Source organism: Dipodomys merriami, unplaced genomic scaffold, assembly GCF_024711535.1.
Source record: "Dipodomys merriami isolate MVZ:Mamm:240054 unplaced genomic scaffold, mDipMer1.0.p SCAF_3, whole genome shotgun sequence".
NCBI classification, from domain to species: Eukaryota; Metazoa; Chordata; class Mammalia; order Rodentia; family Heteromyidae; genus Dipodomys; species Dipodomys merriami.
The window spans coordinates 94,664,001-94,952,358 of record NW_027204492.1 but is presented as its reverse complement, the minus strand read 5'-3'; the positions used below and the strand labels follow the sequence as shown (position 1 = coordinate 94,952,358).

The following is a 288,358-nucleotide window of genomic DNA, read 5'->3' as shown; positions in this document are numbered from 1 at the left end:
ATCTGTATCTTTAATAAGCTTCTCACGTGGTTCTCATGCACACTACATGTGTGCCCTAGAGGTTGATTATTTCGGTATAAGCATAGTTCCTACAATGCCACAACTGGTTAGAAGCTCCCTGTGTTTTGGAAAGAAATGACAATATTCAGTGATTATCACCACTGCAATGTGTGATTGCTTATAATGATGGTGTTGATGCCCCACCCAGATTCTGGTTACCAATCTGGAGTACCCATCCCCCAGCTGCTTACTCAAGCTTACCAGTGCAAGGACTAGCTCTATTTACTTTTTATTCAGCAGTCCTGACAGGTGGCTGCTAACAGCTCACAGCTGCACTTTTCTCTAGAGAATTGGTCTCAATTGATGGGGGCTACCACACTCAAAGACGCCTAAGACATCATATGTATCCCACAACAAAACTAATGACTGACTGGAATGTATAGGCTGAGCATCCCTAATTGAAAATCTGAAATCCTAAATGCCCTGAAATACAAATTTGGAATATGGGTTTTGGAATATTTCAATTTTTGGATAAAGATGTTCAACACTTAATATCTATATTCTAAAATCTGAAACTCTTCCAGTATCAAGCATTTCAAATAAGGGATACTCAATCTGCACAAGCAAAAGGAAAGCCAATTCTTTTGTTTCAAGGGAGAAAATTCTAGTGCTCCCTGTGGGATCAGAATGATGCTACAGTTTGGTGCTTAGCTTCTTCCCCTCCTTTCCTTCCCCATAAGTTTCTGCTGAGGACATTCAAAGAAATAATGAAAAGTTTGGTTAGAATGTGAAGAGAAGCACTTGAATTAAAAAATGAACTATAATTTATGGAGTAAAGTACTCCATTAGAAGATTATTTGGACAGGGGGTTCATTGTTACAAAAAAGCCAAGAATATTGGGTTGGGCTGTGCTGAACATTATTTCTTTGCAAATGAATGATGTAGAAATAAGGAGTTTGGTTGACCCAACACTGACTTTCTTCATCACTGTAGCAATTCTCTAACTAGCAATATGATGATGTAATGTTAAACAAAAAAGAAAAGAAAAGAAAAAGAAGCTAGACACCAGTGGTTCACACCTATAATCCTACCTACTCAGGAGGCTGAGATGTGAGATTGTGGTTCAAAGTCAGCCTAGGCAGGAAAGTATTGAGACTCTTATCTATAACCACAAAAAGCTGAAAGTGGAGCTCAAGTGGTAGAGTATTAGCCTTGACAAAAATGCTCAAGTACAGAGCCCAGGCTCCCGGTTCAAGTCCCAGGACCAACACTAAAGACAAAAAATAGAAAAAGGAAAAGGAACCCTAGTCCATCTTTTACAGTATGCAAATTGGTGCAGTCATCATAGAAAACAGTTGTATACACAGAGAGAGAAAGACACAGACACAGACACAGACATACACAAACCATATAACCTAGCAACTCCTTTTATACCAAAGGAGATTAAATAAGCACTCTGTAGAGATATCTACACATCTATGTAGATGACAGCATTCTTTGAAATAGCCAAGATATGAAACCAACTTGAGTGTCCACCAATAGATGAATGAGAAAAGCAACAGTGGTGTATACATACTGTAGAATATTATTCAGCCTTTAAAAAAACTAGGAAATGATATAATTTGGTAAAACATGGATAAGTCTGCAGGACATTGTGTTAAGTGAAATAAGCCAGACACAAACAGACAAATATGATGTGATTCCTCTTGTATATGAAATCTCAAGGGGAAAAAAAGTTGAGTATATATAGAGAGCAAAACAGGAGTTACCAAGAGAATGGGTGAGAGAGAATGTAGAGATGGAGTCAAAGGGTACAAAAATGCAGTTAGATGAGTGAAGTCTAGTGTACAGCATAAGAGCTCTACTTAATAGAGTATATAAGAGATTCACTAAAATTTTAGATTTTTAATTACCTTGCCACAGAAGTGAGATGATGGGTACACATTAACTTGTTCTATCATAGTAACCATTTTGTGTCTGTATATATGAGGCACACCATAAATATTAAGATTCCCTGTCTCCATCTCTGTTTATAGATTACCTAAGTCAATATTGTTATTCAGCATTTCAGGAGCATTTTCCTAACGAAAACAATTATAAAAAAAAATGACAATGTAAAGGCAGGCACCGGTGGCTCACATGTGTAATCCTAGCTAATCAGGAGGTTGAGATCTGAGGATCATGGTTCCAAGCCAGCCTGGGCAGGAAAGTCCATGAGACTCTTATTTCCAATTAACCACCAGAAAACCAGGAGTGGCGCTGTGGTTCAAGTGGTAGAGTGCTAGCCTTGAGCTGAAGAGCTCAGAGACAGTGTCCAGGCTCAAAGTTCAAGCCCCATGACTGACAAAAAAAAAAATGACAATGGGAATCTATGACACAGAGAAGTATTTATAACAAAGTATGAAATAAGATCTTCCAGTTCCAAGTGAAATGAAATAATTCTATACTGTATCTTCTATTCAATGCAGCTATTAAACCTGGAAAGAGACCAGTGTATGTAGCTCATGCCTATAATCAAGCTACTAAAGAGGCTGAACCCCTCTCTATATCATCTTGACAATAAAAAAAAGAGGCTGAGACCTAGAGAATCATAGTTCAAAGCCAACTTGGAAAAGAAAAAGTCCACAGGACTCCATCAAGAACCTGGACTGAAAGTGTGGCTAAAGTGTTAGTATGCCAGCATTGAACAAGCAAGTGGAGCAATCATGAGTCCCTGAATTCAAACCCCAGTACCAGAAAAAACTTGCACAAAATGCACAGAGTAGTTCTTGAGGAGTCTGGAAAGTAAACAATATCAGGAAGATTGGAAAAGAAGACATGCCAGATAATTTTCTTATTATCCTTCACTAAAGCTAAAAGAAGCCACAAATCTAGAAGTAGGGGCAAAAGCACAGAGAATACTTTAGGCAAACCCTTTTATTTCTCTCTCCAAGAAAATGAAAGCTATTTCTTGATACTCAGAGAAAGTAAAAAGTAGAGGAATTTCTCTAACTTTTTCTTCTTTCATCTGTTTTCTGGAGTTCCAGGTAACCCTCTATTAGCAAGAACATCAGCAACCTCATTCCTGATCAGAACAATTGATTTTTTTTCTCTCTGCTCTCCAGATGTTTGGTCTTAGACATGGGCACAGCATTCTTAGCAATAGCCTCACCTTCTTGGTGAGGAGTCTAAAATGACTACCTCTTTAGCTGTATAGGCATGAATCAGATCCTAAGGGATATAATAAAAATTTAGAACTAAATTATGGGTTAGAATGCTGTTCATGTCCCAGGCAGTCCACCAGGAAGCACAGATTGGAGCCAAAGCTCCATAGGACTTTGGAGGCCTTGGAAACCGAACTGCCATTGGAACCACAACCCACAAAAATCTGGTTGGAATGTGCAGCCAGAACCCAATCACATTGATTGTCTGTTAAAACAAAACTGTCTACATCCTTCATAGAATGTAGAGACCCATCCTTGAATTTCCCAAAATGTTTAGAATAAAATTCAAATTGTGCAATGTATAGTGGGCCAGAAAATTTTCAATTCATATGGGAAAAACAATTTAAAAAGGTAATAATAAGATGGCATACATGTCAGAATTATCAAAGATTTTATAGCAACTATTATGAAGATATTCCAAGAAATATGAGAAAACATTCTTTAAAAATTTTTATCATTGCTTGCTCTTCTTTTCTAGCTCTCTCTGCTCTCTCTCTGCTCTAGCTCTTTCCTCTCTCTCTCCTCTCTTTCCCAGCCACGTGGAGTGCCACCCTTGCCTGGTGCATCGATACTATTGCTGCCTTCCTTTTCTTGCTCTCTCTCTTTCCCAGCCACGTGGAGTGCCAACCTACCTGAATACCATGTGAGGGCTGCTGTTCTTACCCCTCTTTCTGCTCTTTTCTAGCTCTTTCTTCTCTTTCCCAGCTCTCTCTCATTCCCAGGCCTTTCCCAGCCACGTGGAGTGCCACCCTTGCCTGGTCCCAGCAGGCCTACTGAATAAACCTACCCCTTACCTGAAAAAAAATTTTTTTTATCATTAAACCAACAATTTAATGAGACATCTGAGCCTCCTTGAAAAAGAGCAGCAAGATAAACCCCAATCCAGTAGATGGAAAGAAATAATTAAAATTAAATCAGAATTAAATGAATTAGAATCCAAAAAACCATAGAAAGAATCATAAAACAACGAGTTGGTTCTTTGAAAAAATAAACAAAATTGACAGACCCTTAACAAATCTTATCAGAAAAAGAAGAGAACACACCCAAATAAATAAACTCAGAGATGAGAATGGAAACATCACCACAGAAACAACCAAGATTCAGAACATTATAAGGGAATACTTCTCAAAACTTTATCCTAATAAGTTTGAGAACTTGGCAGAAATGGACCTTTGCCTAGCAAATATTGAAATGCCAAAACTAAACCAAGATGAGTTAAACCATCTTAACAGGCCCATATCAAGCACTGAAATAGAAACAGCAATAAGAGACTTCCCATCTAAGAAAAGCCCAGGACCAGATGGCTTTACAGCTAAATTCTACAAGGCCTTCAAAGCAGAGCTCACACCAATACTCCTCCAACTCGTTAATTAAATTGAAAGAGAAAGTTCACTACCGAACTCATTCTATGAAGCCATCATAACCCTCATCCAAAAACCAGGCAGGGACTCATCAAAGAAAGAGAACTATAGACCTATTTCTTTGATGAACATTGAGGCAAAACTTCTCAACAAAATTCTGGCAAATCGACTTCAACAATTTATCCAAAAAATCATACACCACGATCAAACAGGATTCATTTCAGGGATGCAAAGCTGGTTCAATATATGCAAATTAATATAATTCATCACATCAATAGGAGCAAGGATAAGAACCACATGGTTATCACAATAGATGCAGAAAAAGCATTTGACAAGATCCAACACCCCTTTATGATGAAGGTTCTGGAAAAATTAGGAAATCATGTAACATTCCTCAATACAATAAAGGCTGTATATGACAAACCTACAGCCAGCATCATACTTAATGGTGAAAAACTAAAGCCATTTCCTCTTAACTCAGGAACAAGACAAGGATGTCCACTCTCTCCACTTCTCTTCAATCTAATATTAGAATGCCTAGCTACAGCAATAAGACAAGATGCAGACATAAAGGGGATCCAAATAGGGAAAAAAGAAGTAAAACTCTCCCTCTTTGCAGATGACATGATCTTGTACTTAAAGAATCCCATAGACTCCACTCCCAAATTATTCAAGCTGATTCAAAACTTTGGCAAAGTAGCAGGGTATAAAATTAACCCCCCAAAATCAATGCCTTTTCTTTATGCCAACAATGAGAAAAGTGTGGCTGAAATTAGGAAAGCAACTCCATTCATAATAGCCCCACAAAAAATAAAATACCTAGGAATTAACTTAACCAAAGAAGTGAAAGACCTCTATGATGAAAACTTTAAAAACTTGAAAAAGGAAATCAAAACAGACCTTAGAAAGTGGCAAAAACTCCCATGCTCCTGGATTGGAAAGATCAACATCATGAAAATGGCAATACTTCCCAAGGCTATCTACAAATTCAATGCTATACTTATCAATATTCCAACCTCATTCTTCAAGGAAATAGAAGAGGCAATCCAAAAATTCACATGGAACAATGAAAGACCCCGAAAAGCAAAAATGCTCCTCAACGGAAAGAACACTGCTGGAGGAATATCAATACCAAATTTCAAACTGTACTACAAAGCCATAGCAATCAAAACAGCTTGGTACTGGCACAAGAACAGACCTCAGGACCAATGGAATAGAATTGAAAACCCAGAAATGAACCTACAGACCTATAGCCATCTATTATTTGATAAGGGAGCTAAAACAATAGAATGGAAGAAAGACAGCCTCTTCAGTAAATGGTGCAGGCAAAATTGGTTAACTACTTGTAGAAAACTAAAGCTAGATCCTTACATATCACCCTGCACCAGAATCAACTCCAAATGGATCAAAGACCTCGAAGTCAAAGCAGGCACTCTGAAAACATTACAGGATGGAATAGGAGAAATCCTAGGTCTCCTTGGCACAGGCAGAAATTTTCTTAATAGAGACCCAGAAACACAACAAATCAAAGAAAGGTTGGACAAATGGGATTGCATGAAATTGCAGAGCTTCTGCATGGCAAAGGACATAGCTAGCAAGATCAATAGAAAGCCCACGGATTGGGAGAAGATATTCACTAGCCATACAATGGACAAGGGTCTCAAATCTAAAATATACCTGGAACTCAAAAAAATTAAATCCCCCAACAACAAATCTTCAAAGAAACAACTGCCCAATAAATAAGTGGGCTAAGGACTTAAAAAGAAACTTCTCTGAAGAGGAAAGAAGGATGGCCAATAGACACATGAAGGAATGCTTAACCTCTCTAGCCATTAAAGAAATGCAAATCAAAACAACATTGAGATACCACCTCACCCCAGTTAGAATGGCTATAATCAAGAACTCTAATATCAACAGATGCTGGAGGGGATGTGGACAGAAGGGAACCTTACTGCATTGTTGGTGGGAGTGTAAACTTGTTCAACCACTTTGGAAAGTAGTATGGAGGTTCCTCAAAAGACTCCACATAGAGCTCCCCTATGACCCAGCAATCCCACTTTTGGGCATTTACCCAAATGTTCACAAACAAGACCACACTAAAGCTATCAGCATGACTATGTTTATTGCAGCCTTATTTACCATAACTAAGATATGGAACCAACCCAGATACCCCTCAGTAGATGAATGGATCAAGAAAATGTGGTATATATACACAATGGAATTCTATACCTCCATCAGAAAGAATGACATTGCCCCATTTGTTAGGAAATGGAAAGGCTTGGAAAAAATTATATTAAGTGAAGTAAGCCAGGCCCAAAGAAGCATAGGTCCCATGGTTTCCCTTATTTGCAATAACTAGTATATGTGGGCTGGTAAGGTGGCTCAGTGGTCGAGCGATTGCCTTGCATGCATGAAGCCCTCGGTTCGATTCCTCAGCACCACATAAGAAAAAGGAAAAAAGCCAGACGTGGCATTGTGGCTCAAGTGGTAGAGTGCTAGCCTTGAGCTGAAGAGCTGAGGGACAGCGCCTAGGCCCAGAGTTCAGGTCCCACGACCGGACCCCCCCACCAAAAAAAAAAATAACTAGTTTATGTCTGCGTCAAGTAGAAAAGGTCAGATAAGTTGATGTTAGGGAAATGAACCCTAAGATATGTATTCAAATGTTTTTTCTTTCATGCAATTGTTTCTAACACATTTATAAGATGATTTCTTTGTTGCTTTGTATGTCCCTCCCCCACAGTATAACCCCTGCTTTCACTGTATTTGATGTTGTTATAATTTGTGGAGGGGAAGGGAAAAAACAAATCGTTTAAATAGGGATAGAGGTGGACCCATTGCAACAATGAGACGTACAAGTCATATGTCGAAAACGAACTTTACAACTTTGGTGGTGGGGGGGAGGAGGGTTGGGTGGGGGCGCAGGGGGAGGATGAGATGGGTAAGGGGAAACAAAGGAGGAGGCTACAATGCTTGATAAGAAATGTACTCATTATCTTGCCCATGTAATTGTAACCCCTCTGTATAGTATTTTCACAATAAAAAATTTATCGTTATAAAGGTAATGTACAGAGGGGTTACAGTTACATAAGTCGGGTAAAGACTACAATTCTTTTGGGACAATGTCACCCCTTCTTTTGCTCAGGAAATCATTCTTGAAATACATGAAAAGACAGAAAGTTTTAGAAAAGAAATAAATGTTACATAAAGGAATGAAATGGGCATATGGAACTGAGAAATAGCCAAAATTAAGAACTCACAGCATAGACTGTGAGGAAAATGAAGATAATAAAGGAAATACTGAAACTTGGTAAATCAGTACAATTGTTCTAGTTAAACAACAGAGAGTAAAAGTATTTTAACTAATAAACAGAAATAATAGTAGTAATAATAACAATAATAAACAGTATCTCAGAGTGTTGTAGGCCAATTCTAAAACATCTAGCAGTTGTATCACTGTAATCACAAAAGGAGAAAAGAAAGACTACGGAAAGTATTTGAGGAAATAATGGCTAACTTCTGAAATTTGGAAAAGGATGTAAACTTACCAGTTTAAGGTCAGAAAGCCTCAATGGGATAAGTGTGCTCAGATACATCAGAAACAAATAGCTGAGAAATAAAGAAAAAGAAAAAAATGGGAGCAACCAGAGAAAATAATATTAGTTACAGAGGACCAATATTTTGGTTATCAACAAATATCTGAATGCATGGAAGCCAGAAGAAAATGGAACAATATTTCTTTAAAGTGCTGTGAAAAAGACCTGTCAACTTAAATAATCAATAATGAATATAAAACCAAGACATTTTCAGAAGAAAAACGGTGAGAATTTATTATCAGCAGAACTTTTTTTTCTGAAATAATTACTAAAGGAAATTCTTCAGACAGAAGAGAAATGTTACCAGAAGGAAATGTGAACTATGGGGCTGGGAAGGTGGCTCAGTGGTAGAGTGCTTGCCTTGCATGCATCAAGCCCTACGTTCAATTCCTCAGCATCACATAAGCAGAAAAAGCTGGAAGTGGCGCTGTGGCTCAAGTGGTAGAGTGCTAGCCTTGAACTGAAGAGCTGAGGGAGTGCCCAGACCGAGTCAGGCCCACAACCGACAATAAATAAATAAATAATAAAATTAAAAAATTAAAAAATGTGAACTATCAGGAATGAAAGAATAACAATTCACATGGTAAATATCTGGGTAAATAAAATGTTCTATCCTTTTCAGTTATTTAACATATCTTTGATGACTGAAAGCCAAACTAATAATACCTTCTGATGATGTTTTTAATATATGCACATAAGCTGAACAATAGGCAATCACTGACTAGCATGGGTATAGCACACAGCATATGACTGGAACATTGTAGAATACTTGAGGGAGTCCCTTTGCAGCCCTGTGAACTCAGCCAAAGGGTTGAATGCTGAAAATGAAAGCTACTGGAGAAAGAAGAGGAAGTGGAAGAGTCTCAACACACACACACACACACACACACACACACACACACACACACACACACAAACAAAACACTAGACTGACAGTGGTCACAGTAAGAACAGCTAAAGTGTCTGAAGGTAGGACAAAGCAGCTACCCAGGGGGAGAACTGAAGTAAGCAGAATGTGTTCGGGGGAGTAGCATTGGTAGCTATCCAGTGGACCAAGCAGAGAATGTGGACTTGTACTAATAGAGAAACTGAAGCTGGGAATATGGGAAGGACCCAGGAAACGGAGTCTCATCACATTTCTTAGATAGATTTAAAAACTACTGAGATTAAGCATCATATCTCTCAAGCTCATATACCCCACCAAAACCTTATTAGCTTTTTGTGTGTTTTGGGGTACTGTGGTTTGAACTCAGGTGCTCTACAATTTGAGCTTTACCTCGGCCCCTCATAAACTTATGATACTTAATTTTCTCTTTAATGGAACATTTTCTATATAGTTTAATTTCATTTAATTATTTTATTTTCTCACTGTAAATAACACATGAAAAAGAAAAACACTCTACTTTTGATCAAAAACAATTATAGTTCAAAAATAAGTAGTGTTTTTCTACTTGAATGTAAAATATTGATTTTCCATAAACTTAGAACAGTTTACTATGCATATTTGAATTCCTGGAACATGAAACATACCATACAAAGAGACAGTAAATGATAGGCAAATTTGAAATACATTGAAACGACCAAAAGGAAGAAGAAAAGGGAAACAACAAATGAAAAAAAATAGAGGGGAAAGAATGAAAAAGCCAAATACCAGTGTCTCTTGCCTGCAATCATAGCTACCCTGAAGGCTGAGACTTGGAGAATTAGGCTTCAAAGCCAGCCCAAGCAGAATAGTTCATGAGACCCCATTGCAATTAATCAGCAAAAAGCTAGAATTTAGGTATGCTTCAAATGGTAGAGCACCAGTGGTGAGCAAGAAGGCCAATCAAGAGCACAAAAGCCCCGAGTTTAAGCTTCAGTACTGGCATATGCACATATTAATTACAAAACAGTAAGTCAAGACACAAAATACTAATAATTCTATAAATGCGAGCCATAAAACTTGGAGATTGTCAGAATTCACTAAAAGAATCAATTATATTTGCATACAAAAGCCACATTAAATGTAACACTATAAATATATTAAAAATTCAAAGGATAAGAAGAGATCAATTATGAAAATCTGCTAAAAGAAAAGCAGGATCAATTATATTAAAAATAACATTTACAGTAGGGCAACAGTGGCTTATACCTTTAATCCTAGCTATTCAGGAGTCTGAGATCTGAGGATGACAGTTCAAAGCTAGCCCAGGAAGGAAAGTCTGTGTGACTCTTATCTCCAAATAACCACCCAAAAAGCCAGAGCTGGCACTGTGGCTCAGATGGTAAAATGCTAGCCTCAAGAACAGTGCCCAGACCCTCAGTTTAAGCCTCAGGACTGGCATATACACAAAAATAATAACATTGACAAAGTGGCAAATTGCTAAATCTAAGATACTTCTTTAATAATGTATTTTAAAATAATGTAATATAATAAGGTAAATTAAAACTAAATCTTTTTCACTGGTATTATTTTCTTACAGATGTTTTTGGCAGGTAGTGCTAGCTGGATAAGTTTTGTGAAAAGTTCACAAGCTTGAAAATAGAATATTCCAGACAGCTTTAATCTAATGATTAAGGGCACAAAGCATGGGTGAATATAGTCATAATAGTCAATATACACATGAGAAAATGAAACCAGGTAACTTGAGGGGATGAGTTAATTTGGGAAAGATGGGAGGGAATGATGGAAGGGGTTTTATCTATGAAGATGCATTGTATATATAAACTGACATGTTGAAAAAAAAAGTGAGAGGGGAAAAATAAATTTTTGAAAGGGATATAGGTATGATGGCATATCTTTCTCCTCATTTCTTTCTGTTCAGTGCAGGAAAGTTTTACAGGCAAATCTCTGTTTCCTGTAACAAGAATAAACCCTTTTATTGCATTTTGATTTTGTAAGGATAGTAATACCTACTTGAATTGTTGTGACTATTTAGATGATATGCCCCCTTCATTTGTATGCCTTCAAAGAATTTTTACTTGCGCGGGGGGGGGGGGAATTGGGTGGGGGGGGGGATGGGGGGAGGCTGGGAAGGGATGTGAAGGGTAAACAAAGGAGGAGGCTGCAATGCTTGATAAGAAATGTACTCATTATCTTGCCCATGTAATTGTAACCCCTCTGTACAGTATGTTCACAAAAAATAAAAATAAATAAATAAATTTTAAAAAAGAATTTTTACTGAAGAAATTGAGAGCAAGTATTGAGGTCTCAGATAAGGGTATATAATGATCGTAGCCTTGAAGAGGAAGCTATGATTTGTCAGATAGAGAAAAAGAATAAGGGCTAGCATGAAGACAATCTTTGAAGACTCACACAGCCAAAAGTTGGATTAATGAATATACCATGCTTGATAAGTAGAAGGAATAATGATTTGGAATCTAGCCTCAAAACACAGTGAGAAAGTCTTACTATGGTCAGAGTGAGAGCTGATTTTAGGGAAGCTCATGACCATGTGGGGAAGTCAGCAAAATTTTCTTTGGTACTTTTTATTTTGGGGGTCCAGTCGTGGGCCTGAACTCTGGGCCTGGGCGCTGCCCCTCAGCTCTTCAGCTCAAGGCTGGCGCTCTACCACTTGAGCCACAGCACCACTTCTGGTTTTTTTTCTGCTTATGTGGTGCTGAGGAATCGAACCCAGGGCCTCATGCATGCAAGGCAAGCACTCTACCACTGAGCCACCTTCCCAGCCCCTCTTTGGTACTTTTTTACCACTCACTTTGACTATTCTTTCTTCCTTCTCTTACCCAAGGATTCTACTGCACTACTTGTGCTCATTCATTTGGCAAAAAAGTAAGCTGGAAAATATCTAATTCATACTTAAGTGTTTTTGATCTAATGGGCCATTAGCATTTTAGATGAGAGCCTTGGCTTGCCTTGTGATTAATCAAGGGAGGAGACACTTCAGTGATTGAATTTCCAGCACTTCTACTGAGTAGGGAAGACAATTTTGATTAGTGAAGCTATTCAATCAAATTATAACATAAAGATAAGTTCCCATTCTCTCTATGGGTGAGAAGGACCAAAATTAATAGATGTGGGCATGCACATTCTAGATATAATCATGCATTTGTGTCAACATTCCGAGTGAAAATCTGTTTCTTGCTGAAGAATTCAGGGCTGAACAATAAGATGTAGTACTATAGAGATTCCTGAGTGAAGCAATCCCAGATACAAAGAAATGGAGGAGCAAACAACTGAGAAAAGCCATGACTCTAAGGAACATTCAGTTCAAAAGGCCACAGAACACTATTCTTCAAGCATCTGAAGTTAGGAAGTGGTTAAGAGCAGCTGTTAAGTCCAAGGAGTAATTGGGACCTGTCCATCCATGCTACGCATACCTCATGTTTCTGCTAATGTGACTATAGCTGTGATTACCTGCTGGACTAACTTAAAAGGTTAGAGGCAGGGTAAGTTTAAGGGCTCTATCAATGGACTTCTGATGCTATCAGAGAAATTTTAAATAAACATGAAAAAGAATCAATAACTTTTAGAATACTGAAGCTATGATGCTATTAACCTCTAGAAATTATGACATATGCTACCTCCGAAGGAGGTAGTAAAATTGCTATTTAAAGACTCATTAGACACTCATTCATTTTTAAGACAGAATTTAAGAAAAATAATGAGATCTATCTTGTGGTAGTGTGGAGATATGAGCTAAATGACCCACGAGAGGTCTCTTCAAACCCAAGTGATTCTGGTTAAATGCTAAAAATCCATCTGCTAGAATGGAAATTAAATATGATAAGCATTCTCATCGGAAAATCATTGCTTTATGGGAGCTATACTCTATTTGCTCTTCTCCCAAATTAAAAACGAGCTCTTTTCTTGATATTAAAACACAAGAATAGGATTCATAGCCCAATATACCAAGAATGCCAAGTAGACATCAATATACTTCATCTTGATAAAAGTTTCCTGAATTTCCAGTTGAGAAATAGCTTAAAACTGCATTCAGAAGACTGTAGTTGGGTAGCAATGCCTGTCCTGTGTAGAAAAGGTGTTAAAGCATTCTCATCAGGTGTTTGTTGCTCCTGCTGCATAACAACCCAGGGAATATTGTTAGTTAAGCACAATTACAAAAGAAAAGTAATATATTAACATTCTAAGGCACATATGCTCTGACAGGTAACAATGAATTTGGTGTATAGAACAAAGGACTCCTTCTAAGAATATAGAAATAAGAAGCTAGTAGTTGGTTGTTGAAGACAAAAAGAGCCAATAGAGGAGTGAAAGACATGATCTGTTCACTAAGAATAGTTAACACTTTTTTTTGCCAATACTAGTGTAAGGTTGAAACCTGAAGTAGAATACTTTGGTATGATTTAAAGATAGATGAAACAGAACTAGTGTTGCTATGCACACATACCACATTGCTTTGATTAATGGAGAACGTAGTGTTCCTCTAATATTGATTGCAAAACCAATTTTATAAGCATAGAGCAGAACTTCAGCCACCATCTAGTTCCAAAGCCAGCCTGTTAGCCATAAAACTACCTTGTCTACACCTTAGAGAGAACTCTGAACGCTCAATGGTTAATAACATTTTTTTGATAGCCTTGCCTATTCTAGCTATTTAATGGCTTCCAGGGTTAGGAGGGTTAAGTCTTGTTGGTCAAATCTTATTGGTTTTCCGATGCAGTCTTTTATTAGCTCTAACTCAGAATGCCTCAAGCCTGGAGCTAACACATACAATCCTCCATCCTGTGAAGTTGTGGGGATTATTGTGGAGTTCTGATGCTGTAGTTGTGTGAAAGACCCTAGTGGGTGTACTTACTCTCCAGTTTCTTATTTGCTAAACTTGAGGCAAGGTGAAGGCTGTCGTATAGGGACATCCTGCATGATGTATTTTTGAAACTCAAATATTTATCTAATGAATGAATGGAATTATTGGGACCACCTTAAATAATGGGCGGAAAAGTGCCTGTTGGCTTTGGAACAACATAACAAACCAGATAAACAGAAGCAGGCTGGCACAGATAAGTATTTTCCTATTCTACTGTCATCAAATATCTTCCTCCTAAAAGTAGGCAAGGGATAGTTTTGTACAGGAGACATGCGTGTTTGTGGTTGCAAAAGAAAAAGACAACAATGTTAACCTCTTAACAGGGAGCAGTTTATGCAAGAAGGATTAAATTTAGCAGCCTTTAATCTGGGAATTCTCTAGCCATGGGTAGAATAAGTGTGTTGTGCATGCTCTTGTGTATTTTGTACTGTGAATCTGGACTGAGACACATGGAAATTTTTCTTTTGAACAATATACTGATACTGGTAGGCTGGGTGACAACTTCTAAAACTCAGGAATCTAACAACTTTGTCAGCACAAGACAATTGTCCTGAAAGTTTAATGACTAGAGAACTTGAAATTGTTTCTGCACCAAAAATTGATGTTGATTTTAATATTTTCTGAATTGCTTACTTAGGATTTTAAAGTTCCACTTTCATTCTCTGAAGGGAAGTTAGGTGGTCTTTGACCATAGAAATAAATTAAGATGTAAGGCTGTAGGAAAAGGACTAAATTTAGGCTTTATTTGAAAAGTGCTGCAATTACGTAGGTAGTATTGAGAAAGAGTGGTGTTCATAAGTTTTGTCTTTGGTGAATACAAATTTAGTTTTTCAATTACTCAAACATTGCTTCTATCTTTATGCTTCATCAGTTTCAGCCACTTGCAAGCATGGCCTGGTTACATATAAAATCACATCTACAACTCAGTCTCCATTTGGGTCTTGACATCATTTTAACTGAAATATCTCAGTATCTACTTGGTGAAGTTTCATGAAAGAAAATCATTCTCAGCTCCATTTACACTTTATTGGGCATTATTGTCTATTAAGAAAAGCTACTTCATTCTACCAGCTCAGCTGCATAAGAGGCAAGATATTTTGAACCAAATATTTTTTTATTTAACTTGCTAGGTTGCTCATTGCAAGTCATAATTGGAAAATAGGCAGAAATATTTATTTCATTCTGTGCTCTCTGGCCCAGTGTACAATTAGTTCTCTCAGGAATTTACAAAACTAGAAATTTATAAAATATGTAATTTCATATTTAATTAGGGAAATATGAAATTATGTATCTGGGGCTTACAAATGAATTTTCATACATTTCAGAATAGCTGCATATTCTCCAGTTGTAGCAGGGCAGGCTCTAAGAGTTGAGAAATTAAAGCCGCATAGGAATAGCCCTCATCCAATGATGGATAGGAATTGATGGGTAAGTGCTCCCAAGCAGGTCAGGTAAGATCATTCTGAGGTACATGTTCTACATCATGGTTCACTAAACTACTTCTTTAATGTACTAAGTAGTAAATATTTTAGGTTTTACAGACCTCCTGGTATCTGCTGCAGTTATTTAACTCTGTTGCTCTACAGCGAAAGTAGCCATAAATAATTTGAAAAATGCACATGACCATGTTCCAATACAACTTTATTTAAGAACACTGAATTTTTAATTTGACTTAATTTTTATATACTACAAATAGCTTTCTCTTGATATTTCCAAACCATTTTGGGGGGTTTTTGTTTGTTTGTTGCCAGTCCTGAGGCTTGAACTCAGGGCCTGGGCACTGTCCCTGAGCTTCTTTTACTCAAGCCTAGCACTCTACCACTTGAGCCACAGATTCTCTTCCAGCTCTTTCTGTATATGTGGTACTGAGGAACAGAACCCAGGGCTTCATGCATGCTAGGCAAGCACTCTACCACTAACCACATTCCCAGCCTCCAAACCATTTTGAATGTTAAAGGTTCTCCCAATTGCTTTTATGTTAAATGTTTGGTCTCCCAGGTGGCACTATAGGAGGTGGAGGAACCTGTGAGACATAAGGCTTTAGGTCATGGCATGTGTGCCTCCAAAGGGGATCATGGGTCCCTGGCTTGGCCTCTTTCTCTGTTTGCTGGTTGGATTTGGCCTATAAGTTGGAGTTTTCACTCTCTCTCCAAGTTTCACTAGTACCTTGCTTGAAAATTTACCCCTTACCTCTTTCTTTCTCTTCTCTTCCCAGTCTCCCTTTTACTTGCACTTGGATATTTGTCTTAAGATCTGTTCCCTGGGGAAATAAAACTATCAGTTTGGTTGTGCATTTGTTGCTTGACGTAATAAAGGCTTCCAGAAACTGTCCTGAAGAGTAGCTTCAATAAAAGGTTCTTCCCAGTATATTCTCATACTCACAACATACTGAGTTAAAGAAATGACCTTTATTATTTCAGTCTTCTGACTAGTATCTGAGGTAAGATGGATAGTATTAATACCTGACAGGAGACAAGGGCAGCCATTTCATTTTCTTGGATGCTTCACTCTTAAACATTCATGCTGGGCTTATCAGCAGTGAGGACATCAAAGTTGTTCACAGCAGCAGGTGTCTGTGACTCAGCGTCAGCTGAGCCATGTTAACAGTGTATAGGACTCTAGGGGTTTGGGGCAGGTTGATAACCATTGCAGCAATTGCTGTAGCCATGGGGACTTGTGAACTGTGTTCCCTCCCCCAAAGCTCCCTGCAAATAACCAAAGGACAGAATTATTTCTAGATCAAGAACAGCAGGTGGGTAGATGGGGCATTCATTTTTGGGTCCCATCTTGCTCATTTTATGTAGTAATTGCATTCTCTGCCAATTGAAAAAGCTTTTCTCACCCTGTTCTCTGCTGTTCCAGATGGCTGTACCCTCTTCAACCTGCCAGGTGCTTGCCTATTGGCAGTGAGACTATGAACTTCCTAAGTGAGGCATTTGCCAAACTTCAGACACAGCTGAAACCACAAAGATTCTTCTATTGCTAACAGGCTTCTCTGCTGAAAAGAAGAGACATTACACAAGGATATACAAGAAATTATGAAACTATTTCAAGTTCTAACATGATAGGGACTTGTGTACTGTCAAAAAATTGATTAATCGTAGTACATCCCTCTAGTCCTACTTAGTATGCAACATACAGCAAAAATATTATTGTCTACTTTGGAGACTAATATTGGGAGGGCTGGTTTGAGACCAGTTCCAGCAAAAAGTCAGCAAGACCTGAGTAACAAACAAAGCTAGGCAAGATGGTTTATAGCTGTAATACCAATTACATGAAAAACACGAGTAGGAGGATTATTATTCAGACCAGCTCCAAGCAAAAAGTGAGAGAACTTGGCTGAAAAATAGCTAAAGCAAAAAAGGATTGGGAGCATAGGTCATGTGGTACAACACCTGCTTAGAAAGCCCCAGGCCCTGAGTTCAAACCTTAGTACAGTTCTCTCTCTCTCTCTCTCTCTCTCTCTCTCTCTCTCTCTCTCTCTCTCTCTCTCTCTCTCTCTCTCTCTCTCTCACACACACACACACACACACACACACACACATACACACATACACACACACACACACACACACAAAGAAAAACAAAAAAGATGACAATCTAAATAGCTCTGGGAATGTTTATAAGTTCTAAAAAAATCCTTCAAATTTGTGTTCTTAATTGGGTTTCTATTAGTGATCCTGATCTATTGGAATACCTTAATTATTAAGGTAAATCTTAACTCTCTTTTTATCATTATTCTTTTTCAATATAAAATAGAAAGAAAAAATCTTTTATTAGGATGCAAACTTTAAATTAATCTGGAGTCCAGCAAGGTAAGTGTCCCTTCGTTTTTTCTAAGTCTAACCCTCTTGAAGGCTTTTAAAATTCAAATGTAGGGAGTTTCTTTATCACTGTATTTTTGGTTGGTACATAATTACCCCTTGAAATAAACAAGTTAGCAACTTTGCCAAAGAAGAAATTCTTATTTATTTGTTTTGTATAGGAATTGGTTCTGCAAACAATTCTTCTGATTACTTAGAGTTTCAAAATGTTGCACGATGTTCAAATGCTAAGGTACTGTGAGCCAGTGAATATCCATGGTCACAGGGTGTGGGAAGCGTAGCCATGGTAATAAAAACCCAGAGTGCCAGGGAGCTGCAATTTCTAGCTTAGATCTCACATTCCTGATTGAAAAACACCTTCCTTTTGATTCGACCCACAAAGACTTGTGTTGCTGGGATGAAGCAAGATGGACATAGTGTAGAGCATGGGGAAGACTGGATTAGGCATTTGACACCCAGGTTATCATTCTACCTGTGATAATCTTGGTCTATATGCTGTAAACTGAAACAGAAGGAGGGAAGTTCTATTCCTTGCCATCAGTTAACTAGCAAGGTCTAGCATTCTTTTACCAGATTGTATAATCAGGGACAGTAAGATTTCAGCAATTCATGGATCAATTCCCTGCCTGCTCAACACACATGCATACACCTCATCTACATCTCCTTCCAGACCCACTCCATCAAATACACTCCTATCTGCTTTCTGGTGCTGAAATATTCCCAACTAGAGATTTACTCCACAAATGTGAGGCCCTACTTCTCAGTAACATATATTATTCTGGAATGTGGAATGCCTGTACCTCTCCGATTTTGAATTCAAATAACCTATATTGCTTGATATAATTAGCTGCTTGAAACTAGTCACAGAACTAAAAGGGACATGCTCTATTAATTTTTTTTTACTTTATACAAGCAGTGAGAGCATTAGGAAAAGAAATAACCATTTTGTGTTCTATATAATAATCAGGTTGACAGAAATGAAATTTATCAGTATTTTATTCAACTCAAACTCTGATTGTGATGATTATATATAGCTTTCATTCTGTCCCTGTGTACTCTTTTCTAATTAAATGTAGAATAAAAGAAAAATAAATAAATAAAAATCAGATCAAATATCTTGTTTCAAATATAGAAATGAAATTTAACACAAAACTCTCCATGATCTTCTCCAATTGGCCAACAGAGATATTTCTATAAGGCATTTCTCCAAGTTCCCAGGCTTGTTTATATCACTTTGCTATCCTCATAACATCTGCTCTTAGGAGAGTAGTAATATACTTGAATGAGTACTTTTCTGTTTAGCCAGGAAAAGATACATAAAAACATGGAAGCGTAAATTTTGTGTGATTGTGAAAAAGTGGAGAAAGTGAAGTATTCAGCCTACACTGAAAGACTAATTTTACCATTTTTATCAAAGTGTATCATGGGACATCATTTAAGGAACAGCACTTTTTTCCAGAAAGCTATCTTATAGGAGCACCTTAACAAATGCATGAATCAAAGTACAAAAACGTTCATTGTAACATCGAAAATGTGGCAAATGTTAAAACCATCCTAAACATTTTAAATAAATTAATTTAAAATAAATAGTAGTAAGTTAACTATTAAATAAATAAAATTAGTAAGTAAATTATGGTTTGTTATACAATGAAATATTTCACAGCCACTAAAAAGAAATAAAGTCATATATATATATATATATATATATATATATATATATATTCATGATTAAACAAACACTTGTCCCTTGGGAAAGAAATATTGGCAGGGGAATTTTTAAAATTTGAATTACATAATCTTTTGAACTTTGGGAATTTTCTTTTCTTGTCTCTCTCTCTTTATTTATTTATTATTTTTTTTGCCAGCCAGAGGGCTTGAATTCAGGGTCTGGATGCTGTCCTTGAGCTCTTTTTTAAAAAAAATCAAGATTAGTGCTCTAGCACTTTGCATTTTTTGGTGGTTAATTAGAAATAAGTGTTTCACAAACTTTCCTGCCTGGGTGACTTTTAACCGTGATTCTCAAATCTCAGCCTCCTGAGTAGGTAAGATTATGGGAGTGAGCCACCAGCACTTGGCTGAATTTTCTTTTTGAAAATGGCCATGTATTATCTTTATAAGATAATAACAAGAAAATAAAGAGAACCAAAACAGGGGTACAAAGCAAAGCAGTGTCATTTTTGCCTCATCTTTTTTTTCTGAACAGTGGCCCTGAATGTTTAGAAGAAGTTAGTATTATCGTCCTTGATGTACTCTTAACAATAGTGTCTGCATAGGTTCTATAGATTTATCATCATGAAATAATATCTACCTGTTTTAAATCGGTAAACAAAGTTCTTAGTACTTTGGGAATTACATAAGCACACAACCCCAACTTAACATGCAATGATTAAAAGACTTTAAGTTTACTTCTCTCAAGAGCTATTTTCCAGATGTTGGAAATGAGTCACTGTTCACCTTCCATTTCCTTAAAAAATGTCAACAAACTCTGATATTCTATCTTCTATTCACCCTTGCAATTTCAAACAGAAGTATTCTAACTAAATCTGTTCATCTACCTTCCAAGAGAGGTTCTCTATTGTCCAGTCATTTTAGCTGCCCTTGTGTGGGCATTATCCACCACATGAATTTTGAAGGTTTCAGAATCATAATTGCAAATAAATTTCTCAGTGTGATTGTGTAGGATTTTGTGCAGTGCTCTCTTTTATTTCTGCTGCCATTTTTTGACAAGTCCCAGGGCTTGCTCAGCCTTTTAGAATTAGCTATCCAACTCCATTTAACCACTCTTTTCTCAGGGTAAGACATCAAAAACCTCTAATTGCATATAGAAAATGTTTAGATGTTTCCAAGTCATAGAATCCCAGAGGGTCATTAGATAGAGTCTTATCCAAATCCTCATTTTATTAACTGGCCAGACTGAGGCCTGGGGATGGTAAACAAGGACTCAAAGTTAAATATTACAACTTCTATGCCAAACCATCTCTGTCTGTGTGTAGCAGATATATAGTACAAATGTCAGATAAAATTACCACCCACTGTTCGAGCAGGGTCCTGAAGGAAGCCTCATGTGCTAAGATCAAAGAGTGCTATCTGGGGTCCTGCGGGGAAGATGATAGGTGGTTTTGGTGGCTGCTGGCGGTAACAACTGTTTTAGAACCCAAAACAGCATCTTTTGACCAACCAGTATGAAAATTTGTCAGTATATTTGCAATGGTCATTCCAGTGTGTATCAGCAGTGTGAGCTCTGTATATATAGTGCTTTGGTTCAATTTAGACAAAAACTTACATGGACTTTTAAGAAATTTTTGTATGCTTTGATGTGTGAAGACTTAGTCTGGCAAAATTATGTGTTTTCAACATTTTAAAGATTCAGGTATAAAATGAATTCCAGGTACTCCAATAAACCTACGTCTAAGGGTCCTCCAGATCCTGTAGCACTAGGCTTTTAATATCAGTCATAAAAATGAAATATTTAAATTGCAAAATAGATGTATCTACCCAGCATCTGTGAGCTCTCTAAAAATGCATGAGTGGCTGTTTATCTGTCTTCAAGGAAAAATGAGTCATAGTAATATTTCCCTTTGTACAACCGATTTTTAAATTGTGATTTATACAGTCTAAAAGCAGCTAAGTAACTCTTGTCAGTAAGACTATCAAAAGATGGCTCGATGGAGATCATTTTGGAAAAATTACCTAATCAACCCCCCTCACCAGCAGACAAGTAAGGAATACTCAACCTCAGGAGTGTGAGCATGTGGGTATATGGGGGGGGGAGGTAGGGAGGGAGGGAGGGAGGGAGAAGAAGGTTCTTTGTTTTCTTATTTGGTTTTCCTCTCTTTTGCTCTTGAGGTGGTACTTCATGAGACACAGAATACATGAAAGCCAATTAATAGGATTACAGAATGTTTCTTCCTCTTTTCTGCATAAAACCAAAACATCTTTTCCATGGCTTGAAATTCCAACATTCCACGAAACCTTTAGGAGTCCCCGGATAAAGAGAAATTATTCCTACAAAACCTTGTATTTTACATCCCTTTGTTTACATGGGAAATAGAGTTTCTGGTCTTATAAAATTTTTATTTTCTTATTTATTTTAGCAGTTCTTTCAAAGATGCCAAAAGTTAGAAAGAAATGACCATCTCAATCTCAAAGAAAAATATTTATTGATGGCTCACTTCTATAATCCTACCCACTCACAATGCTGAGACTTGGAGATTTGAAAGCCAGTACAGGCAGAAAGTCCTCAACATTCCATCTCCAATTAGCAAAAAGCCAGGCTGGAGGCAAGGCTAAAGTGCCAGCTATGAGCAAGCTAGCCCAGAGATAGTATAAAACCCTGGTGTTGACACAAAAAGAGAGAAAAGAGAATAGAATAGAATGGAATAGAATAGAGTTACATGAAGATCAGGCTGGACAAAATATTTTTTGAATGCTAGATGAATGCAAAAAATTCATTAAAATGTATAGAAATTTAAATATATGAATTTGAGGTTTCTGATGCCGAATTCCATATTATATAAGGTTCAGTCAGAGAAGATAAACCATTGTGTACACACACACACACACACACACACACACACACACACACACACGGATTTGCCCTTTATCAATAGTAGAAGCTAAAAAATGTGATCTTTGTATGGTTGTTGTTTTTGCTTGTAATGCTTAAGGTTGAAGGCCTCAGGTCAGACAGTGATGGGAAGGGAAGATGGATATGATATGAAGCAAAGCAAGAATGAGATGGAACTCACAAGCAGACACTGAAGTTAAGAAAAATCGTCTGAAAGCCCATATTGAGTTTCAACCAGAGTAGAAGCTGCTGAAAGATGAGCTAGGGATGGTGTAATAGTTAAAATCAGCTGCTGTCTCACTCCAGCTAGGTGAGTTATCAGGTTAGTGACTGTGTTTGCCAGTTACAATATGATTATTTTTTTTCTTCCTCACCTTCCAAATCTCATGTAAGACTGTCTCTTATAATCCATCCTAACCATATATATGAAAGGGATATCTAAAAAATGTAGTTCATAAAGTTGACACTTTTATGGTTACCATGGTTAAATTACTTTATTCTAGAGAAAGAACACCAGCTGGGTACCAGTGGCTCACAGCTACATCCTTGCTACTCAGGAGGCTGAGATCTGAGGACCGTGGTTCAAACACAGCCAGGGCAAGAAGTCTGTGAGACTTTTATCTCCACTAACCTACCAAAAAAGCCAGAAGTGGATCTGTGGCTCAAATGGTAGAGCCATAGATTTGAGCAAAAGAAGCTCAGAGACAGAGCCCAGGCCCTGAGTTCAAGCCTCAGGACTGGTGCACGCTAAAACAAGAAATGTTAACCTATTTCTGAGAATCAAGCCCTCAAAAGATAGAACTGAAAGTCTTTACTCAGTAAGACAGTGAAAAGCATGTGGGTGCTACAAGAAGAAGTAAGAAAGCATGGCTATCTTTGGTTAGTTGTCTTCCTTTCATTTGTTAAACTATGTATTGAACATTTATTCTGGGTCAGGACTTGCTCTAAAATATATTCCAAAGATGGCCACAACAATATATCTCTTCCAGCATGTTCCAATAATTCCACTATAATATTGACACCTCTATACCAAGATATACAATCTATGTTCATGACCCTGAAATCTGGGGAGGACTGTGACTATGGCAGAAATGACACTGCATGATTTCTGAGGCTAGATAAGCTGGACTATTAATTTTCACTGGGCTCCTTTTGCTTGAATATGAGAGTCATCGTCTTGAAACAAAAAAGACTTCTGTGTAAATAATAGTATTTTCTTTACTTTTTTATTCTGAGTTAACTGTAGATTTATATGTCACTGTGAAGAGGTCCCATATACTCTTTACCTCATTTCCCTCAAAAATAACATTTTTGCTTAACTATAGTACAGTGTCACAACCAGAATATTGACAATGATAAACAGTCATCAAGCTTATTCAAGTTTTACCAGCTTTTTTACACGGGTGTATGTATGTGTGTGTGTGTGTATTTCCATGCAATTTTATGTGACACTACTATGGTCTACACACAGAATAGTTGTCCCACAAGGAATCCTTTATGCATCCTTCTCCCTCTTACTAGTTTCTGCCAAGTTTTTCAGCGCTTCTAGACTTAGAGCCTGAAGATACTTCTTACCTATACGTTAAATGGTGGGAGATTTTCTTTTGTTTAACACTACCTTTTGCTTCTTGATCATCCTTCATAAAATGGAGAAGAGAATGAGTTATTTGGGTTCAGTAGATTGTGGCTTGCTTCGTGTTCTTAGAAATCACTCCTAATAGATACAAAAAACCAGAATGTATGACTTTGTTCCCAAAAAAAGATTTTAGATATAATTTCTACAAAATATTTTAAGTAACTAAAGAGTTCAAGATAAAGATGGGGAAACTATTGAATCTGGCATAGCATTAAATATATAAAAGACATATGGTTCTTGCAATTGACTTGCAAATTTGTCTGTGTATTTGTGGAGTTAAGGAGGAGATGTGGTGTTATCTAATTCACAACACTCAGGAAAATAATGAAGTAATTGCTCAGAGAAGCACAGCAGGATACTGAAATCAGGGTAGAAATTCTCTCATGACTACAGAGGCCACAGAGGTACTGTTAAGTCAGAGGCATTGGAAATAAGATAATAGGCAGTGGGGGTGGGGCTTTGTTAAACTGGAAAGCACATGAACAGTTAAGAGGAGCAGCTACTACAAAGCTTCAGCTCTTGTTACTATGGTGAAATGATAAGTCCAGTAATGTCAGCTTTTCCAATATTGAAAGCATAGGTTTTTAAGGAGTTTAATTAAACTTTCTTGGAAATACTGTTATTGGGCTTCTGTTAAAAAAAAAAAAAGGAAAAGAAATGTCATCCAGCATAGTAACACTCACATTGTAAAATATTCAAACATGGTAGCATTTCACTCTATAGTCATACAGAAACCAAATATCTGAACATCTCTCCCCTGTAAGTCTTGTCTACCACCTTCTCTTTGAAAATCCCTCTAGGACTCTTGGGAAGAGTAAACTGAGTCCTTAGCATCTTAATGTAAATTACATTTAGTGAAGATTGACTTCCTGAGAGACAAGCAAGATGGCAGATGATAGAGTAATTAAGTTGAGAAGGATGGAAGGAAAAGCACTTCCAAAAGAGGACATGTCATTTAGGTCCCCTGTTAACAAGTAAAAGAAAATAAGCTTTGCTTAACTAAAAACAGAAAGCTGATATATCAGGTTTAGGAGTCTGCAGGAAGCAAAGTTGTTTTAATAGGCATAACCTACAGAATCCATAGTCACCAACTTAAGGTTGGAAGTAACTCTGAAGTGCTGCATCCTCTAATTGTTTCTTTGCATCAATTGCTTAATATCCAAACTCTTAGAAAAAATCACAGTAGTAGTCAAGCTCAGGTCAGTTTCTCTATCCTGGCTCTTAAAGTAAGCAAGGCAAGGAAAGACTATATGTATTTGGCTTCCAAATGATAATAACACAGGAACCTAAAATTAGTTTCAACCAAGTCCACCCTAATGAGGAAGAAACACTCCTATAGGAGTTTAGGATACTCTTGGGAAGAGGTAGTGGATCATTGGGCAGTGGAAAACCAGGTCTACCAGGAGGAACATGGCAGAGTGGTAAAGGACTAGAAAATGTCTTTTTCTACTTATCAGCTCTTAAATGACTTTGTATTTGGAGTCTGATGACCTTTGCAGTGAACGTGTTATTACAGTCATCTCAACAACGCCTCAGAACAGCAGAGAGGGATGATCTATTTCTTCATTAGTGACCCGTTCCATCTCTTATATTTCCTAATAGCCTTAGTGCTTTCTGTATAGGTTAGCAAGAAGCCTACAGCAAATACTTAAGAATATTGTTTTGTGGTCTATTTTTTCATATGTGAAGTTAAAAGATCAGAATGGCTTCTTACACAAATCACAGGAAAACAATTGTGCTATATACACAAGACATACACAGTAGTTATCAGAAAACCGAAATATGGGGAATGTAAATTTTAGTTCATTTAAATGATGCTTGAATATTTTATTTCCATAGAAATTTTACCTCAGATAATACCTATCTATGATTATTTTCTAGAGAAGGAGGTCCAAATACAAACTAGAGTACTGTAATGTACCTAAAATCTTTTTTTTTTATTCCCCAGTTTTCCCTCTATGAATTTTTCCTCTATTTTCAGGAAACCACATCATACTGTCATGCTTAAACTGTTTTTTGTATTCAACATCAATTTTGTCATGTATTTTACATACCAGCTAATCTCTGTGTGTATAATCTGTACATTTTGACAATTGCCTTTTTTTGTTTTGATTTTAAATAATATTATAGATCATTTGGGTGTGTATACATATGAACCAATTCCAAGTATATTTCTTCATAGACATCTTCCTTTATCCAAGAACAAAACCCTTAGTCTTTGTCATGATACTATGCTTTACAGTTTTGTTGTTGTTGTACCAGTACTGGGGCTTGAATTTAGGGCATCTTCTTCTTGCTAGGCATTTTTATTCAAAGCTGGAGATCTACCACTTGAGTCATATCTCCATTTCTAGCTTTTTGCCGGCTAATTGAAGTTAAAAGTCTCCATGATTCAAACCTCTATTCTCAGATATCAGTTTCCTGAGTAGTTAGTATTTCAGATATGAGCCATGGTGCCCACCTTAAAAAATTACTTTTATATTATAACACAAAATGTCCTCGACAGTGATGTTTCAATTAAATGTTTGATACAATTAGTAATGGTGAAATATTTCCCCCTTTAATGTATTTATTTATCATATTATTATGTGGAGGATTTTCCTACATAGAAATCTTAAAGTTGGGTATAAACTAAAAATTGCTCAGCTTTTTTAGCTATAAGAAAATAAAACCTCCTTAACATAAATAATTTATTTTTGTAGGTTGTGGGGCTTGAACTCTGGGCCTGTGCACTGTCCCTCAACTCTTCGGCTTAAGGCTAGGACTCTACCACTTGAGTCACAGTGTCGCTTCCGTTTTTCTGGTGGTTACTTGGAGATAAGTATCTCACTGACTTTCCTGCCCAGGCTAGCTTTGAACTGCGATCCTCAGATCTCCGTCTCCTTACTAGCTAGAATTACAGGTGTGAACCACCAGCCCTGTCAACATAAATAATTTTTTTTTTGTTTTTTGTTTTTTGGTCCAGTCATGGGGCCTGAACTCTGGGCCTGGGTGCTGTCCCTCAGCTCTTCAGCTCAAGGCTAGCGCTCTACCACTTGAGCCACAGCGCCACTTCCAGGTTTTTTCTTTTTGCTTATGTGGTGCTGAGGAATCGAACCCAGGGCCTCAGGCATGCAAGGCAAGCGCTCTACCACTGAGCCACCTTCCCAGCCCAACATAAATAATTTTTTAACTAAAGAACGTAAAATTTTTAAAACCCTAGGTACTAAGATAATTCCTTCATTGTCTTTTGTAAATTTAAATTTTATTGTAAAAGTAATGTACAGAGGGGTTATAGTTCTATAAGTAAGGTAATGAGTACATTTCTTTTTGAAAGGTGTTACCCCCTCCCTCATTTTCTCCCACTTTTCTCCACCCTGACTTCTCTACCCCCAAGTTGTAAAGTTCATTTCCAACATAGTGTCTAGTGAATATTACTGTTAAATTTATTTATTTATTTATTTATTTATTACTGTTAAACCCTTGTCCCACCATTTCTGTAATTTCCCTTCCCTTCCCCAAATTAGATGCATTTATATATTAGGCAAAGGGTACAGAAATAAAAAAACAGTAACAACAGGGAATAAACCATAAGGGAAAAAGTAAGAAAAAAGAAATAACTGCAAACAGTACAATAAAATGAATTCCTGTTTCTATTTCTTGGAGTTTATTTCAATAAGCATGGTTTTATATGGTCATATGCACATAGCTATAGAGCCATTTTTTTTCTGTGCTGTGGCTCAAGTGGTAGAGTGCTAACCTGGAACACAGAGGCTCAGAGACAGCACCCAGGCCCTGAGTTCAAACCCCAGGACTGGAAAAACAAAGGCTCTACATATTTTCCTTTTTTTTTTTTGGTGGTAGGCTACTGCTCTACTACTTGAGCCATAGCACCAATTCTGGCTTTGTTTTTGTCAGTTGTGGAGCTTGAACTCTGGGCTAGGGCATTGTCCCTGTGCTCTTCAGCTCAAGGCTTAGCGCTCTACCCCTTGAGCCACAGCATCACTTCAGGTTTTCTGATGGTTATTCTGACTTTCCTGTTGGGGCTTTGAACAGTGATCCTCAGATCTCAACCTCCTGAGTAGCTAGATTACAGGCGTGAACCACTGACACCCAATGTATTTTCCCCTTTGACAAGAGTTTCTAAAAAAAATTGGGTTAATTCCATGAATGGAATGAAAATAAAATTAAATCATTGCAATAGACATTTTTTTAATTTGAAGCATACAGTATCACTGATATCGAATTGAGCACACATTCTTTGTAAAGTTCTGCTCAAACATAATACCATCACTTCATTTTAACATTTTCACAAAAAAAACAAATGGCACTAATTTTGGACAATTATGATTTGCCTTAAATTAAAAGTTATATTATACTAGATGTGATGGTGCATGTCAATAATGTTTACAATTGGAATGCTAAAGCAGTTGGAACATAAGTTAGAGGTCAGCCTAAGCTTAATAGCAAGACCATTTCTGAGAAAACAAAGTTTAAAAAATTATTCTCTAGCAAGTGATGGAGTACCTTCTTAAGACATGTTAAATTGTCTTCAGCCTTAGGCTTGTTAAATTGTCTAATGAGTTGCAAATTAGATTGTTTACCTATCTCTCACATATTTGTGTCTCTGCTTATATAGTCAGTGAATGATATTAATTTGGCTCCTAGGGTAGATGATAAATGTCTCTTAAAATGTTGTGCACATTATATGTCCATAATCAACTTTCTTGAGAAATGGCAAGTCAGTAGTTTGTCATTCATGAAATTCATTTCTTTTTTTCTTTTTAGCTCAATGTAACTGAAGGGGTCACTGCAAAATAAAAATATTATCAGGGATAAAATTATTATGGATTAGTATTATATGATCAATGACAAAACAGTATAGCAAGAGCATTCAAGCTAATCTCCATATTGAGGGATGGCAAATGATTGTAGTAGGTTAAATCTGGCCCATACTTGTTTTGTGAATAAAGTTTTATTGGAAAACAATTTCTTTCTTTCTTCTTTCTTTCTTTCTTTCTCTCTGTCTTTCTTTCTTTCTTTCTTTCTTTCTTTCTTTCTTTCTTTCTGTCGGTCGTGGGGCTTGAACTCTGGGCCTGGGCGCTGTCCCTCAGCTCTTAGGCTCAAGGCTAGTGCTCTACCACTTGAGCCACAGCGCCACTTCCGGCTTTTTTTCCTGCTTATGTGGTGCTGAGGAATCAAACCCAGGGCCTCAAGCATGCAAGGCAAGCGCTCTACCACTGAGCCACAGTGCCACTTCCATCATTCTCTTACTTTCAACAATTAAAAGTGCCTATAGAGTTTGCTAAATATTTTATGGTTGGCAAAATTACCCCCAGCTGAGGTTCACTGACCCAAAATATAATTTTGGACTTAAGGTGCAATGTACTTACGTCTTTATGGCAATTTCATGCAACTTGAGGCTGGTGCTTAATACCTAGAGTAATTGCCAAACTCAAGTAATCATCAGTACAAAGCAGTATGGAATTCTTCCACTAGCTTTCAAAACTAGTAGGCATTAGCTGTCTCTAATCATTAATGAGTCACTCGTAATCAAACCATTAGGTGCCATTTACTCTGTTCTTGGAAAGGGTGTGTTAATTGTTCTGTGTCTGGAAAGGGCCAGGAAACTAGTAGTGGATTTTTTCTAATTGTTTTTGTGATTTACCTATTTGATAAACTGAGATCTTGGCTCACACAGTCTATGTATCTTACACACTCTTGGTAGAGATTGTGGCAGAAGCCCAAGAATAGTCAAGTCCAACAAACTGTGTGAGCTGAATGGGTAAATAGGTAATGCATAATAAATCCCCAACAAGGGGCTGGGAAGGTGGCTCAGTGGTAGAGCGCTTGCCTTGCATGCCTGAGGCTCTGGGTTCGATTCCTCAGCACCATATAAGCAAAAAGAAAAAAAAGCCGGAAGTGGTGCTGTGGCTCAAGTGGTAGAGCGCTCGCCTTGAGCTGAAGAGCTGAGGGACAGCGCCCAGGCCCAGAGTTCAGGCCCCACGACTGAACCTAAAATAAATAATTAATCCCCAACAAACTTTCTATCTTCCTAAATCTTCAGATACCTTCACTGTGTCATGCCAAGAAACTTTTTTTTTTTTTTTTTAGCATTTCAACATCATTTATTCTGATCTCTTACTGACTGCAACTAAACAAAAAATTGGGATCTCTCCCAGTATCTTAAGGTAGCACAATGAAATAAGAATCTTCTGGTATGTGGTTTACCTAAACAATGAACTCAGCCCCATCAAGTATTTTGTTCTGCTATGCAATATGGTATTTCTACTCAGCAGCTACTACCTTCCGTGTTACAAATGCAGGGACTCAGAGGAGCTGAGCTGAGTAAACTGACTTCAGTCATACAATTATCAAGAGACTGATTTGAATTATAAATAAATTTTAAAAAAGTAGTTCAGTATCTATAAGGAGTAGAGGAATTGTCTCCATATTTTCATGTTGGTACTGGGGGTTTAAACTCAGGACCTCCCTCTTGCCAGATATTCTATCATTTGAACCACACCTCCAATCCCTTTTGTATTTTACTCTTGAATTGATGCCCCAGGGCCAGCCTGGACTGAAATTCCTTTACCTGGAGTGAAAGGCCATCTACCATGTCTGCTTTATTAGTTTAGATGGAGGGGTTCAGTAGTTTTTTCCAGACTGGTCTGGTTCTGTGGTGCCTGCCTCCCATGATCAGTATCTCTGCATATAGTAGATTCTGTTCAGTACCTTATGCCTTTATATTTGATGTAGTTTGGTTCAAGATTTGAATCTTCTTATTACCATGGCTACATGAATATAAACCCCGAGGAAGGCATTACACAGTGATGATTTATATCTGGCACTGTCACACATAGATGTCTGTGTGACTTACATTTACACATTGACTTTCTCAACAACTAGCTCATATCTCAACAGATGACAGAACCCACTAATAGGGACTGGGAAAAATTTGTTTTCTATTATTAGCTCATTGCCTTATACAAAGGGGAGGAGAAATTTTATTCTTTTTGTGTCCAGTTTTGAGAGACTGAGCATTGTTTGCTTACTTTTGTTCCAGCAAGAAATTTTAAAAAAAGAAGCATTCACATTTTCTCATTTTTTTAACCTAGAAGTTAGCATATGCACTGTATAGGACCTGGTTTTTTAGAGTAGGTAGCATATCAGAACATAAAAAAATATCCTCAATCTTTTCATAGTTGTAAAGCATTTTCTTGTTCAAATTTCATAAATCAATCCCTAGCTGGTAGACACTGAGTGGCTCCTAAACTTATACTACTAAAAGATGAACAAATACACACATACATTCAAACACACATATACTCTCATATACATATGTGGCATATGCATGTACCACCTGTGCCTGTTCAGTATAAATTCCTGGGTTCACACAAAATATATAATTTTTGTGAGTATAGTTTTCCACTGGAAAAAAGTTCCTTGTTTCTTTAGTGTATAGGCCATAACTTTTAATATACTCAGGAGCAGGGACATGGCTTGAGTGATAAAGCACTTGTTTAGTAAGTAAAAGGCCCTGACTGCAAACCCCAATAATGGTCTAAACAAATGAAAACAAAGAATCATGAAAACCAAACAATCAGAAAAATGCTAATTTTACTCTCTCATCTTGAACCATTCATTATTTTTTCTTTATTTAAGCAAATTTATTCTTTTAATTTGCAAACAGGCTAATATATGTGCGAATAAGTTCTTACTTAAAAATAGGCCTTAAATTATTAATTTAGAAACATTTTCTTCTGGTGACTGTTATAGTCTCTATTTGCATGACATTATTTCTTTTTTTTTTTTTTTTTTTTGGGTCCAGTCGTGGGGCCTGAACTCTGGGCCTGGGCGCTGTCCCTCAGCTCTTCAGCTCAAGGCTAGCGCTCTACCACTTGAGCCACAGCGCCACTTCTGGCTTTTTTCTTTTTGCTTATGTGGTGCTGAGGAATCGAACCCAGGGCCTCGAGCATGCAAGACAAGCGCTCTACCACTGAGCCCTGACATTATTTCTTTTTAACTATTCTTTTTTTTTCTTTTGTCGGTCATGGGGCTTGAACTCTGGACCTGGGAGCTGTCCCTCAGCTCTTCAGCTCAAGGGGAGTGCTCTACCACTTGAGCTACAGCGCCACTTCCGGTTTTCTTGTGGTTTATTGGAGATAGGAGTCTCATGGTCTCTCCTGCCCAGGATGGCTTTGAACCACGATCCTCAGATCTCAGCCTCCTGAGTAGCTAGGATTACAGGCGTGAGCCACCAGCGCCCGGCTATTCTTTTTTTTTTTTTTCTTGTCTGTTATAGGGCTTGGACCCAGGGCCTGGCACTGGCCCTGAGCTCTTTTGCTCAAGGCTAGTGATCTACCACTTTGAGCCACAGCTCCACTTACTGTTCTTTCTGAAGGGTTAATTGGAGATAAGAGTCTCACAGGGACTTTGCTGCCCAGGCTGGCTTCAAACAGAGATCCTCAAATATCAGCTTCCTGAGTAGCTAGGATTCCAGGTGTGAGCCATCGGCTCGTAGTTTAACTATTACGTCTTAAAAATTTGAAATATTTGACTTATCAGGACAGAGAAGTGGCTGGTCTACAAGCATAGACAGACTTGTGTTTACATATACAATAAAATCAGTCAATGTCTTTACTCAAAGAAGAAAGGTCTTTCATAGTATCTGACCTTCCTATCAGAAATATTGCCAGTTTGTGGGATATAAAATAAAACCCCTCACACATTTATAATTTATCATTTTTAAATCTCTAGCACCACTGAAAATCATAGAGTATAATTTTTCTTTGTGTACTTTGCCTAATAACTAAATTTTACCTAAACTATAAAACCACTCAATTAGTGAAAAGATTTTTCAGATAATTTTCTTTCTTTTTTTGGGGGGGGTTTGGTTGTGGGGTCTGAACTCTGGGCCTGGGTGCTTTCCTTCAGCTCTTCAGCTCAAGGCTAGCGCTCTACCACTTGAGCCACAGTGCCACTTCCGGCTTTTTCTGCTTATGTGGTGCTGAGGAATCGAACCCAGGGCCTCATGCATGCAAGGCAAGCACTCTACCACTGAGCCACCTTTCCAGCCCCCAGATAATTTTCTTATAAAGAAAAATTGATTTGTTTTTCTTTTCAAAGAAAGGAAACAAGCTTAGTAATATTATTAACATATTTTGGTGTTAAATAATGGTATTATGTTGATAGAAAAATATATAATTTCTATTCTAGAACCTTACATGAGAAGCTGAAATTTGAGGTCCTCCTTAGAAGTAGTATTATAAAAATACAATAATTGTAACCAGTGGGCTGGGAAGGTGGCTCAGTGGTAGAGCGCTTGCCTTGTGTGCATGAGGCCCTGGGCTCGATTCCTTAAGCAAAAAGAAAAAAGCCGGAAGTGGTGCTGTGGCTCAAGTGGTAGAGCGCTAGCCTTGAGCTGAAGAGCTGAGGGACAGTGCCCAGGCCCAGAGTTCAGGCCCCACGACTGGACCCCCCAAAAAATAAATAAATAATTGTAACCAGTATAGCTCACATGTTTGTAGTACTTTGTAGTTTACAAAACCTTTCATGTATATAACTCCAGCTGCCATTAGTTGTATATTCCAGATATTTTGATAAACTGTAACTTAGAAAGTTTTCATCTCTTTTCATGTAAGATTAGGGAAATGAAATTGCCTTGTTTCAGGTTAAAAGGCCAGAAAATGGTAATGTGTGGAGAAAGAAAGCAAAAGGATGGTTCCCAGAGACTGTGGGGAAGTGAAAATAGGTAGTTATTGTTTATGGATGGAGAGTTTCAGCTTAAGAAGATCAAGAGCATTCAGGAGGTGAATGGTACAAATGATTGCACAATAATGTAAATGAATTTAATTCCCTTAAACTGCTCTCTTGAAAATGGTTACAATAATAAATTGTGTTAGGTGTATTTTACCACACAAAAAAGAAATGTCAGTGAATGGTAGAGCCACAATTTGCTTTTATTTCTCCCAACGTTTTCTTTCTTTCTATTATTTTTAAGTAGTTATACAAAGGACTTGTCATTCAACAAAGCAGTTTATGAAAACAATGTGTCTTGATCACTGTCACCCCTTCCAACATTCTCACCCATCTTTCCCAAATCAACATTTTCTTTCTACTCAGCAGTTATTTTCCTCCAAATTATAGATAATGAGAGAGGAGCCCAGAGGGACTGAATTGACAACTAACAAGAGGCATAGTTGGGGTTAATGTAATGGAAGTGTTTTTACAACCAGGGCTTAGCATTAGAAGTTAAAATAACACCAAGGAAACATCTAACCATGAAAGACTGAGTAACCTTGGGTTAATCACCTCACTTATCTGGGATCCACTTCATTCAGTTCTAGAATCAAAGGACTAGTAAAGATCAGGGTTTTTTTTTTGTTTTCTTTATCAGTTTGACCATGACTTATAAGAAATGTTCCATATTGACTTAGTAGACACACACACACACACACACACACACACACACACACACACACACACACACACACAGCGCACCATAATACTTCATGTCATTTATTCTTTTTTTTTGTCAGTCATGGGACCTGAACTCTGGGCCTGGGCACTGTACCTCAGCTCTTCAGCACCCTACCACTTAAGCCACAGCGCCACTTCTAGCTTTTTTTACTTATGTGGTGCTCCTCAGCACCACAGGGCCTCATGCATGCAAGGCAAGCACTCTACCACTGAGCCACCTTCCCAGCCCAAGTCATTTATTCTTATTACATATAATGCCTTCTGATATTTTGTAATCTGTTTTAGTCTTGATTTCTTAAAATGCTGGAAGTCTTAAATTTATTTCATAATTGACTAATAGATTGTTACTTGCAGTTAAAAACATTCAACTTGATCATCTTTGAGGTCTCTCATAGATCTATACTTCAAAAATTAGGAGGTGATGAACTGTTGTTATAATATTAAGCTTCTACTTTGTCAGAATTGTTTCAAACATTTCACCTACACGGTCTTATGTGAAGACAATAAGGCAGGTACTGTTGCTATCCCTATATTACAGATATGAGAACTTGTTAAGTGCCTGAGGCCAGGAAAGAACCAAGCAATCTGAATCCAAAACCTATTTGGGTACAAATCTTGATGAGAAGAGTTGCTAAGTAAACATTTCCAATCATAATATGATATATCCCAATTATTAGAAACTAATTGCTCACTGATAAGGCCCACTCTAACAAAAAGAATTGACTTCATTCCACATTTAACTCATTGATAATGAACTCAGTGTTCTGCTGTGCTTCAACCATACTGGCCTAGATTTCACCTGACCTATGTCATAAAATATCTATATGTGCTAATGTTTAAATGGTATTCCATTGTAACTAGATAGAAGGAATTTTAATATATTCATTCAATGTATTTGAGGCAGGGTAGATCATGGTAAATGAGGCATGAAGAAGAGCAGGAAGGAATTTAGAGACAAAAATTGTATTAATGAATAGCCTGAAGAAAAGCACATATGCAATATTTTTTAAGGCTCACACCCTCTGACAAGCTGCAACATTTTTTTTCAAGGATAAAAGAGTAGCATGCTCTCTCTCTCTCTCTCTCTCTCTCTCTCTCTCTCTCTCTCTCTCTCTCTCTCTCTCTCTCTCTCTCTCTCTCTCTCTCTCTCTCTCACCTTGCCCTCTTGTGTGCTCTAGACACTAAGTAAGGATATTGTTTTTTTTTTTTTAAAGACATTTATCCTGAGAGGAAAAACAAAGCAAACACTTGGGAAAATGACTCCTCTGGCCCCAGAAAGAATTTACAAAAGAAAACACTTATCTCAAGGATGGATACTGTCCAGAAGGGAGTTTGTGACAGAACCCATCCTTTGTTTGAAAGGATGTCTAGAAATCACTGAACAAAGTTTAATGAGTAAACCAACCTTGAAATCTCTGGGACCAGTGATAAAATAATGTAACAATAGAAATGATGGAATGTGCCAAGTGTTAGATCAAAGGGAGTACTCATCCTGAAGTAAATTTCAGCCAAAACCCAACCTATTTCTCCACCATAAATACCTGCGGTATTAGAGCACTTATGGTACGTGTTATCTATCACATGGGCCTGCACTCCTGTCTGGGTCGTGTCCTATCTTTCTTTTGCTTTATTAATAAACATTTTTCCATAGTCTCTACCTCAAATGTCCTCAGACTCTCTCTCTCTCTTTTTGATTTGGTGACAACATCACAAACTCCATACTCAAGGGCCAAACAGAGACCACCTCCCTTTTGGAAACTTCCTTTCTGGAACATCATCTATTCTGGCTTCAGTAACATATTGGCTTATTAGCTAACATACAGCGAAAGATAAATTCTCTAACAAATGAGTCTAACAAAAGTAAGTTAGTTCACATTATATAGAAAGTATTAGTATTGACATCAGTGAACTTTTTTTCAAATTTTTTTATTGTGATTAAGTGGTTACATAATTTCCCAAATTTCACAGTATTGTGGCATAGTGATGCTTAGTTAAAGTCACAAACACATTCTAACTTTCATGGAGCAAATTGTCTATCATGGTCTATAACATTTATGAGTTCTATGAGCTTTGCAATACAGTTATTTCTTCCACATTGGGTGATATGTACATTTCTTTTGTTTTGCATAGCGTCAGCTGTTCCCCCTTTCCCACTTGTTCCTCCCTTCCATCGCTGCCATTGAGTTGCTTAGTTCATTTTGGTCAATGTCCAGTGCAGCTGATGGGTCCCGCTGTTGTATGTTTTTCCCTGATTCCCTCTAGTTCTGTGCCATCCTCCTGCTTTCCCTCCGGTGTGCACATATATACCATATATGCGTTAAGCAGCGTGGGGTTATTTAGTAGTGATTTGACCAGATGAGTGGAAGACCTTTGGTTCTTAAGTCTTGTTAATTTTGTCGTATCTCTTTACATTTTGGATTTAACCTCCACTTATCAGGGAGACCATGTGCCATTTGTCTCTTTGGTCTTGGCTTACCTCACTCAACATGATTTCGTCTAGCTCCATCCATTTCCCTGCAAATGCCATTATTTTGTCCTTTCTAATGGCTGCATAATATTCCATTGTGTATAGATACCACAATTTTTGGATCCATTCATCTGTGGTGGGACATCTGTGTTGTTTCCATATCCTGGCTATTGTGAACAGTGCTGCAATAAACATGGAGGTGCATGTGTCCTCGTATACTGGTTCCTGTTGTTCAGGATAGATGCCTAGAAGTGGTATGACTGGGTCATAAGGGAGGTCAATATTTAGCTTTCTGAGGACCCTCCAGACTGCTTTCCAAAATGGTATAAGTGTACATAACTAACAGTGTAATAGGGTTCCTCTTTCTCTGCATCCCTTCCAGCATTTGTTGTTGGCTGACTAGGTTGCGGGCCTTTCTGACTGGGGTAAGGTGGTATCTCAAGGTTGTATTTATTTGCATTTCCTTCACAACCAGGGATGGTGAACATTTCCTCATGTGTTTCTTTGCCATTTTTATCTCTTCTTCTGAGAAGTCTCTCTTTAGTTCCCTTTCCAATTTAGTAATTGGTTTTTTAGGTTTGGGAGGGATTAGTTTCTTGAGTTCCCTGTATATACTGGATATTAACCCCTTGTCTGATATATTGCTGGTAAATATTTTTCCCCAGTTAGTTGGTTGTCTTTCTAGCTTGGTTGTGATAAATTTAGCTGTGCAGGAACTTTATTTTAAGGTAGTTCCATTTGTCAAGTCTCTCTCCAATTTGTTGTGACCCTGGGACTCTGTTCAGGAAGTTCCTGCATGTGCCTATAAATTCAAGTGGCTCTCCTACTCTGTCCTGCAGTAGTTTCAGAGATTCAGGTTTAATGTTAAGTCTTTAATCCATTTTGAGTTGATGTTGGTGCATGGTGACAGGCTGAGGTCCACTTTTAGTTTTCTGCATGTGGCCTCCCAGTTTTCCCAGCACCAGTGGTTGAAGAAGCTGTGTTTCTTCCACTGTATGTCTTTGGCTCCTTTTTCAAATATTAGCTGACTGTAGGCATGTGGTTTTATTTCTGGATCTTCTATATTATTCCATTGGTCTTTGTGTCTGTTTTTGTGCCAGTATCATGCTGTCTTTGTTATTATGGCTCTATAGTAGAGTTTGAAGTCTGGCATTGAGATCCCTCCCATGTTGTGTTTTTTGCCTAGAATTGTTTTGGCTATTCTAGGTCTTTTGTTTGAACATTTGATTTCAAAAATAAGGTCAATAAACATGATATAAGTGACTTCGAAAATGGCAAAAATGTGTCTGCAAAATGTAGGCACCAGGCAGGTGCTGATGGCTCATGTCTGTAGTCCTGGCTACTCAGGAGGCTGAGATATGAAGATCCACCTTCCAAGAAAGTTGAAGAAAGAAAAATCTGTGAGACTCTTATCTCCAATTAACCACCCAACAGCCAGAAATGTAGCACTGGCTCAAGTGGTAGAGTGCTAGCTTACAGTTAAAAACAAAAGCTTAGGGACAATGCCCAGACCTTGATTTCAAGCCCCAGGACCCATACTAACTAAATAAAATATAAATAATAAATAAAACTTTCTCTAATTATGAAAATACATATTAAAAAGTTAGTAAAACTGTATAGAATTCCAGTGTACGGAAATAGTATTTCTGAATGTCTACTCAGAGAAACAAAAATGACTGTATAGTTTTGGTGCAGATGACTCAATGCTAATAACTTATCACAAAGGTATAAAAATGGGCTGGAAAAAAAACAAAATTGATTAAGGAGGGCCTATCAGTTATTTCTCTGTAATAAATCGCCCTAAATTTATTGAGGTATAGCAAATTTACCTGCAATAACTAAGTTTATTTAAGAAACAATTTTGAGGTCAGCAGCTTAGATTGAGCTTCTTTGGATAGTTCCTTGCTCTCAGCTGAGCTCCCAAGTGCATCTGTGGCAGACTAAAGGTTGGCTTTCCTGATCTTGGCTGGGCTCCCTTACATATTGGAGTGTCATCTGGGACTGGGACAAGTGGGCTGGCTAGACTGTGATGCACATGGTGTCTCACAGACAAGTCTGGGAATCATTTCATAGTAGTTCCTGGGTTCCAAGACAGTGAGAAGAAGCCCAGGAGTTCTTTACAGCCAAGTTTGGCACTACCACAATGGCATTTTCATTGTATGCTTTTATTCAATGTAAAGATCAAAGCCAACCCAGATTCAAAGAGAGAAATAGATTTTTTTTTTAAATAGAAAGGTTGTAATGAAAGGGGATGGAAAGGAGAGAATAAATTTGGGCTAGAATTGCAAACAATTGACCACAGTGTGTTACCTAGAAAACACAAAGCTGTACCTCCTGAGCTGGAGCCCACAGACTACATTTGGTACAGACTTGCAAGCAGTGTTATTACTGCCCATGTTAGAGGTGCTGCTATCATTGATTAGTCCATAGCCTTATTAATAATGCTGCAAAAACTGCCACAGATGTAATTAAGAACCAAGAGTTGTCTGCAGTCTTGTTTCTTCTGCTGCTGGAGAGACCCCACAGTCAGAAAAAAAAGACTTTTCCCTCCCCACACCACATTGTGGTCTCTCCACCAGTGTTTCCTGTTGGCAAAACAAACAAGAAGTCAATTGGAAATAGAATCATAAAAATATATTCTATAGGTTTCTAGATTACTGTGATACAGAAAAGAACATAGACGGTAGTAGCTGAGAGCTAAGTGAAGTTTTACTACAAAACAATAGTCAAAAATACTCTCTAGGTCTGGGAAGGTGGCTCAGTGGAAGAGTGCTTGCCTAGCATGCATCAAGCCCTGGGTTCAATTCCCCAGTACCACATACACAGAAAAAGCCAGAAGTGGTGCTGTGGCTCAAGTGGTAGAGCGCTAGCCTTAAGCAAAAAGAAGCTCAGGGAGAGTGCCCAGACCCTGAGTTCAAGTCCCAGGACTGGCAAAACAACAACAACAACAACAACAACAAAAATACTCTCTAATGCTGAATATTTAGATTGTTTCTTTTAAGACACAAATGAAGAAAGCAAATCCATTCATAGGACAGTTTCCAAACCCAGTGAACATTAGCTCGTTTATAAGGACAACATAAGAATGGACATGTCCTTCTTGAAGTCAGCAAGAAAAAGATAATAGAAAAAAATGCTTGGCAGCTCTAAATATCTCTGCCCTCTCCCTCCATGAGTAGACTTGTGTCCAGCAAGAGTTCCATCCAGTGTGGAGCTATAATTGTATAACTTACCTTAAGAATTATGTTCTCTACATTAGGGCTGGGAATGTGGCGTAGTGGTAGAGTGCTGGCCTACCATGCACAAAGCCCTGGGTCCGATTCCTTAGCACCACACAAACAGAAAAAGCTGGAAGTGGCACTGTAGCTCAAGTGGCAGCGTACTAGCCTTGAGCAAAAAGAGGCTCAGGGATGGTGCTCAGGCCCTGAGTTCAAGCCCTAGGATTGGCAAAAAAAATTACGTTCTCCACATTACATTTCAATGTGGTTGAGATCTGTAGGAATTCTTCCTCTTTTTCTTCTTTCTTCTTTGTGCTGGTACTGGGACTTGAACTTATTTTTACAATGGGTCAACCTGTATCCTTATTTCAGCATTTTGTTATTTCCCTTCCCCTCCCCAAATTAGAAAAATCTATATACAAGATGTAGGGTACCAGAATCAAATACAGTGAAACCAGGGGTTATACAATGGGGAAGAACATACAAAAAAATCACATAGTACATTATAAGTACATTAAAAACAATAGGAACAAATATAAAACCTTTTGTGTCCCTATCTTGGGGTTCATTTCACTTAGCAACATCTTATACAGTCATATGTACATAGTTTTTGAACTTTTCTGCTTGTCCTAGACAAATACTAGTTATTGCAAATAAGGGAAACCATGGGACCTATGTTTCTTTGAGTCTGGCTTACTTCACTTAATATAATTTTTTCCAAGTCTTTCCATTTCAAAACAAATAGGGCTGTGTCAGTCTTTCTGATGGAGGCATAGAATTCCATTATATATGTGTTTGTGTGTGTGTGTGTGTGTGTGTGTGTGTGTGTGTATCACATTTTCTTGATCCATTCACCTACTGAGGGGCATCTGGGTTCGGTTCCATGTCTTATCTATGGCTGCAATAAACATAGTTGTGCTGGTAGCTTTAGTATGGTCTTGTTTGTGATGATTTGGGTAAATGCCCCAAAGTGGGATTGCTGGGTCATAGGGGAACTCTGTGGAGTTTTAGAGGAACCTCCATACTGCTTTCCAGAGTGGTTGAATAAGTTTACACTCCCACCAACAATGCAGTAAGGTTCTCTTTTGGCCACATCCCCACAGCATCTGTTGTTATCAGATTTCTTGATTATAGCCATTTTAACTGGGGTGAGGTGGAATCTCAGTGTTGTTTTGATTTGCATTTCTTTTATGGCTAGAGAAGTTGAGCATTTCTTCATGTGTCTATTGGCCATTCTTATTTCCTCTTCAGAGAAGATTCTCTAAGTTTTTAGCCCACTTATTCATCGGGCAGTTGTTTCTTTGGGATTTGTTGTTGGGGGATTTTATTTTTTGAGTTCCAGTATATTTTAGATATGAGACCCTTGTCTGTTGTATGGCTAGTGAAGATCTTCTCCCAATCCATAGGCTTTCTATTGATCTTGCTAGCTATGTCCTTTGCCATGCAGAAGCTCTGCAGCTTCATGCAATCCTATTTGTCCAGTCTTTCTTTGATTTGTTGTTTCTGGGTCTCTATTAAGAACCTTTCGGCCTGTGCCAAGGAGCTCTAGAGTTTCTCCTAATCCTTCCTGTAATGTTTTCAGGGTGTCTGCTTTGACTTTGAGGTCTTTGATCCATTTGGAGTTGATTCTGGTGCAGGGTGATTTATAAGAAATGAGCTTTAGTTTTTCCACAGGTGTTTAACCACTTTTGCCAGCACCACTTACAGAAGAGGCTGTCTTTCTTCCATTTTATTTTTAGCTTCCTGATTAAGTGGCTAAAGGTCTGTGGGTTCATTTTTGGGTCTTCGGTTCTATTCTATTGGTCCTCAGGTCTGTTCTGGTGCCAGTACCAAGCTATTTTGATTACTATGGCTTTGTAGTAGAGTTTGAAGTTTGGTATTGATATTTCTCCAGCATTGTTCTTTCTGCTAAGGATTGTTTTTGCTATTCGGGGTCTTTTATTGTTCCGTGTGAGTTTTGGGGTTGCTTCTTCTATTTCATTGAAGAATGAGGTTGGGATATTGATAGGTATCACATTGAATTTGTAGATAGCCTTCAGCAGTATTGCCATTTTCACAATGTTAATCCTCCCAATCCAGGAGCGTGAGAGGTTTTCCCACTTGCTTAGTTCTGCCTTAATTTCCTTTTTCAGGTTTTTAAAGTTTTCATCATAGAAGTCCTTCACTTCTTTAGTTAACTCCTAGATATTTTATTTTTCGTGGGGCTATTACAAAAGGAGTTGCTTATGCTTGGTAAGAAATGTATGCATTATCCTGCCAATGTAATTGTAACCCCTCTGTACAGTATGTTCTCAAATAAAATAAAATAAAATTTAAATTAAAAAAAATCTAAAAAAAAAAAAAAAAGGAGTTGCTTTCCTGATTTCAGCCATGCTCTTCTCATTGTTGGCATACAGAAAAGCCATTGATTTTTGAGGGTTAATTTTATACCCTGCTACTTTGCCAAACTTTCAGATCAGCTTGAGTAACTCAGGAGTGTAGTTCATGGGGTTCTTTAAATACAGGATCATGTCATCTGCAAAGAGGGAGAATTTTACTTTATCTTTCCCTATTTGGATCCCCTTTATGTTTGCATCTTGTCTTATTGCTCTAGCTCAGAATTCTAATACTAAATTGAAGAGAAGTGGAGCCTGTGGACATCCTTGTCTCATTCCTGAATTTAGAGGAAATGGCTTTAGTTTTTCACCATTAAGTATAATGCTGGCTTTAGGTTTGTCATACACAGCCTTTATTATAGTGAGGAATGTTCCATGGATTCCTAGTTTTTCCAGAGCTTTCATCATAAAAAGGTGTTGGATCTTGTCGAATGCTTTCTCTGCACCTATTGTGATAATCATGTGGTTCTTATCCTTGCTCTTATTGATATGATGAATTATATTGATTTGTATATATTGAACCAGCTTTGCATCCCTGAAATGAATCCTGTTTGATCATGGTGTATGATTTTTTTGATGAGTTGTTGAAGTCAATTGGCCAAAATTTTGTTGAGAATTTTTGCATAGATGTTCATCAAAGAAATGAGTCTCTAGTTCTCTTTCTTTGATGAGTCCCTGCTTGGTTTTGGGATGAGGGTTATGATGGCTTCATAGAAAGAGTTTGGTAGTGAACTTTCACTTTCAATTTAATTGACGAGTTGGAGGAGTATTGGTGTGAGTTCTGCATTGAAGGCCTTGTAGAATTTAGTTATAAATGCATCTGGTCCTGGGTTTTTCTTGGGTGGGATGTCTCTTATTGCTATTTCTATTTTGATGCTTGGTATGGGTCTGTTATGTTATTATGTTATTAGCATAAAAGTTTGAGAAGTATTCTTTTATAATGTTCTGAATCTTGGTTGTTTCTGTGGTGATGTTTCAATTCTTATCTCTCAGTTGCTTTATTTGTTCTCTTCTCTTTCTGGTAAGATTTGCTAAGTGTCTGTCAATTTTATTAATTTTTTTTTTCCAAGAACCAACTCTTTGTTTTGTTGATTCTTTCTATGGTTTTTTTTTGGACTCTAATTCATTTAATTTGGATTTTTTTTGTCAGTTGTGGGGTTTGAAACTCTGGGCTTAGGTGCTTTCCATGTACTCTTCAGCTCAAGGCTAGTGCTTTACCACTTGCACTACAGCACCACTTCCGGTTTTCTAGTGGTTTATTGGAGATAAGAGTCTCAGGGACTTTCCTGCTCAGGCTGGCTTTGAACTGTGATCCTCAGATCTCAGCCTCCTGAGTAGCTAGGATTACAGGCATGAGTCACCTGCATGGATTGGATTTAATTTTAATATTTGTTTCTGTTTACTGGATTGGGGTTTGACTTGTTGCTCTTTTTCAAGGAGCTTCAGGTGCTTCGTAAAATTGTGAGTTTCAGATCTCTCCAATTTGTTGATGTACGAACTCAGAGCTATAAATTTGCCTCTGAGTACTGCCTTTGCTGTGTCCCAGAGTTGCTGGTAATTTGTGTGTTCATTTTTGTTAAATATCATAAACATTCTAATCTTTTGCATGAACCACTTTGGTTCAACAGTGTGTTGTTCAGCCTCCAAGTGTTACAAGATTTTTCTTTGTTGGCTTTTGATGTTGAATTCTAATTTTATTCCCTTGTGGTCTGAGAGAATACAGGGCATACTTTCAATGTTTCTGAATTTGGACAAATTTTTTTGACCTAAAATATGATCTCCAAAATAGAATGTTCCATTTGCTGCTGAGAAGAACATGTATTCTGATGTTGCTGGCTGACATATTCGGTAGATGTCTGTTAATTCTAGTTGATCTATGCAGTTGTTTAGATATGCAGTTTCTCTGTTGAGTTTTTGCTGGGTTGATCTATTCAGTGGGGATAGTGGTGTTTTAAGGTCCCCAATAATTAATGTCTTTGGATCTATGTGAGACTTTGGGGAAAGTAGTGTTTCTTGGATAAATTTGGGTGCTCTGTTATTTGGTGAATAGATATTTAAAATTGTAATATCCTCCTGAAGGAGAGATCACTTAACTAGTATGTAATGACCTTCTTTATCCCTTCTTGCTAATTTTAATTTGAAGTATATTTTATCTGATATTAAGATTGCAACTCCCTCCTGTTTATGGGGGGCATTTGCTTGGTAGATTTTATTCTAGCCTTTCACTTTCAGAATATGTTTGTTTTTGTGGGCAAGCTGTGTCTCTTGAAGGCAGCAGATAGAAGGATCTTGCTTTTTGATCCAACTAGATAGTCTATGTAGCTTAATTGGAGAGTTAAGTCCATTAATATTGAGAGTTAGGACTGAGAGGTGTTTGGTAGTTCCTGCCATGTTATCCACCTTCTGGGGGGGGGGGGCTGTGTCAACTGGGTTCTTCCTATGATTCTTGGATTTTCTATTTGGGGTCTGTTCTTGGCTTTTATTGTGCTCTTGTTGGTTTTCTATGTTTAGGACATCTTTAAGTATCTTTTGTAAGGTTGGTTTTGTGGAGATATATTGTTTCAATTTTTCTTTGCTGTGGAAGGTTTTTATTTTTCCTTCCATTATGAAGGAGAGTTTAGCTGGGCAGTTTCTTGGTTGATAGTTGTTTGTCTTTAGGGTGTGGAATACATCATTCCAGGCTCTTCTTGCTTTCCTTATCTCTGCTGAGAAATCTGAAGTTATTCTGATTGGTTTTCCTTCATAGGTGATTGATCTTTTCTCTCTGACAGCTTTAAGGAACTTTTCCTTGCTCTCACTTGATCCTGTGCAGATTACAATGTGATGGTGGGATGTCCTGTGCTGGTCTGATCTATTTGGGCTTCTAAAAGCTTTTTGTATCCCAATGGGCCCCTGCTAATTTCTTAAGTATGTTATATTGAAGTTAGGAGGTCAGGTCTGGCTCGTGCCATATTGGCCACAGGGTTGGATGATAGGATCTGGCATCTTGTCTTCATGCTGGGGGAGGGAACCCCCCTGCCCATCACCTGCCTCCCAGGTGATGGGTGTGCCTGGATCCCTGGAGGCAGGGGTGGGCACTTGGCTGATAGGTTACTGAATCTGTCAGTCCAGTGCATGGGATTGGGAATTTCCTGTGGATCTGCCCCCTATTTAGGACTTGGCCAGCCTAGCCGCCATGATGCCATCCCAAGCGTGTCTCCATGATTGTCTCCTGTGTCTCATCTCCTGGCTAGTCTCCAGTCACCATGGTCCCAACTCAGCTCTCCATTGGAGCTGAACTAGATTGTTGGTATTGTTTTTGTTCTTTCTTTCCTCTTTAGCCTGTTTCCTAGCTGTGTTATGTTTATTTGGAGGCTGCAGGCCTTTGTAATAATGGGCTGTCTGCACCCAGCTAACTGTATATTAAAGATTCCAATATTCTATATTTCAAAATGTGGCTTCTGTAGTGATTCACCTTACAACATAATTAGCTACAAAACTTTTTGTGTTCCCAATATCATTATGACTTTTTTCTGATATACTTTAAAAAAAGAGTTCTTAATCTGCCAGGAGGAAAGGTGAGAGAGTACATCATTTGTTCTCTGTCTCTGTCTATCAAGCTGTCATCTGTGCAGCCCCAACCCTCTAGTGTTTGTTATGGTCCCCTGAACCAAGTTTGCTAAGCTCAATTCCCTCCTCCCCCTATTTTTTGATTGAGCACTTTTTCCAACCTACCCTTGATAGCTCTAGTCTCTGTTCTACAAATATTTCTGAATTCCAGGGAAAGTCCTTTTGGTAGCAACTTGGGAATGAAACTAGAGTTTTAGACCCAAAGCCCAAACCTCAGCAGTTCCACATGTCATGTCTAGCCACTTGCCCCTATGCCAAATAAAGAGACATGATGAAGAACAGAGAAAGGAGAACAGAGAAAAGCAGCTATTGGAAGAAAACACTTCAGTACTTCTTTAGCTGTCCACAGAAGCATAGACAATGGCTTAAGTTTTAAATCTACAGAACCGAGGACAAGGAAGGAGAAAGGTATGCATAGTTTAAGCCATCCCAGCCACAGGTGTGGCCTGGTTGACCATTAGCTCAGTCTTTGTCTCTGAAGGGGTTCTAAAGAAGCTGTTATCACTTTACCACTTGTGAAGAACAGGAATAACTCAGTCGCTGCTGCCTGGTGTGTGGTCTGTCCAGAGCTTTTGACTATTCTCTTCCTTTAGAGAAGTTTCACCTTTTGCCACAAGATAAGAAGAAAGCACAGCCTGCGTAAGAGCCAATTTGCCTTTTGTCACAAGATGCTTGTAGGTGATATATCATGCCCTTCATGGAGCCAAGATGATTGTAAAGTGTCTGTAGGAGGAAATGGCTCAGATCAAAGAACACAGATGCAAAATAGGGAGTCTGGGATACTTAGCCTTTATCCTGCTTTTAGTTAATCTATGGGCCCAGCAAAAGCAGCCTGGGGGTTGCCTCTTACATAAAAACCATGTCAAATAAAGATTCAGGTTGAAGGTCAGAGAAAGGCAATTTGATATGTGGTAGCCATGAAAAGATAATATTTTAATCCATCTGCAGCCATTTTCAGGGCAGAGGTATGTTGTATAGAAAAAGAACTGGGGTAGCAAGAGAGACGTCAGCATAATTGTTAGCTGATTTGGACTTTGCCAGAAAACCATGCAGGCATCCAAGTACAGAGAACAAAGAAAGGTTTATTGCTGGGAAAGGGGCCAGCAAGACTCCTTATCACAAGGGAGAAGTGAGAAGCACCGGCTACTGTCTGAGGTAACCTATATAACCTAGAAGGTTTTGGAGGGGCTAGAAGGGGCTAGGAGGCAGAGACCCTGGTGTGGATGTGAGGGCCAGGGGCTTTATCATGGTGGACTAGGATTTATGGCTGCTTGCAAACAGTAGATAAGGGGTCCTGCAGGTCCCAGACCTGAAGATCACTCTAAGGGGCTCTTGTTGTTTTACATGGTGGTAGCTGCTCTAGAGGAGTGCCATACCAAGGTAAAGGGGTTTGGAGGCTGATTATTCACTGCCTTTACTAAATGAGCCTAGTGTTGCCTAGGAAGGGAGCATGCTAAGCTGTAGAGCGGGGAAGGAGTGTACTAAGCTATGGGAAGGGAGCTCATTGGGCTAACAATGTTCTTCATGCTTCCTAGTGACTGCATGCTAAGAGGACTGTTTGGAAATATGTCCAAACATGGTTGCATGTTTTCAAAGCTCGCCTCCACATTTATTCAGATTGGAAGTCAGCCCTATTTTCCTTCATCACCCACACGTGCTCTGCCTGAAGGGCTGCCTCATCCATGTTAGAACAATTTCTTTTACCTGCCTCAGGGGTTTCAATTCCAGATGGAGCAACTGGTGAGTGTTTAAAAACATTGCTGGCTAGGCTTAAAAACCACTCTGACTGAATGAGTCAGAATCCCTGGAGGTTGGAGCCCAGGCATTCATAAATCTAAAAGCTCCCAGTGGATCCTAACACAACCATAGTTGAGAGGCACTGCTTCTGTCCCTCCTCCCATCTTGCTGCTACTTCTGTTAGAACCAGATTAAATCAAACAAATAGAGTATTAATTAGACCAAGGAAAAATGAAATTTAACTGGGACAAACAAGTCCCAGGTAACCTGAGAAACATAAGTACAGACCTTAGGAATGGGACAAACTGAGGTCTGGCATTTACTGAAATTTGCAAAGTGAGTAAGAATAAGGCCAAACTTGAAAGGCAGAATCTCCAGGATAGTCATTAAAAGGAAAAGTTCCAAAGACAAAGACTTGAATTGGTGAGTTAAACACCAGGTTACTGGAATTCAGTAGATAACAGTGAAACTCAGAAAACGCCAGAAAACCTGGAAGTTGGTTTGATTTTGGGGTATGATAAGTAAGAAATCTAGAATGTGGTTTTTGTTTTGAGGACTTATTACTTTGCGTATAGACACTGTAATTGCTATTTGACTGCTTCTTTGATGGAAAGATTTGGGATAAGGGCTTTACCTTGTGATTTATGGCCTTGGTTATTGGAATAACTGGAATTATAATCACCATTTTGTAATCACTAACTGCTAGCTCTGCTTCTGTAACTTGCTTCTTTGGCAATAGAGAAACTACCACTGGCCACCTGTGAGTGGCACCCTCCCCCATGAACCTTGCCTTTAAATTCCCTGAGCTATTTGACTTTGAAGCTGGTCTTCACGGTCTTGGTATAATGGAGATCAGACGCCATGGCCATTAAATGATTCCTAGCCCTTTCGACTGAGTGTTGGTGACTCCTTTTGCAGATTGTGGATTTGAGTCCCACTGGCCCTAGGAAGCTGGGATATTTCACTTCCTAGGTTCAAACCTCCTTTATTCCCAGTCAGGCTGCTGCAATTACTTCTCAATTCTTTCCCCGGTTTTGGTCCTTTCTTCCAATAACCTCTCTCATTCTTCTTCATACTGCTTCCCAAATTACTTTCCCAACCACAAGTCAGATCATGTCTGATTTGCCTTTGCTAGAATCAAACTTGGTTTATCCTGAGTGAGAAACTCAGCACCATTCAGTCCTCATTTCTGCTTCCTTTACTCTTGTTACTCCTCTAGCATGCCTTGTCACTTTTTTTTGTCAGTTGTGGGGTTTGAAATCTGGGCCTGTACGCTGTCCCTCAGCTCTTCATCTCAAGGCTGGTGATCTACCACTTGAGCCACAGCACCACTTCTGGTTTAATCATGGTTTATTGGGGATAAGAGTCTCATGGACTCTCTTGCCTGGGCTAGCTTTGAACCTCTATCCTCAGATCTCAGTCTCCTAAGTAGCTAGGATTACAGGTGTGGGCCACCTGCACCTGGTGCCTTGTCACTTTTCTGAGTTAGCCTTCCATGCCTTTTCAAGCTGTCTCTGTTTGTGTTGTTTCTATCCTGTCATGAGATACGACTCCAATGCTCAAATATCATTGTTATCTAGTCATACTTCAAGACTTATTTCAAATATCACACTCCTACTTCACTCATCAATGAAAAGTGTTGAGTCACTACTGTGAACCATTCATTTTCTCTGCAATTTTCTTTGGGTTCCTAGGGTATTTAAGTGGTGAGGCTGTGATATTGACAAAACAGATAAAAGTACCTCCCTCTGTTAGGGTTTACATTTTAGTGAGAGACTCAAGCCAAAAGAAAAATAACCAAAGCTAAGCACACAAACATAAAAATGTTAGATCAGTTCTGCGCAGGCAATTAGAATTGAGAGCAACTGGGTGGCTATTCTTCTCTGAAATGACCTCTGAGACTGTGAAAATTATACTGGGATTTAAATGACAGGAAGGGAGGGATTGTCCATTCAGTGTTAGGGGCAAAACTTGCCAAAGGGAGGCCCAACCCGTGTGAAAGACCCTCAGTTTAACCACAGAGCCAAAGAGTCAGAAGAAGCAGAGAAAGTTAGAACCAGTGCCTGTATGCTTCCTAAACTGGGGTAGAATTGAAATGTGGCCAGGTCCTGTTGGTGATTCACACATAATCTTAGCTACAGCTACTCAAGAGGCTAAAATCTGGAGGATTATGGTTCAAAGCCAGACAGAGCAGAAAAGTCTGTACCATTTTAAATTAATCAATGAAATGTAGTTTGGAGACATGGCTCAAGTAGTAGCACCAATCATATGCAAGCAAGCAAGTGAGTGACCCCTCCCCCCCCAGTTCAAGCCCCATACTGGCAAAAAAAAAATAGAAAGAGTTGAACCAGGGTGTCAGTGACTCATGCCTGTAATCCTAGCTACTCAGGATTCTGATATTTTCCTGTCTGGGCTGGGTTTAAACTTCGATCCTCAGATCTCAGCCTCCTGAGTAGCTAGGATTATAGGCATGGGCCACCAGCAACTGGTAAAATTGGAATTGGGGGGGGGCATCAAAGTTTTTTTTCATTTTTTATTGTCAAGGTGATGTACAGAGGGGTTACAGTTACATAAGTAAGGTAATAAGTACATTTCTTGTCAAACTTGTTACCCTTTCCCTCATTTTTCTCCTACATTACCTCCCTCCACCCCACCCCCAAGTTGTACAGATCATTTCCAACATATTGTCTTGTATGTATCGCTGTTGCATTGGTTCCTCCCTTGTCCTATGTCTCACTGTTCTGTTGTTCCCCTTCTCTTCCCTAATTCAAATAAATGTATATACAATACCAGGGTACCAAAATCACATACAGTGACAACAAGAGATATAACATAGGGGAACGAACATACAAAAGAAATAAAAAAATCACATAGTACATTAAAAATGACAACAAAGTAAAATCTCTTGTGTCCATATCTTGGAGTTTATTTCACTTAACATCATCTTATAGGGTCATATGTACATAATTATTGAGCTATTCTGCTCATGTGCTAAGATTATTCTAGATATATACTAATTATTGCAAATAAGGGAAACCATGGGACCTATGTTTCTTTGGGTCTGGCTTACTTCACTTCATATGATTTTTTCCAAGTCTTTCCATTTCATTACAAATGGGGAGGTGTCACTCTTTCTGATGGAAGCATAGAATTCCATTATATATTTATACCACATTTTCTTGATCCATTCATCTACTGAGGGGCATCTGGGTTGGTTCCATATCTTAGCTATGGTGAACAAAGCTGTGATAAACATAGTTGTGCTTTAGTATGGCCTTGTTTGTGATCATTTGGGTAAATGCCCAGAAATGGGATTGCTGGGTCATAGGAGAGCTCTATTACAAAGCCATAGTAATTAAAACAGCTTCGTACTGGCTGAGACCTGAGGACCAATGGAATAGAATTGAAGACCCAGAAATGAACCCACAGACCTATAGCCACCTAATCTTCAAAAAGAGAATTAAAAAAATAGAATGGAAGAAAGACAGCCTCTTCAGTAAATGGTGCTGGCAAAATGAATTAAACATACGTAGAAAACTAAAGTTAGATCCTTTATCACCCTGCACCAGAATCAACTCCAAATGGATCAAAGACCTTGAAGTCATAGCAGACATCCTAAAAACATCACAGGACGGAATAGGAGAAACACTAGGGCTCCTGGGCACAGGATGAAATTTTCTTAATGAAGACCCCAAAACACAACAAATCAAAGAAAGGTTGGATAAATGGGATTGCATGAAACTGCAAAGCTTCTTCATGGCAAAGAACATGGCTAGCAAGATCAATTGAAAGCCCATGGATTAGGAGAAGATCTTCACTAGCTATACAACGGACAAGGGTCTCATATCTAAAATATACCTGGAACTCAAAAAATTAAATCCCTCCCCCCAAAAAAAATCCTCAAAGAAACAACCACCCCATTAATAAGTGGGCTAGAGACTTAAAGAGAAACTTTTCTGAAGAGGAAATAAGAATGGCCAATAGACACATGAAGAAATGCTCAAAACTTCTGGCCATAAAAGAAATGCAAATCAGAGGAACATTGAGATTCCACCTCACCCCAGTTAGAATAGCTATGATTAAGAAATCTAATAATAGGGGCTGGGAAGGTGGCTCAGTGGTAGAGCGCTTGCCTTGCATGCGTGAGGCCCTGGGTTCGATTCCTCAGCACCACATAAGCAAAAAGAAAAAAAGCCAGAAGTGGCGCTGTGGCTCAAGAGGTAGAGCGCTAGCCTTGAGCTGAAGAGCTGAGGGACAGCGCCCAGGCCCAGAGTTCAGGCCCCAAGACCGGACACCCCCCCAAAAAAAGAAATCTAATAATAACAGATGCTGGAGGGGATGTGGCCAAAAAAGAATCCTACTTCATTGTTGATGGGGGTGTAAACTTGTTCAACCACTCTGGAAAGCAGTATAGAAGTTCCTCGAAATTGGACCGTTTTAAAGCAAAATAGTGGCATAATAAGATTTGTATTTGAGCAAGATCACTATAGATGCTGGGTGAACAATAGATGGAGAGGGTGACAGTAGAAGCCAGGACCAGGTATTGATGGCAGTTCAGTTTTCCTTGAAGTGCTTGTTAAATTCCAAGCAAACAAAAATTTCTCTTGCTTTTGGACAAATGATTAAAATGATTCCTATCACTTAAAAAGGCCTGGATGATTTGACTCCCTCACCAGCCCCCAGTACATCTTCTTTTCCTCTTGCAAGTGAGCCTTACTGACATTCATTTAGTTTCTTAAATGCATCCTTCTCTCAGGCTGCAGGAGCTTTGGAATTGCTGTGGTTATATATTTATTACATTATGTAATTTCTGTGTATGGCAAAATATACATAACATAAATGTAACATTTTACCCATGACATTTAATGCATTTACAGTGTTGTGGAATCATCAGCACTATCTAGATCCAGAAGTCACTCATCATTCCAAGAGAACTCTCCATATCCCCTAGCCTCTGGCCACCACTCATCTGCTTTCTGACTATGGATTTAGCCATCCTGGATAGTTCACATGAAAGGAATAAGAAACTATATGATCTTTGTGTCTTTTCTTATACTTACTAATGTTTACAAGGTTCATTTGTGTTGTTTCACACAACAGGTAGTTCATTAATTTTTATGGCTGAATAATACTTCATTATATGGATATCTTACACTTAGATTATCTATTCACCCCCTGATGGACCTTATTTAAGTTATTTCTACTTACAAAGAATGTTCACATGAACATTCATATGCCAATTTTTGTCTATTTTCCATTCTTTTTGGTATACACCTAAGAGTGAAATTGCTGGGTGGTTTGGTAACTATGGTAACATTTAGTGGAACTATAGATCAGTGAATCCTATTCCTTTTCTATGGTGACTATATAAAAAGTACCACAGATTGGCTGTATTAAAACTACTGAAAATTTCCCACCATTCTGGAAGCTTGGAGTCTAAAAAATCAAAGTGTCACCAGAGCCATGCTCCTCTAATTCTGAGCTGAATCCTCCCCTGTGTCTTCCTAGCCTCTGGAAATAACCATTGATCCTTGACATTTTGCAGTTGTTTCTCATCTCTGCTCTGTTGTCAAATGGCCTTCTCCCAGTATGACTGTCTTTATATCTCCCTCTCTCCTTGTCTTCTTTATTTTTAAGGACACCAATCATATTTGATTAAGGGACCATAGTACTCTAGTATGACCTGGTCATCACTTAAATAATTATACCTGCAACAAGGTTTCTTCCAAATAAGTTCACCTTCTGAAGGTGGGACACAATTCAATTAATGAGCACCTGATTGACATCTGGTATATCTGAATCCCCTGGTGAGTGTGTTGACACAGGTTTGGGGTGAGGCCTGGAGGGGTCAGAGATTCTACATTTCCACAAACTGTCTATCAGTCAGTACTGTTAATTCAGGGATAGGGTTGATAACAGATGGTGACACCTTACATAATAGAAAAAGTGGAAATGAGACCAAATCACATTTTACAAACAAAACAGGCAAAGCTTTATAGGATAACAGCCAGGACTGGCCAATTTCAGTTGGAGCCAAAAGGAGGTAAGCAGTGACCAAGTGGAGGGTTTATCAGGCAGTTGCTCTCTGAATAAGAGAGCAGCAAGCTTTTATTTGTTTTTGAAGACTGGGTGGGCTGAAGTTTGGTCTCTGTACATTCTTCTTGGGCAGTGTTTCAAACAATATTTTTGTTCTTGTGCACAACATCCTGGCCTTGTACTTCATGGCTAATGGATAGTCAACTTCATTCAGGAACTGCTGAATTACAGCTGGAAATATCATCATCTAAAAACGTCCTGGCCATACGTATGATAAGGTTGAAGAACTTTTGGTGCTAGAACTGTTGAGGGAACACAAGGGCAGGGTCGAAGAAACATACATCTGCTCCGAGAGACAGTGAGCCAAGTAAACTGTTTTAGAGTCTTGGACTAACCATTTCTCAAGTGGTCAGTCCATCTACATGCAGAGCTGAGTAGAGCCTGACTCACATTGAGACAGCAAAGGGGAGAGGATATGCCGGCAGAGATGGCAAGCATTTTAGGCTAGATAAGTCCTAAACAATGGATTTGCTCTTTAATAGAGAGTCAATGCTTTTAGTAAAATCATCCTTCAACTTCCTATAAAGTAACTTAACTAATTGTTGTTGTAACTCTGAAATCATAGAGGTATTAGCTACAACGAGCTAGAGGAAAGTCACCAGTGCCTTGCCCAGATGAGTGACTGCTGATGTTAGTGATTTTAGGTCAATGAAGAGCAAATGAAGCTAGAAGGCTTGTTTTTGTCATTTGTGTGGCTATCTTGAACTTCACTAGTTTTAGCATGGTTTAGTCATAAGGAGCTCTTCATCTGTAAACATTCTGGCCTTGTGGTCTTGTGATACATATGACAAAGCTGTTGACAGAGCACAAGGATGAAGGCAGAAGAAAATGCATTTCATACTTTTATTGGGTTAACAGGCTAAGACCAGAATTTTCTTCTTGTCTCCTTGCAGGCATTCCCTACCTGTTTCAGGGTAGCAACCTGTCCTGGTTCACGCAAGCCTTTTCTAGTTTCCACAATGAAAACTCCTAGATGCATAGAACCCCTTAATCTGTGGGAAACTCAGTCCTTAGTGTGTCATCCTCTCAGTCCTTGGTTTATCACCCTCTATCACAGATCACAGTTTGAGTAGCAAGAATCTAGTTAGGAAGTATCTCAACTTACCTATGAATCACATTACTGAATACATACATCACTGAATTTATATTACTTTATATCATTACAGTACTTAGAGTTTACACACAGTTTTTGCTTGATCATTCCAAGTTTTCAAAAATTATGTACATGACAAAAGCTACAAATGGAAATGCTATTATTTCAAGTTGGTAGGTGGCATGTGTGAATATCCTGGTAACTTGCCTAATTATCTATGTTGGGCTGGACATTGGGATCTTTGACTCTTTTAAGCAGTAATTACACATGGCCAAAGCCTTTTGAGGCTAAGGATACTGACTGGGCAGCAAGTGACTTGCAACTCTTATTTCATATTAAAGCCACCTGAAGAGCTTAAAAGTTGCTGAGTCTTTACCTCATACCAAACAACTCAGAATTGCTGGCAGTGTACACAGGCATAGAGAAAAGTATATTAAAGCTTTCCAGGTGATACAAATGAATGGCCAGCTTTGAGAATCACTGTGCAGTAGTCCCTCTGCCTTTATACCAGAGGCACCCCACTTAAATGTATTTCTAACTTTCTTTCCTTTGTATTCACATTCTTCTCCCCCTTCCAAGACAAAATACCTTTTGTATGATTGATCATTTCCTTAACCAGGTTCTCTTCCTCATATTTGTATCCTATTTATACAATGACCTCACTGACCTGGGACCATGTCTAACTCATTGGAGGTAATAATTAGTTTAGCAACAACTGACCTTGAGAGGCTCTTGCCAAGCTTTATTGGCTCCATGGTCAGTCCTGAGGCTTGAACTCAGAGCCTGGGCACTGTCCCTGAGCTTCTAGCTACCAGTCTACCACTTAAGCCATAGCGTCACTTCTGGCTTTTTCTGTTTATGTGGTAATCCTGAGGAATCGAACCCAGGGCTTCATGCATGCTAGACAAGCACTCTACCGCTAAGCCACATTCTCGGTCCTGAAATCTCTTTTTAATTTGTTGAATATTTTATATGCAGAATGTTGACTCATGCCTGTCATTTGGCTTTATTATATGTACATGGCTCAATATGAGGAAATCTTAAAAAAAAAATCTAAACAAGAAAGGAACTCCTTGAGAACCTGTGAATATCTGTGGTGGTGTATGAATTTGGGGACTCTTGAATTCCTGACCACTCTTTCAGCTGTCTCTGGTCACTTGTCATAGTCTGTTTCAGATACAGACACTTACTTGCTGCCCAGGGCATGACTATTGAGTCACTTACATCTGAGAAGGCCCACTGGACATCCAAACGTCGAAACGTGACTTATTTTTAGGGTCACCAGCATCTTCTCGTAGGTGCTGACAATTTTACAGATATAAGGCTGTGCATTGTAAAAGTAGAAATCTTAAAAACCTGAGCTCAGTGGGAGAGGTTCCATGACCTTTGAACTGGCCTGCAGGCTCTCAGGTTTCCTCCTCCGAACCTCGCCCCACCCCTCACCTAGGCTAAGGGTCTGAGCCTGCGCGAGACGGTTGGGGGTTGGAGGCTTACCAAGCATGCGCAGAAGCTGCCCGGCCTGAAAATTGAGCAGAGCCCCCCGCGAGGTGCGCGTTCACGCACGCGCACGCACGGCTTAGCTTGCGCGCGCATGGGGCTTCTCGCGGCACGCGCCTCCGCTCCGCCCCGCCCCGCCTCTTCCCCCCTCCCGCGCGCCCGCCCGCCGCTTGCCGCCACCGCCGCCGCCGGAGCTCCGTAGTATGGCATCGAGGAGAATGGAGACCAAACCTGTGATAACCTGTCTCAAAACCCTCCTCATCATCTACTCCTTCGTCTTCTGGGTGAGTGTCCACGCCTGGCCAGTGGCCGGGACACTGTCCACCAGTCTTTATGATGATGCCCTTAGCAAGAAAGGTGGTGGTGGTGGTGGGAAGTAAACTAAAAAATCAAATCGTGGCCCCCTCCTCAAGGAGACAGGAGCCTAGTACTGGGTCCGAGCTTCAGCATGGTAGGGTGTAGGACTGAGTGGCTTGGACCCTGAATTCTGCTTGGTACAGACTGCAGCTGGTTGTGTAGTGGGGGTGAGTGCAGGTTGGCGACCTTTCGGAATTTTTTTTTTTTCTTTTAATGCATTGATGTCTTTTTTAAGCTATCGGAATGGGGTCAGCTCCCAGGGAATGTTGCGGGTTTGTTTTCTTTTCTGGATTCCTCTTCATGCCCTACCTTTACCAGTCTATTCGCAGCGCCTCTTTTGAGCTAACCTGTGGCGGCGTTGGGAAGAGAGTGCAGGGTTTGATCCCAGGTTTCTAGTTAATTCCCGACTCTACCCGGTTAATGAGAGGCACCTGAAGCCCTGTGCCGGCTTGAGCAAGGGCGATCAGAGTCCCTGAAGCGCATTAATGGGGGGTAGGCGCCTCCACCGCGTGGAGGCACACCGAGGGAAAGAGGGTCTTACATAAGCCAGGGGCATCTTTGAGCTTTCTCAGCGACCTAGAAGATGAGTCTTATGACCCCCCCCCCCTTCCCACAACCTTCCATCTTTACATTCCTTATCTAGTCATTCTGTTCACTGCGGGAACCCCATCTGCAGGGTCCTAGAAGAGGACCCCCGCCACTTGGTGAGAGCGGTAGCGCCCTAACTCTTCTCAGTCTAATTGGTGCGGCTTCCAAGCCCTTGAAGCTCAATGCAGAAGGGTGACGTCAGCCCCTCAGCCAGGGCCACAGGGGGCTGCATGGTGCACCTCGCGGAGGGATGCGCGCGCGGGAGGAGAAGGGGGAGGATAAAAAGGAGGAGGAAGAGGGGGCTCCAGGCTTGAGCCTTACCTCATCCTGTTTGGCAATTCATGGAATCAGTGCAGGGCTGACACTGCAGTGATTCACTTGGAGAGGTGGGTGGTATCTAAAGACCATTCCCCGCTCTTTCTCTTTTGGCGTTGATGCCCCCTCCCTCGGTTCCCTCTTCCCATACCAAACCACAGCTACTCCTTAGGAAATAAATACCCCCCCCCTCCTAATTTGGGTCATTTCAGCTTCCAAGGCAGTCATTTTGAAACCTGAGGCTCTGTAGGAAAAAATCAGTCTCATTTTTGGTTGTTTTCCTTCTTGCCCCCCCCCCTCCCACCGCGCATATTAGCTCTAATTTTGCTTTGAAACTGGAGTACAGTGCTGGATGAGGCACCCAGACTTGGCTTGATCGTGAACTTGGGTATTTGCAGTGGCCAAGGAAGAAGGAGCTGAGATTTATTAAGGATTAAAAAAAAAATCCCTCATGCCCCCGCACATTCCCTTGTTGCAAATATTCAGGTCTGGGAAACTCTGAACTCTAGGGACCATGTATATGTACCCGGAGCTTTCAAATGAGATGTGCTACATTGATAGATTGCATCGGAAAATAGATTGCACAAGGAAAATGTATAAATTGATTACTGGTACTGAAAACAACACAGATTGAACCATCTCTGGTGGTATGCACACAGAGGATCATGTCATCTTGTTTGTCTGCAAAAAAAAAAATTACGTATGCCGATTACTGAAAACTTCCTAGTAGCCATTCCTGGGGACTAGTTTAGCTTTTTATGTATTTCCTTAAATCTGTTTTTGTTTGGCTCTGTATTATTTACTTGACTTCCTACTTTTTTTTGGAGCAAATTATATGAAGGATTATTTTTAGCTTCCTCAAAAATAAGGTTTGTGGTACACAGGAAGTTGGGTTATTTTCTCTGCATCTCAGCAGGCTGGTAAAGGGGGTCTTACAAGGCTTAGCCTTTCATAGAAACTCTAACTCACCTTGCTGATACCTCTCAACCCATACTATGAATCTAATTACTTAATGCCTCCTAATACATCTTAACCACTGTATTTCATGTTCTCTGGAAGTTCCTTGATGCCGACATTTTAATTTTTTTTATGCCGTCAAGATTTTCATGTTCTTACATATTTATCTGCAGCATTTTCATTAGTTTAAATAGCATTGAAGGATCATTTCCTACAACCAAAAGAATAAGATTCCTCCAGACATGAAAACATTAGAAACAAGGCATGTTTGTTAATCAGGCACAGTCTAAATGCTCTTCTTTCCATTGTGTCTTAAATGCTGGTTTTAAAAAAAATGATTCTGTGTTTATTACAAACCTCAACCTAAATGCTGTTTTTATACAGCAGCTTTATTGAGACATAATTCACAAGCCACAAGTCATCAATTTAAGGTATATTAATATATGTAAATATGTAAGTAATATATTTGAATATATTCAGCATATTTTAGTATATTCACAGATAAATGGAACTGTCACTATATACAATTTCAGAACATTTTTCACCTCCAAGAAACCATGTTCCCTTCCTTTAGCTGGCATTCCATACCCCATGTAACGCTCATGCCAGCCTGAGGCAACTCCTAATCTACTTGCCGTCTCTGTAGATTTTCCTATTCTACACATTTCGTATGTATAGGGCCACACAATACTTGTCCTGTTGTGACTAGATTCTTCCACTTAGCATAGTGTCTTCAAGGCTGTTCCATGTTGTAGCAGTCCTTCATTTTTTTTTTTTATGAAAGGAGAGAAGGTTAGCACTTCCCTTGTCAAGGATGGGGATGGAAGAGGCCCTTGGGCCTGACAACACGCATACAGTTAAGTCATTGCCACCTACTTCATTTTTTTATGATCAAATAATATTCCCTTATATGGAATACTACTACATTTAGTTAATCTATTGTCCATTGATGAACATTTGGATTGAGTCATTGGCTATTATGAATAATGGTGCTATAAAACATTCATGTATCAATTTTGTATTAACATATATTTTCATTTCTGGCCGTCAAATTACTGGGGCACATGTCACTCTATGTTTAATTGTTTGAAAAATTGCCATACTGTCTTCCAGAGCAACTGCTATCATTTTACATAGCCTCCAGTTGTGAGGGTTCCAGTTTCTTTGCCTCCTTGATAGCATATTTTTTGGTCTCTGGTTTTCAACTGTAGCCATCCTAAGTAAGCACAAACTTACATCTCATTATGGTCCTGATGAGCATGGATGTTGAACATCTTTTTGCACACTTATTACACATTAGTATATTTTCCTTGAAGAAATGCCTGTTTATATCCTTTGACCATTTTTATTTGTATTGTCTTTTATTGTGATAAAAGGATCCTTTATATGTTGTGTATATAAACCCCAATCAGAGATATTATTTTTTTTGTCCTGGTCCTGGGGCTTGAACTCAGTGCCCCAGTACTGTTCTGAGCTTCTTTTGCTCAAGGCTAGTGTTCTACCACTTAAGCCACAGCTCTACCTCCAGCTTTTTAGATTTGGTAGTTAATTGGAGATAAGAATCTCATGGACCTTCCTGCCTTGGCTGGCTTTGAACCATGATCCTAGGATCTCAGCCTCCTGAGTAGCTACAATTATAAGTTCCGGCTTCAGAAATTTGATTTGCAAATATTTTTCCCATTCTTTGTGTTGTGTCTTCACTTTTTCTTGATGTCTTTGAAGTATAGAGGTTTTTATTTAATTTAATTTTATTGTCAAGGTGATGTATAGAGGGGTTACAGTTACATACATAAAGTAGTGAGTACATTTCTTTTTTTATTGTGAAAAAAAGAAAAAAAAAGAAATGTGTAGAGGTTTTTGTTTAATTTTAAGGAAAGAAATCTATCCATTCTTTCTTTTGTTGCTCATCCTTTGCCTGAATTCCATGTCACAAAATTTACATGTTAAAAGCTTTTTATAATAATGATTTCTCTGAACTGTGAATCCCAGCTTCATAGGGACTACTTTAATACTGCTTTTTCTACTAAAGTTGGTATTTACCTGGTCTTTGAATGTTAGTGCTTGGCTAACCTAACTTTCCTTTACCCCCATCAGCTATACTTTGTCTTTCTACTATGTAAAGGAAAGCTGTGGGAAATTGTCTATATTTTATATACTTAGATGTTTATGTACTGTTGGGGATGTTTTTTGTGTGCTGTTTTGGACAAAATAAAAACTTCTATATTGGGGCCAAAAATTCTCTGTTCAGTAAATGCAATTGGTACATTAATTTTTCTTCCTCATCTTTAATAATGTCTGGGACATGGTAAGTACTCAAATATTTGTCAGAATTTGTGGAATTATGCTAACTAGCAAAATATGACTAGTTTTTTTTCTGAGGAAAAGATGGAGGAGTGATTAGGTACAATTATTTTAATCATGCTCTTTGTGAGTTGTTTGAATTGAATGCCTCTTCCGTTACTTCAGTATAGCTTAGGGCTAAAAGATCTTAAATGGTGGTGGACAGTATCATCAGGAAGTACTTGGGCATGTACTAAACTAGAAGTCTGCAGTTAAGAAAGAGATCTGCTTTTTTGTCTACAATCATTCTTCCTCTCTGAGAGGTTTCTCTAAAGTGGTGGTTTTCAACAGGAAGCAATCCTTCCATATTGGCAATGTTTGAAGACATTTTTTGTTAGAGATAGGGAGGGAGCTACTGGCATCTAGTGGGTAGAGGCCATCCTACAGTATACTGGACAACTTCTTGAAACAAATGAACTGATTGAAAGTATCCACAGCACCAGCAATTTCGTTATTTTACTTAGTATTCGAAATATTATTCCAAAGCATGTGCAACACAATCAAAGGGAAGAAGAACAATATTCTCTATGGTATGCCATAATATGTGTGTGTGCACATGCACACATCTGTGCACCAATCCAGGGGCTTGAACTCGGGTGTCTGGGTGTTGGTATCCTAGGTATTTTTGCACAAGGCTAGTGGAGCCACAGCTCTACTTCCAGCTTTGGTTAATTGGAAATCAGAGTCTCATGGACTTTCCTGCCCTGGCTGGCTTCAAACCGTGATCCTCAGATCTCAGCTTTCTGAGTAGCTAGGATTACAGGTGTGAACCACCAGCACCTGGCTAATTCTTTATTGCATCCACGATCCAGGAATATTTACTCACAGGAATATCCACTCATATTTTAGGAATTACTGGGATTTAAACTAGGGGCCTCACTCTTGCTTGGCAAGTCCTTGTACCACTTGAGCCACTCTGCCAGCCCTTTTATGCTTTAGTTAATTTTTGGGTTAGGGAATCATGTTTTTTGCCAGGACTAGTCTTCGATCAAAATCACACTACTTCTGCCTTCTGTGTAGATAGAATTACAAGTGCCCCAGCTTGTTGGTTGAGATAGGTAGGAGCCATGCTAACTTTTTGCTCTGTCTCCAGAGGAGTTGAGATTACAGGCATCTGCTGCCATACCCAGCCCTATATTTCTTTATTTGAAGACCAAAGGTAGGTGGCTTTTTATACAGTGTGTTCTAATGGATATGCTGATTTGTCTTCCAATTATATGACATCATCTGAATATTAAGTAAAAAGATTATTTTCCTTGATTTATATGTTCCATTTTCAGATTCCGAGTAAAGGAAGGAAAAAATGCACCTAAGAATAGGTAATTTTGTGCTTTAAAGACTGGCAAATAGTGCCTGGCACATAGTAGTAGGTTTACTCAAGAAATATTTACTTAGTTAATAAAGAATGAAAAATGAATTCTTTACTACTTTTGGGCCCAGTTATTTATTTTAATTCATGTCGATGGAGGAGGAAGCTTTTTATAAAAGAGTTATGTTTAGTCTATACATGGTAATTTAAATCTGCTCCGCTACTAACATATGGACTAGAGGATTTTACAAAGAGTTGTTCATCTTAAAGATAATTCAATCATTATATACTTGTGATTTAGTTTGCTGGATATTTTATTTATTTAAAATTTAAATTATAACAAACTTGATTACAGAGGATAGCTATTTTAAAACATACTATTCTACTTTCCTGACAAATACAATTAAAGAGCAAGTGGGAAATATTATAACCATATTACCAGGTAAACTCTGTTTTGGTTTATGAATTTATGTGTATTTTAAATACTTGCCTGAGTTCTAAGAGTTAAATATATTATAGCTAAACAATATTATGAGGAGAAATAGCCATTGTTTCCTTCCAATATATATTGGATTTGATGATTTGATTTCTTTTGTGATGAGCCAAGGAGGTGGTAGTTAGTTTATTAATAGTGCTATTCTTTCTTAAAAAATTATTGTAAGGATGCTGTACAGAGGTGTAACAGTTTCATGAGTAAGGTAATGAGTATATTTCTTTATTCAGTTCTTTTATGGTGAAATAGTAGTTATTTTAGGGGGGAAGCATCATTAATTTGGGGAGATTTGAAAAATAATAGTCAATAATTTTTTTCCTTTCATCATCTAGAAAGTTGAGGTATTGTAGGTTAAATAGAAAGTGAAAGAACTTAAAGACAAGAACTGATATTTTACAGAATGCATTGGGACTTGTACTGAAGCTTATTCTTTAGCATATTTGAATTGCATGTCACTGCAATTCAGCAAACATTCATTGACAATCTCTTATATGGCAGATATCAAATGTCACAGAATGCTACTTTTGGTATTTTACCTGCATATTTAATGTATTTAATTTTGAACTTTTCAGTTTTAGGTGTGGTCATCACACTATGGAGGATTAAGATTTAGCTCTCTTGCCTCTAGCCCTTTCTTCTACAGTCAGATCTTGTGCATATTGGAGTAGACTCTGATATTTCATTTATCATTTTATAATTATATATCATTTTTGCTAAGCAGTAGCCAGTGATTTCATTAATGCTACTAGGTCATGTATCATATATCTCTCTGTTTTCCCTGAAGTTAGGAATGGCCTTGCTTTATACTTTGCTTAAAAGCAAAGTATATAACTTTCCTATATTTACTAATTTATTCCCATATTCTACTCTGTATATTCAAACACTTTATATATTCTATGAGAGTCCTAGTATTGGAGACATTTGAGTATCCTGACCTTCAACTTGAACTAGTATTCTTTTGGCCTTTGTTATAGGGGACACCATTAAAATTATCCTTATCATCATCCTGATGAATTATGAATTCTTTTATAATGAACCCTCAATTTCATAGATATATTATCTTTCTCTTGCTTGATTTGTTCCTTCATTTTGGTGGAACAAATTCTCTAGTAATTTTCTATTTATTTATTTATATTGTAAAAGTGATGTACAGAGGGATTACAGTTACGTAAGTCAGGTAATGAGTACATTTGTTTTTGAACAGTATCACCTCTTCCCTCCATTTTCTCCCAGTTTTTTTTCCCTCTTGACCCCTTTCCCCTACAAGTTGTATAGTTAATTTTCACCATAGTGCCGAGGGAGTACCACAGCTGAATTAGTTCACCCTTTGTCCCTCCATTTCTGTGCTCCCCTTACCCTCCCCAAAACAGAAAAGGGGTACACAGGCGGTCAATTTTTGAGGCCATTACTAGTGTGAAAAAAAATCTTACTTTTTTTCTTAATTTACTTAGCTTGGATGGATGTAGAATTGCAGTTTGGAAGTTATAAACCCTCAAAATTGTGATACGTCTTTCCCTCCCAAAGTGGTCTTGTTATTACTTTTGAGAAATCAGACATTATTCTGATTCTTCTTGAATTCTGCTTCTCCTTTCTGAAAGTTGTTGGGATCTCTTGCTTATTTTGAATGCTTTGAAATGTACTTTGGTAATATACTTTAGTATATGTCTACTCTTTATCACTTTCCCATTTGCCAATCTAGAAACTCAAATCCTTGAGTTTAGTGAATTTTTATTGAATTATTCGATGTCTTTCCATTTCTTGGATATTGGATCTCCTAGACACATTCTCTAATTTTCTTCCCTTCTATGCTCTTCCTGGTTGTTTTTCTCCCTTCTACTTTCTGAGTGCTCTCTCCCACTTTCTGTATTTTCTTTTCTTTTTTTTTTTTTTTTTTTTTGGGTCCGGTTGTGGGGCCTGAACTCTGGGCCTGGGCGCTGTCCTTCAGCTCTTCAGCTCAAGGCTAGCACTCTACCACTTGAGCCAGAGTGCCACTTCCGGCTTTTTTCTTTTTGCTTATGTGGTGCTGAGGAATCGAACCCAGGGCCTCAGGCATGCAAGGCAAGCGCTCTACCACTGAGCCATCTTCCCAGCCCCACTTTCTGTATTTTCTGTTGTACTTTTTCTGTTGTTTCATTTATGTTAATTTGTCACAGCACCCTTTTGAGACCTGAATGTTCCTTCTTTTGTTTTATGAGTGTAGTATCGTTTTAAAATCCTGAAAATATTATTTTTTGAAAAGTGTAAGCTCTTTCTAAATGTATCCTTCAAAGTACTCTGTTTTATAGTATACTGTATTCATATCTCAAATTTCTGGCTATACTTTGTTCATTGTTTTGTATATGATTAAGAGTCACCAAAAGGCTGAATGAAAGCATACAGTGATATCTACATTTGAAGATTATAAGTTGTCTAGGTCTTGGAACCAGGGTCAATAGCTTTAGGTCCTTTTTTCTGTTTGATCTGATCAGATTTCCTGTAGAATAATTTTTTAATTTCTCTCTGAATAAGGAAAGTAATGGACACGAGTTTCCCTGCACAATATATAAACCTTTTTGTTTTCCTTCTAGAATCCATCACCTCTGAGTTTTTGTTCCTAGTTCGGAAATTGCCTGTTGCAGCCTCTATAGAATAAAAAGAAGCCAGAGGCCATTATTTATAAGGGACCTCATTAATTGTTTTTGCTCTTCTAAAGGATTTTTTTTGGTGGCTCTCCTTATTTTTAACTCCCTTTTTTCCCTATTTGTAGGTTTGCAGGAAGGTGTTATCTTGAGGTACAAATAATTTATTTTTGCCTTTTCTTTCAGCTGCCATAAGATTTGGGGTTTGGGCTGGGAAGTTGGCTCAGTGGTAGAATGCTTGCCTTGCATGCATGAGGCCCTGGGTTCGATTCCTCAGCACCACATAAGCAGAAAAAACTGGAAGTGGTGCTGTGGCTCAAGTGGTAGAGCGCTAGCCTTGAGCTGAAGAGCTGAAGGACAGGCCCAGAGTTCAGGCACCATGACCGACCAAAAAAAAAAAAAAAAGATTTGGGGTTTCTTTAGCTTCTAAGATGTCAATGTGGTCATCTCTTCTTCCATTCTCTTTATTATTGTGGGTTAAGCATCCTTTTAGTGTCATTTCAATGAAATTTTGGGAGCTAGCCAATATAAATGGATGTGTTTGATCCATCATCTTTAACTAGAAGTCCTTTATGTACATATATAATCACGTGGCACTAATTAAATAAGCACTTGACTGATTGAATAGAGTATATAAAATGGCAATCGTTGAGCTACTCTAATAAGTACTGGAGACATTTTTAATTTTTAAAATGCTTTTGGATGTCAAGGAAGTATTCTAGATTGGAATAGACTGATTAAGGCACATTCTATAAAAGGTTCTATAAAAAAGTCATAAAGGACTGGACAGTTGGCATGGAGTTCTGAAAGTTGCCGCTGCTCTATCTGCCCTTCTTGTTTCTTCTTACCAGGTGAAGGCCCTTGTATCCTTTGACTTAATTCAGACCTTGATGGGTTAAATTAATGTAGAAGCATCAGAAGTTATAGTATGAAGTGTATATGGTGGTGGTGGGGGACTAGAAGCCTGATGTTAAATTGATTATTGCTTGGTTGTTTTCTGCAACTACACATGATAGCTCTGTTATCACACATGTATGTTACAATGTAGTCTTATTTGAATCACTTTACTTTCTATACCATATATAGCATTTGGAGAACATTAAGCCCTTCCTACTTAGTAGTGGCTTATAATGTAGTTGGATTTTTGTCCAAATAGAATGAAATGTTTTTCCCCCATTTTAATCATAGCTACATTTCTTGACTCGACCTTACTATGAGCTACATTATGAAGATTTATTATGTGTTGAACATTATTGTTTTAACTAAACATCCCAGAAGATGCTGAGATATTGAAGCATTCTGAGGTTTATAATTAAACTTATAAATTGTTTTAGACAATTTCAAAAAAAGAAGGTGATGCTGGGTGTTGGAAGTCATCTGTGACTGTATTTCTTTGTTTAAACCAGTTAAAGCTCTGCATAGATGACTAATGCACTCCTAAATTAATTTAAAACACACTGTAGAAATATATATTTTACGTGCTTTTCCTCCTTTGATACCATTACAACAGTTTCTGATTTATTTCCTCATAGTGGCAAGCAGATTATTGGGTTACTGCTCTAAAATTTCTCCTATTGGCTCTTATGTTAACTCTCTTCCTGTGACAGAATGCTTTTTATCCTTGGCTGAGCATTTTGTCCTCTTTTTTTTTTTGTCGTGGGGCTTGAACTCTGGGCCTGAGTGCTGTCCCTCAGCTGTTCAGCTCAAGGCTAGTGCTCTACCACTTGAGCCACAGCACCACTTCCAGCTTTTTCTGCTCATGTGGTGCTGCGGAATCAAACCCAGGGCCTCATGCATGCAAGGCAAGCACTCTACCACTGAGTCACCTTCCCAGCCCTTTGTCCTCTTTTATATAGTGCCCTAATATTCATCAAGAAAAAGAAGCAGGCAGAAAAGATAGAAGAGGGATTCATTTCTTTTGTTTTCCCTTTAGGATTTTTGGTCAGTTGAATATGTAATCCTTTAACCATTTTGATGATAATAGTACTAAGGATCACAATTCTGCTGTAAAATATATTTTTAGTGCTTTCTACAAGTTCTGGTGAGTTTTGACCATTATCATCTGTTTAGAGTAAATATAGGTACATTATTCTAGAGGATGGAGTGGGTCAAGGGTCCATGCTAATGGGATAATCTAGATCAGTGAGTCTCCATCCTTTTTGTTCATAAGAATTGTCTGTTGCTCCAAAATTAATAATTAGACTCCATCCTAAGACCTTCTGTTTTCATTGGTCTGATTGGAGTCCAGCATAGAAATTTTGAAATAAGTTCCCAAGGTGATTTAGCTGTGTAACTAGGAATGAGAACCATTGGTTGAAGGTGAATTTGGTAGATAATAACAGGTCTGGTTCGTCTTGGCTTTCCTGGACCTGGAGGTAGCTAGGGACTATCTTGTATTAGTCTGTTGATTTGGTGTTCTTTGTCTAAAAGTCTGCAGCCAGGCCTCCAGTGTCTCTCCATAAACTAAAATGACCTTATCAGTCTTAGGAGATTTTGCTAGTCATTCTTGACTAAAAAATGCTTGTTAGAATCATCAGGGCTTTTATTTTTTGGTAGCACTGAGGTTTGAACTTAGGGTCTCATACTTGCTAGTCAGGTGTTCTACCACTTGAACCACAACCCAACAGGGGCCATTTAAAAACATGAATGTTCAGCCGGGCGCTGGTGGCTCACGCCTGTAATCCTAGCTACTCAGGAGGCTGAGATCAAGGATCGCGGTTCAAAGCCAGCCCGGGCAGGAAAGACCGTGAGACTCCTATCTCCAATAAACCACCAGAAAACCAGAACTGGCGCTGTAGCTCAAGTGGTAGAGCGCTCGCCTTGAGCTGAAGAGCTGAAGGACAGCGCCCAGGCCCAGAGTTCAAGCCCCACGAATGACCAAAAAAAAAAAAAAAAAAACATGAATGTTCAGTCTTGACTCATGGAATTACCACTTTAATTGATGTGGAGAGGAGCCTGAAAGTATGTGCATTTTTGAAAAACCATACACAGGATGATTCTGATTCTTGAGATGTGGGTCTGTGGTCAATTATATGGAGTATTAGAAGTGAATTTTACCTGATGAATTCTTTCCTATGTTGTAATTGTGGTTCCCAGACATCTGATTTGAGGAAACTGTCCTATAAAGCAAGATGTAACCAATATTCTATTTTTGTACCCACCAAACAAGTTTCTGGTAAGGATCTAGTTTTTTAAGTTAAAATTTGTGAAGTAGGCTTGCTTCAATCTCACTCCGACATACCCCTATTAAACTTTGTATTATCATTCTTGAGGATAAGTGTTAGAACTCCCTTATATCTGTATTTGGTACAGCAAGAGTCAGTAAACTAAAGTCCTTGCGTCAAATCAGAGTGGTTATCTGGTTTTGTAAATACAGTTTGATTGGGAGGCAGTACCTATGCTATTGTCAAATTAAACAGACTTGAGTAGCTACAATGGAGATGACAAAACCTAAAATAATTACTATCTGGCTCTTTATAGAAGAAGTGTGCCAACTGCTTTCCTACAGCAGTCTGTCCCTACTGTGTGGTTAGTAGACAATTGCTAGCCAGTAAATTATGTTATCAGCCTGCTTGGAGAAGGAACTTGTATCAAAAAGTAAACAGAGTTTTTGTTGAATGTCTAAAAAAGTTTGGAGTATATAAACTGTTTGACCCAGACTCTTTATCTGACCACAACTGTTTACTTGACCTTATTAGACCTATAGACCTATTATTTTTTCATGGTTGATGTTTATTTAATTACTTCTGAGTTTCCAGTTTAATAGACCATCTCTTTGTCATCTCTATACTACATAGTGTCTATGTATTTTCTAATATGCTATAGTTTTATTTGAAATGCACTTACAACTTAAATAAAGGCTCCAATTATTTTTTTATCTCATATAGATATTCAGCAGTACCAGCATCACTTAAACCTAGCTTTCTCTCACTAAAAGCTATGCCACTTTCTATTGATTGAATAATATACAATAGAACTTATTTCTGGATTCCTTAGTATTCTACCAATCTACTTGTCTATTTGTAGCCAACCTCATTTTGAATTACTGACTTTATAGTTATCTTATGTGTGTTTTGTTGCTTATCAGTAGTATCACATGCAGAAGCTGAAATAACCACAAATTTGAACTTAAAAGATCTAGTTATGCGCTATCCAATAAGGCAGCTGGTTGAGGACTTCAGATATGAGTTGTGTAATTTGAGACATGCTACAAGGGTAAACTCCATGTCAGAGTTCGAAGACTTAGTATAAAGGTGGTAAAGTGTCTCATTTGTATTGATTATATATGAGTGGTAATATTTTAGATATATTGGCATACGTATGATATAATAGTCAAAGTTGATTGATCTGGGGAGAAAAATCTGAGTTCTGGATATTTGTTTGTTGGCTTGTCAGTAAACATGGAGATGATCAGGCTTGTATGACCTGAATGGAGCAGCTCTTCTTTAGGCTTTCAAACTGCTAGTAGAAGAAACATGGTTCATGTAGGGCCTGAAGGAGTAAGAAACACAGGGAGGGTAGTAGCAGCCATATGTGAGTGCTGGAGACCTGGAGTGGGACCAGTAGCTTCCTGGACAGCCCTACAATAGTCCATGTATTTCCTTGGAAATGTGTCTTCTAGGGAAGCTTAGTCATGTGCATGTCATTCCTACTCTCCACATGTCTTCCTCTTTTAATTGTCCTTGCATAACCAAGATGGCTGATTAGGTGGATGTTTGAAGTGGTTAGAAAGACAGGATTGGGAGTACAACAGGAGGCTGGCATTGGAAGGTAATGGTGGGCAAAGCACATAAGGTCATTAAAGAGGCATGAGATAGTAAATGGTACCCTTTTCAACTTCATAGTACATCCAGAGTTCTGAATGCACTTAATGCTACCTTGCTAGCCAATAATAGGTGCAGCAAAGCATTAGGGCTACAGTGCTAATGGAGGCCTGCATTTCCAGAAAGTCTTGTCTAAGGGATAAAGGTTATCCTATGGGTGGGAGTAAGTCTTTTGTGCAAGTTACTTATTAAACTTCTTAATAGCAGTTGCCCTATTTGGGAAGTGAGGCTGCCTGTTGTTCCAGCTTATATTTGGAGAACAAACAAATGACTGCTTTGTATATTGTATTTTTCAAAAGATAAATAAAGTCCTGGTAGCTTGCCTGACAATTTTATAAACGACTTAGCACAGGCCACTCTTGAGTGGTGCCTCCACAGGTGCTTTCGGGGCCTTTTTAAAGATGAGATGATGAGTGGAGGAGAAATGTACTTCACAGTGTTGGGAACTGAGAACAAAGTCTTTTAAAGCAAGATGTTGTAAGTGAACTTTGGCTATATAGCGTGTCAATTATTTTGAGATAAAAGAAATCAAGAAAAAGAGAATTACATAAACGAATGCTCTACCTAAAAAAGTGGTTCAAGTAAGCTATCTACATATCAATTTATATATGATTTCCTATTTTTGTAAAGAAAAAAATGCATGTAACAAATACTGGAGAGGAATCTACATCAAAATGTGAAAACTGGTAAGATAATATATGGGTTATTTTTTCTGTGTTTTCCTTCATTTTCCAAGGGGTTTCCTTCCTATTATATATACAATAAATAAGCTTTCCAATGGTGAAAACAGAAATACTTTTTTTGTGTGTGCTGATTCTGGGGCTTGAACTTAGGGCTTGGGTACTGTCCCCAAGCTTTTTTTAAAATTCAAGTCTAGAGCTCTACTATTTGAGCCACAGCTCCACTTCCAGCTTTTTTGGTAATTAATTGGAGATAAGAGCTTCCTGGACTTTTCTGCCCAGGCTGGCTTCAAACCGCTGTCCTCAGACCTCAGCCTCCTGAGTAGGTAGGATTACAAGCATGAGCAACCAGCATCCGGCTAGCAAATACTGTTTAAAATCAACATTCTCTGGTTATTTTTAGCATATAGCTTTCCTTTCCTTTTCCCCTTTCTTTCCTTTTCTGTTTTCTATTTTTGTGTGTGCCAGTCCTAGACATTGAACTCAGGGCGTAGGTATGTTCCTAAGCTTTTTTGCTCAACGCTAGACTTTACCACTTGAATCATAGTTTCACATCTTGCTTTCTTTTTGCTGGTTGATCTTACAGACTTTTCTGTATGGGCTGGTTTCAAACCTCAATGGATCCCTCAGTTGTTAGCTTTCTGAGTAGCTAGGATTACAGGTATGAGCTATCTGTGCCTTGTGCATATTGTTTTCTTAAAGATCTGAGTTCCTTTTAAAACCACATCTTCTCAATTTTAATGCAACTCATCAACCCAATCCATTTTAGTGATTGAATTAAATTCATTCAGAGTGAAAACCCCTTTTTGGATTTTTAAGTTTTATCTCTTCAAAATAAAATTAGAGTGGGGCACTGGTGACTCACGCCTGTAATCCTAGCTACTCAGGAGGCTGAGATCTGAGGATTGTGGTTCAAAGCCAGCCTGGGCAGGAAAGTGTGTGAGACTCTTATCTCCAATAAACCACCAGAAAACCAGAAGTGACACTGTGGCTCAAGTGGTAGAGTGCTTGCCTTGAGCTGAAGAGCTGAGGGACAGCACCCAGCCCAGAGTTCAAGCCCCACAACCGACAAAAGAAAATAAAGAAATATACCCCTTCCTACAATTTCCTGTGGCATTTTAAATATAACACTAAGACAGTAGTGTGATAACTACCTGTGTATCTACTAGCCAAATTTGTCAGGTCTTAGTACTATTCTATTTTTTGCATCAGGCAATTACATTTTAGAAAAAAACCTGAAAACTTATTTGTAATTCTATCTGCTCAGGAGACTGAGATCTGAGGATCATGGTTTGAAGCCAACATGGGCAAACAAATCTGATACACTCATCTCTAATTAGACTCTTGTCTCTAACTAAACAGCAAAAAACAGAAGTAGAGATGTTGCTCAAGTGGTAGAGTACCAGCCTTGAGTAGAAAAAACCAAGAGTTCAAGGACCTGAATTCAAGACCCAGTACTGGCAAACACACACACACACACACACACACACACACACACACACACACACACACACACACACACACACACACACACACACACACACACACACACACACACACACACACACACACACACACACACACACACACACACACACACACACACACACACACACGACAGACAGACAGACACACACACACACACACACACACACACACACTCTTTACATTGGTACTCTAAAATCATCTGTCTTTCATACATTCAGAGTTCATTGAGTCTGCTTTTTACGCATATTTGCCACCCAAAAATTGTTATAAAATATTTTCATGTTATTGAACTCTTCATAAATGAATCATAGCATGAATATTGTTTTGAAACTTGCATTTTTGTTTCACATTTTTATGTGTTTCCAGGTTGATGGACATGTCTCTAGTTGAGAGGCAAACTCTGGTTTGTGGGCCAAATGGACCTCTTTATATATATGTATGTATGTATTTTTTTTTCCGGTTGTGGGTCTTGAACTCTGGGCTTGGGTGCTGTCCCTGCGCTCTTCAGCTCAAGGTGAGTGTTCTACCTCATGAGCCACAGTGCCACTTCTGGTTACTAGTGGCTTATTGGAGTCTCACGGCCTTTCCTGCCCGGGCTGGCTGTGAACCTTGATCCTCAGATCTCAGCCTCATGAGTAGCTAGGATTACAGGTGTGAGCCACCGGCATCTGGCTATAAATAAGTTTTATATAACTGCTTTTTCACCAACATGACAGTTACAGCAGGCATCCTTGTAGAGGAAGAGGGTGAAGAAAATCTCTGACCATCCTGCTTCTTTAGTGGGGTCTTTGGCTAAGTCTAGGAACATGACCAAATTGACATAAGGCAGATTATTGGGAGAAATGCATATAGATTTATTTCTCATGTGCACAGGACTTTCACAAGGGAGTGAAGACCCAGAGACGTGGCCAAATCAGACTGCTTGACCAAGAACAAGAAATGTGGGAATAAGTGAAAGGACCTAAGGATATGTACTAAGGACAGTAAAATGTAGGGATGCCATTAGGAGATATATGAGGGGTTGTAAAGCTGATGAAAGATAATGGTTATTTCAGTGAGTAATTCCTAGTCTTTGGAAATTAAGGGTCATTTCTGATCCTGATAAGAGGAAATCAGCCCCCTCCCAAAGGAATCTTCATGGCTTGCTACATGCAGTAAAAGGTAGATCAGACAGACCACCCTTTCTGTAGCTATAGTTTCTCAGATGTTTTCTACATAACAAGTCTAAAGTTAGGGTAGCCTCAACTTCTTCACCGTGTGCCCTGGAAAATCTAAAATGATTTTTATCCATCTCTTTCCAGAAGTTTGCCAAGCCCTAGCTCATTGTTTTTCTGGATCTCTCATTATTTCTTTCTTTTTCTGTCCATGGGCCCTTATTTTTTTGTGGTGCTTGTGTGTCTGTATCATCTCTGTCTGTCTGTCTGTCTGTCTGTCTGTCTGTCTGTCTGTCTGTCTATCTATATCATCTCTTTACAATGTGAGTTAGAGGATCTCTCATGAAGCATATTGAACTTTAAACAATTCAGATTTCATATGTTCTGGTCTGGCTTTTCATATTTAACAAAAAAATCCAAGGTAGACATGTTCCCTATTAGCTGCCATGTTTTGGATGGACAGGATGAATATCGTTATTGTTGGCAGGTTTCCATATAGAGCAATATGAGAGTCACAATGGTCCTGTCAGTACCAAGGAAGTACTCACTGACTGCATTTAACTGAATTAGGTTAAGGTGATAAAGTGATGCTATTGTTATTACTATTAATAGCTATTGCTATAGTATGATTATTGAGCAGTTAATAAAGTTAGGGATAGTTTTAAGTACTTCACATACATTAAGAGGAAACAACTGAGGTCCAGAGTATGGCCCAAGGTCATGTCTAAAGTGAGGTTTCAGTTTGGACTACTAGTCCCACTGGGCCTAGCACTCTTTGCCGAGGAGCACATTTCTCCCTATCTTTGAATATAGGTTAGAGGGTCCTCTGAGACTCTGCTGCTCTGAGGCACAAATTCTTATGACCTTCAGTCCTGGAGCCTCTAAAGGCTATCCAAGGCTTCATATACAAAAGGAAAAAGGAAAGTCTCAGCTTTCCTGGTTGAAGTTTCTAATTATAATTATCCCCCCCCCCTTTTTTTTTGGTAGAAATCGGAAGCTGGGCAATCTTGTCATATCTTTTTCTCTCCTCCCTGCTCAGAACTTTCCAAAGGAAATCATAAAGCTTTATAGGTAGTAGGTGCTGGAGACAATGATCCAAATGTTCCTAACATCAAGTGCAACTGGGCAGATGCCCATTTCTAAAAGTTTCAATCTATAAGTGTCTTTTCTTCTCATCAGAAAACCTTCATGGAAATAGTCTTTCTACTCTATCATTTAAAATTATCTTGTATCTGAAAAACTCCAAGTTGTTGGCCCACACTGTGTGACTCTTTATCCTGCTGCTGTAAAATGTGGTAGGGATGTGATTTTGACTCCTGTGGTGATAAGCCCCCAACCACTATGAACTAGCCAGAAGCCAAGCATTAAAAGCTGCTGGAAATGCATTTTCCCCTTTCTTTGCTCTAAAAAAACAAAGCTACAAGCAGTGAGAATCATCAGGGATTTTCCTATGGAGCTGACACTAGCTAAATAGTTATCTAATCCACACATGGTCACCCAGATAAGGCTCATTGGCCTCGTTGCCAAGTGAGGGTTTGTTGGTTGTGGCGATCTTGTTTCCTCTTCCTAAATCTGCCTTTAGGCAGATATCTGACCAAATGGCAATAGGATTTCTTGCCTGTGTAAGGGTTAAGTAGATATATTGTCTTCTGATGAGAAATGTGTAAGGCTTTAGAGAGCATTGGAGAAAGTCTAATTCTAAGCTGGGGGGCTGGTTGGTAGCTACTCAGGAAGCTGAGATATGGCAGATTGAGGCTTAAAGTCATCCCTGAAAGGAAAGCCTGTGAGAGGCTATCTCCAAATTTACCAGCAAGAAACTGAGCTGAAAGTGTGGCTCAAGTGGTAGATCACCAGCCATGCAAGCCAACTGAGTAAGCATGAGGCCCTGTGTTCAAACTCCAGTACTGAACAAAAAGTCTAGTCCTAAGATACTTTCCACAAGTGCTTAGAATCCCAGTTTAGCAAAAAAAAAAAAATGTGATCACGGGCTGGGAAGGTGGCTCAGTGGTAGAGCTCTTGCCTTGCATGCATGAGGCCCTGGGTTCGATTCCTCAGCACCACATAAGCAAAAAGAAAAAAGCCGGAAGTGGTGCTGTGGCTCAAGTGGTAGAGCGCTAGCCTTGAGCTGAAGAGCTGAGGGACAGTGCCCAGGCCCAGAGTTCAGGCCCCACGACCGGACCCCCCCCCCAAAATGTGATCTGTAGATGAGCCTCATTTTCTGCTTATAAGATCAGCTATACAGCAATAACAATGATAATAATTCATCAAGGCTCATTAACATCTATCTCTCCAGTTTTACTAGTCAATGCACATGTGCTTCACTTCTACCATCCCAAAATTCTGGGATATGTTTCTCCTGCCCCAGATCTATCAGATGTCATAAGCATTCCTATGTAACCTTGGCAATATTTTTTAACCATCCTTTGTTTGATACTTCTGCCTCCCTCTGTGTTAGATTCCTAGAATTGTAATGGTTTGATTAATAACTATCTCAGAAGATTTATAATTTTGAAGCAATCTTGCTAGATGGAAGTATTGGTCAAAAAGGCAGAGAAAATTGCATTTAGATTAAGCCTAAACTGAACTGAGTTTGCAGTTACATTTGTTATTTTTGTATGTAAAATAGCCAATTTCCCCCACCTAGCAATTAAAGCAGTTCTCTGGTTTCCCACTCTCCCGTCTGCTGGTATCTGTGTATCTAGTTGTCTAGGCAGTAAACCTACATCATGAGCATCATTGCTTGGCCTTACCCTCAGTCATAAACAGAATCAAGTCCTATTGAGTCTAAAACTTACATAGTTGTAGTATCCCTGCTCTCCATCTCACTGCCACCATCACTTTTTTTATATTGTTTATATTTTCCTTGTTCAAACTTATGGGGTATAGTGTGATAATACATATATATAATGTATAATGATCAAATTGGTTCCACCATCTTTTGTCTCTCAGTTGGAACATTCCAGAAGTTTCCTGTTTGTTCTGCCTCAGCCCTTCATCTCGCTCCATTCTATTCTGTTATTCTAAAGAAAAATCTAGCCATTGTTTATGTTTCTACAGACTAAGTTCAAGTGTTTTTATGTGTGCAGATAAAAGATTCTTTATACTCTTTACATCATATACCCTTCCTTCTCTTTGCCTGCCCTCCCTTTCCCCCCCTCCTTTGTGTTTAACATCCATTCTGGTCACTGGCTCTAGCTGCTGTGATCATGAATCTTATTAGTCTTCAAGATGGGGTATGATTGAACCCTCACGTTCTAGGAAGCTTTGCCTTTCATGACTATCTTAACCTGCCACTCTGGAGTTAGTCCCTTCCCAATATGCCTTCTTTGAACTTTGCCCATTGAAAATACTCATGTTGTATAGTAATCGTTTATTTGTTTGCCTGCCAGTCTTCTTCATTTATCCATTGCACTTATTCAAGGAAGGAATATTGAGTATCTATAAATGGCAGATGGCTAGGATATACTTGTGATCTGCTTAGAAGGAAGGAAAATACATACTAGACAGGAGAACAAATAGGATGATTTCAAGCAGCAGTAAGTGCTGCTTAGTTAAGAAGCATTAAGAAGGTGAGGTGTAGCCTACTTGACCGAATCATCACACAAGCTTTCTAAAGAGGTGACATTTGAGCTGAGATCTGAATGAGGATGTTCAGAATCTAGACTCTAGATGATGCCGAATTCATTGTGTTTTGCTATTTGCTGGTCATTGCCAACCTAATTATTCCAGTTATCCATGCTGAAGAAGGTAATTTAGAAGTCAGTTTATGTTTGGGATTGCTATCACTTTCCTCCTGTCTATAGCAACATCACATTTGTCCTTCTGGTTATTATTTTTAATATGAAAAGCACCAACCTAAAAGGGGTCCACAAAATAATTTAAAATGATGTAATTAACTTTCCAGATTAATGAATAGAACATTTCCAGCACTCTCAGAACCTATTTAAGTTCACCTGTGTATTGAATCTTCCTCTTTCCTCTCTTTTGTATTGCAGGAAAATATATACAAATGTATTTCATTTCCTCTTGATTTTCTTTGTAGTTATACCTCCTAAGAGGGGACTATCTCCTTTTTATCTTCTGTTTTTGAAGTACTAGGATTTGAATTTAGGGCCTCACACTCTCATTCAGATTGCTTACTCATGGCTGGTACTTTACTGCTTGAGCCATACCTTCAACCCTGCTTTTTGCTGATTATTATTATTATTATTATTTTGCTGGTCGTGGGTCCTGAACTCTGGGCCTGGGCACTGTCCCTCAGCTCTTCAGCTCAAGGCTAGAGCTCTGACACTTGAGCCACAGCACCACTTCCAGCTTTTTCTGCTTTTATATGGTGCTGAGGAATCGAACCCAGGACCTCACGCATGCAAGGCAGGCACTCTACGACTGAGCTACCTTCCCAGCCCCCTTGCTGATAGCTTGAAACCATAATCCTCCAGGTTCCAACTTCCTGAGTAGCTAGGATTACAGATGTCAACAACTGATGCCTGACTTGGTTTTGTTTTTTTGGTTTTTGGGGGGTCTGTTTTGACATTATGTAAACTGAATAGTACTCATTGTGTTCTGTGACTGTTTTTACTTACTGCTGTTTGGAATCTAGCTATATTGTTGCTTGAGATATGTTCTTCCTTTTTTGTTGCTGTATATTTTTTTATATGATTCTTCATCTTGTATTGGCCTTCAGTTAGCATTTATGAATAATGCTGCTGTGAGCATTCTCTCATTTCTTGTTGGACATGTGTGAAGGTACATGTGTATTGTTAACATGCTAGATCCTGCTGACCTGTTTTTGAAAATGGTTTTAAGTTTATGAGAATTTTAGTTAGCATCACATCTTCTTACACATTTGTTCTTGTTAAAAGTCCTCACTCTGTTCCCAGTGTGGTAAAGCTGCAATTATATGTGGTGCTTTGAAATTGTATTGTCCCAGTTAATGAGGAAGTGTATTCATTCTTATCTAACTGCTATGATTTGAAAGATTTTGATTATAAATGATCTTTAAGAAATGGTGCTTTATTAAAATAATTACATTTGTATATGTGGTGTTTATAGGTAATTTTAGTGCAATACAAGAATATATAAGTCTTGGTGGGGGTCTTTCATCTAATGACTGTTCTTGTCTTTGTTTTTCTGATCCTTGGCATTTAGCACCACTACCTGGAACCTTGACTTAGGCATTTTTTAAGTCTTGAAAATGCCCCAATGGGTCTTCTTTACTACATTCAAATCTCCTTGGGTGTCTGATAAAGCATTAATGCTTGTTGTTTTGCCTCCTTTTATGGAATTGAGACTTGTGGAATATTTTTTTTTGGTCCGGTTGTGGGGACTGAACTCTGGGCCTGGGCGCTGCCCTTCAGCTCTTCAGCTCAAGGCTAGCACTCTACCACTTGAGCCACAGCGCCACTTCTGGCTTTTTTCTTTTTGCTTATGTGATGCTGAGGAATCGAACCCAGGGCCTCAGGCATGCAAGGCAAGTGCTCTACCACTGAACCACCTTCCCAGCCCATTGTGGAATATTTGATACCAGGAATGATTTCAGTATTTTGGACCAGTTCATTTCTTTTAAGCTGTAATGTTGTATATTAGGAGTTAAAAGTGATCAAATTATCTACTTCCCCCAGCATCTTTTCCCCATAGGGCCTCGTTTAATGTTTTATTAGTTTAATTAGTAGGTAGGAGTGATATCTATTTGTCTTTAACTCAGTGTGAAACTCCAGGGGCTTGAATTTCAGGAAGTCACTTTCTTGAAAATCATTTGATAAAAGTCAATGTGTGTTTTTTTTCTTCACTTCTCAGAGTATAAGATCAATTCTTTAATTCCAGTATGTTCTACTGGAACAAATGACACATTTATGAAGTTACTGAGAGAGTTCATCAAGGCAGTTGCTAGGAGTTTCAGGACAACTTCTGGAAAATGGATTTGAGGTGTTACAAATTTGCATGTGCTCATTAGCTGGGGAAGAAGACATTGACTATCGATTAGTTATAGTTGATGATGTTACACAGGCCCTTTAAGTTACCGACGTTCTTCATTTATTTCCCCTTTTCAGGAATTGTTGCCTTTTACCCTGATCTTTAGCTGATGAATATATACCTACCCAATTTTTACCCAATCTTTGGTACCAGGCTTCAACTCGGAGCCTCAGGGGCTTGAATTCAAGCCTCTGAATTCAACACTGACTTAAAAATAGACATCACTTCTACCTACTAATTAAACTAATAAAATATATATTAAATGAGGCCCCATGTGGGAAAGATGCTGGGGGAAGTAGATCATTTGATCACTTTTAACTCCTAACATAGAACATTCCAGCTTAAAGATTCCAGCTTAAATTATGAACTACATGTTCATAATTCGGGCAGTTGTGACCCCACTCCCATCTCCAGAGGCCACATGCTATGTCTGGAAAGATTTGGGGTTGCCACAATTGAAGGGGGAATGTGTGACTAGCATCTAGTGGGTAGAGAGCAGGAATGCCATTGAACCATCTTACAATGTCCAGGACAGCCCCACGGGAAAGAATTCTCTGCTTCAGAATGTCAGAAGCACCGAGACTGAGAAGCTTACTGCAGGGTAAATGAGTTTTCTCATCTTCTTTTTATGTCTTTTCCACTAACTCTCATGGCTATGTTTTATGAGTTAATTGTTGGTTTACATTTATATTCTGCAGGGCTCTAATATGATCAATATTGTTGAATAATTGAATAGTTTTAGAGATTTTATATATATATACACATCTTACAAATACATAATTTGATAGATTTTGATAAATATATATGAATATAGAATTATGTTTAAAAATATACAAATATAATTTTATATATTCACACATGCTTATATAAATTTTGATAAATATGTATAGTTGTGTGACCACTGTCATAACCATTGAAATATGTTTATATTTTAATTCTGTAATTTCAAGTATATTTGAAATATACTTCACACACACACACACACACACACACACACACACACACACACACACACACACACACACACACACACACACACACACACACACACACATATATCATTTGTTAAATGAGGACAGAAGTAAATTTGAAGTAATTCAGGCACTGATGGGTACCTGATGACTAATATGGAGTAAGTAATGAAGGAAGACACCTTGGAGCAGAATTGTGAATTCTACTCTTGTTTTGTGTGTGTGCACATGTGTGCATGTGTGTGTGCGCACACGTGTGTGCTGGTACCAGGTTTGAACTCAGAGCCTCATACTCTTGCTCAGCTTTTTTGCTCACAGCTGGTGGCCTGGTTTTATTTTGCTCTCTTGAGCCATGCCTTCAGCCCTGCTGTTTTCGCTGGTTAATTGGAGATGGAGCCTCAGTCTTTTCTACCCCGACTAGCTTTTTATTTGTAATCCTCTAGGTCTCAGCTTCCTGAGTAACTAAGATTATAGGCGTGGGCCACTAGTACTCAACTGAATTTTACTCTATTTTAATCTTAACTTGATGATATTTTAGTTTCCTTGGGAGGTCACATCTAGACCCCCTGGATGATTCTGACAAGGCATTTTCCAGGAAGTCTAGATTAGCTTCTACCATAAAGTACTCAATTTTATCTTTACAATTTTGTGGGGTCCCATTGTATTTCCTAGGACCTTTTTTGTTCTTCTAGGTATAAAACAAAACAGCATGAGTGTTTGAAATGAAACCAGAATATGTGTTTTTCTCCTAAAAGATAATTTCTAGAATGTTGATTGCTTTGGTGGTTGTGTTTCACCTCTCAATAAGTAGTAGCAGTTGTCTGTGGTGAAGTGAGTAGAAACCCATGCTCCTGTTGCTGCACTGATTTCTTAGAGTGAGAGGTTTGTCTTGACCATTAAGTGTTATAATGGGAGCTTGGGAGATGACTTGAGATGAGTATGAATCTTGAAATGATCAGTGAGTCTGATTGCTTGGCAGGTGTTTTCTTTCTTTCCTTTTAGTTCTATATCTGATCAAGGTGGAATTAATAATTCAGAGTTTCATGGGGGCATTTGCTGTATCTGTAGGAAAACATAAAAGGGTCAGAAGGAAAGGAAAGGTTTGACTTCCACTCCTGTCATTGTGGTATATGGAGAATACACGGAGTTCTTGTGTGATGACACAGTGAAGTATGTTTCAAGCATTTCGATACATTTTGAGGTATTTAACTACCCCTTAATAGTGTAGACAATAGTTCGGAATAACCACAGGAATTCTGCTGGTTTTATTTGTGGGTTTATTGTAGGCAAACTATCAACAGTATTGAAATGATACTCTGTGAAGAGGGGGAAAAAAAGAACATACTCATAGTTTAAAATGCTGTGTTTGCTGGTTTTCCCCTGTTGACCTTATCCACCAATCAAGAACTGCTGGAGAAAAAAAAATTACACTAGAATAATCCTGCCAAATCCACTATGTAATCCTGGGATTATTTGCATTGCCCCACATGATAACCTTAGTATTGCAGAACCTTCATGATGAAAATTGTCTTCCAACCTGAGAAAATCTGAACTGCTTTGAAACAACATTTCAAATGCCAAGAAAACATTATTTAGGGGAAAACATTTGCCCTTAGTCCCTTTTTCCTTAGTGTTAGCCCACGTTGTTCAAGGTTAGCTCACTGGCAATTGACTTAGAAAGGTGATTTCTTTTTTGTCAGTACTAGTGTTTGAACTCATGGCCTGCATTTGCTTTCTTGACTTGCTTGGCTGGTGCTTTACCACTTGAATCATGCCTCTGACCCTTTTTTGCTGCTTATTTTGGAGATGTAGTCTTTTGAACTTTTCTACCTGGACTGGCTTCAATGCTTTATCCTCTGGGTCTTACCTTCCCCAGGGGCTAAGATTATAGGTGTGAGCCACCTGCATCTGGCTCTACCATGTACTTCTGCTGCTTCTCTTGACCTGGAAGCTATTTTACAAATGAGTTTGTGGTTTTTCTCACCTCCATCTGAGTCCAATTTAGCATTAAGGGATGGCTAAGAGTTTCCTTTTTTTGTCAGTCTTGGGGCTTGCACTCAGGGCACTATCCCTGAGCTTCTTTTACTCAAGGCTAGCACTCTACCACTTGAGCCACATCATCACTTCTGGCTTTTTCTGTTTCTGTGGTAGTGAGGAATCGAACCTGGGGTTTCACGCATTAGGCAAGTGCTCTACCACTAAACCACATCCCCAGCCACATCCCTAACCCTGGCTTAGATTTTCTGAATTCAGACTTTCTAGTTGGTAGTGATCAAGTCTTTTGCTGTTTGCCACTTGGTTGGTGATAAACCACTAAGAGGTTACAATTTGGTAAAGGTGCTAAAAGAACAGGAGCTGAACTTTCAAAATGTTGGGGAGTAAGACAGATTTGTGTCCTGCTATTTTCTCATTCAATCAGATTTTTTTCTCAGGTCTTTAAAATTTTTTTGACTGATGTCATTGAAAGGCCATGTAGTTTGTACCTTTAGGTTTATTTATTGAGTAGCTTTCCTGCTGTTGCATATGTAGGCTATTCCTAATTTTTCACTATTGGAAGGTGTAACTAATAGCACTTCAATCTATGCCTTCACATTTAATTATTCACTTTACCTTGAGGCAGAACTAAGTATGAATGCTTTCAAATATTATACTTAAAGCTTAAAGGGCTTTCTGAAAGGATGTTTAACAAGTAGCATCTCCCTGTTAATTATTTAAAAACATACCAAGTACAAAGCACTCTTACAGTGCTTTTTACTCTTTAAAGGCAGGAAAGACTGCCTTTAAAATCTACAATTCACAGATTTAAAAGTGGTAAATTATCCAACACTATCCATTGTTTTTGTTGCTGATTACTAAATTTTTCATTCCTTTTTAAGTTTATGGGGTAGGAGCTATGTAAATTAAAACAAGACATAGTTCTAAGGCCATAGAGTAGTTTGATAATGGTAATTAAGTTCTCTATAAAGATATAGCCAGATATAATTCTAAGGACTTGGACCTGGGAAATCTGGTTTGTTCAGGACTACTTTTCTCTAGCTTTTAAAATTCCTTCACTGCAAAAAAAAAAAAAAAAAAAAATCATTAAAAAGGAAGTGGCGCTGTAGCTCAAGTGGTAGAGCGCTCGCCTTGAGCTGAAGAGCTGAGGGACAGCGCCCAGGCCAGAGTTCAAGCCCCACGACCGACAAAAAAAAAAAAAAAAAAAAAAAAAAAAAAAAAAAAAATCATTAAAATTCCTTCACTGTATTCCTATGTTCTAGATGATTGGATTCAACTTGCTAAAATTTTGATTAGCATGTATACATATATGTTCATGAGGGGTGGTGTTCTTCAGTTTTCTTGTATTCCAGCTTTAGTTTTTCATAAAAACAGGATGCTGGCCATAACCTGAAATTGTAAGTATTCCTTTTTATTCTAATTTTTTAAAGTGACTATGCAGAACCGGTACTAATTCTTTCTTTAAATATTTGGTAGATTTTACTAGTGAAGCCATCTGGACTCCTTTCTTTTTGAGAAGGTTTCAAAATGAAATCCAACCTTCTTAACAGTACAGATCAATTCAGGTGATCTAATTTTTCCTAAACGAGGTATGGTAGTTTATGTCTTTCAAGGAATGAGTTCATTTAAACTAGGTTATTGAATTTATTGATATTAAATTTTAAATCATGTTCTGTGATTATGCTTTCAATATCTGTAGGATCTGTAGTGATGTTGCCTTTCTTAACAACTATATTGGTAATTTGTTGTCTTCTCTCTTTTCCAGATCAGTCCAGCAAGAGGTTCATCAATTTGGTTGACCTTTTCAATGAGCAAGTTTATGGTGTCATTTGAAAAAGTTTTTGTTTTGTCTGATTTTATTGCTTTCAATTCTGCTTTGATTTCCTTTTTCTACTTACTTTGGATTCAATTTTCTCTTGTTTAGAGGATCAACTTTTCTTGTTCATCTGGTGGTTTCCAAAAGTCAAAGCTGATGTCATTGATTGAGATTTTTTTCTTTTTTATATAGCTATTCAATGCATACAATTTCCCTTAAGTACTTAGATATATATCCTTTAATTTTTATGTGATTTTTTTCCATTTTCTTTCACTTTTCCTTTATGCATCTTAAAGCACTATTCTAAAATGCATAAATGTTTGATTATTATGTTCTTGTAAATTGAGACCTTTGTCTCAATTTGTCTTTAGCCCTGATAACCTTCTTTACTCTGAAATGCACTTTGTTCAATATTAATATACCCATTTCTTTTCTGGCTAATGTTAAAACTTATCCTTTTACTTTTAATTTATTTGTATCTTTATATATAAAGTATATTTATATTTTTAAATTAATTTTGGTAGTACTGAGGTTTGAATTTAGGTTTGCACTTGCCTATCAAGAACTGCTGCCACTGGAGCCACACCTGAGTCTGTTTTCATTTTAAGTATTTTTTTCAGATAGGGTCTTTCACCTTTGTCTCTTATCTCCACCTTCCAAATAGGTGGAATTAGAGGTGTGAGCCACCATGCCTGGTCTATCACCAATGTTTTTGAAAGGTATCATTACTAAAGGTATCATTCTAGGTTGATACAGTTTTTTTCATTCTTTCTGCATTTTAAAGATATTGCTCCTGTGTCTTCTTTGCATTGTTTCTAATGAGAATTGTGGCATCTTTATCATTGTTCCTCTCTGTAGAATATCACTTTTTCTGGTAGGTTGTGAGATTTTTAAAAATTTTTTTTTCATGTTATACTTGGGGTTTGTTGAGCTTCCTGAATATGTAAGCTTATTATTTGGAAAAATGTGGAAAATTATGGCCATTGTTCCTGTCTCCTTCCTTTCTTGCCTTTTTAAAAAAATAGTATTTAGAAATTAGGTTTTGTGTGGTAGTTTTGTTTAACTACTTAAGTGTCCCTTCTTGGCCCCTGTGAGCACCTAGAAAAGGTATTTAAGTACACTAAGGATGCAAATACACATGTCTTTTTGTGTGGCTATAGTTAGAATGTTTGCCCTCTCCCAAAGCCATATTGGAATCTATCATTGTACCAGTGTTAAGAAGTGGGAACTTTAAAAGCAGGCACCAGGGGTATGTTCATCTATCTGATTGGATTAATGCTGCTGTTGTGGAAGTAGATTTATTATTACAGCAATTGATTCTTTTCAAGGGATGAAGTGGGCCCTGGTTTAGATCCTTCTTGCAGTCTCTAACCTTGGCTTTGACCTTCAGCTATGGGATGATGCAGCAGCAAGGCCCTTGTCAGATGCCAGTAGATTGAGTGCAAAGACTTTCAGCCTCCCAAACTATGAGAAATACATTTAATTCTCTAAAAGTCACCCAGCCTCAGATATTCTTTTATAGCAGCACAAAACATACTTAAGGTCTTCCTTTCTACCTTCCCTCTTTTTCTCTCCTGTTCATCCATCTATCTTATCCATGTATCCATTTATCTATTAAAAAAAAACAACATAGGACTATTTGATTGAAATTCAGTGTCACATAGTTCTCCAGCCTTCTTTTGCTGGCAGTAAGAAAACTTGCTTCTCAGTATCAAAATTATATGTAAACATATTTCTCTACTTATTTTAATCTTTTTTTTTCTTTGTCAGTTGTGGGGGTTGAACTCTGGGCCTAGGCCCTGTCCCTCAGCTCTTCAGCTCAAGGCTAGTGCTCTGTCACTTGAGCCACAGAATCACTTCCAGTTTTCTGGTGGCTTATTGGAGATAAGAGTTCCACAGACTTTCCTGCCTGGGCTGGCTTTGAACTGAGATCCTCAGATCTCAACCTCCTAAGTAGCAAAGATTACTGGTGTGAGCCACCAGCACCAAGGCACTTCTTTTAATCTTAATGTATAAACAAGCCAGTTTTGGAGCTGTTATCCATACCCTTGTGAGAAACACTTTTTTAATGTTTTTTATTGTAAAAATAGCGTACAGAGGGGTTACAGTTACATGAGTAAGGTAATGAGTACATTTCTTATAAAGCATTGTTTCCTCCTCCTTTGTTTTTCCCCTACCATACCTTCCCTCCCATCTCCACAACTACTCCCCACCCCCTGCCCCGCCGAAGTTATAAAGTTCATTTTCAACATAGAGTCTTGTACATCTCATTGTTAGAATGGGGCATCCTCTATCCCTGTTTCAGCATTTTGTTATTTCCCTTCCCCTCCCCAAATTAGAAAAATCTATATACAAGATGCAGGGCACCAACGTCAAATACAGTGAAAACAGGGGTTATACTGTGGGGGAAGAACATACAAGAGACACAAAAAATTACATAGTACATTTTAGATATGTTAAAAACAATAGCAAGAAAGAAAAAACAAGTTGTGTCCCTATGACAAAATAGGGGCTGGGAAGGTGGCTCAGTGGTAGAGCGCTTGCCTTGCATGCCTGAGGCCCTGGGTTCGATTCCTCAGCACCACATAAGCAAAAAGAAAAAAAAGCCGGAAGTGGCGCTGTGGCTCAAGTGGTAGAGTGCTAGCCTTGAGCTGAAGAGCTGAGGGACAGCGCCCAGGCCCAGAGTTCAGGCCCCATGACTGGACCCCCCCCCAAAAAAAAAAAGTAACAGATTTTTTTTAATACTTTAGCTTTTTTTTAAGTGTTTGAAAAATCATACTATGTTCAGTGTGATTATTTGATATATACGCACATTATATAATATTTCTCACAATCAAATTCATATATCCTTCACTAGATCTAGGTACCTGTGGTGGGGGGAGGGGGGTGGTAAAGACACTTCAAATCTGCACCTTACTTTTTTGTAACAATTTATCCTGCATAGATAAATTATATCAGTTCATAGAGATCTTCCTTATAGCAGCAGCACCCCATTCTGTGGCTGTACTTTAAAATTATTCTCTTTTTGAGGCTCAGTTAGATTGTTTCTAGTATTTTATAATTGCAAACAAAATTTCAAGGACTAATTCTATCCATATATATTTTGTAATGGAGGTATGTCCATTTGTTTCCTTGAAGATCTGATTCATATGAAAGAACAACAGGATTAAAATCTACTTCTGTATGATTTTTTTTTGTCAGTCATGGGGCTTGAACTCTGGGCTTGGGCACTGTTCGTGTGCTATTCAGCTCAAGGTGAGCGCTCTACTGCTTGAGCCACAGCGCCACTTCTGGTTTTCTCATGGTTTATTGGAGATAAGAGTCTCATGGACTTTCCTGCCCAGGCTGGCTTTGAACCACAATCCTCAGATCTCAGCCTCCTGAGTAGCTAGGATTACAGGCGTGAGCCACCTGTGCCCAGCTTTCCTGTATGATTTTTATCAAAAGAAAATGCAGAACTTTACAGAAATATAGATGAGGCAATTTTCCAATGTGTCAGCTGTACTCCTCCTTTCCTTTATGAATACTATGTTTCTGCAGTCATCTCCTTCTTTAATCATTTTTCATAGAATTGTCTTACATTGTGAATATTCCTGAGATTTTTCTGACAGAAGGGTAAGTATCTACAATTTGTTTTTGTCTTGTCAAACTAAAAGGTACAACCAGGCTGAGCCCTAGTGACTCATGCTTATAATCCTAGTTGCTGAGGACACTAAGACCTGGGTGATAATGATTTAAATCCATCCTAGGCAGTAAAGTCTTCAAAACTACATATCTAGTTAACCAGCAAAAAAGCTGGATGGGAGACATGGCCGTAGTGGTAGAACACCATAATGTGAGTGGAAAAACTTGAGTTGAAAGCATGAGCTCTGAGTTCTAGCTCCTGTATAGGGAAAACAAAAAGAAAAGCAAACAATCTCTCAAATGTTGTATTAGTAAGATGTAGTCAAATGCAGACAGCTATTTTTCCTTCTAACTGCAACTTGAACCATGTGTGTGGAACGAAAGTTGGCATAGGAGAAAAGACAGCTGTGGAGACTTCTCAAGTAGCGTGGAAAATCAGACTGGCTTAAATTATGGAGAAGTCTATGCTTACTCTCAAATAGAACTTTGAGTTTTTAAATGATTAAAAACAAACTATCAAGTTGGAATCAGAGGTGTGAAAAGATAGGCTTTGAGTGTCCCCAAAGCCGTTCTTCTTCTTCTTTTTTTTTTAAGTTGGTCGTGGGGTTTGAACTCTGGGCCTGGGCACTGTCAGCTCTTCAGCTCAAGGCTAGCGTTCTACCACTTGAGCCCCAGTGCCACTTCATTTTCTGTTGGTTTATTGGAGATAAGTGTCTCATGGACTTTCTTGCCCAGGCTGGCCTTGAACTGCTATCCTCAAATCTCAGCCTCCTGAGTCGCCAGGATTATAGGCAGGAGCCACTGGTGCCTTGCTCCCAAAGCCTCACCTTCCTCAGCTGCCTGCCCTTCTGCAGTACCCATAAACACAATATGCTTTTCATCAGCTTTGTGGTTATTTGTGTAGCTCTGCAAATCTTTGTGGGAGACCAATATGCTTCTAAATTATATCTTCAAAATCAAATTTCCACTGGAGAGTTTGATTCAAATTACCCTTCTTACCAGGCTCTTTGGTTCCAGATTTCCTTCAAAAATTAAAGGGTGCCTCATCTGTACTTTACCTTTTATTTCACCAAGGTGGCTTTGATTTATTATGTGTACCTAGGGTAAGAGCACTGAGGCAGTGAGTGAGAAAGCCAATGCCTTTATCTGCAGATAACAGCTTCCTAATAACCCCAGCCCTTATCTGCATGGTAAAATGGACAAGTGGTGCTTTGCCTACTTATATGTCAGCTGCCTGCAAATGAAGCTCTCTGTACTTTCAGCTGACCTCTCCTTTGCTTCCTTAGTGCTGCTAATGGTTTGTTGGTAGAGGAGAAAAACTACCCTAATTTCTGATCCTATTTGAAAAGCAATAATGAGATCCTAATATACCTTGCTTCATTTTCCTTTACAAACTGATAGATTTAGGCAAATAAATAAATGTAACATCGTCTATTCTCGTCTATTTTGCACACATATCTGCTAATATTCTGAAAGATTAGTTATTTAAAAATATTTGATATGCTAATACCTACTATTTGAAGTTGAAGTATTTTGTTTTTGTTTTTGTTTTTTTGCTAGTCCTGGGGCTTGGACTCAGGGCCTGGGCACTGTCCCTGAGCTTCTACCACTTGAGCCACAGCACCAATTCTGGCTTTTTCTGTGTATGTGGTACTGAGGAATCAAACCCAGGGCTTCATGCATGCTAGGCAAGCACTCTACCACTGAGCCAACTTCCCAGCCTGAAGTACTTTTATAAATAAGTAATTCTCATCTATTGTACATATGAATTTCTTGAGGTAACCTTAACTTACACTCTTATTTCTCAAAGTATGTGTGTCACCAGCATAATCTAGGAATTAGGTAGAAAGACAGGTCTCTCATCAGACCTCTTCTCAGACCTTTCCTCAGACTGGAATCCTAAGGGGGATGACTGTAGCAAAGCACTACCATAGGAGATGGAAAATTTGCTTAGGAATCAATCTAGAATTCATTCTCACCTGCCTGCCTGCCTGCCTTCCTCCTCTCCCCCTCCCTCCCCCCCTCAACAACTTGGTTCGTGATTTTCCAAAGCTTTGATTTTTTTCTTTTTTTTTTTTTCATATTTAAAAGAATTGAAAGCTGAATTTCCCCCCAGGCTCATAGGAGAACAAATGAATACAAAGTCTAAACACCCATTTTAAAACTTGTTGGAAGAAAGCATGTAACTATCAATATTGTGTTGTTGCTAACTTGTTCTGCCCATCTGCCTTTTGAAGCCTTAAGGCAGGGTATGGAAATAAGTCAATCCTCATTATTCACAGACTGTGTTTGAGAATTTTCTTAGTTGCTAGAATTTATTTGTAACCCCCAAATTAATACTTAACACTTTGTAGTCACTAGTAAATATCCACAGAGGTGAAAAATTTGATTCACTCAATGTGTACATTTTAGTCACAAGTCAAACAGGAAATATTCTACCTTCTTGGTTCAATTGTCATAATGCAACAAATAGCCTTTTCACAATCTGTTTAGTGCTATGTTTACCCTAGTTTTGTGCTTTTTTTGCGATTCAAATCTGTCCCCCAGCATAGTGCTGAAGTGCTGTGTGGTGTTTCTAAGCACAAGAAAACTGTAATAAGCCTTGTAAAGAAACATTTTTTGGCATAATAGTGATGTTAACCATGCTTTAATAATAATGAAGCTGTTCTCTTCATTGCCCTTCATACCCACCCCTGCCTCCTACAGAGACAGAGGGAGGAAGAGGGAAAGAGGGAAGGAGGCAAGAAGGGAGGGGGGGAGTGTGAGTGAGCAAGAGTGCAATAGAAAAACACATACAAAGTCATGAATTACCCACAAAAATGTGGAGACCAGGGGCTTGGAGGAACATAATCAAACCTATATTTTCTTAGGAGTAATACTTTAATATTCACTAATTCACTGTTTGTTGTATAAAAACCTAGGTGCTGCAACTAGTAAGAATGAACTCTGTATTTTAACATTTACGCTAGAATTCTCACTAAGATTCATGATCTCTTTTGCAGGTGATATTGAGATTAGCTTGTTATAAGAAATTTTGAGCCAGGTGGTGTTGGCCCATGCCTATGATCCTAACTATTTGGGAGGGTGAGATCTGAGGATCGCGGTTCAAAGCCAGCCCCAACAAGGAAGTCCATAAGACTCTTATCTCCAATAAACAACTCAGAAGAAAGCTGGAAGTGGAGCTGTGGCTCAGGTGGTAGGGCTCTAGCCTTGAGCACAAAGAGGATCAAGGACAGCACCCAGGCTCTGAGTGAGTTCAAGCCCCAGGAACAGCAAAAAAAAAAGATGAAAAGAAAAAAATTTGAATTGCACCATGAATTCAATTCAAATGAAGATACTTGGTAATTTATAAAAACATATCAATATTTGAATGCTTTTGTGGGATCAGAACAATATTTCAGATAGACTCCCCTCCTGTGAGGGGACTTGTCACAGTAGACAAGTATACAGCAGTTGTTCTAGAACCACCAGTTTGTATGTTACATGCTTACTTAGTTTACTTATTGCTGGTATTTTTTTGTTTATTTTATTTTATTTTATTTTTTTGGGGGTCCTGTTGCAGGGCCTGAACTCTGGGCCTGGGAGCTGTCCCTCAGCTCTTCAGCTCAAAGCTAGCGCTCTACCACTTGAGCCACAGCACCACTTCCGGCTTTTTTCTTTTTGCTTATGTGGTGCTGAGGAATCGAACCCAGGGCCTCAGGCGTGCAAGGCAAGCGCTCTACCACTGAGCTACCTTCCCAGCCCTGTTTGTTTATTTTGGGGGGAAATTTTTGCACAAATTTTCTGGAGTCTGTGACCTCTCCTGATCCCATGATCTACACAGTCACATTGATAAGGGTTTTCTTATAGTATTTACAGTGGACAGAACCCATTTATATCACAACCCCTCTGGCTGTAGTTGACATTCTGTAGCAGCAAAGCCTGTTACTGTTACAGTTTCCATTGTTGCCTTCTTAGGTTCTTGTCTCAGGATTCAGTGAAGTACAAAGACAATGAAAGGTATCTTGGTTGGAAGGTCTCTGCTGTGCTACCACCTTTCCCCCTTGGTTTCTGCTGGTCTGACTCTAGTTGGCCAGTTCTAAGGTTGGTTTTGGTGCCTGTCCTAGGGCTTGAACTCAGAGCCAGTGCTCTATCCCTGAGCTTTTGTTGCTCAAGGCTAGTGCTCTACCACTTGAGCCATAGCTCTACTTCCATCTTTTTGGTGAGTAATTGGAGATAAAAGTTCCTTGGATTTTTGTCTGGGCTTCCTTTGAACCATGATCCTAATAACTCAGCTTCCTGAGTAGTTAGGATTACAGGTGTGAGCAGAATCATATTCTATATGACTGGTTGTTTTTCAACCTCCTAATGCCTTATTTAAGAAATAAAGAATGTAGCCCAGTGCAGTGGCCTATAAATCAAGCTACTTGGGAGGTGGAGATTGGGGGTGGGGATCATGCATAAAAGTTTAGAAGTCTCTAACTCAACCAATGGCTGGGTATAATAGCATGTTCTAATCATCCCAGCCACAAAGGGAAACACAAATAGGGACAACACAGTGCAGGCTGGCCCAGGGATAAAGCGAGATACCATTGCAAATATAACCAACACAAAAAAAGGGCTGAAGGAGTGGCTCAAGTGGTAGAGAGTAGAAAGTATGGGGCTCTGATTCAAATCCTAGTTCTGCCAAAAAGATAAAAGAAAGAATGTCAAATGAATTTATTGATCCAACAGAGTAATGGTATTCTAGATTTTAATGCCTATCATTCATCAGTTCACACAATGAATGATACACTGCAGTAGAAATGAATGAACCATTGCAATATCCAACAGTATAGATGGATCTTAATACAATAAAGTAATTCTTCAGGATTGTATGATAGGAATATATCAAAGATCAGTTATTTGGAATGAGGGAGAAAGGTGGAGGGAACAAGGACAATTACATAAAGAAATATAAGTTACTGTCATGTTCTAGTCAGTTAGTGGGCTCATGTTCTGTATGTATGTTAATGTGATAAACACAAATACACAAGGCCATGATGCGTGGTCATGAATGAAAGATGTTGTTCAATATGAGTTATTCAATTCTTTTCAGCAGAGCATCATACTTAAAAATATCCCTATTAGGAAATGTGAGAGTAACTGTCATCCTTTTACCCTCTTTTGAAGATGAATTAATCACCTATGTAAGAACTGTATCTGTTTTGTATGAGAGAAAAGAGAAAACAAATGATCAAATATAAAATGTAATATTAGTGGTGGGTTCAAAGACTATACGCATTATGAAAATGAGAAGATAATGAGAATACTGCACAAATAGCTAGCCTTGTTTGACTCAATCAAGGACTGGGGGACGTGGAGATGAATTGCAATCAATTCTAATGGAGTCCTATTTTGTGGCGCTTGTATTAGCATGTCCTACATTTTCTTGGCAGCAGGAAGCAAAGGGCACAATTCAAAGAAAAGCAACTGTGCAAGGCTTGTGAGAAGAATATGCATCCTATTTCTTCTAAGAAAGCTTTGCCTTCCAATTTTGTGAGAAGTACCCTTCATTTGACCATGATTTTGTTTTCTTCTGCCAGTGTGTGCGTGAGCGCTCTCTTGCGCTCTCTCTCTTTCTCTTTCTCTTTCTCTGTCATGTGCTTGCTTGCTCACTTACTCAAAATTTCTTGTCAATCCTACATTCTGTTTAACGCTAGAATCCCTGAAATCCCTTTCTAGTAGCAGTTGGTGCAAGACAATGTGCATTTATTTTGGTGGCAGCTTTTTCTAGTTTCCATGCCAGAATGTCTGCCTTCACAATGAGCTCGTTTTAAGGCACTTTAGATTTCAGCCAATTCCCAGTGTCAGATGTGAACAGACTAAGTTCTATCTGAGAATAAAATCTCTCTTTTAGCAGGATCTTTAGTTTCCCTCTTGGCAGAGTCCAGAGAGAGGAATTGAACATTGTTTGGATTCCCATGTCATTTCAAAAACTATATCATGAGGGTCTTCCTGTCTCCTGGGTGATATGTGGCCATTTTCTTCCTGGAACAGCCACTCTGTGTATTTTTAATAACAGCAGGAGAGGATGAATATTTGGGGGAGCTGTGTACCCAGCTGGAAAGCCTAAGCATACAAAGGGTCTTAAGTTTCCCTTGATCTTATTTTCCCCCAACCCCCTACTTGCTTTTTTTGTAAGGACAGAAATGGAAAGTCCACTTGTGAAAAGCATCTCACTTCGGGCTTACTAGCTGCCATTCATTTCTTTGGCTCTTTGTTCCATTTCTTCTACAAGCAAGGAAAGCACATAAGTTCTGCCAGCTGTTTGTCACTTCCAAAGACACGATGCTGTTTCTGTCACGTCTGTCCAGCCCAGCTAAGAGTAGAATCTTCAAGTTGGATGACCTATAAATAGGAGGCCCTAGAGGATATAATTTAGTATTGTATTTCTTTTTTTCAAAGCTTCTTTTCTATTCCTAGCTAACTAGCAAATGTTACAGACTTAGAGTAGTTTGTAATTAAAAGTGACACTCTTTCCTTACAATCAGCAAGAAAGTAAATGTTACATTCTTCCTTGTCACAATGGGGGTTTATGTCAGCACCACTATTTCAGAATTGTGTCCCAGGTGCTTAGAATGAACTATGGCTTTTGGTTCCCTCCCTCCTTCCCTCCCTCTTTTCTTTCTTTCTTTCTTTCTTTCTTTCTTTCTTTCTTTCTTTCTTTCTTTTTCTTTCTTTCTTTCTTTCTTTCTTTCTTTCTTTCTTTCTTTCTTTCTTTCTTTCTTTCTTTTTCTTTCTTTCTTTTTCTTTCTTTCTTTCTTTCTTTCTTTCTTTCTTTTTCTTTCTTTCTTTCTTTTCTTTCTTTCTTTTTCTTTTTTGGTCGTGGGGCTTGAACTCTTTTAATCTAAATTTTATTTTTAATTGTTATTATAAAGGTGATGTACAGTAGAGTCATAGTTACATAAATTAGGTAAAGAGTACATTCTTTTTGGACAGTGTCACCCCTTCCCTCTCTCCCAGTTTTTACCTCCTGTCCCCACTCACAATTGGCATAGTTCATTTTCAACACAGTGTCTAGTGAGTATCACTGTTGCCTTTGTGACGAAACTGCTGCATTAATGACAAAAACAAAAGTCAGTTTTCTAAGTTAGTTGATTTGGTAAGTATTCTCTCTTGGTCCTAGAATCCAGGATATCAATGGTCCATAGACCAGAGAGAGACCACAACAAAAAGACCCTTCTCCTCACACTTCCTTCATCATCAGAAGATGTTCTCCATACCCTGGGCCACCACTTTTAACTGAGCAGGTCTTTTACCCTTCCTTCATCTACTTTGCAGAAGGTCCTCTCATGTGAAGACTCAGGCATAGGAGTCAATCATAGTGAGTATAAAGTGGAGGACTATGACATTCTGAAGGAGTATTTACATTAAAAGTGAATCATAAGTAAGTCAAGTCAGGAAGCATGAATAGTTCCTTTTGGGGAACTGCATATCATATAGGGCATGTACAAATGGGTTGACTTCACTTTTGGACATTATTGATCCTAGAAAATTGTTTAATTAAGTCAGGAGAGTTACTTTTGAGGGCACATTGGTAGAGACTATAGCCCCTACCGTGTGACAAATGTCATTATGGGAGAAGTCACAGATTAGAAACTCAGTGTTATTGAGGTAAGTAAAACTACACAAGTGTTGGGCATAGGGAGGTGTTGCTTATCGGGGATGGTAATTAATCATCTCCCACAGTGGAGATAATTTTTCTGGTTCTGGGGCTTGAACTCAGTGCCTAGGTGCTGTTCCTGAGCTGCTTTGTGCTCAAGGCTAGCGCTCTACCACTTGAGCCACAGCACCACTTCTGGCTTTTTTTTTGAGTAGTTTATTGGAGATAAGAGTTTCAAGGACTTTCCTGCTCAGGCTGGCTTCTAACCTTGATCCTCAGATCTCATCCTCCTAAATAGCTAGGATTATAGGCGTCAGACACTGGTGCTGGGCCCACAGTGGAGGTTTAATTTGGAAATGCAACTTCCATTTCTTTCAGCACCATTGTTTCTGGTATAAGGTAAGAGAGCTGAGGACAAGAAAACCATGTTTCTGCATTGATGTGATAAATGTACTTTCTAAATGAGAAACCACAGGCCAATCTGGTAGAGGGATTTTTTAAAAAGTGTCCTAAGTATAAAACATAATCATCTTTGTGTATTCTTGGGAAGAGAAGGCACCAAAGGTAGTGAATATAAATGTGCTGATTCATAGACTAATCTACATAAAAATGAGGAACTTTTTCATTACTGACACTGCAAATAAAACAGGAAAAGAAACAGGGAAAGTTATTGATAATAGCCAAATGAGTAATATTCCTAAAAATTACCTAGAAAGAAATTTCAATAGAAAGGCAAAGGATCTGAGTGAATATATCTTTAGAGCCATTAGAAAAATACAAACAAAAATGACAAGAAACTAAGATACCTGTTATAGAGAAGAAGTACTGGCATGCGTTTCTGGGAGTAATGGAAAATGACAGGGCTGCTTTGGAACACAGTCTGGCATTTCTTCAAATGATTAACATAAAGTTACCATGTGATCGAGCAGTTCCACATCTAGATAGAGACCCAAGAGATTTAAAACCTGCTTACACACATGCAGTTGTGTTTAAATGTGTGTTGCAGCATTATTTGTAATATCCTCAAAGTGGAAACAACCCAAGTGTTTATCACTTGATACCTTGAAGAACCCAGAGCTACAGCAGTTTTTCAATGTGTAAACCATAGTCTTATTTTTCTTTTTAAGTTGGGAATTGATTGGTTGGGGCTCTATAAATAGTGGGAACTCAGGCATCCTTAGTCTTCCAGTTTGGAGGTTGATGCCCTCCACTCTCAGGAGAGAAGGACCATCCTCTCTTCACTGCATCCCGTTAGAACAATATCCTGTCCCCGGATAGGATGGCCACTTCTTTTATTTAAATTTTATTTTTTAATTGTTATTGTAAAGGTAATATACGGAGGAGTCACGGTTACTTAAGTTAGGTGAAGAGTACATTTTGTCTGGGACAATGTTACCCCTTCCCTCACTCCCAGTTTTTACCTCCTGCCCCCTACTCACAATTGATATAGGTCATTTTCAACATGGTGTCTAGTGAGTATCACTGTTGCCTTTGTGACAAAACTGCTGCATTAATGACAAAAACAAAAGTCAGTTTTCTAAGTTAGTTGATTTGGTAAGTATTCTCTCTTGGTCCTAGAATCCAGGATATCAATGGTCCATAGACTAGAGAGAGAGACCACAACAAAAAGATCCTTCTCCTCACACTTCCTTCATCATCAGAAGATGTTCTCCATACCCTGGGGCATCACATTCATAAAGGTGCATCTTCAACTGGAACCTAAACACTGTTTCTAAGTAGCAGCATTTCTAAATGATTAGGTTGCTTTATGATGTCAGTAAATTATTGTGATCAAATATCTTTATGACATTGTATGAGGAAATGTGTTCAAATTGCAAACAAATTATTTAGAAATGATCTTTTGGGAACACAGCAGCTATTTTTTTGTAGTGCTGGAGATGGAACCCAGGGCCTTGTACATGCTAGCAAGTGTTCTCCCACTGGCCTATCCTCCAAGCTCCCAATCCAGTTTTGGGTTTTTTTTTTTTTTGTGAGCTAGAACTACCTTTTTTTTTTTTTTGGTAGGTCATAGGGCTTGAACTCTGGGCCTGGGTGCTGTCCCTGTGCTCTTCAGCCGAAGGTGAGCACTCTACCACTTAAGCCACAGAGCCAATTCCAGTTTTCTAGTGGTTTATTGGAGATAGAAGTCTCATGGGCTTTCCTGCCCAGGCTGTCTTTGAACTGTGATCCTCAGATCTCAGCCTCCTGAGTAGCTAGGATTACAGGCATGAGCCACCAGTGCCCAGCTTAGAACTGCCTTCTTTAGAGCTCGTCTCTGAATCTTGTTGAATATTTAGAGAAAGACATTGAGAAAATAAGATAAGGAACTCCAGTTCTTCTTTTTGATTAATACATAGTCAAGTTCCTATTCTAGCATTTGCTGCTCAGATTATCTGGGAGCTAGTGTTGAAATCTGTACTTTAGCTTGTTAGATGAGATTTGCATACAGCTGACATTCCAGAATTCCCATGTGTGATGAATTTCATTAACACAATGATTTTTTTAAGCTTAAATTAAATGTTTCTTCATGCTCCAGAGACTTCATGGGGCTGCTCTGCATTGGTTTCCAGTTTCACCCAGTGTAGTGAGGTAAATTAAAAAGACACCCAGAAATGCAAGATAATTCAGAGACCTCTGAATGTAATAGTATAGACCTCAGTATAGGAAATATATAGGGAGTGTACATAACAGTATAAGGAAAGATAGTACAACTTAGATGTTGCACTTAGAATAACTTTTTCCCCTTTCCACTCTAGAAGCCCAAAAGTTACACTCTCACTGTTTATCACTGTGCATTAGTTTCTTTTTTTTTTTTTTTTTGGGTCCGGTCATGGGGCCTGAACTCTGGGCCTGGGCACTGTCCCTCAGCTCTTCAGCTCAGGGTTAGCGCTCTACCACTTGAGCCATAGCATCACTTCCGGCTTTTTTTCTTTTTGCTTATGTGGTGCTGAGGAATCGAACCCAGGGCCTCATGCATGCAAGGCAAGCGCTCTACCACTGAGCCACCTTCCCAGTCCTTGTATTGGTTTCTTATAAAGGAAAAGGCTTGAAGTGTTAGAGGAAGAGGTCCAAGTGTTAGATTTTCCTAATAAGTACAAGGCCTTGAGTTCAAGTCTCCTTACTGCCAAAAAAAGGATTCATAGGTGAATCTACATAAAAATAAGGACCATATTTTGTATAGCAAGCACCATGAATAAGCAAGGAAGATACAAATTGGGAATATAATTTATATTAAAATAGGTAACATTCCAAAAATTAACAGACAAAAATGCCAATTGAAAAGCAAAGGAACCAAATCCATACTTCTTCAAAGCAGATAATCAAAAGCCAATGAACATATAGAAAATACTTAATCTCATTAGCTATTTAGAAAATACAAATCCAGGCGCTGGAGGTTCATGCCTCCTAGGTACTCAGGAGGCTGACATCTGAGGATCACTGTTCGAAGCCAGTGTGGACAGGAGACTGTGAGACTCTTATCTTTAATTAATCACCAGAAACCCAGAAGTGGAGCTTTGAATCAAGTGGCAGAACACTAGCCTTGAAAAAAAAAGTTCAAAGGACAACACCCAGGCCCCAAGTTCAAGCCCCAGGACCAGCACATGCACACAAAAGAAAATACAAATCCAAACTTTCAGCTTGTCTCACTTAAGTGAGCGTCATCTACTTGGAGCATTAGTAAACCTGCCAGTACCTGGACCCTACACTTAGAGCTTCAGATTCAGTAGACCTATAGTGGGTCTAGAGAATCTGCATTCTTAATTTTTTTGATTTTTTTGGGCAGTACTGGGTTTTGAACTCAGTGGCTTGTTAGGAAAATCAGAATTAAAGTTATAAAATGAGTTTTGAATAACTATAAAACCCATCTTTTTGCTTTGAGGTTATAACCCAACTGTAGTATCCCCTGATTCTTCTCTGATTAAGCTAGATCCTTGGAGGGAAAGGGTCCCAGTCTTTAGGAAATATGGAAATAAGACAAAGGCTCCCCTTTCCATGATGGGAAGGCTGAGAATTTTAGTGAAATGGATTGGAATCACTAAGCTCTTAGTTCCTTTAAACATTTGATTCAGGCTGGGGATGTGCCATGTTGGTAGATCACCTGCCTAGCAAGTGTGAAGCCTTGAGTTCAAACCCTCACACTGCCAAAATGACAACAAACATTTGTTTCTTTTAGGCAGTTGCAACTCCAATGGTATTCTTGAGAAGAAGGTGAGGAAATGGAACTGTTAGGTTTTACTGTAGTGTCTAGCCAACATAAAGAGCTAAAATACTTGTCTACCCATTGACTCTGCATGGAATCCAGGATGGTCAACTTCACTTCAGAAGACACTATTTTATTTATTTATTTTTAATGTACTATTTTTTTATTGTGAGAATACCATACAGAGGAGCTCCAATTATATGGGCAAGACACTATTTATTTTAAAATGTTCAGTGCCACTTATTTTGTTTTGAGGCCATTTCTTAGTAATAAGAGCTGTATGGCAACTTTCTAAGGCACCATTTCTAAGTTTCTTGGACATAATTCTTGATAAATGTAGGCAATGCAAAAACATTGTGCACTTATATATACACTACATATATACGTATTTGTTGTTTATTATGATAGCTATACAAAAGGAAATAATTATAAATTCCAGATCAAAAGATAAATTTCCTCAATTCCATTAGCCAGAGATAATATCTTTTAACGTTGTTTGTTGTTTTGTTGTTGTTGTTGTTGTTATGGTACCAGGGCTTGAATTCAAGGCTTCACGCCCTTGCTCAGGTCTTTTTTTTTTATTGTTTATAGCTGGCACTTTACTACTTGACCCATGCCTCCATTCAGCTTTTTTACTAATTAATTGGAGACAGCATCTTACAGACTTTTCTGCCTGGGCTGACTGGCTTAGAACCACAATCTACAGATGAGTAACTAGGATTACAGGTGGAGCTACCAGTGCCCATCTTTTACCTTCTTTCTAATGAACTTTTATCATTTTCTGTGCATCCTTTCATATATTTTTTCAATGCTTAGTATTTTTTTCTATAAAAATGGAGTCTTACTCTCTGACTAACTTAACCCCCTTTCCTGATAATAATATTGCAGACATGTCTCTATATATCTCCACTGTGCTGCTGTGCCACAGGACTCCATTGGATGATTACACAGGCCTCTAAGTGAGCAGTACTCTGATACTCTTATTCATATTCTTATTTTTTGGACAGAGAACTGTACTAAACATGGGTGTTTAGGTATCGTATATATGTATATATATGATATGTATTCATGTGTATACATATGAATATATATCATACATATAACAAATGTGTGATTTTATACATATATGTACATACCTTGGACATATACCCAAATGTGAGGTTTGAGAATGCAAGTGCTGATTTTTGAATGAAAACATTAACAAACTGAATGAATTTGAAGTGCTGGTGGTGAATATTATTTGAAGCTGCCTTCCCACACCCCTCCTGCAGCATTTTCACCCTGCCAGGATAATGAACCAGTTCTATTATTAGTGGAAGACAGTGAGAGAATCCAAATGTTTACCATCAGGTTTCCTCTGTGTTTAGAGCTACATGTATGAAAATATTTTTTCCTCAAATGCTATATTATATTTATCCATGCAGTTGAAAGGCGCATGCAGCCAAATATCTGTTCACACAGACATTTCAAGACTGCCTTCCATTTTGATCTCCAAATTAGATATCCTTTAGAATCAATGGATTTCTCTGCATTATGCTTGGCATACAGGTGTGTGTGTGTGTGTGTGTGTGTGTGTGTGTGTGTGTGTGTGTGTGTGTGTGTTGTGTTTGTGTGTTTGTGTAAGTACTGAGACTTCTGCTTCCTATGAGAGTACAGAGATCCTTTGAAAACAATGCTCCTTTATCTTGTAAGTAAGGCAATACCATACACCTTTGAAAATAAACCCTGGAATCCTACAGCTGTTCTTGCCAATTCCTGCAAATACAGTGCTCAGATTTCACACCAGGCTATTAACAAAGTGGGGGTGTCCAAAGTGATGAAGAGAAGGGCAGACACAGCAAAGAAAAGTATTCGTCAGCTGTGTTAAATTGCCCTCTTGGATCTCAAAAATGCCCAGTAGACATTTGCTCATTTGCCCATTGCCGAAAGGCAAAGTTTGTTTATAAAAGTAAGGTATACAACATTTGAAGGATTTTTATCTTCAACATGTGCTATTGGCATCCCAAAGAAAATTTTATCTGATTGCAGATTTTTTTTTGGGGGGGGGGTCAGCTGTGGGGCTTGAACTCTAGGCCTGAGTGCTGTCCCTCAGCTCTTCAGCTCAAGCTAGCACTCTACCACTTGAGCCAGAGCACCACTTCCGGTTTTCTGAGTGGTTTATTGGAGATAAGAGTCTCACAGACTTTTCTGCCAGGGCTGGCTTTGAACCGTGATCCTCAAATCTCAGCCTCCTGAGTAGCTAGGATTACAGGCGTGAGCCACCAGTGCCCAGCAAGGATTTTTTTTTAGTTAATTCACCTCATCAATTTTTTTGTTAGTCATGGGGCTTGAAAGCTGGGCCTGGGTTGCTTTCCTTGAGTTCTTCAGCCCAAGGCTAGCGTTCTACCACTTGAGCCACAGCACCACTTTTGGTTTTCTGGTGATTAACTGGAGATAAGAGTCACACAGACTTTCCTGCTCTGGCTGGCTGTGAACTACAATCCTCAAATCTCATCCTCCTGAGTAGCTAGGATTACAGGCGTGAGCCACTGGCACCTGGCCACCTCACCAATTTTTAAGAAAAAAGTTTCTCTTTGGGGCCTGACAGAAACTGATAGTTGATAGTTAGTTTAAATAAACATTTAAGGCTTATTCTGCATCATACACATGGTTGTAAGCATTCTGTAAGAACCAACTAAAATGAATCAGCACCATCCTGTGTTGTATAGATACTCCTATTATCCCATTTCACAGATGAGGAAACAGTCCCAGGACATTTGGTAGATTGCACAAGATCACTTAGCCAGGGGGCAACAAAGTAACCCAGACAGCCTGACTCAAGATTCAGTGTTCTCAATCACTTAGCTCTGATGCCCGGCACATACACACTTAGTTACAACAATGGTAGCCTTTAAGAAATTATCTATCTATCTATCTATCTATCTATCTATCTATCTATCTATCTATCTATCTATCTATCTAATCTATCTATCTGTTGGTTGTGGGGCTTGAACTCTGGGGCCTCGGTGCTGTCCCTTAACTCTTCAGCTCAAGGCTAGATCTCTACCACAGGAGCCACAGTGCCACTTTCAGTTTTCTTGTGGTTAATTAGAGATAAGAGTTGCATGGACTTTCCTGCCCTGGCTGGCTTCAAAACTGATCCTCAGATCTCAGCCTCCTGAGTAGCTAGGATTACAGGCACAAGCCACTGGTGCCTGGCTATTTATATTTTTTTTACAGGAGGACTTCTCCCCATTATTTTGTTAGGCCAAAGTGCTTGTTCCTGACCTCACATTAATATCACCTGGGGAATTGTTTTTTTTTTTTTTTGGTCAGTTGTAGGAGCTGAACTCTGGGCCTGGGAGCTGTCCCTCAGCTCTTCAGGTCAAGGCTAGCGCCCTTCCACTTGAGTCACAGTGTCATTTCTGGCTTTTTTTTTTTTTTTTTTTTTTTGCTTATGTGGTGCTGAGGAATTGAACCCAGGGCCTCATGCATGCAAGGCAAGCACTCTACCACTGAGCCAACTTCCCAGCCCTCACTTGGGGAGTTTTAAAGACTCAAATAACCTAGGCCATACCTCCGACATTCTCAGGAGCTGGGACCTGGGCACCACTGGGTTCTAAGGTTCTCCTGAGGCAACCAAAGTTGAAAAGAGACATTGCTGATGACCAGTACTTCATCTGAGTTTTTTCTTAGCTTAAATTAATTGTAGAAAGGGTTTCATTGTGACCTGCTACCAAAGGGAAACATTCAGCACATAAAAACTTGGGAGAACTTTTCCTTTGGAGCAACTTAGTGAAGTTGAGTAGCACAATGTTTTATGACTCTTAGTCATAATGATATGAACATTGACTATGTAGCCTTGAAGAAAAGCAAGCAAGCATGGATTGGTAGTTAATGGTAACTATTTCCTCTGTTTCATTGGAATCACCCTGGGAAGGTGAGGGAATTTGTTTTGGAATTGCAAGGCTAAGTCATGTTGGGGGAAAGGTAAGAACAATCTTTTCTGACTAGACACTATAGTTTGTTGCCCTCAGAAACCCATCAGCTTGCAGAAATCCTACTTCATGAGCCGTAGGCCATTTCTCATTATGTCTATATATGAAAGCTAATTACAGAGGGTCCTGTTTCTTCTGTTTGTTCCTTCCATAAAGTGTCTTCTAGAATTGCATTTCTGTGCATATGAAGGCACATAAAGGGATTATGGTGATAGACCATTTTATCTACTGGTGTTTGGAGTGGGAAGACCATAGGAACAAATGGTATAAGTCATTTTTTAAGTTGTGAAATGTATTTCAAATACCAAAGAACGTTTAGTAGTTATTGATACAATATAAGGAATAATAAAACACACAGCCATGAGTCTAGTCCTCTACTTTAAGAAATGGGACAATAGCAAATACCTTAAAGATCCTTATCTTTTGTGCCCTTGCATAGTTTCCTTATACTCTAGAAACAACTCCTATACTGATTTTTGATGCTCATTTTCTTGCTAGCATCCCCTAAATACTACATTGTTTGATTTAGAAAACAGAGCAGCTAGCACAAAGAATTAGCTGTATACACTCCATAAGCTTATTGTGGGGAAATTGGTAGGAGACCTGAGTGAATCCAGGTAAAATGGGACATCTGTCCACACTGTAGAGTGGACTGGGTATTGAGAGTCCAGCAGGAATGTGGTCTGTGGCAGGGGCTACTCTGCATTTCCTCTCTTTGGCTCAGTGGCCCACTGCCTATACCTTTTAGGAACAGGCCAAATAGAACACTGCTCTGGAGTGGCTCGGCTGGTTCAGGCAGCTGAAAAAGGGAATCTCAGCCTGTGGCCAGAAACAATCTGGATCCAACTCAACCTTTAATGGCAGCAAACATGTTTTGGTAATGATCCTTGGTGTATTCCTCTGTTCAGAGTCATTTCTTCTATTGGAATTGGTTGTGCTGCTTATAGCGCAAGGCAATTATTCTTTTGTTGTATTTAGAACTTCCTTTGGCTCTCTCTTTTCTTTTTTTGTGTTCCTTCTTTGTTTTGTTGGGGCACATCCTTTAATAACTTTGTGAGATGAGAGATACGGAAAATACATTTTTTTGTCTGAAAATGTATATTCTACTCTCACTTGGTGAAAATTTAGTAGTAGAACTCTTGAGTTCTAATGTAGAAAATTGGGATTAGTTGTATAGCTCAGTGTTATAGTATACACACGGCCCTGGGCTCAATACTTAGCACCAAAAATAAATCTTGATTTAAACCTCTGAAGGAAAATGAACACATTACTCTGTTGTCTTTTATTTCTACCATTGCCATAGAGAAATGTGAAGCCATTCTAATCTCTGATAGGCTACTTAGGATCTTATGTTTTTCTGTGTGTATAGTTTGTTTGTCCCCAAGGATGTAAAATGTCACACACACATAATGTAGGTTTGTTTTTGTCTACTGTGCCGGATGCTCTATGACATACTATGTACCATTTTATTTTGACAGCTCAATTCCTTCAATGTTGAGCCATTTTCTTGACTTATTTCTTTTATTGTCCATTTTCTCCCTTCATTCTGAAGCTGATATTCAGGATCTGGAAACTCCATAGTAATTATCTGATTTTCTTTTCTACTATTTTTAATCTCCTGGTGTTTACTTTAATTTGATTAAGCTATTTTTCAAACACTTCTGTTTCTTTTGATTTCCCAATATATTTCAGTTCCCCAAAATGTTTGTTTTGGCTTTTCAATTGTGCTTCTTTTCTCATTATCATTTCCTTAATTTCACACATACAATATCTTATCTCTCCAAGGAGATAGTTTGTGTGTATGTATATATATGTGTGTGTGTGCTTTTTTTTCCCACCTGGCTGTATAGTGTCTGTTTCTTTCTTGGTTGTTCTGTTTGTTCTGTTTGCATATTTTGATTTGTCTTCTTTGGCAGAGCTCTTCTCAGATGTCTGCTAATCCTTGGTTTCTTGGGAACTAGAAAGCTGTCACTAAGCAGGTGGGTGGAGTTTGTCAAATTTGTTCACTATAAGGTGATACAGGTTGGGCATTTGTTGGAAAAATCCCAATGTCAGGGTCTTTAGGTCAGTCATTGACTTTGGGTCACTAGGAGAAGCTATCTAGCCTCCTGCTGGAGGAGTAGGTCTGGTGCCCAATCTGAGAGCTCTGTGGGGGAAAGAGGACCTGGGTCTATGCATTCTGGATTACTTAATGCCTGACTATGCCTCCCGGGACCCAAGTCATTTCCTGAGTGGGGAAGGGACAGTCCCTTAGTGGAATGGAACTGAAGCTACATGTAACCAGCTTCTCAGAAAGCCTCCTGCTAACTTGTTTAATTGAAGGTCAGTCATGGTTGCTGCTATGCTGTCTGTTCAGCATATGTGGTTTTCTGGCCCATCCCAAAGGATGGATGTGTGTCCTATCAGTTAAGATTTCTGTAACAAGGACTTACTTTCTATATGGCTCCAAAGCCATATAGATATTGATTACCCATTTAGTGTCATGAATATTGGCAGTGCTTTCTGTCTAGCCTGTGCATTTTGCCATCCTCTTTACCCCAGATGCACAGAGGCTTTCCTTCTGCTTTGAGAGCAATTTTCCTCTTACCTGCTGATTTGGTCCACTACTCATCCATCTACTTGGCAGCTTTTAAGACATGGATGCAATTGACCACCTCCTATTCTCCTAGATTTGTCTTTAAAACACACAATTCCTTTATTTGTTCCTTGTGGGGTTACAAGACAGTGAAATCAGATGTGTGTGTTTTGTCCATCTTGGAAGCTAGAATTTTGCTTCCTTTCTTCATGTCATGGTATCCAGTGCATTTTTAACCATTCAATGCCAAAGACTTCCAGTATTTATGAGATAACTTTGAATCAGGTACTGTTACACTCTTTGGGTGTGTGGACCTGCAAACAGGAAGGGGTTGTATCCTTAATTTACAAAAGGCAAATTGGAAACCTCACGTTAGCACTGTTAGAAAGGGCTGGGAACCAAATGCAATCTAAAAAATCTGGGTTTCACAACTCTGTGATGAAAACAACAACAACAAAATGTCTAGCTCTTTATACCAAAGTCTGATTTGAAGTAATGCCTGTGAATCCTATCAAGACATCTTTGAGTTCATTGGCCTTTGAAAGAAAAACTGTCTTGACACATATCCAATTGAGCAACCTTGCTTGGGCTTTTGAAAAGCAAAGAGGGCACCCACAAAGCATGAGAAGCACCTGCTTTTCCCAGCTGCAGGAACTCTCACCTCCCTGTGAGCTTAATGTGTGGCTGAAGGTCAGTCACGGGCACTGCTACACTGTCTGTCCAGAGAACAAAGCGTGAATATTTTTTTCTGACCCACCCAGATGAATGGATGTCCTATGAGACTGCTGTAACAAGGACTTTTTTTTTTCTCTATGGCTCTAAGGCTAGGTAACTCATTACCCATTCATGTGCTGAGTGTCAGCATCTCAATTCCCTATTGAGGCTTTTGCTTTTTATCTGCAACAGTATGAAGCCATTGATCTGCAAAATGAATACAGCCATAAATGGGATCTTTTGAGTCTTTATAGATTTAATTATTTGGATTTTTTGCAGACGTTTATTAAATCAACCAAATTATGTAGCAAAATGTTTGTTTTGGCACTAAAGAGCTAGGCTATAGCTTTAAGTGTGAATTGGATATGTTTTGAGTATTAGCATATTAAAAATATTGACAAACAATGAATTTTTTCTGGCTGCTGAAAGTGTTATTCTTAGAACAGGTTTCGGCTTTAGGGCGCTTTCTCTGCATGACTGCTTAGTTATTAAGAATGAAATTCTGTTTATATTCATTCTCATAACTCTATTTAGCTCTTTGCCTGGAAGAATGGAATATAAAATGCTTGATAAGAAATGTACTCATTACCTTGCTCATGTAATTGTAACCCCTCTGTTTGGTATTTTCACAATAAAAAACTTATTAAAAATATATAAACAAATAAATAAATAAGATGGTAACACACACAAAGAAAACCACTTACACATCGCTGAAAATAAGGTTTTGAAAACATGCAAAGTAATATCAACCTGCCTCTGCCTATGAATCCTTGAAGTGAGCTGTGGTCCCATTTTCATACAGTGTTTTGAGCCAAATTATTTTCAGTCTCTGTAGAGAGAACCCTTTTCATTTAAGGGGATTAAAAGAATGCTGGACCAATTTCAGCTGCTCTAAAAAGCACATTTGGGGCCTTTTTACATTCCCTGAAGTTCTTAAGAGCACATTATAAGTACACTCAGTAAACTACTCTATTGGCGTTCATGTTTAACTAGACCTTTTACTTCAGAGAGAAAATGCTGGGGAACATATCTTGTTCTTACAATAGAGAGAAATAAAATATTTGACCTTATTTTACTTTTAACACTTTTTTTTTGTCGTGGGGATATCATGTCCACCATTCTTACCGAAAGGAAAAAGAAAATGTTGTACATTTGAAAAATCTGCTATGTCAGAACCAGAGTTTGAATCCTAGAGAACTTTTGAAGACCCTGTGCAGGAAGACCTGTGATGTTAAGGTCACCAATACTTCAGACTTTGCATGAGCATGAGCGAGCAGACAATGACTTATGTATGTAGTTGGAGCAAGGATTCTGCCTCTATGTTGTATTCTGGCTAAAGTCTTCTGAGTCTTAGTTCTAAACCTTGTGTCATTATTTCTACTGAGCATTTCATGCATGGCTGATCCCATGAGTAATCTGTCCACAATTGATTAAATTTGTTTGCTAAAGATCTTTAGCAGCAGAGATCAGTACAATTATTGGATAAAGGACCAGGGAGTAAATATTTTAGGTTTTGCAAAGCATGAGGTCCCTGCCTGTATTCCACAGTAACCAAAAGGCAGTATGTGTGGCTGTGTTCCAAGAAAACTTTATTTACACAGAGCCTTGCTGGTTGTCATCCCCTGAGAACTGTCTTTTGCTGACCCTGCCTTCTAGTGCTGATTTTCCTGCTTTGTAGTGCTGAAGACTCACCTTTTAAAAATAGAAAATCCTTGTCCTGCCCCTGTGAGAAGATAATATTCAGGAAGAGGTAAAAACCATTACTTTCATACAGATAAAAATGAGCACGTGTTAAATATATTTGACTCATGTAAATGAACCTAGCAGATGTTGTTCTAAGCAGTTCAGAGTGGGGGGGGGGCGGGGGAGGACTCAAAAAAGCACAATTTTATAATGCATAAAGGAACTGAATTGCCAGTTGCCAGGGAAGGCAAAACTGACTTTTTTTTCTCCCTATAGAGAAGAAGGAAGTCAAACAAGGCTGGGAAAGGACACTTTTTATGTCTATCAGATAGTACCAATTTATAAAATTGCAGAACAGCTCAAAGAGGGCCAGGTGTGGTAGCATATGCCTGTAACCTCAGTTACTCCAAAGGCAGAGATGGGAGGATTGTAATCTGAGTCAGGAGAGGGGCATCACCTCAAGAACCTGTCTGAAAATCAAACAAAAAAAAACCCACAAAAAGAATTGGAAATGTGTGGCTCAAATGACAAAATACTTTCCTAGCAAGCCCTGCATTCAAACCCCAGTGCCAGGACTGGGAACCTGAACAGGAGGGATGTGTTCTTTGTAGGCAATGCAGAGATTTCCTTTGAAACATGTTTTAGATATTCCAGAGAGACTGCTTCTGTTTGATGTGTTAGCTTCAGAGATCTGTAGTTTGAACAAATTGCCAAAAGATCGGCCAAGCAGGATGGCTTCATATAACACTTTGGGGAATGTTATACACTGTCTCCATGTTTACAGATTCTTCTTGTTCCAGGAATTCACTTTTCTACTCTTCTAATCCAGAGAAATCAGCTCTTAACCTGTGAGGCTTACCCTTCCATTTAACCAAATGGATAGCATTTGGTGACACCTATGTGGGAAATAGTGAGGACAGGCAGTGATTAGATGTGGGGACCAATTTACTCTCATCTCCTATTAATTTGCTTGTGTTAAAGAACCAGAGAGGACACTTAAGCCTATATGGATGAAAGAAAGTATTTTGGGTGGACTATGGAAAAGTCTCTCACTGGAAGAAGAGTAAACCTTCCTCTCGGTGCTGTTGTAGGAAGGTAGAGAAAGTAGGTGGGGAGAGTAATGCTGTCTCTGAGAAGAACTAGGACAGACAGACTGGGAGAGCAGGAAGTATGAATTGTAAACAGTCAGGGGGACAGAGACTTCTAAGTCTGTTAAGGAAGTCCTAACTCATTAAATTGACAACCCCTATACATTTACTTGCCTGCAGATCTTTAACTGCAGTAGCTGCTCTGCTTCAGCAAAGGCTGCTCTGCCCTGGACAGAACAGCAAATCTGACATTCCTAAAGGATGGGGATGGTCAGAAAGCTCTGTTGTCTTCCTTTGTGCTGCGTTTTACCTCTCCTTGTGAAAATGCAAAGGGATATATTGGTAGACGGGCAGGTGTCAAATGTCCTTGTTCTTCATAATGGGATGTTTGGAAATTACCATCAATTCAGGGGGTGAAGACAAAATTTGTTATCTTGATTGCCTTTCCAGTAGGAACAGCCCTTGTTTCTGAGACTGAGGATGGAAGAGTAAGGAGAGTTCAGTCCTCCACCCATCTTCCACTCAAATAGTCAAAGATGGGAATGATGCCATTTCAAACTAGCCAAGAGTCTTTATGTTAATGCTTGTGCTCAGTGAGCTCCACAGATTTCAGATGATTTCTCTGGCAGATATAGAACTAAGCCCAGCAGCTCCAATGAATAGTCATCACAGATTGGGAGTCGTTGTTTTTTTTTTTTTTTTGGTTGGTTGTGGGGCTTGAACTCTGGGCCTGGGCGCTATGCCTCAGCTCTTCAGCTCAAGGCTAGCGCTCTACCACTTGAGCCACAGCGCCACTTCCAGTTTTGTAGTGGTTTATTGGAGATAAGAGTCTCACGGACTCTCCTTGCCCGGGCTGGCTTTGAACCATGATCCTCAGATCTCAGCCTCCTGAGTAGCTAGGATTACAGGCGTAAGCCACTGGTGCCCAGCTGGGAGTCTGTATTCAGTCGTCTCTCTGTGTTAGGGAGGTCTGCCCAGGTAGAAGACAGGAGTAACCCAGTTTTATACTGAAGCTGGATGGCTTTTCTTCCTGGCAAAAAACAGATCCTGAGCACATTTTGCTCCTTTGAGCCCATGTCTTGCTGAGGATTCCCTCCACATCCACATCTTTGCCCTGAGCCGAAATATGGAAACTTGCCCATTTTGCTGGGCATGTCAAGTTATTACAAGATACTGCTGTCTGTTATCTCTGACAGCTCCGATGTGGAATTTTTCTGCTAGTGTCAAGAGCTTAAAGGATAAGAATATCTGAGCAGTGGCCGCTGCTGGCCACTGGGGTATCCTAGGCCTTGTGCTTAACTAAGAAACAGAGGCGGGCCCCACTGGCATCAGAAATGTAGCCCTGGAATGTGCCCAGATAGAACTTGGGATACTGCCACTCTGCTGGGCTCACTTGCTTTGAGCATTTGCTGCTTCCTCAAAGAGCACAGCAAAGCTTTCCTTTTTTTTTTTTTTTTTTTTTTTTTTTGCATGTGCTATTTTTCATACTCTTTGCTTAAACTCCCAAGAACACCTGACACGGGATTGGGCTGGTTATCAGTGTTAATGAGAGAAGGTCTGGCCCCAACCTTGAGACCCTCACAAAGAGCTACAGGAAAGGCCTTCACTGGGTCTCTGAAAGAATTCTTAAGCGGGCTGATAGCTACACAAAAGGCAGGAGCCTCTTATCAGTGGAGGGAGGATATACACATGACCTACTCTATTGTCATAGGGGAATTCATATTGGTGTCTTCCTTAATCTGTCTAAACTCTGACACCAGCTCACCATCTCCTAGTCAGAAATTGCAGGCCTGAGATTTGAACCTAGATTTTTCTGATTCCAAAATTGCTTGGCTTACTTATGGAGTAGAATCTAGAAGGACTCACCAGAACTCATTTCTCTTCTTTCTGAACACATGGGTAAACTACCTCTTCCCAATCTACCTCTATGTTTGTTATTGTCATATAACTGGGTTCTGGTTGATACTATGAATGCAGACCTGTCCCCCACTAGGCCCTTCATTCTTTCACCATCTATTGACTACAGGTGAAGATGACCTTTGACTGGCTGTCTGCCAAGTACAATGTAATTTTGTGCGAACAAGACAAATATCTTCAGGGAGAGATCTGGAGGGTTATTTGTTTGAGCAACTAGGCATAACTCCTGGGCACTAATGAACCAGTGAAGAGGAAAATTAATAGTGGAAGTCCTGGGAGGAGGGGATTTAGAAAATAGGTTGGAAACAGTCTTGTACAAATGAAAGGACTTGTACTTGGCTTTGACAGTGGGGAAGAAGGAAGACACAAGTATGGATGCATGAACATGTAGAGAGATTGTAGCAAGTTGAGGCCATTTTTCTCTGATAGCTTAGTATTCTTTTTGGTGTATAAGACAGAAGTCATCTATGGGTATTTCATGAGGACAGGATAGGTAGTATGAGGATGTAATGTTCTGGGGGGAAAAGCCCCCAGAGGAGGAAAGAGATGCAAAGGAAACAGACAGATTTGCTTAGTATCAGGAATCTATTGAAGATGCAAATCATGTGAATTTCTTTCTGGAAAGACTGTTTCCTGGTCACTATTATTTCTCCAGTGCTTAGCATTGTACCAGAGACATGGTAGATTTGGAATAAACCATTGCCTGATGGATGAATAAATATAGTAGCATTAAATTTATAAATGAGTTCTAGAAAAGTATAGAGGAACATGATCAAAAAGTTAGATGTTTTTGGCCATTCTGCAGGTGAAGTGTTTCCTGCTGCTGACAGAGTTTGTGTTGTGCCCATGGGAATAGGTTTGGAATGAAGATAAAGATCATTGCCATTGGGAGATGCTAAACTTAAGAAGTCATCTTTCATGACTTCCTAAAGGAAGAAGAGACACTATAACCATCAACCAGCTGTCAGTTTGAACAAACCCAGGGGAACTGGCACTTGACATTAGTAGGAAAAACTAGAGTGTGATGTGTAGATAGCCATATGGGCTGAGCAGGGATCTGGTTGACTATTCAGGAGCAGAAGGGCAGTGGTCTGGAAGTTGCACTGGGACATGAGATAGATGCTTACTGTACCTCATGGCAAAGAATGTACTGGGTACAAGAGGAAGAGCCACAGAAGCCACAATATTCTCAGAGGAAAGCTGGGTTCTAGAAAGGGCCAAGAGGTGAAAACTGCATTTAGAGGAGAGGGGTTCATTCCTTACCAAAGGAACTGACTTACAATAGGGAAACTGTGGAAGGGAGCTGCAATACAAACAAGTTATTCCTTACTATACTAATTCTTTATTACCATAACCACAAAAACCTGAAGGGCATATAATGGTAAGTTCACTGAATATTTATTGCTTTTATTTAGACAGATGTCATCTAAATGGCTCTGGGAATTCTGATGTATGCTGGCCTTGGCTGGAATAACTTGAATCTGCTCTGTGTGTTTATCATACACCTCGTGGGACCACTAGACTAGCCTGCGCATGGCCTTACCAAAGTGAAAACAGAGGGCAAGGTTGGCAACAAGTACAATGGTTCAATTGCCTTTCAACCCTCTATTTTGATCACATTTGCTAATACGCTATTGTTCCAAACACACCACATAGCTAAATTCATGTTAAGTCACAAATATATGTTGCAAAGGATATGGATGTTAGGAGGGATGAAAAAATGGGCCATTCTGGCCACCTGCTCCCTATTGGAAGAATAGATAAGGAAAGAAATAAAAAACTATGCTTAGACAAGTTTACCTCTAGAGATGAACAAGGATGACTTCTGAGTAAAGCAGGTATGATATTTGTACAAATAAAGCATTATTTTTTTTTGGTGGTCATGGGGCTTGAACTCTGGGCCTGGGCATTGTCCCTCAGCTCTTCAGCTCAAGGCTAGCGCTCTACCACTTGAGCCACAGCGGCACTTATTGGAGATGAGTCTCATGGACTTTCTTGCCTGGGCTGGCTTTGAACCATGATTCTCAGATCTCAGCCTCCTGAGTAGTTAGGATTACAGGTGTGAGCTACTGGCACCTGGCAAAAAAGCATTATTTTTGTGCCAATTCTGGGGCTTAGGGCCTGTGCACTGTCTCTGAGCTTCTTTTGTTCAAGACTGGTGTTCTACCACGTGATCCATAGCACTGCTTCTGGTTTTGTTTTGTTTTGTCTTAGTGGTTTATTGCAGATAAGAGTCTCACAGCCTTTCCCAGGGTAGCTTCAAACAATGATCCTCAGATCTCTGAGCTACTCAGATCTTCTGAGTAGCTAGGATTACAGGCATGAGTCACCAGCACCCAGTGACAAACATTAATTTTAATAGGCATCTAATAAATTGGACCAGCCTGAGTCTTCTCTGACATACTTAGTCTTGGCCATAATTTTCCCATATGTATATGAGGATGTTGAGCACTTTTTAAAAATTACAGTGAGGTACTATTTTCAAGACATTTTGTAAATAATGAACTTAAGATCAGGTAAATGTCATTCCTTTTTCCTATCATAGATCAGCTGACAACTAGCTAATCCCCAGGCATGTCAGTAAGCCCAGGCTTTGGACTACACTGTGTAATGTTCTGGCCAGATTACCATGTAAATTCTGTATAGTTGTCTCAAACCCCTACCAATGCTACAGTGACTCCATTCACTCATTCCCCGTGCTCTTGAAAAACAATTTTTTAAAGACTATTATATTGAGTGGTTTTTGCCCCCTGGAGTAAGTGGCTTGGATGGATCTCTTAGTCCATTTTGTGTTGTTTAATAAAATCCTTAAGGCTGAGTATTTTATGAAGAAAAGTTTGTTTAGTTTACATTTTTGTAAGCTGAAAATCTAAGACCATGGAGCTCCATCTGTTTGGCCTTTGGTGAAGGTATTATGGCTATGTCACAACATGGCTGATGGCAATATGGTAGAAGCATGTGCAGGAGAGACTAGCTGTAGGTAGGGAAGACTTGACAAGATGAAATAGGAAGCAAGAGATCAAGGAGGATGAGACTCACCCTTTTATAGCAACTCATTTTCATAGGAACCAACCTGAGCTCGGGAAAACTATATTAATCCCTTCTGATGGTGATGTCATCAGCACTTAATCACTTTCTACTAGCTTACCCCTTCTTTTAAAATCTATCCCTTTCAACACCATTATATTAGGGACCAAGTTTCTAGCATGTGAACCTTTGGGAGATAGACTCAAGCTATCCAATCTGTAGCCCTCTGGCTTACTGATTTAATACCAGTAATAATGCTTGCCTCCTCTGGAGGGCAGTGCTTTCCACACAGCCTCTACCAAATCCTCTGAAGCCCATAGTATGTCTACAGCAATTTAATTCAGAGAACCTACTCTGAATGAATTGTTCTTGATTATGGTAAACAGGTTTGATTAACTCCCAGAGTGCCTACACTAGGTTGGGTTTCTGACCCCCCTTGGCCATTCCTACAGGCCGTTCTATGATGGCCTCCATTCATCATAGGATGGAGTCTCCATCTTATCACCTCCTTCTGAATGATGTTCAGAAGCAAGAGTCCAGGGGCTGGGAAGGTGGCTCAGTGGTAGAGCGCTTGCCTTGCAAGCCTGAGGCCCTGGGTTCGATTCCTCAGCACCATATAAGCAAAAAGAAAAAAGCCGGAAGTGGTGCTGTGGCTCAAGTGGTAGAGCGCTAGCCTTGAGCTGAAGAGCTGAGGGACAGCGCCCAGGCCCAGAGTTCAGGCCCCACAACCGGACCCAAAAAAAAAAAAAAAAAAAAAAAAAGAAGCAAGAGTCCATTGGCATCGATACCAAGTATTCTTCCAACCTTTGTTTATATCACCACAGCTAGGGTCTGTGTTGGTAAATAGGCTTCCAGAATTGCCCTACAAGTCTCAAGCTAGGTGTACAAATGACTTGGTTATGTCCATGGAGACCCATGTGGACTATGAACATGCCTCCAGAGGGACTGCAATATGCCTTTCATTATGGGAGCATTTATGATGACAGTTCTGCTTTGAGCTTGCTTTGCTTCTTGCTGAGCTGGTATTATACTATTTGAGCTGTGCCTCCAGCCCAGCATTTTGCTTTGGAGATGGAGTCTCATGAACTTTTTTTGTGAGCTAACCTCAAACCACAAATCTCAGCTCTTGCATAGCCAGGATTAGAGGCAAGTGTGAGCCTGGATCATTTATCTTTTTCTTCTTCTTCTTCTTCAAATTTCAACCCTTTTTGCAAAAACTTTCCTGTGTGTACTATGGCTGAGTAGTTGGTGTCTTTTGATGGCTTGCAGACAGGCTTATGCGTTTTGGTTTAATTAGTATGTTAAAAATCGCAGCATCCATGCTTGTACTGTCTGCCCTATTCTAAAATTCATCACGAGTCAGTATTGCAGCTGGATCTCAAAGCTGCTTATTTTAAACAATATTGACCTGTCACCCAACTGGTCTGATGGTTTAATACCTCTTCCTCTTGGACTTGAAAAGTTGAATTGTTTCAAGCACTTCTGTTTATAACCTATTGACTGGATTCTCTTTCTCTTATTTGCTAAGTATTTGTTTTTTTTTTTTTTTTTTTAGCGGGGAGGGAGACTTAGTGTCATGATCATTAAAAGGAATACCATTCACTAGAGTATGTTTAGGTTTGTTTTGTCAAACTGACATATGGAATATGTCTAAACACCGAGATCTGTAATGAGAAATTGCTGCCTGTTTATTTCTGTAATCAGCCCTGTAGCTTAGTTCTGGCCTAGAATGGATAATATAGATTCCTACTGTGAGATTTGCAATTTTGACCGGAGGCCAACTTATTTACAAATTAAGTTGAATATAAATATACTACAGAAACTTGGCAAACAATCTCAGAAGCTCACAAATTATAACCATCTTCATCTCTGCTCTTATGTTTAAGGAAAATATCATTTGAATATTGCCACCTAGTGCAAGATTTGTCAGACTCAGGGTAGGATTATCACTTAAGTGTCCCAAGGGGTGGGACAGTGGTCCCAGCTCATGACATCCATGGCCCTCTGGTTAAGGGCTTTTATAGCTCATTACAGAGTCAGTCCTCAGCTTGAGCATCTCTGTCCCTCAGCTACCATATTCTAATGAGATCGATGGCTAGATGTAGCATGATTTAAGCCTGGGGCTTTCCTCCATAACTCATATATGCAATTGCTGCCCTGTTTTTCTAGATCACCACCTAGCGGCATTTATGGAATATTGGGCTAGGAGCAGGAAGATGGTAGTTATACTGAGAGAGTTATCAAGAGCACCTCTTTGGTTGAGTGTTGTGGTTCATATCTATAAGCCTAGCTACTTGGGAGGCAGAGATTGCGAGGATTGTAGTCCAAGACTCTTCTGGACAAAAACGTTAGACCCTGTAACAGACTAGATGTGATGGTGCACGTTTGTAATTCCAGGTACATGGAAGGCATAGGCCATAGTGATCATGGCCTACAGCCAGCCCCAGGCAAAAAATACAAGACACTATGGGGAAAATGACAAAATCAAAAAGAAGTCATGGGAGTATGGCTTAAATGGTAGAGCACCTATCTAGCTAGGATGAGGCCTGGTGTTCAAGCCCCAGTACCACCAAAAAAAAAAAAAGACAAAAAAAATCTTTCATTTACTTGTACGAATAGGAACCGCTGACCTAGGGAATTTAGTGCAGTACAGGTAGCTTTGCGTTTCTATACTTTTTTTTTTTTTTTGCAGTACTGAGGTAGTAGGCAAGGCTTCATGTTTGCTAAGTAGGTGCATTACCACTTGAGCCAGGCCTTAGTCCTTTTGCTTTAGTTTGTTTTATAGATAGTATCTCTTTCCTTAGTCTGGCCTGTACTCTGTAATTTCCAGAACCTGCATCTCAGTAGCTAGGATTATAAGCATGTGCTACCATGCATTGGTGCTTATATCTACTTTTAGTGGCCAGTAAATGTTGAGTCTTAGTCTTTGTGCTAAGTAGCATACATATAATTAAGAATTATGATGTATGTTTTAACTATTTTCCCCTTGATACTTTTTATTTCTTTATAAAGGAAATTTATGGAATTTTTATTCAATAGAAATATAACACAGGTATCATGTTCAAGTTTCTAGTGCCCACATTAAAAAGTAAAAAGAAACAAGGTGTATTTGGTATTTCATAGTGTCAACCTTTATACTTGTTGAAATCCTATATCTATCTTACATTTACAGTGCATCTTAGTTTTCATCACATTTCAAGGGCTTAGGAGCTATTTTGGATAAGGGTTGCTGTAATGGATAGCAGAGTTCTATGGCATTATAAAGGCATGTATGAGCCAGGTAGGGTAGCTCATGCCTGTAATCCCAGTACTCAGGACACTGAGACAGGATTGCCAGGTCTGGGCCAGCTTGGGCTACTGGGTACATGAGGTCCTGCTCCCCCAATCCCCCCAAAAAAGGAAAAATAAAGATGGTATATGTAATGCAAGTGGGCAGTCTTCCATCATAGATCTTGTTTTTATATTTTGTTTGTTTTGCATTTATTGTTTACAACAGCATCTTGATTAAATTTGGGGTGTTATATGTGAAGTACTTAAATAGCATCCATAAGTATCATGCTGTCTCACTTGATTACCCTCAGTCTTGTTGCTTTTTGAGTATCATTGGAGATAATTTGAGAACCACTGCTGTTTCTGAAACAAAAAAAAACTGTTAAAATTTTTTTAATTTATTTTTATTTTTTTATGTTTTTTATTGTAAAAATAGTGTACAGAGAGAGGTTACAGTTACATGAGTAAGGTAATGAGTACATTTCCTATCTAGCATTGTTACCTCCTCCTTTGTTTTCCCCCTACCATCCCTTCCCTCCCCACCTCTCCAACTCCTCCCTCCCCCGCCCTAAGTTGTAAAGTTTGTTTTCTACATAGTGTCTTGTACATCTCTTTGTTACAATGGGTTGACCTGTATCCTTGTTTCAGCATTCAAACAAACAACTTTTAACTAGAAAAACTAAGCAGCCATTTTTAGCATGGCCACTGTGAGGGATAGTAGTGACATACGTGCATATGCACATGATTAAGACTGGCCAGGTCAGTTCTCCTGAAGAAAAAAGTCAGGAGGTGTGATGCACAGGGAGCACATATCTAAGATCATAAGAGCTTGTTCCAGCTTAATGTCTGACTGATCTGAGGCCTTTGGTGCCCTGAAGGATGGCCAGCATTGCAAATGTATATAGAACTTTACAGAATTTGCTCTTCTTGTGGGTTTTCCTCCCGCATCTACTAGTTTCATGTTAGACCTGCTCAGTTTAATATTGTCTGTTTTCCAATAATCAGAGTGGATTTTAGAGCCTTGTTCTATAAATACTGGAAACCAGTTCATTACCATCTAAATGTCATTTGACTGTTATTATCAGGCAATGGAATGGGCAGAATATAGCCAGAATAAGCTTGGCTTGCAGTTTCCAATCTTGTACTTTCAAGTCTAAACCACAAGTGGTAAGATTCTTGCTGCTATGCTAGAAAAGAATGACTCCTTTTCAATGTTTATAATGTTGCCAAGGGAAAAAAGAAAAAGAAAGAGTGATGACTTTAATTTTCTCATTATAATTCAGTTATTTATATGTTAAGTTACAATAGGGACTATCTAAATCAGTGTAGGAAATGGTATATGTGCTTCATGTAGCCTAAAGAGTGTTGCCAAGCACTAGTAAGTTGATGATTTTGGCTTATTGTCAATGTGGAATAGGATAGAAGAAAATAGTATAAGGACTCTCTTATTCTATAGACATTTATATTAATCTTTTTTTTTTTTTTTTTGGTAAATCAAGAACAATAGGTTTAAAGTGTGGGGAATTCAGAGGCCTCTCCTAACAATGGTTAACCTGAAGGGCTTTTTAAAGTTTATACTGAAATTCTGGTAGGACTGAATTTACTCTGTGGAGACTCAAAGTTGAGCCTATTGGGTCTGATGATAAGGACAGTATTACTTCTAGATGCCAAAGGTATAGACAAGGTATTACTCAAATTTTAATTCAGACATCCTAATGTCACAATATGGCAACATTCTTGGTAGATTGTGATTTTTAAATCCAAACAGGGACTAAAGATAGATATTTCTATTATTCTGATGTAATGATTGTGCTACATTTACTATATAGCTCCAGGCTATTTGGACAGCCAATGTGGTCTTTTTCACACCTCCTCCTTTATTTTCCATCTTTAGAGCTTTCTTCTTAATGTAATCTAAGATAAATCTAGATGATCTCTCTTATTTCTGAGTTGCTTTGAGAAGACCCCCACAATGTAGCATCACAACAATACAGAGTTACCCACCTACCATAACAACTGAGCCCAGCTATGCCTAGAGTGGTAACAAACATAGAATCCCAAGAACTGAATAAATCCCAATTCTAGCCTTGTTTGTACTGCCCAATCATGCTTTTCTTGGAGCAAAGATGGGAGGTTAGGGTTTTTTTTTTCTCTTTGGATGGTAGCTCAAATTCTTCATTTTATATAGGTGTAATACTGTTTTAAAAAACACGCTGCTTTTATTTTCTTAATTTTGTATTCCACCAAGCTTTACATATTTCTTATATTTATATTCCAGAGTTGGTTGTGATTCAGGTTTTATTTTTTATATTTTTAATTTTTTATTGTTATTAGAAAGATGATGTACAGAGAGATTACAGTTACATAGGTCAGGTAGAGAGTACATTTATATTTAGACAGTGTGACTCAGATTTTAACTGATATCCTAATGGTGCTGCTTCAGTGTATTTTATACATCAAGACATTTGGAGAACAGTTAAGGAGAACAGGAGGGTGAGGTTTGTGTGTTTTTTAAATTGTCACATTCCCCTTGGGAATTTCACTTGGCCCCTTGTTTTGATATTTTTCTAGAGTCCCAATTTTAAACTCAAGTTATTGCTACAGTTTTAATACACAGACAAATCTATTACTTTCCCATTTGAGGCCATGTATATTAAAAAAAGAGGTTGCTTCCTGATAGTATTTTTCCATTGTCCTGAATGTAAAGTTGACTATCTTTTGTATTGGGACAATATCCTAACAAGATAATTTTATTTATTTATTTATTTATTTATTTATTTATTTATTTATTTTTGTCGGTTGTGGAGCCTGAACTCTGGGCCTGGGTGCTGTCCCTCAGCTCCTCAGCTCAAGACTAGCTCTCTACCACTTGAGCCACAGAGCCACTTCCAGCCTTTTCTGCTTATGTGGTACCTAGGAATCAAACCCAGGGCCTCATGCATGCAAGGCAAGCACTCTACCACTGAGCCACCTTCCCAGCCCCAGATAATTCATTTTAATAGGTGCAAAACTCCAGAGTTTCTCAGCTCTGGTACATCTTTGATGAAGCCTTTGTAGATATTTCTGTAGGTCTTATGACCACCATGTTAAACTATGAAAAGGAAGCATCATTTACAAGGAATTTTTCAGGGAATTGGCTTTAAAGGTAGACTTTTCTTAGTTAGCATTAACTTCTCACTTTCTCATTGTGTTAATGCCATTAAACTTTCAACAACACTGGATTCTGAAGCTGTCTCAGACAGGTGATGTCTATTTTTACCTGTAGCAATGATGCTGCTAATTGATAAAATGCCCCTGGAAAGAGTTGCAGGATTCATATCACTCATTTACTCTACTTAAAACTCTCCTTGTCTACCTACCTGCTTCAAAATCACTGTCTATTAGCCCTTCTGAGAAAATTTTATTTCCAACCAATGCCATTATACGATATTCTAAAAATTACAAGCGCTGAAAAATCAAGATGAGCTGGAGGAAAAGAAAATTATATTAATCACGAGAACCAGAGTTAATTTTAATTTCAACGACTAATTCTGTTGAGCTACTCTACCTTCAAGCATTCACCTCCATTTGTCTTGCTGGCAGCCAGAAAGGAACATTGGAAATGGTTGGCCTGCCTGCGACATTTAATTAATCTTTAGAAAAGTCCAGTTCAATTTTAAGACTTAATGACCTTAGTATTCATTGCCTATCATTTGCCACCATTACACCATAAGGAAGCTGTCTTTACCAAGTGTTATGAATGTGAATATCTACAAAATGGCTGTTACCAGGATGGTAACACTGTAAGACTTGAATATTCAATGTCATCATCACTATTAGTCAGAAGATTTTCTTTTGCTCCAGTACTTGGGAATATAAACCAGACCATTAATTGATAAGAAGAAAGATAGTCCGTGGGAGGTCAAACTTAAAGCAGATGTATGGCTACAGAACACTGGAAGACTGGAGGTCATGTGGTCTAGTTTATTAACTACAGAAGTCTCCTTCTGTCATTTCCTAGCATCCAACCTTCAGAGATGAGGAACAGACCACCCTGCAGTATGGCATAGGTTTACATACTGGGAATTCTTCTTAGATGTATCTTCTAGAAATGGCTATCCTTTAGATCTTGGTTTTGCTTTGGGAAACAGATAGGAAGAATTGATAAACATTGAAGATATTGAAAGATATCTATGTTTTCCTGATCCTGAAGATTGCTTATGTTATTTGTCAGGTAGAAGATTTATATTTTCATTTCTAGGATCCTCCTAAGTGATTAAAAAACATTGTAATTACTGAGCACATACTTTGAATTTGGCTTTATGAAGTTCACGGAAGGCTCCATTTAATCATCTGGAAGCTTAATCAATTAAAGGAAGCTCTATACACAACTGATGATTGCAAAGTGGGCCACAAAACTAATACTCTTATACAAGTGATATTAAATTTAACTTTTAAAGATGCCTCTAATTAACTGCTCAGTAAAATATTTGTTTCAAAATTGTGTTACCTAGTTAATATATTTACAGTGTTAACTGAGGTATAGCTATTTCTGCAAATAAGCCTAACTGATTAATTTAATCATGAGCATGTTCTTCAACATGTACACTCACAAAGCAGGCATTTTCTTTTCTGTTTTGTATGTGTGTACATACATGTGTGAGCTTGAACTCAGGACCTAGGTGATGTCCCTGAGTTTTTAGTTTTTTGGGTTTTTTTTTTGTTTTTTTGTTATTTTGCTCAAGGCTAGTACTCCACCATTTAAGCCACAGCTCTGCTTCTGGTTTCTTGTAGTTAATTGGATTATGAAACTCAGATTTTCCTCCCTGAGTCGGCATTTAACCTCAATCTTCAGATCTCAGCCTCCTTAGTAGCTAAGATTATGCTCATTAGTCACTGGTTCTTGTCTCAGTTGATTTTTTTAGCTTTTGCTTTCCTTTTACACCCCTAAGCATTTTCTCAATTTTAGTAAAATAGACTATAGAAGGAATATTTTAACATCTGTAGGTTATATTGGTGTTTGTTTAATGACCTCTCCTACTGTGTTCTTCAGCAATTAGATGATTTAATTTTTTATTTGATTTCCTTAAATCTTTATTATTTGTAATGAAGAATTTTTTTCTTTTTTTGTGTGTGTGTCGGTCATGGGGCCTGAGCATTGTCTCTTGGCTCTTCATCTCAAGGCTAGTGCTCTACCACTTGAGCCACAGCACCACTTCCTTTTCTGGTTATGTGGTGCTGAGGAATCAAACCCAAGGCCTCATGCATGCAAGGGAAGCACTCTACCACTGAGCCACCTTCCCAGCCCTGAAGAATTATTCTCTTTATAATTACTACCACTTATTAATTACACAAATAAATTTCACTATACCATTTCTCTGCATGCATATATTATGTTTTGATTTGTGTCTATTCTCCTTTTTTTCTTTTCTTTTTTTTGGGGGGGGGGTCCGGTCATGGGGCCTGAACTCTGGGCCTGGGCGCTGTCCCTCAGCTCTTCAGCTCAAGGTGAGTGCTCTACCACTTGAGCCACAGCACCACTTCCGGCATTTTTCTTTTTGCTTATGTGGTGCTGAGGAATCGAACCCAGGGCCTCAGACATGCAAGGCAAGCGCTCTACCACTGAGCCACCTTCCCAGCCCTCCTTTCTTTCTTTAAAACTTTAACTTCAGCATTCAAATTTTAAAACATTTGAGACAATCATTACATGCCTATATTCGTATCAGAAAACCTTGATATAAGATACTATTGGCCTTCTTATGGTGGTTGATGCTTATAAGTACACAAAAAAATACAATCAATAATTGTCACTTGATTTGAATTGGCTTTCCTAGTAAAGACATATAAAGATATTCTTGATGCAAACAAGTAACTCAGGCATCTGACAGCAAAGTTTACTGAGGTTTGGGTGAGACAAAGAGAGAAATTAGGGACATACCCCAGGAATCTAAAAGCTACCATAGACTTGCATAAGCTTTAGAAAAAAATTCCATCTAATACTCTTATCCTTCCACACCTCATTTGTATATGTGAATAACTGCAGAACTTTTTTTTTAAGGTCTTGTTTTAAATAACTGTCTTGCAGTTGACTTTAAACAGAATAAGTGCTCCTTGTTTCTGGGACTTGAGTCTGCCTTGTTCCCTGGTTCAAGGTGTCCTTTCTGATTTGTGACTCACCATGTAGATCTCCATCTTATTAGTTTGGGCTAGGCCTCTGGCTCTATTCCATTTTTCTCTGAGATTGGCTAAATTTTAGAAGTGGGTAGGAGAGAGTAGCAGTGTGATTATCACTTCCTCTAAAGGGACATAATCCTCAGTATCCAGAATTACTTTACTTTCTTGTCCCTTTTCCTTCATGAGAGACCTCACATTATTGGCACAGCACTCTGCAGCATCCAAACAGTCCCTTTAAAATGTCTTCCCAGCCTCTCAGGAACACAAGAAAATTGAGACTCAGAGGTGAAAGAACTAACACTTGACCCTTCAGCAACTCGTGTTTCTGAACTGCTCTGGAAAGCAGAGACTGATAAGAAGCCAGGAGCAAGAGGGATCCAGGAAGTAGTCGCTTCCACAAGCACAGGGAGAACACTTATCTAGGAAAAGGCCAAGAGGAAAGCAAGATGTGGCTCCTCCGTGGGAGGTCATAAGCCAAATCCTGACTCCATGCTGAACTCCTAGGCAGTGAACTTGAGAACAAACTCCCTGGACTATGCACACACTACTATTGGTATTTCAGATTGATCTTACTATTAATTGGTATTGCAAGCAGCATTGAATAGGTGTAGATGGGGGACACATCTAAGCCTTAGGACTTCCCTCCACAAAACTGAAGTATGTCTTCACCTGGAATTGTGAAGTATAGAAGAGAAGAGTGCTAGTTAGTCATCAGTGAAATCAGTTTTAAATTCATTTTAAAGGAAATGTACTCCAAGATTAAAGTTTAAATTTTCTGCTTTAGTTTGCGTACAAGGGGATTTCTAGAAGATGGCAAAGGTTATTCCAAGGAAGAAAATATTCAGAAATGTCTCCTATTATGGCTTGGCAAGACTTGGGGGGTGGGCAGAGGATCATAATGGGAACTTCCGTACTGTTTCCATTTCCTGAGGAAGATGATGTAGATATCTAGTTACATTTCTTAAGAAATAAACACCATTTCCCATCTTTGTTCATGAGGATGCATGATTCCTTGTTTTCAGAAATGCCCTTGCCAGGAAGAAAAAAAAAAGTTAAGCTCTGTAATCACTTCAAATAATAATGATGATACTTCATGACAATACTTGTTCTTTGTTTTCTATGTACCCTGCACTACCTAGAAGTTCTATTTGAGTCATAGATGAGGAAACTGAGATTGAGAATAAATCACTTTTCCTAAATCCTACAATAGTGAAGTGCAGATTGGGACTCTACCAAAGCTGTCTAAAAAGTCACTTTTCTAAAGCTATGTGGAACTAGTTGTGTGGTTCCTCCAGGTGAGGTGCAAATGGGTCTGCATAATCATTACATCTTGAATCTGGGGGAGGGTGGTGTGCTCTGTAGGTCTATGAGTAGCACCTCATAAAGTTCACTGCAGACTTCCCATTCCTGGCAAAGGATTCAATCATTCATTTTCAGATGTGTGAAATTTATTTGAAAATTCCACACCGCAACACCAACCACTAAATTTGTATCTACCTATTAATTAGGAAGGTTTTAAATAAAAAGAACAAAACTCTGATGGACTATATACTTACGAGTATCACGTAATCCATCTTTGAGCCAAAAATCTCTTGTAGATGATCAGAATTCTTTCTTTAAAAATGTCAACTTGCTTAACAGTGAACAGTGGCCATTTCTTTTTCTAGGTTCTTTCTCCTTGATCATAGAAACTGTTTCATAACCATTCAAGACTTGGAGTAGATAGGTACTATTTGTCCTGTCTTCATAGAGACATGTTTAAAATGGGAAATTACTTTCTGTTGCAAACAGGTTCTTATTCACAATCACTTTTCCTGTACTTAGGATCTGTGAGACTGCTGAGTGAGAGAATCCGTTCAAAGAGTAGGGCATCATGTCAAGATGCATTGTACTCATAAATTGGTATGTTGGATTGAAACTGTTTACAACTACTTAAAGATTTTTTTTAAAGTAGAGCATCATGGAAAATGCTAGAACCTAGTCCCAAATATCTTGTGTTGAAGTGAGAAATGACCCTACCAAAGAGAACAGTGCTGAGGTGCCTGGTGGAATAGGCCGAAATCCAGGTCTCTATTTTCTGTGACTAGCAGAGGCAGTGTGAGGGGTGAGCTGGGAGTTTTCCTCTGTAATTTCTCTTACAAAACTGGTTGAAGAACCTTGTGGGAAAAGTAGCCAATGTGTTTAAAAAAAAAAAAAAGAATGTGACTTTCAGAACTAATCCTTTCCCAGTCCAGGCTCACTGTGTGTCCTGACTTTCTGGGAAGCATTTCCTTGGCTTGCACACCAGAAGTTCCTGTGTCCTGTAGGATTTCAGCTTACTGCTGTGCTTTTGGTATCTTGCAGGCTGGCCTTTGGGTATTCCAATGGGCAGATTTCCTTCCTGTAGAATTCCAAAACTGTTGTTTTAAATTCCTATGAATGCAGTTATTTTGATGTTGCTTTAACCTTGTGTCCCCTGGCAAATATTTGCTTTCTCTAAGACTCCTTCCCCAGTTCATTTCCATTTTGTGTGCTCAGGGTTGGTCCAGTCTAAGCGATATATAATCATGTGTTCTTGGTCCTAAACTTAGAAATGCCGTGGCATTCATTGCTTTAGTTGAGTATTGGCTCCCATGGGTAGCCCAGTTCAGCAGGGCTATTGTCCTTCTGTTTCTCAGTTATTGTTGGGGATATTGAAATCAGTTTTTCCTTCCCACTGCCTCTTGAAACACAGCCATCTTTCCTCACAGGAAAGCAAGCCCCAGTCACTGGAAAATCTTTCCATGTGACATAAACACAGTCATTTATTAGCACAAATGGCAGCCAACGGTGTTCTAGGGGCAAGGAGTTTATTTTCCCTGGATTGCAGTGCTGTGCCACCTAGGTGGTCTGTGACATTATAGGCTCCCTACTGATGGAAGTTTCTTTGTAGAGACTTGCCTTTAATGTATTTGAGGCTCCCACAGACATTTGTGACAGTTGGAAAAAATGTTTCCACATTGCAGTGATTTCAGGGCATCATTCTCTAGCACACAGGTATGTCAATATTAGTGCATGCTGTAGGCTTCTGGAGATCATGGATTGTCACAACCCCAGGAGAGTTGGTTGGCTGTTACAGCAGAACTAGAGCCACCAAAGAACCCTCAATAGCCAGCCATTGCTGACTGGTCCATTAAGGATTCCCTACTATGCAGTCGTTTTTTGTTTGTATGACTGTATTGGAACTTGAACTCAGGGCCAGGATATTCTTCCTTAGCTTGTTCACTCCAAGCTGGCATTTACCACTTGAGCCATACCTCCATATCTGGATTTTTTGCTGTCTGATTGGCCATAAGAGTCTCATAGACCTTTCTGCCCAGGTTGGCTTTGCACCACAGTCTTCAGATCTCAGACTCCTGAGTAGGTAGGATTACAGGCATGATCTACCAGTGTCCAGGTACTATGCACTCCTAGTATTCAGGGAATGGCTTGTGTCCCTGGCTAAATCTGCAAAGCAGGGAGAAAGAACAACCCTCTTGAACTGCACCTTAGGACACTACCTTCTTCCCCACTGACTTGCCAGTTCTGGTAAAATGCAGTGCACTTTAATCATCCACTCTTTTTTTTAAATTGAACTTGTACTGATTTAACCTCCTTTACCCTTGTGTCTGTGTCTCTCTGAAAACACAGGATAGGCCTCCTCTGTGGTACAATCTGAGTGTGCTACCTATCAGAAGATTTGTTTTTTAGACTGTGGGCTACGAAGATTAATTTAGTAGGTTCTGACCAACATTTAAAAATTGAGTACATAAAGTAGAAAAATATCAAAATGCATGTTCACTGTGAGTGTCAGAATGGTTTCGGGAAACATTTGTTCCAGTTGTGCTTGTGTATACATTAGGGGATTCAGTATAAATCTTGTTTCTATGTAGATCACGGCCAAGTCTGAAAGCCCTGACTTGAAGGGCTCTGTCTTCTGCCTTGATCTCAAACTGCCTCCCTCTGCCCTTAGCTTGCTTTTGAAATTGCTCTGCAAAGTCTCAGTTGTATGAAACCTTCCTTAATTATATGGACTAGGGCACTGCTAAATATTAAATCATCAAAGATGGATTAAATGATGGCCACACCGTATGTTCTAAGGCAGGAGATAGGCTCCCAGAGACTTAAGATATTTTATGAGTTCAGACAAATTGATTTTCTTGATTAGTAAGAACACACAATGAACCCCAGCATGATACTGTAAGCATTTTTGGTCATTTGCTGCTTCTCCCTAGAATGCAAGAGTTGAAAGCAGACAGCAAGCAGGGACCTTGCTGTGAAAACTTTGGTATCTTTTGTTTTCATGTTTTAATAGATAGGAGCTCCTAGTGTGCACAGAGAAAGACTTTCAGCTATCTATACAATGCCCTTTGCCTCTAACCCACTGCATGGGTGATGGAATTGTTGTAGCCAGTTCTTCTGAGCCTCATCTATGAAGTTTTCCTCAAAGATGTATTTATTTAGTCTTTACAAGGGAAATCTCCTGTGTGATAATGAGATAAGGGTAGTAGCAGCTCCATGTTCATGGGAATTTGCTAGGCATGGGCCTGAACTACATTATTATAGTAGTATAATACTATTGAGCATTTGTTTATTTTAGGCCCACTGCTAAATACCTTAGCTGTATTTCATTATGTCCTCACAGCTCCTCCATTAGAAAAGTTATTCTCATTAGACAAGGGAGGTAAGGGAGGCCTTGCCCAAGGTCACATGGTAGGAATTCAGCAGAGCTGGGTTTTGTGTCTGGTCAGATGAAAAGCCAAATATAGGGCTTAGTCTTTCTGCTAGAGGATTTGTGTAGAAATTCTTGGCTTTGGAGACTAGTACAGCCTCCCAGTGGGAGGTCTCAAATATGTCTGCAGTACGATTGATGCTCAGAGCACAGCCCCTTCTTAGCATTTCTACAGTCTGCAATTCTGAAGAGAGGCTTTGAACTTCTTCAAGAGAAAGTTTTTCCTTTCAGATGTTTGTTTGTAGATGAAGAACAAAGAAAAAGTGTGTCACTTTTAATGCCAATTCTCCTGTGAAGACATATATTCCATTCTGAACTTGAAGAACCTGACTTCTCCTTTATTATTACTTTCAGAGTGATGTTGACAGAATTATCTCAGAAAAAAGGAGTCCAAACCTCCTACCTAAAAGACCTACCTGTCCTCTGACCAGCTCTACATAGCATCTGGACTCTTGTGTGATGCCTTTCCCTATGTACCCTAAAACTCCAGTCTATAGAATCATCTTTATGCTTCCCGTCTTCCTTCTTCTTCTTTTTTTTTTTTTTTTTTTGCTTCTCTTTCTTCTTAATTTACCTCTTAATCTTTTTTCCTCAATTCTGGGGCTTGAACTTAGGGGGTATCACTTATTTAGCTTGCTTGCTCACAGCTGGCGCTCTACAATTTGAACCACACCCCCAGCCCTGATTTTTGCTGGCTCTTTTGGAGACAGTCTCAGAATTTTTCTGTCCAGACTGGCCTCAGACCAGACTAAATAGGATTCCAGATGTGAACCAATGGTGCATGGCCCAATGCTTTGTCTAAATTTATTTCACATATCTTTTCAAACTCCTACGAAGAATGAGATCTGGTTTGTCTGGTGGTAGCTTTCAGAGTCCTTTCTCCTACTGTCCCCACAAAGCATGTATTACCTTTATTTTTTTATCAGAAGTTGAGCCACTGCAATCTTATAACAAGTGGCCAAGATAGGGTGAAAAGGGAGATAGTAAATAAAAGCTAGGAAAGAAAAGAAGAAATGCATTCCCCCATCTCTTCCTGTCTTTTGGAAAGTTCTATTTTCAGTTTATCTTCGAATTTGTGAAATGTGTCTCAACTAGCTGCTGTCGCTTGCTACTATTGCCCTGTAAGTTTCATTACGAAGTGTGAAGTAGTGATTTTTCTTAGGTATGAAAACTCTACCTCTTCTATTAGTCATGTGTCATGTTCTCTTGGAAGCCATTAACAGTTTCTTTTGTTCTATTTCTGGCACTCTCTGGGGTGTACCTTTGTGTTGTAAGAGCAGATTTGTAGCTTACCTGAACCTATCTGCAGTGACCCCCAGGTTAAGGTGAATATACTTTTGAGTTTATAAGTACTTTACACTGGGCAGCTGTCTCTGGAACATCTCAAGACTGAACTTGAGATTTAGGGGACATGACTGATTAGAAAAGTTAGCAAAACTGAATTGAGTAAGGAAAAATAGACAATACCATTGTGGGAAGACAAGGTGAGCTGGTTGCCCAATGAGTGTACCTAGGAAACTTACACTTGGCTTGTCACCATGCTTTACCACTGGTAGGAAAGGATAGGAGATAGTTTCTAATTTCCTAGAATTTAAAGTCTAATTGGAGAACAAAGACTTGAAAGCATGACTATATTAGGCAAGAATAAATGACTTAAGTAGCTGGGTACCAGTGACTCTCACCTGGTATAGTCCTAGCTACTCAGGAGACTGAGATCTATGAACTAAAGTTTGAAGCCAGCCCAGGCAGGAAAGTCCATAAGACACTTATCCCTAATTAACCACCAAAAAGCCAGAAGTGGAGCTGTGGCTCAAGTGGTCAAGCACTAGCTTTGAGGTAAAAAGCCCAGGGACAGCACCCATGCCCTGAGTTCAATCTCCAGGACTGGCACACAAAAAAGACTGTGAGTGTAAGCAGTGGGTTTTGTAGTATTGAGTGCCCAGATAAACTGACTGCAATGGAGCAAACATTGAGAGTATGAAAAACTTTTATAGGATCCAACTTTTGTGCTGAGGAACCTCCTACTACTACAGGAATGCACATGCGAATGGCTAAAGCATAGCATACTTCTGTCATATGAGCACATAGAAGAGTAGGTAGCTTGAGAGTAGCAGTTAAAAGTCCAAATTGAAGGTTCAAATCCTCGTGCCATCATTTACTGATCATGTGATTCTTGGGCAGGTTTTTTTGATCACTCTATGCCTCTTTTTTTTCCTCTTTAAAATGAGGAGCAAGATAATAACTACCTCATAGAAGCTAGGATTGGTGTGAAGGATTGAATAAATTGATACACATACACTTCAAGGGTTCCTGGCTCAAGATACTCTTTTGGACATTAGGGTGATGTCTCCAATGGGAGACAAACTTTGGTTTGGAAAAGAACAGAGAAGGGGCAGAGAAAGGTACACAGTAGGCCCTTAGAAGGAATTTTTTAAATAGGCAGACAATGAGAAGGGACACAAAATGGCATGATGCGTTATGGAGAAAGCTGCAGTTGGTTAGATATTATTGCAATGTTAGATTTGAGTGGAGAGACTTTTAGAAATAAATATGACCCAAATTGGACTTTAAAGAATGTGGAAGGATTTACTATTTCAGACTGGAGAAATGTGTAAGAAAAGGCATAATTAAGGTTGTGTATTCAAACTCTGCAACAATACGGGGAAAAAATGGTTTTGAGACAGAGACACATTTCTCCAAAGTAATTTTTTGCAAAGACCCAGCTGAAAGTACTTAATACTAAAACACGAAATTAAGATTTAGCCTATTTCCCCTTGTTTACTAAGGAAAGCAAAATTGACCTGAGAGGACCCAAGAGGAAAAAGAGCAGTCATAGGATACTTGGTTAAGGAGTTTAAAGCAAATTGAAGTTTTATGCCCAATAAATGGGAGATGGTGTGAAGGAAGAACATTAACATATGTGCATGTGCATTCATGTGTGCATGTGTGTGTGCTTGCATGGGGAGGGGGTGTAGAAAACAGAACCTTATATATGAGAAGCAAGTATTCCCAGCTGAGTAACTCTCTAGGGTTTGTCAGATTCCATCAATGCTCTGTGCTTCTTTCACTCTGATAATATGAATGGACAGATGGCCACAGGGGTGATTAAAATTAGCAGAGCCTCAACTCCCTACTCTTTCCACACTGCACTAACCACTATAAACTATGCATGGGAGGAAGAGTTTGATTGAGGAAGGTGATATATGGGCTAAATTTATCCTGAATTGCTTTTTTGAGAGGAGCAGTTTGAAAGCGAGCAGTTAGCTGGAAAGTGCTGATGCTGCTGACCTTGAGGTGTTTTCTTTTTAATTTGAAGATTTGGTTTTAGTAAATTTTTAAATTATATTTTTTGTAGCTTTTTATTTTCCAGGGCTGAGGACCGAACCCAGGGCCTTGCGGGTGCCGGGCGGGCTCCCTTCCGCTGGGCTAAACCCCCAGCCCCTTAAATTATATTTTTATTATCTTGTAGTTGTACAAAGTGTATACTATTCAACATGTTGGTTTAAAAGTATATTGCATCGGGCTGGGAAGGTGGCTCAGTGGTAGAGCACTTGCCTTGCATGCATGAGGCCCTGGATTCGATTCCTCAGCACCACATAAGTAGAAAAAGCCAGAAGTGGTGCAGTGGCTCAAGTGGTAGAGTGCTAGCCTCGAGCTGAATAGCTGAGGGACAAGCGCCCAGGCCCAGAGATCAGGCCCATGACCAAAAAAAAAGTACATTGCATCTTGATTGATAATTACCCCTGGATAGGGGAGGATATGACCTTGAGTTTAAGAAACAATAGCTCAACCTGGCACTGGTGGCTCACACATGTAATTCTAGGTACTTAAGAGGCTATGAACTAGAAGATTGTCATTCAAAGCCAGCCTGAGCAGAAATGTCTGTTAGATTCCATCTCCAATATGACCAGCAAAATGCTAAGATAGGGAAATGGCTATTGAAAGAGGGAGAAGCTCAGTGTTCTATCTATAAAACAAAACCATTAAATATTTTTCCCTAAAAGCCAGTCCAGACCTCTACATTCCTGAATGTCTAGATATTTAACCAAATATTTTCCCAAGAGGCAATTCAGAACATAAAATGAATTCCAATAGTATGGATTGTTCGTAGCATGGGTAATTGTGAAAATACTTGGCAGTGCTCAATAATAATATTAATAATAAAATAATAATGGGAACACCTTTGACATTTCCTGCTTACCAAGCCTAGTATCTCCTGAGTCCATTAGACACTTTGTAGATAAAACCACTCACGAAGCCTGTGAAACAGTAAAACTCAAACTAAGTTAGATGTGAGAATCTGAAAGAAGAAGATTATACTTTTGGTGCTTGCCTCATTTCTGTGTAAGTTTAGTGTACTTTTTCTCAGCCTCACTGGCCATGAGCTACTGATCTGGGAAGTTCCAGACTTCTAATGCTCAAACAGACTTAAAATTCTGATTTTAACTAGAGAAGATTGGAATGCTTCCTAACAATAGCTGTAAAGATACTGAAGCTGTGGAAAAGGTGGTCAGGCATAAATTAGACATCAAGTACTACAGAACTTTTGTCTTATATGCTCAATAAAAAAGGAAAAGGCTGCAAGATTTTGTGACAGATAGGCTATGGTTGTGGCTTGGGTTAATGCATTTTATTTGGATGGGTAGCTCATGTGATCGATGTCTAGCTGTGAGTTTTTTTTGTGAAAATGGTGTGTATTTTTACTCTGAGGTGGAAGTGAAATAGAAGGATCGGGAGGGCTGGGCACCAGTGGCTCATACCTGTAATCCTAGCTACTCTGGAGGCTAAGATCTGAGGATCACAATTAAAGTCAGCCCAGGCAGGAAAGTCCATGAGACTTGCCACCAGTAAACTACTCAGAAAAAGCCAGATGTGGTGCTGTGGCTCAAGTGGTAGAGTGCTAGACTTAAGCAAAAGAAGCTCAGGGACAGTATCCAGAGTTGAAGCCCCAGGACTGGCAGAAAGAAGGAAAGAAGGAAAGAAGGAAAGGAAGGAAGGAAGGAAGGAAAGAAAGAAGGAGGGAGGGAGGGAGGGAGGGGAGAGGGAGGGAGGGAGAAAGGAAGGAAGGAAGGAAGGAAAAAAGGAAGGGAGGGAGGAAAAAAAGGAAGGGAGGGAGGGAGATAGGGAAGGATGGAAAAGGAAGGTGGGGGATACATGTACATAAGGTGCTTAGCTTAACAGGAGATGTCAGAAATTACAGGAAGGAGTTGGCACAAGTATACTAAGTCATCTTAAAAGACAAGAGCTATAATGTACTTACCTAAAGGAGGATATGTTTTAAAATTAAGAAGCTGTAATTATTTTCCAATCCAAGTATATAACAATGTACGAGTTATATATTGTAATTATATGCATTCATGTGGTCTGAAATGATTCAGAATTTGAATATTTTCATTTAAGGTGATAGCATTTGGGGACATTATTTAATTGTTAAAATTTGCTAACCAAGCAATATTTTTTAAAAATTATCTTTAAGTAGTGGTACAAAGGAATTGCCATTCAACAAAGCAGTTTATGAATGCAATGAATCTTGATCAATGCCACTCCTTTGATTATTCTCTCCCATCTGCTTTTATCTTTCCTTCTGGGATCTTTGTGTGTTTCTTGCTGCCAGAGATTGGTGGTGGGAGAGTAGGTTTTCTCCATTTGTGGTCCCTCACTGAGGTCACTGCTAATACTCCCTTGTGTTTTACTTAGGAAGTGTGGTGCTGATAGGTATCATCATGATACTCCAACCTGAAAACCACCTGAGCTATGGTGAGAAACAGGGATATACTCAGGGAGAAAAGTTTGGAGAATACTGTCTTCCTGCTTATTTATAGATTTTCTTTTAATTACACTTAGTGGGAAATGCATACTTTAAAATTATGTTCCCTATTCTGTTCTAATGTAGATATTTTTGTTGTTGTTGTTCAGTCATAGGGCTTGAACTCTGGGCCTGGGTGCTATCCCTGAGCTCTTCAGCTCAAGGTGAGTGCTCTACCACTTGAGCCACAGCATCACTTCTGGTTTTCTGGTGGTTACTAGAGATAAGAGTCTCATGGACTTTTCTGCCAGGGCTGGCTTTGAACCGCAATCTGCCTCCTGAGTAGCTAGGATTGCAGGTGTGAGCTACTGGTGCCCCACTAGATGTTTTTATAGGTTAGGTTTGTTAGCTATGGTGCCTTAGTTAAGCTCTGTCAATTATTCTCCCATTTGAATTACAGAGAGATGACCCAGAGTTGATATATAAACTATTCAAGTAACTTCATTTCTGAACTTTACTGAAATTCGTCATGAAATACGTGAATTACAGAATTTTGTGCTGCAGAACTTCTATTCTTAACCAGCACCTTCTAGAAGGCATCACATAAATTGAGAAAATAAGCATTTGTTGAGTGTGTATTATATGTACGACCCCATGCTGATTGCTCCTGGAAGTATAAAAACATTCAGTCTCTAACCACAGCTGATTACATGCTGTTAGGGGACTACATCAACATTTATAAAACTTCAAGACAAATTGAAAACACAATCTGCAACGTGACATAATTGTGACAGTATTAATTTAATAGACTCTATTTCAACCCTTTGATTTTTAGTCTGTATTCTTGTGGCTTTATTACTGAAAAACCTGTGATGCTGGATATTAGGCACAAATGGAATCCTATAGCTCTGGAAGATTGTCAGTGCTGATTCATGTCAATTTGGATGATGATGCTATTCATAAACTCATTGCTGAAAGGAGCTTACAATTTAAAGTAACAGATTGGGGCCAAGTCACATACACAAAATAAAATGAAATAAACTGAATAACAAAAAAAAGAATTTGTAATGTTTCCAGCATGATATAGTCAGGAAGACTTAGCCTGGGAGTCAGAGTATTGGGCTTTTAATTTGTCTTTGTTCTTTACATATTGTGGGGACTTAGGGCAGCATTTCATTTTCTCTGAGCTTGTTTCTTCATCTTGTGAGTGGGCATACTCATTATGTGAGTGTTATGAAGTTATTAGGAGGATCAAGTGGAATTTTACAAATGAAAATAGCACAGCTTTTTCTGGGCATTCGTTCTAGCATGTGCTGATAACATGTGGCATTAAGACCTGGTCCTCCATCAGAGTGGAAGGCACCAAAGATTCCCAGACATAAGATTTTTTCTCAAGATGTAATCTCCCTTCCATACTCAAGGCTGTTCATCAGTCTCTGTTGCATGTTTGAATTGAGGTGGGTGGACTTTAGTCACTGTACAGAAAGAGCTTATCTTCATGGGTCGAAAAGAAAGTGGCTAATATGTAAAAGAGGCCCCATTGCAGAGCCTTTTCTGGATAAGAGGCAAGAGAGCAGCTTCCCTAGCTTCTTCCTTGGAGTTGCCTTTATTTCTCCAACAGATGCCTGTGGTCCCAGGAAAGCATCCTTACAGTGGTTTCTCTCTCCTGTGGCCTCATGATCTGTAGGAACAATATAAGCCAAACTGTGCTGAGAGAAAGGTTTGACAAAAATAATACCCACTGATCTCAGAGATCAATGGAGCTTGTCCATCCATCCCACCAGTGTGCCAGGGTAGTCCTGTGGTCCCAGTCAGTGTGTAACCAGGGCTTCTTAGGGCTCTTGGCTTTGAGTATGAACATATAGCAAGATCTGGTGGTAGTCCTGTGTTCAGCAAACAAAACCTTGGACATTAATTCATGTGAAATACAGTAGGATTCAGCCCCTTACGTGCTTCTTCAGAGTCATAAATGGCCAGTTACTTTTAGCTAACAGTCAGAAGTAAGAATTTCTGCTCCTTGCTGATCCTCTTTGCTTTCAAAAATATATTACATTGATGACTTTTGGCCTCCGAATTGGAGGGTCTAATGAATGTCTACTGTCTGAGTGCAGTAGACATTTTTTCTAAACACTATGTTTAAATAATACAACTTATACAACAGATGCCAATTTAACATTTGTATCTCTCCAGCCTTTTCTTTGTAACTTAGCAGACTCCATGACCTACCACTTCTGACCCATGCCCTTCTAGCAAGCTCAGAAAGCAAAGCAGAGTTTGATGTGTCCTAGATAAAAGCTACTTGCCTTCAAAGTACTCTGTCTGATCATGTTTCATTATTAAAAGCAAATATGAGACTGGGCAGCAGTGGCTCATGCCTGTAATCCTCGATACTTAGGAGGTTGAGATCTGAGGTTCCAGGCCAGGCAAGAAATTCTGTGACGCATCTTCAATTTACCAGCAAAAAGCCAGAAGTAGAGCTGTGGCTCAAATGGTAGAGCACTAAACTAGCCTTAAGCACAGAAGCTCAAAGACAAAAACTCAGGTCCTAAGTTCAAGCCCCAGGACTGGCACACAAAAAAGGAAAATATGAGAGAGACATCACACATGCACCATATCACACCCACACCCACACCCACAGAATCCCACAAGGATTTCATCTGTTTTGGAGAAGCAGATGATGGGGGATGCAAACAAAATAAAAGTTTTAGAATAAAAGATTGGACACCACTCAGAAGAAATATATGGAAAATCCTAAGCCTGTTCAGAGAAGGGGAAAAAATATGAGTGTCCTTGACAGAAAAGACCTTTTAGTGGAAAGGAGGATTTGATTCTGTTTGAAGGGCAAGTAGGGAAAGCCAGCTCAGCTGCTGTGGAACTTAAAGGTAGAAACTGGGGTTGGATTTGCCCCATAAATATCTAAGGAACTTGTAATTGTTTTATCTAAATAGAGCTCTGGTGCAATATACTACTACTAATAGACACTCTCCTTTTAGTTCCAGGTTATGTCAGTTTGGTGGTTTTTTTAAAAAAACAGAATCCTTGTCTATGTGTGAAAACTATGAAAGTTGCTAGTATAACTTTTGGAAATTTATGTTTTTGCCAGTCCTGTGGCTTGAACTCAGGGCCTGGGCACTGTCCTTGACCCTCTCTGTGCCCAAGGCTAGTGCTCTACCACTTGAGCCATAGCACCACTTCTGGCCTTTTCTGTTTATGTGGTACTGAGGAATCAAACCGAGGGCTTCATGCCTGCTATTATAGATGAGCACTCTACCAGTAAGACACATTCCCCGCCCTGGAAATATATCTTAAACCAGATTCACTAATTCTCAAAGTCAGTCAAGATCTTTGACATTCACTTAGAAATAGAAAAGATTGTATTTGCCTGGGGAAATAGAAATATTAAGAAAGCTGGACAGCCAGGCCTGGTGGTACCTGCCTATAATCCCATCACTTAGCAGGGTGAGGCTAGAGGATCCTAGATTACCTACTTAATTCCAAGACAGTTAGAAGGGGATTGTACAAGGAAGGAGGAAGTGAAGGAGGGAGAGAGGGAAAAAAGGAGAAGGGGAGGGAGGGAGAGTGAGAGAGAAAAGAGAGAGAGAGAAAGAAAGAGAGAGAGAAAGTGAGAGAGAGAGAGAGGTGAGCAGTTAACAGAGAAAAATGCCCCTTCAATTTCAGAACACAGCTCATTTTAGTTGCAACCTCATTACACTGTACACGGATTTCTATTGCTCTTCATGTGACAGAATTTTGTGGCCTGTCATTTCCTGTGGGAAATCAAGGAAATGAAACTCGGGCTCTGAGAAAATGGTTTCCCTGGTTCCTGTGTTGCTAAAGCTCCTATTCATTCATGTATGAAAATCCAGGGAGATAATTGGCTAGGAAAAATCACAAGGCCTTCTGGACAATAGTGAGGATGGGAACAGCTTCTGACAATCACTGCAACTGAGCCTTTCCTGCTGGCTTTCCCTCCACAGGACTTTTGGTTGCCTCTAGAGACTCTGTGAAGCAGAAAGCTGCTTACCTTCTGTCCTAGAACCTCCCAAGGCAACCCACTTCATTTTGGGCAAGGCCTATTATTAGAAAATTCTTCCTTATCTTGAGCCAAAAGTCTGTTTCCCTGTAACTTTCCCTAGCACAGTCCTTTTGAGGACTGACCCAGAAACACAGCCACCATTTATAATAGTTTCCCAAAGAAAATACAATTTGAATTCCAAATGTATAAACAATATGCTGGAACATGGCCTACTTCATTAATTGGAGCATGCTCAATAGGGGGCATGGGAAGCATGCCATAGGAAAGGAGAAGGGTCAAGGCCAGCGCTCATGGGGTCAGTCTGTAGAATCTGTTTTTGCTTTTTCCTGTCTTCCTTTGGCATTCACAACTCAAAACGGCCTATGAAAATGCATTGTAGAAAATGGGTCAGAGTGCTGGCTTCCTTATAATTCAGGAAGCCCTTAGTGTAAAGAAAACAGGGCTTCACATTATGGTACTCACCTGTCTAGGGGAGATGGGGTGATTGGGTAATATTGGATGAAGAGGAACTTAGCCCTATGCCCTGCCCACATTTTCTTACCCTACTACAGGAAGCAGAGCATTGTAATGGCTAAGAAAACCGCATTTGAGTTGAACAGAGATGGATTTGACTCTCTACTGTACTACCCTTTTAGCTCTGCAACTTTGAGCAAGTTCTTGAACCTTTCCAAGCAGCAGGTTTGCATCTGCAAAACAGAGATTGAGAACAAGCGCAATGGAGCATATAAGGAGCACAGCAGTGCTCAATAAATGTCATTTATCACAGGCATACACAATTAACTGTGTTTCCAGACCATGTGCCTTTAGCTAGAAATGACAAACCACATCCGGCTCCAGGCCATTGGAGTATGCAGATTTGATGCTGCTGCCTTCGCTGGTGACTTGGCCCATCACTTTTAGTCAGAACTACTTTGAAAAGTTGTTGTTGTTGTTGCTATTCCCCCTGGTGCTGGGATGGAACACAGGCGATTGCACATGCTAGACAAGGGCTTCACCATTGAGCTTAAGCCCTAGCCCTTCAGCCTACACGGAAAGTCAGATTCTACAGTTTCAAATTGAGTTATCCTCATAAACATCTCAATTATGACCTCTTGCTTTTCTTCTTGGGGCTCAAACCAGAGTACTTTATTCTTCAGCATTATTTCTAGAATGTGCTTGTTAGAAATACAGTACTCAAGACACTACAGTTTTGTCTTCTTTCATAAATTGAAATTTCCTGATAATTCAGATAGGTCTTCTCATAGGATTTTCCCTATATTTGTGATACTTAACATTTCTGGTTTCTCGAGGATATTCTTTCCCCATCTTGGCTTTTAAAATATCAAACTGTAACTTGGAGGGGAACATGTTTCCATTTCTGTAGGTTTGTGTGCTTCAAGGGACGATGGGATAGCATTTTGAAATGAGTGAGCTTATGGCGATGCCTGCAGATTTTTTGTGCACACCAACCAATATAAGGGTTTGAACTCATGTTCTCACTTGGTTTTCTAACCAGGATTTCTTGCATGTGGCTGGCACTCTACCACTTGGACCATTCCTCCAATCTGGGTTAATTGGAAAAACATCTCAAGAACTTTTCTTCTAGGGCTGGCTTTAAACCTCAGTCTTCCAGGTCTCAACTTCCTGAGCAGTTAGAATTACAGCTGTGACCAATTGGCTCCTGGCAGATTTAATTTTTTAAACCAATTCTCATGCTAGTTTCAGGGGCAAATTGGTGCAACAATAGCCATATTAGCTTCTGAGCTCTTTGTTGGTTGGTTGTATGGCTTGAACTCAGGGCCTGGGTACTGTCTTTGAGCCTCTTTTTGCTCAAGGCTAGCACTCTACCACTTGATCCACAGCACCACTTCCGGTTTTTGAGTGGTTAATTAGAGATAAGGTTCTCATTGGGAATTTTTTTCTGTCCAGACTGTCTTCAAACCATGATCCTCAGATCTCAGGCTCCTATATAGCTAGGATTACAGATATGAGCCAGCCTTGACAGAAAAGACTGTGAATTTCCATTTCCAGTTAACCAGCAAAACAAGACTGGAGTTATGGCTCAAGTGGTAGAGAGCCAACTGTGAGAAAGCAAGCCAAGTAACTGTGAGGCTCTGAGTTCAAACCCTGATAAATAAATGTAGTAACCTATGCCTTAGGAGAGACAGGTTCCCTATTTGGCCTCCTCAGTGCAATGCTAGTGAAGACAGAATTTCTCACCTTTGAAACTCACACTTCACTCACCTGCCTATTACCTTGCATTCCTTCATTTAACAAATATATACTGAGCATGTACTATGGGCATGTGTTTTTTGGTGCTTACATTCATTTACAGGACAAATAAATGGTGTCCTTTAAAAATGTTTTATATTATAAAAATAGTGTACAGAGGGGTTACAGTTACATGAGTAAGGCAATGAGAACATTTCCTATCCAGCATTGTCAAATAGTGTTCTAAGATGAGAAATACTGCAGAGAAAACCAAAGCTGCCCTCCAACAAGACTTCAGTGTTAAACAAGGTTATTAGGGAAGAGCTCATAGAAAAGCATAAGCTTAAAGAAAGCACAGACCTCAGAAAGGCAGTAGAGAGAATAGCAGGTGTAGAAAGCACAGCATAGGAAGAGGCCTGGAGTGTTTGAGCAACAGTGAAGAGCCCTGTAAGGCTGGAACAGGAAACACAAGGGAGGAGCCACTGGAGGCCACATCCAATGACCCAGTGAAGGGTATAGGTCAAGTAGAACTTTGCAGGCAAAAGGAAGAATATTGGCTTAGGCTCCAGTAGAATACTCTGACTGCTGTGTTGAAAACAGAGAATGGGGGCAAAGGTGCAGGCAGAGAGGGGGGTATGGTTCAGGGTAGTAGTTGTATTGATGTTAGAAGTGATTGATGTTGGAGTGATTGATTTTTTTATTCCCAAAAATATATTATAACCTTAAAGTTAATTTCTTACAATACTCTATCAATATGAGGTATATGACTTTTTTCTGGCCAGTCACATGTCATTTAGCAGTGAGACTGTGTCCTGAAAAATGTATTCTTGGGCAGTTTCGTCATTGTGTGAATGTCATAGAGTGTTACACAAACTAAGGCTACCATGTCTTGTGAGTCCTGCATCATATACATAATCTGTGGTGCAGTACATTAACCATACAGCTTATTTGGTGACAGTATTACATGTGTGCAGGATGGATATATGAGTATGGAGAAGAAGCGTAATTCAAGCACTGTATAAGTGGATTTTTTTCATTTGTTTTCCACCCCTTAAATCACCTCAGGAGGAAGTTAGGACCACCAACAAAGAGGAGCTATACTTCACTATTTCTGTCAGAATCTTGTTCTGGGATACTGCATCCATATTTCCTTCCTGTGTTTTTTCCTCATTTATTAATAGGTCCTCTCCCGAATTCATGTTTTGTCAGCTCCAGTTTTATCTAAAATGGCCACACCCCACTATATATAGTCAAAGAGGACATGGGAATTCACCATGCTTCTTCTTGTTTATTTTACTTTGGTGCATAGTATATATGGCATTGTTTTGGTTATTTACAAGAAGATAATCCTATATAGAAACTGTACTTTTCCAAGTGATACAACCGCAGGAGAGCCAAATCTGTTTGACAACATAATCATGACATGCGCTGCTCTGTCACAGACTGGCATTTAGGTTCACATTTATGGGATAAATGTGAGAATTTCTTCATCCAGGCTCATTCCCATCTGATACCTCTGAAGAACATAGCCACTATACTCTGAATTTGAAGAAAAATTGGTTGTTAAGATTCATTCTGTATTTATCAAGCTCTTGCTGTGGGCTCCAGAGGGACAGAGAAGCACAGTGACTGGTTTTCAAATTAAAATTTTGGATTCATAATCGGACAAGCAGTGGTGGCTGTGCTTGATGGATATTAACACTGGATGAATGACATGTTGTCTTGGGAACTCAGGCACAGGATGTGGCTGAGCCTGTGATGGATACAAAGAAAGTAAAGGACTTTCTTCTCTTCCATGTGACTCTTAAAACTTTGATGTGTACACAATTAACAAACAGGACAGGATAAACATGTGGTTGGCCAAAACTTTCAACAAGCATTAATACAGTGGTAGCTCTTATTCATAATCAACTTCTGACATTTTAAAAGTATCTTTTCTTATTAGGGTAGGTTTTGACCCATCTTTGCAGCATCAGTCCCCTGAGCCATGGAAGCCATGGAAGTGTTTTCTCTCCACAGCTCTTCCTTCAGTAGTGGTTGGCTACCTGCCAATAGTGCGAAGACTGTTAGTACTTCTGGCACTCATGTGGCCTCTGTGGGTGTTAAACTGTGCCAACAGATTTATAAAACAAGTGAGATCGACTTGGGGGTTTCATGGAGGAGGTGTGCCTTAGAGAGAATCCCCCAAACATTAAGCTTCTGACAGTTTCACCAGTACAGCTGGTCCTGGTTTCTAAGTACATAAATCTTCTCGTAAGTGGCTTTGCTGGCCCCAATTCCTAATTCACCTATGTGATGTCTATTTGTGAATCTGGGTCATCATGCAACTAGAGGTGTGAGCTTTAGCTAGATAGTATTAAGCTCTGATTTGCTCATGCTTTCTTCCTCTCACATATTCCTGGACAGTTAAATTTGGAAGGAGATACTCTCTATTTGTGCAGAACATAAAGCTAAGTCCTGTCTTCGACTTTTACAGGAAAATGTCAATAGTATTTATCCATTAGAAGTAATGCAGTGAGGTTCAAAATAAGTTACCCTTGACATTCTTCCCAGATGTGTTCAGTTGATTCCCTCAGGAAATGTTCAGAGCCCAGTGTATCCAGGCCATTGGTAAGTAGTACTTGACATCCTAGCTAACAGTTGGCTTGATCATGGCCCCTCTGAGGATCATTGGACCTTTCAAAGAACTTTCACACTTAAAGGACCCTGATAGATAGTTACTAGAGTCAGTTTTGTGACCTTAGAGTTGTCAAATGAAGGTATACATGTACTGCATGACTGGTGTAAGGTCATTGTTGTGACTTAAAAGGCAATTGAGAGAGCTAGGTGCCAGTGGTTCACACCTGTAATCCTAGCTACTCAGGCAACTGAGACCTGAGGATTATAGTTTGAAACCAGCTTGGGCAAGAAAGTCTGTGAGACTCCTATCTCCAATCAAGCACCATAAAAGCTAGAAGCAGAGCTATGTCACAAGTGGCAGTAGATCAATAGCCTTGAGCACAAAAGCTCAGAGACAGCATCCAGGCCTTGAGTTCACACCCCTGGACAGCATACAAAAAAAAAGGTAATTGGGAGAAGGAAGTATGTTTTATGGGACATAGATACCTAGAGCTATTTCCTATAAAATGATCACTTGCTTTACTGTGCACATGAAGTGCCTATGACCAACCTACAACCAGAGCTGGAACTTATGGGTTGTTACAGCATCTTTCAAAGCCCCTTTTTTATCTTCATCTGTGATTTATTGTCTGCCAGACCCAGGTTCTGTGGTTACTGATAAAATCCAAGTAGGACCTAGAGTTTGTGATGAGTTGCTCATGACTTAACTCCTGAAACTTGACATTTATGAATTGGCTTGAGGATGTCATAATATTTAAATATAAAATTTATCTTAGTGAGCTTTCTGGGTGTGGGAATAGAGTATTAGCTCACAAATATCCTTTGGGTCAATGAGCTATTTCCAATAAGTCTTTTCTATTTTGTTTCTGGTCCCAGACCAGGACTTGAACTTGGTATTTGATGCTTTTGCTCATTGGCTAGTGCACTACCAAATGAGCCACGCCTCTAACTCCTCCAATAAGTCTTTAAAAAGACTCTTCCATGTCTCTTTCCTTCATAAACTTGTCTACTCCATTCTGTGTCTCCTTATTGTTTCCAGTCTTCCAACATCATTCTCCTCCATTACAATAAGGATCTTGCTGAGACAACAAAGTTTCCTTAGCTGTCACCTCTACCCACAGCTTCACCTGCAGCTATGACTCACTCCTGAACTTCAGACTCTCATATACAACTACCTTCTGAGCATGTTATCTATCAGGCTTTGGATCCCCTCAAACCCCACAGAAAATAGGGCCTAGGCAAGATCGTCTCTGAATTGCCTGTTGGTTCTCAAACTCAGCTTGAACCAAGCAGCAATTAAGATGATCTCCTCTTCTTTTCTGCTTCCCTGTCCCTTGGTAATGATACCATCATGTCCTCTTTTCTACATATTACAAACACAGTGTGGCAAATGTACACTGATCCCAAAATGATGGAGCCTGTGCTGAAATTACCAAAGTAACTCAACCTAGAAAGACGCAGTAGAATAAGTCATCTTGTTGCTTTTAGTCTTCAGAATGATAACAATCTTCTTAATGTAAAAGGGAAAGCATTGATTATTCTAGTAAACATATACATTTTTGGATATCTGTGCAGAAATGCAAGACCCCCCTCCCCCCCAGGCAGTCTTCCTTCCCTCTCTTATTGGTAGCCTGGTGCCACCTCAGAAAGCTAGAGAAACTACCTTCAAGTATGAAAGTGAGCTGACTTCCCTTCTCTGTCATTAATGTTTGTTTTGTTAGTCACAAAGCAAACCTCATAAATTTCCTGTCCTTGTTTACAGAAAGGTACATGCGAAATTTATTGCAGAAGGAGTGTGTCAAGTCTGAAATTCAGATTTGTCGTTCCACATAGAGATGAGAAGATGAAGCAGGACCCTTCCTACGTTCTACTCTTACCGAAGGGGAAACCGAGGTCCAGATCATATGGCCAAAGTTCACACAGCTAGTGACAGAACTACAAGCATTGCTTCCTAACCCCGAGACCAGAGAGATCTAACGTTCATGTACTTTTCTGCCCCTTATCCTACCAGTGAGTTCTCAAGCCCATATACACAAAGATAACTTGGGATGAAAACTCAAAATCATAAATATGAGGAATACACACTATTATTTTGATAAGTGTAAATCAGTAGATTATACAATTTTTTTGTCATTCCAGCTGCTTTCTCCATCTCTACAAAAGCAGGTACCACACCTTTCAAAATTACTCTACTGTCCACTTGGTACACACATTCACATAAGTATTAGCTGGAGAAACAAAACAAAACAAAACAGATGTCAGCTGCTTATACATAGTATCTTTGCCTCTCAAAAGGCCAAGATTTAATGAATTGTGGTTCAAAGCCAACCTTGGCAGAAAAGTCCACAAGACATCTCAAAAAATTTTTACAAAAACTGGGCTGGAACTATGGCTCAAGTGGTAGAATAGCAGCCGAATAAGCAAGCTGAATGAGTATGAATGAAGTCCTGAATTCAGAAATAAGTACCTCTAAAAAAATTAGCTGGCTACTTTTCTTCTTAAAATCTGACCTTTGAGGGATCTTTTGACTATTAGTGGTATGTGTGGAGCTTTTATCATGCATTTTTTTCTGAGTTTTTCAGGAATAGGAAAGGGATATGTCACAATATTTCTATGTATAGTTGACAACGATGACTTAGCTTGTAACCCTGCAGGATGGTTGAATTGAGGCTTGTGTCTCAAAGTCTAGCTGAGGTTTCTGTCTACCATCTCTTCTACATGTTTCTTTTGATCAGGTTAGATGCAGCGTTTGGATCCTGTAGGGCTTCTTAGAAAGGGTCTCTTCTAGGTATCTTGTGCCTCTTTCGCCTTTAAAGCTTTTCTTTAGTTGTATAATGTGCTAAATATGAACTCATGTTATCATTACAATAATGTGAATCTGTAGGTGGAACTCCTGAATCAGGTTTTATGGATTTAGAGGGAAGGAATAGGAACATCACCGCAGACCCAAACCTGGCATGGCACGAGTGTGTCCACATCAGTTTAAAAAGAAGGTCTGTGCTCTGCATGGGGAAAGAAGAGTGGGTATAAAGCAAATAGTTCTGGACTATTTGAGGAAGATGTGAGCCCTCTAACCCTGGATCCTCTAGGGATTAGGATGCTACAGGGTCAACAGGGAGACTTCTCAGCATTAGCATTTTCACTAAAGCAATCATATTTAAACAATGACTGGAAACATATACTACTATGTATACTCTGTACACATACAAAGTGGTATTGAAACTTTGAGAGCAGTCCAAAATGCAGGTAAGATACATTCAGCCTCAATAGTGACAGAACTTTTCCAGTATTGCATTATGACATTTACAAATTAAGACAATAATTCTAGTGTGGAAAGGTGTTTTTTTTTCTGGTTCTATTTAAAGTTATTTCACATTATTCACCTGATTTGGAAGTTTCTTAAGTATCTGACAGACTATTTAATAAGGTATAAGATCTAAGACCCAAAGATAGGAAGTGTGTATTTTGTCCATATTAATAAGCATTTACTCTGTGCCTTGACAGTACTAGTTTGAGTATTGAATAAAAGATAGCTGTATATTTTTCTATGTCGTGTCCCTGGTACTTTTGTCAGTAATTATTTGTGATTTGGTTCTTACATTTCTATTCTAATGATTGAAGTGTTTTGTGTTTTTACCAGCAGACTTTTCACACAAGGTACTACTTCTTTTAGCTACCACCAGATGTCAGCAGAGGATTTGGAACTCTTGGCAGCATCTGCGGTCTGGTTTTCATTTACTAAGGCCATCCTCATGGGCCATCAACCTCCACTGGGCCACCTTCTCTCGATATCAGTATTAAATGCTTTCTCTTCAAGAATGCATGCAACCATTCACCTTTATAGCACTTGTTATTATCCTTTCTCTGATGTAAACATTTTAAACTATCATTCTTGGTGATGGTCCTATGAAACAAAGAGGGTATGTGTGTAAGCTTTTGCTTTTTATATTTGTTTTTTGTTTTCTGATCTTTCATCACAAATAGGTAGAGCTCATCCTTCCCTGAGACAGAGAAAGGTGTAAGGTGCATTCTTTTTTCTGTGCAGAGAAATAACCTGAGCATAGAACTTGATGGCTCCAAACTAGAGAAAGTGTTTTCAAAGTAGAGCAGAAAGATGTTCAGGCATCTTCACTGACGATGCCTTTTGGTCCACAGTTGACCTGCATTTGGCAGTGTTCAATTATAGATATTAAGGGACAGGATGTTGAGTGGCAGAGCAAACTTTGGAATGTGGATATAGATTTGTGTCGTGGCGATTTTTCTCCAGTTCTCATCTTGCCTCTTTTTTTTGGTTGTTGGTTGTGGGCACTGTCTTGACCTCTTTTACTCAAGGCTAGAGCTCTACCACTTTGAACCACAGTACCACTTCCGGTTTGGGGGTGGTTAATTAGAGATAAGTCTCAGGGGACTTTTCTGCCTGGGCTGGCTTCAAACCTCAATCCACAGATTGTAGCCTCCTGAGTAGCTAGGATTACAGGCATGAGCCACCAGCGCCCAACCTCATCTTGCCTCTTTACTTGAATAGATTAAGCAAGGATTGGAGGCATTTGACAAGGGACAGTAGACTCTAGGGTGGGGCAAAGTTGGGAAGGGCTTCAGTGAACACTTGGGTTTCTTTCAAGCTTCATACTGTCAGAAGTGGTAGCAACCAGAAGACTTGTTTTCTCATGTCACCAAGCCATGAGTAAACTGAAGGAGAAATCAGCTGGGGATGATTAGAGACATAAAGCAACTCATGTTTCAGCAAAGTTGCTGGAGTCTGAGGCCTGTGTAAGATGAAGGGTAAGGCATAGCATGCATGACTGAGACTATGCCCTGAGTAAAGACCTGATTGATACATGGTTCTAGAGTTTAGACCATTTATTAAGAGATTTTCTTTGGACTGTTCAGCAGGATTTGACAAATCATATTACATCTAATTCCAAGAACTATCCCCATTCTTTTGTTGCTTTATATTGCATAAACGATTGTAAATCCGACAGCACAACAATGATTCAAAAGCAGTTGAAATATTGTGTTTTATAGAGATTTTGGTGATAATGCTCAAAGAGAATCCACTCTCTTCTTAAAATAGCATGTAAGCTGTTCTTCAAATATCCCATATATACACATGCCTTCAAAGAGGGGAGCTGACTTTCTTCCTGGAGCAGCAGCAGCTAGGTGAAGACTCTCAGATCTGTCTTATGATATACTTTTTCAGCAATATTTGTTGTTGTTGGTGGTGGTTTTTAGGTTCCTTATTGTCTGGTTAACACAATAACAGCATATGGGATATGTAAGAGACAGATGTAACTTACAAAATCAAAATGTCTTTACTGTTAGGAAAATGGAGGAGAAAGGAAAAAGGCCTGACTCAATCTTCAACAAGCTAGGACTGTTTACTGAGGCACAATAGCAAGGGGTACAACCTTCCCCCTGGAATGGAGGTTGTGCAAAGAAGTGGGGTTGGAGTTGGGCTTTAATGGGGTCTTGAGCAAGGAGGCAGAGGTTACCAAAAAAGCCATTAGGTCTAGGGCAGTGGGGGCTTTCAGTTGGGCATACAATGGAATATTTACAGCCAGGCTTAGGTGAATTGCCCTGTCTGTGTCAAACAGTCTGAGCATATCTGATGGCTTGCCTGATGATATGCACCTGGGGAAATAGGGTGGGTTCAATCCTTCATTTACTCTGTGAGTTTTAGGTGATGATCTCCGACATTTCTCACTACTCGGGAGAATTCCTATAGCAAGGACCATCGTCCCCACAGAACCTTGTGTGTTCCATGTAGCCACATTACTTGATTTCAGTTCTTACCTCCCCTAGCTATGGTTTCACACTCTCCTCTTCCCCTTTGCAGATCACTGGGGTGATCCTGTTGGCCGTTGGAGTCTGGGGAAAACTTACACTGGGCACCTATATCTCCCTAATTGCTGAGAACTCCACCAACGCTCCTTACGTGCTCATTGGAACTGGCACCACTATCGTTGTTTTTGGCCTGTTTGGTTGCTTTGCTACATGCCGTGGTAGCCCATGGATGCTGAAACTGGTACGTATGTCCCAACATAATGCTGCATTCTCAATTTTTTTTTGAGACAGAAACCAAAAACAAAAATAACAACTAGGTAACTCTAATTGGCCTTTAACTCACAATCCCATGATGGTAAAGTAACCCTTTTTGAGGCCACAGATAAAACTTTAATATGTACTCATTCTAATTTTAGCAAAAAGTATTGCCTAGTCCATCTTGTAACCCCCTTCACCCATGGGAAACCCAAAACACAGCATCATATAATAAATCTTGTCTTAGTCTCTGTCTCTCTGTCTCTCTCTGTCTCTGTCTTTCTCTCTGTCTCTCTGTCTCTCTCTTTCTCTCTCTGTCTCTCTCTGTCTCTCTCTCATCAGTTATGGGGCTTGTACTCTGGGCCTGGGTGTTGTCCCTGAGCTCTTCAGCTCAAGGATAGCGTTCTACTACTTTGAGCCACAGCACCACTTCTGGTTTTCTGGTGGTTCATTGGAGATAAGAGTCTCAAGGACTTTCCTGCTTGGGCTGACTTTGAACAGTGGGCTCAGATCTCAGCTTCCTGAGTAGCTAGGATTATAGGAGTGAGCCACCAGTACCCAGCTTGTCTTAGTCTCTTAACAAGGACTGTGACAGAGCAGTGGACAATGATTCTAATACTCTATTGATGTCCTCCTGGCTAGATGCCCTGTGTTTTGCACTATGTTTTTTTTTTTTTTTTTTTTTTTTTTTATTTTAAATTTTTGGTCCGGTTGTGGGGCCTGAACTCTGGGCCTGAGCACTGTCCCTCAGCTCTTCAGCTCAAGGCTAGTGCTCTACCACTTGAGCCACAGCGCCACTTCCGGCTTTTTTCTTTTTGCTTATGTGGTGCTGAGGAATCGAACCCAGTGCCTCAGGCATGCAAGGCAAGCGCTCTACCACTGAGCCAACTTCCCAGCCCTGCACTATGTTTTAAAAATCACCTCAAGCATGTGGTGTGATAGGCAAGGCTTTCTCCAGAACAGAAGCAGCTTTTCATCTCCAAGTTCCCACTGGAGAACTCCTTCCTGTGTCCTTGAGCCTAGCTGTGCTTGCTCTTCTCTCTACTGGTGGCATACTCTGGCTCATTTCTATGGGAGCTGAACTAAGCTAGAGCCTTGCATTCAGAGGGCAGATACAGCGCCAAATATTTGTTACCAGGACTATTGCTGGGGGCCTGTACTCTTAACAGAACAGAGGAGTGATGTAAAGGATGAAAGGCAGATACTGTGACTTTTCACTTTTTTTTTCTGACAGACCAGTTACCTAGTTTCTTACTGTTTCTTGATGAGGGTTAATGTTGAAATACTTTGTTTATGAAAACTAGCAAGGACTTCTCCTCAAAAGGAAATTTTGGTTAACGCAAGTAATCTTAGACATGTTATTTCATTAAAGGGGGAAGCAGAGATTCCACTGGGCTCATGATGTTGCCTGTCCTTGATCAGCCTTAAGCTATAGTTACATCAAGTGCCACCTCTTAAGTGGAGGGTGATTCACTCCAAAGGAACCACATTCCCAACTGGCCCTACTTGATCATCATTCTCTGTTGGCAATCCCATGGAAAATGGTGGCCTTCTGACAGTCACCTTCCCTCACAAGCCTGGTGTGAGACTCTCCCCCAGAGTAATACATACTTCTAAAAGCTTCCAATTTTGCATGAAGTTTAGAGAAAGAAGGTTGTGTACATGGACCATAATTACTACATGTTTAATATCTAAGTGACTGTGCTTTGTGAATTTTTTGTGGGGGAGAGGAGCACTAGGGATTAAACCCAACCCTTGCATTTTATTAATACTTAGAAATTGTTATTTTGAGCCAGTGTTTCCTTTTTTTTGTTGGGGTGGTACTGAGATTTGAACTAGGGTCCTTGCACTTGCTAGACGGATACTCTTTTTACCACTGACCCATGCCTCCAGCCTGATTTTTGGCTTGGTAGTTTTGAGATAGGATGTGGCCTCTGCCTTGCATGTACCCGCACACAATCCATCAGTCAGGTTTCATGGTAACTAGAATAATAAGTACATGCCACTATGTCCAGCTCTTTGCTGAAAAGGAATCTCATGAACTTTTCTTTCTGTACAGCTGGCTTTGAGTCATCTCAGCCTCCCCTGTAGCTAGGAGTTTAGACATGAGCCACCAGTGCCACCTGGTTTCTATTATTATTATTATTATTATTATCCTTAAGAAGTTGTACAAAGGGGTTTCAATTCAACAAGTCAGTTTATGAGTACAATGCATTTTGATCAATGTATCTTGTCCATTGTTCTCCATATTTCCCAACCCTATCAATACCCTCAAGTTACAGTGCTCCATTTTCATGTAAGTACATTGACTATACTGAGTGTATTTTCCTCAGTCTATTCAGCTGCTCATCCTCTCCTTGACATACGCCTGAACCTTGACGAAACATGTTTCATCTTCCTGGCATTCATTTTGTTAAACTATCTGTTAGATGTTCAGAGGACTTTTTATATATATATATATATATATATATATATATATATATATATATGTTATATGCCATTAGAATCCTCTCCTAAGTATATCTTTCTTTTAATATATGTGCTACTAGTTGAGTAAAACAATGTATGTTTCTATGTACATGTATACTGTAGAAGACATATGAACATTTTGCAGATAAATAATGTGGGCCATGTGCAGTACACCCAAATTCCACAGCATCACTAGGGTCATTGCAAACAGTCAGGACCATTGTATTTCATTTTGAGATGAGAAGCAGCAGATTGTAAGACATATGCTTTGTTGGTAAGGAATCAATTTTCCTTCCTTTTATCTGCTTTTCAAAGTTACAAAAATGGAAACAAGTGCCTTGTAATATCCCTGGATTCAGATGCTCACACATGTCTGGTCTCTGTCTCTCATACACACACACACATACACACACACAGAGAAAGTACAGGCAACATGTGATGAAAAGCACTAAAGTTTTTAGATACATGCAAGGTCTATTGTAGTATGCTGTATTTGCTGTTTAAAAGACTATAAATCCCATGTAGTGTTCAGACGAGAGAGGCAAGCAGCCCCCTGGGAAATGCTGAGGGTCCTGTGTTCAGGGATAATCACCATATTGAACAAGTGCATCCTCCTTTGGACCCAGATGATAGTTTAAAATTGCAAATGAAGTCATTTTGTAGACATTCATATGAAATGTGGCAAGGACAGTAGAAGAGTTTTCCCAGCAAAGACAGGGAGCTGTGACTGCTCACACGTGTGAAGGGTCTGTGTAAAACAGAGGTAAGTTCTTCAAGTTGTTGAAAGCAGAATCAGCAGCAGTAAGTGGGAACTGGAAGTAGGCCAACTTATGGCCAAGGAAAAGGAAGCTTTCCCATCCTTTGGAACAGTTACAAATAGAATACGGAGGGCCGGGGAGGTCACTCAGTGGTAGAGCATCCAGGACCTAATATGTGCGCGGTGCTGGGTTTAATCCCTATCATGACAACATTAATATTATTTTAATGAAAAATTACTAATATTTTTAAATGAAAAAGTCTGTAGGAGATGGCCTTTCAGATGCCATGTAGCATGCCATTATGAGTCAGAAAGGAAGGGAGTCAGAAAGACTCCTAGACAGAGCAGAACTGTGGCCTATGACCTCCAGAGTAGATTTTTCTCTACTGCAAAGATAGTAGATACCTTAGTTACAAGTGACTCTTCCAAGTTTCTCCAGGTTGAATTGAACTGACAGAACAATGCCAATCTCTGCTGAGCTCTCCTTTAAAAAATTAAAAAAAGCTGGGTGCCAGTGGCTCACACTTACAATCTTAGCTACTCAGGAGGCTGAGATTTGAAGATTGGGATTCAAAGCCAGCCAGGACAGAAAAGTCCCTATGAGACTCTTTATCTCCAATTAACCAATCAAAAACTGGAAGTAGCACTGTGGCTCAAATGGTAGAACACTAACTAGCCTTGAGCATAAAGAGGCTCTGGGACAATGCCCAGGCCCTGAGTTCCAGCCCCACAACAGACAAAAAATTGAAAAAAGGAATGCAGATATTCTACAGAGCTCTCCTTGGCTTGTATACTCCAAAATATTCATGTATCTGTTGAGGCTCATGTGGGCAACTCGGGGCAGAGTATTTTTAATTTTTAAACTTTTTGAATCTTTCTTAAGGGAGTATAAGGCCTTGTCCAGTCCTACCTATCAGGAAGCAGTTTATCCCTCTTCTTAATCCCAGCATCTGACCTTGTTCTTGTCCACTTGATTTTTAGTATGCCATGTTCCTGTCCCTGGTGTTTCTGGCTGAGCTTGTAGCTGGCATTTCAGGGTTTGTGTTTCGTCATGAGGTGAGTATATGGAAGGTGGAAAACTCAGTAAACTGGTCTTTGAGGGGGAAATTTTGGAAAATTCTTGGAATGTATGAAGCATGCAGATAGGCTAGCTAGTTTAACCAGTGGTGTCTCCAGTTTCCAAATGTCATGTAATATAGCCTGAAATTCGAATTAAATTCTCCATGCAAGAATTTCACCAAATTCTAAACTTCCTTGTTGATCTTCGCTCTGTTTTAAAACAGTGACTTTCTATATAGATGAAATATTCCTTCAGAATAGTTGCTTTGCTTCAACAGAACATGTGTGTATCTGTAACAAGTTGTCTGGGCCTGTTAAAGGCAAGTCAAACTAATTATCTTTCTATCTCATAAACCCATTATTAAACCCTGTATTGTAGTAGAACCCTGCATAGTAGGAGAGCCAGAAGTAGATAGGCATATGTGGGAAAGAGGAACATAGAAGATGCCGGTTGAAAACACACTGAGGAAGAGTGTTACTGGGGTGCTGATATCATGTCTTGCTGGGCCCTGCTTTTATTCTTGGTTAAGTTGTATCCCTTGGGATCTTAGCTTTTTGTTTTTTACTCCTTTCCCTATTGCCCTGAGTTTTCCCTTTACTGGAGGCATACAGTATCCAGCCCAAGCTGATTTCTAGAACCCACTTCATATGAATTCTGCATCTAGAGTTAGACTCGCCTCCCTCATTCTTGTTCTCAAGTGAAACCCAATGACATCACAGCCTTGACAGCCCTGATAGATGTCCCAAGTTCATACATGAGTACCAGGAGCCTCCTGCCTCACTCCTGCCTGAGCGCTTTTGTCTCTTCGGTGCTTTTGTGACTATTCCATGTAGACATTTTTTTTAAATGTCTTCTGCTTCCTGGGGCTTGAAATTCCTTACCTCCTAACTTCTTTTATCTGAGCCACTTAGGAAGCCACACTTAAACCTCAAATGCTGCTGGTCTTGAATTTGGCTAAGCAGTCAAACTCACGAAGTGACAATAGGTCACACTTGGTAGCATTTACACAGAAGAATATAGTAGGTAGCTCAGTATACCTGCAGGGCAAAGCTTATTTTCTCAGCTTGTGTCTTTAGAGTGGCCCAGGGCCTATTCTATGTACAGCTTCTGCACCAAGGGACATCTTAGGTGCAGTGAAATGAAGCGACATAGCTGGATATGGCAGCCATTTTGGCTTAGAGGATCCATGTAGCTAGTGTTAGTTTACCACTTATAACTATGCCACGGACATAGCTTTTGAAATTAGCAAGGACTCTATCATAACTCTGAGCTTCCCACTAGGTAATTATTGTCATTTTCTCTCTTCCTAATCTGCAAGCATTTCATTATTTACTATAAGCCAGGTGGCCTGGCAACATACCTAACACCCCACCTTCCTGCAGGGAACAGTGCTTAGAATTTCAGGGTCAAATGTGTTCATGGAGGAGGGAAAAGGGTTTGTTAATCCTTTATAATCAGAAACCATCTTGTTCTGTAGCCTCTTTTACTTTGACCTCAGTGAGCATGGGTAAGCGAAAGTTTTGTCCCATTTCTGAATGGTAGAATAGGGATCTGTTTGGGGACTAATAACAGTTTTCCTGTCCCCTATGTGGATTTTCCATTATTATTTCTTTTGCATAATGACCAGGTTATAGAAATGAAGGTGGACATGAGCCAGTTCAAAGAAAATAAGTAGAAAATCATGGCTGAGGCTATCACAGCCTTCTCAAAAGCTGACTAGCCACATCAGCAGGTCTTTTGACAGGCTAGGCTACTTTAGAACTGAGGATGTGGCCAACAATTTATTTTCAATTCCTGGGCTAATAAACCCCTTGGTGAATTTCCCTTCCTTAACTTCCGTTTATCCAGAGTCTTTCAGAAGAGGCAATACTGGGGTTGAAATTGGTATGACTCTCAGTTTGGACTGCAATGAACCTAAATCATATTCCTCCCCTTGTTTTACATAGATCAAGGACACCTTCCTCAGGACTTACACGGATGCCATGCAGAACTACAATGGCAATGATGAGAGGAGCCGTGCAGTGGACCATGTGCAGCGCAGCGTAAGTTCCAGGGAAGGAGCTGGGAATGAGGCCTCCCTGCCAGGTCTGGGGTTAGACTTGTAAGCTGTGTCAGTACAGTGGACCAGTAGTATTTGGTGGACAGAGGGATTGGGAAGGCTCCATCTACTGGCTGAGTAGTGTGGCAGGGGTGGAAAATGTACTGAGAAGAAGCTGAGGACCTATGTGAATGGCTGTGCTGCCTGTGCTTTGTAGAAGGCAAGAGGGGAATAGAAGAGAGCTTTCCTGCCTGGAGGCACTTAGGGAGGCTAGTGCAAAAGCCTGCCTGCCTACTGGGATGCTTAGCCAAGTCATCGAAGCACTGCTTTGCTATGTGGAGATGGTAAGAAAGGCAACAGATATGTGATCTAAATGTACTTCTTTGTCTTGAGTTCACGTGGGCACTGAAGTGAGAGTAATTATGAGTGGAGCTTCAGTTCAAAAGCTGTTCATGTTGTCTTAGGAGTGTTGGTCTATGTTTCTCTTTTAAAAGTTGCAGGGTAGTGTGAGTGAGGAGACCATAATGTCTTTGATCTAACACTCTTTGATTCTTTTCTTTTCCATGTTCACAGCTGAGCTGCTGTGGTGTGCAGAACTACACCAACTGGAGCACCAGCCCCTATTTCCTGGAGCATGGCATCCCCCCAAGTTGCTGCATGAATGAAACTGATTGCAATCCCCAGGATCTACATAATCTGACTGTGGCTGCCACCAAAGTTAACCAGAAGGTACACACTTCTTCCCAGCCCTGATAGGACCAGTGGTGAATGTTTGGGAGGGCTTTGTTGTTTCTGTGAAATTGACTGATAGGTTGGAAAGGGTAGTCCAGGAGGGAGTCAAGAGTCTTCCTTTGTGGTCCTTGATTGCCGGTGAGAGGCACTTGAGGCTGCTCACTTCTAAAAGAGGAAGCTGTGCCTCAGATCAGCTTCGCATTGCTCTCCCGCAGTGAGCATCTCCCAGGCACAGTCAGGAAGGAAGGTTTGGCAAGTGGTTCCTGTTAACCCTGATGCCTGTGTCAGGCAGGGAATGTTGGCTTTCTTCTTTCTGGGTGTCTTTCTTCTGCTTAATATACCATCTAAACATGAAATTATTCGCAGCTGGGTGCCAGTCTTTGGCAGGAAGAAGAGAGCAGAGTTGACAGACAGCATCTGCTTCTGCTAGGAGGGTGGCCTTTATTTTAGGGAGTTCCCTGCTAGAGGAAAAGAAATCAGTAACTCCCAATTCAACTCACTGTCAACATTCTGACTTCCAAAGAAACAGGGGTGAAAAAGATGGTTAAAGGAAATTAGGATGTTAGTACATAGTGAAAATGGGAGAAATGAAGATTTGGTAGTCGAAGAGAAGGAAAATCAATTTTATATCACACAAACAATACAATGAAGATGCAATCCAGCTGTTTGTGAAGACTATCTACATTCTTAAACATTTAGTAAAATTCTACATACGTAGTATGATTTGATGAAATGAAGAGGAAGAAGAAAGCCTGTTGAGTTTTATCTGTGGTTATTCAGCCATGGAGAAATTTTTATCAAGATAAAATTCTGTTTTTATGATGTCTTCAAAATTCCATGTGATCTGGGCCAACTACTGAATAATTCATAGAGATGATAGCCATTCTTTCCAGATTAGAATGTTGTGAGGTAGTATCTATATATTTCATCTATCTAGAGGGATTACTTATCACATGAATGCTGCAAAACAGGTTTTGTTTTTGTTTCTGTTTTTGTTTTTTTGTTTGTCCTTCTGGAAGCACATGCTGTTGTTCTGGACTTAGAAGTCTGCAAGCGATGAGAAGTCTGCAAGCGATGCAGTTCCATATGATTTAGTTCTGACAACTTTTTGCCTTAGCTAAGAAAATATATATTCCTACTGGAATTTTCTTATGAACCACAACTTAGAAATTCCCGTAATGTCTCGATGTCTAATGAGATGACTTCTGGATTTTTCATGAATATCCCCAGTGAACACCCAGATACTTTGCTTCCATTTGCTGAAGTGCCAAACATACCTGGCATGTTGTGGACACTCTCATGGAAGGCAAGAAGTATTCTATGACAATTAAATATTAGGCTTCTCAGACTCATTCATAAAAGCAGCACTCATCAAGTGTTGGTGCAAGGCTAAACTTCCTCTCTTTTGTAAAATTTAGGATCTAGAAATCAAGAGCTACAAAGCCTTGGAGTCAGATTCCAGTCTAAATTCTGAGTCAGCCACTCATTGATGTGTGATCTTGGTCAAGTAATTTATCCTTTCTCAGTGGTGTTTTCTCCATCTGTAAAATGGGGATAATAATGGTCATCATTTTATTAGTGTTAGTAGTTAGTAGTCACAGTAATAGCCCCTTAGAGAGAACTGAATAAGCTACACAAGGCTTGACACAGACTAAACGCTAATGTTAACTAATGTTAATGTGACCCCATTGATGATGAAGTTTTCTTTACAGTTCTTGCAAATAACAGCTGGTTCTTGTAGGGAAGATCTTTTGTTAGTATCAGAAGGAAAATTGGTGTGTGTGTCGAGGGGGCAATATCCAACAGTACATCTAAAATGTGTACAATTGTTTCTAGAAGGAAACATAGCTACTCTTTTCCATTTTATTGACATCCTGCAAACTGACCTCACTGCAATCCTGGCTTATATTCCTCTGAGTAATTTCAATACTTGGAAGATGTACCTAACTGTTCTTTCACTGTCCTTATACTCTACAGCCTCCTTCTTCACAGGAGAAGAAGTCATAGAAACTGAAATTAGTCTGCTAAGTTTTATTAGACATTCTCATTTAATTCCCACATGAACCTCTGAGACAAATTATTCTTCCTGTCTGTGTTTTTATACAGATGGGCATGGAGTACAGGTAGTAATAGTAGGTACTTAATGTCAGTATCCCCCAACTTCCTTCTCCAGGAGACCTTAACTACTGCCACATTCAGTGGTTTAGAATAAACAGATTGTCTATATAGACCTTTTAAGTGTTTTGAGGCCTATACTGTGATTACACAGAACGATGACTTTTGGTTTTTATATAGTAGCCTGACTACATTGTACAGATTAAGGGGAGAGAGAGGAGGGAGAAGGTGTGAATAGTTGTACTGGATAGTTGTTTGGTTTGGGGCTAGGTTTTGCTTTGCTTTTGCTAGTAGATGGTGAAATGTCTTCAGGTTCAATTGGCTAATCACACTAGCTGAGCCTCTACTCCATATGAATTCCTTGCCAGTTGGTAAGAGCAGGAGAAATTATTCTGGTTGGCAACTAAAGAGAAATCTCTTCCCAGAACCTTACTGGAACTAGCCTTCTACTCTTAAGTCCTTGAATTCTCCTACTTGCAGATGTTTTCCATTGGTGACTGCTGGTTTAGGCATACTGTTCTCTGTTTCTAGGTGTTTTCTATGACACTTAGCAAGCCTTTGTAGACTTTTTTTCATGCCTGACAACCATGTTTTCTTATTGGAAAATTGAGAGAGATGGTTGTGGGTAGATACACTTATGCTTTAGTGTAGAACTTAAGGTTGCATATAAACATGGTCTGTGGTTATAGTATCAGAACACTTCTTTAAGTCTGAAGAGCTGTACTGAGTCTTGGAAAATGGGCTTTGAGTCTATATGGTTAACAACAAAAATAAATCCAGAGATGGGAAACAATTAGTCTCACAATATTTTCATCTTTTCATTTGGATTAATCCTATTACTAATATGATGCATTGACTTGGTTTCATATATACAATAAAAAAAACACAGGCAAGTTTTTATAAACGAGTACTTCTCAAGGAGGACATATCAAATGTCTGGAGATTTGTTAAAATGAATTTAAATTTTTTAAAATATTAAAAAAAAACAGGGCTGGGAAGGTGGCTCAGTGGTAGAGCGCTTGCCTTGCATGCATGAGGCCCTGGGTTCCATTCCTCAGCACCATATAAGAAAAAAGAAAAAAAGCCGGAAGTGGCGCTGTGGCTCAAGTGGTAGAGCGCTAGCCTTGAGCTGAAGAGCTGAGGGGACAGCACCCAGGCCCAGAGTTCAGGCCCCACGACCGGACCCCCCAAAAATATTAAAAAAACAACTCAGAGCTGAGGCAGATTCTGATTCACCAGATGTCATGTGGGGTCTCCAGATTTGCATTTCTCACAAGCCCCTAGGTCAAGAACTACACATTGTCAGACATGGTGGTGCATGCTTATAATCCCAGCACTAGGAAAGCAGAGGCAAGAGGATTGTGAGTTTGAGGCCAGCCTGGACTCTATAGTGAGAACTGTCGCAACAAATAAGAATAAATAAAACCTCAATACACTGAAGAATTAGGTTCAGAGAGAACTACAGTTATCAGTCAATTACTTCATTTTCATGATTTCTCTTACTGGTTGGAGTGCCCTGATCAAAAATAAATTGACTCTGAAATTCTCCAAAAATGAGGCTAGGAGTGTAGCTCAGTGGTAAAGCACAGTGCCTAGTATGTGTGCGGCCCCCTAGTATGTGTTTCCATTCTCAGCACTGCAAAATAAAACCAAGTTCCAAAATGAGTAGAAATTATACTTAAGGAAAACATGTTTGGCTTAAGTGTAGAATTTAAGCCACAGGGGATGGGGGTGGGGGGAATCTATGCCAAGCTATTTTATAGACTAAGAAAATGACCTGGATTGCTTCTCTCTGGGTGGTATTATCAGGCATGTGTTTCATATTTTGAGCTGACCTAACATTTTACTGATCTGACCCTTATTCCCTGACCTGGTCATCACTATGGGGAGAAAATACAGTAATGACAGCCAGCTTGGCAAAATACTATGTTGGCTCTTACCATGTGGGAACATGTTACAATAGCTACTTACCTTCCCTCTTTGACTCCTTCCTAACTCAAATTCCTAACTTTCCCACTACCTTTGGAAAAGTAATGTGGTGTATCATTCCCCTAGTAAAAATGAAATCAGTAAATTTCTACTAGAAAGAATCAAATTTCACAGATCTCCATGAGCAAGAATGTACTTCCTTCCCCCGCCTTCCATATCTGTTCTACTTAACTAAGGAGTATGGTTTGTGAATTACATTGAAACCATGTGTGTCAGATAGCACCACTGCTAAGTTAATTTACTTTTTCTCTGCAAATGATTTATGGATGTAAAATGTCACTTAGAAGGTATCATATTAATGATGCATGATATCTCATGCCTATAACTGTAGCCTCTCACAGAAGCAGAGATTGGGAGGATTGCAGTTCAACGTCATCCTAGGCAAAAATTCTCCAGACCTCATCTCAACTAATAGAAATCTGGGTGTACTGATATGCATCTGTCATCCCAGATCTATAGGAAGTGTAAATAGCTGGCCCAGGCATAAATGTGAGGCCCTATTAAAAAAAATAACTAAAAAAGAAAAAAAAAGAGCTGGTAGAGGAATGTCACTCAAGTGGTAAAGCAACTGCTAGCTAGCACAAGTCCCAGAATCCAAACCCAAGTACCACTAGAAACAAGGAATACAGGCATTTGCAGAATTTTCACAAGCTTTGAGAAAAGTTGTTAGGATTTAAATTTAAAAAATGGAAGACATAGTAGGGCATTGGTATTGTTATCCTTCAGAAGTTAACTATAACTTTTTGATAGTTTTTTTTTCTTTGTCACTGTTGTTTTTAATGTACTAGGTGATTTTTTTCTTTCTTTTGCATGGTATAACCACTATTTGTCACTGTATTGGATTCTGGTGCCCTGCATCTTGTATATGCATTTTTCTAAGTTGGGGAGGGGAAGGGAAATAATAAAATGCCGAAACAAGGATACAGGTTGACCAATTGTAACAATGAAATGTACAAGACACTATGTTGAAAATGAACTTTACAACTTTGTGGGGGGAGGAGTTGGGGAGGTGGGGAGGGAAGGGATAGTAGGGGAAAAACAAAGGAGGGGATAACAATGCTTGATAAGAAATGTTCTCATTACCTTATTCATGTAACTGTAACCCCTCTGTACAGTATCTTTAAAATACAAAATTTTTTTTAAAAAAAGAACCACTTTAATGAAATTTATTAAATAAATGTAATAATATTTTAGATATTCAAGTTGAAGTCCTTTATTAGAAAACTTGGGGGGGGGGGAGAGATGACATTTTTATAATGAGTAGGTCAATTCAGGACTTTGAACTGAGTTGGCCAATTCCAAATAAATGTACCAATAATAGACACACATTTCTACTCCTACTACTTGACCTAAAGGTTAGGGATATACAGAAAGAGTCAGCAATTTCTTTAGTCTTAGGTATGATACAAAAACTTTGACATTTCATATCTGGGCTGCATTGGCAAAATGTAATATAGAATAACAGCAACAAAACTTGTTTAGCAATATTGTTGAACTCCAACCAGATTATTCATCTTAGAGAAAATTTCACTTCAGTTCTAAACTAATATTAACACTGGTAATAATTGTTGCCTTTAATCATGCCATTTACGGATTTTATAATACGTTAAGGTGAAATTCAGTTCATTTTCTGGATAGTGTTATTGAAGTTCAGACAGAGGAAGTAATGTGTCCAGGGTCACATGGTAAATTTTTGGAAAAGATGACTCTGGAATATAGATTTTTATTATTAAGAATGATCTTAATAGTTTCCCTTAGGCAAAATCCAAAAGCTCCATCAAGTTGGCAGGTATTTAAATACTTCCTTCTAACCAGATGATTTCTCTTTGTTTATCCAAGAGTTTGTCCTTCCTTGTCAAAAAGCTGATGACTGTTTATGATGCCAGTGTTTCTTGTCCAAGGATGTGGAGTGCCTCTTCATCTATTCATGTCTCCTTCTCTATCACTACATCGTTTGCTTCAATGAGCTTTCAGATTTCTCACTAAATTTATCCTACTAATGATAACATTTGTTGATACCATTGTGTTTAGGATTTCAAAATAACTCATCCAGGGAATGGGATTTGCTTGGGGTTAGGTGGAAAAACACTGGCCATATATTAGCCATAGTTTTAGGGGAAATGTACAAGTATTCATTTTATAACTCTATACTTTTTGTATGTTTCATCATTTTGTTAGTTTTTGTTTATTTGTTTGTATAGAATGCTGGTAAATTCCTGTTTTCACTGTATTTGATGTCAGTATAATTTGGGGAGGGGAAGGGAAAAAACAAAATGTTTAAATAGGGATATATGTTCACCCATTGCAACAATGATATGTACAAAACACTAGGTTGAAAAACAAACTTTACAATTGGGGGGGGGTTAGGGGTAAGGGGTGGAGTATAGTTGTGTAGGTAGGAGGGAAGAGATGGTAGGGGAAAAACAAAGGAGGAGGCAACAATGCTTGATAAGAAATGTATTCATTACCTTGCTCATGTAACTGTAACCCCTCTGTACAGTATTTTCACAATAAAACTTATTTTTAAAAAAGAATTCTGGTAAATTCCTAGGATGAGTTGCAATTATATTTGCTAAGATTGGAGTATAGATGAGGGTTTTATTAGTGCATGTATTCCAGCCTGGTCTGAGGAAAACTCATGTGTGAGACCTTTTTTCTCTTTTCCTAGGGATGCTATGATCTGGTGACCAGTTTCATGGAGACAAACATGGGGATCATTGCTGGAGTGGCGTTTGGGATCGCATTCTCCCAGGTATCCTACATAGTTGTCTGGAGGCCTGGTCTAGCTTTTGGCCTGCCTCCTGCTCAGGTTTCCCTCCCTGGCCTCCAGATTCTCAGACTGCCTTCTGTGCCTTGGGGAAGCTGATAGATGGGGTCAGAGCTCCTGGCTTGTTAGTCCTCAGGTCATCTGTTTATTGATTTTCCTTTTTCAACTTAAATGAAGTTCTGCCATCAAGGGAATATCAGTTACAATTCAACTAATGACTAGCTCCAGAAAAACAACTTGCTTCTTCTGTAGGTCAAATGGAGGTTAACTGAACAAGGTGCTGGCTTAATTGGAACATAAACAACTCAAAACATCAAATGGCTGACGTAGATTTGGGGAAAGCTTTTTTCCTGGTTGACTTGTCCCTTTTTGTCCTCTCTTAGTTCCTATAGATTATAGATGACATCGCCCCTTTAAAGAAAGCCCAAACTTAACAAACTTCATCTTGTGGTCATTATTTTAATCTCTGGGTTTTACTATTCTATTTCTTTAGAGGAAGTCCAATTTTGTGTGTTAACTTTTATATACTTTTATCTCCTCTTAAAAATGGGAAAAATAATTATGCAAGTTAAACAAACTATACACACTCAAGGATGGAACAAGATTAAACTAAATCTAAAATTCATTCTTCGTCTATTCCTCAGGGCTTCCCATAGGCTTCTGATCTCCCATCCAAGTTTACTGTGGGTAGAAGAATCTCCCCCCTTCCTTTCTCTCTCCCTTCCCTGTTTAGCTACCAGAAAAAAAAAATCTTTATGTTTAACTCAAAGTCTTTGCAGAACAACAGATTTGTTTTTCTCACAAAGCCTAATTGTTTCAATCCCAATTCCAAAGATCTAGGGGCTGGGAAGATGGCTCAGTGGTAGAGTGCTTGCCTTGCATGCCTGAGGTCCTGGGTCCAATTCCAAAGATCTGCTATGTATATGGGCTATATCAGACTATATCTTTTCTTTACCCATCTGTACTTCTGACCCTTCTGCCTAGAAACATAGATACACTTGAATTTTATTCAACTTTGTTCCTAAAACTTTTTATAAAATATGCACTGTACAGAAGAGTATATAAATTATGTTTATAGCTTAATAAATTATTATAGAATGCACAGCAATGATCTAAGCCCTGGCTTCAATCAAGGAATAAACATTTAGCCTGATCATCTGTCTTTGCCAAGTAGAGTGTTTAGATTTAAAGAGGTAGAAATGCCTTTCTTCCCAAGCAGTTTTAAAAACCTATATGTCATTTCATCTCACAAGAGCATGTGGACTGTCAAGAGGAATGTGTTTCTTGTTGTATTTTCAAAATTCTCTTTCACCATGCTTCATTGTTTTTGTAAAGATGAGTGAAATAAATCCTTAACATGCAAACACACGGAGAAACCAGAGCACGGTACATAGACAGTGCAATTAACTTAGTCTCCAGGGACTTTTCAAAGGTTGTCACCGCCTTGAACTTTCTTCTAGTTGCTATAATATTTCGATAACAATAACACCTCCATAATGACCCAGGGATATTTCAAAAGATCCAGAACCTTGTGACTCATGCAAATATATAGAATGCACTTGACAGCCTTGAACATGGTTATTTTACTACAGGTATTCATAGCATCAGATTGTTAAAACTGAGGAGATCAGTCCCCTTGGAGAAAGTAAAGGTTTTGCTGAAGTATTCCATCATGGCTACTATAAAGAAACAATGGGACACAATGCTAATACCATACATGAAGAAAACAGTACCTCATCTCCTAGATGAGGCATCAGATCATCTAATAATATTCCCATGTGGCCCTGGGGTAAAGATGTGCAGATAAGGATCCTGTTTTGATTAGTGAGATGAATCAAATCCAATGGATCCTTCTCCAAATTACAGAGCATCCATTTTTCCACTCCCCTCTCACACATCCCTATAAAAGAATTTATGCTCAGACACATGAGCATCGATCTCTCTGTGCTGTTTTGAAGGAATCTCCTGGCTTAGGGATTATTGAGTGTGCTTTGTGGCACAATCACGCAGTAAGAGAGGTGCTTTGGCCCCAAAGAACCCTAACACAGAAATACTTCAGCAAGCTTAAGTCATATAAGGAACTATATGGTTGTTAAGATAGGAAACACAAGGCCTAGTAGAGATTTGAGCCCTGTTGTATTCAATTTGAGACAGGGAACAGAATGGCTATGGCTGGCTTTACCCAGTCATCAGCATGAGGACTTGCAACTATTTGTGGACTAGAAGCCTTAGGATTCCTGGAAACTGCAGTTTGTTCCCAAATGCAAGTAGATTGAGGGTCCTCCCTGGGACAATGGATGCTTGCTCAGGAAGAGCTACCACCTCTGGTCAATGATAAGGAAGCAAAGCTTTAGCTGCATTCATTCATTCATTCATACTTTGTGGTTTCTTTTCCTTCATTTTTAAAAAATATGATGTACATAGTAGGTAGTTTCACTATGAAATTTCTATACATCCATATACTATAATTTGATTATATTCACCTCTATTACCCTTTCTTACCTCCAGCCCCCCTATTTCTTTCCCCTTCACCTCTTTAGTAGTCCTTTTACTTTCATTACCATGGTTCTCTTGTTTTGTTTTGTTCTGCCTTATATAAATGGGAGAAAACTACAATGCCCTCTTTTTTTGTCATGGGCCTAGGCTCTTGTCCCTAAGCTCTTTTGCTCAAGGCTAGTGCTCTAACAGTTTGAGGGACAGTTCCACTTCTGATTTTCTGGTGGTTAATTTGAGACAGAGTCTCATGGACTGAATTTGAACAGTGATCCTCAGATCTCAGCCTCCTGAGTAGCTAGGATTGCAGGCGTGAGCCATCAGCCTCAGGCTACAATGCTTGTTTTTGTGAGATTGAAATTATTTCACTTAACATGATGATCTCCAGTTCCATCCATTTCCCAGCAAGCAACATCATTTCATTCTTCTTAATGGTTGAGTAAAACTCTACTGTATATATATACATTTTCTTTATCCATTCATCAATTGATGGGCACCTCAGCCGAGTGTTTCTATATTAAGACAACTTTGATTCTTTTGGGTATGTACACAGAAGTAGTATGAACTCTTAATTTTGTTGAGGAACCTTCATACTGGTTTCTATAATGACTGGACTATTATATTCCTATCAGCAATGAATAAGATTTCTTCCCTCCCTACATATCCTCATCAGTATTTGTTATTTGTTTTCTTAATGATCTTTCTGACTGGGATAAGGTAGAAACTCAATGTCATTTTAATTTGTATTATCTTGATGGCTGAGAATATTCAGTATTTTTATGTATTTATTAGCCACTTATACTTCTTTGCTTGAAAAGTAAACATTTGCCCATTTACTAATTTGGTTATTCTGGTGTTTATTTTGAAAGCTCTTGGTATATTTCAAATATTAATCATTTATCCAGTGAATAGCTGGTCTCATTCTGTAGGCTGACTCTTTACTGTTGATTATTTTTCTATTGCTAATGAAGAAGCTTTTTGGATGCAATCCCATTTGTCAGTTCCTATTCTTTGTTCTCTTAGCTAATGGAGTCCTATTCAGAAAGCCATCACCTATGCCATATCTGTTTTTGTGTGTTTGTGCTGGTCCTGGGGCTTGAATTCAGGACCTGGGCATTGTCCCTGAGGTTTGTTGCTCCAGGCTATCACTCTACCACTTGAGCCACAGCTCCACTTCTGGCTTTTCTTTGGTGATTAATTGGTGATAAGAGTCTCACAGACTTTCCTGCCTGGGCAGGCTTTGAACTGAGATCCTCAGAGCTTAGCCTCCTGAATAGCTAGGATTACAGGTGTGAGCCACTGGCATCCAGCCTATGCTATATCTTGAAGTCTTTCCCTATGTTTCCTCTAGTACTTTCAAAGTTTTGATTCTTAGATTAAGTTTTTTGATTCTTTTTGATTGATTTGTATACAGGATGAAATAGAGACATAATCATCTACATTTCTCCCAGAAATTATGGAGCAAATGTTGTCATGAAACCTTGCAAATGTTAGCTAATGTTGATTAAACCATGGCGCTTTTGCCTTCCTGTAATAAAGTTAGATCTGCTGAGTAGAAGCTAATGTTATGAGGAAATATCAGCACTGTGTCTCCTTTTCACTTTCCTTCTGCACTTGCTCTGCACCTTCTTTTTGCCCTTTTCTTCAACTGTTCTTATGGTCCCATGCTCTCACCTGTTAAAGAAACTGGCCTTATACCTGTATTGTCTCAGAGATTGAAGGTGGTATAAAGTATAAGGAAAACTAAACTGAGTCCAGTCTTTCAGTATACTTTGCAAAACCTTTGTTCCCTAATAGTTAACTTAGCTAACTTAGAGCCCTTGTTTAAACAGCAAGATTTGATCAGACCTTTTAGTACATCTCTCCGCAAACTCCCATTGCCTTTGTTGTCTCAAGTAAAAGACCATTTGTCTGGACTTGGTGGGAAAGTCTTTCTGCACATTACCCACATAGTTTGAGAGAGATTTTTAGCCTTTCCTAAATCTATTGTCTTATCTAGAATGTTGAGGTTATAATATTTCACAAGATTGTAGAAGAGTCAATAATTTGTTAGGACTGATTACTTATTTATTTTTTGTCTGGAATCTAAATTTTGATACTGGCAAAGATGCTCTGGAATTTGTTGCTTCTAGAATATGGTCATTTTAATTCCCCAAATTGGGTAAGCTTTTAAGTTTTAAAGTCCTTACACTCATGGATGATTTTCATTTCTCATTTGACAGAATATTTTGAAAATTGCAGCCATGAAACCTATGGTCAGTCATTTGGCAGCAAGTATATGATATCTTGCATTTTGTGGTATGAAATGATGTAGACCAGGGCATTGGTAGAACAGTGAGTCCCATAAGGTAATGAGTTTTCCTTACCTGACAAAAGCTATCACTTGCATATTTAACAGCATAGTTTTGATTTTCAAAAGCAAGATAAGAATCTGCTTGGTGAGTTAAGAGACAAGAGAACAGAATTCAACGTTTACACTGGCCAATGCTGTAGAGTGGAATAGTAATAGATGTTTCATCTATCAGATAAGGGCAACCTGGTTGCCTGGAATAATGATTCCCTCCCATGGAGGGATTGTGAAGGCACAAACTGATGGGAATGTCCCCAGTGTGTTTGATTTAGCAGGTATGGCGTGAAGCCTGAAAATCTGTAAGATAAATTCTTACAATCCCAGGGGAGGCTGTTCTGTTGGTCATGGGGATCACACGTCTGAACGTAATTCCCACCTCCAATTCAATAAAACATGTCTGAGTTACTTAGAGAAAATGGACTACACTGACCAAGGAAAAGCAGCCTCTAGTCTCAGGTACACAATTAGTCTCTCATCCAAAACTTACTGATCCTCCAATTGATGAGTGAGGAGTTTGATTGCTAATGAGCGGGCATGATGTGCTTAATGGTGTCTTGACAGTGTCACAACTATTTTATTAGAACCACCTGCCAGGTTAGTTCAAAGTACAAAGACAAGTAGAGGACTATGGTCTTTGAGCAAGGGGAGGTGTTCTAGGAATAGTAGCTCTGCAATCACTGAAAAACTAGAAGATAGGCCCTGGGTGTAGATGGACCTACTTAGCCCAAAGATAGCTACAGGCATGAGAGACAAAGAAAATGTAGAACCTTATTTTCCCCTTTTTCCTCACGTTTTACCTCTATCTCATAAGCCATGGCTTTCTTTCCTCGCTGGCAGATGGACCCAATAAAAAACAGTCTCTATGCTTGTGTTAAGGAAAAGAACTGTTATTCTGTCAGACATGTATGGCTAAAGTATCATACTAGGTTGAGACATTTTACAAATATATGGTGATTGATGTGAATGAAAATTTTGGCCTTTCAGTTCATGTCCCTAATTCTGTCACTTAATATTTCGCATTACTTTCATAACATGAACATATTTTAAAATTACTTGGAATCAGAAGCTGTTCTAAAATGGTCAGAGTGAGCTGGAAACTTATGGCCAATTCCAGAACCTCCACTTAGGTTGAAATCAGATTTGCTCTTAACGTCTAGTGCCTTTTTACCCTTTCATGGATACAAACCTTTGTTTGCAAAAAACAAACAAAAAGGGGGCTGGGAAGGTGGCTCAGTAGTAGAGCGTTTGCCTTACATTCCTGAGGCCCTGGGTTCGATTCCCCAGCACCACATAAGCAAAAAGAAAAAATCCGGAAGTGGTGCTGTGGCTCAAGTGGTAGAGTGCTAGCCTTGAGCTGAAGAGCTGAGGGACAGCGCCCAAGCCCAGAGTTCAGGCCCCACGACCAAACCCCCAAAACAAACAAACAAAAAATAAACCAAAAGAAAACTATTGTATCTAAAGATATACATATGTTAAAATATCATCACCTTAGGACTCCTAAGCATGCTGAATTGTAACAACGTTGTCCAACTACTCAAAGATGATAAAGACTAAAAATAAGTTTGAAAATAAAAAGACTACATGGAAATAATATATATCAAGTAAAAAATGAAACTTTACATTTAAAATTTCATCTAGGGGTGAGAGAAGGGTGGAGTTCGATGACTTGAAATTCTCATTTTCATTTGTCTCCTTGGCAATAGTTGATTGGCATGCTGCTGGCCTGCTGTCTGTCCCGGTTCATCACGGCCAATCAGTATGAGATGGTGTAAAGAGAAGGTAAGTGGCAGTGGGCAATGCTCAATTGGTATATATTCAAGCCACCTTTAAAATAGACAGGAGGCTTTTGGGCCCCTTCTACCTGTTCTTAGTGGTGCTTGAGCAGAAATCTCATGTCTACAGTGCTGAGGAGGTACAAGGGATGCTATTGTTGAAAAGCTCTCTTCAGCTTGTTTGATTTTTGATTTATCTGTCTGTCTGAAACAGTTTCATTATGTAGCTCAGGCTGACCTCGAACTCATGATCATCATGCCTTAACTTTTCAAGTGCTTTGTTACTTCTCTTTTTTTCAAGGTCTTATTAATGGTAAATCACTCATGTTTGTTTGTTTGTTTGTTTTCTCTCCAGTCTTTCAAGAATGATGGAGTAAGAGATCTGTTCTGAAAAGGAACTGCAACAATCTCTGAAAGACTTCCAAAGAATGTTAGAGCACAGTACATAATACACTTAACCTGCTCCCACAACTCCCTACCCTCAACCCCACTCCCTGCGTGCAACTGACTCTCCTACCCAGTCTCTGCTCCACCTTTCAGTCCGCATCATGTGTAGTGTCTACCTTGTGAAGCCCTGTTGTGCCACAGCTTGTAGCTAGTCTTAGTGAACCCCACCCTGTGCGTGCCAGCTCTTCCACGTGTACCTGGTCCAACTGCAGTTCATCGTAGGTGACTGGTTATCATCATTGGCCCCTTGGGGCCCTGCATGTAGTATGGGAGGCTCCTGTTAGTCCCTCACCATGGTCTGTAAATGCCATGCACCTTTACATAGAGATGATACTTAACTGTTCTTTTGGCTTAATCTCATTTGGTTTGGTTTTCCCTTTACTAAGGCTCTTTCCTACCTTCTTTAGGCTGCCTAGGACATGTAAGGAGGAACTTCAGTAGTTGTTCATGAGGAGAAAAAAAAAAGCATGTGTCATGCATGATGGAAATTGTTGAGCAGTAGGTGGCCTCCTTGCTCATTATTGTTCCATGCCTGGGTATGTAGAGACAATTAGTTCACCTCCTCTCCTGAGTTAGAACTTATATATAGTCCTGTTACAAAGCTGTCCTGTTGCTTCCAGTGAAGGCAATGATATTACTTTTGATTTTTCCCCCAATTAATTGCTGTTGTGTTATTTTACTTCTTTCTGTATTGTTTTCTTGCATTGACATTATAGACTTTGAGGACCTCATGAGATCAGTTTAAAAAGGAGTGTGACGGGAGGAACAGAAGTCAAAATATTTTTTAAAAGATCTTAAAAAAATAAATGCCTCTGTCTAGCATGCCAACAAGAATGCATTGATATTGTGAACACTTGTGATATATGTATTAATAAATAGAGCAATTACAAATGGCTGTGTTATGGTTCTTTAATTGCTGTGACAGGTTTGGAACATGTACTTGCATTCCATCTTGAGAATTGAGTTGAGATTCTCATTTTAGTTTGCAATTTACCTAGGGGATGAGAGTCAGCCCACCTTATATATGGACCCACTTCTCCACATGTATCTCCAACCCACCAAAAAGAAATCTATTTTTTTTTATTACAGACATTTCATCAATTGTATAGATCGTTGGCTACGGAAATACAGCCTTCATATTATTTCAGGTCTCTGAAAACCATGAAAGAAGTACAAAGATTTCAGCAGGTTTTTTTTTTAAGTCTGGATTTCATTTTAAAAGGAAATGAACATCTATTCTTTTCTTCATCGTTTCTAATAAGCATATATTCTTCCCTTCCCTCTTTCTTCTCTGGATTGGATTGAATAAATGCAATCTGCAGATCAATTCCATTGTCCCAATGCCCTGATTTTTACTAAAGTTTAAAAAAAAACGCTTACATTTGATTTAAAGAACATTTTAACAATAGGTGTAGTATAATATATTATCTGTAATCAATTTTTTCCTTCTTGATGAGTCATCAAAAAACCAAGTAAATGCATAAATTGATCTGTTCACAAATGAATGGATCTAAAAGGCTGCTTCTCTGTAGAATAACCCAGAATTGAGGCAGAAATAGCCTTCTAACAATACCCATTTAGGAGCTTGCACTTGGCATGGGGTAAACTCTACAAAAGTTTGTAGAGGGCACTGCTCAAACCTTCAGATATTCCTCCTTGAAAGTGTTAGTGTTTTTAGAAAATCATTTTTGTATTTCTTCAGTGGAAGTACTTTCCAGTATTTCATTAAAATTTTTCTACTTTATATTGAAAATGGAGCTTTTGTGTAAAATCCTAAATACAACCTAACCCATGATTCACCTGTTGTTGTTTTTTTTTGGCAAAGCACATTTATTAGTATATTTTGGGAAGAAATTTATCTACATTCTAAATTAAATCTCTGCATTACATACTTTTAATACAAAACATTTGGGCCAAGGTTGATTTTACTTCAAAACTGTAAGAGTATTCATGTTTTCATTCTCAATGACTTGTATATAACATACATTCCTCCTCCAAATGAAATCTGAAAGATAAATTGAATTACCTTTTTGTTCTTTTTATAGTAACATTTACATATGGTAAAGTGCACAAAATGTTAAGTGTGTAGCTTGAAGTTTTCCATCTTTAGAAACCAGTGTAACAATATCCTAGATAAGATGCAGAATATTTAACACTCCTGAAGTGTTCTTCATGTCCCTTCTCAGCAACCACACACACATACCCCCATACTCCACTTAGCCACATTGTATTACCATAGATTCATTTTATCTGTCCTTGAACTTCATATAAATAGAATCATGTGTGGACAACCCCATCTAAGGTTTTGTGACTACAAATTATATGGCAAATAACAATCTCACCTCCACGGTCATTTAGGATTCCACTCAGAATATAACACAATTTCCTCATTCTGTTACTTAATGTACATTTGCATGCTTTTCATGTTTGAGCTATTATAAATGTAGTTGCACTGAGTATTATGGGATATGCTTTGTTTGTGTGTTGCTGGCCCTTGGGTTTGAACTCAGGGTCTGAGTGCTCTCCCTGGGCTTCTTTACTCAAAGCTAGCAATCTGCCACTTGAGCCACAACTCCAGGGTTTTTGGTAGTTAATTGGAGATAAGAATCTTATAGACTTTTCCTACCCACGCAGACTTCAGAACTCCTTCTCAGTCTCCTGAGTAAGATTACAGGCATAAGCCACTACCATCCAGCTTTGGAATATGCTTTTTGGCACACAAACACCGGTGTAGAATTACTCAGAAAATAAGGTGTATTTCTTTTGTGATGGTAATGCCTAACATTTTCCCGAAGTGGTTATGCTGATTTATATTTAATTGTTCTATGCCCTTACCAACATTTGCTGTTCTCAGTCTGTTTTAGTTATTCTATAGGTGTGTAGGGTTTCTTTTCATTTGCCTTCTCTTTATGACTAGTGATATGAAAATATTTTTTTCATTTTTCAACGTACTATTTTGATAACTTCTTGTAAAGTGTTCAGGTTTCATGCTTGGTAAATTCACCTGTCTATTGATTTGTAGGAATTTTTGTATATTCTAGATACAAGTTCTTTCTTGGATATGTATGTTGCAGCTGTTTTCTTCCTGCCAATAGCCTGTTTTTCCAAGTTCAGTCAGTTCTTGATTAACTACATTTCTGAGAGTTTAAGGCAGTGATTGGATCATTCAAAATATCAAGAGGCCTTCTTAGCAAGAGCACTGATTCCACAGTGTTTTGATTTTAGATGGAACTTTGCCTTCTATTTGTGGTATGGTGTTTCTAATACAATTTATATTTCTTAAATATGCAAGTTTGGGTCTGGAAAGAGAAAATAACTGAAGTATGGTCAGGAACTTATTAGAATTAAAATAACAGCACACAAAACAGATTTAATTCCTGTTTGTACACATTTGTTACTGTTAAAAGCCTCTAGATAACTTTTTTTGCCAGTCCTGGGGCTGGAACTCAGGGCCTGGGAACTGTCCCTGGGCTTCTTTGTGTTCAAGGTTAGCACTCTACTATTTGAGCGACAGCACCACTTCCAGTTTTTGAGTGGTTAGTTGGAGATAAGAGTCTCAGGAGGACTTTTCTGCCTGGGCTGGTTTTGAACCACAATCCTCAGACCTCAGCCTCCTATCTAGCTAGGATTACAGTTGTGAGCCACCAATGCCGGCTTCTATAAAAAATTTTAAGTCTCATAGATACTTGAGATTGTAATCGTAGCTCAGCCCTGAGGTGAAGTTTGGTCTGGCCATTCGGGTTTTATAATGCCTCCCATGTATTTCTAGTAAGCAGACAGGGTGGAAACCTCTGTGCTAAAATCTGGCTTCAGATTTCATTTTTACTATGATCCACATCTGTCCTATTTGTTTGAGATTATCTTTTTAAGAGGTATGACTTCTCCCTAGGCCTCTGTCTTCAAAGCCTTTATTTTAAAATAACATTCGTCCTGCTAATACCAGTTCCTAGCCAAACACAGCAGTTATACACTCTGCCATATATTTTGAATTGGGCTTTTTCCAGAACACTAATGACATCTACTTTTACACAATTTTTCATTCCTAATCTTTTTTCATTCATGCTGGGAATGTTTGTTTTTATGTCTTTTTGAAGAACCAGTCTTGATTTGATCCTATCATTTATTTTCTATCTTGTTATTTTCTGCTCTTCTATTTAAATTGTTTCCTGAGTTTTTCTCTTTTCGTGGATGCTTAGCTCATTAATATTTTTAATTGTCTTTCTTAGTGTTTTCTTTTTAAAAAATAAGGTTTTTTATTGTGAAAATACTGTGCAGAGGGGTTACAATTACATGAGCAAGGTAAGGAGTACATTTCTTATCAAGCATTGTTGCCTCCTCTTTTGTTTTTTCCCTATCATCCCTTCCCTCCCATCTCCACAACTGCACCCCTCCCCCTCATAAATTGTAAAGTTTTGCATAGCATCTTGTACATCTCATTGTTGCAATGGGTCAAACTGTATCCCTATTTAAACAATTTGTTTTTTCCCCTTCCCCTCCCCAAATTATACCAACAACAAATACAGTGAAAACAGGAGTTATACCATGGGGGAGGGACATAAAAAGCATCAAAAAATCACGGGGTACCTTATAAATACATTAGAAACAATAGCAAGAAAGAAAAATACCACTTGTGTCCTTATCTTGGGGTTCATTTCATTTAGCATCATCTTATCTGACCTTTTCTGCTTGTCCCAGACATACACTAGTTATTGAAAATAAGGAAAACCATGGGACCTATGTTTCTTTGGGCCTGGCTTACTTCACTTAGTATAATTTTTTCCAAGTCTTTCCATTTCCTAACAAATGGGGCAATGTCATTCTTTCTGATGAAGGCATATACCACATTTTCTTGATCCATTCATCTACTGAGGGGCATCTGGGTTGGTTCCATATCCATATGGTGAATAATGCTGCAATAAACATAGTTGTGCTGGTAGCTTTAGTATGGTCTCCTTTGTGATCATTTGGGTAAATGCCCAAAAGTGGGATTGCTGGGTCATAGGGGAGCTCTATGTGGAGTCTTTTGAGGAACCTCCATACTACTTTTCAAAGTGGTTGAACAAGTTTACACTCCCACCAACAATGCAGTAGGGTTCCCTTCTGTCCACATCCCCTCCAGCATCTGTTGTTATTAGAGTTCTTGATTATAGCCATTCTAACTGAGGTGAGGTGGTATCTCAATGTTGTTTTGATTTGCAATTCTTTTATGGCTAGAGAGGTTGGCTATTCTTATTTCCTCTTCAGAGAAGATTCTCTTTAAGTCTTTACCCCACTTATTAATCGTGCAGTTGTTTCTTTGAGGATTTGTTGTTGGGGGATATAATTTTTTGAGTTCCAGGTATATTTTAGATATGAGACCCTTATCCGTTGTATGGCTAGTGAAGATCTCCCAATCCGTGGGCTTTCCATTGATCTTGCTAGCTATGTCCTTTGTCATGCAGAAGCTCTGCAGTTTCATGCAATCGCATTAGTCCAACCTTTCTTTGATTTGTTGTGTTTCTGGATCTTATTAAGAAAATTTCAGCCTGTGCCAAGAGTCCTAGAGTTTCTCCTATTCCTTCCTGTAATGTTTTCTGGGTTTTGAATTCGAGGTCTTTGATCCATTTGGAGTTGATTCTGGTGCAGGGTGATATATAAAGATCTAGCTTTAATTTTCTACAGGTGATTAACCAATTTTGCCAGCACCATTTACTGAAGAGGCTGTCTTTCTTCCATTCTATTTTTTTAGCTCCCTTATTGAAGATTAGGTGACTATGTCTGGGGGTTCTTTTCTGGGTCGTCAGTTCTATTCCATTGGTCCTCAGGTCTGTTCTTGTGCCAGTCCAGTACCAAGCTGTTTTGATGACGATGGCTTTGTAGTACAGTTTGAAATTTGGTATTGATATTCCTCTAGCACTGTTGTTTCTGTTAAGGATCATTTTTGCTATTCGGGGTCTCGTATTGTTCCATGTGAATTTTTGGATTGCCTCTTCTATTTCCTTGAAGAATGAGGTTGGAATGTTGCCATGTATTGCATTGAATTTGTAGGTAGCCTTGGGAAGTATTGCCATTTTCACGATGTTGATCCTTCCAATCCAGGAGCATGGGAGGTTTTTCTATTTTCTTTTCTTTTTTTTTTGGGGGGGGGGTCCAGTTGTGGGGCCTGAACTCTGGGCCTGGGTGCTGTCCCTCAGCTCTTCAGCTCAAGGCTAGCGCTCTACCACTTGAGCCACAGCGCCACTTCCGGCTTTTTTTCTTTTTGCTTATGTGGTGCTGAGGAATCGAACCCAGGGCCTCATGCATGCAAGGCAAGCGCTCTGCCACCGAGCCACCTTCCCAGACCCACTTTTTCTATTTTCTAAGTTCTGTTTTGATTTCCTTTTTCAGGTTTTTAAAGTTTTCATATAGAGGTCCTTCACTTCTTTGGTTAATTCTTAGGTATTTTATTTTTTGTGGGGCTATTACAAATGGAGTTGCTTTCCTGATTTCAGCCGCATTCTTCTCGTGGTCGGCATACAGAAAAGCCATTGATTTTTGAGGGTTAATTCTAAATCTTGCTACTTTGCCAAAGTTTTGAATCAGCTCGAGTAATTTGGGTGTGGAGTCTGTGGGATTCTTTAAATACAAGATCATGTCATCTGCAAAGAGGGAGAGTTTTACTTCATCTTTCCCTATTTGGATCCCTTTTATGTTTGCATCTTGTCTTATTGCTGTAGCTAAGCATTCTAATACTAAATTGAAGAGAAGTGGAGAGCATGGACATCCTTGACTTGTTCCTGAGTTAAGAGGAAATGGCTTTAGTTTTTTTTTACCATTAAGTATAATGCTGGCTGTAGGTTTGTCATATACAGCCTTTATTGTATTGAGGAATGTTCCCTGGATTTCTAATTTTTCCAGAGCCTTCATCATAAAGGGGTGTTGGATCTTGTCAGATGCTTTTTTCTGCATCTATTGAGATAACCATGTGGTTCTTATCCTTGCTCTTGTTGATGCGATGGATTTTATTAATTGATTTGCGTATATTGAACCAGCTTTGCATCCCTGAAATGAACCCTGTTTGATCGTGGTGTATGATTTTTTTGGGTGAGTTGTTGAAGTTGATTGGCCAAGAATTTGTTGAGAAGTTTTGCATCAATGTTCATCAAAGAAATGGGTCTATAGTTTTCTTTCTTTGATGAGTCCCTGCCTGGTTTTGGGATGAGGGTTATGATGGCTCTTAATGTTTTCCAGAAAGAATAAAATCCCATCTAAATGTCCCTTTCACTGCATTTCAGTTTTGATTTGCAGTTTTTATTTATTTATTTTTTTTTGGGTCCGGTTGTGGGGCCTGAACTCTGGGCCTGGGCGCTGTCCCTCAGCTCTTCAGCTCAAGGCTAGCGCTCTACCACTTGAGCCACAGCACCACTTCCAGCTTTTTTTCTTTTTGCTTATGTGGTGCTGGGAAATCGAACCCAGGGCCTCATGCATGCAAGGCAAGTGCTCTACCACTGAGCCACCTTCCCAGCTTCCAGTTTTTATTTTTTTTAAGTTCCAGATCAATTTCCATTAAGATTTTTTTGTTTTGAACAATGAATTGAAAATTGGTTCTTCAATTTCCTAGAGTGTGGACTTCTGACTGTCTTTTGCTTGAAAATCTTGATTCATATTATATTCTATTATTTGTCGAAGCTTGCTTTGTTCACTGGTTTGTGCAGTGTATGCTTTATGCGTGCTTAAAAGTATGTTATCTTCAGTGCAAGGATACAAATACATTCAGATGGTAAGTTTTATAAATATTATTAAAATGGCCTTTGTCCTGTAAATATGTCCTCTTTAACCTGTTTCTGAAATAATATATTAAAATCTCCCACTACAGTTGTGGATTCTGTCCATTTTTGCTTTGCTTTTAAGCTACCTTGTTAGGAACATGTAGATCAATGTCTCATTGATGAATTATTTCCTTTGATTCCCAACTATGACTTTTTGTATTTAAAGTTTATTTTGATTGATATTACAGTTACTATAACTTTCTTTTGATTAATATTTGCCAAAAGAACATTGTTCCACATGTTTTGTCTTTTCATAAAAATATTTTAGATGTCTCTTAAACATCATAAGCATGAATTTTGTTCTTTGAGTCAATCTGAAAACCGTCTTAACTGAAGAGTCTAGTCTAACTGTATACTATAATTACTGATGCATTTTTTTGTATTTCTATGTATTTTTTTTCTGTCTACTACACATTCCTTTCTTGTTTTTCTTCTCTCTTGAATTATGATATCTTTATGTATCTTTTTTGGAAATTACATGTTGTATTTTTGTAATTGGATTCACCTTTTAGTGATTATTTTCTTAACTTGCATACTTGAAATTTTACGTTAATCAGGATCCTCATCTTCCTCTGAAAGAATACATAAAGGAATGTTTTAATTTTAGTCACCTGTCACTTTGTTTTTGTTTCCTGATATTTTATTTCTACCATCTCTCCAAATTAATTCTGCTAGTGCTTTTGCAGCTTAGACTTCCCTAGATGTGTGCCAATTTGATTCCCCCCCCCCTTGCTTCTTACATTTCAGTCCATTGGGGTTAAGAGGCCTATATGTAGTACATTCTTTGATTTCACTTGGAAATCTGTCCTGTTTGTTCAGTTTGATTGCATGGTGCATAGAGATAGTAACTCCAGTTTGTTTTGATTTTATCTGTTGCATCCAAATGCAAGAGCTAAATCTAAAACAATGACTTTGCATGTTTAATTCTTAAACACATTTTAAAAATTATTTGAGGCTTTACCTAATATACATAGTTTCTTTTTTTTAAGTTCTTCATGTTGCCAGGACCTTTATTTTATTACTTGCAATATATTACATGTTACCTTCTAGTTTAATTATTTCATGTGTAAGTAATTTCACTGACAGTTGATTAAGATCTTTTAATAGTGATCTTGAACACAAGGACAAAGTCAATACTGGCTTTGTATCTCCACGTGGTTTAGCACAGAACTGAGTAGATTTTAGGTTCTCAAGTTACTTTATGAATAATGAATGAATGAACTCTGAGTCCTTCAACTGTGTGTCAGAAGCCTAATGGTCTCATGTGAGTATATTTTTGTTTGATTTGTTCAAACTGTGAGTCCTATTTGTGATTTCTCTCTAGAATTCTATGATCTTCCATTTTGACCACTATTTTTATCTCATGACTATGTCTTAGTTTTTATTTTTACACTACCCTCAAAAGAAATATGTCTTGAGGGGCTGGGAAGGTGGCTCAGTGGTAGAGCACTTGCCTTGCATGCTTGAGGCCCTGGGTTCGATTCCTCAGCACCACATAAGCAAAAAGAAAAAAGCCGGAAGTGGCGCTGTGGCACAAGTGGTAGAGTGCTAGCCTTGAGCTGAAGAGCTGAGGGACAGTGCCCAGGCCCAGAGTTCAGGCCCACGCCAGACCCCTCCCCCCAAAAAAGAAATATGTCTTGAGTAATACAGTATTTTCATGTATACTTAGAACCTAGATTTTCATGTATACTTAGAATCCCTCTAATTTGATTTCTTAACAGAATACAAATGGTGGTTTTTGTCTCCTATAACCTGTAAAAAAAATAGACCAGTAAAAACAGGTTGAAGAACAGATAAATTAACTATACCTAATGGATTTTTGCAACAAATAATACTGGATTATGTATGCACAGTAAATTTGACCTACTGTTTGATATTTCCAGGGAATGTTATAATTTCATTCAGAAGTAATTGAAGATCTACTGTGTTTAGACAATGAGATTGTGAAAAAGTAAAGTATCCACCTTCAGACAGGGTTGCTTAATTTCCATGTATATAGCAGAATGTAGAAGCTAATTGTCTTTGCAGTAGAGTAATTGTAATTTGTAGAGTTGATTATGAAAAGGCTAATATAAAGCTATTATGATTACATCAACACTCATTATCTATTGCAATATAAAAAATACTCTATTAGAAGCTTAAAATAACAAGTATCTATTATCTCAGTCTTTGTGCATCAGGACCCCAGAATGGCATAGCTGGGTGCCTCTGGCTCTTTGATGAGATTACAGCTAAACCATTGGTTGGGATTATAACCTGTGCTGGGGTATTGCACTCAGCTTTTGAACTCACTGAGTTGATTGTTGGCAGTCCTTGGTCTCTTGCCATGTAGGCTTCTCCACAGAACTGCCTTATGCCTTAACAACTAACAGCCACCTTGCCTCATGAAGAACAATCAAAGAAAGTCCAAGATAGAAGCCATTGTTTTATAGGTTGGCCTTTGAATTGGCAAAGGCCAATGAATAAAAGTCAATGAATAAGTCTAGACCATGAACAGAAGAGGATCACACAAAGATGAGACTATCAGGAATCTGGGATCATTAGGTATCATCATAGAGACAGCCTGCCACAACTATACTTGATATGCTTCCATTTGGAACTTAAAGATTCAAATGATTAATTCAATAGAAAATGGAAACTAAACTAAGAGGAACATCACAAGTAAGTTTATATTTCACTCTCATGGATCTTGATTTTCCATTTCTTTCATGACTTAGCCAAGATGATTTTGGCATCATTGCAAACTTTCTAAGAGTTGGAAGTCCTAACAAAATGAAATGCTGCAAATTTTCAAAAACATCAAAATTATTTTTCCATTGTCTTAGAAGACTTTAATTTTGTAGACATCTATTTGTTCTTTAAAAATATCTAGTAATTACCTAAATTCTAAGCTACCACATATCTCATGGTAAACAAAACAAGCCCCAATGAGAAATCAATAAAAAGAAATTACATGATATTTGGTATTACCCTTTCTTCCATTACATTTATTTTATGATGATTAATACTTTAATATGATATTTGACACACTGAAATTTCTGGTGGAATTGTTTTATTGGTAATTTCTTTGCTAGAAAAAAGATTAAACTTACAAAAGTACATTGATAAACTGATACATGAATAAATACAGAAGAGTACTTTGAAGGAATTTGTGATTGTGAAGTTTTGTGCATGGAGTGTTGGGCATAGAGAAGAAATACGGCAAAGTATAAGAAACTGTTTACGCCCTTAAACATTGAGTTTGTGAGCGCTCAAACCTTGGTCATTGCTATGCTTTGCTTCTGGGCAATGTATTCATCTTTGTTGTTTCAATTACTATATAGATGATAATGACTCCTGTCTTCAGATAGCTACTTCACACTTTTCTTTGGAGATACAGATGTTTACAGTTCAGCTGTTAACAACCACAAGGCTAGAAGTAGACTGGAAACCCAGAGTAGTGATAATTAATGGTGAGATCAACTTGAGGTCAAGTCCAGGAAAGATCCACATAAGCATAGTTTAGATTAAGTGGGAATTTTGGATGGGTTTTCTTTATATAATAGTTCTATAGGTATTGATTATGCACTATGTACTAGGCATTATTCTGGGTATTGGAATATGGGATGACATGACAGATCAGGCTCTTTATGGAACTTAGTTTTTGAAGTAGGGAGATAATAAATGTATGAGTGAATAAAGTTGGTACTAAACCAAACAAAGAAAATTAAAATGGATGACATTGATAATATGACTTTATCACTTAAGCTTTCACAATATACTTAAATTTGTGACCTTGGACAGCTAAGCTCTGTCCTCATCTCATCTGAGTTAAAGGTGTGCTGAAATCAGATTTGTACATGATTAAGACATTGGATGTGGCAGTATGTCCACAAGTGACTGTTTGTGTAGGAATCAGCTATTTACAGTTAAACAAGGCTAACAATGTCCCCAAATTTGGACTCTGAAGAAATTTCTAAAAATTCAATTAACAGATTATTAGATATTACCTTAAAAAGAATTGATTTCAGGCACAAAAGAGTGACAATGTTCATAATGTGTGCATTGACAGGGGATCTAATTGCTATAATTATTGTTGATTAGCTCTGTGGACAAGCTCTGACCTTCACACTTGAGACCACCCCAGGTTTGCATGTTTTATATTTGGGACTTTGAAGCTACACAGATCTGGTCTGGATCAGCAGTATGGCCTTCACCTGAGAGCTTATTAGAACTGCAGAATCTCAGCCCCCACCCAGAATCTGAATCATAATTTGCCTTTCTTATATGACTTGAGGGAATTTATAATCACAACAATTTGAGAAATGCTGATTTAGAATATAGGCTACTGGTTTCTAAACTTAGTTGTACTTTGGAGTGCCCTGAGAGTTGAGTAATAGACTAAGCACTAGGACTTTGAATAGCTCCCTGGAGGATTCTGGTGTGCAACTAAGTTTGAGAGCACTGATTTAGGTCACAGATTGAGCCCTAATGTAATTGATGGCCTAAAACTGTGGGCTGTGTGGCCACCATAGAATAAGGTTTATAGTGGGAGTACATCAGCTAGAGCCTTGTACCACTGGGAAAAGGTCCCAGTCTCCCACCCAAGTTCATCTTTGTATGTGAAAGCTAGTACATAATGGAGAATGGCTATTCCTATAAATGGGTGGGGCAAGTATCTAGGGCACTGAGACTTTCCAACAGATGGTATCATTTAACAGCTGATTTAGACAGCGGTGAGATCTCATTTATATGCAGCAATTTTCCCTCTTCACCAGGGATTAACTCAGTAGAAACACTCAGCCTAGCCCGCCTGCTACGTGATCACCCTATTTCATTTAAATTTAGTCTATGTAATTGTATGCAATAATTTATCTGTGAAATTTCTCCTGGGAAAGAATCCACATGGATAGTTCCAGCCACTGAAGACAGCAAATAGAAGGGACTTATGCATTCACTATGTCAGTTAGCAAACAACAAGAGATTTTTAGGAAAGAGAGAGAGATGGCTGAACATTCCTAAGAGGACATCTTTGCATGGGGTCACCCCTGTTTCTTTTGGTCCTGTCTGTCTCTCAGAGATGTGGTCAGGGGAAAAAATTAAAGCTGCTTTAACCAGTTCCCCCTTTTAAGTTATAAAAATTGAATCATGGGAATGGGTAAGTGTAGACAACAAGTTCTTGTCGGTTAAATTCATCATAGCTCCAAAGCCACTTTAACAAAGACATAAGAGAAGGTATGGGTGAAGGTATGTGTGAAGCTCTATTGTGTTGCTCAAAAAGCAAGCTGCAATGAGCTTGTGGTTATGGTTTATGTATGTATATTCAACAACAAGCAAGAAGTCAGAGCTGGTACCTCTAGAGAGTAGATATTCTTTATATTTCATAGGTTATGGCACTGGGGCTTCCACGAGTCATGCTCTCCAAAATAAATTCAGATGTTTTTGAACTCATGGATACATGATCAAATAAGATTTTTAAATTCCCTTTACATGGTATCATCCCACATCTCATTTTCCAGATCAACAATAGTTTTTCCTCATGAGCCTCAGATAAACAAAGGCTCCTACTAGAGCCTTAAGGATGTAGTTGTCCAATTGGGCCACATTGTGAGCAATATTCTAGAGTCAAGGGTGTTTATCGGAGCTGACCATCAGAGACAGCTGGGTTTCTAGAACACAAGTGAAATACAGTGATGAAATCCAAGCTGTCAGCCCAAAGCCTGGTAGCAAGTTACTTCCATTCCAGTATCAACTCTACTTTATCATACTTACTTCTATCATCTCCCTAAAGTGAGATACTAAAGATTAAACAGAGTTTGAACAGGAAATCCCAGGGATGACCCACATTTCTCTCAAACCTGTTCATATTCTACCCTCTATCTTCAAGCCAGCAGCCTAGCGACACTAGTCCCACAATAGTTTCAAGGGGAAACAAAACAAGGGTCATGAATAACTTTCCAGGTAATGACGAAGATGAAGATAAATGTACCTTTTCAAAAAGAATCTTAGTAGATTTGGGGTACATAGTATTTAAAACTCAAAAGAATTACCTATTTATATGAATCTCAATAAGCAAAAAGATGAGATTTGATCCCATCTGTTGCCCTTTGGGAAAACAACTTGTAGCTTTTTCATAGTATAGTCAAAATTATTATGAATATTATTGGCTATAGCAGAGACCAAAATCCAAATGTAGTACTGTCTGCTGCCCACTGCTTGATGAATAAAGATGGGACATACCACTCCAGCAGCCATAGACTTAGCACTAGGTGCTTTGCACCTCCAAATAAAAAAGCAGTGCAACCAAGAGGCTAAGGTTTCTCAAGTCCCACTCCCTCTTTTGGCAAGGTGCTCGCATAGAGAGTAAAAAGGCAATTCTTTGATAGTCAGTTACATTTTGCCCAATTTGCTGTTTCTCTGTAACTGGTTCAGCTGAAGAAAATCAAACATTCTCTTTATCCCTTTTTTCTCCTCAGGACAAAAAAATCTTTCTTTGTCTCCTGGCATGTTCTGAAGATGTCCCGTTATTGATCCTATGCACGGGAAAGGGCCAAGATTTCATTCAAAAGGGAGCTTTGGGATGTGGCCAGGGGTCCTGCTACCAGCTTTCCTAATTCCTGATGGTCTTATAAGACAAACAACTCTCTTTGGGGAATAAAAGGGAAAGAATAATGACATCTACTTGGTAGTATCTGGGATAGCACCTTAGGAATTAAAATGGCAGTTGAATATACAAAATTGATCCTCAATAATTTTCAAATGCAAGAATTAAGAGCATTCTTATAAGCTTCAGAATCTTCTTTTCCTAGGAATATTCCTCAAAATATAGAAAGTGTTATTCTGACTCCTGTCAGAATATCAATACCAGCCTGAATTCCCAGTAGCTCCACACCAGAATAAACTTAAATATCCTCCAGTAGAACAATGCATAAGTAAACTGTGGAATATTCATAGGATAAAATACTACTCAGCAATAATACAAAGAAGACATGACAATAAAATAACATGGATGAATCTCTTAGACAAAACTTTGAGTGAAAGAATACATAAGCTAGTATACTATTCTATGAATATGAAATTCAAGGATAAAATGTAATAAATCATAGTCACCACAGTAATCTTAGAGGGTCATTATTGGCTGAAAAGCATCATGAGGCTTTCTGGAAATTCTTTTGTTTTGCTATGAGTCTTAGTCACATTGATATATAAATAGCATAAGTTAAGCAAGATTTGTGTACTTTATTATATATACTTAAATTTCAATAAAACTTGAAGGATGATAACAATTGTTATCAAGGATGTGGAGTAAAGGGTATACTTGTATACTAATAGTGGGAATATAAATTATGACAGAGATTATGGAAAATGATATGGGGGTTCCTAAAATAGATTAAAAAAATACAACTGCCATATGGCTCGGCAATACCATTTCTGGGCATATATTCAGAGGAAATGAAATCTGTATCTCAAACCAATATCTACACTTCTATGCATAATGCAGTATTATTCATAATAGCCAAGATATGGAAATAACCTGTGTCCACCAACAGATAAATGGATAAAGAAAATGAGGTATATGTATGTGTATGTGTAAAATGGGACAGTAGGCCTTTCCAAAGAAGGAAATTCTGACATTTGTGATAACAGGACTGAAACCAGAGAACATTAGACTAAGTGAAATAAGCAAAACAGAAAGATGATTCCTGATTGCATGATCTCACTTTATGTGTAGAAGCTAAAGAATGCAAACTCATAAAGACAGTAGAATGATGATAGCCAGGGCTGGGGATTTTGATAGAAGGACACAAAATCTGTTATAAGATCTAATAGATAATATAGTGATTATAGTTAATAATGTATACCTGAGACACACTAAGAGGCGATTGGTGTTCTCATTACATATACAAAAGTAACTGTGAGGTGATGGGTGTGGTAATTAATTTGATTTCAGTGATTATTTCACAATCTACGAGCATGTCAAAAACAGCATCTTAAGTACCTGTGACCTTTTGGTCAGTTGGTAATAAAGATTGATTTCAGGGCCCTCCAATTGCACTCTACCATTTGAGTCATGCCTCCAGTGCTTTTTTGTGATAGGATCTTGCTTTATGCCTGGGCCAGCCTTGGTTGTGATTCTCATATTTGAGTTTCCCTGTATCACTGAGGATGACATGCCTATGCCACTGGGCATAGCCCAATAAGATGTCTAGATTGGAAATGAGAAACTAAAAATGTTTTCACAGATAACTTGATTTTATATATAGATCTTATGAGATCTCAAAAACTAAAGACTAAAAAGTAACAAGTGAATAATTAGAAAGTGAAACTTTATAAATACCATTTATGACATCAAAAAGATTAAGTAGTTGGTGATAAATTTGGCAAAACATGTACAGAATCTATATATCAAAAACTAAAAAGCATGTCTAAGAGAAATAATAGACTCAAATAAATGGAGACATATATCTTATTAATCTCTGAGAAGAATAAAAAATGATGTCAATTCCTGTAAGTTAATAAATTCACAGGTCTCAATTAAAATGAATGAGAATCAGTGATGTGTTTTTAATCAATACCATGCTATCTCATCTTTATGTTTTGTAATGATACTATATAGTGTCTCTTATGAAGCAGTTCATGTGTGCACTACAAATGTTCTGATCACCCAAGTACAGTCCTTAGTCAAAAACGCATGCAGCCACAAATTTCTTTCAATTTAGACTCACGTACAAACTGCAATATCATAAGGATTATTAAGCACCCAGCCTTTTAAAGTCCCTTTTCCTTATTCTGGGAAAGTGTTTCACTGTACATCAGAAAGAAGAAATCAAAATTAGCTTCATGTACTCAATTCTATAAGAAGTTATTAGCAATTAATATAGACTTAAGGGGGAGGGGAGTAATTAGCCCTCTTGCCCTGAAAATTAATGGGTCCTTTTCACTGTACCCCTCAGGGATATTTTACCCAATAACACTCCATTTCAGATTAATGTAAAATGAAAACTATATTATTTCAGAATGCTGGCTACATAATGATTACAAACCACAAATCTCACAAAGATTAACAGACAAGGAAGATCAAGTGTAACAATGAACTATTAATAATTCTAGACAGGATGAAGATAATAAAATCAATGTGTCAATCATTCTACCAGAATCAAGAAGCCACAGTATTTTTCAAGGTATGACCAAGCTATGTAAAGCAAGAGTTCACATAGTTCTTTATAAGCTAAGCAAAGGTTTCAAGAGTGAGTAGTTATCAGGTAGTTACAAAAGAAATTAAGTATACCCATATATTGCAATTGAGATTACAGACAAAGACAGGAAATTACTTGAGAAACAAGTGCAAAGATCCATACACAAAGCTACTGTCTTTTCTCTATTCTTATGGAATATTGACTTTCTCTTCAAAACAGTGCTGGATAAGAGTGATAAAATAATGTTTATCAAAATGAACTCCTGGAAATGGAAACAAGATTTTTTTCTTTGTTGCTGCTTTTGTTTTCTTTTTTTTCTTGTTTGTTCATTTATCTGTCTTTGGGAGGGTAAGCGGGCTATGGAAATGGTTGGACAGTGAACAAATGTAGCAGTGGTACTCTCTAGACACTATGTTGAAAGTGCACTATGCAACTTGTGAGTAGGGACAGGAGGGAAAAACTGGGAGAGAGCAAAAAGACATGTACTCTTAATTTGACTTAGGTAACTAACACCTCTGTGCTTCACCTTTATAATAGCAATACAAATGCATGAAAAAGAATGAGCTACTAAGGCGCAGGAGCAAGCAGCTCTGACTAACAGCTTACCTGAAGAACACATTGTAATTCAATGACTTGAAATAGACTGCTGATAATTGCTTTGTACATATCAAGTTGACCTTGAATTTATCTCAGTTCTTTATTTAAAAATAGGAGTCAAGGTAAAAATCCCTTTTCTCTTTTGAGAAATGTTCATGGGGCTAAGGAACAAATGGGATGGGAGAGAATGATGGAAGGGGTGCTTCTGATGAAGAAGCAGTGGACACTTAGACTGACACGTCAATCTGCAACCCCCTTGTACAACTTTTTGAAGCTCTGGGAAAAAATTATAAAAAAGAAGCAATGTTCAAACAAATCTGACTTTATAAGACAGTCCATTACCATGCATATTTAGCCTATGCCACAGTTATTTCCCAACAGGAAGTATGTTGAGATGTAGCCAGGAGAAGTTACAAAAGATCAAACTAGGTGTCAAACATATATAATAAGGTATAACAGTCATGCCAGTTTCTGAAAAGTCTATCTCACATAAAACTTTCCATCAGCAGTAGAAGTCAAATTAGGAAATACCCCCTAACCAATCTCAACCATATACCACTGTAATTATTGTCAGTGCTGAGGTAAACAAAATTAATTCACTTTCATTTAGCAAAAGGAGGTATCAGACTAACAAAATGTGAAGTACTAGCACTGTCCTCACAGAGTTTACAATGGACTGGGAAACCAGATGTAGAAAAGGAGAAATATCTTCAATAAGAACGAGCTTTACAATGTCGGTGTGGGGGGGGGGTAAGGAGAAGGATTGGGATTGGGGGGGGAGAGGGGAGGCTGGGAAGGGATGTGAAGGGTAAACAAAGGAGGAGGCTGCAATGCTTGGTAAGAAATGTACGCATTATCCTGCCCATGTAATTGTAACCCCTCTGTACAGTATGTTCACAAATAAAATTAAATTAAAAAAAAGACTATTGTATTCTACATGAAATTAGACTCAGGCCGAGCTGGGAGTGGAGGAAGGAAAAAGGAAGGATCAGAAAATGCTTTACTGCTTGAGGCAGGGAATCCAGAATCTGTTATCAAAGAATGAACAGAGGCAGCTTGGTAAGAGAATGTGGAAGAGCCAAGGGCAGACATTTGGAGCAAGAGGCAAAGAAGAGATAGGATGGTTGGGATGGGAGGATGGTTAACAGGCACCTGTTGCTCTTGTGTTCACTGGTAGTTATAGAGATGGAGTAGCAGGGGAAGGCAAAGGTAGAGCTCTATGGGCTTTATATGCCAGGCTGAGTATTGGGATCTTTATCTCTCAGACATCAAAGAGCTGAGGAGCTGTTTTAAGCAGGAGAAATTGTTCATTCTGGAAGGTTTTGAGGTAAATAGTGTTAAGGTTAGAATGACTAGTTAGGAAGTGGCTCCAACTATCCAGAAATAATATGAGCCTGGGCTTATAGTTGGGTTGGAAAAGGGTGACATTTGAGGGCTCCATTTGGCAAGGCTTGGTAATTGATTACATAAAGGAGATGGAGTAAGGATGAAGGAGGACTAAAGAATGACATTTGGATTTCTAGATTGGGTGGCTGCTATTATGGTGCTATCTCCACTGAAATAAAGAACCAGAGGGTCAGGAGCAGGGCTCAGAGGAAGCAATGAATCTAGTTTTAGACAAGTGGATAGTTTGAGGTGTCTCAGTCATGTTTAGCTACAGATGTTTGGCAATCATGTTCTTATCTGCTGGGTGAGCCTAAGGATGTCTCCAGGGATATTTAGGTTGCACTCTTAGGTCGCTGACAGCAGAAAATAGAATGTGAATGATGTGGGTTTTTTTTTTTTTTTTGCAAAAAATGCACAGAACACAATGACAAGGACTATTGGGATAGAAAGTTCTGAGAAGGACCTCAGCTTATAAGTCATACTCATATCATTCAGTAGTAAATACTTAATATTTATTGGTTAAGTATGTGAGAGTCCCTATGGGCTGAGGGTGGACACTAATAAAGCTACCACAAGACCCTTATCCTCAAGTGATTTATAATATGGTGGGAGAACAACACTAAAGAAGAACCAAATGGGGCTGGGAAGGTGGCTCAGTGGTAGAGCGCTTGCCTTGCATGCCTGAGGCCCTGGGTTAGATTCCTCAGCACCACATAAGAAAAAAGAAAAAAGCTGGAAGTGGCGCTGTGGCTCAAGTGGTAGAGTGCTAGCCTTGAGCTGAAGAGCTGAGGGACAGCGCCCAGGCCGAGAGTTTAGGCCCATGAGCGGACCCCCCCCCAAAAAAGAAGAAGAACCAAATGGTGAGCAAATGTTAGGTCTAGAGTGTTGGAGTAAGGAAGCCAAGAAGATTTCAAAGAGAAGCAAGATTTGGCTGGCTCTAGGACCAAATTGGCCATGGATTGATGATCCATCAAGTAAAAGGCCAAGAGGAAGGCACTGTGGCATCTACTGTGGACAGGGAAGCCATTTTATATGTAAGAATACAGACAGGTCCTGTTGAGATGGTAGCTCCAAGCCAGATCTCAAAGAGCATGGATGACCACATGGGGGTTCAGATCCTGTATAAGGTCAAATGGAAACAGGAGTACTGAAAAAGCATTATCTTTATCAACAAGCAGTGGCCAGATGTGTGTTCTTCAAAGAGAAGTGAGAAGAAATGCTCCTGACCTTCAGGGAGAAATCAAAGTACTGTTTCAGAGAAATTCATACAATGATACTATAGATTTTCTTTTCTACTTTTGAAATAGTCTGACATATTAACTTTTTATTTCTTTTTCAGAAGGCACAATTTCTTTGATCTTCTTGTTGTAAAATTTCCTGGTTACTCTTATTTCCTGCCTAACTCTCAAACTTCAAAAAAGGAGAAGACGTTTCCTCAGCGACATATAGCCTATCAGGCTGTGTAAACGATATTTTATGGTAGCTTTCTCCTACACAGATTCTCTAAGAAAAATAAATCAAGATTCTATAGAGATCATGAAAATAAGAGCATATTAGCTGCATAAATGATAAATTGTAGTATCAATGTGATGATATAAAAGCAAAAGAACTTTCTAAAATGTGATTTTACTCTACTCTTGTTTAAAATTCTTGTCTTACAATTTAATAAGAGAGGGGACTAGCATCTTAGTGCAAAACATGGGCAAAGGACATGAGTAATTCAAAGACAAAAAATTGCACATAAAAAAATGTTTCTCCTCATGGTTATGCTTCACCAGCATTTAAATAAATGAATCTAAAACAGACAAATCTCTGCTGATCTAGCCCTGTTGATTCAGGAACTCTTGTCTAATTTAGTGGGAGTATAAATCGGCACATATTCTGGAAGGAATAATACAGTAATCATTTTCACATTATAAACACATACAATTCTTGACCCAGTAATTCTACTAGAAATTCCACTTATACTCTATGATGAAAACTTTAAAAACCTGAAAAAGGAAATTAAAGCAGAACTAAGGAAGTGGAAAAACCTCCCATGCTCCTGGATTGGGAGGATTAACATCGTGAAAATGGCAATACTGCCAAAGGCTGTCTACAAATCCAATGTGATACCCATCAGTATCTCAACCTCATTCTTCAATAGGAGAATCAACCCAAAAATTCATATAGAACAATAAAAGACCACGAATAGCAAAAATGATCCTTAGCAGAAAAAACAGTGCTGGAGGAATATCAATACCGAATTTCAAAATCTACTACAAAGCCATAGTTATCGAAACAGCTTGGTACTGGACTGGCACAAGAACAGACCTGAGGACCAGTGGAATAGAACTGAAAACCCAGAAATGAACCCACAGATCTATAGCCACCTAATCTTCAATAAGGGATCTAAAAAAATAGAATGGAAGAAAGACAGCCTCTTCAGTAAATGGTGCTGGCAAAATTGGTTAATCACATGTAGAAAGCTAAAACTAGATCCTTACATATCACCCTGCACCAGAATCAACTCCAAATGGATCAAAGACCTCGAATTCAAAACAGACACCTTGAAAACATTACAGGAAGGAATAGGAGAACCTCTAGGGCTCCTTGGCACAGGCTGAAATTTTCTTAATAAAGACCCAGAAACACAACAAATCAAAGAAAGGTTGGACTAATGGGATTGCATGAAACTGCAGAGCTTCTGTGTGACAAAGGACATAGCTAGCAAGATCAATAGAAAGCCCATGGACTGGGAGAAGATCTTCACTAGCGATACAACGGACAAGGGTCTCATATCTAAAATATACTGAAACTCAAAAAATTATATCCCCCAACAACAAATCCTCAAAGAAACAACCGTCTGATTAATAGTGAGCTAAAGACTTAAAGAGAATCTTCTCTGAAGAGGAAATAAGAATGGCCAATAGACACATGAAGAAATGCTCAACTTCTCTAACCATAAAGGAAATGCAAATTAAAACAACATTGAGATTCCACCTTACCCCAGATAGAATGGCTATAATCAAGAAATCTAACAATAGATGCTGGAGGGGATTTGGCCAAAAGAGAACCCTACTGCATTGTTGGTGGGAGTGTAAACTTGTTCAGCCACTTTGGAAAGCAGTATGGAGGTTTCTCAAAAGACTCCTATAACCCAGCAATCCCACTTTGGGGCATTTACCCAAACGATCACTAACAAGGCTATGCTAAAGCTACCAGCACAACTATGTTTATCACAGCATTATTTACCATAGCTAACATATGGAACCAACCCAGATGCCCCTCAGTAGATGAATGGATCAAGAAAATGTGGTTTATATATCCAATGGAATTCTATGCCTCCATCAGAAAGAATGACATTACCCCATTTGTTAGGAAATGGAAAGACTTGGAAAAAATTATATTAAGTGAAGCAAGTCAGGCCCAAAGAAACATAGGTCCCATGGTTTCCCTTATTTGCAATAACTAGTATATGTCTAGGACAAGCAGAAAAGGTCAAAAGCTATGTACATATGACCAGATAAGATGATGTTAAGTGAAATGAACCCCAAGATGGCGGCACAAGTGGTTTTTTTCTTTCTTGCCATTGTTTTTTAACATATTTATAATGTACTATGTGATTTTTTTTGTTTCTTTGCTATGTTCCTCCCCCATGGTATAACCCCTGTTTTCACTGTATTTGTTTCCAGTGCCCTGCATATTGTATATACATTTTCCTAATTTGGGGAGGGGAAGGGAAATAACAAAATGCTTAAATAAGGATACAGGTTGACCCATTGTAACAATGAGATGTACAAGACTCTATGTTGAAAATGAACTTTACAACTTCAGTGGTGGGGAGGGGTGGAGTTGGGGAGGTGGGGAGGGAAGGAATGGCAGGGGAAAAACAAAGGAGGAGGTAAACAATGCTCAATAGGAAATGTACTCATTACCCTACTCATGCAACTGTAACCCCTCTGTACAGTATTTTTGCAATAAAAAACATAAAACATAAAAAAGAACATAAAAACATAAAAAAAGAAATTTCACCCACCAGAGCTTCAAAATGTGTGTAAAAGGATATCTATCACTCTATTTTCTGACTTTAGGGTTCACTTTTCTCTTTGATGGACCTTATCCTTGTTAAGCAGGTGCTCTACTGCCAAACCATGCCTCCAGACCAGTTTTGTGCTTGCTATTTCTAAGATAGGGTCTTGCTTCCTCCCTAGGCACATGCTGGGGCCACTATCTGCCTATTTTAGGCTTTCCATCAGAGCTACAATAATAGTTGCACACCCCTATACCTAGCTCTCAGTTGAGATGGGGTCCAGCTAGCTCTCAGTTGAAAAAGGGGTCTTGAAAATGTAACCTGAAACTGTGATTCTCCCAATATCAGCCTCCTAGGTAGCTAGGATTATAGGCATGAACCCAGCTTCCTTTTTATTATCTTGTAACACAAAATCTATATTATCATCTTTTTTTGTAGGTTGTGAGGCTTGAGCTCTGGGCCTGGGTGCTGTCCCTCAGCTCTTCAGCTCAAGGCTAGCACTCTACCACTTGAGCCACAGTAGTGCTTCCAATTTTCTGAGTGGTTTATTGGAGATAAGAGTTTCATAGACTTTCCTTCCCGGGGTGGCTTTGAACCTCGATCCTCTGATCTCAGACTCCTGAATAGCTAGGATTACAGGTATGATCCATCAATGCCCCGGCTTATATTATCATCTGTAATGGTTAGAATCACTGTGGAAGCAATATACAATGGACACTGAGACATCATCAATGGAATGTTGTTGATGGGAGCATGCAAGTATGGCCTTCTCCTATATCAACATCCTTAGAGATCCTCTACATTCTCTTTAAAACTGTGGTTTGTCCAGGTGCCAGTGGCTCATGCCACTAGCTACTCAGGAGGCTGAGATGTGAGGATCACAGATCAAAGCCAGCCTGGGCAGAAAGTCTGTGAGATTCTTTCTCCAACTAATCACAGAAAAAGCCAGAAGTAGAGCTGTGGCTCAATGGTAACGAGCTAGTCTTGAGCAAACGCTCAGAAACAACACCTAGGCCCATAGTTGACTATCAAAATAGATAGGTAGATAGGAGATAGATAGATAGATAGATAGATAGATAGATAGATAGATAGATAGATAGATAGATAGATAGATAGATAGATAGATAGGTAGGTAGGTAGGTAGGTAGGTAGGTAGGTAGGTAGGTAGATCTTGGTTTATTTCTGAAGATCACACTACTGTGTGAAAAGCTGATTCATGAAAAATTGCATGCATTAATCCTACTGGAGAAAATTGATATTTTGTGATAAACTAGCCCAAATACCCCAAAATATTTTTCAAGTAGAAAAAAAATCAATCAATTTAATTGTGAAAGAAAAGGTTATATGGGTAATAAATACCAATTTTCAAGTGTGTACCAAAGCAAGTTTTATTGTTCTAGCACCTAGGAGCAGAGTCTTGCTATTGTGCAGTGGAGTGTGAAGGAATAATTTCTGGAAGGTTAATTCTGAAATCTGAGTATTTTCTTCACCTTTATGTGGGCTCATGGTTATCTTACCCTGAAACCTTTTTTTACGAATCAGTACTGGGGGTTGAACTCAGGGCTTCATGCTTACTTGGCTTTCTTGCTCAGAGTTGATGCTTTACCACTTGAGCCATGCCTAGTCTAGCACTGCTTTTTGCTGGTAAATTGGAAATGGAGTCTTGAGAACTTTTCTGCCCAGGCTGGCTTCCACCTGAGTTCCGACACATTTAAGACTCTTGAATGGGATGACCATCCCAGAATTAAAACATGATATTTCAGCAATTGGAAGAGTGTTTGAACATGGAGTGAACCCAATGGAAGAAAATTGGAAGTCCTGCAAGTGAACCATGTGCATGTTATAGCATGATAAAATCAGTAGGCTCAAGAGTGCATTAGACTACCAGGTTGTGACCTGAAATACTACAAGGTTAGATTAATACCTCAAACTATAAAAATTTACATGAGAACAAGCTCTAAATCAATTGAAAATTTAAGGATTTTTTTAAAAAGAAAAAGAAACAAGAAAAAAACTGTAAAAATCCTTTTAAACATGAATGCAATGGCTTGGATATCATTTGATTGTCCTCTAAGGCTTCTTATATTAAAATTTAATCACCATTATAAGTTATTAAGAGTGTGAAAACTTGTTCCTACTATGGTGGTTAGAGATGGGGCCTTGGGAAAGTAATTAGAATTAAGTAATTTCATTAAGGCAGAGGCTCCAAGATTAAACCCTGGTGGCTTTATAAGAAAAGGGAGAAAGATCAGGAGACACACACAGACACACTCCCTATATCTTGCACATGTGATGCCCTGTGCTTCCTTTGGACTCAGGTAGCAAGATGACCATCACCAGATGCAGCCCCTTAACCCTTCCATTAGGGTTCAAAATAAATCAGTTTTCTTTATATATACTATATATATATTATATTTATATATTTTCTCTCTACATATTTTGCTTTATATGGTATTGTGTTACTAGCAAAAGAAAATGGATGAATACAATAAATGAATGAAGAGCATAAACTGGTAAGGCACCAGTGGCTCACATCTGTAATGCTGGCTACTCAGGATTCTCTGGACAGAAAATTCTGGGAGACTGTCTCCAATTAACTAACAAAATTCTGGACTGGATGCATGGCTCAAAGAGTAGAGTGCCAGCCATGGGCAAGAAGGTCAATTGAGAACATGAGGCCTTGACTTCAAGCCCCAGTACCAACACAAATACACAGAAATAGAAACAGATGATTCACAAAATACCCAAATTTCAATAATACTTACAAAAATACAAATGAACATTACAATGAGATATTGTTTCTCACTTACAAAGTTGACAATAATCTAAACATGAATTTTATTGATGAAGCTGTGGGCAGCAGTTATTCTCATAAGTTACAAGTAGAAATGCAAATTTTTATAATTCATATTGAGGGCAAATAGACACTAACAGAATTATAAATGTATTCACATTTGCAACCCATTCTACAGATGTGTCTTGCAAGAAGTGATGCATGTTGTGATTATTCACTGTGGCACTGTTTATAATATCAAAAGATATTATGCAAGCAGACTATCCATTAATAGGGGACTGATTAAATATCCTTTGCACATCCATGCAATGGAATGCTATGCAGCTACTAAAATGGAATGAAGAAACTGTTCTCTAAGTCCCAATATGGAAAACAAAACTATAGGGTATATTAATTTTTTTAAAAAAAACAAGTAGATTATCATGTAGTATGCTTCCTTCTGTGTAGGAAATAAAACTTAAGAATATTTATGTCTGCTTGTATTGGCTCAAGAACTCACTGAAACACAATAAAATAGTATGATTTTCTTTTTACATAAAGGAACAGAAGAGAAAGAAATGCATTCAGGCAGCTATCAGAGAAATATCTTCTAATATATGTGTTTTCTTGAGAGTAATTCATTTATATATATATATGTATATGTATATACTTATGCACTGTTGGTTCTAGTCTGCAATCTTAGCTACTTGAGATGCTGAGAATGGGAGGATTATAGTTCAAGGCCAATCCAGAAACATATATGAGACCTCTTCTCAACCTATAATTGGGTTCAATGGTATGTACTTGTCATCCTAAGCTACAAGCAAGCTGAGATTGGGTGGACTGTGGTTCCAGTCCAACCTGGGCAGAAATGTTTGCGAGAGTCCATCTCAACAGAGGAAAGCTGGACCTGTTATCCCAGAAACTATTGGAATGTAATGGTCCTAGGCAGATCATGGCCTATGAGCATATCTGGATTGAAATAAGACCTTATCTCCCTATCTCAAAACTAACCAGCAATAGATAGAGCAACTATCTGGAAAGAGCAAGGCTCTGAGTTTAAAACCCCAGTAATACACAAAGAGATATTATATAATATATAATCAGATATAATATGATGCATATATAATATGTATATACATATCTATTAGTAGATATATGTATGCATATATATATATATATATATATATATATATATATACTCGGTGTGTGTATATATAACACTACAGAAAACTTTCATCTTAGATAAATAAAACAGGGTGAAGTAAACTTTATACTTTAACAGAAATCTAAGCCAGGTGCTGGTGGCTTACGTCTGTAATACTAATTACACAGAGGGATTATAGCTGGAAGCCAGCCTGAGCTGGAAAGTATGTGAGACTCTTATCTCCAATAAAATATTCAGAAAAAGGCTGAATGGTGCTATGATCCAAGTGGTAGAGTGCTAGCCTTGAGCAAAAGAAGCTCAGGCACAGCACCCAAGCCCTGAGTTCAAGCCCCAGGACTGGCACAAAAAGAAAACAAAAGAAATCTAAGTGAAGTATTCTGTTGTATTGTTAACTATGTTTCCTTACTAAACCTACTGTGATCGTTTATTTGGTATGATGGCTCTGTCATATGTCAAACAAAGGTGTCATTGTTAACAGGGAAAATCTGGAGATAACTAATTACACCTTGTGTTAGGGCTACAGACTTGACAAATGATACATATAGATACTTTTACATAACAAATATTTCCATTAGTTGTTCATTGAGTATCTACACTGTGAAGGATGTTTGAGTACTTTGTGAGCAAATGAAAATGTGATTTTTGGCTTGAAAAAAATGACATCTGGTACCCAAATAGTGATTAAATGCATCAGCTCCTACTAGGGACTTACAGCCAGGATTTCCTCACTAAGATTAAATCGTTAAATATGATTGCTAGGGAAACATATCTTGGAATCTTGTTCAGCTCTGTGGCCTGGAGGCAGATGATTTTATCTTCTATTGTAGTAACCCAGGAAAGTTTCTCTGTGGTGTTCTGGATCACAGGTGTGTTATAATTCAAGCTTTCTTTTTCACAATACCATTAACATGTTTTTCCTCATCTCCACCATTGGGACTTTCTCTGTTCTTCTCCTCCCTCTCCCTTTTTTCTCTCTGATGCTATTCAGTCACTTAGAAAGATGTGCAGTGGCATTCATGGCCAATGATTGGCATCAGATTTTCCTCATTATTCTGCCATAGAATCAGCAATGAAATCAATGGAAAACCAAGTGCAATCACATGAAATTGATTGCCATTTGGGTCCTATTGATTATCCTGCCAAATCTTTGACAAGAAGAATAGCTATTCCAGATGACAGAAAGGCAGTGACTATACATGCTTCAGTCACCATTCAGGGTTGGTTGAAATGGCATCTGCCAATTGATTGAGTTCAGAAAATATGAAAGAGATGAATGGCAGTAGAGGGAAAAGATTCATTCTTGCTCAGTAATGTTGACCTTTTACACTTACATTCACTAATTTTTCCTTTATGAACCTAAACATTTATTTGAAGTCTTAAGGCTTCGAGAACTAGAAGGGACTGAATTACTATAATCTCAGTACTGGGGCACTGGGTGAAATGTATCAACAGTACCAATATTTTGTAATGCTGCAAATAGAACCCACAACCCGGAATATTCTAGATAAGCACTCTATCACTGAGTTTTGCCCTTAGTCCCAATAATAACCTTTAACTATATAGTTCAGTTCAAAATGAAGAAAAAAATTGTACAAATAAAAAACTAAAAATGAGTCAAAATCAACCCCCCATGGATTTGGTGGGGGGTTGGGTACAGTTTCAGACCTGGCTATGAATTTTCATAGTCAAATATTGGGATGTAATGTACATATGAGGCAAATGACATAGCCTTGGGTCTATGAATACAGTAAATTAGAATTTATTTCCCTCATAAAACTAGGGCCTTCCATGAAAATAGAAGAGAAAATTTTTTTTTGTCAGTTGTGGGGCTTGAACTCAGGTCCTGGGTGCTGTCCCTGAGCCTCTTTGTGCTCAAGAGTAATGCTCTACCATTTGAGCCACAGGAGAAAAATGAGGGAGGGGGTAACAGGTTCAACAAGAAATGTACTCACTACCTTACCTATGTAACTGGAACACCTCTGTACCTCACTTTAATGATAAAATTAAATTTAGAAAAAGAAGAGGAAAACTATGACTGATTCAAGGAGTTAAAAGGGGGAGGTTTTTCTTTGTCTACAACACTAGAGGGATTTTTTTTTTTCTTTTTTGTCGGTTGTGGGGCTTGGACTCAGGTCCTGGGTATTATCCCTCATCTCTTCAGCATAAGGCAAGCGCTCTACCGCTTGAGCCACAGTGCTACTTGAGGTTTTCTGGTGGTTTATCGGAGATAAGAGTCTCACGGACTTTCCTGTCAGGGCTGGCTTTGCACCGTGATCCTCAGATCTCAGCCTTCTGAGTAGCTAGGATTACAGGCATGAGCCACCAGCACCAGGCTTAAGGGATTTTTTTTTCTTTTTAAAAAAGGTTTCCTCTGAAAATATAAACTTTCTAAGTTTGTGCCACAAGTGGACATGAAGGGTGAATTTTCTTTTTTGTTTTCAATTACTTTATTTGAAGGGACAATGGTCGTGCTATGCAGCCCAAGCTGACCTCACAGTCACAATCCTTCTCCCTCAGATTCTCATGAATTGGGAGGACAGAGGCCTCTCACCTGGATTGAATTTTCTTTTCCCATTTACAAAAAGATGTCTTCAGACCAATAAAGCCTCTGAGCTAACTGCTTGAAAGAAATGGAAAAACATCCTGTAAGGAATTTTCGACAATTCAGGATACATGGGATGATGTGAGAAATGTAGTGGTTGAGAAAACAGTGAACAAAAATCCTGACATTCCACTCACAGGTGGGGTCTGGGTGTCTTATGCTGACATCCAGGGAAGCTTGTGTCTGATTTAACTAACAAAATATAGAAGACATCATGCTATATGATTTCTGACATACGTTTTAAAAGGCCTTCAACCTATGACCTCTGTTGAATTATTCATGCTGAAACCATCAACATTCCTGCACTGAAAATTTACCATGCTGAGACTGCCATATTGGAGAATTCACATAGAGCTGCTCCTACCTACCATGTCTACTGAGCAACAGTCAGTACTGTGAGTCAGCCATCTTGGCCATCTAACCTACTAAAACATTCAGATGAGTACATTTATAAGGACAAGAAACATAAATGAAGTTAATGATTATCAGGAGTGATTTTTAAATTATGTAACTATCAAGGTCAAAAGGATAAATCTAAAATGCTGAAAGACTGGAGATCATAGTGAAAGGAAAAAAAACTTTGTGAAGGAAAAAAATGATTTGAAAATAGGAAAATGAAAGATAAAGTCGTTAGAATTAGAAACTCAATGCTAGGTTAAGGACAGTGGAGAAAAATACCTGAAATTACTCATAAAGCAGCAGAGAAATAAAAGAATGGAGGATTTGACAATGAGAATAAGAAACACAGAAGTGAGAATGAGAACGCACACATACATCTAATAAGAGTTCCAGAAGGAAATATTAGAGGGAATGGGGTAGAGATAATATTGGAAGAAATAATTGATGAGTTTCCATAATTGAAGAAAGATCATTATTAATTCATTAAAACAGTAAACAATAAATCCTTATATAAAAGCACTAAAGTGAAACTGCAAAAATATTGTAAACTAATCAAAAATAGATCAGGAACAAAAATAGATTGATAACAGACAATCTAGCAACAACAATATCTACCAAGAAAATTGAACATTACCACTGTCAATCTTAATTGTATTTTTAGTTTGATTCACTTAAAATTGAAACAAAACAAATTGTTTTTAGAAAAATAATGAATGATAGCACTGACCACTAATATACCACTGATGGAAAAACTCAAAATAATATACTTCAATAAAAAAAAAAACTAGCCAGGCACTGGTGGTTCATGCCTGTAATCATAGCTACTCCAGAGGCTGAGAACTGAGGATTCTGGTTCAAAGCCAGCCCAGCAGGAAAATCCATGAGACACTTATCTCCAATTAACCACCAGAAAACTGGAAGTGGAGCTGTGGCTCAAAGTAGTAGAGCACTAGCCTTGAACAGGGAAGCTCAGAAACAGCACCCAGGCCCTGAATTCAAGCCCCGTGACTGACAAAAAGAAAAGAAAACTAAACTCAGAAGAAAAAAATAAGAGGCAAAATCTAATATTATCTGTCATTGCTCAACATGGAGATAAATTCTAAATAGGCACTCACTATGAAAACAATAACAAATACGATGAGTAACAGGAGGTTAAAGACAAGGGACAACTAAATACTAACAATCATGGAAGGTCTGAGGACTGTACTTGGAGTTTTGTTGCAAGGTCTTACTTTCTTCAAGAGAAGGGTAGAAGTACTAACTTCTCACACCAAATATACATGCTAAATATTTAAGAATGACCAGTAAAGAGTAGAACTTGAATAACAACTTCCAAACCAGAAAACTAAGAAAGAGGAAGCAATAAAAAATAAGATCACCCATTGCAACAATGAGAAGTACAAGCCGTTATGTCGCAAACGAACTTTACAACTTTGGTGCGGGGAGGGGGGGCAGGGAGGATGGGAAGGGGAAACAAAGGAGGAGGCTACAATGCTTGATAAGAAATGTACTCATTATCTTGCCCATGTAATTGTAACCCCTCTGTACAGTATTTTCACAAAAAAAAAAAGTAAATGGAAAAATAATAAAATCAACTGAAGGAAATAAATAACAAGAAAAAGCATGATGCAAATATGTATAATGTGTTAGAAATGAATAAAAATATATCTGTAACCACAGTAATATGAATGAATCAAGCCCAAAAACTATAAAACAATTTTTTACTTTACATTTTTTAAATTCAGAAAAGGCTCTTAACACAACAATATAAGCCGAGCTGGTGGCTCACACCTATAATCCTAGCTATTCAGGAGGCTGAAATCTGACAATTGCAGTTTGAAGCCAGCCTGGTCAGGAATGTCTGTGAGATTCTTCCCTCCAATAAACTACAAAAACAAAAAGAGTCTGAAGTGGTGCTGTGGGTCAAGTGGTAGAGTGCTAACCTTGAGCAAAAGAAGCTCAGGGACAGTGTCTAGGCCCTGAGTTCATGTCCAATAGCTGGCACAATAAAACTCTACAGCGAGATAAAAGTTTTGAAAGAAAAGAAAGAGATCAGCCTCGGAAGGTGGCTCAGTGGTAGAGTGCTTGCCTTGCATGCATGAGGCCCTGGGTTCTCAGCACCACATAAGCAGAAAGTGGCATTGTGGCTCAAGTGGTAGGGCGGTAGCCTTGAGCTGAAGAGCTGAGGGACAGTGCCCAGGCCCAGAGTTCACACCCCATGACCAACAAAAAAGAAAGAAAGAAATGAAGAAGAGCTATCTGCCAAAAGAGACTCACAAAAATCAATCAAGTGTACTAGCATTTGTGTCAAATAAAGTGTACTTTTAGGAACAAAAGCAGTTCTTGATATTATATCATTTATTAAATAGTAATAAAAGGATAAATTTAAAAGGGATATACAAAAATGATAAATCAGCATATAGCTGACAATAAATCAAATACATAAATAAAAATCAATAGTGTTACATAAGAAAACACTATAATTAGGGAGAATTTGAACACATTTATATCCTAAGTTCCAGAAGGGGAAAAGTAATAAGAATGACAATACAAAGGACATGAATATAGAGTGATGAAGCACATATATGGTGGATCCATGCGTGCTATCATGTGGTGACATCACAGCCATCTTAGTTTGTATAGACAATGTTCCACATTGTTACCATGATGCTGAAATTAATTAACAAACTATGTCTCAAAATGCACCCTTGTTGGTAAGTAGCAAGATTGTAACTGAGTCCAACAACCTATGAATGGATATTTTTCTCAAGAATACCTAAGGAGACATACAAAACCTGACTGTGTATGCAGTCATTGAAATGTCATTAAAATGGCATGCAAGACCTCACCGCTACACAAAATTACTGCATAGAAGTAAGTGTTGTGCTTTCCATCATCTGTCATTGGACTTAGAGTGTGTTTGTGTTTGCATGTGTCCCTCCCTCCCCCCCTTCTCATCTCATGCACATCTCTGAGGGACATATGCAGAGTAGGAGATTTCTGAAGGGAAAAAGATAGTTGATAGAAATATCAGAAAAGGGACATAGTCATGGAAGGTGTTGTCGCCTACGATCTCATCATGCAAGTGTTGCTATTTTCATTGTGTCACTGAGCTGTCAATCAAAAGATGATTAATTGGCAGCAATATTTATTCTACACATTTGAAAAGGAAACATTTCAGTTAGACATCTAGGTGAGGTTTTGATGGCAAGGATGAAATACAAGACCATAGATGAAATAAGAGTTCTTGAGAATAGAATACCTTCTAATTCTTTCTTGCCATTGTATTTAAGCATTCTTATTAGCTACATAGCCTTACAAGGAAACAGATGACATTGAGAGCGACTCATTGCTTTATTAAACATTCCTGTGGATTGACAGCATGAGAGAAGCCATATTGCTGAATGATAGCAAACAAATAATAAATTGAAGCTGACCTCATTCTCTTTCACAGACTGGGGTGCCCCACTGATTTAGTAGAAAGTTGTTTTTGTTTTTGTTCCTTTTTATATCAAACTCAGTACGAAATTCTATGGTTCTCAAGCCTGTAATTACTGCTTTGCATATATGACAAGCTTAAGGATTAGGCCAGTCTTTTTGAAAAGTGGCAGCTGTTACACTTTCCAAATAGCATTCTAACTGTAAATCACAGGAATGGGGACGAAAGATCTTGTCTATGTGATAGAAAACTAACGACTTGTCCTTCAAATCTGTCCAATAATGACAGAAACTTTGAGGCCACGAACCAATTTTAGAAAATAAATGCAAAGCATCTAATGTCAATTGCTATACAACATTGGGACGTATTTTCTGGACTCAAGAGAATATTATGATGAATGAAGACATATGTAATTGTACATAAAATATGCATGCAAAATATTGGCCATATCTATTAAACCATCTAGGCACATAGCTACATAGATAGGAAGATATATAGATAAATAGAAAAAATAGATGCAGAAAATTATAATAATGATTGTAATATTGGGTGAGTGAAATATTTTGGTTAATATGATAACAATGAACAGCAAGCTCTCAAAGCAGCTTTTGAATCACCTAAAGGAATATGTTTAGTGTCTTTTCAACACTGAACACACTTTATTTTCAGCCTTGGAAAAAATGTTAATTGATGCATGTCATGAAAAGAGAAAAAGAGAAAGGATGGTTATTGGCTTCTCCTATGTGCTAACGCTGGTCTAATCCCTTTGCAGCTTTTGTTTCAGTAAATCCTCAGAATAATCTAGAAAAGTAGTTGTAATTTCCCCCCTTGGCTAGACAAGACTAACTCAGCAATACTGATTTCCAGAGTTAACTGACATGACATTTTAGCATTTGATTCTAGGTATCTTATATGTCCTTCCAGCACATTATGTGACTATGTATACTATATGCACTACAAATAACTGAACTGTTTAATTTACATGAAGGTACTCTTATTTGGGGGGGGGGTGGTCCTGTGGCTTGAACTCAGGACCTGGGTACTGACCCTGACCCTCCTTATGCTCAAGGTTATTTGCTCTACTACTTCAGCCACAGCACTACTTCTGGCATTTTTTAGTTTATTGGAGATGAGAATCTCACAGACTTTTCTTCCCAGGATGGCTTTGAACCATGATCCTCAGATCTCAGGCTCCTGAGTAGTTAGGATTACAGGTGTGAGCCACTCCGGCTGAGGATACTTTTAATCAGCACTAAAATCCTTATCACCTTCCCAATAAGGTAAGCTTCAGAAGTAGTTCCAGTCTACCACATTTTCTTTTTCTTTTTTTTGTCAGTCATGGGGCTTGAACTCTGGGCCTGGGCGCTGTCCCTCAGCTCTTTAGCCCAAGGGGAGCACTCTACCACTTGAGCCATAGCGCCACTCCCCAGTCTACCTCATTTTGAAGAATGCATAACAAGTCCTATCACATTTCATATAACACAACATTACATGAAAAATAAATCTTATATTTTTGTTTGTACAACTTCATTTTCTATTCATTCCTTTTCTCTCTATTAAAAAGTGGATATCAGATTTGGAACAGTGGCTCAAGTGTGTAATGCCAGCTATTCAGGAGCTAGTGACTGGGAGGATCACAGTTAGTGAGACTTCTCACAGTCAGTAAGCTGGGTGTAGAGTGTGCATGTCTGTCATTCAAGCTATGCAGGAGGCCATAGGCAGAAGTGTGAGACCTTGCCTGAAAAATATCTAAAGCCAAAAATGTTGAGGGCATGACTCAAACGGTAGAGCACCTGCCTAGCAAGCATGGGACCCTGAATTTAAATCTCAGGCAGTATCACAAAACAAGTAAGTAAATAAATAAACATTTACCAAATGTTTATTATGTGTCCATCCAGTATTATATTATATATTAGAGAAGACAGAAGGCAATATAAGACATGATGTTATCATGGGAAAGCTTATAATCCAATAGGAAAAATCAATCTATGACTATGAAACAAAAAACAAGAAAACTGTAGAATGATTCCCAAACAATATCTAGAGGTATTAAAGAAGAGACTGGCTAGGAGAGCAGCTTAGCTTTAAAAAAAAAAAGCACTAACAATATGGAACTGAGTCCACTTTAGCCTACAAACTGACTCAAGCTTCTAATTGAACAATATCATTTTTTCTGAGAACTTATGGGCTGCCTGCCTAGTTCTAGGTAGGCAGGACCTGTGTCGCCTCATTTAACTGTTTCTAGTCCATGTGAGATTTCACATATATCTAGTAAATGGATGATGAATGAATGACAGGTGACATTTGGTTGAAAAAGGACTTTGTTGGGATGTCATGGACTATGATTTTAAATATTCTAAGCCAGGTATAGTGGCTCAAGCCTATAACCCTAGCAAGTTGGGAGGCAGAGATAAGGAATCATGGGCCAAAGCCAGCCCAGACAAAAATAAGTTTCAGAGACTCCATCTCCATCAATGATCTGATGTAGCATCAATCTTAGTCCATTTTGGCTGCTTTACTATTTCCAATATACTGTAGACTATATGATCTATAAACACAGAAGTTCCTTGATTCACAGCTCTGGAGATGAAGAAACCTGAATTCTAGGTGACACCATGGTCACATTTTGGAAAGATCACATTCTGGTTTGCAGACATGCCACATGGGAAGGGTGCTACATGCAAGGTCCAATGGTGCACACTTTTCATCATTAGAAGCGCAGGAAACACAATAGGAGGATCACAGCCCAGGCCAGTCCCACCATAAAGCAAAACCCTACCTTTTAAATAATCACTGTCAAAAGGGATTGGAAGCTAGATGCCAGTGGCTAATGCTTGTAATCCTAGCTACTCAAGAGGTTGAGATTTGAAAATTGCAGTTAAAAGCTAACCTCTTGGTGAGATTCTTATCTCTAATTAACCACTAAAATGCCAGAAGTGGAGCTGTGGCTCAAGTGGTAGAGTTGTATGCTTAGCAAGTATAAGACCCTGAGTTCAATCTCCAGTATTTCTAAAAATGAAAAAAAGTGCCAGAGTATTAATAATTGTAGAAAGCAGTTTTAAAAAGTCTAATGTCTTGATGGGCTCCAGTGGCTCACACTTGTAATCCTAGCTACTCAGGAGGCTCATATCTGAGGATCTCAGTTTGAAAGCAGCCTGGGCAGACTTACAGACTAAAGTCCATGAGACTATATCTTCAACAAGCTACTCAGAAAAGGCCAACATGGAGCTGTGGCTCAAGGTAAAGCCTTGAGCACAAACAGGCTCAGGGACAGCATCCAGGCCTGGAGTTCAAGCCCCAGGACAGGCAAAAAAAAATGTCTGTTGTATCATTCCCCATTGTTTACATATTTCTTTTTTTCTATTTTTCTTTTCTTTTCTTTTTTCTGTTTCTTTTGTTTGTTTTTGTTTTTTGTTGTCATGGAGCTTAAACTCTGGACCTGGGCACTGTCCCTCAGGTCTTCAGCTCAAGGTGAGTACTCTACCACTTGAGCCACAGCACCACTTCCAGTTTTCTGGTGGTTAATTGGAGATAAGAGTCTCATGGACTTTCCTGCCAAGGCTAGTTTCGAAATACCATCCTCGGATCTCAGCCTCCTAAGAAGCTAGGATTACAGGCGTGAGCACTGACGCCCGGCTACATATTTTAAAACATCACACTGCACCTATAAATATCTACCATTACAATTGATCAATTTGAAGTAACCTATTCTTAAAAACAAAACTGCTCTGTATTATGTATTTAATCAAATCTAAAGAATTCTTATACAGCTTCTGTTTAAAGAATAGAATGATGAGTTATAAAACGTATTTCTGTGCAACTGAGCTAACAAATGAACCATGGATAACATCCTCAACAAAGCCAAATGACTTTACAATATGAGTCCTTGGTTAAACTTGGATAGAAGCAGGACCCCTATGAGTATAGCAGCTATATGAGCTTCATAAAGAAAAGTCAACAGTTGTTCTGATCATCAGAAGAGATCTAGGACACAGAAATAGCCAACAAACATTGAAAAGGGAGAGCATCAATCTCCGATAGAGGTGAAACATTTGCAGTTTCCATTTGCAGGTGAGTTCAGAAAGGGCTGTGAGGATCCACTAAGGATCTACAGGAAAGTCACACATCTCTATAATGAATTAATAATGAACACAAGAAACAACCAATAACATTCTCTATGCAGAGGAACCGAGATCTACACTAGCGAGAAAATGTTGGGAGTTAAGTTTAAGTTGTATAAGCCAAAAATACTAGAAGAAAAGAGAGAGGAGGGAGGGAGAGGGAGAAGGAGAGGGAGAGGGAAAGGGAGAGGAAAAAAATCTTAACTGTATGGAAGAGATCTAGAGTAGCTTAGTATCAGAACTGGGCATGGAGGAGGCTCAGATTTCTAGTACTCCTCAGTGGGATCAGTTTCATAATTTTCAGAGGACCATGCAGAATGAAAATCCAGTGCCCTTGTTCAAAAATCTATTAGAAGTTTCATGACTGGAACAGCAGAGCATGACACCCAGAGAAGGAAGCACCCTATGAAACTGCACAAGCCATGTGCACATGAGGCCAGCCTGACTTCACAGCCAAAGCAGAGGTATAGAAGTTGGAACCTTTAAGCAGGGAACACAGCTGTCTTAGTACACTTTGGCTGCTACACTATATCCAATGTACTGTAGACTATGTGGCTTATAACCACAGAAGTTTGTTGTTTGCGGTTCTGAAGGTGAGGAAGCCCAAATTCAGGATGACACCAAGGTCAGATCCTAGATGGAATCACATTCTGGTCTGCAGACTGCTGGCTTCTTTTATCCTGTCCTTACAGGGCGGAAAGAATATAAGGGAGCTCTTTGAGACTTTTTGAAAATTTTTTATCAGTCATGGGGCATGAATTCAGGGCCTGGGCGCTGTCCCTGAGTTTTGAGCCACAGCATCACTTCCAGTTTTCTGGTGGTTAATTGGAGATAAGAATCTCACAGACTTTCCTGCCTGGGCTGGCTTTAAACCACAATCCTCAGATCTCAGTCTCCTGAGTGGCTAGGATTATAGTCATGAGCCGCCAGTGCGGCAAGAGCAGTTGTGGTTTGCTCACTCCCTATTCAAGATCCCTTATCCTAAAAGTACAGGAAAACATACCTCATTTAAACATGAGCAATAAAAAAGATCATGATCAAACCCCTCACAAACGATCATGATCAAACCCTTCACAAAGATATATTAAGAAAAAAGAGGAAAGCAGTCAAATAAAGTATCAACAGCAACAGCACAGCAGAAAAATAAGACAAAAAATAAATGAAATGTAGTATGTAATAATACTATATATGAAGCTAAAAGAAAATGATACAACTATTAAAAAAAAACAGGAGAAATGGCAAATAAGGATCTGAAATGTTCTGGGTAACCAACAGGAGGATGTAAAAAGAGCTTTCAAATCTTCTGAAAGAATTAGAAAAGAAATAAAACCCAGCTCAGAGACAAAGACTCAGCAGTAACACAGGGGCAAATAAACTCCCTTGTCTAAGTATGGTACAGGAAATCAAAGATGGGAAAGAAAATGAAAAACAAATCCTGTGAAAAAAGCAAATGAAATCTCCAACCATTTGAATCTTACTTGCCAACAGACCCTACGTTTATTTTTCTACTTTATTTGTTGAAGTTTGCTTAATCTTACCCCAAGAGGTTATCATTAATTAATTTCTTTAAAAATCCAGTTTCAAATACATAGTCCTGAAACCAATTTCACAACCATATTCTTCCCAATTCATTTGATAATTTGAAAACATTGACAAAACATTTTTAATCTGCTTCTCAAAGGGAACATCTGTGCGTTATTGTTTGTGACAGTGGCTTTGTTATAGCAAATGAAACATCTGGAGAGACTTGATTACTTGTTGACAGAAACTCCAATAGAAAACATAGGTGAATGATAATATATTCTCACTGAGCTTGAAATGAATAAGCCCAGTCAATAGGTCAATCTAAGCTAAAGTGTTGTAATATAGGAGTACTGAGGTGCTTTTTATCTACACCATTCCTTGTGGCAAGCCTAGCCCATTTTGTTTCTTTCCCAACTTGAATGTACAAAAATTAAGACATTTTCGTTTGGGGCTTTTGCTTGGAATATTAAGTATGGTCTGTTTAGTCCTGTTCTTAGGTTAACTCTCTACTAAAAACTAAATTAAAAACTAAAATCCCATATTCCAGATTGGATGAACCCTTATTGATTACATTTTTCAGTCCTTCCTTTTAGTACTGCCCTTCCTTTAGTATAGTTTACTTAATTAGGTACAGTCATCCCCCACCCTTACCAACAATTTTGCTTTTCAAAGTTTCATCCAGCACAGTCCAAATACATTAAATGGAAAATCCCATAGTGAGTGAAAGAGAGAAAAAGAGACCACATTTACATAACTTTTAGTACAGAACATTGTTCTATTTATTCTATTTTATTACTATTTTTTACTGCTAATCTCTCATTGTACCTAGTTTATAAAAACTGTCATTTATAAATTAAACTATATAAAAAGCACAATTTTTAAAGGGTTTGGTATAATCTGTAGACTCAGGATCCTCTGGGGGATCTTAGAACATACCCTCTATAGATAAGTGGAGATCCTATCAGGATAATAATCATATTTGTCAAAATGAACTAGGGCTATAAAGGTAGATAAAGTAACAAGATATCTTCTAAGACAGCAAAAATGACTTATTGATCATAGTAACTTTATTAGAATTTAATTAGGTGAGTGGTGTAATGCATGTGATGGTGCCTACCTAATACAGTGCTAGGTAAATTCTTTTTTTTTTTTTAATTGTGAAAATACCGTACAGAAGGTTACAATTACATGGGCAAGGTAATGAGTGTATTTCTTATCAAGCATTGTTGCCTCCCCTTTGTTTCCCCTTCCCATCCCATCCCTTCCAATCTCCCCCCCCTTCAAACACACCCCCCCCACGCCAAAGTTGTAAAATTCATTTTCGACATAACATCTTGTACATCTCATTGGTGCAATGGGTCCACCTGTAGTGCTAGGTAAATTCTAAGAACTCAATAAAAGTTAAATCTGCCAGGTGCTGGTGACTCACACCTGTAATCCCAATTGCTCAAGAGGCTGAGATCTGAGGATTCAAGTTTCAAAGTCAGCTCCTGGCAAACAGTCTGTTAGAGCCTTATCTCCAATTAACCACCAAAAAGCCAGAAGTGGAGCTGTGGCACAAGTGGTACAGTGCAAGCCATGAGTGAAACCCTTAAGTAAGATCATGAGGTCCTGAGTTAAAGCTCCATTACTGGCACACAAAAAGGTTAGCTCTGTGTGGCAAATGCTGTTGGTTAAAATAAGAGCTATAACAAAATGCTTAAATAAGGATACAGGTTGACCCATTGTAACAGTGATATGTACAAGACACTATGTTGAAAATGAACTTTACAATTTTGGATGGGGGGGTGGAGTAGGGAAGGAGGAGTTGGGGAGGTGGGGAGGGAAGGGATGGCAGGGGAAAAGCAAAGGAGAAGGTAACAATGCTGAATAGGAAATGTACTCATTACCTTACTCATGTAACTGTAACCACTCTGTACAGTATTTTTACAATAAAAATATATAAATGATACTTTTCTCCTCCTTTCTTGAGGAGATCACCATCTCAGAAAATTGAAATATGAGTCTTACTTTTCAGCCTCTCCTGTAGCCAAGGAATGGCATCTGACTCAACTCTAGCCAATAAAAATTGAAAAGGGAGGCTTTTGGTACAACATCTCTCATGGAAGGAGACACCTGTCTTCTTCCCTTGGACATGTTTCTATTTACATTCAATGCCTGGAACCATGGCAGACATTTTGCAACCATGAGGAGACTAGCTCAGGCACTTTGCGACAGACAGGAAGATGGAAGAAGCCTGGGTCACTGGTGCCAGTGAGAGTTACTGAACTAACCTGATGCCACCCATCTCTGGATTACTTGGTATATGAAATGACAAGTATCCTTAAGGCAGAAACTATTTTAGTTGTGTGTTTAGTTACATACATTCAAAAGCATTAAAACTCATATGCGAAATGGGTGTTCTCATTTTCAAATATTTCAAAAGACAGCTTGCTGAGCTCCACAGAATGTGTACTAGTAAGCTGCCTCAGAGGAGTGCAGGTCCTTGCCAAACCAGAGTCCAACCTTATATATTCACCACTGCCGATCTTCAGATCTTCCACATCTACAAAACAGAGATGAGTTCTGTCTTTCAATTCATGAAGTATTTGTAATGACTAGTCACCTAACTGATTTGTGGTCCCTAAATTAAGGACACTAGAAATATTATTATTATCTTTATGTAGTTGTACAAAGGAGTTGCCATTTAACAATGCAGTTTATGAATACAATATATCTTGATCAATGTTGTCCCTTTCAACATTTTTAATGGTGGTTTTCCATACGAGCTCTACCCAGGCTGCACTGTAATTTATGGATGTGTGAACAGACTAAAGCCCTGAGAGGCTGCGTAATGTACATTAGTCCCATCATCACACCACGAATAACCATCAAACACACTGGTGGGCAGTGCGTGACTTTCTTGCCTCTGAGCTTGTCCCCTGCATTAGACGGGAACCCTGTGCCCAATTGCCTTTAATGATGACATCAACATCCCAAAGAGATGGAGGAGGGAGAACAAACCAGAGGAGAACAAACAGGCATAATTCTGCACAGAATCCAGCTCAGATTCACAAAGCAATGAACAATTACAGGCTAGTGGATTAATATTTAATGGTGATGTAAATGATAAGAGTCAATCCTGAATTGCTTAGTGAAATCTATTCCAGCAAGAGAAAGCAGCAGTCAGTGGTCGGTAAAAGGAGGGGAGAGATGTCTTTCTTATTAGCCATTGTTCTTTATTTAACTTCTCCCCAGCTCTAGCTGAGGCTTAGACTCAGATTCCCCAAGCAGCTGACAGTTGCAGCTAGAATGAAATCAATCTTATAATCCTCGGAGCTGTTTTTTTCCCCCTAATTTCCCTCTTTGTATGCCCTTTCCCCCCATTCACTCTGTGAACTCCTGCATGTGAACTCCATGCAGGGTTTCTGACATGAGATTTGCCGATTGCCAACATTCTGTCTGTCCTTCTGTCAGCTGGATGTCTGCACTGATGAGAGACACATGATGGCTGGAAGGTAATCTATCACCTCTGTGATTCAGAGACACCTACTGAGCCCACTGGTGTCAGAAAAGGCTGCCAATTCCTCAGTTAGAACTGGCGAGGAAGCCCAAAGATGCTGGTCCATAAAATAACACAGGAGAGAGTGTGATGCTCCAGAAACAGAAATGAGAAAACTGGGCTACAGGGTGTAAGTGAAGAATGACCACTGCTTCTGAAGCACACACCCCTGGGGGGTCAAAGATACCAGGATGTTGTCTGGGTTGTTGGGTTTACTCTTGAACCTCCATCTATAAGAGACAACAGCAGTGTTGGGGCTGGGAACAAAATTGATTCCAAAGAAAACACTTCCCCCAGACAGAAGCCCTTCCCCACAACCATGATAGGGATGGAAGTTGAACCATTAAACCCAAAGGCTTTCCCCACTCCCTCTATTTGCTCAGATGGGTGTAGGAAAGGTCAGTTTCTTTGTCCATCAGAGGACCTTTTCCTTGGTTACCAGTTCATAGACTAACAGCAGTCCATAAAAACAGGTTCATCCTGTTAGGGGATTAAATCCTTTCCCAGAGAAGCCAGACTTTAGCAATTATGGGACTCTCAGGGAGATCACGAAGCTCCAGAGGAAATGAGCTTGTCTCTTTGTAATCACGACTGTGTCCTCTCTTCGTGCAGTCTTCCCAACTCTCCTCCTACTCCCATCCTGGAGAGCCTTCGCAAAGGAGAATCCAAGCATGACTGTTTCACTGAAGAGCATGCACTCTTGCTTGCACACCTCCTCTTGCTGCTCCAGAGAGCTCACCAAAGCGAGGGATGGTGAGAAGACAGCTCAGTTGCTCTGTCATCACCTCTCAGGACTGTTGTTCTGCTATCTGCAAGCTCAGTGGGTGCTCTTCTGTCTTAGCCTATTTTACTTGTGAAGACTGATTCTAGGACCTTCAGGACTCTCATTCCCACACTGTTTTTTTCTTCCTCTAAACAGACTTTTGAAAGCTCAAGTGAGGCAATGAGTCATAGAGGATGAATGTTGTCCCTTGCAATGTTACAAATAAACACTGCTCTGTGTTTCACACAGAGGGTCTAACACCTAATGCCAGAAGCTGATAACATAGGTCAGCAAAGAATAAGAGGCCAAAGAGGTGTCCATGAAGCAACATGAAGATTAGCCACAGCAGGAAGTTGCTACTAGCCTTAGGACCCTGGTGGAAAATGCGAGCAGGTAGTATTGTCAGGCACCAAAAGCCAAGACCATAAGGCAGAGTTAGAGGCCTGCTGAAGGCTGTCATGTGGGTGTTGGGATGGACAGTAGAGGGGTTACTAGGTGGAGATTGTATTTGTCTATTGCTGTAATACAAATGACCCTTAACCTTAGCTGCTGTCAACACCAAACTTGTTACTTTACAAAGTGGCTTTGTGGATCAGCAATCTGAGAATAGTTTAGCTGATGATTGCAGCTTATGGACTGTCATAAAGGGGTCATTTAGGGATACAGTTATGTTAAAGTTCGGCCAGGTTCGCTCACATGGAGCGAGACAGACCTCTCTTGGCTGACTATTGGTGGAAGACACCAGATCCTTGTCACATGGACCTCTCCATAGAGCTACTTACAATGTAGCAACTTTTCTTCTTTTTAGATAAAGACAGAACATGTGAGAAAAGGGACAGCAAGATGGAAGGCATCGTGCTTTTATAAGCTAATCCCAGAAATGATATAACAACCCTTAAACTGTGATTCTGCTTCTTAGAAGGAAGCTAGTAGGTCCAACTCACACTCAAAGAGAGAGGATGGATACCAGGGACCCACCCCTAAAGGCTGCCTGCCACAGCATTGGAGACACAGAGACAGAGGCAGTTCCAGGTTTACCTTACAAAGTCTAAAGAATGCTTTTTATGTTTGTTTTTGTTGGTCATGAATCTTGAAGTCAGTGGCCTGGGCTCTGTCACTGAGTTCTTTTGCTCAAAGGCTAGTATTCTACCACTTTGAGCCATAGTGCTGTATCTGTTTGTCTGGTGGTTAATTGAAGATAAGAGTCTCATGGATTTTCCTGCCTGGGCTGGCTTTGAACTGACACCTTCAGATCTCAACCTCCTGAACAGCTAGCATCACAGGCTTGAGCCACCAGCACCTGAATTGTTTTATTTTTTTTAAAAGAAAAATAATGCAAATTTCTAAATATAAAATTAGATATAGGTCTATCAATTGGTGAATGTATAAATAAAATAGGGAATGTCCAACTAATGAAACACTATTTGGCAATAAAAAGGAATAAAGTATCGATACCTGCTTCAGCAGAGATGAACCTCAGAAATCTTCTATATAGTGAAGGAAACCAGTTATAAAAGGCCACATATTATGATTGCGTTTGTATGAAGTGTCCAGAATAGGCAAATCTGTTGAGACAGAAAGTAGATTAACAGTTACTAGGGCCTGGGGTTGGGAGCCAGGCTTGACTGAAAACAGACACGGGGGAACTTTGGGAGGGATGTGGGAGGGAAATATTCTAAAACTGGATTGTGGTGATGGTTGTACGACTCGATAAATTTACTAAAAACCATTGAACCATATCCTTACAATGGGTGGATTTTATGGTATGTAAATTATATTTCAATAAAGCTGTTGAAAATTATGCACACAGGGCATTGGAAGAGGCCTGTGTAAGTGAGAGGCCCTCGAGCTGCAGCTTCATTAACTCTTCAGGAAATTTGTCTCTGTGGAGGAGACAGCTATACAGTCACTGCCTGAGGCAGTGAGAGGGTAGGGAGAGTGCCAGGTCTCTTCCCTCCTTTTCCCCTCCAGTCTTCTACTATGTGTTCCATTAGTCTAACCTGCCCAGAAGCCAGGCAAATGGAGTGCTCTGTGATTCTGAGTGGAAGACATGAAGGGCCAGGAACAGATCTGAAATCTGAGAAATGACAGACTCACCAGCCACCCCCTATATTGGTACCTCTACATCCATAGGGCTAATACAGCTCAGAACAATTCTAACTTTCTGTATTGAAAGATGTCTTGAACTTGGAAAATATTGTCTTAAGCAAAGTAAGCCAGAACCAAAGAAACATAGGCTACCTGGTTTCCCTCATTTGTAGTAACTAGAATGTGCCTATAAATCTACAAGTAAACACACTGACTGACCAAAACAAATAAATAAAATCGGGATAGGATACATTATATAGGCCCCTAGTCATTAGCATACAGAGACCAAAGGAGGCTACACATAGGAATAGTGGTCAAAGGCTCAATAGCTATGGACAGATGATCATATAAAATAATATTCTATGAAATGAACTGCAAAAAAGGGAAACAAGAGACACTCTTTAGTTGCCATTGTTGCTGTTTTTGTTTTCTTTTCCTTTGTCTTCTTTGCATGTGGGAGGGTAAGAGAGAGCACATAAAAGATGGAACAAGCATGAACAAACACAACAGTGATACTCACCAGACACTATGTAGAAAATGAACTGGATATCTGATGGGTGTGGACTGGAGGGAAAGATTGGGAGAGAGTGACAGAAAGGGGAAATGGTTCAAAAAGAATTGTACTGACTACCTGATTTATGTAACTGTAACCTCTCGGTATATCAACTAAATAATAATAATAATAGTAATGATAATAAGTAATCATAAGTAGACACTTATTTTATAGTAAAATGATTAAACTTACTATCTAATAAATCTGTCATCTTTACAACTTAAAACAAAATTAATTTTTGACTTTTAAACTAAACATGATTTTTAAATAAAAATTATTTTAAGTACATAAAAAAATATGTCTTAAGAGAAACTCCAGAAAAAGGTTCACATTTTTTTGAGTGGGGGCCAAAGCTGTAGATTATTTATCTTCACTCACTATAGAACGTTGAATGTAGCAGTTACTCTGCCATTCATTGATCTCCCGAAAGCTCAAAATTATTATTTATGAATATGTATGTATGAAAGTTTGCAGAGCAGGCTTCGAGTGGGTAGAAGAGATGAACCAGAGGAAATAACTTGTGGAAGATTGGATATGCTGAATATTCAATATTGAATATATTGTCCTGGTAGGCTTTGTCACTTAACTTTTTTAAATAGTAGGTAATCAAATTGAGACTTTAGAAGCCTTCACTGTCCCCAGGTATGAGCAGTAAGAGGATATATTTGTAGAAAAATCAAAGCCAGTTACAAGGTGATCACTTTTTTTCTTCTCTTCATGGTCAAACAGTCATAAACAATGATGCCTAATAAACAATGTCAGTGATAAAATATGCCTCTCTTCACCACCCCCAAATACCATTTTGGATTAAAATTCTGCAATTGTGGAAGTTGCTGCTGAGTTGTAAATAATATACACGTAAGTATGTTTTTAACACTTACCCTTTAATGACCAATGTTTTCTGCAGAAAAGATAATGAGGCAAAGATCTTGCAATGAACCCCGGTGAGTCCTCTGAAACATGTGGACTTTGTTAATGCATTTGACTCTAGAGGAAGTTTGAGGGGGTTCAGAATCATTTAGACTCACTTCAGATACAATTCACATCTTTAATCCCTGTGCTATTGTATATTCCTGTGTTTCTAAGGTAGATTTGAAAATGTAACAGGATAGTGACTGTGGAAAGATCTGTCATTCTTTGTGCCAACCAGCCTTGAACCTTGTGATGCTTACTCGATTGGACATGGCCTCAGGTGGGCTTATCCCTCCTTAAAAATATATTGAAATAAATAAAATATTAACCCAATTTCGCTTTCCTTTTTGGTATGGTAATGCTTATTTTCATTTTCTTTTACCTTTTTTTTACTGACATGAAATGGTTTTTTGGCACTGTTTCCTTGGGACCATTGTTAGTTTCATTTCATGATTCTTACTGAAAAAATATTTTGCCATGTAGAGGGAAGGAGACAGTGTTTACATGAGCTGCTACGGATGTCAAATAGGTTTAGTCTGCGAAGCTTACAGCCAAAAAGTAGTAATCCCTATATATAAAGAATATGAGGCTGAAAGAGGTTAAGAAATGTGCTTAAATTCACCCAAGTAGTAAGTAGTAAGTTAAGGACCCAAACGAAGATTGTATAGCTGGTGACAGTGTGTGTCTGTAGTCCCAGGTACTTGAGAAGCGGAGGCAGGGTTAGTTGAGGCTAGGAGTTTGTAGTCAATCTGAGCAACGTTGTACAGGTGAGGAAACCAAAGGGCAGAGAAGCTAAATGATTTTCCAAAGGTTCCATGGCAAATGGCAGAATAAGGATTTGAACCCTGGTAGTTTTTGCTCTGGTCACTACTTGTGTAACCTCCATGCTGAGATCCTTCATTAACTGCAGTACATTTTTGAGGCCTCCTGTTAGCTGCAGCGGAGCAACTGAGACGTTTGACTTCCTTGTTGGATCTCCTGTTACCTTTCCTACCATGGATACATAAGAGAATTTCTTTACTTCTTCTTCCTTTTCTTTTTGATAATGTTTTTATTAGCATCAATTAGTTGCAGGATGGGGGGGTTGATTTTGAAATGCCCATATATGCATACAATGCACCTGATCAAACTCACCTTCTGTGTCACTGTCCCTTATTCTCCCTGTCTCTTATTTTCCCAAACCAATCTCAGCAAGCTTTCTTGATCCATTTTCATACATATGATAAAGTATTTTGAGCATATTCACTCGTTCACTCTCTCCATTTACTGTCTCCATTCACACTTTCCCTCCCCTTCCTATCCCATCCTGTTGTACATGTTTGTCATTAATATTTTAACTGCATTCTATTGTTCAAAGGAGCTTCACTGTGGTATTTCACACATGCATATATAGTACTTTAATAAAATTGACCCTCTAGCTTGCTCCCACTTTCCCATCCCCACTACCCTCTTAAACATCTTTCAGTAAGGTTTTATTTCCCCTAAAGGCACAAATGGCGGTTTGCGAATTCATCTCTGCTTGTCTGTTTACCAAAGACTTAGAAGATAGCTTTTCACAGTAGGACCTATAGTACTGTAGGATGCAACGAAGTCCCTTACAAGACTGCGCTTCAATAGTCAAAAGAAATTGCTCCCTGCTTCTACCACAGGTAATACTGTTTTCAGACACTAGATGGCAACGTGGTGCTATGTTACTGTGCTATGAGCGGAAAAAGCCTGGTATAAGGCTTCCAAAAGAAAACAAGAGTCTAAATCCAACAGATCATCCTTTTTTTTCTTCTTTCTTTCTTTCTTTTTAATTTTGAAATTTATTTTAGGAAAACTAAGTTCTATGTGAAGTTAATATTTTAATTTAAAACAAAAACCATTGTTTAGAAATGCCCTACTTTGCACTTGTCCCCCTTCTTTGGAGCTCTATGGAGTAGGTAAATCCGTGTCTCTTTGCCTAATAGCCAGCTGGTCAAAAGCTACCTCTTAATTGATCAGATAAAACTAGGAGGATAACAGAAGATAATGGAGATAGTAGGAAATGTACTTTCAAAAGCTGTATGTTAACATAAATGTGACATAAATGTGACAAATGTATATGGCACAGATGTCGTCTGTCAGGGCCTCTTCTGTTTAAATAAACTTAGAAGCAAATAACAAATTAGACACACTGCTGCTTCTCATTCCAGCCATTCAAAAATAAGCACATTTGAGGTACAAGGCAGTTATAGGCAGCACACACTGCAGTGAGGTCCATTTTGACATTTAAGAAATCTGTGTTAGAGGGGTGGACAAAAGAAAAATGCACCAGTAGTGTCAACGGTCGGCTCCCAGTCATTCTTCCTCCTGAGATTCATAATTAGAGCTGCTGATTCTCCCTTCAGCCTCCTTTCCTGTAAGTTTGCAGACCACCCAAGATTCTGACCAGGGCAGGCCACACATCAGCTTATTAAGACTAGGCCCCATGCAACAGGGGCTTATAGGGCTGAGTTTGGATTGTTCTCTGACTTATTGTGGCAAATGAAGTATAGTTTAGATACCCAATAACTGTTAGCAGGAAGGATGCAGGAATCTGAGAATATAGTCTCTGGGAAGGATTGGTTAGAAAGTTTTCTAGAAATTTCTCACAGACAGCAAAAGAATGGAAATGACAGGCACGGAATATGAGCAGTAAAGACACAGAGGCAGAAATCTCTATCCTGGTCAGGTTTTAGAGCAGAGTCCTTAAAGAATGGTTGATTTCATATGATCAGCATCCCTGGAGATTCATTAGAACTGTTCATTTTGAGGCTCTACATCAGAATCGAAAATGAGAAACTTCAGGACTGAAACCTCACCATCTAAGGATGCCAAGTCCTCCATTCAAGCTCAAGGTTGAGAATCACTGGGTTTAAGTATGCCTCCTGCCAAGGAGAGTTGCTAAACAAAGCAAGATACACAAGGTTAGGCCTTGAAGTGTGCTAAGGAGATTGGTTTTTTCCCCCCCTGTTTGTTTTATCTTTCAGGCAATACAAGAGCCACTGAAGGTTTCTAAGCAGCGGAGTGACCAGAACAAATCTTCACTTTAAATCCTTCTCTTCAGATGGTATGGAAAAGGGTGTGGAAGGGAGATGTCCCTTTTCAAGGCTTCTCTCTGCCCTCTCTTCAAATCTGTGCCCTTAGTTGGCTTCTTTTTCTGTAGCCGTGTCACCTGTATCGCCACCCTCTCTGATAGTTGATACCAAACTACCTCTCCCCCCCCCACACCCCCATAGTGGGGCTTGAACTCAGGTCCTGGGCACTGTCCCTAACTCTTTGTGCTCAAGGCTAGCACTCTATCACTTTGAGCCACAGCTCTACTTCAAGTTTTCTGGTTGTTAATTAGAAATAAGAGTCTTCTTGCCCAGGCTGTCTTTGAAAAGACAGGCCTCAGGTCTCCGCCTCCTGGTAGCCAGGATTATAGGCATAAGCCACCAGCACCTGACCCAAACTTACTTCTTGAGTGTGTATCTTTACCAGTCCAAAGTGCTCAACTTAACTAGATTTCCAATGGTCACTTCACACAAAACACATAAAGGGTACAAATGCTTTGGGGTCATGCCTACACCTTCCTCAACCCCTGTATTTGATTACTCCCTTCCTATATACTTCTTAATCATCTTTCCAAGAGTCCTTGGTACATGCTTTTATTCCAACACATTGATATGTCTAATAGTTAACACCTTGAAGGGTCTTATTTGTATAGGCTTAGCATTGACCTCTAACAGAGAAGGAGTAGACATGGATGTCTAGTGAATGAGGGGTTAATTCTGTTCCTTAAAGCTGTGGAAGAAAAACAGACCAAAAAGGATAGTGAAATGCCTGCAAAGCCATTTGGTACAGGGGCTCCAAACCCCATAGACGGTCCCTGGCAAACTCATCTGTGTGTGTGTGTGTGTGTGTGTGTGTGTGTGTGTGTGTGTGCGCGCGCGCGCGCACAGGCCAAAATTGAGGCTTGAACTCAGGGCATGGTGATGTCCATTAGCTTTTTTACTCAAGGCTGGCGCTCTATCACTTGAGCCAAGCTCTGCACCTATTTTTTGGTGATTAATTGAAGAACACGAGAGACTTTTGGGCCTGGATTGGCTTCATACTGTGACCCTCAAATCTCAGCCTCCTGAGTAGCTAGCATTACAAGTATGAGCCACCAGTGTCCTGCTTCTGGTAAAGTCTTGAGACATGTGCAGCTAAGCAACTATGAGGGAAAGATTGATTGTGAAAAAGTGAAATTAGGTTGCATGACATTAACAAGGGAGTAGGTATTAAAGCAAAGGAAGCAGGTATAGGTTTAGCTTTTTAGCAGCCTGGGGAAGATGAGAAGGGATTAGCATTTCTTAGAAGGAATGCAAGGGGAAAGTATGACTTCTTTTTAAAGGAAAGAAAACTGTGACTATATAATTGAAGAAAAAAGCAAAAAAAAAATCAATAGCCCAGAAAGAGTCAGGATAATAGATGAGAGTCCAGAAAATATCTGAGACTCACAAGAAGGAGAGGTAGAGGCAGGCGTGCACACAGAAGTAAAGGCTGGTGGAGGAGCAAGAGTATGGTGTCGTATCTGCTGCATTGGTAGTTGCTGAGCAGGTCAGCTCTGAGATGAGTGAGAAGGTGCAGAGAAACACAGAGATGTTGAGGCTGTGAGGAAGAAGTCAGTAAGCGCATGTTGGTATCTGCTATACTAAAGAAAGGCAAATGGAGCCAGAGCAGGCTTGGTGACCTTAACGAAACTGGAATAGGTTTAGAACAAATGCTCATGATTTGATAGACAGAAGCAAAAGGCCCCATGTAGATGCTTGCAAGCTCTGACCAGGCTGCTTCTATTGCCTGAATTGGTGTGGCACCTTTTCCTGCCTGCTGAAAAACAACCTTTTCTTCTTCAAACCCCAGGTCAAAAATCCCTTTCTCTCTCTTAAAAAAACCTCTTATTTGACCACATCCCTCACCTCCCTAGACCCACAGGCAAGATATTCTACAAAAGAAAGAAGTTCTATCTTAGAAGAAATTAGCCATAGCTTTTCTTGTATATATTATGTTATTTAGCCACTCTACTCATTCTAGGAATTTCATACTTTATTAGTTTATGTTCCAAAACCACTGGATGTTTGGGTTTTTTTGTCTACCTTACTTCGAATTTATTATAAGTCAGGATCACATTGAGCTCACCTTCAAAGCCCCTGTGCTAAGCACTTCACTTAGCCTGCATTGGAAACTCAAGGGTATATAACGAAACAAATGAATTTCTACTTAAAAGTATCTACTTCCGATGTATCTACAAGGGAAGTTTTAAAGGTCTGGTTCTATGATAATTAATACTTACCTCTCATTAGTGGGCATTTTCTCCAGATTCAACCAGCATAGTTCCTTCTGTTTGTCTTTCTTCTGAAAATGCATTTTCATTGTTCAGGTTTCAAAGTGATTTTGTTCAGACTTCTCACAATCATTTGTATGTATTGAAAGCCATGGATTCAGAACTGGCCCCAGTAAATTCGGAACCATCAGTGCTTCATTATTCCCAAATTGGCACCCTTTGAAGGCTGACTTTACATTTCTTTCCTTCCAGTTACTGAAAATATTGGTAAGCATATTCAAGTTTTTTCCCCCAAAACTGAAAGGGGCTATGTAAGATGGGCTTGAACTTTCAATCCTTCTGCCTCAGTCTCCTTGGGGTTACAGACTTGCAATGAAGTTTTACCCCTCGATTAGGTTTTTATTACTCTCCTTTGTTAAGCTAAGATGGCTTCTATCTTGAAAAACAAAGTGTTTTCCTTAGGAACAACCAGAGTAAATTCTGAGTATGTACTCCAGTTGTCAAATTCATCCCAGTGATTTAAGCCTAAAAATATATGGATTAAGTTGTACTAATCTTAACTTTTCCTGGAGTTTGTGAGATTCGCAATAAGAATGTGGTGGAAATGGAAAGACTTGGGAAAAATTATGTTAAGTGAAGTAAGCCAGACCCAAAGAAACATAGGTCCCATGGTTTCCCTTATTTGCAATAACTAGTATATGTCTGAGACAAGCAGAAATGGTCAGATAAGTTGATGTTAAGTGAAATGAACCCCAAGTTGAGGACTCAAATGGTTTTTCTTTCTTGCTATTGTGTCTAACATATTTATAAGATATTACTTTGTTGCTTTGTATGTCCCTCCCCCACAGTATAACTCCAGTTTTTACTGTATTTGATGTTGGTATAATTTGTGGAGGGGAAGGGAAAAAACAAATTGTTTAAATAGGGATACAGATGGACCCATTGCACCAATGAGATGTACAAGATGTTATGTCAAAAATGAACTTTAGAACTTTGGTGGGGGGGGTGAGGGGGAAGGGTTGGGAAGGGATGGGAAGGGGAAACAAAGGAGGAGGCAACAATGCTTGATAAAAAATGCACTCGTTACCTTGCCCATGTAATTGTAACCCCTCTGTATGGTATTTTCACAATAATAATAAAAAAAGAATATGGTGGAACCCATGTTTTCACATAGATATGGCTTAATTGATAGCCACCATGCTCTAAAAGCCATTTCTAGTGCTTCTGCTCACTGTTGTGATCTGATGTGGTGAAAGAGTACAGTGTTTTCCAAACTAGGAGATAAATGAGATTAAATGTATGTATTTGAAAAGTCTGCTAGGAGTTGGTGGCCCATTCATGCCTATAATCCTAGCTAATCAGGAGCCTAAAATCTGAGAATCACAGTTAGAAGCCAGATTAGGCAGGAAAATCCGTGAGACTCTTATCTCTAATTAACCACCAAAAAGCTGCAAGTGGGGCTGTGGCTCAAGTGGTAGAGTGTTTGCTTTGAGCAAAAAAGCCCAGGGACAACCCTGAGTTCAAGTCCCAGGACCAGAGCACACACATGTACACACACACACACACACACACATACACACACACACACACACACACACACACACACACACACACACACGAGATACTGATTTGGTTGGCTTGAGGTTGGGCAAAAAGAATATATATTTAAAATCTTCTAAGGTTGAATTTGCTCAGAGGCAGATCTTGAGAAAATATTGTGTGAATAAGGAGGTCATTTGAGAGGTAATGTCAGGAAACACCGATAGAGGAGGCAGGGAGGGGAGCAAACTAAGAAGGGGTGTATTATTGAGCAAGTTAACACTGTGGGAAACTGGCCTGATACCACTGGGAGCTGTTGACAACTAAAAGAAAGCATCTTAGCAATATGTTACCTGAGTCACAAATATGTTAAGGGATTTCACAACCCCCACTGTCGGCTCTTTGGCATTGCCAGTACAGGTGAATTGAGGAAACTCTGGCAACAAGGAGAAGTCCAAAGACAAAGACTCTCTGGCTGGCTTGCCACCATCAGGGGATGGTGATTATCCTAGGGATATGGATAGATCATGAGCCATGGTTGCTACAAGCTTCCCTGGTGTTTTAGATATTGCCAAGGCTTAGAGTTAGCCAGGTTTGGGTAATCTCACAAGATTTCACACAAAATCCCAATTGTTTTATATCTCTCCCCCCCCACCTGGCTTTCTTTTCAAAAACAGCTTTCTTCTCCTATGATCTTACTGGTCACATTCCCTCCCTTAACATCAACAAAGATGGCAACTCCATATTTTTTCATAGAAATGGATTTCAGCCCCCTCTGAAATTTTAAGTACAACATTTATTACCAAACAATTTCTGTGAGGAATGAATAGTTGATTAAAAGTGACTATGATTGGTGCTGGCAAAATTGGTTAACTACTTGTAGAAAACTAAAGCTAGATCCTTATATATCACCCTGCGACAGAATCAACTCCAAATGGATCAAAGACCACGGAGTCAAAGCAGACACTCTGAAAACATTACAGGATGGAATAGGAGAAACCCTAGGTCTCCTTGGTGCAGGCCAAAAATTTCTTAATAGACACCTGGAAACACAACAAATCAAAGAAAGGTTGGACAAATGGGATTGCATGAAGTTGCAGAGCTTCTGCATGGCAAAGGACATAGCTAGCAAGATCAATAGAAAGCCCATGGATTGGGAAAAGATCTTCACTAGCCATACAACAGACAAGGGTCTCATATCTAAAATATACTTGGAAGTCAAAAAATTAAATCCCCCAACAACAAATCCTCAAAGAAACAACTGCCCAATAAATAAGTGGGCTAAAGACTTAAAGAGAAACTTCTCTGAAGAAGAAAGAAGGATGGCCAATAGACACATGAAGAAATGCTCAACCTCCCTAGCCATAAAAGAAATGCAAATCAAAACAACATTGAGATACCACCTCACTCTAGTTAGAATGGCTATAATCAAGAACTCTAATAACAACAGATGCTGGACGGGATGTGGACAGAAGGGAATCTTACTACATTGTTGGTGGGAGTGTAAACTTGTTCAACCACTTTGGAAAGTAGTATGGAGGTTCCTCAAAAGACTCCACATAGAGCTCCCCTATGACCCAGCAATCCCCCTTTTGGGCATTTATCCAAATGTTTACAAATAAGACCACACTAAATCTACCAGCACAACTATGTTTATTGCAGCATTATTTACCATAGCTAAGATATGGAACCAACCCAGATGCCCCTCAGTAGATGAATGGATCAAGAAAATGTGGTATATATACACAATGGAATTCTATGCCTCCATCAGAAAGAATGACTTTGCTTCATTTGTTAGGAAATGAAAGACTTGGAAAAAATTATATTAAGGGAAGTAAGCCAAGCCCAAAGAAACATAGGTTCCATGGTTTCCCTTATTTGCAATATCTCATATATGTCTGAGTCAAGCAGAAAAGGTCAGATAAAGTGATGTTAGGAAAATGAACCCTAAGATATGTATTTAAATGTTTTTTTCTTTCATGCATTTGTTTCTAACGCAATTATAAGATTATTTCTTTGTTGCTTTGTATGTCCCTCCCCCACAGTATTGATGTCCGCATAATTTGTGGAGGAGAAGGAGAAAAACAAGTCGTTTAAATAAGGATACAGGTGGACCCGTTGCAACAATGAGAAGTACAAGTTGTCATGTTGAAAAAGAACTTTACAACTTTGGTGTGGGGGGGGAGGAATAGGTGGGGGGACCGGAGGAGGCTGGGAAGGGATGGGAAGGGTAAACAAAGGAGGAGGCTACAATGCTTGATAAGAAGTGTACTCACTATCTTGCCCATGTAATTGTAACCCCTCTGTACAGTATTTTCACAATAAAATAAGTACAAAAATAAAAAAAAAGTGACTATGACTAGAAGGGGAAAAAGCACAAGGTTTTCTGTATTGCGAAATAGAAGGAAAGGAGGCTCATAGTCTACATCAAGGTTTCTCAATTGTCTCCACTGCAACGAAGTCAAGGACATCAACATTTCCTACGTCTCTAGACCGCTTGGAATGCCTTCCAGCTGCAGCATTGGGACCTTAATAAACGAGCCATATTATGTTTATACTTTACTGTTTAAGTAATGCTATTTCACTCTGTGTAAAGCCACTTAAAACACCAGTGGAAACACATGCATGGACCATGAAACAACTTTAAATGGATAATCAATTTTTATCACATATTGAGGGTTAGACTGATATATCCAAGTGAATTATGAAAGTCTGTATATGCTCTCTGGCTAGGAGTTTTTGCATACCAAATCTTTGTCTTTGTTATACTGCTGTGAAGAATGAGGGAGCTGGAAGATCCCAAAATCTAACCCTGAAAAATGTTTATAGTTCATTCTAAATTTTTTTCAGCATGAAAGGAATTATATAGAACTTTAAAAACCTGAATACATTTCATTCTAATATCAATGTGAAGGATTAAAGCAGAACACCTTCTTTTGTACAACAATTCTCCTCTAAAATATCCTTTATGCCCTAAAGCGCCAAGAAGGTAGAACCAGACTGGACATAAGCTATATTGATGAAAGTCTAGAATGTGCAGTATGCCCCCACACTTATGGGGCATGAGTTTAGAACAAACACGAAGAATTTGTTTATACAGAGACTAGTAAACATATGGAATACATTATACCCACATAACTGGCAGGATGAGAAGGTGAATATGGTCAAGGAGAATTTGGATCAATTCATGGATAACAGAACCATAACAGTTCACTGAGAGGAAATTAGGCGAGTTCAAGTTACATCCCTAACGTCTGAGGAGGATTTCATGGATGCAAATTGCCTTATTCTTACAAAGCACTGCTATCACCTTCAGAGACAGCACAAGCTTGGGTGGGGGGAGGTCCACTGATATGACACACTGTGACATTTCATCTATTAACTAGAGGATATTGGAAATGTCAGATAATCTGAGCCCCCTCTACCACCAAGAACCTCTCAGCTCTTTGATCTTCCAACTTCCTTGAAACATTTATCACTCCTCTTCCGCTCTCAAAAGTGAGCTGAGTAGACAAGAGGCCTTTTTACTCTTACCCTCCCTACACATCCCACAAAATACACAACAGTTATCCAGTTGTAAGCTAGGACTTCCTATCATGCCTTCCCAAATTAGTATTATCCTCTATTTGGAAGCAAGAAACCAGAATTTTGGGGCAATCAATTCTTTAGTAAAATGAGCCATGCTTCATACAAACCTTAACGCATTAATTTAGCACTTTTGACCATGCTTTAAGTACTAAAGTATGGTCGTGATCAGTTCTTTTGCCAATCACCAGTTGGTTTCATTTTAAAACTCAGTAGTAAGTGAATTTTCACTAAGTGGCAAGTCAGTGAAATGATTTATTCCAAGCAAATCTCCTTCTCCACATTTCCTATTTGACCACTTGACATATTCACACACAGGCACAAATACAGGAGTGACATATAGTTCTGAAGTCTGAACCTTCGCATAATAATTAAATGTATATTAGGAGCTCTAAATGCCTTAAAATCTATGACATGATTTTGCACACATTATAATTTTAATGTGTATAACTTTTTAGTAAATCCCATATATTTCAAATGATAATTTGACCTGTGCTGAAATGGATAAACACATCTGTTAATGTAAAACCACCATGTATGAGAAAGATCATTCTGCTTTTGCTTTAGGTCATCCACACAGATATTTTCCAACTTATAATATTATTCAAAATATTCATCACCTTTTGAGAATTAACTGCTATTATCTTTCACTTCCTTATGGTTTGCAAAAGAGAAAGAGAAAAGAGATGAAGGAGAATGAGAAGGAGGAGGTAGAGGCTGCTAGAAGAAATTTGAAGCCTTAACTTATCATCAAAGAAGAAATGATTTGCACACTTTAAGAAAGTGATTCAGATCACCCTTGGATCAACAGTGATGAACATATTAAGCACATTTAAAAAGTAAGTGATAGTAGTATTCATTTAACTCGTATTAAATGTATTACTAATAATTTACAGATCTTTGATTTAGGAAATGCTAGAAATTTTGTAGTTAGAAAGGTTGCTATTAAGCCGGGTGCCTGTGGCTCATGCCTGTAATCCTAGCTACTCAGGAGACTGAGATCTGAGGATTGTCAGTCAAAGCCAGCCCCGACAGGAAAGTCTGTGAGACTCTTACCTCCAATAAACCATGAGAAAACTGGAAGTGGCACTGTGGCTCAAGTGGTAGAGTGCTAGCCTTGAACTGAAGAGCTAAGGGACAGCATCCAGGCCCATAATTCAAGCCCCATGACCAACAACAACAAAAAGAAAGGTTGCTGTTAGATGCTGAGCTTTAGGCTACACTATAAGGATTCCAGTTGAGTTTAAGAAATATCTTGAGGACAAAAATAACACATGAAATGTATTCTAGAAATTAAAATTGAGGGCTGGGAAAATGGCTCAGTGGTAGAGTGCTTACCTTGCATACATACATACATACGAGGCCCTGGGTTCGATTCCTCAGCTCCACATAAGCAGAAAAAGCCAGAAGTGGTGCTGTTGGTCAAGTGATAGAGCGCTAGCCTTGAGATGAAGAGCTGAGGAACAGGCCCAGGCCCACAGTTCAGGCCTCACAACTGCCAAAAAAATAAAAGAAATTAAAATGCAAATACTTCTTGCTTGGTAACTATCTTAAGCAAGAAGGAAACTGTATTTTCACTAACTTTTAATAAGGCTCAGAAAATCTAGCTTTGATGAAAAGTTGGCATCAAAATAGAAACAATCAAAAGAATTGAAGAAAGTAGGAAAAAATTAAAATGGTCACAGAAACCAAATCTAGCAAACTATAACAGTCTAAAGATATTTTCCCTGAAATGCTCAGAATAATCTATTAAGACAATCCAATGGTTAAAAAGAGCAAATAAAGAAATTCATTCATTTATTTAAAATCACTTTTTTTCCAAAACTTTTTATTGTGATTAAGTGGTTACATAATTTCCCAAATTTCACAGTATTGTGGGATAGTGATGCTCAGTTAAAGTCACAAACACATTCTAACTTTCCTGGAGCAAATTGTCTATCATGGTCTATAATATTTATGAGTTCTATGAGCTTTGCGATACAGTTATTTCTTCCACATTGGGTGATATGTACATTTCTTTTGTTTTGCATAGCATCAGCTGTTCCCTCTTTCCCACTTGTTCCCTCCCTCCCATCGCTGCCATTGAGTTGCTTAGTTCATTTTGGTCAATGTTCAGTGCAGCTGATGGGTCCTGCTGTTGTATGTTTTTCCCTGATTCCCTCTAGTTCTGTGTCATCCTCCTGGTTTCCCTCCGGTGTACACATATATACCATACATGTGATCAGCAGCATGGGGTTATTTAGTAGTGATTTGACCAGACGAGTGGAAGTCCTTTGTTTCTTAAGTCCTGTTAATTTTGTCGTATCACCTAACATTTTGGATTTAACATCCACTTATCAGGGAGACCATGTGCCGTTTGTCTCTTTGCTCTTGGCTTACCTCGCTCAGCATGATTTCTTCTAGCTCCATCCATTTCCCTGCAAATGCCATTATTTTGTCAAAATCACTTTTTTTTGTATGACCGTCCTAGGGCTTGAACTCTGGGCCTGGTCACTGTCCCTGAACTTTTCTGCTGAAGGCTAGTGCTCTACTACTTGAGTCACAGCTTTACTTCTGGTTTTTGGTGCTTAATTGGAGAAAAGAGTCTCACAGACTTTCCTGACTGGCTGGTTTTGAACTATGATCCTCAGCTCTCAGTCTCACGAGTAGCTAGGAATATGCACATGGGCTGCAGGCCAAACTTAAAATCACTTTTAAGTTAACTAAATGTCATATATAATAATCATTTTATGGGAATAGTTGAAGGAAGGTTGCAAAGGAGTTGCAAACATTTTAAAGCTGTAATTAACTTGTGAAACAAAGCACAGAAAACACTCTGAAAATTACAAAATAGGACACTAATAAGAAAAACAAAACAATGTAGCATGATCTGTATACAGAAATATGTACAGGACCTGGTTATAAGTGTCTGTTTCAGGTAAGAAAAATAATCTACATACCACAGTAATTATGTCAAATAAGATGCATATTGTATATACATACACTTTACAAACACACATACACATAATTAGACATTCCTGTTGCTTCCACATTACAATGGTAATCAGCTGTATTGCTAGTTTAACACTGAATCTCCTATAGTTTTCATCTTGAAAATCTCAAGCTTGAATTTGGTAATAATATTCAGCAGCATGCAACAAATTGGAAATTAAGATGAAATACAAGGTCATCTTCCTAACAGGGAAATCCCTGCCTATCTGTGAAATGAACTTTGGCTTAATAAATTTATATAAAATTTTTCACATATTTGTTTCCAATTATTTCACATAAAACAAAAAGATGCAATATTGCAATATCCTGTCTTAATATTCTTCTACCTTATATATAGAAATCCTGACACATAGATAACAATCATTTGATTAATAATATTTCAGTGCACTCGTAATACATATGTTTTTTATTTGCCACAAAGAACTGTATCTCCTCAACTGATTTATGTACCACCTGGACAAAATTATTTTTATTATGGTTTATTTCATTTTCTCCAGCATCCATAATTGAAAAATACTTGTGAACTGCCAATGACATACCAACAATGGTGGAAAATAAGGAAAAAAAAACAAACCTTGAAATTCAAAATCCAAACCCCACATGTCTTCAGCAAACCCCAATGAAAACTACAGCTGCAATGCTTTCAAACTGGCCAATTCAAGGAAAAAACAAATCACAGTTTATCTTTTGCTGTGTTTCTTTATGCTCAACTACATAAAATTCACAGACAATTCCAGTTTTCCAGAACAGAGATAACCATTTGAGTTTAGAGTTTGCATAAGGGACTTATAAAGACACTATCCAAACCATAAAAAAAGACCATGACATACTAATAAAGAATGGTAATGATATTTTCTAATCACATGACTTCATTTCCTGAATTATACTTCATCTAGGTCTTCAGAGAAAGCACAAGGAACATTCTCCTATTTCTAATTTGAAAATACGTCTTCATAAATGGCAATGGTATTCTGCACATACTTTTCTATGGTATATTGTTTTAATGACTTCCATTGAATTTTCTTAATAATTTTTAGCAACAAAATTGCAATATGCTAAAGCCAGCAATTCACAGAATGTTTGGGAAATATCTCAACGGTTTGAGACCATTTGCCTAATGAATATAACATGGACTTATTTCATTCTTCCCTTCCTGGAATTGCTTTGAATTTCAAACATTTGCTAGCCATTAACTACACTTTGCATTTAATACTGTATATGTATATAATGCATTTTAGATTCCACATGTAAAATGAACTGATTTGTGATTCTCTACCTATACTAATTGTCTTACATGGTAACCATTAATGCTAGTTTCCTATAGTGTATGGTTAATTCTGATTGGAGCTAAATATATTAGAATTTTACATCTGAAGATAGTGTCCATGCTTTTCAAAATCACCCAAGCTAAGTTCTCAAGAGTTTATTCTCATAATTCATTTTTTCCATCTATTTAGGTTTAAGTCCACCTAAGTTAACATCAGCATTAGGCCCTCCTTCAACATCTGGTGGCACTTTGAAGAGTTCTGTGAAATCAACAGAAATACACATGTTCATTTGCTAATGAAAAGGTTCCCAAATATAGTTTATAATGTGCAGACTCTGTCTGTCTGTCTCTCTTTCTCATAATGCAGCTATTTTTGACTTTGGAATGGCCAACTTCGGAATATCCTTATGCATATAAATACCTAATTACTGGTGGCACCAACCGATGCTAGTTAATGCCCTTAGAGCCTGCCAATGGTAAAGTCTAACTAGTGTTGCTGTTAGAGTTTTCTCAAATGCCCAGCTTACTCCCTTCCTCAAATTTATCTACAGATTTGGGGGAGGGAAAGGTGTGAGGAGTTTCTGAATTCCTCACAATAACATGCACATTTGTAAGTTGTAGATTTACAAAGTAATTTACAAAGTACATATATGCCTTCTAGACACACACACACACACACACACACACACACACACACACACACATACATAAAATGCTCTCAGTCACAGCTTTTATTGTGATCTCTATAAATGCTCATACATACATCTATAGACAGAGGGTCTTTTTTCACATGATAAATTATCCAGTAGCTTCTAGAGCCTTGCAGATAGGTATCACAAAACTAGTTTGGTTCTCAATCCTAGAACCAGCAATATAAAATAATCTGTAACTTCTTGGAGATCTGGAGACCAGTTTACAGATTGACAAAACCCAATTTTCTATAATAGTGATTAAACTCTACTTGGTTAGTTGAGCTATTTCTCAGTGTCACCATAACAAACAGGAATTTATTATTGTTATTGTTATTGTTATTACTATTATTATTATTATTATTATTGGCATTCCTCTACAAGGTGCTTTAGTCCTCACTCAAATGGAAACTCATTCCTCCATTAAAGAATGGACCCATTCTATATTTAATGAGCAGTTGTTATGCTCAAAACTGTTTTGCTCATAGGCAGACACATACACACACACACACACACACACACACACACACACACACACACACACACACACACACTATCATCAACAACACTGCCAAGGAGAATATGGTATCAGAGAGGCTGAGATGAAAATGAGAATTCAGAAGCAGAAGATCTTACCTTTGACTGAAAAGTTTAGGTATGAAAGTCTCATTTGGATCTACCCAATGAGATGGAAATGAATGGATGGTGAGTGGGGTTGGCATTTGGGTACAGAAGTGTGAAATGTACAAAATCACTGAAGACTATAATTTGATCTGACCATAGTGTTCCTGATAATGACAGACAAGATCAGCAACTGGGAACAGATTGAGAGAGGTTGAAGTCATAGAATAGGAAATTACACGGACAATGGATAGAAGACACATAAGAAGGTTTTCATTATTTGTGAAGTATTTTTATAATTGTGAAATATAATAGAAATCAAAGGAAGTGTGTAAGCCATAAGTGCTTGGCTAAGTGAATTATCCAGTAAATACCCAGGTGAAGAAATACAAGATTGCCAGTCTCTGGGAAGCTCTCTCCTCATGTCTCCTCCTAATTGTGTTATCACACCTTCAAAGGTCATCACTAACCTGACCTTTCCCACAATGACATCTTAACTTTCCTTTATAGTTTTTGGGCTTTTTTTGTTTTTGTTTTTGTTTTACCATCTAGGCATGTATTTCTCAAACAGAGTTTAACTTTGCTTATTTTGTGACCTTCATGTATAAATGTAATTTTGTAGAATAAATTGTTTTATATCTGGTGTCTTGCATTCAACATTTGCCTTTAGGGTTTCTGATCCACAGTCCAATTTATTTAGTTAAAGATTATTATCATATATATAGTACAAAACAATGAGTTTCATGATAACATTTTCATGTATGTTACAATGGACTTTTAGTCAGACTCCTTGTTACCTTCTCTTGTTTCCTCTACCCTTTGCTGATCATCTTCCTCCCACATATCCCCCCATTTACTTGCTTGTTGTTGTTGTTGTTGTCTTTCCTAGTTCTGGGGCTTGAACTCAGGGCCTGGGCTCTGTCCCTAAGCCTGAAGGCTAGTGATCTACCACTTGAGCCATAGTGTCACTTCTAGCTTTTTCTGTTTATGTGGTACTAAGGAATCGAACCCAGAGTTTCATGCATGCTAGGCAAGCACTCTAACACTGAGCCACATTCCCAGCACCCCCATTTATTTTCTTGAGTTTTCTTGAATTTTACTTTGGTGGGAGAACAGTGCTAGGGTTTGAACTCAGGGCTTCATGTTTGCTAGGCAGGCAATCTGCCACTTGAGCTATGCCTCCAGTTCTGTTTATTTATGAGATAGGGTCTTTCTTTTCCTAGACTGGCTTGGGTGGTAATCTTCCTCCTATTTACGCTTTCCATCATAGCTGGCATGACAGGTATGTGCCAATGCAGCAAGTAATTTCTGTTGAGATAAGGATCATATGAACAACTCTGCCCTCGCTGGCCTGGAACCATGATTCTCTAGCACCTATTGGTTGAGATGGGATGCCATAACTTTTTTTTTCCTGGACTAGCCTAAAACTACAACCTTCCTGATCTCCTCTTCCAAAGTAGCTAGGCACCTAGCCAAATGTCTTTTTTCCCCAGCTAATTTATTAGAGCAATTCAGTTAATTTAGTTAATCCAATATACATATATTGTGTACCAAGCATTAAGGACACAATAGTAATCACTATATATGGTGATATCTCTTATGCAGCTTATGTGGTTTTTTGTGGAAAATACAGACAAAAAGCAAGTAAACCCAGGCTAAATACCACCGGAACCCAATTTGTGGTTAAAAGGAATCATTCTTTGAGGAAATGACACTGAAGCTGACAGCATAGGGAAGGAAGGGTTAACCATGTGAAGAACGACTTTCAGAAGAGGCAGCAGCTTATCATTAAGGTTAGATTTCACATATGAGAGAAAATATATGTCCTTAGTCTTTCTTCACTTCACATTATGATCTACAGCTTTATTCATTTTCTTGCAAATGACATTTCTTTCATTATGTACACAGTGCTGTGCTGTATGTTTTTGGTTGTTTTTTTTAATGCTGGTACTGGGCTGGGCTTTGAACTCAGGGCCTTGCATTGGTTTAGCATTTCTTTTCTCATGGCTGCCACTCTAGCACTTAAACCACATCTCCACTTCTGGCTTTTTGTTGGTTAGTTGGACATAAGATCCTTTCTGATTTGTTTGCCTGGACAAAAATCAACCCATGGTTTCTCAGATCTCAGTGCCTGTATCGCTAGGATTACAGGTGTGAGCAATCGGCACAGGGCTCTCAGTGATTTTTGTTTTTTGTTTGTTTTTTGTTTTTAAGAACTTCATCTGTGGACCATGGATTATCTGGACCATGGATTATCTGTTTTCAAAGCTACGGAGTATTTCTTTCTGGGAATACAACACATTGATCCATTTGCTGTAGATGTGTACTTAGATTATTTTTTTTCTAACCTAGGGTATTATGAATGGTGCTGCTGGGAGCCTTCTTGTATCTGTCTCTGGATGAGAAGAGTGCAGCACTTTGGGAAAGCCAGCAATACAGGTGCACATAAAGATGGAGTAGACAGGTAGGGATCTTTGTGGACAGTCCCTAATTCGTGTTGAGAGTCTCATTTGGGTTGTTACTTCTCTTGGCCAAAACACCATCAGCACAAAGTCTTTGATTTCCAACACCCAAATAAAATAGACTTTTTTTCTTTTTCTTTTGGTGTTGGATTGTAGGTTCAAAGAGCTGGCTTATGACGCACTCTAATACTTGTCTATGCTTAGACTACTTGAATTAATTTTCCATTATGTTTATTCTGTTATTTGGAATAATTTAATAAGTACCTCATAGCCATCTCACAAACAAAAGCCAGAACCTTTGTAATGACTACAGCTAAGCATAGGTTTCTCCCATCATTCCGCCCTTGCCTCTCCCTACCTAAAGTAAAGATATTTTTGAACATTACATAAAATCCTCAAAAAGGACTATTGACCCCAAGTAAGTATCCATTTGTGCTAGGCAAGAAGAAAAGAATATTGATTTCATTCTCTTTATGTCCTATTACTTCCAGGGAGGCAGATAAATGAGTGAATCATGTGAACACACAATTGCAAAAGCCTCAGAAGGGTTTCATATGTGGATCCCCAACTCCTTTTATTTTGTTTTTTAATTCCTTTTTATAATTGTTATTGTAGAGTTGATATACAGAGGGGTTACAGTTACATGAATCAGGTAATGAGCGATAAGTATAATTCTTTTTGAACCATGTCTCTCCTTCCATCTCTCCCAGTCTTTCCTTCCTGGCCCCACCTATAAGATATGGAATTCATTTTTCACATAGTTTCTAGTGAGTATCATAGTTGTATTTGTTTATCCCCCTTTTTCTACCTTTTTATGTGCCCTTCCTTACCCTCCCAAATACAAACAAATTAACAAACAAGACAAAAGGAAAGGAAAACAAAAACAACAACAATGGCAACTAAAGAATGTCTCTTGTTCCCTTTTCTTGGCCCAACTCCTTTGAAAAAGGTTTTTGTTTGTTTGTTTAACAGAAATACAGCTTCTACAACAAAAGATTTCCAGATGAACCATGTAGGCTGAGAAATCTATCTCGATGACAAAATCCAACAAGCCATGAACATCCAACTATATTTCCCTATCTTTTCATGTATGTGTGTGCACATGTGTGTGCATGCATGCACATGTGCACACACACAGACACACACACACCAGTACTGGGGCTTGAACTCAGCCTGGGTGCTGTCCCATTGGCTTTTTCACTCGAGGCTGATGTTCTACCACTTGAACCACATCTCCATGTCTGACTTTTTGCTAGTTAATTGGAGTTACCTGCCCTGGCTGATTTCGAACTCCAACCCTCAGATCTCAGCATTAGGAGTAGCTAGAATTTACAACTGTGAGCCACCGGTTCCAGGTTGTTTCCATATTTTTGCCACCAACATTGCTTGCTTTCCAATTCGATCACGAACATACGCTTTGGTGGATTGAGGACTATCAAGACACAGTAAAAAGGAATCTGAACATCACATCATGTATGGAGAAAGGGACAATAAATCTAATATTGCAAAGTTACAGTAGATGGTGCTAGACGGGTACAAAAGATTCAACCGCCATCCGGGCCACCTTCAAGATTTCTCCTGAGCTTAGCAGTTTAGAAAATGTGCAATTTAGATTTATCAATTCAGTAGAGGCTCTCAGATAAAACAGTTGAATTAGTGAGATCAATGAATGCAGAACCCTATAATTAGACAATGTTAAGGTTTTTATGGAAATTAACAATGAAGACAACTTTAAAGCCGAGGTCAAATCGTCTATCTTCCTGGCCTATTGGTGCCAATGTTAAATTACTAAAAGAATGATTTTCCATTCATTTAAAATAATGTCATCGAGAACGTTAATTTTTAAAGTCATTTGCTCGTCTTAGTTATTTATCACTTATGAAGTATTTGTACACTTTGTAGGTTGACTTTGAGATTTAAATGTGTTATATAATGTATGCCAAGGGATTTATAAGGCATTACCTGGTATAAAGCAGAAAATATTTTAGTTTTGTAGGTAAAACAGCTGAGACAGAAGATAATGAAGTGAAAAATTTGAACATGTTTATTTTGCCTTTGTAGCCCCCCGTATAAAATGAAGCTCAAATCAGTGTGTCAGAGGTCAGGCAGATCCTTGTCCTTGATGAGAAGTTAGCTAGAGTTGAGAAGACAAAAACCCCAGCACTTTACTCCTACATCTCTCTGGAACAGATGTTTGCCTCTTGTTATCTGCTGAGGGCTCACTCGGTGTGCACATTGGCCCTTAGCTTCTCTTGAAAAAGAAGCAACTAGCCAGTCACTGGTGAGTCACACCTCTATTCCTAGCTACTCAGGAGGCTGAGATCTTAGGATCGTGGTTTGAAGCCAGTCCAGGCAGGAAAGTCCATGAGACCTTATCTCCAATATACTACTCAGAAAAAAACTGTGGCTCAAGTGGTAGCCTTGACGGCACACAGACTCAGAGTTCAAGCCCCAGGACTAGCAAAAAACACATCCAGGCTGTGACTTATCTCCAAATCTGTCATCAACTACAGAAAAATGTCAAATGTAACATGCAGTCATCCCTCTCTCCCCCAGAGTTGTGTTCAAGGTAGGTTCATGGATCTGACAGTCCATGAAAGAAATTCTTTTCCTAAAACGTAACCCCCATTTTCTAGCATTTCAATAATCTGTCCAGCTAAAATTCTTTCCTCAATGTGTATTCACAAATCTATAGAACTCCAAAGGCTTTATTAGGAGTTGGAAGGTAAGACTTTTAAGTGAACTCTGTATTTATGCATCATTATGGCCTATTGATTGCATGTGGGAGATGTAGCTCTAATATATCTGTCTGCCTTTTCTAAACAGAATGTAAAATGTCCTGTGGACAGAGCTACTAGCTTAGTGATGGAGCTTTAGTGATGCTTGGCTTTTTATAGAATCTTGTACCTTAATGCTTAAAAAATATAATTCACTTTGGTATTAATATTACATAATACTAGTAATAGCAGCATTTCTTTTATTTATTTTCCAATATGTATTTAGTGTGCTGTCCCCAGAAGAATGTGCTTCATCCTTGCTGTGATCAATAGTCAGAGTAGTCACAGTGAAGATGGCTTCTCCAATCACCCTGACAACATATCCACAAACGAATATGCAATAGGCCTGTCCAGTAAGTAGGAGGGAAAAAATCCATACTTTTAAATGTCAGAGGAGCTATTCCTGCATTGGCCCAGCAGCTGATTCTCCAATGTTCATAATTATGTTGTGGGCCAGCAACTGATAAGGTGCTGTGATGCTTCCATGCAGGATACATCTCTCTGATGCTCACTGGAAACTCTCCTAGTCTACTAGCTAGAGCAGGGAGCATTATCCAGGTGATTCCGGGCACTTGAGAGGATGGAGCCGCATGATGTATCATCATTCACCAGCCCTCACCAGAGACCTGTTTAGAGTGAGATTATAGTCTCAGCAGAGCCTCTCATTTCTCCTCATCACTCAGTTAGGGAATACTTTACAAGTTAGACTACAGGAAGGCAGGGATGGAAGGATTCAAATGCAAGACTGAAAGATACCCTCCTTAAACCTCAGGCAGAGTAGCCTTGATGTCTGAGAAGTTTCTGCTTCAGCTTCAGCTGGCTTAGAGACAACCAGATGAATGTTTTCAGAAAAATGTAAACTTTAAGCATGGGATGGAATGTGCCTCCACCATATTTCAGCTGATACCCAGTTAAACAGACAACTTGGGAAGTCTCTGAAATTCTGGCACCAAAAGGATTCTTTCTCAGAATTGAGGTATCTTTACTACTGATCTCTATGGAGCACCTACCAACACTAATGGGAAAACAACCCTAATAAAGTCAACAAAAATGTGCTTGTAATAGTGTTCATTAGCAGTACTGCTCAAGGACTGTTTAGAATTGTTCCTGCTAGAGGTGGGAGGGGGAAATGGGGAAAGCAAAAGAAGAGGTGACATTGTCTAAAAAGAAATGTACTAAATACCTAACTTACCAAATGGTAACTCCTCTCTATGATACCTTAAGAATAACAATACATAATAACAAAGACAGCATGGTACTGGCACAAAAACAGACCCGAAGACCAATGGAACAGAATAGAAGATCCAGAAATAAATCCACAGGCCTACAGCCAGCTGATATTCGACAAAGGAGCCAAAGACATACAATGGAAGAAACACAGCCTCTTCAACCGCTGGTGCTGGGAAAACTGGGCAGCCACATGCAGAAAACTAAAAGTGGACCCCAGCCTATCACCATGCACCAACATCAACTCAAAATGGATTAAAGACCTTAACATTAAACCTGAATCTCTGAAACTACTGCAGGACAGAGTAGGAGAGACACTTGAACTAATAGGCACAGGAAGGAACTTCCTGAACAGAGTCCCAGGGTCACAACAAATTGGAGAGAGACTCGACAAATGGGACTACCTTAAAATAAAAAGCTTCTGCACAGATAAAGCTATCGCAACCAAGCTAGAAAGACAACCAACTAATTGGGGAAAAAATATTTACCAGCAATATATCAGACAAGGGGTTAACATCCTGTATATATAGGGAACTCAAGAAACTAATCCCTCCCAAACCCAACAAACCAATTACTAAATGGGCAAGGGAACTAAAGAGGGACTTCTCAAATGAAGAAATAAAAATGGCAAAGAAACACATGAGGAAATGTTCATCATCCCTGGTGGTGAAGGAAATGCAAATAAATACAACCCTGAGATACCACCTTACCCCAGTCAGAATGTCCCACATCCACAAATCAGCCAACGACAAATGCTGGAGGGGATGTGGAGAACGAGGAACGCTATTACACTGCTGGTGGGAATGTACACTCATACAACCACTTTGGAAAGCAGTCTGGAGGGTCCTTAGAAAGCTAAAGATTGACCTCCCTTACGACCCAGTCATACCACTTCTAGGCATCTACCCTGAACAACAGGAACCAATATACAAGGACACGTGCACCTCCATGTTTATTGCAGCACTGTTCGCAATAGCTAGGATATGGAAACAACCTAGATGCCCCACCACAGATGAATGGATCCAAAAATTGTGGTATCTATACACCATGGAATATTATGCAGCCATTAGAAATGACAAAATAATGGCATTTGCAGGGAAATGGATGGAGCTAGAAGGAATCATGTTGAGCGAGGTAAGCCAAGAACGAAGAGACAAACAGTACATGGTCTCCCTGATAAGTGGATGATGAATCCAAAATGTTAGGTGATATGACAAAACTAACAGGACTTAAGAAACAAAGAACTCCCACTCATCTGGTTGAACCACTACCAAATATCCCCATGCTGCTGATCACATATATGGTATATAACATATGAGCACCGTTATATATTACAGACTGTGATAGACAATTTGCTCCAGGAAAGTTAGAATGAACTTGTGACTTTAAATGAGCATCATTATTCCACAATACTGTGAATTTCCGGAAATTAAGTAATCACTTAATCACAATCAAAAAAAAAAAAAAAGAACCTTGGGGAAGGGGATGGTAGGGGGAAAACAATGGAGGGGGTAACAATGTTCAAGAGGAAGTGTACTCATTACCTCACTCATGTAACTGTAACCCTCTGTATAGTATCTTTACAATAAAAAAATTAAAAAAAAACTGAAAAGAAAATTAAAGAAGGTTTAAAAAGGAAAAAAAAAAAGAATAACAATACAAAGCCAGGTGCTGGTGGCTCACGCCTGTAATCCTAGCTACTCAGGAGGCTGAGATCTGAGGATCGCGGTTCAAAGCCAGCCCCGGCAGGAGAGACCATGAGACTCCTATCTCCCATAAACCACCAGAAAACCGGAAGTGGCGCTGTGGCTCAAGTGGTAGAGCGCTCGCCTTGAGCTGAAGAGCTGAAGGACAGTGCCCAGGCCCAGAGTTCAAGCCCCACGACCAACCAAAAAAATAATAATAATAACAATACAATTATATATATACTTTTTTTGTTGGTCGTGGGGCATGAACTCTGGACCTGGGCGCTGTCCCTGTGCTCTTCAGCTCAAAGTGAGCACTTCAGCCACAGTGCCACTTCCGGTTTTCTAGTGGTTTATTGGAGATAAGAGTCTCACAGACTTTCCTGCCCAGGCTGGCTTTGAACCGTGATCCTCAGATCTCAGCCTCCTGAGTAGCTAGGATTACAGGTGTGAGCCACTGGTTCCCAGCTACAATTATGGTTTTTTTTTTTTTTTTGAAATTATTCCTGCTATACTCTCTCCTATGGGTGGGAACATTGTCTTCATTTTTAGCCATTTTTGCTTTCCAACTGTTTACCTATGTCCTTTACATTTAATATATGGACATAACCATTTCAGCATAGTTTCTGAAGGGAGTCTCAGTGGGATATGAAGGCTAATTCATCAAAAACTGAGACAACATTCTTTCCTTAAAATTATGATAAGCATTAATATTAAAGGGCCCAACAATTTCCCAGGTTTGCAATGAAATGTCTTTATTTTTCCTCCTCTCCTCTGCCTCCCACACATTACTCACCCCACAGCCCTGCTATTTAGGATTTTTCTCCACAATATCTCTAATGTCTATTTATTAATTCAGTAAATATTTAACACGTGGCAGGAATAATGGTACCAGTGGGAGTTCTGTTTATTTTTGTAGTTGTCATCTAGACTAAGTCTGTGGTAGATTAAAGATGGACACAAATTCTTTAACAGCTTTTCCACTGAGAAGTTGTAGATATTTAATGAAATTACAAGCCGTTCACAATATAGACATTATGCTTTATAAGCATGATCCATAACAACTAACATTTGTTAACCCACCAAAAGTATTCATGTCAATTATAACTTGATAGAATCCTGTGACTTTAGGGGACACGGTCATCCAAGAAGTCTAGAAAGACTTATCTCTAGAATCAGAAACTGTATATTGAAACATACATTGAAATTATGATGAAAAATTTCCTTAAAAGAATGCATTGTAACTATGATGCTTAATAAAAATTGTGGGGCCTTTTAGTGTCTGTGACCCAACTATTGGGAGGCCCAGGATCACAAGAGGATCTCATTTTGAGGTTGGCCCAAATAAATGCATGAGGACCTATTTGAAAAGCAAACTAAAAAAACCAAAAGTATTAGTGGCAAGTATCCTCAATTTAATTAATTAATTGATTAATTAATTAATACCAGATAGAAGTATTTCCAAAGATTTTTCTAGTAGAATTTAACATATCATATCTATATTCCTGTTAAAGAGACCCCCAAAATGGTTTGAATCTGCCAGATTCTTTTCATTGGGCAGTAATAATTCATGTCTTTTTATTTATTTTTTGGTTTAATTGTGGTATAGTTGCTATACAAACAACTGATACACATTTATATATAAATATTGATGAGTTGGTCATGTCTTTACATTTCAATGTCAGCTTGAAGTTACCAGTAAGCCATTTAAACTGCACAAATGTTTGGTGGTCATTCTGGATAAAACATTTCTAACTTAATTTGGAACTATTAAAAAGACGGTTGATGTTTCAACACATAGTAATTTAAAAACTACATAAATTGGCTGTACTAAAGAAACATAGGTCCCATAGTATAAGTTGAGGACAAGCAGAAAAGGTCAAAAGCTATGTACATATGACCATATAAGATGATGTTATGTGAAATGAACCCCAAGATAGGGACACTACTTGTTTTTTCTTTGTTGCTATTGTTTTTAACATATTTAAAATGTGCTATGTGATTTTTTTGTTTCTTTTGTATATTCCTCCCCCATGGTATAACCCCTGTTTTCAAGTATATTTGATTCCGGTGCCCTGCATCTTGTATATACAATTTTCTAATTTGTGGAAGGGAAGGAAGATAACAAAATGCTGAAATAAGGATATAGGTTTGCCCATTGTAACAACGAGATGTACAAGACACTATGTTGAAACAAACTTTACAACTTGGGGGGGAGGGGGCATTGGGGAGGTGAGGAGGGATGGGATGGTAGGGGAAAAACAAAGGAGGAGGTAACAATGCTTGGTAGGAAATGTACTCATTACCTTACTCATGTAACTGTAACCCCTCTCTCTGTACACTATTTTTACAATAAAAAACATAAAAACATAAATTTGCTGTAAAAACAAAAACAACAACCTTTAATTGTTCAGAAAATTCTCACTTCTTTAAGAATTTCTTTGGGCCTTCACTCATCACTAAATAGATCAACACAAAGCAAGTAACAGATGAATGACATGCATTTGCTTTTCAAAGTCATAAGCAATTGTTGTTCTGATTATTATGAGTACTTTATTTTATGTTGTCAGCCATGGGGCTTGAACTCTGGGCCTGTGTGCTGTCCCTGAGCAATTCAGCTCAAGGCAAGGGCTCTACCACTTGAGCAATAGCACCACTTCCGGTTTTCTGGTGGTTTATTGGAGATAAGAGTCTCGGACTTTCCTGCCTGGGCTGGCTTTGAGCTGCGATCCTCAGATCTCAGCCTCCTGAGTAGCCAGGATTACAGGTGTGAGCCACCAGCGCCTAGCGGGTGCTTTATTTTTTAACCACCATTTAATAAGAACAAACAATTAAAGGGATATCTATTGTTCAATTAACTATGTAAAAGCCTAGTACATAAGATTGTTTCTCATGATCTACCAGGAGGAAGAAAAAGAGAAATATATGCAAATATCCAGAAAATACTGCAAAACTGAATTAAAAAATGAACTCCAAAACTATTAGCATGAGGAAAAAAGATGAGAAAGTGCAGCTGTGGAATGCACTGGACATTGATGACTCGTGGCTGGAGATGGGAGGAAGGGAATGGGAGAGAATGAAGGAACAGATGACACTGTATGAAAGGAAATGTATATTACCAGACATTTGTAAATCACCTGCCGCATATCACCTCTAAAATAACAATAAAGAACGAAATGGTTAGCACAATTTTTAGGGAGTACCAGTGTGGAAGTGATTAATTTGACTTAGAGCAAGATACCGGTGGAGACCATGACCAGCAAAAGTGTCCTAGAAGAGCTGGGTGTTTTCTTCCCTAGGGATTGGGGAATCATTTCTAGAACATAGAGGGCAGAGATGGAAGGGGAGGGACAGGAGTGGAGAACATTGTTGCAAGAACTCCAGAAACAGAAGAACATTGTTGCAAGAACTACAGGAACACCGTGCAGCCTACACCTGGGAAGCAGAAAAGGCAGGAAACGTTGTTGCCACACAAGGTACAAAGTGGGTAGGAGGTGGAGACAAATGGGTAAGAGTAGCTTGTTCTGGGTTTTAAAAGACCTCCCAAGGCATTTTGTAATGGATTTTTCAAGCAATCAAAAGCCATACAGAATTTTGAGCAGGAGAGTGCCATTACTACCAAAGTTATTTTTATTTAATTATGAGTCAATCATAGAATTTAAAATAAACTACGAATAATACAGAGGACTGTTTGGAAAAGGAATATAATCCACCAATGGAATACTAGGCCATCAGAAGAAGGAACAAGGACAATTTCTTCACATAAATATATGTCTAGGATATGTTATTAAGGGGAAAGGGATGCAAAATAACATATTTAGCATTCTATTTGTATTTTCAAAAGGCAATAAATACCAATAAACACATACTGACACAATTTCTTCTTGTGTTTGCAAAAAATAAAGCATTGAAGAACAAATGGAAACCAAATAAAAATATTTACCTAGAGAAGAGAGCAAGAAAGCAGGGTGGAAACCATATTGAAGTGAAGCTTGCCTGAACATAGCTTGTTATAGTACTTTGTCTTCAGAAATCAAGAAAAGTGCTAGATAATTATGAATAGTATTAAAAAGGGAAAATGGTAACATATACAGCCAAGGCTGGAAACAAGGTGGCTATTGTGACACTTCAGTCAAGATAATGATCCAAAACTTAATCTCTGGGGTAAAGAATAGGGAACAGGCATAGTCACTGCTGGTGGCAAAGTCCCCACATTGAAATGCTGCTTTTCTGTGTCTACTGAAAATACCTGTGTGGGTTAGGACAATTCATGAGTTTATTCCCAGGGAATGCTAATCTCCATATTGCCAGGAAATGCTAGGTTAATCTCCATCATAGTATGAATAAGTTTTTGGATGGATATACCTATTGCATTTTATTAAATATTGATTGGGGTTTTTTTCCATTTCCTGGAATATTGATTAAGACTTACTTGCTAAGGCTGGGAAGGTGGCTCAGTGGTAGAATGCTTGCCTTGCATGCATGAGGCCCTGGGTTTGATTCCTCAGCACCACATAAGCAAAAAGCAAAAAGCTGGGAGTGGTGCTGTGGCTCAAGTGGTAGAGCGCTAGCCTTGAGCTGAAGAGCTGAGGGACAGCACCCAGGCCCAGAGTTCAGCCCCCCCCCCAAAAAAAAGACTTACTTGCTAGATTCACACTAGCTAGGAGTGTGGACAGGTGATGGTGTAGGTAAAAATTGCTGTGGTAACAAAAATGCCTTTGATGCAGAGCCCTCTATACCTCAGAGTTCCTGAAGGCCTGGGGACTCTGCTTCTTCCAGATTGACTGAGTTGCTCAGTTTGGTAGCAATTCAAGTTGTCCTCTCATTCTAAGCTCTCACATTTGCTTACTGCCACCACACATGCTGTGTCTTACTGTATTGTGGTCCTTGCTTTGTATATAGAGCTCAGCACAAGGAAATTCTTGCCACCAGCATAGATCCAACTTATCTCTCGGTCTCCACCCACTTTGATGCCACTGCTCTCAAGGCTTCTCAGGTCACAACCTTAAAGTGGTTTTGCTCTGGTTTCTGCACTGTGCATAGGAAGTGTCCGCAGCCACTGTAATCTCAACATCCAACTGATGGAGATTGCTCAGCTACCAGGGGCCTTTTGTCTTAGAGGTCTTCTTGTCACTGGGTCATTTTAATCATAAGGCCTAGATGTTATTCGATGACAATTGTGAGGATGTCTATGAGAGCTATTTGGAGAGTCTGTCACAGGCGACCATGTGCTTTAAACTATACTATGGGTAGGAAGTTTTTGTTCACTGCATCATGATTCTTTATACCTTCCACAAAGGAATCACAAATGATCATAAATTATCAAAGCAATGTTGGAAAAAAAACAAAGCAGGAGATATAATATTCCCTAATTTCAAACTACACTGCAAAGCTATAATAATAAAAATGGTATGGTACTGGCATAAAAGCAGACACATAGATCAGTGGAACAGAAAAGAGAGCCCAGAGATAAATTCAAACATAAATAGCTATATATTCAAACATAGAAAGTCAAGTAACCTTTAACAAGAGTGCCAAGGGCATATAATAGGAAAGAGCAGTCTTTTTCCATAAAGGATGGTGAACATTCTATATACTCACATACAAAGAAAAGAGAGAAAAAGAAAAGAAATCTGATTGTTCTCTGACACTAAATACAAACATTTACTTGAGATGGATTAAATACTTCAATCTAAGTTCCAAAACTGTAAAACTCAAAGAAATATAGAGGGAAGCTCTCTCACATTGGTTCTGGCAGTGATTTCTTGGGTATGACATCAAAAGCCTAAGCAGCAAAAGCACAAATGGGCATCATCAAATTCAAAGGCTTCTGAACAGCAGAAGAAGCAATCAACACAAAGAAGAGACAGCCTATGGAATGGGAGAAAATATTTGCAAACTCATTTATTTGAATATAGGTAATTAATCCAATATTTATTGGATATAGCTATATTTGGATATAGTTAGCATCCAAAAATATAAGGAATTGCAGGAAAACAAATGATCAGATGATTTTCACTCCTTTTTTTAATACTTGTTATATTTTCCAAGTGTCTACTGCTGACTACAATTACTTTAATAATTTGGAAAAGAACAAAAAAATCTTAAAAGAACTAAAGAAATTGAGAAAGAATGACACATCCTAGATTTGTGGAGAGAAAAAAGAAAGAAGAGACTGAAGAACAGTATAAAGCCAAGTAGAATAGAGCCTTGGAGACAATATTTGGGCTTTGAGACACCATCTTTGAATGACAATGAGAGACCTAGGAAAGACCTTTAACCATGGGAGAAGCAGGGCCAACTCTGGATTTGTGAACACCAGATTCAGGGTTCCTAACAAAAGATGTTGAAATTGACTATTTAGTACACACCTTGGCTTCGCTTCAAGCCCATAGAATTGAGCAAAGGAAATAAAAATCCATCTACAACAAAACTAAGTGAAGAGGACTTGCCACATTATGAGCCAATGTTGGAGCTAACGAATAACCTTTCCAGATCTCAGAGAGGATGTAAATACCAGGCTTTTTAGGTGTTTACAGGTGAGTGTCCAAATGTACTGTTGTGGATGCACTATGGAGCAAGTCAGCGCCAGGGTGGAAAAGGGATCAGCACAGTGTAGGCATTTTTCACACTGAAAAGCTGTAGGGAAGGCAAAAATGTGGGAAAAAAAAGACACTATAGATAGGCTGTTTCTCTATTCCCCAGCTTTGATGATAAACTTCCTGTAGATGACACCAGCTTGCCATAAAGCTGTTGGTGACAAGAGTCAGAAAGCAAAGAAAAACAAAATGAAATAAGACAAAACACAGCAAGTCCATGAAAGAAAGAGCTCAGTAAATGGAAAAGTTGGCCTAGCCTCACACAGGCATGATCGCCTCCCTTAAGTGTGTGCCAAGAGCTATGAAGATGTATTGCCTCCCAGCAAAGGAGACAGACGGGGCCAGAGTTTTCGAGACCAGAAAACCTGATTTAAGCCAAGCATACTGCCTTTCATCTCCCTCACAGTTGTTACTTTTTGTTTGAAGTACAATTTGCCTACAAAAGAAGCATAAATCTCAAGCAGATTCAATGAGTTCTAGCAAGTGCAAGCATCTCCATAATCACCCTCCTGACCAAGAACCAAACAGAACTTTTCTGTCATCCAAGAAAGCCCATTTGTTCCCACAGTTGCAGTCCATCTCTAACTTCCTTTCTCCTCTAGCCTGACTATATGCAATCATCTTTCTGATTTCTATTACCAGCAATTAATTTTGCTATTATGGTTTTCTTTTGTATCTTGGTGGGCCTGGGATTTGAACACAGAACCTCACATTTGTTCTGTGGGTTCTCTACCACATGAACCATTACCCTAACCTTTTTTGACTTTAGTTATTTTTTGTTGGTGGTGGTTGTGGTGGGGCTTGAACTCTGGGCCTGGGCCCTGTCCTTGAGCTCTTCAACTCAAGGTGAGCACTCTACCTCTTGAACCACAGCGCCAGTTTTCTAGTCATTTATTGAAGATAAGTGTCTCAGGGACTTTCCTGCCCAGGTTGGCTTTGAACTGTGATCCTCAAATCTCAGCCTCCTGAATAGCTAAGATTACAGGTACGAGCCACTGACACCCAGCTGACTTTAGTTATTTTTTAAGATAAATACTCACACTTTGGCCCAGGCTGGCTTCTGACTATAATCTTCCTATCTAAAATGTAGTAGGGGACGGGGGTAACAGGTGTCTGCCTCCACACCCAGTTAGTTTTGCCTATTCTTGAATTTCATACCAATATAATAATGAAGTATATACTATATTGTGTTTGGCTTCTATTGCTCAGCCTAATATTCTGTGATTCATCTATGTTATTACATGTGGTTAAAAATTCATTCTATTTTATTACTGACTAGTATTCCATTGTATGAATATGCTGCAATACTGTCCTCTCTTAAAAGACACTGGTTAATTTCCAGTTTGGGGATATTATGAATAAAGGCAATATAAATATTCTTGTGAAGGCTTTTGTGGACATAGTTTTCATATCTCTTGAGTAAATTTGATTAGAATTAACTCTTATAGTGTAAGTATGTCCCTTGATGAGAAACTGACAGTTTTCCCAAATGGTTGCACCATTCCACAACTCCACATCAGTGCTGAGTTTCAGTTAATCACATCCTCACAAAAATTTCTTGTTACTAGGCTTTATAATTTAAGCCATTTTAATGAGTATGAAGTGGTATCAAACTCTAGTTTTAGTTTGTATTTTTCTGTTAACTGTGATGTGGAACATCTTTTCCTGTGCTATTGGACTTTATATATTTTCTTATGTGAAGTGTCTTTTCATGTCTTTTATTTTCTAATTCATTCTTTTATGTATTCTTTTAATCAATTGATAAAAATGTATGCATTTACTATGTACTCATATTGTTTTGAAGCATATAATTATTATAGAATGACTAAATTTAGCTAATTAACACATGTATGACCTCATATAACTATCACTTTCCATGGGAAAATTTATATGCAATTTTAGAATTTTCTGAGTCACCATGTTTCTAGAGTCACCATGTTGTACAATAAATTTCTTGTACTTATTCCTTCTATCTAAAATTTTATATCCTTTGATTCATTTCTTCCCAACTCCCAAATGCCTCCCCCCAATCTCTGATAATCACCATTCTTTTCAATTTTTTATGCAGTTTTAAATTGGGCCATTTCTTTTATCCTATTGTTGAAAGCATTCTTTATGAATCCTAGGTACAGGTCCCTTGTGAAACATATGTATTGTGAATATTTGCTCCCAGATTGGCTTATCTTTTTGCTTTCTTGATTGACTTTGGATGAACAGAAGTTTTCAGTTTTGACAAAGTCCAATATAAACATCGTGTGTATGTGTGTGTGTGTTTGTGTTTGTGTGTGTGTGTGTGTGTGTGTGTGTGTGTGTGTGTGTGTATGTGTGTGTGTGTGTGTGTATGCTGGTCCTGGGGCTTGAATTTAGGGTCTGAACACTGTCCCTGTGCTAGTGCTCTACCACTTGAGCCACAACTCCACTTCTGGTTTGATGGCTAATTAGAGGTAGAAGTCTCATTTCTTACCCAGGCTGGCACTGAACCACAATCCTCAGATCTCAGCCTTCTGAGTAGGTAGGATTACATGTGTGAGACACTGACATGTGACTAAATTGGACTTCTGTCCCATTATTAGGAAAACTTTGTCTATACCTAAAGTCATGAAAAAAATTTACTACATTTCCTTCCAGAAGTTTACAGTTTTACTATGTTTGCTTAGATTTTTAGTTCATCTAGAAATAGTTTTTCTTTTTGACAGTATTGGTGATTGAACTGAAGGCCTTGCTCTTGTTAGGCAGTCACTCTACTACTGTGCCATGCCTCTAGTCTTTTGTTTCACTCGTTATTTTTGAGCTAGGCTCTCAATTCTAGATGGAATTGTGGCTTAGTAGTAAGAGTGCCTGCCTAGGAAGTTCAAGTTACGAAGTTCAAATGATAGCATCACCAAAGTAAGTACCCTAAAGCACAAAAGATCACCTTGAGTGTTTCCTTTCCCTCAAGGATCACACCCTGACTACCTTTTGCCTAATGACTGGAAACAATAGTTTCATGTATTTGTGTACTTTACAGTGGGAAGACGAATCCATTTCCAGTTACTGTCATGGGTGGAGGCAAGCATCCTCTTCACATTGGTGCTAAGATATTTGTCCTCACAGAATTTGCATAAAACCAAAATGGAGGAAGGACCCTGCCTATCTTATATATAGATATGAACACTATTACCACTCTCCCAGTTGTGAAAGTAGAAGATGCAAAGAATGAGGGGACACAAAGACTTTACATTAGAGAATCATCCTTAGAAACAAGAAAATACAAGATTCTAAACTAGTAATGTCCAGTAGACCTTTCCTCAATGATGGAGTGTTCAGCCTCTGAGCTGTTACATGGGAACACCAGCAGCTACATATGTCTGTTGAGCACTTGAGATGTGACTAGGGAAACTATGCTATTATAATTTTTTCATTTTCTTTTTTTATTGTCAAGGTGATGTATAGAGGGGCTACAGTTACATAAGTAAGGTAATAAGTATATTTCTTGTCAAACTTGAGCAGAATAGCTCATGTGACCATATAAGATGAGGCTAAGTGAAATGATCTCCAAAACATGGACACAAGAGGTTTCTCTTTGTTGTTATTGTTGTTGATGATGATGTATTATGTGATATTTTGTTCCTTTTGTATGTTCTTCCCCCTATGGTATGGTCACTGTATTTGATTTTGGTACCCTGGTATTGTATATGTGTTTATTTGAATTAGGGAAGAGAAGGGAACAACAGAATGGTGAGAAAAATGAGGAAAGTGGTATTACAACTTTAAATTGTATTAAGTGTATTTAATTTATGCTAGTGGCTACCAACTAGACAGCACATGAACTATTTAGGTGAAAATCATATCAAGAAAGGGAGACTAGTTTACAAAGCATCAGAAAATACCAAAAAGCCATTTTTTTATTAAGTCAATATGATATTGACATAAAAAGGCACAAAATAATCAGTGGAAATGAATATAGAGTCAAGAATCATATCTCAATTTAGATGGAAAATTAATAAATGACAAAAGTCATAGGTAAACTATGTTTTCAGGAAAGTATGGATTCATTAACATAAGTGCTACATCAAAATTGAATATCCATCTGGAAAAATTATAAATGGATTCTTTCTTCCATGAAATAAAATTAATTTCAGGAAATTTAAACATACAAATACAAAATTAAACACCCAGAAATGTTTAAGAAATCAAAGGATGTATGTACATATGTATGTATGTATAATGTAGAGTCAGGGGAACACTTTGAACCAAGATGATATAACCATAGATGGTATAAAGAAAATGACACATATATGTGGCTATATATATTAAATATATGTATGTAATCTGGGTACTGGTGACTCACGCCTGTAATCCTAGCTGAGGCTGAGATCTGAGGATCACAGTTCAAAGCCAGCCAGGGCAGGAAAGTCAGTGAGACTCTTATCTCCAATAAACCACTAGAAAACCGGAAGTGGCGCTGTGGTTTACGTGGTAGAGCACTTGCCTTGAGCTGAAGAGCTGAGGGACAGCGCCCAGGCCCAGAGTTCAAGCCCCACAATCGACAAAAAAAATATGTGTGTGTGTGTGTGTGTGTGTGTGTGTGTGTGTATGTGTGTGTAGGTTTTAAGAACAGTTGTTGATGAAGCAGGCACTAAAGAATGGGGCTTTTGACAGAGAATCTACTACATTCTATAACCTATTTCTCCCCTTTGAAATGGGAGTGTCTTTTCATTGTATTTTGTAAATAGATAACTTGTTTTCCAGTTTGACAGAAATGGAGAATTTTGTTGATTTAAAAAATAATATTTAAAAATTTTTGGGACCTTGGACTTTTTGAGTTGATGAGATTTTGGATTTAGGGTCAAAGTGAGAATGGGTTAAAACTTTGGGTGACAGACTAAATTTTTGTATAACCAAAGACATAAAAAACATAGACTAGGAAAAATATTTCAGCCCAACAAAGATTTAAATTTGTAGTATACATTACAAACTGACAACAAATTAAAACCACTCAAGAAAGAACTGAGGGTATAAATAAGTTAAATATGAAATTAGAAGAGAAATAAAGGAGCTAAAAATGTGTAAGTGGAAAATACAGACACTCCCAATGCAGAAGAAACACACAACTATAAATAAATTACACAGGAAGATAGTTTGTCAAGGGGAACTGGAAAAGAACTCAAGGAAGAAATAGTGAGAATAAATTGCAGAGAAAAATATGGATAATCACAAAAACAGTTATAGAAATCAAATTCACATCTGTAATGTAAACTATAGATTTTGGTTGACAATGACAGTCAATATAGATTGCTTAACTATAACAGACTTGCTATTGATTGTGAAGGAGGCTGTGAATGTGTGCAGATAGCAACGCATGAGAACTCTACTTCCTACAAATTGTGCAGGGAACCTCACACTGCCCAAAACCAAAAAAGTCTATTTATTAAAGCCAACGTGTACTGAAAAATACAGAAAATGATCAATAACCCAAGAAAATTTCATGGAATATTGGCATATTTCCCATGCTTTCTAAGTATAAGACTGCATTGTCTGTGAGCAGACAATATTTCTATTGATATCTCTTTTGATATCAATATCCTCTATTGATGTCAATGCCTCTATTTCTATTCCTTTTTCTTCTCTTGATTTATTGTTCTAGGTTTTAAAAAATCAAGCAATATATTAAATAAGAGTGATAAGAGTGGACAGCTTTGTCTCATTTCTAACTTCAAGTGGTAAAAGGTAGAATTCAAATAGAGAACACATTTATTCATTAGTAATATGCAATCAAAATACATAAAAATGAATTCAAGTTGAACAAGTACATTGAGAAAATGAAAACATGAGATAAATAGAAGACTTTGACTTACTCTGTAATAAAATAGATTAAGTATGCTCTCAACGTACCATCTATTACTATCACCAAAATCTAAGAAAGGCTATGATAGAGGATTTTAATCACATAATTAGTATTTGATTGCATAGTCATATATTGACCTCTCTTGCTACAAACATAATCTTTGTGTTCTTTTGCCACGGAACCATCATAGGCAAAAACTGAATCTCAAAAGTAATGATGTACGTGGAGATGGGATCTTTGGAATTTAAATAAGCTGTGACGTAGTGCTGTCATGATGGGCTTAGTGCTATTATAACAATGAAGTCAGTAACATACCATGTCAATTCCATGTTATCATCAATGATATTCATTCCATGAAAAAATATATAAAATCCATCAATAGAATCTATGTAATAAAGAATGATTAAAACAACTCAAGTAATAATCAGATTAAAAAGCCATATCCTGGGGCTGGAAATGTGGCTTAGTGGTAAAGTGCTTCCTTAGCATGCATGAAACCCTGGGTTTGATTCCTCAGTACCACATAAGCAGAAAAAGCCAGAAGTGGCACTGTGGCTCAAATGGTAGAGCACTAACCTTGAGCACAGAGAAGTACAGGGAAGTACAGGCCCTGAGTTCAAGCCCCAGGACCAGCAAAAAACAAAACAAAACAAAAAAAACAACTCACAAAACAAAAACAACAAAACAAAAGCCCTATCCTTAAACATTGTGACTAAGTAGGGAGATGGGAGCAAATGAATGAAGAAAGAAAAGCAACAACAAAGCACAGAAAAGGAAACAAAAAAAAGAAAAACTTGTAAGATAAATAAAAACAGTAAAATTAGAAGCACGACAGAATTCATAAATTCAAAAACAGTTATTTCTTTGGAAAATAGACAGATTAGGTAGTCTAAACAAGGAAAATGTAGAGTATAACACCTATGAAATTAAGATGGACATCATAGAATCAGAGGAACTCGAAAGATCTAGAAAGAAATAGTTTATATCTCTGTGAATGAAATGGATATTTTCTCAGAAAGATAAATACTCAAATCAACTTAACATGAATTTTTTTTTAAAAAACATCTAAATTGACCAATTACTCAGGTGGCCTGTCACTGTTTCCTTGCAAGAAAACAGAAGCCACCTCTACAACAGAGAAGTTTAGTATGGGGAATTAATGATACAGGCATAAGAAGGCTGAAAGAACAAAAACAAAAAGTAGGAGGTGGGGGGAACTGAGGTAATGTGGATATGATAGTTATAAGAAGCAGCTTACAATCTAGGATAAGGGGAACAAAAAGGAAAAAGTTAGTATCACACAAATTTAAGAGCTCAGAGAAGAGATCTTGCCCAAGTACTGCTGGTTTCCCTGTGCTCAGAGCTGGAAATCAGACTCTGAGGAAGACTGCAGATACTGCTACTGCTGCTACTACATCTTGAGGAACATGATGAATACAAAAGAAGCTGCAGGCAGGAAGAATGCAGTGTTACTGGAGTAAACTGCTATTTCCTGAGTGGCCTGACAGGAAAAGCAGGAAATGCAAAGGAAGCACCTTTTTCTTCACCTATTTCTTTCCAGTTCCTCCTGTTATCAGACTGAACAGGAAGCTGGCTGCCACTGGTGTTTGGAAAAATAGAGTTTGCAAGATTCCAACCCCAATATATTTTACTGTTGAAGAATTTACATTTTAATGCTTTAGTGTGACTAGATTGTAGCCATGTGTAAAGTATTTCTATTAGATTTAGATATCAGCTTCACATCACTTTGAGAAATAGAATTCACCAATACTTTTAAAAGAATAATAATGTTTTCTCTAGAAACTTAAGAATGAATTGTTTACTACTAGTCATCAATTAATATGATTTGTCATATGAACTTGCCAAAAAAGGAAATCATAAAATCATCTCTGTAGTTACTGTTTAAGGCATTTGATTGAAATAATTCCTGATTTTTAAAACCTATTTTACACCATAAGGGCTGGCGAGTGGTTCAAGTGGTAGAGTACCTGCTTAGCAAGTAAAAGGACCTGAGTTCAAATACCAGTACTGTCAAAAAAAATAGTTTAATAAAAAAATCTCATTAGTATATCATGAGGCATACGTGCTTATGGGCATCAAAATACATTTAATGCCGGGTGCCGGTGGTTCATGCCTATAATCCTAGCTACTCAGGAGGCTGAGATATGAGGATCGCAGTTCAAAGCCAGCCTAGGCAGGAAAGTTCCGTGAGATTTTTATCGCCAATTAATCACCAGAAAACTAGAAGTGGCACAGTGGCTCAAGAGCTAGAGTTCTTGACTTGAGCTGAAGAGCTGATGGACAACACCCAGGCCCAGAGTTCAAGCCACATGACTGACAAAAATAATTAATATGGAAATACTTCATCCACTCATCCAACCATCCATCCATCCATTCCCTAAGCAATAAGTATTATAAATATTGATATTATGTATGACAGGAATTTGTGGGTTGTTTCAAAGATGTGTGCTGACATGAAAAGCGTAGTGGGAAGCTAGGAAGGAAGGAAGGAAGCAAAGAAGGAAGGAAGGAAGCAAGCAAGCAAGGAAGGAAAAACTATGCTTTGTATCCACAAAATTTACAAGATGGAAAAGGTTAAGCTACAAAAAATACAAGCGCTTTATGTGACTGCAACCCCTCTGAACATCACCTTTATAATTTTTTTAAAAAAATACAAGCATTTATTTTCAACCATAATTTTTATCATGATGAATCCTAATACCATGAAAACCTATCACAGCAAGGAAAACAATTACACTTACTTGTCATGTGCCAGATATCCTACAGATTTCACATTCCATTTTCAATCCTTTTATGAAGTTTAAGGAGAAGAAACTGAGGTTGGCACAGACTACATGTCTTTTAAGTTTCCAAGGAAAAGAACGACAGAGAAAAGTTGCAGGACTTGGTAAATAAGGAGAGGGTCTGATATCAGCCCCTTTGCTCTTTTAACTGCAATAGTGATCTAATTTACCCATCTTTGCAAGTAAATAGAATGTACTTTAGATAACGATCAACTCCTAAATAATTTGATATAAGAATTCAAATTTACTCCAATGTTTTTATGGCTTTTCTAAGAATTCTGTCATAATTCCAAAATTAATCCCTTACTTTTCAATATACGGAGAAGTTCTTTTTTCCTTTATTATTTCACTCTATGTAGTATCTTGTAGGTGAACTTGACCTCCATGTACAGGCACACTGATTTTTTGAATGGATTACAGAGCATTCCAAAATAATTAGGGACTTAGCAGTGCATTATATTCCCATTAGGCATCATTTCAATTTTTGGCCCTGGGGAGAAAGGCAAATGAGCCAGTCAAGCGGGAGGAGAGGGAGAAGAGACAGGCTGTTTTTGTCTGGAACATACACCTAGAGGTGGTGCTCTAGAAGTAAGGAAAATAAATAAACATGATATTGGGTAGTAATAACCCAAGCCCTTTGATTTTCAGCCTAGAAAGATATATACAAATGGTACAAAGAAATGTGAAGTGATTGAGCCCATTGATTGAATATATATGAATATCATGGTTTGTGTAGCAGGTCAAAAATAATATTCAGAAAAGCAGCTGAACTACCATTTATTGCCATCCAATTTGTTTCAATCTGACTATAACGAAGCCAAATGTACTGTTGAAAGTTAAACAAACAAAAGGAATGGATAAACACTAAGCCTGTATGTAGAATTTCTTTTTTTTAAATTTTTTTATTATTTTTATTATTTTATTTTATTTGTGAACATACTGTACAGAGGGGTTACAATTACATGGGCAGAATAATGCATACATTTCTTACCAAGCATTGCAGCCTCCTCCTTTGTTTATCCTTCACATCCCTTCCCAGCCTCCCCCCACCCCCCCAGTCCCAATCCTTCTCCCCCCCCCCCCCCACAGACATTGTAAAGCTTGTTGTGGAAATGACAACTTGTACTTCTCATAGTTGCAACAGGTCCACCTGTATCCTTAAACAACTTGTTTTTCCCCATTGTATGTAGAATTTCTTAATTTAATCCTAGACTCCTAAGAAATTTTGATGTGGAATATTCTGGATTTGTATCCAAAGACCAACAACAATAGGACTGGAGTCTAAATGAGGTGTGTGTGTGTGTGTGTGTGTGTGTGTGTGTGTGTGTGTGTGTGTGTGTGTGTGTTCCTTATCTGGGCCTTGAACTCAGGTCCTGAGCCCTGTCCTTTAACTTTTGCCCACTGGTACTCTACCACTTGAGCCAAAGTTCCACTTCAAGCTTTTTGGTGGTTAATTAAAGATAAAAGTCTCAGAGATTTGTCTGTCTTTGTTGGCTTCAAACTCTGATTCTCAGATCTCACCTTCCTGAGTAGCTAGGATTACAGGCTAGAGCCACTGGCACTTGGCTGTTTTTAATATCTAGCAATGACATTCTTTCTTTTATTTTTTACTTAAGATTTTTTTTGCTAAGTAAATCAAGGTTCTTCTTTCTAAAAACCAAGATCTAATTACTCTATGAATAGCCTCAGTGATCCCACTCACATTTGCTGATAGTTAAATCAGGACAAAAACCACAGTAGAAACCAACAGGTCATTTTTATGGACACCATGTGGCTCCCAAAAATATTTACAACAAATATTACTGAATAAACTTTATGTCACAAACAATTTACACTTCTGGCCAAGATAATCAATCATTATGCACAAAATGAAATGGCACAGGACATTAGGTATTTAAAAGATGGAAAATGTATATTACCTTTTACAATGTATTTTCCAAGAACAAAATGATAGTTATAGCAAAGATTAAGGGGCTTAGTAGTGGTATATTTATAAGCTTAATTTTAAATGTCTTCTAATTGTGAAATGATTTAGGAAAGAAGGAAATTTATCATGTGCCCCAGTGGATTTTGGACTTCCCCGAATTAGTGCTAATCTAAAGTCCAGTCTTTGCAGGTCAAATTGGTTAAGACAATCTGAATTGCAGCCTGGTTAAAAATATAGAGATAGAGAGACAGAGAGATAGATAGATAGATAGATAGATAGATAGATAGATAGATAGATAGATAGATAGATAGATAGACAGACTGACTGACAGGTAGGCAAGTAACACTTCCTTCTGGCCAGATTTAAGGTGTAGATAAGGGAATAAGAAGACTTAGAATTCCACTAATATGATCTTTTTCATCTTTAAGATTATCCTTCACAGAAAAGACAGCAGATATCATGTTTTCCTCTTATTTCTAATCATCAGAACCAATCAGTATAACCCAGGTGGATATCAATACACACATGTGCTATGCAAATGAACCTTTCAGGAGCAGTATTTAAGGGATTTATAGAAAGGCACTGTTTTAATAGAATCACCTCCAAGAATATCATCTTGCTAACACCAAGACATAGAAGGTTTCAACATTGCAATTCTTAAATTTCAGTTGACAGAAGCAGACAGCAGGAACAGTGGGTTTTACTCTGACATTCAAGGCTTGCTGCTTTTCTACTCCTATGCAAGTTCACAAATGTTTTATCCACAACATACTGAGAGCATTTAATTACAAATCAGATAACTGGGTCATATTGACTGTCCCTTTGTTCTCCCCAACCCATAAATCTCTTATGAATGGAATTTTGATATGTTCAAGAATGATATATATGCAGAAAAATGCCCAATCATAAGTGTTTAATAGGTTTGATAAATAGAACACACCTGTGTCACTAGCACCAAGCATCCAGGTAAAGAAACATAATGTTATTTATATGTACTGCCTTAAAGGAAATGTTAAAAATTAGTTTATTTGAATTTCCAGTAGTAATTGAAGCAATACTGAAGATCATTCTGAAGTTTAAGAAAGAGATTCTTTGCTTCAGTATATACCAGTTCCTTAAAAAAATTCTTCAAATTTGAGAAAAATCTTTTGAAAAGTATAAAGATGTTGATTTTCTTCTCCTTTTCCTCTTCCTCCTTCTCCTTTTCCTTCTTCTTTGTAATGATACTGGAGTTTGAACCCAGGATCTCATACTCTCACTCAACATTTTCCTGCTCAGGCCTAGCACTAGACACTTGAGCCCTGCCCACTATGGCATTTGTTGGCTAATTGGAGATAAGAGTCCCTCATATTTTTCTGCCCAGGCTGGCTTCAAACACAGAACCTCAGCTCTCGGGCTCCTGAGTAGCTAGGATTATAGGCATGAGTTACTATGTATCTTCATTTTTCAAGTGGTAATTTGGTTTTGGATATCTTTTATTGATTTGCTGCAATAAACATTGATTAGCTCTGCTACTATTTATCCCCTCACTGTCCAATTTGATTGCTTGCATTAATTTTTAATTGTTGGGGTTTTAAATATTTACATTCTGTTCAGGAACCATAGTATCTACATAGTTTAATCTAATATCTCCATTAAAATGTATTTAAGCTCACAATGAAATGAATCTTTATCAGAATTCTGTTCCAATTATTTTTTTCTATCTATCTATCTATCTATCTATCTATCTATCTATCTATCTATCTATCTATCTATCTATCTATCTCTTTCTCTCTCTTCCTGGCAGGATTTTACTACTAAGCTTTTGCAGGAAGAAAATCTCTGAATTCATAATTGTAAATATCTGCCTACTGGTTTGTACTTGAGAAATATAACAACATTAATTCATATATTGTTTTGTACAGCTCTGTTGTGCCCCATTTTGGGATATTTCTCTAAGGCTGTCTTGGTTCTTTTCCCCCTATACTCATCATCTGTTTTAGTCAACTTCTTTTCCTGCTTGGATACTTGAGAACTTTCTTCTTTTATTGCTTGAGATTTAAAAAAAATAGCTAGTTTGTTTTCTGATTGTTCTGAATGATTTTACCTGGTATACAATGAGCCCATAAAATCTACAAATAAGTATATTTTGCCAAGAAAATTTTCTGTTGTATCTCATTTTTTTCTTTCATTTGTTGAGTATCTTTTTAATAGCATCAGTTATGCTTATGTTGTGCTGTCTTTGTTCTGCATGCAACATTTCTCCACTATTTCTTGTGTGTATGTATGTGTGTTGTGATTATTTGTACCTTCTACCTTTACTCTATGTCATAAGTTAACTTCCTGGCATGTCTATTTTATTCCTTTGTTTCTATTTCATTCATCAATTTTCTAGTGATATTTTGGGTTTGAACTTTGGATTCTTTTTTGGCAATTTCCTTTTTCAAATATTCCTAATGGTCTATTATTTTTCTTACTTGATTCTTGCTTGTTTGGTTGGTTAGTTTTGGGCAGTACTGCAATTGAACTCAAGGCCTTATACTACACAGGCAAATGGTCTACCACTGAATCACACTTTTAGCCCCCATTTTCCTATTCTTAATATTCCTCTATTGCTCGAAGGATTTATGGGTTGTATTTGTTTCCATATTCATATATGTGGATTTAGTTTGCTACACCATTCTTTTGTTTTTGCTCAATGTAATGAGATTAACCTATGTGTTCTGTCAAATCTAATAATAATGTAGGTGAATTCTCATTGACATGGTCACCTAGGTCTAGTTCCTTGTATTATTAGGGTTAAAAGAGAATTCTATAAAAGACCTAGATGGGAAAAACAAACCCCTTCATTGGATAATATTGTATTTATAATAGTATAAAATGACAAAATCATATACGTACATATTATAGATATGTTTATATATAAACTTATGTTTAAATCCTAATATGACTTGAATGTGTGACATTAATAATTATATCTTTTCTCCCTTTGTTGTTTCAATGTTATATTTTGTAAATTTTGAATTTATTTTCAGAATTTAAGGGAACCAAGTGACATGATTAAACAGGATAGAGTGAAAGGGCAATGTCCTTTTGGCTCCTTCTGGATTAATGGTAGACAATGGTTCTAGCATTCTACAAAGTCCAGAAATAACCAAATTTTAAAGCTTTTTTGTAGTAAGAAACCCTATAATGAGACTTTCCTTTTCTTATCTGCCATATTCAGTTTGAATACATCCTTTTCTATGTAGTTTACATTTCTGAAAGAGGTAAATATGCTGAGAACATACAAATGGTATTCTCTGAAACTGCCAACTTTCACTGGACTCAGAATTTCTATGATCATGCTATTTCTGCCTTTTTGTATCATGTGATTGTGATTTATCCGTAACATATGACAAAAATGCCCTCCTTCTTGACTCCATAGGAGGAAAACTGGCCATTAGCTTGAGACTTCAGTAAGGCATTTAGCAAGGTCCCTCATAATATTCTGTGGTCAAGATGAAAAATACAGGTTAGATGGCTGTACAATTAACATGATTCATAGTTGGCTGAAACAACATACACCAAGAAGTGCTAATTAATGGATTGATATCAAGCCAAAGGAGGGCTCCAGATGTTCAATAGCACTTTGCCCTTTGCTTGGTGCTGCCTGCTACCCATTATCAATAAAATGGATGAATAGATAGAACAGCTATCAAATGTTTGGGTAATATACCCAAGTGGGTTAGAGTAGAGAATCAGAACTCAAAGTACTAAGACAAATAGAGTGATGGGTCAAAACTAATGAAATAAAATTAAGTGGGACCCTATAAAGTTCTGTACTTTGAACCCAAAAGCCCTCCAGAACTACTACTCCTCAAACATGTCTTCTCCTACTAGTTTACTCCTGGCAACTATTTTGCCATCTTTCTCCAGGTATGATAGATAGCACAGGCCTGTAATCCCTGATCTCTGGAGGTTGAGGCAGGAGAGGATTGCCAGTTTCATGTCAGCCTGGGCTACCTAGCAAGTCCCAGGCTAGCCTGAGCTGCATAGCAAACCCCTGTTGTATTATAAAATAAGTAAATAAAATGACACCCTTCCCCAAACTATCCAAGGGACTTGGCAGAGTTAATTTATAAACATTTTGGGGCAAACGTGCCAGCAAAACATGATTTCCTGCTACTGAAGTAAGTAGGTAAAGTGGACATAAGACTTGGAATTTAAGATCTCCCTGAGCTGGAGCTATGGATGAAGAAATAGAGCAGGTGCAGAACCACAGAGCAGGCGTTTAATGGGATTTAGCATATTGGTTGGAAAGTAGAAATGAAATGTCCCAAGCCTTGATCCTGTATGCAAAAGTTACTCGTTCAAGGGATGATCTCCGTATTCTGTAGGCCAGAATGAGTCCTGGTGATGAGGTTACTCAGCACCTTTAGTCTGTTCCATATCCCGATAGGGAAGATGCCTGGGGCAACTAGGGAGGCTACCCGACTCCAACCGGGCCTAGCCCAGGCTGTTGTGCTCTCAAGTGACCCAAGGGAGCCGTTTTTGTTTTTTTTAACAGCCTTGCGTAGGGGAAAACTGGCAGCTAGCCGGTTGCCAGGAACGCTGCTGCCAGCTCTGTTGGGCGGGGGGTGAAAGAGGACTCTGGCAGAGTGGGAGGGGGGTTAGGGGGGAGGGTTGGTGGATTCTGACTGGCTGGGGTGAAAAGGCTCATTTGCATAATATCCTCTAACAGCTTCTGATTGGCTGAATCCAAAGGGGTGGCAGTGGGGTGATTCTGAGGGCCCAGAACTCTGGCCAGAGGACCTTTTCGTTCCGGAGTTACCCCGTCTGGTGGGTGTGAGTTATTGTGTGGGCTTGGGGGAGCTGGGAGGCCCGGTTTGGGAAGTTTTGCAGGCAGGTGCATGAGCCAATCTTTTGATAGGGTTTGAGAAATATGTGAGAACAGCAGATGGGACTCAATAAACTGGGAGATCGAGACCAGACTCAAGGAAGGAAATGCATGAGGAGGGGGGAGGGATGGAGGCCAAAGGGAAGTAGTTAGATAGGGGTTTTCTTGTTACTTTTTTTTGTTTGTTATTTTGGTCAGGGTAGGATTCCTTTGCTAGGTCACTTGGATTTCCGTTTCCCATAAATTATTAATCGCAGTGCTGGAACCCAGTAGAAGATTAAAAGAGGCAGGACTCCAGCGTTAAACTCAAAGCAATATTGAGTTTTCTTCTGGATGCATACATAGGTACTTACAATATCAGAAGGATCTGGGATGGAGATCAAAGTAGTTACGTCATGAGAAGATTAACTCCTGGAAACGTTTTTCTTCAAGTTTCCTCTTTCAATCTAATTGGGAATATTAAAATGTTTAAAACCACCGTGGAGTATTTTATTCTTTCCTATTGCCTAAATGCTGAGGGTGAGGGGTTCTGGCTCTTCACACAAAACACTTCTAGAGTATGCTGAGGTCCTACACTAAGTACAACTACTCTTTGTGAAGTATCTTACAATTTACATAATGATTTCTATCTCCATTACCTTATTTAACCTTAACCAAAATCTTTGGCATGACCCTTTTTAAAGGAGCTCCATTTTAAAGATAAGGAAATAGATTAGAAAAGTTACTAACATGGAAGAAGCTCCATTTTATAGATGAGAAAACTGAGTGTGGAAAAGTTTCTAAGTATGAGTGCAAAAAGGAAGGGTGAGATATTTTGATACTGCAGTTACATAATCGTTCTTTCTCTTCTACATTCTTCTTTCCACTGATATCTCAGAATCTGTTGAACAGATAACATCTTAGTTTTATCGAAGTGAAAATGTGATTATGAGCTAGATGTCCCCTAGGAATGTCCCCTAGGACTGGGTTCTAAGGGTCAGCACTAACTTCGGCTGTCAGTCCATGTTGCACCAAGTTAGCTTTTCCTTCAAAGTAAATCAGGAAGATAGTTTCTGGTGAACAATACTAAAATACGGGTCATTTTAGGTTCTTAAAGTCAGACAAGGAGAGAATGAAGCTTGAGTCCTAATTATCTGTAGGACCTTAGGAGAAGACTGGTGGATGAGGGACTGATAACTGAAGTGAGATGAGAAAAGATAAACCAAGCTGTGTCTTGGAAGTCCTAAAGTGAAGTTCAGAAGTGCAAGGTTTATAAAATTTACATGCAGTTGGGTGCCAGTGGCTCACACCTGTAATCCTAGTTACTGAGGAGGCTGCTATCTGAGAATCACTGTTCAAAGTCAAGCCAAGCAGGAAAGTCCATGACAAGTCGGAAGTGGAACTGTGACTCAAGTGAGAGAGCACCAGCCTTGAGCCAAAAAGCTAAGGGACATTGAAGCCCCAGTATCTGCACTAGCAGGCGCACACATAAAAACATGCACATATAGCACATACACACACAATATGTTTTATACAGAGATTTAGTGCATAGCCTCGGCCCTATTAAGTAACCCTGTACTTGAGAACCAACTTTTGAAAGGGACTGCTCACAGATACACTCCTAAAAGTTATTGGCCACATCCTCACTTTTCTGTAAAATGATGAAAAATATCTAACACCTGGCCAAACATCTGTCACCTCCTTGCCAAAAGGACACAAGGCCCAGAGAGGCTCTCCATTGCTAGGCTCTGATCTGAGAGGGGGCGGGGGAGGAGGGACAGGCATAGCTGGCAGCAGTTGGGTAGGAAGGATATGTAAAGACCCTGGCAGGAGGGAGACCAAAGCCGCAGAGCTCACTCCTCCAGTAGCTGACCATCTCCAGAGCAGTGGCTAGAGCACTGCTTGTCCACGTGCACCCTGCGTGTTCAGCCAGCCTCCTTACATAAGAGTCCCAGGATGAAGTTAGGGCAGCTGTCGGTCCTTCTTCCCCAATGTCTAATAATAAAGTCAGGCTTCAGTTTCCCGGCTGTGGCCATTCTAAATTCAGGGTCGCGGGACTCACTTTTCAACCCCAACACGTGTATTCCGATCATCCTACCCAGCCATCGCGAGCGCCAGTCCGACTCAACCCTTCCTCCACCCTCCCCACAGCCCAGGCACCAGCCAGCCCCCTGGTCTCAATAGTGGCGCCTTCCCCAGCGCAGTGCCTGGCTCCCCGCCCGACCCCCTCCCCCGGTAGATGGCTAGCCTAAGGCTTAAAGCAGGCGGGGTGCGGCTCCACCATCTCTCTCCCTCCCTGCCCCCCCCTCGCCCTGCCCTGCCCTGCCCCAGCGCCCTCCCGGCCCGGATATCAGGCGAGAGGCGGAGCTGGCCCAGCGCGCCCCGCCCCTGCTGTAGAAAGGGCCAAGCGAGTGTTACTCGCGGTCATTGGGCTGGGGCCTTTTATCTTTGCACTGCCGAGGGAGGCTGGAGGAGGAGGAGACTACGGGGGTGGTCCTGGGCGCCGGCAACACCTTTCCTGGACTATAAATTGAGCACCTGGGATGGGTAGGGGGCCGACGCCACCACCAGCGGCAACAATTGCAGTCCAGCTACTGGCCGCGGCAGCGCCCTTGGGCAGCAGCTGCTGGCAGCCACATCACTAAAGCAGCCGAGGAGCGGAGATTTCGAGGTGGAAGAGGAGGTGGGTGTCCACGCCCGGGTCACTGCCCCAGCCAGCGTGGTTTCTTGAGCTCTGGCTTTTCGGAGAGAGAAGCCGGAGGATTGGGGGAGGGGAGGATGGTGGAAAGCCTCTTCCTTTTTCCCCTTGTTGGTAATCTCGGTAATCGTGGTGGTGAGACTGCCTGATCTCGCGGACCCACCTCGGCGCTGTCCCAGCGCTGTCCCTGACTAGAAGGAGCGAGGGCGGGAAGAGCGCGCTAACCGAGACGCCAAGCGCCCTAGTCTGATGAATAATCCTTCTCCCCTCATCCCTTCTCCCTATCAGGATAAGGCTCGACCCACCAACTTCCCATCGCCATCGCGAGCTTCCGAGCGTGGAAGCCGCGCATCCTGCAGTTGCCGGGCAGCAAGCGAGACGAGAGTTGGAGAGAACGGAGGTGGAGCCGGGAATCCCGCCTCTCCAGCTAAGAGCCAGGCCCCGAACGCGGGCCTCGGAGAGCGCGTGAAGGCGGGTGTCCTTTTGCCCTGGAGGACCACCCTCGTGCCCTTGCATCTGTAAGCTTCGGCGCCCTCTCGGCTACCATGATGCAGATCTGCGACACCTATAACCAAAAGCACTCGCTCTTTAACGCCATGAATCGCTTCATCGGCGCCGTGAACAACATGGACCAGACGGTGATGGTGCCCAGCCTGCTGCGGGATGTGCCCCTGGCGGAGCCCGGGCTAGATAACGAGGTCGGCGTGGAGGTCGGCAGTAGTGGCAGCTGCCTGGAGGAGAGCACGACCCCGACTCCCAGCCCAGGCAGCGCTAATGGCAGCTTTTTTGCGCCTTCCCGGGACATGTACAGCCACTACGTGCTCCTTAAGTCTATCCGCAACGACATCGAATGGGGAGTCCTGCACCAGCCGACGCCCCCGCCGGCAGGGAGCGAGGAGAACAGCGCCTGGAAGTCCAAGGACATCCTGGTGGATCTGGGCCACCTGGAGAGCGCAGATGCCGGCGAGGAAGACCTGGAGCAGCAGTTTCACTACCACCTGCGCGGGCTCCACACGGTGCTCTCCAAACTCACCCGCAAAGCCAACATCCTCACCAACAGATACAAGCAGGAGATCGGCTTTGGCAACTGGGGCCACTGAGGCAGGCCGCTTCCGGCTGCCCAGCACCCTCTCTCGTGCCCCCCCCCCCTTCCACTGTCTTTCTTCAAAGCTATTTTCTTCCTGGTTGTGGGTCGCGAAGGGCAGACTACAAAGTTGTGCTTTGTTCGTGCAGGGGGCTTGGTGGGGTTCTGTGTTGCAGAGGGTGGCATTTGGGAGAGGCGAGGAGCGAGGGAGCGGGAGAAGGAGGCCTTAGGACCATCCTGGGATGGGAACTAACTGCATTGTGCATTGGTGGGAACGAGACTGGGCTGACGCCCGCATTCAGCCGGTGCCTTTCCTGGGGTTTCTTTTCTGTTCTTCTTTCCGGAAGAAAAGGGGCCGTGGCAGGGCGCGGCGCTGGGTTGCCACACTTGGGAGTGCAACCCCAAGCCGGGTACTGCGGAAGGCGGGGCGCGCAGCCTCCAACCGGCCCTGTCGTGGAGCCGGTGGAGGCCTTGGCATTGCTAGGATTGCATCAGTTTTCCTGTTTGTAACCGTGGCCCTTGTCTTTAAGTATTTCAGATCATCTTGTTCTAAAAACTTCGGTGATTTCCATTGTCCTCGTGATAAGCGCACAAACTGCACTGTCGGTAACCGGTACTATTTTATTAATGATTTTCTGTTACACTGTATAGTAGTCCTGTGGCACCCCCACCCCATCCCTTTCACCCCACCCCACCCCCACCCCTGTGTGTGTAAGCTGGCAGTGCGCCAGCTTGTACGAAGCTTGCCACTCAGCCAGTGAAAATAATAACATTAGTATGAGAAAGTGGATTTATTCTAAGTGGAATCAACTGACATTCTATCTGTTGGCTATAGAATGATGACGGGTTCCACTGTTGTTATATGTCTTCAATTTATTTAAAACTTTTTTTAATCCAGATGTAGACTATATTCTAAAAAATAAAAGCGCAAATGTGTTAAATAAACTGGACTAGCGTTTGTTGCTCTTTAACTTGCCAGTGCAGTGGCTACATTAGTCCTTCAATAAAGTTGAATTGATTTTTGTTTAGTGAAAGTGAAGTTTATTTTCTCTCTAATATTCGCAGTGGTAGAACTTCATCTCTGCAAATATTTAGCTGATGTATTTTGAGACTTAAAAACTTACTCTAAAGGCTGACCTTTTTTGGCTATGGAGAAGTGAAATTTACAAAGAAACACTAGCTACTTCTGATTCACACAAGTTTTTTACATTGCTCTTAGGACCGACTTAAATATATTTTAATATGCACAGGGCCCTGTTCCAGTGCTTCCAAACCAAGTGCCAAACCCTTGAGCAATGCCCAATATTCAGTTTTATGGTGACCCAATCAGGGCCACCCAAAGTCACTCAGGAATCCTTTTGAGATGCCATTAGGATGCTCAGGACAGGTCAAAGGGTGTCCTTTGCATTTTATTTTTTTTTATTGTGTTGGAAGAATAAATATCAGGTTACTTAGTTTTCAGTCTTGAAGTCACATTCTCTAAACACATAAAACTTGGATTTATAGCATATATAACTTTGCGGTTTACCAAAAAAGCAAATGATGTGTATATGTGTGGCAAGCAGGGGCAGCATGAAAATATTATGGCTGCTTGTAGCAGCCATGAAAGAAATGGAGAAGTTGTAAAACTGGGATGCCCTCCAGTTACCAGAGCAAGTTAATCGTTAATATATAAAGATAAGGTGTCAGCACCACTAGTCAGGTAGAAGGTCTCTTGTTTTGTGCTCTCTTCAAAATAGCAAGGTGCAAGCAAAAAAAAAAAATGAAAGAAAGGAAATTACAGGATCTCTATGGTACAAAAAAGCACAAACTTGGGAGCTAGAAGATTATGGGTACAAAGCCTTGTTACTATTAATTGTGTATATTTAATTCTCCTAGCCTTTTGCCAAGTTGGAAAATAGGCCTAGCAATTTGTGGATTACCTCATGGGATTGCAGTGAGAATTACATGAGTTGATACACATATGGGGAATGCTCAACACCTCAGATTCCTTAGGCACTACAGGGAAGTGCCTCACTGGTTTTTCTTACTCTAAATATTGGTTTGTGTCTCCATTTCCTCTCCTGCCATGAAAATATAAGGCTTTGGATAATCTGTCTACCTTAAGGGAAATTATCAGTTCAATTACACACACACACACACACACACACACACACACACACACACACACACACACACACACACACACACACACACACACACACACACACACACACACACACACACACACACACACACACACACACACACACACACACACACACACACACACACACACACACACGCTTTTTTGTTTTAAATCATGAAGGAAAACCCAAAGGAAAACCAAAAAAAAAAAATCATCACACTTTGGGCAAGTGATGGCAAGAATTAAATAATGAGGTAACAATTACTAACTTCAAAACTGCTTCAAGTACCATTTTTTTTTCCTGTAATGGGATTTAAATTCAGGACTTGATATGCCACATCCCCAGTTCTTTTTTGCTTTAGTTATTTTTCAGATAGCATCTCAAGTTTAGCTCTGAGCTGGCCTCAGACCAAGACCTTCTAACCTACACTTCCTACAGAATTACAGATGCACATCACCTCACCCAGCTTTTCTGATGAGATGAGGTCTCAGTAACTAAAGTAACTAACTGGTAGTGTAGGTGTGTGCCACTGGTAATGTAGGTGTGAGCCATTATATCTGGCTTGCTTCTGGGATTTTGAATTCAGCCTCATGTTTGCTACGCATTATTACCACTTGAGCTATGCCTCCACCCCTTTTCCATTTTAGTTATTTTTCAGATAGACTCCTGTGCTTCTGCCTGGGAGGACCTCAGGCCAAGATCCTCCTATTTATGCTTCCCACATAGCTGGAATTACAGGCATGTGCCACTGAGCTTAGCTTGTTCTTTTTTTTTCCTTCCTTCTTTCCTCCTTTCCTTCCTTCTTCCCTCCCTCCCTTCTAATACCATACATACTTATAGTGTACTTGAATAAACTCACCTCCTCTTTTATTTTCCCATTCCTTCCCCCTTTGTCTCCTTTTTTCAGACAATTTTGGTGAGTTTCATTATGGGATTCATTCCTTTTCTTGATCCTTTGTATCCTTCACCCAGCTTGTCTGGAACTGTGGAATTCTCTTATGTGACCAGTGGTTCTCATGTTTGCATGTTGAACACAGTTCTAGTTGACTTAGGGCCTCAAACCTTATGCAATGTAACCTTTTGTTTTAAAGGGATTTATCTTCCTTTTTCTTTTTGTCCATTGTGGGGATTGAAATCAGGGGCCTGGGTGCTGCTGTCCTTGTGTTTTTGCCCTTAAGGTTAGTGCTCTACTGCTTTGAGCCACAGCACCACTTCCAGTTTTCTGATGGTTATTTGGTGATAAGAATCTCACAGAAATTTTTTTAAAATATACTGAAAAAAAAAGGTCTCACAGACTTTCCTCCCCAGGAAGGCTTCTTTTTTTGGTCATTCTTTTTTTTTTAATTTTATTTTTTCATAAGTTTTTTATTGTGAAAATACTATACAGAGAGGTTACAGTTACTTGAGCAAGGTAATGAGTACATTTCTTATCAAGCATTTTTGCCTCCTCTTTTGTTTTTCCCCTACCATCCCTTCCCTCCCATCTCCTCAACTACATTCCTCTCCCCGCCCAAGGCTTCTAACCAGGATCCTCAGATCTCAGTCTCCTGAGTGGCTAGAATTACAGGTGTGAGCCGCCAGTGCCTGGCTGGCATTTATCTTCTTATGGGTTATCTAGTATGTTTTTCTTGTATATTTTTTAAACCAGCCACTACATCCTTGTGCTATTCTTTTTTAAAAGTTTTGGATAAAGGAATATGTTCTTTAAAGTTTTGAAGGAATATTTTTTCCCTCCAATAAAAAAGCTTGATTGTAAGTTTTTGGAAACTTTAAACACGTGGCATATTAGTTTGGTCTTTTAAAATTCAAACTTTATGTAGGTGTTTGGTCAAGCATAAATTGTTTTAATTACCAAAGCAATTTAAATGGAAAATTCTTGATTTTTTTTCTTTCAAGGTTCTTTTCATTTAAAAAAACAACCCAGGGAAATTTCAAGGTTGTTTCTGTGTTATTCTAAATACTTGACTTGACCTCTAGTTCCTCTGGAACTGTATGGAACTTTCCAAAAGAGATGGACTTAATGCTGGTCTGTTACCAACAACTGCTTCTATATCTGGAAGTCGGTATCATCCTTTGACTCATACAGTCATTGCTCCATCTCTGAGCCCAGCACTCTTTATGGAACAAAACCATCAAAACCAATGGAATGTTCAGCCCTTATACTATTTCTACACTACTCTGGGCAACTGGACCCCCAAATTTCCCATCAAAATTTTCTTAAGCCCATTCCAGGGAGTTCATACTTCACTCTTTGGGATTTTCCTCCCAGTGGTAAGCCAGGTTCTGGTGTACATTACCTCTCTAGGCCTAAAGCTTGGTGGGACATTATGGATCTGGATTTCAATATGTTTGCTTACAAAGCCCTTTTGTAGTTCAGGATGGAACTTGAATAGAAAGATGTGTATGTTGAGTGCAGGCTAGGGGCTTAATTTTTTCCTTTGTCCTGCCCCTCTGCCTTTCAGGACAAGGGATGAAGCCAGTAAAAAAAGGAAGTTAGAGGTGAAAGCTGCTCGTTTAAAGTCTGTTCCAGTTTCAACAAATGAGGTTTCTACAATTTTCTAAACATTTCCCACATTCCTCAGGAGCCTCCTTGCTTCACTGAAGAATGATCCTTAATTAATAGGATGTTGGGTAAAGAAAAAGAAAACCACATCTGTACCAGATCTTTTCCAGCTGCCTGCTAGTCAGTGCTGCTAAGTCAGTAAATAAAACAAATTCAGCTAAAATGGATCCATGGTTCATAAAACCAGGAAGATTTCACTTTGCCAAAGCTTCCTCCATTCTTTTTCATTTAGTTAGCTGTTTGAATTGTAGTGTCAAAAGTCTTGGACATGTTAAAGCAGAAAACAAATAGTTGTGCATATGTCTAAACGAGGCCCACTAAAACCACAACTATCTCGTTAGTCTTTCCTGTTTTGGCATTGTCTATTTTTAAGAAGAACATTTTTTTGTACCTTCCTATACTTTTTCTTGCATTTTATTTTTTCTTTCTATTCTTTAAGTGCCTTTTGCGTCAAAGTTTTTTTTTTAAATATATCTGGTAATGTGCCTGAGTTGAAATGTGTAAAAAAATTGTGGATAGTGGAATGCCATTACTATAGCCTGGTTATGAACAGAATTATAGATGGTAACTTAGTAAGCATAAGCTACAAAGCAAGTGGTTTCTAGCACAGTAGATAAAAAAAAGTAGAGGGCTGGAAAGTTGGCTCAGTGGTAGAGTGCTTGCCTTGCATGCATGATGTCCTGGGTTCGATTCCTCAGCACCACATAAACAGAAAAAAGCCGGAAGTGGTGCTGTGGCTCAAGTGGTAGGGCACTGGCCTTGAGCTGAAGAGCTGAGGAACAGCACCCAGGCCCAGAGGTGAGGGACAGCACCCAGGCCCAGAGTTCAAGCCCATGACCGACAAGAAAAAAAAGAAGAGAAAAGAAAAGAAAAGTAGAAAAAGGTCTAGCAAGGGGCTGGGAAGGTAGCTCAGTGGTAGAATGCTTGCCTCACAAGCATGATGCCCTGGGTTTGATTCTTCAGCACCACATAAACAGAAAAGTCCAGAAGTGGCCCTGTGGCTAAAGTGGTAGTGTTAACCTTGAGCTGAAAAGCTCAGGGACAGTGTCCAGGCCTATAGTTCAAGCCCCATGACCAACAAAAAAAAGTCTAGCAACAAATTATAGACCATTGTTATTTTAACTAGCAGAATAAATATTGTTGTGGTAGAGAATTTTCTAGAATCGATTTTACTTTTCAGTCAATTTTACTAGTGTTGATATGTTCACTTTTATCAACCAGCATTCAGTTAACAGAATAAAACTGGTCAGGATTCATTTGATGTTTTCAAAGGTAGAAACTATCTTTGTAGTTTCCCCCCACCCCTTTGAATACCACACTGCTGAGGTAAAAAAAACTTTGTCACTTGTGGGTAAGCTCAATAGGCCCAATTAAAATCTGACTACTTTGCCACCATGTTGAAATACCTGACAGAACTTGCTGAGGCTTTGGATAAAGGCTGCTTTTTCCCTTCATCTTCCCTTTTCCTCTTCTAGTTGAGGAGCTTTCCTGTTTGGTAATCAAAGAGATTAAAACGAAAATAGCACATTGCTGGTTCTGACTAAGGTCTTTCAAATTTTCCAATATTCATGATTAGGCCCTGTTTAAGTATATACATTGTGAAAGGCCACATATATTTTCCATAGCAGTTAAAGTATGTGTAGAATGCAAGGAGTGTTCTTTGTGGGCATGAGTCATTGAAAAGAAGGTGTGACCTTACAACCTGTAACTCCTGGATGTTTGGAGACTATACTTTTGTTTCTATTGTGAAATGTACTTGTCAACAATTCCTTCATAGCACAAATTTTTGGGAAAAGAGGACAGACATTTTGATAGCTAACCCTGGCAGGAATCTCAGAACCTAGGAGCTCTTTCCTTCTGGTGGACTTTAGACCCGAAAAAAATATCTCCTCTTGGCTATGCTCCATGTACAAAAGGGAGAAGCCAAGACCAGACTGTTGAGTTTAATCTTTTCCAATTTACCAGATGTCACCCTACCATTCTTAGGTTAGTGTAAGTGAAATGATGAAGAAATATGATTGTTTGAGGATACTCTGCTCCACTCATTGGAAACCTGAGGAATGTAGAGAACTCTGTCTCTTCTGATAGTTAACTATAGTAACATTATCTCTGACTACAGTGACAGCTATTTTTTTTTTTTGCCAGTCCTGGGGCTTGAACTTCAAGCACTGTCCCTGAGCTTCTTTTGTTCAAGGCTAGCTTTCTACCATTTGAGCAATAGCATCACTTCCGGCTTTTTCTGTTTATGTGGTGCTGAGGAATGGAACCCAGGGCTTCATGCATGCTAGGCAAGCACTCTACCACTAAGCCACATTCTCAGCCCCAGTGACAGCAAATTTGAAGTTGAAGCATATGAAATTGCCATTTTTGTTGAGTGAATGATTAAGTAATCCCTCATCCCAGCAATTAGGTGCTACTTTTGTGATGTGTTAGGGTCTCTTTCCATCTTCTCACGAAACAATTAAGGTTGGCTTAATCTTGCAATGGAAGGGTTAGGGGACAAAAAAGTGAAGGTGACAATTGCATAAAAAATAGAATGGAAGAAATGGGAGGAGACAAAAATGAAGAGAGAAAACAGAAAGGTTGCAGGAAAATTCTAGTAGGCAAATTATATTTTCTAAAAATGGTCATAGAGTGACCTACATGCTCTTCCAGAACCTCGCCACCTTCTATCAAGATGTAGGAACTGTGTCTTTTGCAGCTGCCTTAATGAAATAAATGTAGCTATCATTTCTATGGACATGCCATTAAAGGTGATGCCTTCCTCTTGTATGACATACATGGCTCTCTCTTGAGATGCCAACCCATGAAACACAACTTCCACTCTACGAGGAAGCCCAAGTCACATGGAGAGACCATTCATAGGTGTTCCAGCTAACAGTCTCACTGAGAATCAGCCAACAGCTACCGTCAACTGCCAAGCATGAGCAAGCCATCAAACAAATGATTCCAACCCCCAGCCTTCAAGCTACCCCACTGATGCCAAGTGGAGTAGAGACAAGCTGTCCCTGTTGAGCCCTGCCCAAATTTCATACTTGTGTGCAAAATATTGTCATTCTTTTAAGCCACTAAGTGATGTGTTGCATACTAATAGATAACTGTAACAGAGGTCTTTTTCCCAGTTTCAAGAGATTCATAAACTAAATGAAAACATTTGAAAGTCAAATGTAATTTCTATCTGAGTAGCATCTTACGATGAACCTTGAACCTTTGAAATGCGTATCTGATAGCTGGTGTAGTGAATACAGTGATTAGAAATAATGGATGAGGCTTGGTGCCTGTAGTTCATGCCAGTAATCTTAGCTACTCAAGAGACAGAGATTTGAGAATTGCAGTTTGAAGCCAGCCTAGGCAGGAAAGTCTATGTGACTTGTATCTCCAATTAACCACCAAAAAGCCAGAAGTGCAGCTGTGACTCAAGTGGTAGAACACTAGCCTTGAGCACAAAAGCTCCAGGACAGCTATCCAGCTCCTGAGTTCAAGCCTCAGGATCAACATACACACACACACACACACACACACACACACACACACACACACACACACACACACACACACACACACACACACACACACACACACACCTCTTAAAAAGAATGATCACAGAAATGTACTATGTACCATTTTTATAATTGTTAGTTAGAATTCTGGTAGTTAGAATTGTAACCAGTACTGCCTCTCTACAAATGTCCAAGCCTAATTCCCTAGAACTGGTGAATGTGTTACATTGCATGATAATCTGTAATTAAGACTGCAGATGGAATTAGCCTTGCAATTTGCCTGACCTTCGGTGGTGAAATAATCCCCTAGATTTTCTGGGTGAGACCAATATAATTACAAGGGTGCTTACAAAAGATAGAAGTGGAAATCAGAAAGTCAGAGTGATGCAGCATGAGAAAGACAGAGTTTGCCATTGACCATGAAGATGGAAGAAAGGGCCATGAGCCAAGAAATGAAGGCAGCTTCTCAAAGCTGAGATAAACAAAGAAACAAAAATCTCCCTTTGAGCCTCTAGAAGTTACACAGCTCTTCCAATACCTTGAGTTTAGCCTATCTAGACCCATTTTGGACCTCTGACCTCCCAAATTGTTTGATGGTATTTCTAAGTTGTTTTAAGTCACTAACTTTGTGGGAATTTTGTATAGAAAGAGTAGGAAACTAAAATATGTGACATTAGCACTTGGCTAGGAGAAATGCAGTACTCTAGGCATGTAATCCATTTGTTGTTTGGGGCTGGTTAAAATAGCATTTCTAGCACAGCTTGACAAGAGTATCAAAAGGTTTTTTTCTTCCCTTTGTGAAAGAAACTTTTGTTTATCTTTTAAGTTCTAATCTTGATGACAGTGGCCCTGCATAAGAAGACACTACTAATGCAGCATCCATTAGAGTACTAAACATGCTTGCTTCAAATATAGTGGCCTTATTTATTATGTATTTGTAATTACAATCTTAGATCTTCCTCTCTTTTTATACTCCAGTTTGCTTTTTTCTCTTTCAAAATAACTTGCAATTTTTTTATGTGTGCAGAGCTCCCTATTTCATTATTACTTTTTAGTTGTACTGCTAGGTAATAAAATACCTACACAATTTTTTCAGCTTTGACAAGCACATAGCATCATAATCAATATCTCAATCAAGCTACAGAACACAACCACCACCTTAGAAGTTATCAGATCTTCCTTTTTGATCTCTGACCCTCTTCTACCCCAGGCAGCCACTATCCTGATTTCTATCTCTATGTAATTAGTTTTGCCTGTTCTTGAAATTTGATGAAAGGGAATTACACAATATGCACTCTTTTGTATCTGCTTTCTTTCACTCACAATTATATTTCTAAAATTCACTCATGGTCTTGAATAAGTTAGCTGAACAGTATTGCACAGCATAAATTTGCAGGATGTGTTTATTCTTCTTTTGAGGTTGTTCTCATTTCATTTATTTATTTAGTTTACCTATAATCAAAGAACATCCTAGTTCAAGCCTTTTTTGTTGTAAAAATACGTATACAGGAATGTGATTGCTAGTTTATAGGGTTTATGTTAATTTATGTGTACAGTTTATATTTAATTTTTTTCCAGAAAGTACCAAATCCTTTTCTACAGTGGTTATAACATTACCCCTCTCATTCACAATGTAGAAGGGATTCAGTTTTCCAGCAGCCTTTGGATTAGTGGCATCCTCACCTTTAGTACACAACATACTTAGCTCTCATTGAATAATAATGATAAATTAGTGCTGGAGTGCAGCGTGCAAACTTTTTAGGGTAGAGAAGCATTTTAGATGCTATTTTCATGAACACAAAAGTACATGATAAGAAGAGTGACAAAGTGAAGTAGGAGGAAAGGTGGTACCTAGTAGTAAAGAGATCATGACTTCTACAGTTCAATAAATTGGAGTTAGAGCCAGTTCTGGCATTGTTTCCTAGAAGACTTAATTAGCTTCTTGGAGCCTTAGTTTTCTCTTTTGCAAAATAACGACTTACTTGTGAAGAGCTTAAATTCAAATTTAAAGTAATTATTCCTGAATTAGGGACCAAAGGTAGTGGTTTCTGCTGGAGTGGAAGGCAACCAAAGCAACTGGCCTGATTCCCAGCTCCCCTTCCCCCCATTGTGATTTTTGGGAGGCAGAGTAAACAGGAAATGAGGGATGAGGGGGAATAGTAGCTAGGAAAGACATTCCAAAATAGTCTGCACCTTCTCAATAGCAACTCAAAAGGACACAGTTCTAAAACAAAGGCAGCCCTCCCTCCCTCTCTCCAGGTCTCTTGAATTCCTCCTACAGACTGTGGTAAGGTGTAGTGAATTAAATGCAAGAAGTCACAGAGGGATCGGGGAATTTCCAGGCTCCCAGCAAAGATCAGATGTAAACAAATCCCGCAGCAACTCCATGTGAGAGATTCAGGTTCTGCAGGATTCTGAGAATATGTAAGACCAAAGTCACAGATGTCATGGAGGCTTTGTGGAATTGATGTTTCATTCAGGAAGCATTTGTTGGGTAATTATTGTGTACTGGGCATTAGGCTGTATGCAGGTGATGATAGCAAATGGGACCCACTCTTTAAATGCTTGAAGTCTGGGGGAGAGGAGAGACAAATATATAGATGTAGCTACAATACAGTGTAAGAAGTGCCACAATGGCTGGGTACATGGTGCTGGGACAGCTCACACCACAGGGCCTGAAAATTAAAGTCTTTTGGATAAGATGACCACTGTATGATATTGGGGAACAGTGTGGATTAGTCAGAGGACCATGGAGTTTTTTTGTTTGTTTGTTTTGTTTTGTTTTTTTGTCGGTCGTGGAGCCTGAACTCTGGGCCTGGGCGCTGTCCCTCAGCTCTTCAATTCAAGGCTAGCACTCTACCACTTGAATCACAGTGCCACTTCTGGCCTTTTCTGCTTATGTGATGCTGAGGAATCCAACCCAGGGCCTCATGTATTCAAGGCAAGCACTCTACCACCACTGAGCCACCTTCCCAGCCCGACCATGGAGTTTTAGTGAATTTTTCTGGAACTAAGTCTGACAGATTTGGAACAGAGATGGACCAGCATAGGAATTAAGGCATAAACAGAAAGCAAAGTTATGAAGCGTTTGAAAAGATGCTTGAAGATATTTTAAAACTCTGATACAGTTGAGTTGAGAAGGACATATCAATGCCTGTGATGTGCCTGCCAAACATACATAACCAGAACTCAATCACGAGGACATAACAGATAGATCCAGCATGTGGAACATTCTACAACATAGCTGGTCTGTTCTATACGCTTCTGAGCCAGCCGGCGGCGGTGGTCTAAAACCTGCGGTGAATGATTGTGAGCGAACTAATTGATGCCTTTGAGCCCCGTAGTATGTGCTGACCTGATCCGAAGCGCCAAGGAGAAGAATCTCAAAGTGAAAAGACCAGTGCGCATGCCTACCAAGACTTTGAGAATCACTACAAGAAGAACTCCTTGTGGTGAAGGTTCTAAGAATGGGATCGCTTCCAGATGAGGATCCACAAGCAACTCATTGACTTACACAGTCTTTCCGAGATTGTCAAGCAGATGACTTCCATCAGTACTGAGCCAGGAGTGGAGTTTGAGGTCACCATTGCAAATGCCTAAGTCAAATGTTTTTAATACATTGGCTTACTGATAAAAAAAAAATAGCTGGTCTGTACTTTTCAGAAGTGTCAAGGTTGTGAGTGGTAATAACAGAGGAACTGCCTTAAAGTAAAAGATTTGGAGGAGTCAGAATGCAGTGTGTGACCTTGGACTGGGTACCAAAATGGAAATATCAACATATATGTGTAGATATAGGTCTCTTTGTTATACAAGACATAATTTGAATCTGGGTACCAGTGGCTCATATCTGTAATCTTAGCTAATCAGGAAGCTGAGATCTGAGGATTGAAGTTTAAAACCAGCTTGGGCAAGAAAGTCCATGAGACTCTTAGCTCCAATTAACCACCAAAAATTGGAAGTGGAGCTGTGACTCAAGTGGTAGAGCACTAGCCTTGAGCAAAAAAGTTCAGGGACAGCTCCCAGGCCTTGAGTTTAGGACTGAAGATTGGTGTGCACACGTGTGTACACACACGCACACACAAAGACACAATTTGTTTACCTGGAAAAGTCTGATACTAAACATTTATATTATAGCAATGTTAATTTTCTTTTCTTTTTTGGGGGGGGGGGTCCGGTCGTGGGGCCTGAACTCTGGGATTGGGCGCTGTCCCTCAGCTCTTCAGCTCAAGGCTAACGCTCTACCAGTTGAGCCACAGCACCAGTTCCGGCTTTTTTTTTGCTTATGTGGTGCTGAGGAATCGAACCCAGGGCCTCAGGCATGCAAGACAAGCGCTCTACCACTGAGCCACCTTCCCAGCCCGCAATGTTAATTTTCTGATTATGATAATTGTATCTCAGCCATGTAAGTTATTTTTCTCATTCTTGGAAAGATAAATACCAAATAATTTAGAGGGGGAAAAGTTATTGTGCTTGAAATTTACTCTCAAATGATTCAAAGAAAAATGAGAGGAAGAGGGAAGAGACCAGAGGAGCAGAAAAAGAGGGTGGGGAGGAGAAGAGAGGAAAGATGAGAGAAGAAAAGAAACAAAGTGCATCTGGATAAGTGGTATATGGAAAAATTTCCTTTTGGTGTGCCAGTCTTCTTAGCTCTACCTTTAGAAAGTATGTAATGTTTAAATTTGTATCCACTTCTATGGACACTATACTGGTTTAAGCCATCATGGTATCTCACTTAGATTTCTACAGTAGCTCCCCACCAAATCTCTCTGCACCCATGCTCTTCTTCTCCAGTGGCCAGATAGGTGTATTGAAACAAAGAACACATATATCATTCCTCTGATGCAAACCCTGAAATGATTCTTCCTTTCTCTTACTGTAAACAATTTTCCAAGGCCAAAAATACCCTAATTGGAATTGTTTCCAGTACTACTCTAATCTCACCTACTATTCTCCTTGATCACCAGCCACTAGACAAGTTCTTTTTTTTTTTTGGTCGGCCGTGAGGCTTGAACTCTGGGCCTGGGCGCTGTCCCTCAGCTCTTCAGCTCAAGGCGAGCGCTCTACCACTTGAGCTACAGCGCCACTTCCGGTTTTCTGGTGGTTTATTGGAGATAGGAGTCTCACAGTCTCTCCTGCCCGGGGTTGGCTTTGAACCATGATCCTCAGATCTCAGCCTCCTGAGTAGCTAGGATTACAGGCGTGAGCCACCAGCGCCCGGCTAGACAAGTTCTTTAAACTTGTCACTTATGTTTGTTTGAATTTGTTTGGGTCCTTGCTTTTAGTGTTTTCTGTTCTGCAATATTCTTTTCTTAGATATCAATTTAACATAAAGCTCTGACATGACAAAGATAAGCAAAATAACGTCATTTCTCATGCTTGAATAAAGATACTATGAAAGTGGGGGAGGTGTCCAGAAATGCCATCATGGCCCAGTGATGTGCCACCAGGCTCTAGCCTCAAATATTCTGCTGTCATTAGTATCATTAATCCTCCTGAAGGAAATTTCATGGTATATGGTGGATGCCAGAGCTCTTGGTATCAGGTTCGGGTAGGCAGCAAGAAAAAGGAATACTAAGTGATTGTTCTCCACTGAATCATTTCCATTATAAGCAATAATAGTCGTTCCACAAATAATTCTGTGTATAGATCTCCGGTTACAATTTACTCACGACTTCCAAATTGAAGGCCTTTAGAAAGACTTTGGCTTTTATAGATCACACTTAGTTGCTAGGAAGGTTGGAAAATGCAGTTGTTGCTTTCAGATGGCAACATGCCCAGCAAAAAAAAAAAAAATAGTTCTGTTACTAAGGAGAAAAGGGAAAGTGGATCTCAGCGTCAATAGCTAGCAGTATCTGCCACAGATCTCTTGTTTCTGATGTTGATGATCTCACAGTTCCCCTTGTGCTCTGCCAGTGAAGCCTTATGAGACCTAGTACCACATGTCATCTTCATTGTGGGAGATGGGTAGTAGAAAGTCCAGATTTTGAGACACACTGGTGACACAAAAGCTAGGAAGAACAGGCTAGGAGGAAAAGTGTGGAACTCCCAGATGTGTAGGGAAAGAGAGGAAAAATAAATACTGAAATCAGGGCTGTGGTCTTTGATGAATCTAAATGAAAATTGAAGCTTGAGTCTTATTATTGATGTTTATCCTTGTTCTTTCCTCTATAAGCATAAATATTCAGAGTAATCACTGTGATTGGCATGACAAGTCCTAGTTGTTCTGCTGAATGAATGTGGGTGTGAAATATCTTTGTTCCAAGTTTGTCCTTTTTCTTGTGTTCATATCAAGGAAAAGCCTTGAGAATGCTTTGTAGATATGTACATTATCTGGTAAAACTTGCATGAGCAGTCTAGAATGTTGGTGGAGCTTTGCTACAAACAAGGAAGAAGGACTGCAAATTACGATAAATTGCAATAATCCATTTCCTGAGGCATAAACTTCCTAGGGCATGAAGGTATATTATAATGATCTATTTTAATATACTAACAGAATTAAAGGATTGTGGGAGTTAAACCATTTGAACTCAGGGGATCATTTCTTTGAATCTGACATGTCCACAAATATTTTTTAAAAGGTAAGTGAAATATACCCAGTAGGAAAGTCTTCAGAGACAGCTAGTATTCTCCAATAATTGCAAGAAGAATGCTGTTTTTTTTTTTAATTATTCTGAAAATACCGTACAGAGGGGTTATAATTACATGGGCAAGGTAATGAGTGCATTTCTTATCAAGCATTGTTGACTCCTCCTTTGTTTCCCCTTCCCATCCCCCTCCCCCTCACACAGCCTCCCGCCCCCCCAACCCCTCCCCCCCCCCCCCCCCCCCCCCCCCGCCAAAGTTGTAAAGCTCATTTTTGACATAACATCTTGTACATCTTATTGGTGCAATGGGACCACCTGTATCCCTATTTAAACAATTTGTTTTTTCCCTTCCCCTCCACAAATTATACCAACATCAAATACAGTGAAAACAGGGGTTATACCGTGGGGGAGGGACATACAAAGCAACAAAGAAATAATCTTATAAATATGTTAGAAACAATAACAAGAAAGAAAAAAAAAACATTTGAGTCCTTATCTTGTGGTTCATTTCGCCTAACAGCAACTTTTCTGACTGTTTCTGCTTGTCTCACACATATACGTAATTGCAAATAAGGGAAACCATGGGACCTATGTTTCTTTGGGCCTGGCTTACTTCACTTAATATATTTTTTTCCAAATCTTTCCATTTCCTAACAAATGGGGCAATGTCATTCTTTCTGATGGAGGCATAGAATTCCATTGTGTATATATACCACATTTTTTTGATCCATTCATCTACTGAGGGGCATCTGGGTTGTTTCCATATCTTAACTATGGTAAAAAAATATTTTTTCAAAGTTATTGGTTTATATATTTTACGTGCCTCTAAAAGTATACCTCAAACTTTATCTTCAACTGAAGGCAGGCAAAATAATCAAGGACTGGTGACTATTCCTCAGTGGGGAAGTGGTTCACATGTGGATGCTCTTGCATGCTTGTTGGAACTTTAGTTTTAGTATGTATGTTAGAGGTGAAGGGACAACTCTTGAGTACCAAGAAATCCTGTTCTCATTTGGTACAAGCCTAAGTTGCTCTTGGAGATGTGTGGTTGAACAGTCCCTCATTTTATTGTAGGCTTGATGGCTACCAGGAGACCCCTTTGTTGACTTTTTTAAGATACCCAGGTCCTGGAGCTTGAACTCGGGGCCTAGATGCTGTCCTTTATCTTCTGTGCTCAAAGCTAGCACTCTATAGCTTGAGCCACAGCTCCACTTGCAGCCTTTTATTGGTTAATTGGAGATAAAGAGTGTCATAGACTTTCCTGCCCAGGGTTGGCTTTGCACTATGATCCTCAGATCTCAGCCTCCTGAGTAGTTATAATTACAAGTATGAGCCACCAGCATCCCTTATAATTATAATTCTTATAAGTTGAGTGATAATTGTATACAAAAAATTCATAAATCTATTTAATCTAGTGTTCCTTCTCCTGAAGGTCACTTTGAGGTTAGTTCAATGAATGCAGATGTAAAGGTGCACATATAAATGCATAGTCTATTATTTATATGTGTATTGAAAGCCAATAAATGCAATTCATAGAAGTTTACAGCTGAAATGAATCTTAAGAATTATGTGGTATACTTTCTTTTTAAAACCAGCATACTATCATTGTACAAAATAAAGGGTTTCATCATGATCTTTCCATACATGCATATAATATGCTTTGATCAAATTTACCCCCTCTATTACTCTCTTGTCCTCTCTCCTCTATTACCTACTAGTTCCCTATGACTTTCATACTCTTTCTTTTTTTAACTGAGAGTCCACATATAAGAGAAAACACGTGATACTTGCCTTTGTGGGACTGATTTATTTCATGTTCCACAATGGTTTCCAGTTTCATCAGTTTTCTTATGCATAATTTTCTCTGCTTTATGGCTGAGTAAAAAACTATTGTATATAAATACCACATATTCTTTATCCATTCATCTGCTGACAAGCACCTAGGCTGAGCCCATAATATGACTATCGTGACTAGTGTCACAATGAAGCAAACATGCAGTTATCTATAGTAAGTAGACTTAGATTATTTTGGGAATATACCTACAAGTCATATGGCTGGATCATATAGGAGTTCTATTTGTAATTTTTGAAGAACTTCTGAATTGATTTTTATAGGCATTGGATTAATTTACATTTACATCAGCATTGAATAAGGGTTCCTTTTCCTCCGACAGTCACCAAGTATATTCTTTAATCAACTAGTTTATAAAAATGGTAAAACTAGAATTCAGATCTCTCACTTTCTAGAACTGTGTTTCTCTCATTACACTGAGTTCTATGTCACTTCTATTTAAATTGTTTAATATATGCAGAAAATTAATAATATTATAAATCATTAAACTTTTTTAAAGTTGAGGATGAATTTCTAAAATATTGGAGCTATCATTAATACCATTAGAAATGAGTCATTTCATAATGTGCTTATAAATAACTTTTAATACTAAGGAACAGTTTGCTATATATCAAACATCAGGAATTCTTACTAGCAGGATAGATTTTTACTTTTTATCTTGAAAAGGTTCTATCTTTGATGAAGTATGTAAAGTTTTCTTCCTTGACAGTCCTTTTGAGGCTCTCTATAGTCCAATATTAAATTCCCAAGCTCACTGTACAAATATAAATGCTGAAAGTTTTGGTAGTGCAACTTTAAGGAAAATCTAAAGTCCTTTCTTTGTTGTTGTCTTATTCAGATCATAATAAATATTTCATTCTCAATCTAATGGATTTGGCTTGGAGGTACCTTACATAGCCATATTGTGATGTTAGGGTTTGGTTTGTTTTAAAAATTTATAGCAGTTCCAAGGAGAAGTTAGATCTGTTCTCACAACTGCCAATACCACAGGCCATTTTCTATAAACATTTTCTCAAGAAAAAAAGGAACAAAGAGAGGTACACACATTATCTAAAGAACTATAGATACAGCTGTTTCTGGTTCTGATCTTCAGAGACATCAACTTTTGCTTGGCAAAGTGCAAATGAGAGAGGAATTAATGAAGTCAGATCACCTACTCCAAGAAGTTCTGCCTGGGGATGGAAAGAATGGAAGTGAATGTCTCTGACATCACTTTCTTAATTCAAAACTTATTTTCCAGCTGAGAAAGTAGCATGAGAGACTCCATATAATCCCAAATAAGATAAAGCACCATTTATTTTGTCTTTCTTGTTTTAAAAATATAAACCCTTTGAGTTAAATTTATACTTACCATTTGACCCAGCAATTCTACTTCTAGGTATTTATCCAAGAGAACTAAAACATATGTCCAAATAAAATCCCCAAACTGGAACCAATCCAATGCCCAATGATAAAGGCTAATATAGCATACAATGAAAAATATTTTATACGAAGGAATAAACTACTGTTATTTAAAATAACACAGGTGAATCTGAATATTATGTTGAGCAAAAGAGGCCAGAGACAAAGGAAAGAATAAAGTATTGTTCTATTTCTATAAAGTTTAATAACAGACAAAACTACACTAAGGTGGAAACCATCAGCACATTGGTTTTCAAGCTGCAGAACAATAGACTGCAAAGGAGCACAGGAGACTTGTGAGGTGGCGTTCTGTGTTGAATGGGAAAAGTAGGCACACCAATGTGTGTGTGTGGGTGCATGTGTGCACGTGTGTGTAGAGTTCTCTCACCTTAGGAACTGTTGACACTTAGGGCTAGAGAATTCTTCCTTGTCTTGTGTATTATAGGGTGTATACTCAATAGATAAATACCAGTCATTCTTATCTTCCTTTTCTGTCACTTGTGACATTGTCAAATGTCCTCAAGGAGAAAAAAATCCCCCCAGTTGAGAACCACTACAGGGGATTATCATTCATCATTAAAGTATACACTTAAAAATAGTGCACTCATTTTATTGTATGCAATTATATTTAAATAAAGTAAATAAAATAATCTATTGTTAAGAAAGAATGATTTTATAATGGAGAAATATAACAATGACAACCCAAGCCAGGTGATCAAGGTCAGCATTACCAATGGTCATCATCAACAATAGTTATCAACAATGGCATACCGATTGGATGTACCCTTGATGTGATGTGATGTGATGACAATGACACTTCTCTGGTCTTCTCTCAAAATGAATAGCCTAATCTTGAGAAAAACAGATGAATTTCAGTAGAAGGCCATTTTACAAAATGCATGACCAGTATTCTTCAAACCTGTGAAGGTCATGGAAGACAAGACAAATCTGAGAATCTGTCATAGCCAAGGGAAGCCTAAGGAGACATGGTGGGTAAATGTAATGAGGTTTCTTGGATGGGATTCTGGAGCAGAAAAGAAACATTAGGTAACAACAAAAGAAATATGAATAAAGCACATTGCTTCATAAATGATAACAAATGTACCACATTAACATAAAATGGTACTAATAGTATTATATATGGAAACACTCTACTATCTTTACAATTTAGCCTGTAAATATAAAATTGTTCTCTTTATTGAATTGGATTAACTCCTATTCAGATCAGGGCTTAAGGTTCATTTATAAAATCTAAAGAGTAGGGATGGTTGACAAAGTGCCTTTGTCACTATTAGGATTAGCAGTTATAAAAACAAAAGCTAGGTGCCAGTGGCTCATACTTACTATCTTAGCTACTGAGGCTGCTAAGAGCTGGAGGATGATAGTTGGAAGCCAGCCCAGGCAGAAAAAGTCTGTGAGACTCCATGTCCAAAATAACCAGCAGAAACCCAGGCTGGAGGCATGGCTTAAGTGGTGGAATGCCAGGTATGAGGAAACAAGCCAAACAAATGTGAGGCCTTGACTTCAAATTTTAGTACTAACAAAACAAAACAAGATGTTGGAGAAGCTGTAATGGTTCAGCTTCATGTTTATGGGGGATAAGAAAGAATAGACTTTGATGAGGTAGAGGATAATTTCATCATTGTGTAAGAATTTCTTCTTAGCTAAGGCCATAGAACACAAGGGTGCTTTTCTGAACAGGGAGTGTGTTATTACTGAATTGCAAGGGAGCAGCTTGCATTGCTCTCTCTTGAATGCTTTACATTTCTTGTCCTATAAGTAAGGCAGTGGACATATGACTTTAAAAATATTTTGTGTGACTCTGATTCCATGAAGAGTTTACTTCTTCTATATATCACAATTTCTAGAAGAACCTTGGCACTTTAATGGTTGCCATCTTTATTTTTATTGTCTTGTGTGAATGCTGTGATGTTAATGCAAGTTATTCTGTTTTTTTTTCATCTTCTCCTTCGCCCACGATTTCATAAGGCATGTTTATGCCCATTTTTATTTTTTTAATTTTATGTTTTAATTGAAAAAGTGATGTGTTGGGGGTTACAGTTACCTAGGTAATAAGTACATTTGTTTTTAATCATCATTACCCCATCTCTCTTTATCTCCCACTTACCCCTCCCTACCTCCTCCCAAGTTGTAATGTTCATATCCCACATAGTGTCAAGTGAATATTAATGTTGCTGTGATTCATCCATTGTTCTGCTGTTTCTGTGATTCCCTTTCCCTTCCACATATTGCATTGTCTGTTATACAAAACACGAGGTACAAAAAGCTAAGAGAAATGAAGAAAGAAAAAAAAAACAGAGAAAAAAGAATGAACTATACACTGGGTCTGATGAGAGCCTCTTGTTTCCATGAGTTGGAGTTCATATTAATATGCTTCATTATATATAGTCTTTTGCATTAAGCATTTGGGTTCTTGAGATCCCTGGTTAAGAGCATCTTCTACATATTCTAGTTCTTACAAATGAGGGAGATCATGCAACCTGCTTTTCTTTGGGTCTGGCTTACTTCACTTAATATAATTTTTTCCAAGTTATTCCATTTCCTTTTTAAAATTTTATTTTATTGTAAAGATGCTGTACAGAGGGGTTACAGTTACATGAGTAAGGCAAGGAGTACATTGTCGATCATTGTTACTCCTTCCCTTGTTGTTGTGCCACTATCCCTTCCCTCCCCCACTTCCCATACTCCTTTCCATCCCCCCCATTACCTCCTCCCCCAGCCCCCCTACACCTGAAGTTGTAAAGTTCATTTCCAATATACTGTCCTGTGGTTATCTTTGTTGCATGGGTCATCCTGTGTCCTTGTTTCAGCGTTCTGTTATTTCCCTTCCCTTCCCCAGATTAGACAAACGTATATACAAGATATAGGATAATCTTATCAGATGAGCTGAAAAGCTCAAAAGCCATGTACATATGACCATATATGATGTGCTAAGTGAAATGAACCCCAAGATATGG

General features: G+C 38.9%; 2 protein-coding genes and 1 pseudogene across 2 annotated transcripts; all 3 read left to right on the top strand.

Annotated features, from left to right (window-relative positions):
- The first annotated feature begins 56,657 nt into the window (after positions 1–56,657).
- Positions 56,658–171,471, top strand: Tspan7 (tetraspanin 7). The gene is made up of 8 exons (XM_070040634.1): positions 56,658–56,786; positions 149,389–149,577; positions 153,799–153,873; positions 155,824–155,919; positions 156,489–156,644; positions 163,420–163,503; positions 170,065–170,140; positions 170,489–171,471. Exons 1-7 carry the CDS (start codon positions 56,706–56,708, stop codon positions 170,131–170,133), a joined length of 750 nt encoding a protein of 249 aa, XP_069896735.1. The 5' UTR covers positions 56,658–56,705; the 3' UTR covers positions 170,134–170,140; positions 170,489–171,471.
- Positions 59,490–59,606, top strand: LOC138840594 (U6atac minor spliceosomal RNA; annotated as a pseudogene).
- A 94,522-nt stretch (positions 171,472–265,993) lies between the features above and the next one.
- Mid1ip1 (MID1 interacting protein 1) lies at positions 265,994–268,296 on the top strand. The gene is made up of 2 exons (XM_070040633.1): positions 265,994–266,252; positions 266,556–268,296. The coding sequence occupies exon 2, from the start codon at positions 266,813–266,815 to the stop codon at positions 267,365–267,367; it is 555 nt and encodes a 184-aa protein (XP_069896734.1). The 5' UTR covers positions 265,994–266,252; positions 266,556–266,812; the 3' UTR covers positions 267,368–268,296.
- The last annotated feature ends 20,062 nt before the right edge of the window (positions 268,297–288,358 follow it).

Coding starts and splice junctions, on each gene's coding strand:
- Mid1ip1 (XM_070040633.1), top strand. CDS start 266,813: ATGATGCAGATCTGCGACACCTATAACCAAAAGCACTCGCTCTTTAAC.
- Tspan7 (XM_070040634.1), top strand. CDS start 56,706: ATGGCATCGAGGAGAATGGAGACCAAACCTGTGATAACCTGTCTCAAA. Junction 56,787..149,388: donor TCTACTCCTTCGTCTTCTGG/GTGAGTGTCCAC, acceptor TCCCCTTTGCAG/ATCACTGGGGTGATCCTGTT. Junction 156,645..163,419: donor CCACCAAAGTTAACCAGAAG/GTACACACTTCT, acceptor CTCTTTTCCTAG/GGATGCTATGATCTGGTGAC.